Source organism: Patiria miniata, unplaced genomic scaffold (genome assembly GCF_015706575.1).
Source record: "Patiria miniata isolate m_02_andy unplaced genomic scaffold, ASM1570657v1 HiC_scaffold_29, whole genome shotgun sequence".
Classification (NCBI taxonomy): Eukaryota; Metazoa; Echinodermata; class Asteroidea; order Valvatida; family Asterinidae; genus Patiria; species Patiria miniata.
Genome location: NW_024037068.1, coordinates 13,151,530 through 13,429,191, shown reverse-complemented (window position 1 = coordinate 13,429,191; position 277,662 = coordinate 13,151,530). Strand labels below are relative to the sequence as shown.

General features: G+C 40.6%; 16 protein-coding genes across 28 annotated transcripts; 8 read left to right on the top strand and 8 right to left on the bottom strand.

Annotated features, from left to right (window-relative positions):
* Nucleotides 1-3,659: 3,659 nt before the first annotated feature.
* Nucleotides 3,660-10,104, bottom strand: LOC119736097 (receptor-type tyrosine-protein phosphatase gamma-like). Its single transcript, XM_038210106.1, has 8 exons — nucleotides 10,027-10,104; nucleotides 9,174-9,215; nucleotides 7,830-8,009; nucleotides 6,667-6,812; nucleotides 5,776-5,841; nucleotides 5,383-5,449; nucleotides 4,881-5,041; nucleotides 3,660-4,179 (listed from the first exon to the last, which is right to left on the bottom strand). Exons 1-8 carry the CDS (start codon nucleotides 10,079-10,081, stop codon nucleotides 4,024-4,026), a joined length of 873 nt encoding a protein of 290 aa, XP_038066034.1. The 5' UTR covers nucleotides 10,082-10,104; the 3' UTR covers nucleotides 3,660-4,023.
* Nucleotides 10,105-16,004: 5,900 nt separating this feature from the next.
* Nucleotides 16,005-41,206, bottom strand: LOC119735774 (ephrin type-A receptor 1-like). The gene is made up of 19 exons (XM_038209694.1): nucleotides 41,098-41,206; nucleotides 38,002-38,139; nucleotides 36,630-36,743; nucleotides 34,674-34,901; nucleotides 33,275-33,388; nucleotides 32,240-32,503; nucleotides 30,466-30,597; nucleotides 28,391-28,630; nucleotides 27,528-27,638; nucleotides 26,312-26,542; nucleotides 25,318-25,523; nucleotides 23,382-23,616; nucleotides 22,125-22,235; nucleotides 21,476-21,666; nucleotides 19,956-20,078; nucleotides 18,775-18,886; nucleotides 18,135-18,231; nucleotides 17,388-17,487; nucleotides 16,005-16,631 (listed from the first exon to the last, which is right to left on the bottom strand). Exons 1-19 carry the CDS (start codon nucleotides 41,177-41,179, stop codon nucleotides 16,503-16,505), a joined length of 2,958 nt encoding a protein of 985 aa, XP_038065622.1. The 5' UTR covers nucleotides 41,180-41,206; the 3' UTR covers nucleotides 16,005-16,502.
* Nucleotides 41,207-79,578: 38,372 nt separating this feature from the next.
* LOC119735526 (sulfotransferase 1C2-like) lies at nucleotides 79,579-102,660 on the bottom strand. Of its 5 annotated transcripts, XM_038209261.1 has the most exons (9): nucleotides 102,429-102,657; nucleotides 100,721-100,785; nucleotides 99,386-99,562; nucleotides 98,456-98,592; nucleotides 97,802-98,042; nucleotides 97,494-97,588; nucleotides 96,726-96,915; nucleotides 94,892-95,035; nucleotides 93,186-94,323 (listed from the first exon to the last, which is right to left on the bottom strand). In XM_038209261.1, exons 2-8 carry the CDS (start codon nucleotides 100,746-100,748, stop codon nucleotides 94,929-94,931), a joined length of 975 nt encoding a protein of 324 aa, XP_038065189.1. In that variant the 5' UTR covers nucleotides 100,749-100,785; nucleotides 102,429-102,657; the 3' UTR covers nucleotides 93,186-94,323; nucleotides 94,892-94,928. The 5 variants fall into 5 exon arrangements, with proteins under 5 accessions (XP_038065191.1, XP_038065188.1, XP_038065187.1 ...); XM_038209260.1 differs by lacking the exons at nucleotides 93,186-94,323; nucleotides 94,892-95,035 and adding an exon at nucleotides 79,786-79,910 and having other exon boundaries at nucleotides 100,721-100,798; nucleotides 102,429-102,660; XM_038209259.1 differs by lacking the exons at nucleotides 93,186-94,323; nucleotides 94,892-95,035 and adding an exon at nucleotides 79,786-79,910 and having other exon boundaries at nucleotides 102,429-102,660.
* Nucleotides 102,661-105,024: 2,364 nt separating this feature from the next.
* LOC119735525 (sulfotransferase 1C2-like) lies at nucleotides 105,025-110,027 on the bottom strand. The gene is made up of 8 exons (XM_038209258.1): nucleotides 109,960-110,027; nucleotides 109,584-109,651; nucleotides 108,173-108,349; nucleotides 107,911-108,047; nucleotides 107,113-107,353; nucleotides 106,893-106,987; nucleotides 106,333-106,522; nucleotides 105,025-105,671 (listed from the first exon to the last, which is right to left on the bottom strand). The coding sequence occupies exons 2-8, from the start codon at nucleotides 109,609-109,611 to the stop codon at nucleotides 105,562-105,564; spliced, it is 978 nt and encodes a 325-aa protein (XP_038065186.1). The 5' UTR covers nucleotides 109,612-109,651; nucleotides 109,960-110,027; the 3' UTR covers nucleotides 105,025-105,561.
* Nucleotides 110,028-111,393: 1,366 nt separating this feature from the next.
* LOC119735187 (sulfotransferase 1C2-like) lies at nucleotides 111,394-116,230 on the bottom strand. Its single transcript, XM_038208893.1, has 6 exons — nucleotides 116,086-116,230; nucleotides 114,965-115,101; nucleotides 114,051-114,291; nucleotides 113,825-113,919; nucleotides 113,252-113,441; nucleotides 111,394-111,919 (listed from the first exon to the last, which is right to left on the bottom strand). The coding sequence occupies exons 1-6, from the start codon at nucleotides 116,228-116,230 to the stop codon at nucleotides 111,813-111,815; spliced, it is 915 nt and encodes a 304-aa protein (XP_038064821.1). The 3' UTR covers nucleotides 111,394-111,812.
* Nucleotides 116,231-118,708: 2,478 nt separating this feature from the next.
* On the bottom strand, nucleotides 118,709-126,172 carry LOC119735523 (sulfotransferase 1C2-like). 2 transcript variants are annotated; one of them, XM_038209253.1, is made up of 8 exons: nucleotides 125,074-126,172; nucleotides 124,696-124,803; nucleotides 123,240-123,416; nucleotides 122,145-122,281; nucleotides 121,392-121,632; nucleotides 121,181-121,275; nucleotides 120,616-120,805; nucleotides 118,709-119,803 (listed from the first exon to the last, which is right to left on the bottom strand). In XM_038209253.1, exons 2-8 carry the CDS (start codon nucleotides 124,721-124,723, stop codon nucleotides 119,694-119,696), a joined length of 978 nt encoding a protein of 325 aa, XP_038065181.1. In that variant the 5' UTR covers nucleotides 124,724-124,803; nucleotides 125,074-126,172; the 3' UTR covers nucleotides 118,709-119,693. The 2 variants fall into 2 exon arrangements, with proteins under 2 accessions (XP_038065181.1, XP_038065180.1); XM_038209252.1 differs by having other exon boundaries at nucleotides 124,696-124,763; nucleotides 125,074-126,171.
* Nucleotides 126,173-126,806: 634 nt separating this feature from the next.
* On the bottom strand, nucleotides 126,807-139,878 carry LOC119735524 (sulfotransferase 1C2-like). 3 transcript variants are annotated; one of them, XM_038209256.1, is made up of 8 exons: nucleotides 139,860-139,878; nucleotides 133,956-134,024; nucleotides 132,813-132,989; nucleotides 131,551-131,687; nucleotides 130,366-130,606; nucleotides 129,807-129,901; nucleotides 129,205-129,394; nucleotides 126,807-127,381 (listed from the first exon to the last, which is right to left on the bottom strand). In XM_038209256.1, exons 2-8 carry the CDS (start codon nucleotides 133,981-133,983, stop codon nucleotides 127,275-127,277), a joined length of 975 nt encoding a protein of 324 aa, XP_038065184.1. In that variant the 5' UTR covers nucleotides 133,984-134,024; nucleotides 139,860-139,878; the 3' UTR covers nucleotides 126,807-127,274. The 3 variants fall into 3 exon arrangements, with proteins under 3 accessions (XP_038065184.1, XP_038065182.1, XP_038065183.1); XM_038209254.1 differs by lacking the exon at nucleotides 139,860-139,878 and adding an exon at nucleotides 134,273-134,414; XM_038209255.1 differs by lacking the exon at nucleotides 139,860-139,878 and having other exon boundaries at nucleotides 133,956-134,161.
* An 8,397-nt stretch (nucleotides 139,879-148,275) lies between these two features.
* LOC119735990 lies at nucleotides 148,276-152,622 on the top strand. Of its 2 annotated transcripts, none has more exons than XM_038209974.1 (3): nucleotides 148,276-148,487; nucleotides 149,652-151,380; nucleotides 152,547-152,622. In XM_038209974.1, the coding sequence occupies exon 2, from the start codon at nucleotides 149,888-149,890 to the stop codon at nucleotides 150,902-150,904; it is 1,017 nt and encodes a 338-aa protein (XP_038065902.1). In that variant the 5' UTR covers nucleotides 148,276-148,487; nucleotides 149,652-149,887; the 3' UTR covers nucleotides 150,905-151,380; nucleotides 152,547-152,622. The 2 variants fall into 2 exon arrangements, with proteins under 2 accessions (XP_038065902.1, XP_038065901.1); XM_038209973.1 differs by lacking the exon at nucleotides 152,547-152,622 and adding an exon at nucleotides 152,194-152,294.
* An 8,622-nt stretch (nucleotides 152,623-161,244) lies between these two features.
* LOC119735953 lies at nucleotides 161,245-166,962 on the bottom strand. Its single transcript, XM_038209928.1, has 2 exons — nucleotides 166,557-166,962; nucleotides 161,245-162,457 (listed from the first exon to the last, which is right to left on the bottom strand). The coding sequence occupies exon 2, from the start codon at nucleotides 162,285-162,287 to the stop codon at nucleotides 161,319-161,321; it is 969 nt and encodes a 322-aa protein (XP_038065856.1). The 5' UTR covers nucleotides 162,288-162,457; nucleotides 166,557-166,962; the 3' UTR covers nucleotides 161,245-161,318.
* Nucleotides 166,963-167,181: 219 nt separating this feature from the next.
* On the top strand, nucleotides 167,182-178,939 carry LOC119736096 (sulfotransferase 1A1-like). Its single transcript, XM_038210105.1, has 9 exons — nucleotides 167,182-167,293; nucleotides 167,455-167,523; nucleotides 169,604-169,662; nucleotides 171,191-171,370; nucleotides 172,682-172,818; nucleotides 173,538-173,778; nucleotides 174,508-174,602; nucleotides 176,087-176,261; nucleotides 177,056-178,939. The coding sequence occupies exons 3-9, from the start codon at nucleotides 169,635-169,637 to the stop codon at nucleotides 177,163-177,165; spliced, it is 966 nt and encodes a 321-aa protein (XP_038066033.1). The 5' UTR covers nucleotides 167,182-167,293; nucleotides 167,455-167,523; nucleotides 169,604-169,634; the 3' UTR covers nucleotides 177,166-178,939.
* Nucleotides 178,940-181,151: 2,212 nt separating this feature from the next.
* Nucleotides 181,152-190,738, top strand: LOC119736095 (sulfotransferase 1E1-like). 3 transcript variants are annotated; one of them, XM_038210104.1, is made up of 8 exons: nucleotides 181,152-181,324; nucleotides 182,454-182,532; nucleotides 183,408-183,587; nucleotides 184,584-184,720; nucleotides 185,639-185,879; nucleotides 186,750-186,844; nucleotides 187,458-187,632; nucleotides 188,118-190,738. In XM_038210104.1, exons 2-8 carry the CDS (start codon nucleotides 182,505-182,507, stop codon nucleotides 188,225-188,227), a joined length of 966 nt encoding a protein of 321 aa, XP_038066032.1. In that variant the 5' UTR covers nucleotides 181,152-181,324; nucleotides 182,454-182,504; the 3' UTR covers nucleotides 188,228-190,738. The 3 variants fall into 3 exon arrangements, with proteins under 3 accessions (XP_038066032.1, XP_038066030.1, XP_038066031.1); XM_038210102.1 differs by having other exon boundaries at nucleotides 181,152-181,358; XM_038210103.1 differs by having other exon boundaries at nucleotides 181,152-181,362.
* Nucleotides 190,739-191,070: 332 nt separating this feature from the next.
* Nucleotides 191,071-202,398, top strand: LOC119735988 (sulfotransferase 1C2-like). Of its 2 annotated transcripts, XM_038209969.1 has the most exons (9): nucleotides 191,071-191,121; nucleotides 192,500-192,690; nucleotides 193,826-193,879; nucleotides 194,732-194,893; nucleotides 196,009-196,145; nucleotides 197,410-197,644; nucleotides 198,338-198,432; nucleotides 199,320-199,497; nucleotides 200,717-202,398. In XM_038209969.1, the coding sequence occupies exons 3-9, from the start codon at nucleotides 193,852-193,854 to the stop codon at nucleotides 200,818-200,820; spliced, it is 939 nt and encodes a 312-aa protein (XP_038065897.1). In that variant the 5' UTR covers nucleotides 191,071-191,121; nucleotides 192,500-192,690; nucleotides 193,826-193,851; the 3' UTR covers nucleotides 200,821-202,398. The 2 variants fall into 2 exon arrangements, with proteins under 2 accessions (XP_038065897.1, XP_038065898.1); XM_038209970.1 differs by lacking the exons at nucleotides 191,071-191,121; nucleotides 192,500-192,690 and having other exon boundaries at nucleotides 193,790-193,879.
* Nucleotides 202,399-204,101: 1,703 nt separating this feature from the next.
* LOC119735186 (sulfotransferase 1C3-like) lies at nucleotides 204,102-215,181 on the top strand. Its single transcript, XM_038208892.1, has 7 exons — nucleotides 204,102-204,520; nucleotides 207,140-207,193; nucleotides 208,972-209,133; nucleotides 210,664-210,800; nucleotides 212,201-212,470; nucleotides 213,515-213,692; nucleotides 214,671-215,181. The coding sequence occupies exons 2-7, from the start codon at nucleotides 207,166-207,168 to the stop codon at nucleotides 214,772-214,774; spliced, it is 879 nt and encodes a 292-aa protein (XP_038064820.1). The 5' UTR covers nucleotides 204,102-204,520; nucleotides 207,140-207,165; the 3' UTR covers nucleotides 214,775-215,181.
* Nucleotides 215,182-219,890: 4,709 nt separating this feature from the next.
* LOC119735985 (sulfotransferase family cytosolic 1B member 1-like) lies at nucleotides 219,891-248,507 on the top strand. 2 transcript variants are annotated; one of them, XM_038209966.1, is made up of 8 exons: nucleotides 219,891-220,256; nucleotides 238,235-238,288; nucleotides 240,064-240,225; nucleotides 241,755-241,891; nucleotides 243,289-243,523; nucleotides 244,206-244,300; nucleotides 245,157-245,334; nucleotides 246,357-248,506. In XM_038209966.1, the coding sequence occupies exons 1-8, from the start codon at nucleotides 220,055-220,057 to the stop codon at nucleotides 246,458-246,460; spliced, it is 1,167 nt and encodes a 388-aa protein (XP_038065894.1). In that variant the 5' UTR covers nucleotides 219,891-220,054; the 3' UTR covers nucleotides 246,461-248,506. The 2 variants fall into 2 exon arrangements, with proteins under 2 accessions (XP_038065894.1, XP_038065895.1); XM_038209967.1 differs by lacking the exon at nucleotides 219,891-220,256 and adding an exon at nucleotides 235,364-235,573 and having other exon boundaries at nucleotides 246,357-248,507.
* Nucleotides 222,392-230,858, top strand: LOC119735987 (sulfotransferase 1C2-like). The gene is made up of 7 exons (XM_038209968.1): nucleotides 222,392-222,568; nucleotides 224,365-224,526; nucleotides 226,048-226,184; nucleotides 227,577-227,811; nucleotides 228,494-228,588; nucleotides 229,453-229,630; nucleotides 230,122-230,858. The coding sequence occupies exons 1-7, from the start codon at nucleotides 222,541-222,543 to the stop codon at nucleotides 230,223-230,225; spliced, it is 939 nt and encodes a 312-aa protein (XP_038065896.1). The 5' UTR covers nucleotides 222,392-222,540; the 3' UTR covers nucleotides 230,226-230,858.
* A 14,033-nt stretch (nucleotides 248,508-262,540) lies between the features above and the next one.
* Nucleotides 262,541-275,945, top strand: LOC119735185. Its single transcript, XM_038208891.1, has 13 exons — nucleotides 262,541-262,598; nucleotides 267,369-267,509; nucleotides 267,988-268,134; nucleotides 268,497-268,709; nucleotides 269,128-269,457; nucleotides 269,974-270,303; nucleotides 270,973-271,305; nucleotides 271,915-272,220; nucleotides 272,982-273,290; nucleotides 273,758-273,886; nucleotides 274,615-274,639; nucleotides 274,846-274,907; nucleotides 275,900-275,945. The coding sequence occupies exons 1-13, from the start codon at nucleotides 262,541-262,543 to the stop codon at nucleotides 275,938-275,940; spliced, it is 2,424 nt and encodes an 807-aa protein (XP_038064819.1). The 3' UTR covers nucleotides 275,941-275,945.
* Nucleotides 275,946-277,662: the final 1,717 nt, after the last annotated feature.

Genomic DNA, 277,662 nt, shown 5'->3' with positions numbered 1-277,662 from the left:
TCGTCGCTGCTCATTTTCATCAGCTATTTTTCTTCTCCAAATTTATCAGTGAGATAATTTTAAATTAAGGGGAAAATAGAACGAGAACCTAAGTCTTGCAATGATTCAAAGGAAAAACTGAATTATTCATGACATTTCCTAGGAAAAAAAATTACGCCACCCGTTGTCTAACTCCGTAACTGTCTGATGTATGTGAGCAATACGAATTGTATGCGACCCCGGCCGCGCGCCAGCCAATGGGAGTCGCCTTTAGAAATTGTGACACCATTTCGATCAGAAATGTGGACGAGGCTGTTGATTAGTTTATTTGGCTGCCATGCTTTTGTAATACGACGGGTTGCTGAAGACCCAATAGAAGGGGGTCTACCCGATGTTCCCCAATACCAATGTTCCTCAATACCTATGTTCCCCAAAATCCTTAGGGTTAGGGTTAGGGTTGGGGAACATAGGTATTGGGGAACATGGGTTTTGGGGAACAAAGGTGTTGGGGAACATAGTTATACACCCATAGAAGGTACCCGCTTAATGGTCAACATCTCGAGGTCAAGGCGCAGTCTTGCTTTGCATAATTAATCACAAATCTGCTTGCATATCATAGACCATTGCTGTGCAAGGGGATACTCCATAGACTTTATTCTGCACAAGGGCGGATCCAAGGGGGTTGGTTGGAGATTTTACCACTCCACCCTCAAAACAAAACATCTTCCCCAAGTTTCTGACGTCAGCTGCCAATCTTAATTCACTGCTTCAATCAGGCCTTTGGTCTTTTTCTGTGCATGGGATTTTTCAGACTTTTGTCTGAAATCAGGCTTTTGCACTTAGAGAGAAAAATCAAAACATCAGCATTGAAAGAAATGCGCCATTCAGACCTTTCATCCAATTTTCAGACTTTTTTTGTTGAAATTGACAATCTCATCCCTGGATTCCTTAACCGGCTGTATTGCCCAAACATTTCCAGATGCAAAGAATTTTGAGGTAGGCCTAAACCTTCCCTTTGTATCAAGTTATAACCAAATCGTAAAAAAATAGAAGACAACTAAAAAACTATCGTGATGCCGCGCGGCACACGCTAGCTGGGTGGAGTCGTAACGTTTATACCAATGTTTACTTCGACCTCAATTTGCATGTTGATCGAAAATGGGCGTGGTAAAACCCAGGTGAAGCAATGTTGGTACATTTTTTTTCATCATCAATCGTATGTTTTGCGTAAAGCAAAATTGGAGTGTTTTCATTAGAGGGAATTTTGCCCAAAAAATCACAAAATTAAACAAATCACTTGTTTTTACGTGTCAACCGTGACTTCAGAGGACAGTGAAATCGGAGCAGATATATACCATTTCGCCCATGTGAGTTGAACTTTCGAGTTCCAAATCTTCAACAGTTTCTCGTCCTTGGGAAACTTGTGGAGACTAATTTCTTCACTTTTGATATTGCTGCAACCAGCAACCAGCAACCAGCAACGATACATCGAGAATAAATTGTAGGCATATTAAGCCAGAAAAATATTTTGCACAGCGAAAAATTCCAAGGGGCAACGTGTACGCAAAAACTAATGCAAAGGTCATGAATTGGTCAAAGGCAGTGCACATCGCGTTTTGGCGTCATCGTGACGTCATCGCCAGAACGCAATGTGCACTGCCTTTGACCACTTGATCATGACCTTTGCATTAGTTTTTGCGTACACGTTGCCTCTTGGATTTTGGGATAAAAAAGTGGGGGCCAAATTTTTGGTCGGAAATCTTGGGGTTTTTTTTCGAATTACGACTACTTTATTAAAAAAAAAACAACCTGACACGTAATTGATATTAATACCTTCTTTGATTTATTTAACACCAAGACAGTTTTTATTTCAGATACCTTTTGAGGACCTGCATGTTTAGGATGACCGCATTTTGTTCTTCCGTATGCTAACAGACCTTTTACACACATACAGCACGACAGACAGACAGACAGACAGACAGACAGACAGACAGGCAGACAGCGTGTGGGGTCTTTTAATATAGGATACTGGAAGCAAATAACCATACTGGCATCGCAGAGTCATGCCAAATCATATCATTCCGTGGATTTGAATTGAGTGAATAAAAAGTTAGACATTTGAAACAAAGATACTTATGAAAAAAAGGTTAATTGTTCTAGTAATATTTTGTAATGACTCCACGAGTCCAGTAAGTGGAAGCTTTGTAAAACTTTGATCGGGTCATTCTGGGACGCTCCTAGTATTTGGTACGGCGCGATAATAAAGGTTGTAACGATAAAATGAATACAGACGGACACGTTGATCGAAAGCTTCCATAATGCAGGTAACCCTGGACTGCAGTTAGGCCTATAGGCGCCTATGCATGATGAGAACAGCTTGTTCAAAATAGGAAGAATGAAATTTCTGTAATCTGCAGGATAGGATGCTGCAGGTATATTTTAAATCAATTAAAAATGAGGGAGGTATTGACTAAAGTGGTTAGCATTGACATTATGGATATCCATAAAATGTCTTTGAATATAAAAACAACTTTTATGTTCTCCAGTGACTATTATAATTTGCTTTAAAATGCCAATAAGTGGTTTATATAACACCAACGTTCCATCCTGTCAATCCCTTAATTGAAACTGAAGCCTTATAATATCCCATACGCACTTTGAAAACAAAATAATAATTCTTGGCAATTATAGTGCAGTTGTGTTCCATCACGAATGGGTCAACTTTATCATTTCTGGTGTGTCTTGTAGCGCTAGTTATAATCCAACCCAGGATGAATACAATTTGTACGATTCGAATAAAGGCAAGCTGCATTGACAACCAAGAAATGACAGCTACAAAGGTCTTTCTGCCTTCAATCCTTCTTGATAATCGTGTTAATTCCTAGCATTTTTATTTTATTGACGCATGCGTATATTATTGTTGAGGTCCAATTTGAAGAAGAAGGAAGTATATTTAAATATTAGAGAAAGTTTTTGACAATAAACAGATCTTTAAAATATTGAAAGCCAAGTCTGACATATTGTTTTAAATATCTATTGACACCTGGTGTTCTAATGGTTGATGGTATTTATATGAAAACATTTGATTTTTTTTTTCAAGATATCTTTCCATAAATTGAAACTGAAGCTTGTTGACAGCCCAAATGAGAATTGAAATATTCGCGTAAATGTAATGCATTTGTGTTCTGCATCACATAGTTTTATCATTTTTGGTGTTTCTCATAGCCTCTTTAAAATCGTCCCAGAAGGAGTACAACTTTTACAATGCACAAAGATAACCTGGATGCAAGTTTATAGACGACCCAAAAAGCGACGATTACAAATGCTTATCTCTTTCAACCCTTCTTGGTATAATGCATTGCATACGCGCACGTCAGAACAGAAATGTGATTAAAGTGTATAATGTATTGTTCTTAATTAGCGTATGAGTTTTTCTAACCAGCTATTCTATAGGTTTTCCAGGCTATTTTAAAAGATTTTTCACTCAAATTCACCAACTCTATCATTCAATTTTGTCCACGAAAAATTGAACACGCTTTTAACCAAACTAATTTGGTCCTTTACCATTCACTTTCAAAAGTTTGGTCACCCTCTTTGTAGTCAGTGGGTCGAGAATATTCGTCATTACGGATCAATTCCGTCTAAGCTGTTGCCGAATGGTAGCATTCAGAGATCAAATTCGTCTCATATAAATCAAATAGACAAATTTGATTTCTGAATAACACGATTCGGCGTAGACGAGACGAGGTCAATACTCCGGGTCGATAACGTGCATGTGCTCATTGTTTCAATTTGCTTGGACTGAATTTGAAATTGTTTGACAAAAGACGAAACAAAACATTGGAAGTGCACTAAATTGATGTTGCTGGATGAATTTGAATGTAAGAATCGGTGAACTCGAACGATTTTTTTTTTCTTTTTTAATAACCGGGAAAACCTATATTAATTTAATTGCATCTCAATTTAACTCATATCTAATTAGTATTTGACAGAGTTTAACATGGATCAGTCATCAAAGTACATGACTGATAACTCCTTGACGATCTAAATAGAAGCTTCCACCTGTGTGCGGTAGTTATGTTGTGGATTGTACTCAATCTTTCGGCCCTCGCGAGGCTGGAGGGGACGAACGTTGTCCCCGATATGAATGTTGTCTCTGGTACCTTTCTTTTTGTTGTACAAGCCACGGAACACTTCCATCTGTGTAAGAGTTGACAAATGGTGGAAACATTTTTAACATTGCTAGCCAGTTTTCACATATTTTTTTGACTATTTGAGGGAGGAAGATAGTTTGTGGGGAGTGCTTAGATTTGTAGCAAAATTCCCGTGCTTAATGGTGACCTTGGTAGGTGAACGAGCAAATGCTCCCAAAGTCCCCATAGGCCTATATGCTAGGCGATATTTTACAAAGGGCTCATTTAGGGCAAGAAGAGCCATTTTTGTTCAGTAGAAGTCGGTAACTAGCTATTTGACATAATTTTCGGGGGCTGAATCCGAAAATGACGGTGACCAAGCTGGATTTTTTTAGTGGAAATTATGCCTAATTTGCAGAAATATTTCATACCTGTGGTATATTTGTTCAAATATTTGGATATATGTTTTATATATATATATATATTTTTAATTTATTTTGGTGATTACAAAAATACACCCAAACATGGGAACAAATATATTACACGACAGGTATTAACGATTTATGCAAATTAGGCATATTTCCACTAAATATCCAGCTTGGTAAGCATCATTTTCGGATTCAGCACCCCGAAATTACGTAATTTAAAAACAGCTTTGTTTACTACCAACTTCTACTCGAAAATGCCTCTTCATGTAACATTTGTTGTTTGAAATATCGCCTAGACTATTATTGAGAGGGTATTTTGTGCATGCACAGAACCAGCTACCTGTGCTCTGCCCATCTCCAGTGGAGTTCTCCAGACTGTCCAGGTGACGTCAGTATTACATTGAGGCCATGTTTGGGAACCTTGGTAACGGTAGAAATTGCCCAGATCAGGCGAAAGCATATCGGCCAGGTTATCATGTGGACTTACGCTTGCTTCATCATCTGTAAACGGAAAAATCTCTTTATTTCTTGAAACAAGCACTAATCTTTATGAATTTTGGTTAACAAAATCTTGCTAAGGCCTCATATACAGTCGAACCTCGTTAATAAGAGCACTGTTAATACAAGGTTCCTGTTATAACAAGGAAAATTGTTGGTCCCAACTCCTATGTTTTCTTTGTTTTCGACTCCTGATAATACAAGGTTCGTGTTATAACGAGGGAATTTGTAAAGTCCCAAGGACCTCTTATTAAGAGTCGTCTTTATATTGTAATACTCAAGCATTCAGGTTATCATGTCTTGTAAAACTGTCTAAACCTATTTCTCAAAGTGGTTAAACCTACCTGCGTATTTCACCTTGTTCACAGCGTACATCAACTCATATAAAAGGGGATTGTCCTGCTCAACAACCTGTGTTTCAAAATTTAAAAAGATGTCAAATCTTTATGTTTTTAATTTTCATATCTTAATCTTGATATTTGATATTGAAATAATCTGATGGATTCAGCTATGTTTCTCTTTTGTTCGAGGTGCTATAGGTTTTCCCGGCCAATTTCCTAAAATGTTCATCACTTCTGAAAATTGATCATTCATTTTCGTCTGAATTTTAATGAACGTCTTTAGTCCCATTTCAATTCAACGAAAGTTCAACTGTTTTGACCGGGAAAACCTAGGCCTATAATTATGATAAATTTAAACGTTGATTATAATGAAATGGAAAGTAAGAAATTGCATACCTTGACCATGGCTACAAATCCCGATACTTTGTTCGTCCCGGGCTGCTGATGGCACATCAGTTTTATCTAGGATTATTATGAATGTCTTATTTCAATTGTACTCTTAGCCGTCATAGTGGGGCAGATAGGTGAAATATTTGGGGGAATTGTGCCTTTACTGACACAAGCATGGCATTTGGCAGTACAGTCAAAGTATGTCATGAGAAAGATGTTTGGCTAGGCCTATAGGGCCATCGCAGATGTGTCCTTTGAAAAAAAAATATACGAAGAATAACAAGCAATTTTCAAAATTGTCTAAATGGCTACCATTGCTTATTTTTCTACCCATATTTTTTTTTTAAAGGACAAATCTGCGATGGCCATATATACAGCCATATATCTTTCTCATGACACATACTCCGACTGTGTGCCAAATGATATGCTTGCATCATCAAAGGCACAATCACATCACCTAGGCTGCCGTACTGTCAGCGGCAGAATTACAAAAAAAAATCAATTTACAAAGAAAAACATTGATATTAAATCATACATTGAAAAGGGAAACGTTCTTTTGTTTAAACTTGACAACAATGATGTAAAACAAATCAACTTCCCAATGACTGCATACGTCCATTTATCAATACCAAAAAAAGGAATTACGGAGGAGAATAATCATCTTTCCGAGGGGGATATTTTTAGAGTGGAATTACGGATGAGACTAACCATCTTGGCTTGGAGGATATTAAAAAAAAAAGGAATAGTGGAGGAGACTAATCATCTTGACGTTGGATATTGTGGATGTTGTACATTAAGTTGGATCCATCCTTTGTTCTGACGATGAAATTGGATTTAGAAATTTGCGACGCCCAAAATGACTATTCTCACATTGTCTTTGCTAACAAATCTACATACCTCACCATCGTAAAACTTGCCATCCAATTTGTGCTCTGATCCTCTGCCATTTACTCTTCCCCACTGGAAGAATATAACGTAGGGACTATGCTTTCCTTGTAGTCCACCTCCACTGATGTAACACTTGTTGGAAATCAGTATGTACACTGTGTTTTTAAGGTAAGTGATATTAGTTCGTGCAGGTGAATTCGAGCCTGATTGAACCCCCAGTTAAAAAGAAACCTAAAGTGAACTTTGGAAAGTATCTTCTTTGAAACTTATTGCCTCACCAACTGCACCCACCCACCCACCCCTAACCCCCAATCCCCCCCCCCCCTAAACAAAATAGAATAAACAAGATAATCGGCATCAGGCAAACATGAATTAAACAAATGAAATATTGAACAATAATTGATCAACTGGGTAACATAGGTGCTATGCTCTGCAGAGTCAGCTTTTGAAGTACCACTGAAGCTTCTCTGAGCTCAAGAGCAATGTTTTGCATCAGTGTCACGAACCTAAATTTGGTCCATAAACAACTGCAAATGGTGTCTGAAAGCATGGGCGTCGCCAGGATTTTTTTCTAGAGGGGGCAAAACATATTTTCCCCAAAAAAATCCTGTATATCAAACCTATTCTCGATTTATCACTTTTAGAGGGGGGCAGGGACATTTTGCCCCCCAACCCATTAAATTTACACCACTTTTTTTTTTTTTTTTTGGGGGGGGGGCTTTTCCAGGGGCAGCCCCCCCCCCCCCCCCCCCCTCGCGACGCCCATGTATGAAAGTATGAAACGTGAGACAAAGGCTGACCAATAAATTGCGGACTTAGTAAACTTTTACCTTTTCAACACGGCGGGTGTAAAACACGTACGCCGTGGGCTTGAGCTGCTTATGTTGGTGGGTGGGTTGGTTGGTGGACAGATTACCCGGCCATATTCGAGTATTACAGCTTTGCAATGAGACCAGCTTTTGAAAACACTGATGCGCATGTGTCTAATTTACATATTTTTGCATATTAGATCACGCCCCATTGGGGTGCACGAACGCTGCCGTATTAATTTATAAAGCAGTCTTCACAGTTGCCCGGCCGCCGTAGGTTGTACCACTTGGTAATTTTTTTTTGTTATTCATTTCACTTTGAGTAAGGGGAGGGGACACATTGTAAAAACAGTTATCACTCACATTGCTTTCCATTATTAACTACTCTCCAATCTTTGTCGTATGGCTTCCTGTCCTTCTTGAAGAATCCCTCAAACGTCAGGCTACCATGTTGGACTTCTGTGGTGTCATTTTCACTGATGTCGATGGGTGACTGATACTTCGCAGCACACTTTGGATATGTTTTGGACCAATGTTGAGGCCCTTATTGGGAAAGAACAAAATTATCGATGTGCTCGAGTCCCTGCAAATCCATCACAAGTCGATCCTTCAGTCTCAATAAGCCATTTGCGAGTGACTTTTACCCAAATTTGAAAACATCTCTACACTGACTTGCAAAGAATGCTTAGCACATTTTAATTTTGAAATCTCCAGAGTCCAGCCATCACCTGATTCGGGGCAAGCTCTTGCATAGTTAGTTACGCATATAAGAGACCTCAGCACCAATGCATTGTTCACAATGGGTGAGAATGGCTAAAGACACCAGACCATGCCAGAGTTGGGCGTCGCTAGCATAACTACGCTCCGAATCATGTGATATAGTAACAGTCTCTGTGGTCGGGAGAATGCAAAGTTAAAACATGCAAAGTATTGGATTAAGTCAGCAGGCGTTCAAGATTTTATTCAAACTTAACTCGCAATGGCTTATTCAAGATATAGCTATTCAAATGAACTGTCACGAAAGCATTCCTTTGTCATTGTTCATCCAGGTACTTGTGACTGGCTTTATGGAAAGACTTGTGATGGACTCAAATACAACACTGTTGTGCTTATACTAAAGCAAACTGGCTACTCTTGCAAAGCAGAACTTAAACAATTAAGCAAAGAAAATCTGTTCTGAAAACAAAAGAACTGAAAAGAAATGCAGGTGTTGAAAGCAGTGAACGCAAGAAAATGACACGCACTCAAAAAAGAAAAAGAAAAAATACCATTACGCTTGTGCTAACATGTGATGCTCAGCTTATGCTCATGCATGTGTATCAGCCACTGATCTATTATACTGACTGGATAGCGCTTAGACCAGTGCGTGTACACAAGCTAGACCGTGACGCCCTTTTACACAGTACACGCGGCGACCATTTTGAAACTCACTCAAAAGCCCACAACGCACGGATCCGTATATAAATACAGTTACAATAGTTTAGGAAGCAATGTTGGATCATCGAACACGTTTTTATATATTCATTTTCCCCACAGTGTTGTTTTACTCATATTTGTTCGAATATATCATTTTATTTCGTGACTTTGAATATATTTTTACGTGGCCAAAGGGAGTGTCAAAATGGCGTCCATAACGTGACTTCACCCCCACGGCCCGAAGCGCTAGCGTAAAAATGAACAGGGAACCATAACCATGTAACGTCTTACCTTTTGGTCCCTCACCATAACAGTAGCCATTGCCATGCACATCTATTTATCAAAACAAACATTTCTCTTTTTTTTGTTTTGTTATCAACTATTTCCAGATCACTTACAGTTATAATATTTTGTAAATTAGCGTGTCCAGTTTTGTTTGTCTTTATTGTACAGTAACCAACCATCGCCATTTACGAACATAATCAATTCAGGGACTACATAGCCTTTCGCCAATGCCATCGTGGCTTAGAGCGGCGGAGATAATGCCACTGTGGTCCAATTTGCAGCAAAGTGGATGAAAGGAATATGCCAGCAATTAATATCTCTGTTGGCCGACTTACCTCTTGTTTTTTTTGCACTCAATATTGAGTTTGAACATACAACCTTAACTTATGCTTCAACGGTTATGTACTAATCACTGCATCATAGGTTCCAACTAAATATTGATTGGCAATTAGTTGGTCAAAAGAGAGATTGCTGGCATGTTCTCCTTTCATCCACTTTGTTGCATATTGACATATCATCCCTTTCAATTAACTGTCTATATCTGTGGATGACTGGATGTAGGTGTCGAAATGAGATATTACGTACCTCTGCGTACTATTTTGTAGTTATACTTCATTGTTATCTACAGCTGTTGTATTAAGTTTGATCATTTTCATTACAGTTAAATTACAACTTAACATTGTTTACCACCGGCGGCTTGGCCCGTACAAGCTTCGGCTTTCTGCCAACTTTTCCGTTCATCACGTTTGTTTTTGACTTGCGTTTGTTTTTGTAAAGTCTTTAATTAAAATAATGCTCATTAGTGTGGATACATGATGAGTGGACATCAACAAATCAATCAATCAATGGTCATACTTACCAACTAGATGGGTTACCAGTAACAAACCGGTCACTGTCCAAACCAGCATCATCATCCTCACTGATTGGTGCTTTGTATCTTGAGAAAGACAGAGAGGATATAGAAAACAGAATTGATAAGGCTTGAAATGTTGGCATGGTGAAGGATTAGCGACAAGAAGTCTGATAAGGTTTGAAGGCTTTCATAGTGAAAGTAACAATGCGATAAAGATACAAGGCAGCATCACTTTTCACAATTCACACACATCCCCATATGATTTGTTTTCGTTTCGCTGAAAGAACACTTACCTTCTTGTGATCCGTGGACAGAACTTTAAAAAGGTGTTTGTGTTTAAAATTCCGTAACTTTAAAAGTACATGAGTGGTTTGAATGATTCTTGTACTGAAAATAAGAGCTAATGAATTGGGCTTTTATATCCTAGATTTTGAAAGTGCTACATGCAGAACTTCACTAAAACGATAGTCCCGACATTTGGGTTTCGGTTTTTTTTTACTCACCCTGTATACTACCTCTAAATATACAAATTATCACAAATGCTTGACAGTACGAACTGGATATTAAAAAGAACTTACCATTAAAACTAAGTAAAGTATTGTCCTAAGTGAATAGCATTGGCATTAATTGGGGGGCTTTTCGTAAAATTACTATTATAGGATCAACTTTAGCTTTTATTTTCTCTAATGGTTAAAAGCACTGGCTTCTGCATGATCTTTTTAGTGAAATTCCTTTAGTGATTGATTGGATACCTTGCGTTTGGTGAATATGTATGCCATTACTTTGTCCCTTTAATCCTTTAATTGAAACTGAAGCTTTTAACAGCCCAAATTGCCCGCTGAAAAAAGAAGGTCTGGGCAAATTTTATGATGCAGTTGTGTTCCATCACTAATGGCCTTTTGGGTCATATAACTTTATCATTCTAAAAGCGTTTCTCTATCTAGCCTCTCACATCCCAGAATGAACTTTTACAATTTGAGTGAAGACCAGCACTGAGGATGATAGTTTAGAGACAACCACGAAACGTCTTTTCATTCCTTGATAATCTTTATTTAACCCTAAAGGGGCCGGGGCGGAATCCGCCCCCCGACTTTTTCCGCGATAGCTTTAAAAAAAAAAATTCGCGACCCCAGATTTTAATACTTTTTTAGCCTCGAGCCTTGCGCATCTTTTGACACCAAAAACATAAAAATCGGACGAGGGGTTGTCGCTACGCGCCGTGAAAACTGAATTTTCCCATATACGTCGTGTACACAGACCAGAATTGCCATTCATAGATATGAATAATTAATTAGCCATAATTTCAAAACCCTTTGACCTTTGGTCATGAAATTTCTTGGGTATGTTCATGAAGAGTTGTTCTATGCATGTACCGAGTTTCAATTTTTTTCGTCACTCGCTGGCCGAGATCTTGGGGGGGGGGCGGAATCCCCCCCCCCCCCCCCCCGGCTGAGAGATGGTCAAAATAACCCGGCCCCTTTAGGGTTAATTCCTAACATTCTTTTGATGAGTAACTGTTCTATGTTCCGACACCCCTATGTTCCGACACCCCTACAGGGTTACTTCCGGTTAGGGTTAGGATTAGGAATATGTGCACTCGAAATATAGAGGTGTCGGAACATAGGGGTGTAACCCTTTTGAAGCATACATGAAATTCTTAATGAAGTCAAAACGTTTCCAAAATTTTAACCCTCATCAGGCCGGGTTATTTTGACGATCTCTCAGCCGGGGGAGGGGGCGGGGGGGGGGGGGAGATCTCGGCAACTGAGTGACGTTGAGTGAACTCGGTGTATGCATAGAGCAATTCATCATGAACATACCCAAGAAATTTCATGACTATAGGTCAAAGGGTTTGGGAATTATGGCTAATTAAATATTCATTTGTACGAATGGTAATTGTGTTCTGTGTACACGACGTAGGCCTATATATGGGAAAATTCAGTTTTCACGCCGCGTAGCACCGGACAAATTTCACTAAGTATATGCGGCAATTAACACGTGGTCCGATTTTTATGTTCTTGGTATCAAAATATGCGCAAAGCTCGTATTTTTGTAATAAAATCGACGGGTTACCATTTGAAACAAGCGACTACCTGTGAGGGATCATCTTTTATTTGAAATGACTCGAGGAATCCAGTGAATCGAACATTTGTCAAATTCTAGATGGGTCGACCTGAGATGCCCCAAGTGTTGGGTAAAACTTGAACCTGGAATGGGAAAGAGTTCCATATATACCTAGACATCACCTGACACTCTGTGCACAAACCCTATGAGACTGGTCTGAAAAATTCTAATTGTTTTCTCAGTAAATGCTTCAATATTTTGCCTGCTAAATATGACTTTTAAGGACATGTTATCGCCTGATACACGTACCTGGACATCAATGTACACCCTGTGCACAAACCCTGTGAGACTGGTCTGATTTTTTTTTTTTTTTTTTTGCTTCAAATTGGACTTTTTAGGACATGTTATTGCTTTCTGATGGCTGTCAATGTATATATGGAATTCTTCCCCTGGAATGCCCGTCTGATATGAGTATAAGCTATTACATATGAAAAACAGACCCTTGATAGAAAATACAAAACTTCTGAAAGACGACACCCAAGTCACTTACAGAATTTTATTTCTCCAAATATACAAGTCCAACACAATTATTATAAGATAACTATAATTTGATCCAACACAATTACAATGTAGTATACAAACACACTGTAAATGTATGTCAAGCCTCTTAAATGTATAAAAACATAACAAATTATAGTGTTAAAAAATATATGGGAATAACTGATATTAAAGTAAAAACAAATTGCATAAAAAAACAACGTTGCATAAAGGTAACGCCAAGGTTATGCTACTATTTCGGAATGTGGCCCTTCCATATTGCTTTTTCAGAACAGCTGTAGTATTTACAGACCTATCTCTACAGAATTTCAATAACAACTACCAGCAAGATTAGGTTATTCACATTAATACACTTTAATACAATTCCCCCACCCATAAAAACATTAATATCATACATCGCTCACATAAGGCACCATTCAATATATTCAAGATAATTCCAAGTTGGTAGGACTACCTAAAAAATACGCAATGTATTTTACCACATTTACGCTATAATTGTATTTCAATACATTATGGCATAATGATGCGAGGCGTTCCAGCAAAATGAGACGGAAATGGGTAGAGGCCAAAATCGAGGGTTTGCAGTTATTACGAAACAGGAAAAAAAAAACCGAAAAAAAACCCCCAAATCTTCTCAGAACACTGTTTGTTGCACGTCCATCAAACATTCAGTTGACAAGTTACGGCTGTTTAAAGTTTTATCGACATGTTTAAAAGTAAAATATTGAGAAGACGTTTAAAGTTTCACGTTTTGTAGTTACCAATTGGTTTTCCTTATAAACACTTGTATTCCACGATGAATATTATACTATTTCTTTAAAATATGTGTATAAGACATATATCAAAAGAGATACATGTAACTATCAATCAATCTGAAAATGGAAAGAAAATCAACCCCGTTCGTGTTTGTTTAGCATCTTTCTCCACTTTGCCTCTGCCCTGTTCTGTCTCCTTTTGCCAGAACGCCTTACATATTTTAAGTAAAACAGACATGTGTACCACAAAATGTATTAGTACTGGTAATGAAGACAATGTACATGAAAGCTTAAAAACTATGAAAACTATACAATAAAAAAAAATGTACTGTACGTGACACTTTTTAAAAATACCGTCCAAAATTTAGAAAATTAACAATTAATACCCATAATCGCAAACACATTTATAATACTAAAATGTCATTTAAAACAACTGAATGCTTCTTTGGTCAACTTTTTCAAAAACAAAAAACAAAACAAATACTGGTCTGCTGGTATTAAAGACAATGTACATGTACATTAAAGCTTAAAACTATGAAAACTATTTTTATTTTCAAATATACTGCACATTACACTTTTGAAAATACACGTGAATACCGACCAAAAGTCATAACATTAACAAACAAGAACCCATAATCACAAACACATTAATAATTAAATGTAAATTAAAATAATTAAATACTCCTTTGGTCTACTGTTTTTCTAAGTTAGTAAAAATAAAATGGCATACACGTAGCTTGGTCCATCTTCAAAGCACTCTACTCGTGGCTTTACCCAACTTCCCCGCTAAACCTCACAATGCCACACAACTTGAGATTTTAATAATCTTCTTAGGGTGATCGCTGAACAACATACAAAAATAAAACATGTAGAAAAGTTTCTTTTTTTAAACGTCAAAACTCAAAATGTACACAAATCCTTAAAAAAAGTATTAAAAATCGACAGAACGCATTGCCATAGATTTCACTACATTGCCACTTGGCAGACAAAAGTAGGCAGATAGAGGAGACAGTAAACATGGCAGGGTACAACTGACAATGTAATAACCAGCGGATAACATATCACCAACCGATCAATTGACCGATACTGTATCACTAACCGATATTGTTACACATTGATTGATGTCTAGTAGAATATACATCAGTCAATTGTTGTTACATTATCGGTCTTAACCGATAATAAAACAGAAATTGACTGATAGTCTGTGTAGTCAGGCATGCAACTGGGAAGTCATACAAAAAAAAGGAGGAAATTCAACTCTTCCCCAGACTTTGTACAGTGTTTTGTTATTTTTAATGGCACACATGGAAAGTAAAACACAGAGGAAATTAGCTGATCCGAGGAAAAGTTTCATGTTTGTGTAGTAATATCATTTACTACACTATCATTCAATTGTTGTTATCGGTTTAGTGATACAGAATCGGTCAATTGTTTTCACATTATAGGTTAGTTATAACATTTATCAGTTGTAACACAGGGCTATAAAGGAAAATAGGGAAATAAAGACATTGGAAGAAATCCGAATTTGTGGATGATGACACTGAGCATGAGACCTATGTGTGTGAAGGCAAGTCCAAGGTTATGCTACGTTTCTGAAAGTGGCCGTCAATTTCTTTTCAGTACAGCAGCAACTTTTGCATTATAAAAGCAGAATCTGCACAGAAACGATGCTAAACTGTTGTTAATCATTCAAACCAGCTCTCACATTGTGATCTGAGAAAATGGACATTGGCCGAGTTTCATCCTTCACGATCAAACTGATTTACAAGATCCTCATCCACATTTATTTACATCACTAATTATAACATACACATGAGGTTAAACAATTCTAACTTAAAACACTCAGAAACAATAACGTGCAAGTAGTCATGAAAATAATATGAAATTGGTGTTGCATTGTTTAAAGAATACATACATAAAGATAATACACTCAACATTTGCATAATCGGCACACTTAAATTTTAATGTGTTAAATACAAAAATAGAATACTCGTTTGGTCCATTTTCCCTGAAGATATATACACGTTAGAAATATTCAAATAGAACAAGGCACACTGTGTTTAAAACCTCACTATGACTCAAAAACTAATATTTCTTAAAAACAATTAAAAAGACTTTAAAAATAACGAATCACAGCTCATTCGTACAAAATATACAAAATATGTTCAAACAATTGGCAGAATGCACTGTCTTCGGTTTCTTTGGACAGAATGTTGAATAACAAATTCTACACTGTCTACAAAACAGGCAGAAAAACAGGACAGTATTAAGGAAAAAAGGGCAAATAGAAAAAAAGCTATTGGAAAAATCTAATTTATCAATGACACAGAAAATCTCTCACTTGAACCTCAAAGCAAGTTCGGACGAGGACCATGAGTCGACTAGTGGTTGATTTGTTACGTAACTTACGCGTGCGCACTAATAACAACGTGCTTGATCCTCAGAGCAACCTCTCAACCTCTCACTTGAACCTCAGAGCAAGTTCGGACGAGGACCATGAGTCAACTAGTGATTGATTTTGTGACATAACTTACGCCTGCGCACTAATAGCAACGTACTTAAACCTCGGAGCAACCTCTCAACCTCTCACTTGAACCTCAGAGCAAGTTTGGGAAAGGACAATTAGTCAACTAGTGGTTGATATGTGACATAACTTACGCCTGCACACTAATAACAACGTGCTTGATCCTCAGAGCAACCTCTCAACCTCTCACTTGAACCTCAGAGCAAGTTCGGACGAGGACCATGAGTCAACTAGTGGTTGATTTGTGACGTAACTTACGCCTGCGCACTAATAGCAGCGTGCTAACGCCCCTAGTCAAACGATGGTCAGAACATCATCATGAAACTTCTTGGTCCTGGCTCCCTGTTGTGCGTTATGATGTGCGCAGCTATTGGTAACCAGTGATGGAACCGAACCCCGTGGTCTGGTTCCAAATAGTCGACTAGAGAAGTCCAACCATCGTGTGTTCAAGGGAAGTTAGTAGAACTATGGTTAACTGTAGTTCACACCGGAACTGGCTCTCAGTATCAATATTTTAAACAGTGTTAAATTCAAGTCCTTTTTGAATGTCCATGAAACTGACCCCAGAATGTGACTTCCATCTAAAGGCTATCCTCCTCAATGACTTGGTTGTTGTCAGAGGTCAACGTTCTGTCCTCATCATCCGACACCTGCCCCACTGACATGTAGATATAGTCATCCTCCCGGAAACCATCCATCTGCAGGTAACCCTGCAATAAATACAAACAGTAGGAAAAACTATAATTGTAATGAATGACATCATTGAAATAAATGTTACTATACTACGGTGAATGAAACTTCTGTAGTCAGTTCCCCTATGTGGTTTATATGGGTAAACCATTTAATTTAACACTCCTACGCACGCAATCATACATTCTGTGCCAAAAAGTCCTTTCAGAAAAGAAAATGATATACAGTCGAATGTCGCTCTGACAAACTCGTTCGGACCTATGCAAATTGTTTGTTATATCAGAATTTTGTATTAAGAGGAACATCAGTCCCATTCATTGTGCACATAAATGCACAGTCGGGACCAAGGCTTTATGTTTGTTATAACCAGAATTTTGTATTAACAGAGTTTGTACTAACGAGAGTCGACTGTATATGGGTAAACCATTTCTTTAACCCTCCTACACAATCATACATTCTGTGCCAAACAGTCCTTTCAAATGCCAAACAGTCCTTTCAAAAAAAAAAAAATGACGAAATGGAGATTAATTATTTGAAGTTTGAACATGCGTAAAATCACAACTTTTTGACGATATACATGTACCTTCTTGCAGAGGAATGTACAATTATATTGATTTGAGCTACCAAGACACCTTTGAAATCAGTAATTTGGACTTTCTAAACTGCCAAATATACACTGTAAGTATCATACTAAAACATGAGGACCAATGGCATCGATTGAACTTGTTCAAAGTACAAGGCAGTACAACAATTCAATGCAGTACTCTAGGCCGTACCTGCGCGTCGCTGAGCATAGCCTCGATACGGAAACGCAACCCCTGGAATGTGGGTCTCTTCTCTGGATCCTCCATCCAACAACTCACCATCATGTCATAGCTGCAAGAAGAAAAGGAAAAAAAAATAAAGATTGACAACGTGTCAGAACAAATATTACTACACCTCATTATTATTCATGAGATAGAGCTGAATTCTATCTAGTCAATACATTCACTAGTCTGAGTCCACGCAGCCCATCTCCGGAGGAACGTCTGATATAACTAAACGTGCGTGACGTCATTTCATTCTGAAATCAGGACTATAAGATTGTGCTTGGTCAATTTCGATGCACCATTTTTGTAATACAACAACCTGTACAAAAATGCTATTCATCATGGGTGTGAAATTAACGCACACGGGGAGCTCGAGTTACGCGCATATAGAAGGCGCCTGCTGATTGGTCAGTTTCTCGAGGTCATACGCAGTTTAGTTGCATAACTAATCGACGAATCTCTATACATATCATACACCAAGGTCAGCTCTGCAAGGGCTAGGGTCTATTACATAGACTATATACGGGGTGTAAAGACCATGCACAATTATCACCCTAGCTACAAAATAAATAGTGGAACATAATGTCTGTTTTGCCGAGATAACTGATGCGTAAAACTCAACAAAAGTTGGGTAAATATGTATTTAATAAAACCAATACTTGGCTTAGTTCAGGTGGATAGTGAATAGTTGGATATTAGATACATTGGTCTCACATTTCTTGGCTGCAGTGCTCTGGTTTCGGAAGCCGGTAACCCTTCTGGACTTGGCTAATGACCTGCTGAGATGACATGCCTGGATAAGGGTGGGAACCTGGGAAGGCCAGACAAACAATCACGCACATTCATTTGTTTTCTCACTGATCAGATTCAAGATCAAACCTTGAGCAAATTTGTTATGAATATTCATTTTTGTTTTTCATTTCATGACACAGTTAAGTACATTAGGTAAATTTTGATTAAATTGATGAAAGTCATGAATATTATGCAGGATAATTAAGGTTGTGGTCAACAAAGAAAACAACCCTGTAAAGTATAAAAATCACATTGTGAATATTCAAATACGTTCTGATTGGATAGGATACACTGTCAACAATGATGAATATTCACACCGCAGAGCATTGTAAAGTATAAAAATCACATCGTGAATATTCAAATACGTTCTGATTGGATAGGATATACTGTCAACAATGATGAATATTCACACCGCAGAGTATGATTCTTAATGTCATCAAATAAACCATCATGAATATGCATATTTAAATAAGGCCAATACATGTATACCAATACATCCTATTTAAAGTCATGAGTTTGTTCACTTTACGTAGTTTGTGACAAATAATTTTGATATGCTTACCAAGTGTGACCAGTTCCCACATCAGTACACCGAACGACCAGACATCACTTTGAGAGGTGTACAGGTTATGGAGTAGACTCTCGGGAGCCAACCAACGTACTGGTACCCTGCCCTGCAAACCAGGGAAATGCACAATGTCATGATGATTTGTTAACACAAAAAACAAGTTGAGATGGTTTTGATTTTTGGTTACAGTCATCCAAATTTCTCCTTGCGTTTTTGAATAAAACAATCAGTGACAAAACCAGGCAAAACAAAGATAATTATTATTATTATTATTATTATTAATCATTTCTGGTAATGAAACCAAGGATTCCTCAAAAGCGCCCTAGGCACTGTAGCTCGCAAGCCTGAAGAAACCTGTGGAGAGAAGACAATGAGAAGAAGTTACAGTTTTAGAGGTGGGAGGAAAAGCCCAGAAGAATATTCTGGGGAAAACCCACGGAATCAGGCAGGGACTGAAAACCCAATCCACATATTGGCCCAGGCGGGATTCGAACCCGGGTCACAGCGGTGGAAGGCGAGCAAAGTACCGCTACGCCAACCTGCAGCGGTTTAATACCAAAAAACGTCCATCCCTTTAAGACCAGGATTCCATGGTTATCCCAAGAACAGTTTCCCTTAATACTTCTAAGAGCTTTCTCTCTGTTTTAACTTGTGTCTCTATTTCTTGTCTGTAGTCTCCATCTTCAATTGAAAGACCATTGACCTTAAAGGGCTCATGACATGAATCTTTAATACTTGGGAACAAATGTAAAACTGTTTGACAAAACAAAAACAAAAAATACAACACCATAATATCTAAAATTCTGACACATTGTGGCACTGAAATAGCTGTAAAATTGAGGTTTCTGCCTGAAATGACATCACACTTTTGTTCATGAATATGGAAATTGGCATGAGCATAAAAACAAAACAAAAAACACACAAACAAAATGCCCTTAATGGCAAAATGAAAATTGAAAATAAGGTTAAATGGGACACAAAGGTGCACTTTCAAGCATTGTATTAAAACAATTATATTGCATGGGCCCTTTTTTTTTTTTTCATCACACAATTCTCTTTCATCTTCTCTCCACAGGTTCATATACGCTTCAGTAGCACTGTAAAGTACAAACCTGGAATCCCTGGTCTCAATATGCAGACAATTTGAAAACAAGTTAAACAAAACAATGCAATACCTTTGATTTCATCTCGTACTGCTGTTCTCCCTCGACCTCGCGGGCCAGACCAAAGTCAGAAACTTTGCAGACATAGTCCTCGGCAAGTAAGATATTACGACAGGCAAGATCTCGATGAATACACTGCGCCGGGAAGAAAATTAAAGCAATACATTTTTATTCAGCAGTGTATCCATTGAGGGACAGGACTTCTCTACTAATTGAAGAGAAAATTATCCTGAAAGGGAATATACAACATTTGCAAACATCAAACAATACAAGTACCAAGTTTTTACGAAATACCTTATTAGGATGTTGGTAAATGACAGTCTAAAGCATCCTGTCAAATTATGGCATCTGGTGTGAAGTCATTTTCAAGAACATGGTATATTTGTATTTCAACTACTGCTCCAAATTTACCACTTTTTTCAGTCCAAATGTTTTTGCTATTGGTTACATATTCATGAACGGGTGCAGGCCAGCTAGACTGGTTCCTTTAACTTACAATTTCCCGGCATCTATTAATTGATCCATTTCATCTTTAGCGGAGTTGGGAACCAGACTACTTGAACATTTTAGTTTTTTTCTTGGTTTTTCCAGCATTTTCGAACACTAAAATTCAAACATGTCAGTGTAACAATAATTGATCTATTATACTAACCCCTCAAATAGTTCACTTCTGAAAATTACAGCAAAAGCCAATGATGTACATTCCCTTTAAAGGTAGAGTAGATCATTTGCAGCGATCCAAAAAGTAACTGATTAAATTAAAATGCTTACTTGGTTTAAAGATAGTAATGACACTGAACACCCTTTAAATTATTCTTTCTGGCATACGTTTATTTTGAAGAAAACAATAATAGAAGGTCACTTCCAGAGCCGAGTCGAGTGACGCATTTTTGGAAATTTCCCTCAGTCATGTTTGGTTTATAATTGGGCAAAGCATTGAGACAACGCACACATGCGCGATTCCTATTTTTTGTCGGTTCAGTGCATGACATCGCGTAGCTGCAGTCAGCTGAACGAGAACGTGTTCCGGATGCTGATTTCACAGTTCAAAATATGTTATGCGATCAAGCTAAATGAGTCGTTTGTCGGGAATTTTTATTTGGAGATACAGGCCAAAATAGGGCCACTTCATCACATCACTTCATCACATCTCTTGGTGTTCTGACTTCCATAATTTTTGAACTGAAGATGGTATCAGCATGCGGTTTTCAAAGCAGTAATGCTGAGACTGTACTCTTTTCAAATCTGTAAAAAAATAAGAATTGACCAGGGTCGACAAACGACTCATGTAGCTTAATTGCATCACATATGACTTGGCAACCTTAGAATTGAAATCCAGATCCTAGAATATTGTTTTCTTAGAATTATACAGCATTCACATTCGGAGAGCTAAAACCTCAACAGGTTAGTTGCTAAGCACTCGTCTTTAGATTTTGAGCACTTGCTTCAAACGAAACAAATGCACAAATGATCTACTTTACCTTTCAATGATTTATAATGGATTAATTTCAAAAAAGATGTAAGACTTTCACCTCTTTTGATGCCAAATATTCCATGCCCCTGCAAATCTCCGAGGCAAATTTCAAGACCTCCTCGGGCTGAATGACGCGCTGGGTGGCATCCAGGTACCCTGGGTGGCTCTTCTCCTTGCCTGTGCGGATCCGTTGGAGGTAGCCCTGAAGATTACCATGGGGCATGAACTCAAGGATGATGTAGAGAGGTTCTAGGAGTACAGCCATAAAGGAATATTTAGTGTGGGCTGGATACATTAACTCAAATTTGGTACTCAAGGTGCTGGTAATTACAATGTATGTCTATTGTGTAAAGACAGGTAAATAAATAAGAAACATGTGAGATCCATTATGTAGCACCTTTCATAAAGGGTAAACAAGGTGCTGCGGTGCATATTGCAGCCACTGCCAGAAACACCGGGGCAAACCCCCTCTCTTAGCGATAAGTGTTACTGGGTTCTCTACCGTGCATTACACAACACACCGGACCTACGGCTTTACGCCCCATCCGAAGGACAAAGCAATAATGGTAAAGTGCCTCAAGAGCACAGGCACCCATGTTGCCCGTCAAGATTCAAACCCACATACCACAGCACACACGTCGAACACCGTAACCAATAGACCACAGTACCCCACAATATGTATCATACTCAAAACAATGAGTACTCACCAACAGCCGTGCAACATCCCAGCATGGTCATGATGTTTGGATGAGGGTCCAGCATCTTAAAGACGGCCAGTTCCTTGAGGAAGTCACTCTTATCGCTCTCTGATGCCGTCTCTGTGGGTAGAAAATAAGCAAAGCAATGTTGGATTCTGAGCCCTGTATAAACGCAAAGGTCTGTCACAAACCAATTGTGGCCCATCAAGCAGGGTTTCTCTCCGGTTTCAGTGTACAGCATGAAAAGAACTGAGAACATTTCTATTCCCCCAGAATGGGATGCTAGTCCATCATGGGATACGGGATGCTACACTCCTTTTTGGGCCCTGTACTTATTTTTATTATCTTCATCTTGTAATTCTGTGTGGATTTCTTCCTGGAGTTTATGCCGGTACCCGTTTCATTACTCCTGGGTGGAGAGAGGCAAGTTGGTGTGAAGTAGCTTGCCCAAGGACACAACATATGACCAGCAGCTGAATTCAAACCCCTGACCCTCTGATCATAAATGTCAATTTAAACCCGCACCACTTTGCCACACTCCCCCTTTTGGGCCCCGTTCTTTGTGGATTTCTTCCTTTGAGTGTGTCAAAGGGCAAGTGACACGCATGCTGGTGAGAATTTTTTTTTTTTTTGTCTTTTACAGGAAAATTTAAAGCCGTTAGTTTGAATGCGGTTTTTACCTACATTTCTTTGAGTCTCCTGTAGTAGTCATGGATGTCCACTTATCAAATTGCTATCCGACACATCAGAATAAACAGTAACATTCCCAAATCCACACTCTGGTTTAGGTGGATTTTGGCACATTTGGTACGAATGCATTTTGATCGCTGGGATGACTTTGGTTGATTTGTGGGCACGTGTGGTTTAGCAGTGGAGCACAGGATTCATGTTCGTGAGGTTGTGGGATTGAGCCCCGCCGTGGCCATGCGTGTTGTGCCCTTGAGTAAGGCGCTTTACCTCAATTACTCCCCTCAACCCAGGTGTAATTAAATGGGTACCGGCATAAATGCTGGGAAGGCAACAGACTCGCTGTGGAGGTGTGGCGATCCCCCCACAGCAGCGTTTCATGGACTCGAGTCTGGCCCAATCGCTTAGAAAGAGAGATGGGCACTCCGTTCCCGTGAACACAGGTTCGCCGGGCCCCTTCACCTTTACCTTTAGTTGATTTTGGCGGATTTGGTACTGAAGCATTTTGCACACAACACGGAGCGATGGTCTATGAGTACTGTTTGATTGAGGAAAGGGTCAATTTGAAAAGAATTTTACCTTTGAGAACTTTGACTGCCACGGTGGACACCACGCCGGGCCGGTGTATCCCCACGGCTTGCGCCCGGAAGACAGTGGCAAACGCCCCACTGCCAACGTCCTCGTAAAAGCGCAACTTCTCGCGGGGATATTCCTTGGTGTCTGGGTCCACTTCTCTCTGCGGGACGACGGCGCCTTTTACGATTGGAACTGGGGAGCCGCGATTAAGGTAGGAATTGGAACGAACTTTCTGTGTCTGGAATAAAAAGGGCGCTTGATTGATATTGACTGAAAGGGCTACTTGGCGCAGAGAGTATGTTAGGATTGGGGCTGTTTATATAGCGATGTAGTCCAACGGTTGACTCGCGTGCCGTGGTACGTGGGTTCAAACCCTGACGGGGAGCATGATGCTTGTGCGCTTGGGCAAGGCACTTCACTATGATTGCCTCTCTCCACCCAGGAGTATAAATGGGTACCTGTGAGGGTACAGACCAAATTGCACTGATCTCGAGCTGCTGCAGAAAATGGTCTCATTCCTGATGAACAGGGGTAATAATTGTATAGCGCTCTGAAACCTTGGGTATAAAGCGCAATATAAGTGCCAAATTATTATTATTTTTATTATTAATATTATTGATATACGTGTAATGGTACCATTAAGGAGACATGTTATCGTAATTTCTTCGCATGATGGGAGACATCGGTCATTAGGGAGACATTTTCATGTCTCCCTAATGTCACAGCCCCCCCTTTAGAGGCAAAATTTTGCTGTTGCAATTAGATTATATTTGTTTCTTGTGGTTTAATTAGTAAACAAACCGAAATTCGTGGGAAAAGGACAAGGGAATATTGGGTTAGGGCACATTGAAGTTTGAACAATTTTGTGCACAAGTCTATGGGAATGTCTCCCATTTTCCGTAATTATTATTATTATTACTATTGTGGGCATTGGCTCAAACTTCCTGTGATGGGATTGAAAAGGAAGCATTAACAATGAAGATCGTGGTTGCAAGAAATGCTTGGACTGACAGATCGACCGACCTACCGACCGTTTTGAGCAATTTCGTTGCTTCAGATGAAAACTATCCAGCCTACCAACTCTCACACATTGAGCGTAACACTCACACATTTCAGATTATTCTCACGCTCTCACGCCCACACAGGATTTCTCACACTAAAAAAAATAAATCTATAAAACTAAAACATTAATGATGATCTTTTACTAAAAAAAAATGGTTAAAGTGGTCAAAAATTGCCTCAGATTGCACCACAGAGTGTCGAGAATCCAACAATTGTCCGGTGGCATTTAGTCATAGGGCTTTGTGCTCGCATTAGTTCTGACCAAGCTCCATCGCCAAATTCTCACTCTCATCAGCTCTTACTTAAAGTTGGCAGCCCTGAACTATGCACAGACAGCAAAGGGGCAATTCCACAGTTACTAACGTTACATTTTTGATGTACTTTTTGAGTTTCCTTGGGCTGTAATTACCATACTGAAAAGGTTCAATAACTGTAATGCCCATGGTAGATAGAGATGACCTAGACCTACCTAAGCACCAAAGATGACATCCAGAAAAATGTGTTATGTAAGATACACAAGACGCATAAAAATCGGTTACTCACGTTACATTTTCGTAACGTGAGTAACCGTGCAAGGATCGTGCATTTAACTAACTGAACTACGAATCAAGTTGCAAACTGATTTATTCAACTGAACAATTCACAAACTAAAACTGACTGACTAACTCTCAAACTAATCTGACAGACTGACTGAGACTGACTGACTGACTCAATGGTTGACTGACCAACAGACCTACTTACAGAGTACAACCAAATAATTGACAGACTCCAAGTTATATCCACAATATTTGAAAGTGCAACTGCACAATCTGGACAGTTTCAAACGAAAGAAAGAACGTCAATAACGCAAAGTCAAAGAATTAACAACACTACCTACCGAGAGCTTACTACCCATGGGGATCTCATCAAACTTTCGAGGACGTCTCTCTTTCGATCGTCGGTAGCGCAAGTAAAAGATCACGATGATAACAATGACGACGAGAACAGCGACTACGACAACAGCGATGATGATGTATAGGATGAAGTCTTGCACTGCTGGACTCGATGTGGTAGAGAACTCAGTTGAAGAGGGTACTGTAAAAGCTGCACAGAAAAGATTAATGTTATTAATTTTATTAATGTTATAATAATATTGTGGTGCTTATAGGGCATTTTATAGAAAACGTCTAATATTATAACACCTCACCCACAGATTCTGTGTCTTGATTGGCCAGGAGCGAGTCACATGTTACTTTCTAATTTTGCTATCTTTCTGTGCACGGCCAAAAGTACTATGCGCATAGCAACCAAAGTACTATACCATTAGCAACCAAAGTACTATTTCCACGGCGTGGTATTTGTGTGCAAATGCATGCTGGTGTGCGTGTTGCGCGTTGTGCGTAGCGCGTATTATTCCAAAGAGAGCGCGCCGCAGACTTGGGTTCAAACATTTCGTGAAGGGGTAGTTTTTAAAGAGAGAAATACATCTTCCACCAATTTTGTATTGAAATTGAAGTTTATTTCAACTGTGTTAAGATTTAAATAATTTAAAATATTAAAATCAAGCAGAATCTGTGGGTGAAGTGTTATAAAAACAAATATTGAATGCTTTATCTCGTGGTGAAGTAAAACTTCACGAGGCGAATGTCCATGGATCACCTCGGGAGGCTAGTTTTACTACACCACTCGAAGCATTCAATATTTGTATACCGTAGCCCTTCAACATTATTACCTCTGTTCATCAGGCCACAAGACATTTTTTTCAGCCGCTTGAGATCAGCGCTATCTGGTCTCTACCTTCACAGGTACCCATTTATCTTCCTGTGCGGAGAGCGGCAAATTTTTGTAATTTCATAAATCAAATCAAACTAATCAAAATCAAGTACCGGTACCTGATCCATCATCGTCAATGATCATTATCTCGGTTCTGTCCGGAGTACCCAGCATGCCTTGACTGACTGAACCAAGGGTGACATAAAACCACTCCACGTCCTCAACCTCAACATCGTCTATGATCTCAATCTCAAGGGTCTGCAGTACGGACTGGGGTGGGAAGATGACGACCCCCTCCATGGGGATGAAATCCAGGGAGGACTCAGCGGTGGCTCCTTGTGTGAGCACAACTGGAATGCAACAACAAACAAGTGTGAGTGCACAGAAAGCTCTGGCCATGTTGCAAGAAGTCTTCCATGAGAGTCTTCCATGAAAATGATCAACGTGATCCCTTCCAGAGCTTAAAACAGGCATGCAACTTGGAATTTAGAGAAAACAAAGACATTCCAAAACAACTAAGACTTTGTACAGTAATTATCGATTTGTAATGGCATTCATGTGAAGTAACAAACGAGGAAATCAGTGGATCCGAGGAAAAGTTGCAAGCCTGTTAAATGTGACGCCAATGGCACATATGGAGCACCATACAGTACTTTTGGTCAATTTTTGGGACAGACAGAAAGACAGACCGACCGACCACCAAATGACATGTAGAAGCTCCTGCCAGAATTTAAAGACTGCAACTGGAGCCAATTTCAAGCACAAGCTTTTAGTTAATGATTACGCTTACTATGGATAAGATTTGCTCAGAAGATGAACAGGTTACCAGACATAAATGTTTTGCATTGTATATTGTACATGTGACTGATTTTCCAAGCATAGCTTTGTCAGAGTACCCCATGGCCACCTGGTTTCCCTATTATTGGCCACCATTTTCAGTAGGCAAGCATCTGGTTTGGCAAACAAGTTTTGCATCATAAACTAGACGGTGGTGGTTATAGTTTCACATAAAACTATCGCAAATTCTTTATCAACAGCATAATCGTGCCATACGGTTGTCATAATCATGCCAACCAAGCAATGGATGTTGGCTCAGCCTTTTTTCCCTCAGTTTTTGTTATCCATCATTGCTTTATAAAGGCTTGTCTTATACCTGCCTTGGTAACGATCTCTACTACAATGGGCATGCTGACTTTCCGGTGCCCAGATGCAGGTTGTGTCATATGGGCCAGTGAGAGAGCCCATATATTCTGTGGACCAAAATTGGTCTGGGAGCTGCTTTACTATGTTAGCCTACATGTACATGTAGTCTTGTACCGTGAATGTCTGTCTTACCTACAGAAATTTGCTGATCCAGTAATCCTTGCCTGGCTACGCTGATGGTGATGACACCATCACTCTCCAGTGCCACGTCTGAAGCTGTCGAAAACTGCACAGTCGCAGTGGCTGAAGGGAGTGAACAAACAAAAGAATAACAATCTAAGGGAACGTCTCAAAAGTTGGAACGTTCCCAGCATGTTCTCAACTGGAAAAGGATGATCCCGAGGCAAGCGTGCATGAGAACAGACCAACGTTCCCATGAGGGAATACCTGGCATCCCGGGCCCTTCCAAGTGGGAACAACTTACCTGTACAGCATGTTCCCAATTGGAATGTTCCAAAGCATTCCCACTTTTCAGATGTTCCCCAAGACTGAACCGAAAATTCTGCAGTAGGAATTCCACTTCTCTGATCCTCATTCTTCCCTACACTTCAATCCATCTGTCGGCTGGAAACCAACGAACGGAAGGCCCCGCCTAGATAGTCCAACTGTGCAGCCCTTGACCTATGACCTCTCTGCTGCATCCGACTGGGTAGAGCGATGAGAGAGAGTGAAAGAGTGCATGATGCCGTCGCAATCGAGAAATACTGAGACGCTTTCATGAGTATACTTGCACAGAGTTTGTACAGAGAGCTTGGGATTTAACTTTTAAATCTGGCTATCTGAGAGGCAGTTTTGCACAACTTTGTGGGTTGTATTGAGTAGGAACCCACTTGTTTTTTTTATTTGTTAATTACTTTTTATTAGTAATTGCAGTTCTGCGGGTGCGGGAACGTTCTGGCATGGGTAGGTGGTTCCAAAAGAACAACTCATAAGAACACACACCGACTGTCAAATAGCGTCAGTTGAACAATCTATGAATGTGTAGGGTTGCTTACTCGTAATGTCAGCTTGGATGATCACGGCCACTGTCTGCTCACTGGGTCGTCCCGGAGCACCGCCCTCTATAACATTCATGGTGACATAGAAGACTTCATCCATCACTTCTGTGATCGCTGGCTCGTCATAGATAAAGATAAAAGCTGTCGTGGATGCTGCAAATGGGTCCATCGTGATAATCTCTCGGATGCCTATGAAATCCTCACCGTCAATTGCCGTCCCACTGGAAGTATAGATCTCTGCAAGGAAAAGAAACGGTACAGGAACAGAAATGAAAAACCAGTATTAAAGGGGCAGTCCATCATTTGCAGCTATCCAAAAAGTAACTGACGTGATTATTGTTGAACAGCATACTTGGTTTAAAGGAGGTGTACCATCAATAATTTTCTTCTTTTGGTGCCCCATCAGCGCCTTAGAGCAAATTTTGATTTTGGCGCTTTATAAATCTCTTTTTGATTGATTGATTGATAGCAATGGGACTAAACTCCCTGTGAAATTATTCTTTCTGGCATTGTCTGGCAAGCTTTCATTGTGAAAAATCAATGAAAGAAGGCCTTTCCCACGATGCGTCTAAAGACGCAGTTCTGTCCATTTTACCAGAACGTCTGACAAGTACGAGTAATACCCGCTGAACTGCACAGTCCTTCTGACATCCAGGTGTTAATTTGGGGTAGATAAAGGACGATTTCTGGTAAATCTACTGAAAGGAAATGATCCTCCTTTTGTGTTTCTTCTTTCAGCCCTGCATGTTTGTGTGCACCCCCATGTTAATGTATGTACCTCTGTCATTTCTGTTTTAGCCTCTGAAGAAGAACTTGCTAAGTTCGCAACGTCAGGCCACATTAATTCTTAGAAAGGAAATGATGTGAAATTTGAAACTTCTGTGAATTCACAGTGAACCCTACAGTGTCTGGAATTTTAATTGTCCGACATGTTTTTGATTTTAACTACTATTCATTTGCAGGCCTGAAATTCAACATAAAATTGCTTGGAATTTCAGACGTTTCATCCCAAATGAACAAATTTCGGAAATTTTGAGTTCATCGTGACTTATTTTGCTTGAGTGAGTAACAATTGGCTTATTTTAGTTTAGCATTTTTCTTTTTTTAAAATTTTTTTTGTCCGTCCGGTTGAGGATGTGTTATGTTTAATATTGCTGGAGTGTTGTGGCCTTATAATTTGGAGCATTGAACTCAAGATCTGTGGGTAATTCTGCAGATTGTGCAGGGGTTCATAACCAAACGGTGGGCTGAGGTGCGCGTGCCCTTGTGTAAGCTTGGTGCTTTGCCACTCGTTGCTTCTCTCCACCCAGGAGTAAATGGGTACCTGTGAGGGTTGAGATAGTCACAATTGGTTGTTAGTTCTTTTTGCAGTGAAAAAGCAGCACCGAGCACTACTCCCCAGGGAGCTGTGATTGTCTTAGGAATGTTTCAGTGGCCCAATGAGCAGGGGTAATAATGATGTAGTACCTTGTGCACTAATAACAATAATAATTCACTTGTAGTCGAGTACTTTTTGTTGTTGTAGTTGAGTACCAAGTACTGCCGAGTACTTAGGTTGCCGAGTACAAGTACGAGTACTTGTACCTCCGAGTACAAGAACGGGTCTCCGAGTACGAGTACGAGTACTTTCCAAATACAGCCATATGGCAAATGGTTCATTGTGCATAATTGGCCCAGGCCCAGTCAGACCGATATACAGACCCACTCACAGCTAGCTGTTTCATGTGTTTGTCCGCACGTGCACAGAGAAAAATCATGAAACTTCGATTTTTCCACAAGCCAATCAACCATTTCAAACTGATAAAATAAGGCCGTGGTAAGTCAAGCTGTACCATTTTTTTCCCCGAGTACTGCTATTCGAGTACAAGTACTTTGATGGTCGAGTACAATTTTGACATGTCAAGTACGAGTACTTTGCTGGCCAAGTATGAGTACCGTCATTTCGAATACGAGTACTTTGACATTTGAGTACGAGTACGAGTACGAGTACTACTAAAAAAGTACTGGAGTAGCACTCGAGTACGAGTACCGAGTACGAGTACTACAACACTGGTGTAATTTTTGTAACTGACCGATCTCGCACATCACATTGAGATCGCCGAGTCGAAAAATCGGTATCTGGAGCGGACCGTCGCTTTCCTTGGTGATGTACGGCAGGCCGACGAAATACACATAGGCTTGACCTGGGGACACAGTAGGAGAATCTGGAATAAAAGGAAGTTTACACTTCAAGTAAAATAAAATCTCTTTTGTGAGTTTCCGTGCTCAGCATGGAATATATCTGATCAGCAAAAACTGGTAATCAGACAAACTGTCATGTAGTTTTAATTGTCTGTGATTGGTACTCAGCTGAGCAGTATTTTCCTGCCTCACAGCATGACTTTGGGCCATTTTGGGCAAACTGACAAACTGGCCAAAATTGGGCGGTGTTGGCAACTTTGGAGGCTTCAGGATGTACATGTATCCCATTGAAGTGTCGGTTGATTTTGAAGGATGAGGTGTCGAGTTAATAAGCTGTGTCCTGCATTGTTTATTTTCAACTATGCAAAATCCCAGTGAGCCTAGCCGGCTTCGGCTGCAGGGCACGCATGATTGATTGTCCCTCGCCAACCACAATAAACAAGCTCATTTGACTTTTTGTTTCTAATCTTGGAGCACAATTGGATCCCAAACTGCAAACTCTGGAACTGTGTGTCCAGTGCATCATACCATGAATCCCCTTTTAACCCTCCGATGCAGAAAGCCCATTTAGTAACACACTTACAGCAAGGGGTCCCCCGGGAACCCAAATATTTAGCGCCACGGTTTGAGGCTACACAACACTGTATCCGCATGAACACAATCTTGCCATGTCTGTAGACTAAGGAGGTGTATTTGTATACATAGTCTGTGGTCAAGCCGTGCACTGTCTACTCGCAAGTGACCTTGTTTGTGCACGTGTATACATGTATGGTGGGTCCCCGGGTGGGCAGAAATTGCGTCTGAGTTGTTTTGTTAGCGTGCATATGGTGGGTCCCCGGATGGGCAGAAATTGCGTCGGTCCTTAGCCCAGGTTGTCATGCTCAGATATGCCTGACCCGGGGTCACACACTAAAGGTGACTGCATATATCCGTAGTGGGTGTCTCTTGCTAGGATTAGATGGAAGATCACCAGAATTGGTTTGAATTTTTTTTTTTAATCAAGGTAATTAACCAAATTGGGTCCCCAAAAGGGCTAGATTCTGCGCCGAAGGGTTAAAAGAAAACCCGACAAGGTGCCTTATATTCGGGTATTTCATCAAGACTGTACCAGGGTTTGGGATCTCTCTTATTTCAAGATTTTATCTCCTTAGGGCAGTTTAGCACCAGATGAATGCCTACCACCAGCAGGAAACAAATAGTATTACTTGACTTAAGGACTTGCTTGGCATGCCTGAATCATTCTTCAGTGGCCTAAATGTACCTAGATTTTTCACAGGTTAAATATCAAACGTAATAATTATTTGTTTCTGTCGAGTAATGAAACCATGTTTTCTTTCTTTGATCACTGAAATTGACGCACAAACAACGGAAATCATGAAGTGGTCGGACTGTGCATGTACATACATGTAACATGTGCATGAGGTTTCCAAAAGGTAGACCGAGCAGGAAGCAACCTGTACTGTTTGTGGACTGGCATCCTGTGGCGCAACTAATTGCCTTAATAAGTGATTATTAACCAGATAATGTTTTACTGGGCTCAGTCAAAGATAAACATCGAAAGCCTGGTATGAAAAGGGGCCAGGATTTTAAAAGGGAAATTCACCTCATGATGAGCAGTGCAAGGAACAATACATCAACCATTTCTAAATGGCCATTACCCCTTACCTGACGGACGGGCTAGGGCATTCTCATCGTCATCAATGATGATGCTGATGAGGTCTTGGAAGTCGATCCTGAGGCTGTCCTGTCGGACTCGGTACATCAACGAAAATTCCCTGGTCCCCTGCCGTTTATCATTGTCGTTGATCTGGAGGAAAATGACCAGCTGATGCTCCCCTGGCCTGAACGACTGCATCCTGTCGCTCAGGAGGTCAGAATCGGCCATCCGTGCCAGGGCGTAGGTGCTGTTATTAGGTATTTGACTGACAGCTGTGGATGGAAGAAAAGGATTATACTAAATAGGTATCGCAATGGTGCATTGATCATGCAACAAGCACAAAGCAGACATGCTTAAAGGGAAAATACAACATTTGCAAACATCGAAAAATAAAACTACCAAGTTGTTACGAAATACCTTTACTAGGATGTTGGTAAATGACATGCTTATAAGCATCCTGTAAAATTATGGCACCTGGTGTGAAGCCATTTTCAAGAAAATGGTATATTTGTATACATTTCCAACGCTGGTCGGCCGACCACCGTTGGAAAAACCTAACTATTTTTCAATTACTGCTCCAAATTCAACATTTCTTTTTTTAGTCTAAATTTTGTTTTGCTAGCTATTGGTTCCATGTTCATGAAAGGGTGCAGGCCAGCTAGACTGGTTTCCTTACCGTACAATTTCCTGGTATTTTTTATCCATTTCATCTTTAGTGGAGTCAGGGAACCAGACTACTTGAATCTTTTTGTTTTTCCTTGGTTTTTTCCAACCTTTTCGAACACAAAACTTCAAACATGTCAGTGTAACAATATTTGATCTATTATACTAACCCCCCAAATAGTTCATTTCTGAAAATTACAGCAAAAGCCATTGGCTTTTGCTGTAATTTTAGGGCCTTATTTTCCCTTTATTTTAAAGGGCCTTTAAAGAGGAACTCTAGTAAACTGGAAGACTGCCATATCACCAAAAATTACACATCATCAAGGAAGGGTTGTGCAGGATTCCGTGACTTTTGCAAGACTTTGATAATATGAACTTACTGACGTTGACGACCCTGTCGATCAGTCCCGACCTCAGCAGCTCAATTCCAATGATCCCCACCGACTCAGAGACTCTGACTGTCGACTCAAGGGGGAATACTTGAAGTGACATTGCTGTGGAGGATAGAGAGATGGAGGAAACAAAAATCCATGGGATAATAGAACGTTAGGAATCACAGGAAAACTGACAACGATTGGCATTCACAGATAGGGCACAGTGTGCATATAGGAACTGGCATTCTATGTAACAAACCCATGCTAAGATATTACATGTGAGCTGATTTGGTAATTAATTAAAAAAGACTGCGTCTTGACCTTGACATTCTGACCATTCAGCGGGCGCTTTTGAACGGGTCTCGTCGTGGATATCTATTTAAAATGCTAGACACGACATCTATTACTTTTTTTTATTCTGTGAAATGAGCCATGCAGTCACATGCTCTGTAACGATATGTTATCGCACAACCCATCAAGGTTGACACAATTACAAGACACTCACAGCTTTGTGTTTGAAGCGAAAGAATTGCTGTTTTACATGTGACAGAGTTTTGGAGATGCCGCAAGATTCCAAAGATATTCAGACAAATATCAGTTCTAAAATGGCAGGCGGACGTGATTCAATGGCTGTTTCATGAACAAACAAACTTGTACAAAAACAGCGGTCATAAATGCTGTTATTTTCCTCATCCAAGATGTTTAGATTATTTAAAATGCACAGATAAGCCAAGTTTCCTGAAAATGATTGTTAGTTTATTGCCAAGCTGTGCAATCAGTTTGTTGTATAAGTCTGATGCATGACGTAAGTTATGCACTGTTTCATGAAATAGGCTAATGGTCCATAACGATCATTGACTGAAATTGCTTAGAATTTAAAGAGGTTGTGGAATGCTCGAAGACATTTCTGTCATTTTTCGGGTATATGTAGCCTAAGGTGTGATGAAATCAAAACGACTATTGTTTCTGTCATAAAATGAGTACAAAAGGTACTTTTGAGAGCTGTTTTTCAAGTCCTGTCATGCCTGTTTCTACCCGAACGTGCAATTTGTGTAAAAGTCGTCGTTGCGGACAGCAAACAAAACACAGTAAATCGTGACGTAATAAACAGGACTCCCGATGCAGAGTAGCATAAACGAGTCCTGTTTATTACGTCACGATTGACTGTGTTTTGTTTGCTCCCCGCAACGACGACTTTTACACAAATTGCACGTTCGGTTCGAAACAGGACCTAAAAAATAGCTCTCAAAAGTAACCTTTGTACTCATTTCATGACAGAAACAATAGTCGTTTTTATTTCATCACACCTTAGGCTACATATACCCAAAAAATGACGGAAATGTCTTCGAGCATTCCACAACCTCTTTAACTTTTTTTTTAATACGAAAAGGAAGACAATACTCACAGTCATCGTCAAGAATGTGCACCACAGCAGTTTCGTACGGATACTCCAAACTGGCACCGCTTGGACTTTTCAGACTGACTGCAAACGACTCCGAATCCTCTTCAACGAAATCATCGATGATCGGGATTGTCACATTCACGTTATGCGCCCCAGGCTCAAAGGTTATCACTTGAAAATAACTCTCAAAGTCCGAGCCTGAGACGGCACCCAGAGATTGCGTTTGAAATGCTGAAATACATGAGGTAGACAGGGGGTAAGTTAAACACTTGCCTTTTCAAATGGACATGCATGAAACGACTTCATCTAAAAAGGTAGAGTATATCATTTGTCTTTTGTGCATTTTGTTTCGTTTAAAGCCACAAAGTGCTCAAAATCTGAAGACAGGCGCTTAACAACTAACCTGATGAAGTTTTAGCTCAGGCCAAAAAACAAAAACAGTTCTGCTTCCAGTTTCCCTACCTACCCTACCATTTCGTCAAAATGTGATTTTCATTTTTGTCATGAATGACATCTTTAATACCTACATGTACAGTTTCACGTTTCATTCACAGAAATGTTGATTTTGATGAACAAATTGGAAAAAACAACCATTTTGTGTGTATCATTCTGTTGTTCTACAACAAAGCCAGCTAGATTTCAAAGCCTGTTTTCTCAGATGTGTAATTTGAACTCCAAGGAGGTAATAATATGCAAATATGTCATATTTAAAAAAAAATGGGAGGGGCAATGGAGCTCTATTATATACCAAATGAAAGCTTACACTGTAGGCTTTCCAACCATGTACCGGTATGTAACTCATTTCACTTTTTTGCGGAGCTGGTCACATATGTAAGTAATGTGGTGTGTTGGTTCTCTCCTGTGCCACGAGGGTTTTTCTCCGGGCCCTCTGGTTTTCCTCCCTCCGAAAAAATCAAACACCTTTGATCTCTGTGGCGCTCCGTGGTCATATATGGGAGGTGCATACCTATATTCCCCAATACCGATGTTCCCCAATACCGATGATCCCCGAAATCCTTACCATATAACCCTAACCCTAAGGATTTCGGGGACGATCGGTATTGGGGAACATCGGGTAGACCCCATATATGGGTCAATGTGGCTGGTTGCCTAAGGCGCCTTTACATGCCAGCGGCCCCATCACGTTGTAGCCGCGTCCTTCGCAATTCAGCTTCTCAGCCAGTAAGGATGATTAGCCTCCCAAACAGTCACAAGCCAATCAAAAGCCCATACACAAGTACAGTCACAGGCAAAAGGGGATGAACAATTACAACGGAATGCCCTTTGGGAAAGAAAGTTGCAACCTGACGCTACTTCAGCGGCTGTGTACAAAGTCTACGGAGAGTGAAGAAAATTTTCTAAGTATTTCCTAACAAAATTTTAAATATTTCTCAGTCACAGATTCATGTCGTATCATCATTTTTGCAATGACTGACCTTCATTGAGATGATATGAAGAAAAAAGCGGTGTCAGGTTGCAACATCCTTTCCAGCTTTTGTCTAAGTTTGTTATAATTGGTACGCGAGTTGAATTGGGACTGGATGACTTGTGAGGGACTCGTGATGACTTGCAGGGACTTGTGATGGACTCGACTCCAACACTCGTTTGGGTGGCATGGGTGGCTTGTGCATGAAGTGCTCGCCTCTCACCAAGGTGACCACGGTTCGAATCCTGGCCGCGGATCGCGTGTGAGTAGAGTTGTGCATTGGTTCTCTCCTGTGCCACGAGGGTTTTTCTCCGGGCCCTCCGGTTTTCCTCCCTCCGGAAAAATCAAACACTTTCGATCTCAGGCTGTGCTCCGTGGTCATATATGGGTCGATGTGGCTGGCAGCCATAGGCGCCTTTACGTGCCAGCGGCCCGACCACGTTGTAGCCGCGTCCTTCGCAATTCAGCATACCAGCTGCGAGTAAGGATGATTAGCCTCCCAAATTATTATTATTATTATTAGTAGTACTTACCGACTGTTGAGAATCTGTCCAAAACACCAAACCGAAACACGGATATGTGGATCTCCGGCTCACTTTCCAGTACAGCGTAGGCAGTCCATTCCAAGTAGATGTATGTTGCTGATTCTTAAAGAAGGAATCACACAGAAATGTCAATGTATTTTTTTTTTTTTTTTTTTTTTGAAAATATGAAATATTTCAAACTTTTTAGGGGAAAAAAAATAATATAATTCCAAGGTTTATTTGCGAAAATTCAGGGAGGCTGAATTCATCTCAGCTTTTGTACTACGCTGAAAGGGCTCCAAGTAGGGGAATAATAAGGGTCCAACCCAAAAATCAGTTTGCATGAAGGTTTTAAGAACACGTTGAAAGATACAGCCTTCAGATGACAGCTATGTAATGAACAGTGACATGATGGTTAACCCTCCCAAATTCTACAAAATCAACAAGGTTTGTTTGTTTTGTTTTGTTTTGTTTTTAAGGGGGGGGGGGGTTTGCACCCGATAATCACAATTTACACCTGTTTCTGTATCTGTATCTAAGGTGCGTTGCAGAAACCTGTATCCAGGCATTAACGCAACAGAGAGAGAGGGTGCACTCTGGGATGTTACACTGAGTGAGGTCCATGGCCGAGGAGAGTTTTAAACCTCTCTACCGAGTCGGCTTGAAACAAGGTTTTCTTTAAAAATGGTTCCAGTCTATAATTGATCTGTTAACTAGTTCACGTCGGATGACGTGTATACACGTAAAGGTTTTGTGGTATTCGGAATGGATGACGGATCAACACGCAGTGAGCAAGGCCGGAAATATCCGTCTGCAACCCGCTCGCAGCGAGCGAGGTCAGAAATAACAGGGTGTGCTACCCGCAGATAACGGCCTGAACCCATCTGGCATCGAGGTTCATTAAAAACAATCCCGGGTCCAGTCAATGTCAAAATAATCCCTGTGCAAACTGGTTAAAGAATGAGTTCTTAACTTGATCTGTGTTGCACCAGGATAATTTAACCCCAAGCGTACAGGAAGCGGTCATGGCCGCGGCCGCTAATCCTCATTGGAATGCAGTTGCCAGCTGTGGTATGCCGTGGCACACGGCTAGTGGGTAGTTCCACAGCTGCTGCTTTTGTGCAGTCCCGCTACCACACAAAGGCTGTGCAGTCATGCGGGCCACTTGCTCTATGTGTGGAGGAATGTCCCCATTACACCCCGTCCTTAAGGGGTTAAAGCACATGGAGGTGATGGCAATGGAACTTCTATGGTATTCGATAAGGGTGAACCGTCAAGCTTTCTTGGCCAAATTTTTCTGCCTCGTTCTCCGATTTTTGTCTAATTTTAATTTCATCCTCTGCCCCCAAACGCTATCCCACACTGTAAGACCACTACTCACCTTCGCAATGCTGACCAGTAAATGCCTCTGGACATAAGCACGCTTCCTGAGTTATGTTGGCAGTGGCAGTGGTAGACACTTGATATGAGATGCATGAACCTCCATTCATACAAACGGATGACTGGCAGGACCCAGACACTAAGACAGATTCCAGAAAATATATAATTACCCAATCCACATTCTGAGACATTGGACATAGTGTTGTACCGATGTGGAGTACATTAATTCAACAAAGCATTTGTTGGCTCAGTACAAGTCAAAATCTTTTGTCAAGCATACAAAATACATGAACTTAGTTACTTCTAAGACAATGAAAACGAAACTGTTTGAGTGCAATTTGAGGGTAATTTTCAAAATGAACATCAGGCTACATGGAAACCAAACAGATAGTTTACATGGGTTTTGTTTGTTTGTCTGTTTTTTTTGGGGTTTTTTTTTGCATTTTAACAAGGGACAGATGATGCTTGCAAAAGATGCAGTTTACACCGTGAAGCTACGAAGCCCTTCATCAGACAACTTCCCGGATTTGAATTTCGGAGTTGGAGTTTTTCTTTCAGGTACCTGTGGTTTACCTCCGGTACTAACCGTACATTGTACGCAGGGGGGTCAGACAAGTTGACCATTGTGACAACTGGACTCGAGACAACTCCACAATTGAGACAACTCAACCGTTGAGACAACTCAACCGTTGAGACAACTCGACCGTATGTGCGTTAAACGGAAAGACAAGTCGTCCGCTGAGACAAATCGCTCATTGAAACAAGTTGACTCCTATGTTGGGGTTTTTTTTTGGGGGGGGGGGCGAGGCATTGAGCCTGGGATAGTATAGAGTGATTGAAAACTAGGGTTCAAAAACCATATAAAGTACGAGGCACTTTAGATATCTGCCTTTTGCTGCAGAGCTGATATAGCGCAGCGTGTTGTCCCGCATTGTTTTTGCCGGGCCTGTGTGCCCACTTTTGCCAGTCAATGTGGCCACGAGGCCGCACCGTGCACGGTGACATTGCTTTTGCTGGGCCTGCGCGCCCACTTGCTGGTCGATGGGCCGTACCGTGCATGGTGACATCGTTTTAGCCAGGCCTGTGCGCCCACAGATTATGCGACTTTTTACCCCTGGTACATATACACGCATACATACGAGACAACTCGACTTTGGACAACTCAACTTTGAGGAAACGTTTATATACTTTTCCACAAAGTCGAGTTGTCTCAACGGTCAAGTTGTCTCAACGGTCGAGTTGTCTCAACAGTCGAGTTGTCTCAACGGTGGAGTTGTCTCAACGGTGGAGTTGTCTCAAAGGTCGAGCTGTCTCAACAGTCGAGTTGTCTCAACGGTCGAGTTGTCTCAACAGTCGAGTTGTCTCAACGGTCGAGTTGTCTCAACGGTCGAGTTGTCTCAACGGTCGAGTTGTCTCAACGGTCGAGTTGTCTCAACGGTCGAGTTGTCTCAACGGTCGAGTTGTCTCAACGGTCGAGTTGTCTCAACGGTCGAGTTGTCTCAACGGTCGAGTTGTCTCAACGGTCGAGTTGTCTCAACGGTCGAGTTGTCTCAACGGTCGAGTTGTCTCAACGGTCGAGTTGTCTCAACGGTCGAGTTGTCTCAACGGTCGAGTTGTCTCAACGGTTGAGTTGTCTCAACGGTCGAGTTGTCTCAAAGGACGAGCTGTCTCAACAGTCGAGTTGTCCCAGGTCGAGTTGTCTCAACGGTCGAGTTGTCTCAACGGTCGAGTAGTCTCAAAGGTCGAGCTGTCCCGAGTCGTGTTGTCTCAAGGGTCGGGTTGTCCCAGGTGGAGTTGTCTCAACGGTCAAACTGTCCCGAGTCGAGTTGTCTCAACAGTCGAGTTGTCCCAGGTCAAGTTGTCTTAACGGTCGAGTTGTCTCCACGGTCGAGTTGTCTCCACGGTCGAGTTGTCTGAACGGTCGAGTTGTCTGAACGGTCGAGTTGTCTGAACGGTCGAGTTGTCTCAAAGGTTGAGCTGTCCCAAGTCGAGTTGTCTCAAGGGTCGGGTTGTCCCAGGTGGAGTTGTCTTAACGGTCAAACTGCCCAGGTCGAGTTGTCTCAACGGTCAAACTGCCCAGGTCGAGTTGTCTCAACGGTCAAACTGTCCCAGGTCGAGTTGTCTCAACGGTCGAGTTGTCTCAACGGTCGAGTTGTCTCAACGGTCGAGTTGTCTCAATGGTCGAGTTGTCTCAACGGTCGAGTTGTCTCAACGGTCGAGTTGTCTCAACGGTCGAGTTGTCTCAACGGTCGAGTTGTCTGACATTCATACGCACTACACACACCAAGATGTTTAAATCTATGCTCCACAGAACTTGTTTACCCCAAAGGAATGGGAAACTTTTGAAACGTTGGTGGCAGCAAACACACCGGTTGCGTCATATTGAGCATGCGCTCCTTTTGCTTAAACATGACGTAAACAATTGAAAAGGACCAAAGCGTTTGCTGCCACCAACATCTCAAAAGTCTCCCATTAGAAGTGTAGGCCTACATGTTAATATTATAAGGACAATCAACATTGATTTTTCGGTTTTCATCACTCTAGATTGAAAAAAATCTTTTGACCTTTGTTCAAACTGAAAGCTTGAAAAAATGGATCTGATGAGGCACATACACATGTACATTGTACAAGTAATTTCCAAATTTGTGACCTGTTCTGTCAAAAGCAGATGCTTCTGGGCAGAGGTTGAAGTTGAGATAGGGCCAAAACACGCTGTGGGGGTGATTCTTTTTCGATTTTCTAATTTTTGCATATTTGTAATCCTGAACATGTCTAAAATATACTATAAAAGTTTGAAACCATAATTTGAACTCTAAATATAGTATTGTTGATGATGTAATTGTTTCGGTATCAGTTAAAGAAATGTCTGTTTCGTGACGTTTGTGGCCATTTTCTCCGTTTTCTACTTTTCAACACAATGAACTTCAAAATAGCATAACTTTGCCCAGGAATGACCGGTTTCAAAAATTTAACCACCTTTTAAAAGGAAAATGTACATATTTCAACAATATGCAAAAATCTCATTTTTGACCTTATGCCCAGAAAAGTCTGATTTTGACAGAACAGGTCACATTTATCAAAATAATAACCAGCTCACCTAATCTCAACACATCTGCCACTCCACATAAAGAGACAAGAAGCACTGCAAAGGCTGTGTTCAGTGAGTTACAGTCTGTCATGGTTGCATCTGGAAATAGAAAAAAATATTGAAACGTAGAATGTATTCTACTCCTGCCGTGTGCATGTCATTACCTGCAATGAGAAAATATCGGGCAATTAGTCCATGGTCCAGAATGCTTAAGGCCATGGGGAAAAGTAGGGAGGGTGGGCCGTGGGCAGGTACATTTTTTTTAGGGAGGGGGGGGGCTTTAAATGTGTATCCAGAAACGAATAGGGTTGGAAAAAGGTCAGTTAGTTTTGTTATCTTTCTGAAAAGAGTTCTATAACTAGTCCAAGACATCACTTGACACCCTGTGCACAAACCTAGTCCGAGTAACTTGGACCCAACTTATCGCCTTTTTAAAAATTTGGACATGGTCTGGCGATAGTAGGGTCCAAGCCCATTCCTCGACCTAGACAACACAGTCACTGACAGTGACAGTCCCAAAAACCAACATTTTCCTACAAAAAACATCAGATTTCACCTTCAAAACGGCCTCCAAATTACTAGATATGTCACCTGAGGTACAAGTAGACATAGATGATTAAGATGGTTGTACTTAAGTTTACTTACGATCCGGAAAAAAAGTGAAATTTTCCGTTCAATTCTGGAGACCCCCTCTGCCTAGGTTGTCGTTGTTGTGCTCATGTTCAAAACTGCATGATAATGGCGTCTGACCTCGACCTCATGCAAATGTGGTGCGGCGCGCTTGCGCATAATGCACTGCATGCATACACGGCAGATTCCCCTGCGCCGCGCCGACGACTGTTTCCTGATGTAGAGCGCTGTGTAAGTTCGCGGTACGCCTGGGAGTTGCGCTGGCTAGCCAGGCGTACCGCGAACTTACACAGCGCTCTACATCAGGAAACAGTCGTCGGCGCGGCGCAGGGGAATCTGCCGTGTATGCATGCACTGCATTATGCGCAAGCGCGCCGCACACATTTGCATGAGGTCGAGGTCAGACGCCATTATCATGCAGTTTTGAACGTGAGCACAACAACGACAACCTAGGCAGACGGGGTCTCCAGAATTGAACGGAAAATTTCACTTTTTTTCCGGATCGTAAGTAAACTTAAGTACAACCATCTTAATCATCTATGTCTACTTGTACCTCAGGTGACATATCTAGTAATTTGGAGGCCGTTTTGAAGGTGAAATCTGATGTTTTTTGTAGGAAAATGTTGGTTTTTGGGACTGTCAGTGACTGTGTTGTCTAGGTCGAGGAATGGGCTTGGACCCTACTATCGCCAGACCATGTCCAAATTTTTAAAAAGGCGATAAGTTGGGTCCAAGTTACTCGGACTAGCACAAACCCTATGAGAGTGGTCTGAAAAATTTCCAAATGTTTTACATGCTTCCATATTTTTCCTGCTATTCTAAACTTGATTGTTAAGGCTAGGACATTTGTTATTATTTTCTGATGGCTGATACATGTACATGTAGGTCACTGGGAATACAATTAGCCATGTCCATGTACTATGAAATTCTTCCCCAAAAATGTTAAAAAGACGTGAATCTGGGACTCAGAAACATTAAACTTTTAAATGTTGGACAAACTTATAGAGAATACTTAGTCCGAGTAGGACTCTACGAATCGCCTTTTTTAACATTTGGACATCGCCCGACCATGTCCAAATGTTAAAAAAGGCGATTCGTAGAGTCCTTGTTACTCGGACTAGAGAATGCTATGAAAATGCACTCGTTGGTAAAAATGTTACAACCTGACGCCACTTCATATCATTATCATCTCAATTCAATGAAGGTCATTCATTGAAAAAAAAATGATAATAAGACATGAATCTGGGACTGAGAAATATTTTTGTTAGGAAATACTTTTTAAAAAAAATCTTGACTCTCCATAGACTTTGTACACAATCGCGGAAGTGGCGTCATTTTTTATTTTTTTTTTTCCCCCCGCAGTCATGGTGGCGTCTGGATATACATGTATGTACCACATGGAGTACATTCTTTCCCACAAATTACAGGGGTATCATCAGATCTTTCCTTGGAAACTCCCACCATAGACCCACTGAAGAAGACTGAATAGACACCAAATCCTTGATGTATCGATCGATTGTTTGTTGTTTCAATGTTTGAAGGCTGCGGGTGCAGCTGTACTGTGTGTGAATCGGCAAACAAAATCACAAGGCCAAGCAGTGGTGAGTCAGTGGTCGGCAATGGTCGGAACGAAGGAAGACATGGAAGACATCATGATGAACATAGATTCTTAATGTTTTTAGACGTTTCTTGCATTGGGTTGACGTAAAACAAACAGGCCCATATTTCCATGACATGAAATCTAAAATAATGCTAAGTGAGTCTTTAACTGACTCGTTTAAAACACGAACATGATAAAACAATTAAATTACTTACCCGAAACATACAGCATACGCACGGTGCGATTCGCCGGGATGGACTATGTATTGAAAGGTAGACTAGCATGGTACTGGTAGTTGTACTTTCGATTGCACCCAACTTCACAAGTCGCGTCTAGGTAACTAGACAATGACGTCAACTTTCTTTTGTACTATTACGTAATCGACACGTGGGGTTTACGAATTCTTGGCTCCGTCTGCACTTAGGCTCCGCGAGTGGTCTTGACCAATTTTATAGGCCACCTACAGACTCCACACTGCAATTAATATGTTCGCCCTAGCGAATGTGTATCGTTCTCGACCACCCCAGGCCCCCACAGCCAGCGATTTGTTTTTCGTCGGAGTGAAGACCCCCCATATAAAATTCAAGAATTGCGTGGTATCTCTCTCGCCTTAATTATTTTTTTTTTATTATGATGTGAAAACACCCGCGCACGATACTTATGCCCTTCCCTTAAAAAAAAAAACATACTCCATTCCGTTTGCCCCCCCCCCCCCGAAAATTTGATTCAGCTGGGGTCCGGTCGTGTCCTCAGCTATATAAATGCGTGTATGTGTACTGTGTGCCAGCTGGGCGAAATTTTCAAGATGTCATCAGCCTCCGCATTACGCCAGATAAAAAGAAGAAGAAGAAGGAATATGCCTAGTATTATAGTTATCACGATCTAATGAAATATAAGTTAAATCCCGGTAAAGCCAAGTACACTCTAGGACCATGTACGCGCGGTTTTATTTTGTATCACTCTCATATAGGCCCTATCTATATCCCTGCGCTGAGGGCTTGAAATTGTATGCACCAAAAAAAATAAGATAATAGTATATAGCGGTACTAGGGGCCTATATAAGTTCGCCATCTGGGCGTTCTTGCAGAATAAACTGCCATATAGACCACACTTAATACCCTCACTTCCAAAAATCACTCACAACTCGCCAATTATAAGGTGTTTGAAACACACGTACATCAAATTAAACTATCATCTTTTATATTTTCTGTTAAATATTTTGTTAGGGTAATCCGATGACCTTGATGACCAGAGATGATCACTTCTAAAAGTATAGTGATAAAGTCATTTTGAAGGGGGAAAAACATGCCTATATACGCGGTACACGCTCAATTGCAAAATAGACCAAATTTCACCCACATCAGTCACAGAAACACAATGTCGTAGTCCTTATCACAGCTTGCACCCTCAAGTTGTTTTATCCTCAGATTCATTATGGCACACAGAGTCTGTAGAGCAAAACAATAATGGGGCTTATACAAATCGCGATTTGCTCCGCGTAAAGGCAGTTAATTTTGACATATTTACTGGACTGCGCCCTTTAATATACCTGCAATTTTGCTATTTTCCCCAAACCACTTTTACGGCAAGGGAAGGATCCGCAATCATATTTCATCAAATTGAGGGGATATCAGACCTGAACATGAGAAGCTATATGCGCCTTGCCCGCAGGCTTTGCATTAAGGTAACGCCCCGGTGGCGAAAATTTGGTTCCAGCCGGCTCCTCGGCGAAGATATAAAGTCATCAAAATATGAAATTGCCATCAAATCCTTGCAAGATGCAAAAATGCTCGGGGTAGAGCTGCGATCGAGGCGTTTATAGTGAACAGCGCCTCCTTGCGTGGGTCCAGCAACCATGAGCTATTTGTCATCTCCAAGGTACGTTAGCCCACGGTGCACGTGCATGGCTATGGCCTTATGCCAAAGTTCGATCTCAGCCCATATAACAAGGTGTTTTTTTGTTGTACGACATCTCATCCTTGTTTGTGCAAAATATTCCAAGGTGAGGTACTCTTTTCATTTTATGCTACGAAATTGTATCACTAAGCGATCAAACTAATTATATAAGCAGCAAATTTTGTAATTTGCCTTGATCCCCTTTTCTTCATAATTATGCAATATAAAATAATGGCAATTACTGCATAGCGTTGTAGTACATTGTATGTAACTACAGCGGTATTATGGAGAAGTTTTGTACACTAATTTAGAAACTTGTGTGACAAAGAGGGATCCGGTAATCATTCAGAACACCTAATTAAGAACCACGAATTATAACCAATGGCAGAGGAGGCTCGAAGGGGTAACCAGCCAATCAGAGATCTCGTTCTGAGAGTGGGCAAAGCCTGGCTGCGGGCCAATGAGAAGTTGGGATTTCAACACCCGAGAGGGAATACATTTAGGCGGGAAGGAAGAGCTGCTGTGCTGTCACATTTTGTCAAGGTTATTTTTATAATTGAATCGTCTGCCAGATTTCCTTTTTAGGCTTTTGTAAAATGGTAATTCGAATCATAACTTTGGTGAGAATTTCTTCTACAAATATTCACGCATGAACTGAAAAAAAGAACAAAGAACCAACAATTCTTACAAGACAAAAACGATAGTTGTTTCAATTATTAACTTGAAAGATTACAAAGTTATTTTATTCACTTTCTCCACGTCCGTAGACTTTAATGTTCACAGAGTTATATAAAGTAAAGTATTTTAATTTCAACGCTATCAAGCCTATTTATTTCTATTAATTTTGTCCAAACAAAATATACATTACTTTACTACGTATTCGGACTTCTGAACTAATTTTCAACTGGTTTATTTTCCATAAGGTAATTCATGAGAAAACAATAAAAGAACTGTTTTTATTATTTTCAACAAGCCGTTGATGTAACACGCCAAGTACTACGGATAACTTATTGTCAACGATGCACCGTTATTGTCCCTAGCTGTAAAAATGCGCCCTATATTTTGATCAAACATAATGCCCTAATATCAGGCAAACACTGTCGTAGGCCCATGACTACAATGCTTTTTTAACCCTGCGCAGCGTTTACAAAAAAAACTTTACAACAACTCGTCGCAGCAGGTACTTTCCCGCACTACGCAAGACCCTATTCATAGCAATACAACAAAAAGCCACGTGCCAGACAGTGTCCGGACAGTTGCCAGACAGTGCGCTGGAAAGATAATTGACTGGCGGCTGTGGTATGCAGTTATGAAGGGAGATGACTGTGTCAAGTTACAGGTCTTTGTTGATTTTCAATGAGACTTGGCAGGAGGCCTGGTCGAAAGTTTGTTGACACGGCCTGGGTGTAGCCCTGGCTGCAAAGTTCATTGAACCAGCTGATTTGGCAAGGGTTGAATGAGGATTAGATAGGAGGTGAACGTAATTGGCCCTCAATTCTTTTTTTTCCAAAAAAATCGGTTACCTGGGGCCCAAAGGGTAGCAGGTCACTCTGCGCAGGGTTAAGAAATCAAGGAGCTGATCCTTAGAGTAGGTTTAAAATTCAAGCACGACTTAGGCCTACAAGCTTAATGAACAAAAAGGGCCCAATTTAATTACGCTGCTATTACCACATGATTCAGTGCTTACGATCACCGTGTTATAACTGCACTAGGTGAGAAAACTTGTGTGTTAATCGTTAGCACAGAATCCTTAGTTACGGTGTATGTATGCATAATTATGCAGAAGCCAAAATACCTCGTTAACTCGTGAAATACGCTTACCGTAAGCACATAATTGTCTGCTACAGTACGTATATGCGCAGGGATTTTTCGCTATCGGTAAGCATAGCCATGAAATTGGGCCCAGATCTCACATAATGTTCTGCACATATTATTTATTTAAAAAACGCTGAGTCTGAACGCCCTCTATTGTGTCAGAGTATTACTATATGACAGTAATGGTGAGATTTCCCGTGATACGTCCCTTTAACTAAGAGAGGAAGTGGAAGTGGTATAAGAAACTCCTCTCTGTAGAACGCAGGCCGGGAAAGACCTATCTGCTGCCACCAAGCGTCAGAAGTATACCTCTGAAGTACGTGAAGACAGCTGCTTTCTCAACAGAGGGCAGGGCCGGGCCTAACGGAGCAGGGTTGGAGATGCAGACATCCGTTGATACGCATGACAAAAGTAATCCGGGAACAGATATTGGTAGAAAGATTTTTTTCCAATGGGCTTGTTTATCATGGTTGCAAAGACTCGACACGTCTAGAAGAAGATTTTGCGGATGTCTGGGTCGCTGCTGGGAAAGACAGAGAAAAAAAAGAACATCGTCACTTTACCTAATAACCGTACGTAGGCTCAGACTTGTAAATTAACTTGTATCAATATGGGGAAGAAAGGAAAGCCAGTTAGTCTGTCTGAGCCACGGACAGCAGGTCATTCCCTGACGTTCAGGTACCTGACATTGTTGCCAATTCTGTAAAAAAAAACTTAGGGCTTCTCTAAATTAAAACTACAACCAACTCCACGGTGCAGCATACACTCCAAAAGCTGTGTTTAGCAATTAAACACTTTTCTTAACACTTTAGTAAGGATGGATTGTGTTTAGCCCTCAACATTGATGTTCAGAAGTTGAACACATGATGTTTAGCTTCTAAACATGTTGACAAAGTGATAGGAAGATTGCGTTTAATTGCCGAATCCAGTTTTTATAGTGTATGATATTTGGTATACAAAGATTAAACCCTGTTTTTTATCACTTTGTCATAAGTTTGCACACATTTAAGCGGTGATTGATAATAATTATTATTATTATCTTTTTAGTTAAAAAGGCATTCACCACACTCTCACTTTAAAAAAAAAAATATCATATTCCTTAAGTGTTTGCCAGGGTGTTTATTGAGAGCTTTCCCTAGATGAAATATATTTTTGGAAACTATATTGTATGGCGGTTTTTCCTTTGTTGCATCAATGGTTTGCAGCCAAAGTTTGTTCAATTCTAATTCTGGCTGACACAAAAAAAATGCTGATGTAGGAGTAATGAAACAAATGACCTGCCATAGCGTAATGAGGAATAAACCCCACATTTGACTTTTTACGTTATGTAGGCTACATCATGATAAAGCGCAAACCATTGGCTTGATTTATTTCCGTAGCTTAATTTATTTTAAGGATATACGACGCAGGAACTTCAACCGTGTCCTGCCAAGTCTCGCAAACCTCATATCGAGAAAAAAAAGACACGCATTGCGCCGCCAACGGCAGTGGAAAATGTTTTTCAATTTTCCACTTTTGTGGGATTTCTCCCCCACAAAGTTACCTAGTGTGAATCTTGGATGCCTTGGCTACTCAAAAATACAAAACAATCAATATTGACTTTGACATGATTTTTCTAGTATATCCGACTTGCGTCGTTTACTCATCTGAACAAGGTTTTTGGGGATATTCCTTATTTTGCCTTAGTAGGTCACATTTATGTCCGTAAAACTCACATGAACCTATTCGCTTCACAGGCATATCGGCCGTCGTCGGGACGATACTGGCAGCTGAAGCCAAACGTGCATTCGCATCGGCGTAGAGCTCCCCGTCGACCCGCGACTGGGGTGATGCACCGCTGGCCGGGATCGGCAACACACTGTGCAACGAAGAACAGAACATTGGACTAGTCATTACCAAGCGACATATAAAATGCTTAGACCTTGCAATAGATCCTTTGCACTGCAGCCATCTCTGAGGTTTGTGTTTGTGTTCCACATGGATATGGGCATTAAAGGACCAATTATTGCGATTACATTTTTATTGACTCAAAATAAACGTATCCGGTACCTAAAGTTGGAATTTGAATGGATTATTGGAGATGGTCGCACACGGCCAGGCATTGATTCAAAATGGCAGCTGTTCACTGCAAGCTTCTTTTCATCTTTTGTATAGGCCTACACAACGGAACAAATTTAGCCCATTCATTGGCGATACGGTGTCATCCTTTTAGATAGCACTGCCCGACTTACAAGTGGCAGTCAGTCAGTCAGCTCAGTCAGTCACTTTAGACAGTCAGCTTGGTCAGCTCAGCTCAGCTCAGCTCCGTCAGTCATATTGTTGGCGGGGGGGGGGGGGAGTCAGTCAGTCAGTCAGTCGGTCGGGGAGTCGGGGAGTCAGTCAGTCAGAAAGGTACAAAGAGGGGCCACGCTGGCCCTATGGGACCAGCAAAAATAGCTACATGATGACCTGCTGCGTAGCCTATATATATATATATGCAGAGCATTTGTCTACAACAGGCTTCTCAAATTCTCCGTCAGTCATGTTCAGTCAGTCAGTCAGTCAGTCAGTCGGGGAGTCGGGGAGTCGGGGAGTCAGTCAGTCAGTTCAGTCAGTCACTTCAGACAGTCAGCTCGGTCAGCTCGGTCAGCTCGGTCAGCTCAGCTCAGCTCAGCTCAGTTCAGTCAATCAGTCAGTCAGTCATGCTCATGCAGTCAGCTCAGCTCCGTCAGTCAGCCAGTCAGTCGGGGATAGTCGGGGAGTCGGGGAGTACGTCAGACAGTCAGTGAGTCAGATAGGTACAAAGAGGGGCCACGCTGGCGCTATGGGACCAGCAAAAATAGCTACATGATGACCTGCTGCGTAGCCAATATAGGCAGAGCATTTGTCTACAACAGGCTTCTCAAATTCTCACGGCACAATTAGCACGGGATTTTTTTTTATGCAGAAAACCCAATGGCTTCAAGTGATGATCAACGTCAGTGCACCAAACAGTGTTGATTATTGTACTGATGTGACTGTTATACAGGGTCTACCCGATGTTCCCCTATACCGTTCCTCAAAACATGTTCCCCAAAATCCTTAGGGTTAGGGTTAGGGTTAGAGATGGGGAAGATATGTTCAGGGGAACATAGGTATTGGGGAACATAATGTATGCATCCCTGTTATACATACGGAGTATTGGCCTATCAGGGTATATTAAAATTAACATAGAAACAATATACACAAAATGGCCGTGATTCCCTTATCCTTGCTCTAGTATATTAGGGGATCGTCCGTCAGTGTTATCAATAAATCCAGTATTTTTGTTGAGTAACGGGAATGTCAAAGTGTTATGCATCCGAACCTCGCTGTATGGCCCATATCGAACCAGACACGCAGTCATGTTTCTGCGAGACGCGACAGTCAGCTTGAATTATCATAGTCCTTGAAATAAACCCAACTCTGGCATGCAGCAGAGTTTAAAATAAATAACTTTGTCCTCAAGACACACTCATTTTCATCTCCGGGAATCAGGTGCGACAACAGACAAGGTAATCGTAGAATCAGAACGGAGCGTGCTGCACCGCCTGCAGCCCCCGTGTTTTCCAATCAATTTCCCCCGCTGCCTGATTAGCTTTGCCCCTGTACCGATGTATCAAAATAGTCAAGTGTCCGTGCCCACCGCAGGCCATGCGGCCACCTTGCCCCGTACACGACGGCGGCCTCCCCTTCAGCAGTTCACTGCTGCTTCATCGTTCCGGAATATCTAATGCGTGACTTCCATCTCGGTACTTTTTCCGGGCTGTTGGCCATATCCCTTGCAAATTGCTATCGACTTTCGGAGGTGTAAAATTATGCAAATTGTAGCTCCGAAACTAGAGGAATAGGGGTAAGAGTATCATGTTTCTCCTGTTTGTTCACGATACGAGACTCCGGTCCACAAGTATCGAGGCCAACGAACCGCCAGTTATTGTTCCGACACGTCTTTTTAGCCATGGCCAATCGAATTTATAAAGGGGCACTTTATAGCCCGGAATGCGCCTTTTTGCACGCTAAAACATGTCCACCAACAAAGAAATAATGATGAGAGTTTAAACTTTCAGGCCTAAAGGTAACATGTAAAAGTTCACCAAGCCTTTGCAAAAGTTTGGTTCACAAAAAACCGAGCCGTTTAATTGCTAGAGCAGCAGGTCGTCAATGTTTCTTTCAAAGAAGTTGCTTCAAACACGTGTGCGGTAGGCTCGCCAGATGTTTTTTTTTTAAGTCTGAAACTAGCGTGGGACATGATATCAAACAGCGAATTGTCACTTTACGTGCATTTCATGCATTTTATGCAGCGCCAGTTTTGACGGCTGGAAATACGTATATGAAAGACAAACTATTCGTCGCCGCATCACAGGTAAACAGCAGTGTTTTTCAACATCTTTATAAAATGTTAAGCATGTTTTGGACTTTTCTGTGACCAAGACTTTGATATAATTATTATAGATGGTGAGCATTTTGAAATGCTGCATTAGTTTTGTCGACTACCCTTCGAGGGCTCGTCACAGTTCAACCACGATCTATGTTCCAGTGCCGTCCGACTAATCTCGTAAGGTTTGCCCTAATAAGATCTCGGAATTATGAATTGAGTGCTGGCCTAATGTAGTGAGTAATATACGACGAGCCTTAAGAGTTACCCAGCTTGCTGGCAATTTATCTTGTTAAAGACAGAAAGAAATAGTTTTTAAAGAGCCGTGCGGGATAATCCAGATAATAAGCGCCAGACATTTTCCGTGTCGAGCTAATACTATTTATACTTGAATGTTCCCCACTGGTGGCGCACTTTCGGAACCTTTAAATACGAAAATCAACTTGCAAAAATTAAAAATTTGTAAATAATTTTGGTAAATTGATTGCTTAATTTATTGCATGGACAAAATCACCCTGGAAAACAGGCTGTTGCTAAAATGTTATACTATATCAATTATTGATGGAAACTGATAAAACTAACCTCTCACTTTCAGAAAATCTTACTAGTGCAACTCGGTGTACTCGTGCGTCGGATCGGATGAAAAGTTTATGAATAATACTGTGGCTGTCTTTTGGTGAAAAATAAAGATAAATTGAGCACCAAGGTGTCTTTTAGGAAGTACGACTGTTTTGGAAAAATTAAAGGACTCTTTAGCACGTACGAAAAAAAAAACTAAAGTGACCGCTGATAAGGACTAATTGACTCAAGACAGCCCGACTAAATCTAGAACCCTTCGGCTGTAGGTAGGTAGTACTTGTGTCGTTATACATTCTCGTTCTCAGGCAAGTACGCGATGCGAAAACAAACGTGAACGAACAAGGTAGGAGACATAGGATTGAAAATGCCAGATGTCAAAGGTCGTAAATGAAATTCGTGACTCCAAGGGATTTTTCATCTCTTTTTTTTGTAGAAAACGAAGATAAAATTCCAAGTTGACATGAATGTTTCTCGGAGTGGTTACGATTAGAAATCATTCTGCCAAAATCATAGCAGGAGAAAGGGCAACCCAATGTGAAACGACCATAGGCAGGTGGGCCGCGCGATGGTTCCGGAAGATGAGCCCGGTGACCTTTCACTTTCAGGCTCTACTGCACGGCTGAGACCGGTATGGGGGCGATATCCGGTTGTGAGAAGATAAAATAATATCCCTTCTATGGACGCGGCATAGTTTATGGAACATATTAAAAACAATAGAAGAAAAGATCACGTTTCCACGATTCCCTTTTGCAATTTCGAGACTGGAGAAAACGATCCGAGGGCAGCAGTAAGCCTTGATTTGCCCCGACGCTAGCCTGTCACTCAGCAATGATGTCAGGACAAAACTACGGCAAGCATCTCCCACTTTTCCCAAGACGTAGGCGGGGAAATTAATTGCGAAATATGAGGATAGCTCCTGTCAGCAGGGAGACGGTCTGCTGACTCGGCTATTCCTGAGTGAAGGGTTCAGTGGAGGTTTGAGTGACGCTGGGAAACCGTACAGGAAATATCGAGCTCCGAAGTCGACTTCAAAAACCTGAACGATTTTACGGTTAATACAGTACGTCCGGGTACCTTGTACAGCATCTACAAGGTGAGTACTCTCTCAATTCCAAAGAGTGAAAATTCACTCCATTCGAGTGAAGATTCACTCCCACAGTCGGAAACTAGGGACTAGACGTTTAAGAGTGAAACTCCTTCAATCGAGTTTTCACTCGAGCTTCCACTGAGGTGGTTCTGTCTTCAGACTTTTTCAATCGAAATTGAGACTGATTTTCACTCTAAAATGTCTAGTCCCTAATTTCACTCTTTGGAATTAAGAGAGTAAAGAACGATTTTCTTCTTTTGTTTTGTGCCCTGACTAGGCTTATCCAGTCAAGCAAAATAAACGGGTTTTGTGCAAGAAAAGATCATAGAAGACATTACAATTTACAACATAATTATAGATGTATTGCGAATTGATGACTGCAATAGAATGACCAGAAAACGACCTTAACGTCCGTTCCGTTTAATCGATCACACCGATTTATTGGGTATATTCTAACACGGGAGTCTGTGACCAGACTAGTCAGTGTTTGGCACCAAGACGTTTACATGCAAAGTGAACGTGAACTGACGATGTTACACTCCACGCTCTGTTTCCGCTTAGCAAGGCTAGTGTGGAGCAGTATAGACGACACAGGCATAGCGGTTTCAATACGTGCGTTGCAATATCAATTTGAATGGTTGTTGGGAGTGTGAAAACACGCATGCCTACCTTATATACCTAGTGGGACATTCCTTTGTCCTCGTGTAGTAATTGACGTGCAGTGAATACTTTTCAACACAATTTGTTTTATTATGACTTCCGTGAGTGTTCCTCTACATTCGTGACGGATAACCCTAACCCAAAAATGCCTCTAAACCTGTTTTCCAGAGAGGGGAAAACCTTGTGTGGACCTGGCTTAAGTCCACAGAAAGTTCACACAGCTCGCATCTAAAGGTGTGGACCTGACAGTTCCACACAAAGGTGTGGACTTCACAGGTCCTCACAATGATGGCAAGGTTGGCACAAACTCGCTGACAGACCACTGCATGCTGGAGGGTAGCCAAGAATCCTCAGGCAGTCACACACAATAGGAAATTGGGAGGGGCCGAGGAGGAGGTGGGGGGGGGGGGGTTCGACACCATCTGACATCAATGGGGTGGACAAGATTGGACACTTTCGGACAATAGATTTCACTGTTCATTGCGGCAGTTTTGTCGACAGACCCGAGATTTTTGTCGACAGAACCAATATTTTGCCGATGCAAACAAGTCATTGGGGATGGGACACCCCACGCCCTCCTTCTAACAATGTCTCAGGGAATATCAAGCGTACTCACCCCTGCTTTGGCCACCGACTTGTACATCTGAGGAAAAGGAATAGAAGGAAAAAAAATAGAAAATACATGATAATTGGCTTATAAAGCACTCATATATTCGAACGATGCTCACACGAATTGTTGAATGCTTAGGGTATTTATCTCAATATGTGGCCATAAATCTAACAAAAGTGAAAGGCAGTCGAGTCACTGAATTTGTAAATGTATCGAAAGTGAACGACGCCAAATTGTGAAGCGATATAATTAATTGAATTGAAATTCGACGGATGTTTCAAGGTATGGGTGTTACAAGGACACATCTTAGAAGAGAAAAGAGGACTATAAACCCTGCCGAGCAGATTGTTTTCTCTTTAATTTCAACCATAGCAACTAAACAACATTGTTATACCTCTGTCTTGAATACTGTATTTTCATTGGCCTAGAACGATCACGTGTTAAGTTTATAAAAAGTCATGGCACACTCCCTGGGAGTGTGCTATGATATTGTACGTACGGTGTGAAACGCTTGTATCGTTGGTACCCACGCTATATTCACCATGTTTTCACACATGAGTGGGAGCAGCGAACCGCAGACGATCAGCTGTTTCGAGCACGGTACGCGACATGCATGTTCGATTGCCATGATTGTTGTGTTTACTGCTGTTTGTTTTCGTGTTTACAAAGTCCAAAGAATCCAAGACAAAGGTGTTACGCATCGGGTGCTATGCGCACCTCGGGTGTTCAAAACGTCATAGGCCTATCCCACATCACAGCAGTCAACAATTGTTAATTGTATTACATAGAGTGCCCGGGCGGCTTCAGCCCCCAACCCAAAAAATTTTACCCACCCCCACCCATAAATTTTTAAAATTTTGCCCCCCAACCCATTAAATTTACACCAATATGACTTCGCGCCTCTTTTTCTTTTCTTTTTTCTTCTTCCTCCCCCCCCCCCCCCTCTTCCGGGGGAAGGGAGGGGGGGGGGAAGCGCCCCACTTGCACCCCCCTCTCGCGACGCCCATGTGGTATAGGGTAGTAAAATTAAACAATCAGACTTCATCAGAAGTTAGGGTGAGCTAGAGGCAATCTGAAATCAGTTACAGTGGTACTATAGCAAAGATAGTCGAAAAGGAAAACGTTCGGCGCGTATTTTTCGTAGGGACTAGATTTACAGTTATTATTTTGTGAAGGAAGTATAAGGAAACCAGTCGGTATTTGACTATTCTGCTTTAAGATTATAACATGCAAACACAAAAATTATCGGGTCATATTTCCACAAACGGAAAAATACAAGTTGCCTTTTCCCTTTTCTGCCAATCCTTCATGTAAACTTTCTCTGCAAGTAAAACTATACACACGTGCACATGACGACTTGTGAGGTACGCACTTAGACTTACAATGGTGACTTTTAAATTGGAGCCCGAAGCCTAGTAATCGTCCCTCATTGTTCTCCTTGCTACAAAGTGAACTTCTAACTGCCTCATTCATCCTCGTCCCCAGGATTGCGCGCGTAATTCCAGCACAAAACCTATAGCCAAACTGTACCGGGGATCATACTTATTGGGACGAGTTTGCATCTGCATCCCCTTTATAAGCTTAGCATACCCCAAGCTCTAAATACCCTTGTTCCTATTGCGCTTGCGTGTGCATCCATTCAACGTTTCGGGCAAGGTACAAATGCAGCACGGAGCAACCGGATCACGCAGCAACCTGCTAGCGGCTAGAAAACTAACAGTATTAAAGCCCCCCTTAATTTTTATAACCTGACTTTCTGGCGGCGACCAGACACCCTTTCTTGTCCAATACAATTTAGTAATCGCGGCCTCCGCCTCCGCAATAGGAGCCTTGCGTTCTTGTGCTCCACGGCGCGGTGATTCTAACGTTACCTCTACGACGCGGCCCTGGATGACTAATCAGTTTCCGATTTCGCTTGAACGGAGTGGGCAGACGGTAAGCTGCAGTATCCGGTGTATAAACGGCGAGAGGAAAGTCAAGGTGGACGATACTAAAACTAAAACCGGCCACGGTCCGAAACACAACTAGATAGACATTTCGTTGTCACCGACAACCCTCAGAGAACGCCCACAGGATGTTGCCAAAGTGTTGTTGACATTGTATGAAGGCGTCATAACTTTATCGTGTCTCGGCGGTGCAATGCCGCGTACCATATCAATTAGCATCTCTCCAATTTTCGGTTGCGGATCTGTACTCGATTCCAAGATTAGTTAAGGTCATGATTCCAATTTCCTGATGCTACGGTGACATTTTAGGAGCACAAATTGGAGTCGAGTATCAGGGAGATCACTCGGATACCCAATCTTAATCTTGGGACTTTTTAATGCACTGAGTGTCACTTGTGCTCCGTATGATTTAATAATGCTAGTATCGTCAACAACATAGGCCCGAGGCATTGGGTAAATGACTGAGCAGTGTTTTTGATACCATAGCCGCGGTAGTCGTCGCAGTAGAACGAACAGTGGCAGCAAGAGAACACTTTAATATCTTGTGTGTGTTGATGAAAATGACGTCTATACATGACCCCCAAGAAATGCAACCTTGAAACATTTGCCTTTTTCTTCAAAAACGTGAAATGTGAATGTCTATGTTTGGATATCAGATTAAAGCTGAGAGCTGTTTCTTTCAAATACTGAACAAAATGATGAAAACAGCACATAGGGTTGCTGAGAAAATGGCAATTACACAATTCCTTTTTGGTCCATTCCAATGGCATTGCCACATTTAAGGGATTTACAATGTAACTATTTGTGCATTAAAATATGCAAGTAACGCATTGTGTCTTAATCCTTATAAACAATACAGCACATTATTATGACAAGATGACAAAATAAATTTCATGTAAATACGTTTTATTTGCCGCCTGAGTATCTTACCCCTTTTGGTCCTATTTTGCAACCTTTCAGCAACATAGTGTCAAAATAGTTAAACAAGAAAGATATCGGTCTACAACTAGAGTCTCTAGAGGCATTATACATATCTCTTATGTGCAATAAAATTAAGACAGTTCTATCCGACTCTCATATGCCCAGTTCCAAACTAACTCCATAGGATCAGGACGCGGCGATATACGGCAGCTCACTCGCTCCAGCAACTATCGAATGGTACGATGAGTAGCTGGGACGATGAACAGTCGTGTGGCTGACTCTGATCCCTCATTACGTTACTTTGTTAGCATGGTTATCATGGGCGTCGCGAGGGGGGGGGGGGGGCAAGGGGGGCACTTGCCCCCCCCCCCCCTCTGGAAAAGCAAAAAAATAAAAATAAAAAAGGGACAAAAAGAGAAAAAAGAAAAGACAAAGAAGCGCGAAGTCATAGTGGTGTAAATTTAATGGGTTGGGGGGGGGGCAAAATGTCCCTGCCCCCCTCTAAAACTGATAAATCGAGAATGTGTTGAGAAATACAGGCATTTTTGGGCAAAAATATGTTTTGTCCCCCTCTAAAAAAAATCCTGACGACGCCCATGATGGTTATGTTCCTTGTCAATGCCATTTTAATTTCATTTGTGAGGGATAATAAAGTTCAATCTACACCCAAAGAAAAGTGCCAGTTTTTAACACATTAAACGATGGTGATAGGACAAGCGGAAGCGGAAACAAAGACCACAAGTACCCTATAATAGAAACTCGACTTTCCTGCCGAGAAGCCCTGGGGCCTTCGTGTGATTTGTCCCCGGTGCTCTCTTGTGCTTTACCCAAGGTGCTGACTCGGTAATTTGATTCGTCCCGTAGAGTCCAGCAAAACCCTCGGTGTTTCCCCAATAATAATGTAGCGTTCGCCCCTCGGCCACGCACACCTGCATGGGATCTCTCCCCGCGACCTCTCTAAATAAAAAAAAAAACGGGAACTGAAGAGGCGATGTCTGCGCGATCGATCACTAAATGAGGAATCGATTTCAATTTGAGCGAAGTGTGCGACTCCCGAGTCACAACGGGAAACAAATCCTCACCCTCAATTGCGTCTATTTTTCTTGACTCTGAATGAATTTTCATTCACTCGGCGAATTTGCTGCCTCGGCCGTATATATAGTTTGTCATTTCTCCCACTGGGCCCAGCCAAGCGAAACGTTCAAGGTATACGTGTTACTTTGAGTGAATTGCACTTTCACGAAAAAAACAACCGACCAGGTCGATTGTTAGATGCCATTCTGGGTCTTCTCGATGGTTTCTATTTTCAAAAATAAATGCAAATTGGACCGGGCGCGTGGGCGTTTAAAGGGGGGGGGGATCCCCCTTACCAAACCCCCTCCAAAAAGAGAGGCTGAATCAAAATATCGTTCCAGTTAATGTGAGTAAAGATGACAGTGGAGTTCTTTGGCTATGCACTGTGGGTGCAGTTATGCATACTACAAGCAAGGGCGGCTCCAGAACACAATTTTTTTTTTTTGGGGGGGGGGGCCGAACAAATTTGGTCCCCCAAAAAGTGGGTCCAAAAAAATTAAGAGGTGGGTTTTTTTTATTGTAGATGCTCTGTGGTGCGATCTGAGGCAATATCTTACCACTTTAACTAATGTTTTTTTTTAATGATAAAATGGTGGTGTACTCGTTGCCTGCCTTTATTGCAACGTCACTTTAAAAAAAAAAGGTTCGGTTTTTTTTGGTTGGGGGCATGGCCCCCTTCCCCCCCCCCCCCCCGATCCGCCCTTGACTACAAGCGCGACTTAGCGTAAAATAATTTTACCCTCCCTCCTTTTAACACGATCTACACAGACGGCTAGATCATTCTTAAAAAAGTGCAAATAACATTTCCCTATCCATGAAAATAAAATCGTCACGATACTTAATTTGACCCATGTTACAATGAATGTGCTCGTGATGAGTACAGTAAGTACAGATGCATATTTCGAAGATTTTTAGCGCATTTTAGAAACTGTTCTTCCTAAATTCAATTAAGAGTTGAACTAAAGCTTCGGGGAAAAAATGATATAAGAATTAGTGAATTATATTACAACCACAAGTAGGATCTTTGGGAGACACTTAAAGCGTTATAAGTTATACCTTTGGAAAACGTGGAAGTAGGGAGTCATTGCAATGTCTTCCTAATGCCCCTATATAGAGGCAAAATGTTATCGTCGCAAATAGGCTAGATCGATTGCTCGTGGTCCAAATGGGTAAACATACCCAAATTCGTGGGGGGTAGAACAAGGTAAAATTGGGATAAGGGGTTATTAAAGTTGTAAACTAAATGTGCACAAGTCTATGGGAATGTCTCCCTATAGTGACCCATTATCGATGATTATTATACCCATGATCATCATTTCTATCAAATGTCTGATATAAGTGAAACAAGCTTGCGGGTAGACCATGGACAAAGCGCTCTTTCACGAGAAAGTGGTGGTTCTGAAACGCACCAGTGGTGAGCACGCATCTCGACGTTTCGAACGGTGTGCTCTGTTCGTCATCAAAGGACAACCCCCTGAGGATGAACAGAGCATACAGTTCGAAACGTCGAGATCCATTGTCACCACCAATTTCAGAACCACCACTTTCTCAGGAACGAGTGAGTTTGTCCACAGTGTACCCGCAAGCCAATTTGAATAATTTCTATTCCAACACCAGTAGGTCCCCGTTCCATAACTGCTTTGGGTACAACATGCACAATGATTAACAATTTTACGTGCCGAGAACACTTTACAGCTCGAAGCTGTGGATATACATGGCATGCCATTCTTGCTCTTGGTAAGCATACATATATTTCGTTCTATGTTGTGGTTCGTGGGCAATTGGATTTATGCTTGATTGCGATTTCGACAATGGAATAATTCCGCAGATGAAATTAGACGCCTCTGTTGAGATTGGAACCACGCTCGGGCGCATATCTTATGGTTCTTAAAATAATAATATCAAGTCGAAAAGCGCACGCGCATGTTGGTAACTCCTTTTTGTCGAAGGCGAGCGTGTCTGAACATTGAGATCAGTTTTTTTTTCCAACTCAGTAAAGGGTGGTCGTTGAATTAGTCTCCAGAATTGAATGCATATGGTCATTTGCTTTTAGGCATTTTGTTACTTTCCTATACTTTCACCATTCACTCAAAATCCAAAGTAGAATGTTAAAAACCGAACCTGTTGAAGTTTTAGCTCAGTGGGTGTCACTCTTTTCGGGAAAACAGTGAAAACCATGCACAACCTTTTCATCACGAAACACGATTAATTGGTCTGTATAGCACTCTACATGTACATTTTTAAAAACATTCCTTTGGCTGAATGTTGGAAACAACCTACATTTCTTGATTTCTCCTAAATGGCAGCAAGCCAGACAAAATAATTTCACGGGGTGTTTAGTACCGGTACGATCTTTAATCCAAGTAAGATGTTTGATTACTCGATTCGGTCGGTTGCTTTTGGGATAAATGCAAAATTATCCTTTGCACTTAAGCTTGCACATCCACTGTCAGAAACACGGCAATCGTCATCAGATTTTGTGATGCCAGAGCAGAAAAAACAACAACCAATCATTGACCTTTAGCAGGGCTCTATTTCATGCTGATTTCGAACTCTAGCCAATTAGTAAAATTGTGGAGAGCCCGTCCTTCTGCCAGTCAATTCAATTAGCCGGTAGACGCAGCCAGGAGAGCTCGGGGAGGTCGCGGACTTGAAACTCCCCCTCGATAGATGGAAAGACATACTTCAAAATCACCGGAACTGTCGTCATGAATAGCCTTTCTTTTAAAGTGGCACTCCGATTACTGAACTCTACCTGGCCGGTCATTTAATACAGCCAATTTGGAAGCCGTATCGTGTAGCTTTGATAACCGATTCGGGAATGGGTATCCGTTGTCCTGCTTCAAACCACGGAGCTGCTACAAGGGTGCACCCAATTGAATACATTCCCGTAGAGACCGATACTAAATCCCCATACTATGAAATTCTTTTAAAAATACTCAGAACTTTCAAAGGAGTTCAGGCTACACAGACAAATGATGATCAACATGCATGTCGTCTATCATTTTTTCGTTCATTTTTGGGTGGGTTGATCGATGAGTTTTTGAGATATTTTCTCCCAAAGAAAACCATGCACCCCTAATAAAAACGAAAGATATGTCCCAATATAGCCATTTTGAAGAAAGAAAAATATCCCTCAACAACATGGCTAAATAGCGCCACTAGTTGTCGGACCCAATTGCATACAAAAATGCTTAGAATTGGAAGCCCCTAGTCCAGGCCAGAGGTGCAGTGCTATAATGTCTTCAATCCTCCAATTTCAGGGCTCTCAAAACTCTCTAATATAGAATAATAGTGAGTTCGGCGGACGGATTTTTTTTTGGGCCTTCTTACTGGAGTGTATCCATAAGCACAGAACATCACTAAGTTCCCAGCACAATGTTCTCTTAACACATCAAGTTGCTAACTTAAGCATTAACTGCCGCATGCAATTGGGCCTGGTCCCTACTCAGGATTGAGATGTGTAATGCTTTACCAGTAAAGCGCTGTGACATTATCCTCAATCCCTCGTCTGTCAATGCAACTACTTATAGGCAACGTGGCCAGCCGACCTGTCTGTAAAATACTAATCATTGTGAAGGAAATCGCTCCTTTAACGCCACCTCATCAGCTTCCCTGTCTGTCATTGCGCGGTGTTTTAGCTCCTCGGTATAAATCTCACACTGCATAACCGTTTGATCATGGCTGTGCTGTACGTTCCGAAACCGTTATCAATAATCCCGTCGCTCCGATAGGCGAGAAAAAACATCCCTTCTAGAAGACTCCGGAGAAATTTCAAAGTGAACGAATACAATTCAGCTTATTTATTAAGTTCGTTTTAAAATAAACAGGGGAATCAGTATAATGAAAATATTTGTATTTCATTATATTTCATTTAGCCATAGGTTTGGCAATTACACAGTTTTTGAAACCAATTTTGATGTTTGTATTTGAACACTAGTTGTCGTATTAAAAAAAGACTCGCAGTGTGCGCACATGGGCCTAATTATACAAAGATTTATATTTCACCAAATCAGTTGTTTAATGCAATTGGATCCGGTACAAATGATATTTCAATGGTTTTAGTACCTTCACGTTTTGTTATATTTTGTCCTTTTCAAGCCATGGTAAGAAAAGATCTTAGGGTCATTCTGACAATGTGGCATTATTATAACACGTTCTACGCTTGCCGAAATTACATCGGAATGGTATGCTTTTTCCATTAGACTGAACTAAAACACAAAGCGTGACTTCTTTGACATCTCAATGATTGGTAGCATGGGCAAGCCCAGTCCCCAAATATGGCCGTACATCAAAACAAGATCGACAACTGAGCAAACTATTCTACAATATGTGACCTACTGAAGCAAAATAAGGCATGTCCCCCAAAACCTTGTTTTGAGTAATCGACGCCTAACTTCGGATATACTAGAAAAATCATGTGGAAATTGCTTTTGATTGTTTTGTATTTTTGAGTAGCCAAGGTATCCAAGATACACACTATGCATTTTTGTAGAGAAAAAATGCTCACGAAAGTGGAAAAACTGAAGAACGTTTTTCACAGCATTTGGCGGCGCAATGCGTGTCTTTGTTTTTTTTTCAAAGCCGTTTTTCTCGATATGAGGTTAGAGAAACCTGGCAGAACACTGTCGAAGTTCCTGCGTCATATCTTTGGAAAAAATTAAGCTATAGCAATAAATTTAGTATCATTGGAAAGCCAATGATTTGCGCTTTAACATGATGTACATAACTTGAAATGTCACGGTGGGGGTTATTCCTCATTATGCTATGGCAGGTCACATAATATACCAGTGCTAGCCATACTTTTCAATATTTTCTTTAAAGGCTATATTAACAAGCTTATTTCCACACCATGCTTCTTCCCCGGTAATTTAATATTCCTAATTCCAACAGCAATACCGCTTTTAAGAATTAGGCCACTCCAATCTCATCGAGTGCTCTCTCGCCGCAGATTCTGCCCTTTTTTAATCATCTGCAATTGATTCATAGGAGTGGTGACGGAGGGCCGGCGCGTAACAAACACTTTACGGACACTCGAGCCGCTCGCACGCGCTGTGGGTTCTACGTCCACAGTAACGAAACGGAAAGGACATTAATAACTATTATTTTTCTAGCAGTTTGTAGTCGAGTTTATACCACAAGGCGACCACAAGTCTTTTCATTAGTAAATCACAAGTCTTCTCACGAGTCCAGTCACAAGTAACAGGGGTTAATTTACAACGTTCCTTATTCATTTGCATAGTTTTGCGACTGGAATTAAGACTTGGGGACTTGTGATGGACTTGTGAGGACCTCATGATGGACACAACAACAGCAAAACAGCAACAACAGCAAAACAGCAAAACAGCAACAACAGCAACAACAGCAACAACAGCAACAACAGCAACAACAGCAACAACAGCAACAACAGCAACAACAGCAACAACAGCAACAACAACAACAACAACAACAACAACAACAACAACAACAACAACAACAACACCCAAACAAACAAGCAAGCCACTCAGCAAATGAGGGAGCAACAAAGCAATCTACTGACCTAGCAACCCAACACCCGATAGAGAATAATACCTATCAAAACCCAAAGCCAAAGAACATGGCATTTGACATCCGGCCCTCGTCACATATACAGTGGATCAAACAATCACTGTGAAAATATCAAATTGCAAAGGAGCAGCACCCATTCGGAAGTTATATCCTGAATTCGAAATTGCGCCAAAGAAAAATCCATCTCATTTTTTTTTAGTCATCGCAGTTGTACGTTGTCGCCAAACCCCGCGGGAGGGTTTGATATTTTGAGGGTCGTTAAAATGGGAGCAACCCGAACCTCGCCGAGGGGAAAATATATTAATTCTGAACCTGCCAAGTGACCACAAGTAGCCCAAGCTGACCAACGGACAGTGTCTCTTTGGAATACAAAACAAACGACTGAGGCCGAGATATATGCCGCATCGGTCCGAATGCATTTGCGAAAATGGAACACATATATCATTAATCAAAATTACGCAGCTTATTAAATTGAACGGTGCTGTTGTTGAACAATTTACAGTCAAATTTCAACATTGGGACGTTTGTTTTTGTATATTGGAATAAAGTAAAATATTTATCTTTCATACTTTTACCACTGCTCAAAAATCATTCGCGGCAACATGATCAAGTGGTTTTTTTTTTAATCTTCTTCAAGACGACTGACACGCACTGGGCGAAACCTGATCGATATAACGATGTTTAACCAGCGTACCCCATTAGTTTAACGCAAAATGTCGCCTGCGTAATATTAGTGTTTGTGATTGGTAGCCCAATCAACTTTTTAAATAAAACTGGGGATTAGGATGAGGCTAGTTGTTTTAGAAACACGAAAGTCGCTGGGAAAAAAAATGGTATACATTTTTTTCTGCCAAGTTCATTCATTGGGGCTCATATTTGATTAATGTTGCCTATGTGTATCCTATGTCTGGAAAGATTCCACCAAATTCACATCCAGAGAACTACGCTAAAATCATGGCAAAGCCAAACATTAAATGATGCTTTAGCAGATTAATCGTGTTAGCATTTGTTTTAAAAAAAACCCCGGAATCTAAGATTAACACAAAAAAATCACACGGAGTGTAAACACAACATTCAAAATAGAAAATTTGAAGCTGTTTGGTGATCAAAAAACAATCTTTCAAAATTTGAGCAATCCACAAACTTACCTCGCCATATGTCGCCGTACTTAGCGCGGCAATAACAGCCATCAACAGCAGAAAGGCAATTCCTCTCGACATTTTTGTTTCGTTCGGGTAGAAACAATCTTTTGATAGCGACTGAAAGGTGCACACATAAACCACACCGGTACAAACCCGCTGGTGTTTTCGGTCGAGCCGTATATTGCGTGACTGATAACGGAGATTGGTCAAGCTTTTATAGGCGCGATCGCCCAAAGGAGCGCGCCCGCTAAATGTGCAATGCAAACAGTCTGTCCACCAATCACGTTTGCCCTTTTCTGATGCGCGTGATCAGCGTCCAAAGCGGGCGTCCAATCAAATTTGTTCTTAAGAAAAGGAAAGATGTTTGCCTTTTTTTTAATGCCAGAGTTGATTTGCGCAGGTTGAACGAAGATTGATGGAAGCGGTATTTATATCTGAATTCAACACCCAACTCAAGATATGTTCAGAACATCATGATTTTTTTTGTTACGTACCGGCTTGAATAATTCTAGAAACACTTTTGACAAGAACGTCCTCATCTCCCACTATGTGACTTGGCTTCTGAAATGTTCTGTTTTTTTTCTACTTTGAACCTTAGATTGATGGCCAGTTCTAATACTTCCTTTTCTCGGTTTTGTTTACTATACTTATCGTTTCGCTAGCAATATGTACATTGTTTCTTACCAGGTAACGTTTGTGCTTAATGTCATGCAAATGTATTTTATAATCAGTTTGTTTTGTCTCATCCATCAATTTGGTCATTCTGTATATGTGTTTGTCTGTTGTGTCCGTCTGATTTGTATGTCTCACCATTTATTTTTTTATTTTTTTATTTATTACATTTTTTTACCCAGGGTATGCCCAAACAGTTAAAGCTGGTTTCCATTGGGGCCCTGCATTCAATAAAAAATGACTACAAACATGTATATATATATACAAGGGCGGATCCAGGGGGGGGGGCAAAGGGGGCCATGGCCCCCCCCCCCCCCCCCCAAAACGAAACCAATTTTTTATTTTTTTTTATGTGACATAACAATAAAGGCAGGCAATGAGTACACCACTATCTTTCCTCAAAAAAACATTGGTTAAAGTGGTCAGAAATTGCCTCAGATCGCACCACAGAGCATCTAGAATCCAAAAATTTTTCGGGGCCCTTAAGTGGGCCCCGAACCCCACGCCGTATTTTTTTCGACCCACTTTTTTGGGGGACCAAATATTTTTTTTGGCCCCCCAAAAAAATTGTGTTCTGGATCCGCCCTTGTATATATACAAATACAATACATTACAGGCAATACAATGGGATAAAAGCATTATTTGACTAATATAATGCATAATTGTGAAGCAAATATTATAAATACAATATTATTGTAAAACTATTATAACTACATGTACAGTGTGAAACAACATCGCTAGCTGGCCTTACTATAAGGTGAATTCAGCGATCATGAAAAATGTTGATCTATCTTGTAACATAAAGGGGAAAAAAGGAAGTATCTCTTCAACTAGTTATTATTTAAAGGCATCACTATACAAGCTTCGGTTTCCAGAATATGCCTCCATACATAAGAAATTGCATATTTCCTTACATGGGCCTAATGTTATTTCTTGTATATTTCAATTGTCTTGTGCAGAATGGAAATAAATGTGAACTGAACTGACCTGACAGGGCACTAAAAGCAACATGCACAACATTTTTTTGCAGGGTATATACAACTGCCCAATTATCGGACACATTTGCAACCTTAATGTGCTAGAGTGTAGCGATCGCCGTCATGATGTTGTTTAGTAATTATATTAGGACAGTATTGTGTTGTCACATGTCGTATCCTTGTCCATAATAAATGAGTGAATAATTCCCCCTCAAATACAATTGTGGCACTTCATGGACAGTCAAATCACAAATCAAGTCTCAAAGAGAAATTGCATTGTAAACTTCTCATCAAATTCAATTTGTTCGCGGGTGACAGCTGAGGCAGAGCATAACTGAAGTACGCAATTATTGTTGGACAGTGGATTCAGCTGACAAAACAAGCCATTCAGTGGCGGGAAATCATCTCTTGTAATGATTTGATCCGTTATTTTGCGTGTTCCATCTCTACTGCTTGATTGTCAGGCCTTTATAGTTTATACTGATGGAATAGCGTAAATTTGATATTCTGGAATGTGTAACCAATTTACAAATACAAATGTAATTGCATCATTGCTTATTGCATGTACACTAATGAGAGCATACTAGCTTACTTTCTGTCATTTACAGTATGTCATTTCAGCTGACAAATCAAGCAATTGGGCGGGAAATTGTAATGATTTTGATCCGTTATCTTTTGTGTTCCATCCACACTGCTTGATATTCAGGGCTTATTACTGCTGGAAATTTGAGGAACGTGTAATCAATTTACCAATAATGTAATTTTCATCATTGTGTATTGCAGGCACACTAATGAGAGCATACCTTGTAGATGTCATTTACAGTAAAAAGTTGGGAAATAGGTTGCCCAATGTTTCTCAAAATACCAACTGCATACACTCCTTAGATTTTTTTTTTTTTACCAAAAGTTGGTCAATTATTACCCGAATAAATTTCATACTCATGTTGGGCAAACAGCATTGCCCAACACTCTAGAAAAAAAGTCCCTGGTGAGATTTGACCCAGTATGCGGCTTCTGTTTTCAGGGTCAAAATTGACACTTTTTCTGGGTCAATCTAACCAGGCACTCTTTAGAGAGAACACCGTTTTACTTTTACGCAACCTTTTTTTGTTGTTTAACTAGCGGGACGCCGCGCTTCGCGCGGCACCCACTAGCTGGGTGGAGTCCTATATTAATGTTAAGTTGTTTACTTTGACTTCAGTTTACTTTTTGACCCCAACTGGGCGTGGTAATCCTCGGTGAAGCAATTTTGTCACGTTTTTCATCATCAACGTAATGGCGATTCGTTTTTGGTGTGTTTTCAAAGAGATAATGTTTCAATATTTAACTAATCAAAGTTGGAAAGAAACAAATTAGCAAAGAAGCAAACAAAACAAATAAATGGTTTTTTTTCACGTGCAACCGTGACTTCAGAGGACAGTGAAGTCGGAGCAGACCATTTAAGCACCAGTGTTACAACTGATAATGTAGTAACCAACGGATAATGTATCACCAACCGATAATGTCACACAAATTGACCGATACTGTATCACTAACCGATAATGTAACAGAAATTAACCGATAGTGTAGTAAAAATGTACTACACTATCAGTCGATTGTTGTTACATTTCCGTCTTAACCGATAATGTAACAAATATTGACCGATAGTGTAGTAACATTTACTACACTATCGGTCAATTTCTGTTACATTATCGGTTAGTGATACAATATCGGTCAATTTGTGTGACATTATGGGTTGGTGATACATTATCCGTTGGTTACTACATTATCAGTTGTAACACACCAGCATACAGCAACCAATCCTCTCCATTATCCCTTGCATTTTGTGCCACTGCACACTCCTTAGGCCTTTTACAAAAATACGTTACCCACAGACATCAGACAGCAAGACTGGCAGACAGACAGCGTATGATATTTGAATATAGGAAGGATGTAACTATGTGAGCGTGATAACATACAACCTAAAGCCTAAAAGAAACCTGGGTAAGAGATAAACATTCTACCAGAACACACACAAAAAAGGCTTCCCATTCAGCGTATAAATGCGAGCAACGTGCTCAACCGGTTGATTGACCCAATTTAAAATGGATAAAGAAACGGTAACAATAGGCAGGTTTCAAAATCTCCTTGGTGTGACCCAATTTCAAACGAATAAGGAAACGGCAAACAATTGGCAGCAAAAAAAAAAGCGTCTCTGGAAATCTAGAGGGGCTAAAATAAAACGCTCCCATTTTTTTAAAAGTGGGAAGTCTCGAGTTGAATTTAAAAGAGTCAAATACTGAGTTGCGAAGGTTATTTCAGCCGTGGATGTTGAAGTTGCACTCAAGGCGAACGCGGGGAGATACTTCAAGTTTGCGGATCCCTTCAATTTTGTCAATTATTTTGGATGGGTCTCGGCGCGTCCTCGAACACGTACAGCACAACCATTTCCCGCGCTCCATATAGGTGGGGTGGGGGATGGGGGACACGATGTAGGTGGGTGAGGTTGGGGAATGATGATGGGGGGGGGGGGGGGTAGGCGGGGGGTTGTGGGCAAGGAAAGGAGGTGGCAATTTCATTAGCGGTCGATTTCTGAAGATGGCGGTAAATGGCATTTTCCTGCCCAAATTGGCGTGAACGATCCTGCTCTGATATCGGCCGCAGGTGCAGCGTGCCGCTGGATACCGTACGGACGATTAGGCCGGCGTCACGGACGATTAGATACAAAACAAATCAACATGGGGACAACCCCAAAATAGGTTTTAACACCAAACATGGCGTGAAAAGTGACCTGCGTATGACGTTTTTAGGATAGGTTCAACTGAAGACGATTTTGGCGATGTTTGTAGTCGTATTTTATAATCGGTTTCAGTTGAGGAAATAAGGATGGAACAGTCACATTTATATCTTTTTTTTAGTTTGAATCCTATGCTGATCATAAATTGCGGTCTGTTTTTTTTTTGCGCTCAGAAAGACAAACCTTTCGTTTTTAATCGGCGTAGTTTATAAGTCTCATTGTATTGAGAAATAGGTCTTGTTAAATAAACATGATGACAATGGTTTGTCACTCATGCTCAGTGGGGCGGGGTTCGAATCCAGCGGCAATGCTGTGTCCTTGGGCAAGACATTTTATCTCATTTTGCATCTCGCCAACGAGGAGTACAGCATGGGTAGCAGCAATTATCTTGGCTTGGAGAAGCATTAAGAGGCTGGCATCCCATCGTAGGAGAAAGCAATCAAACGCTCTCAGTCGTTTCCCCGGCGTCACTGAAACTAGAGATAAATCGATGAAAAAGGGATTGCTTATTTCGACACCAGACTAATTCCTTCTACATGGGCGTGGCTAGGATTTTCTTAGAGTGGGCAAAGCTCTCACCAGAAAGCAGCGAATGGAGAAATCGCCGGCTGTGGAAAACGAAAGGGAAGGGGTGCTGGACATCACTCGATGCTTTGTTCAAGACCGCGATACCTATGCCTATTATATGGCCGCATTTTAGGTCCCTTTCAGCTGGGGACATTTTGCCCACCCCACACCCATTGACACCTCTGCCGGAGCCAATGTTTTTAAATGTGCATTAAATTAACAGCAATATGACTTTGCACCTCGTCTTCTTTTTTTGCTGTCCCTTTTTTCTCCTTTTTTTTCCTTTTGCTTTTCCAGGGGGTGGGGGTGGGGGGGGGGGGGGGGAAGCGCCCCCTTACCCCGTCCTCCTTCTATGAGCTGCCCAAAGAAAGCGGGGACGGTACATTTTATTCGCAGGAAGGTATAGAATATAATATATCGACCCGATAGATGTGTCTGAAATAGGTAGGCAAATTAACATGAGATAAATTAAGCATGACATCAATTTCATCGGACCGAATCGTGAAGGTAAATTAGCGGCCCGGCCCGAGGGGAAGAACAAAGTGCTCTCAACCGTCGTCATGCCGTAAGTGGATGAAACGCCTAAACTTATTAATTTAATGTGGGCGTAATTATGTCTGGCATAAACGTGATGGTCTGCAAGCTCAATTGGATGTAGTTGTGCACGAGACATAATGCATGTTATGCTGGAAAGTGAATGCTTGCTTTGCCAGAAAAATATGTTGATATAGGTTCAGCAAAATGCGGCTCTGGTAATTGAAAAGTGGTTCCTTGCACATAACACTCTGTTAATTTGACACTGAAGTTTTGCATTGTGAGTTTTTTTTTCACAGGCTTTGTCACTTAAACAACAAATCATGAGGAAGAAACTTTTTTAGATATGTGTATTCGTGAAGCTTCAATCCTTAATTGCCTTTCGACAATGTTTTCACGGGCTTTTCCCAATAAAAAAAACGCTTTTGTTTGGAAAGCCGAAGACCTTACAGGGCACTTTTGGCGATTTGTGATTTTTTTTTAGGGTGGTATTGTTTATTATAACAATTATCAATGGAATAACAGGAAACAAAATCTACCCGATTTTATCTACTGGTCTGATTTGGTAAGGGACGGTGCTAACACACATTCCTCAGCAAATCTATAGTAAAATGGCTCGTTTTGTCTTTGAATGGACAGGAGTCGAACGTTTCTTAGATAAGAAAAAAACACCATGATGCAACTTTATTGTAATGAAACTTTACCTAGTTGTTATTGACGGGACGGTGATCTGTTCAATAAACGCACACATTATAACGCTTTCTTTGCATTTTAGGCGTTCATATCGTAACCCCTGGCGCACCTCTCACACTCCAGAAACACTTGATAAACGGAAACGCATTCTGCTGATTAAAATCTAGCCTGGGCTCCAGGTACAGCCAGAGATACCCATCGAGTTGAGGGATCTCGAAGTGTGGTACAGGCTGCCCTTTTATTCCGTCGGGATAATTGTAGCTAAATCGAGTAACTTTACCAACGCGTTTTCGCACTTCACTTCAACCCTCGTCGTTGAATGAAAACGGCGACCGTACCTAGAGGATGCGGCTCGCGGGTAAGGTTTGACAATTTCACGGTTCAAGCTCTCTCGATAGGTTCTGCTGCATTTTTGTCTTGAAAGCGCCCGAGGTGGGGTATATACACCCCCGCGTTGATCAAACACACAGCCGCCACGGGAAGCCAGCACTTGAGATTTTATGTACACTGGATCGGATTGTATTGTTGAATCCAAAGGAGGAATGGATGGCGAAGCTTTTGTTTGTTTTGTACTGGGTTATATTTCATCAAACAACTCACACCTTTCTGCTCCCACGGGCAGTATTTGCTCGCGTGCCTGTAAAAGACTCAGAGGAATTGTTACGAGTAGGAGGGCGTTGACAGTTAATCGCCTGATTGCATGGTAAATTTTTTTTTAAAAATGGCGTTCATGAAGTACATCTACAGCGAATAAATTAGAATGTCAGCATCAATTTTGTCTAGTGCTTGGCGTACACAATCAGGTAAAGGCTTTAGCCGTATTCCCATTGGACTTATTTTGGGTTAACTTACCGTGTCTTTCCTGTACACTCTAAAAACTGTGTTTAACAATTAAACACTATCCTGCTATCACTTTTTAAACATGTTTAGAGGCTAAAAATTATGTGTAACTAGGCCTACCTAAACATCTATGTTCAATTGCTAAACACTATCCGTCCTTACTCTAAACATGTTTAGTATTTAAACATAGTATTTAATTGCTAAACATAGTTTTTGCAGTGTAGAAAGAAAACAATTAAGTCCAATGGGGACAGACGGTATTAACTAACCTCCCTGTCAACTTGCCGCGACCGTGATGTAAAACTACCAGGCCGTTTTTAGGTCCACATTCTATTTGGTGGAATTAAACATTAGCAGAATTAATATGGAAATTGCACCTAAATCTGAATAAGAAGTCGACATTGCAGGTGACTTTCCATTATGATATAATGCCCCTCAGGAACAAAGCATCCTTTTGGGAGTATCACACATATTTATTTTTAGGGCAAACAGGGGCAAAATCCCTCTCTTTCTTTATAACAAGTGATCTTGGTTCTTAAAACGCATTGATCTTAGAACACGGAACCTCAAGCCTAACGTCCCACCCTAAGGACGTAGCCTTTTAGATGCCTTTCTCCACACTAGGGGCCTATCGTACTTCACTCAGATCCTCTACATTAATTTGCAGCCATATTTGAGAGGTATGATGTTGTTCGCATTATGCATTTGTTGTCCCGTTGATAAATACATTTCGGTCGATAAGTCAAAACAATTCAAACAATCACAATTTGGAAAGGATTTTGTTCAACAGCTTTGCCTCATGTTTTGTAAAATACCCCTCTGGCCTAGGGTACGGGTATGTTTCTCGGGCGCGTAGAGTTATAACTCTCCTTTTATGGAGAGTGGCGCAGAACGCAGCGGTGCAGGAATAAAGTGTTTAAAACCAACCGGTTTTTTATCAGCTGTTGAAAACCACCAACGTGACGGGCTCTCCACCGATAGGAATGGGTAAACTGTCTTAGATATTTATCTATAATTAATTGAAATGACAAGAAAAAAAACTCCCAAAAGATGACAGTTTAATGTAAGGAGTTTGTTGAGACTAACAAAATAGGCTCACCATATATATGAGAGAAAAACAGTTGTACCAGTATGATTCAGGCAAGGGTCGACACAATCAGTCAAGTATACACTTTAGGGATTGCTTGTGGATGCAGCCCCCGCTTACTAAAATTAACCAATGAAGCGTTTAGGCCAATATCTAGACTTAGCCTTCACATGCCACTGACGCCATTGGTATCGCGCCTAGCTTGCGGTAAACTAATACCCTGCAGTAGAATTCTCCGTCCTGAATATAAGATTCCTTCATCGTAAATGTAGAATAACCAAGATTAGTAATAAGGCAGAAACTCTTTCTGAGTTGGATCGTAAATGGATAAAGACGTGAGGATAAATCCTCCAGCGTAGCAGTAGGAAAGGTTAGTTGGATTTATACTGAGGGAAAGGAAGGGGGAAGAGACTTGTGCAGGGAAATCGTAATTGACTTAAAATGCAAGTAATCTCGTTAGCAATATTCACTTTTTTTTCTTTGGTGGTTGTTTGCTTGGCGGGGTTTTCATTCCTATGGGGAAGGAGAACGGGTAGCGATTTGACCTATGAATGGAGAGGAACATGTGTAAGAGTTCAGATAGAATGACACCTAAGGGATGCATTTTATTTGATTTCTTACACCTAATGCAACCCATCTTTTGTTTACAATTAAAAAATGTACTGGTATCCAATGCATTCTTGGTCTCACAATAAGAACAATATTCTTAATTTTTTTCTCAATCAATAGCCTATCCATGGAGGTATCTAGGCGACAAAGGTAATGGTCCACTCAGTAAAGATACTTCAATTTGAATTCAATTTCAATTAAAAAAATAATGTCCAATTCCTGCCACAATTTCCCAATGGAAAATAAATGATATGTACTAGGTAACGCAATTAAATACCATATTAAAACCATTATTTCACCACCGAATGTTTAAGATGTGGCAGTAGGGAGGCCTTACGATGGTATCTTTGTAAAGAATTAGTTTAAAGCGGTGGGCCATATCTACTGTAATGTCATGTCCCATTTACTTTTTGTCTTCATAGAAAATCACCTATACCCGAATTTATTGAGTTTGGAGATAATATCAAGCGTCTCAACTCACAATCGCCGCATTCTGACAAATTCCTTGCATCTTCATCCGATGGCGTTGTTACCTTACTACTCAGCAAAACGAAGCTGCGAACCATTGTTAAATCATTGTTAAATGGAAGTTTCGCCAGTAATTGTCTTGTCTGGTCATGCTCATAGGCTTTAGAAATAAGATTCGATTGCTATATAGCAGTACAAAGCTTATAGGGCTCTCTCACTAAAACCACGTGACATCCGGTACCGGAAAGTCAGTGTCCCCATTGTAGAACGCAAAGCTCGTATAGCTAGTAGGTAAGCCTACACAGATGTGATGGGAAAACTGTGGGGAAAAACGCTCATAAACCAGTGTGGGTACACGGCATAGGTAGTGACCAACTGACCATTATGCGATTTGATGAAGTAGTGGTTTACGTGAAAATATAGCCCTGCTGTCTATAGTTCAAGTACAACGCACGGCATGGTTGCTGACTTGCCTTACTGCAACGGTAGCCGATCACGGCTCACGGCTCACGGCTCACGGCTCACGGCTCAAGGAAAAACCGGATGGTCAGCCTAACTTAACGTCAAGCGATCGGACCCTAAAAAAGAGAAATTAAAAAAGTAAAGTTTTTTTTTTTTCAAACACTTATTCGTCACGCCGCCCCATTTCGCACGTACGCCACAGGTCATGCGGGTGATGTCTAATGCATTTATCAAACCAAGCAGATTTAGAATTATTTCCTTTTGACGGATGACCGACCACACATTTTCAGGGGATATCGCTGTGCGTAATTTGCCCACCTTCGGGACAGTGGCTAGGTCAATGATACTAATATCAGATCTTAGTCACACGCACACGGCATTATAGCTAGAGACCGGTTACTTTTTCTTTTTGAAATGTGAAATTTCAATGTGATTTCCCTTCTTTGAATATTGCTGACAGTTTTTCACAATTTTGTAACTGCATTAGTGTGGTAATTTAATTCAAATAGATTGACTAGACCAGTATACAGCAGGCGGTCAATAATGCCCGCCTATCTACCTATAGCTATTTCATATCAGGCGCTCAGCAGGAGGCGTAGGAAGAGTCAACAGTCAAACCAAGGCCACGGAAAAGTATCGCAAATGAGAATTCACCTCAGGGAGCAATTGTGTCGTTATTTTCGACTATAGATGCAAACTGAAGCTGCTTTGTACATTATTTCCTCCTTTCGTCGTTAATAAATATATAATGGGATTTAATCATAATTAAGACTTGCATGCTTTGTCTTACTTGAATATATGCTTGCGTGTAGAAAGAAGCAATGTGATTTCTCATGAGCACAACTCAAATAGACAGTGAAGTAAAGTTTGAAGCAAACCCGATATATAAAATACTAGCATTCGTACTCTCCTGCACAAAAAAAACATATTTGCCCACATATCCATCTAAATAATTTCAACTAAGAAACGATAATACATTTAAAGAGCCATGAACCATTCCAATGGTGGAGGTGGAGTTTGAGTTTGAGGTCGAAGGATCCGATTTTACAAATTTTCGTACCAGGGCACTAGCCTAAGTAATTATTTCGTCCAATTCAGCCTTTGCGTGCGTGAAACAGCGGTTGGTACACACCGTTCCGTGGTTTAATTCTTAAACGATGGTTTTGTATTGGATATCGTTGAATTTTGCTTGTATTACTGTAAGTAGCAGGATGCCGCGCTTTGCGCGGCGCCCGCTAGCTATGTGGAGTCATAACACAAATGTTTACTTTGACTCCCAGTGGGCGTGGTAAACCTTGGTGAAGCAAATTTGCCACATTTTTTTTTATCATCAACGTATGTTTTGCGTAATAGCGATAAGTTTTTGAGTGTTTTCATAGCGATGATGTTGTAATATTAAACTATTCAAAGTAAGAAACAAATTTGCAAAACGAAAGCAAAACAAAACAAATAAATCATTTTTGTTCACGTGTCAACTGTGAATTCAGAGGACATTGAAATCGGAGCATAAGTGTATACCATTTAAGGACCTGCATACAATAACCAATCATATCCATTAACCATTGCATTTTGTGCTTGCGCACACCCTTTAGGCCTTTAAAAAAAGAAGTTGGAACACACAAACAGACATCAGACAGACAAACAGACAGACAGCGTAGGATTTTTAAATATAGGATTGGTTTGTGAGTAGAACTGACTTAAAAGTGAAAAAAAAATACCAATGACAGCTGCGCTTACGAGATGTGGAACTTTTATAAGCGCAATATCAGCATTGCGTGCAACGAAGACAACTAATTTTAATACGTTCGCGTCAAACGGCCAAACGCCATAGATAAATCCTTTCCTTGCATTCTTCTTGATGTGCACTTATTTGATTTATTAGTTATTGCCTTCTATTCGATCATATTACAGGGTGCAAGGGCAGCAACGTAGACGGAGATAACTGATGAGCCCATCGTTGATAGTGAGGTAGGGCAATCCGAGTATGCTTAATGGTGGGTCAATAAGGAATTGCATGCTTTTGCCTCGACAACTTGAAGTGTTTTGAAGCAATTATAATGAATGATTATCATACTATTCAATTAACATTTAAACAATTTTATAACACATTCACATCTCGAATTGCGAAACGGGCGATTGAAAATTCTTCATACAAATTGTTTCTTTAATTAAAGACGGTCTGTTAAATGCCTTCTTCAGTTAGCAGAGTCTCCTCAATGCTTTTATAGTTAAGAAACGGTCATGAATAATGTTTTGTTAACGAAATCCGTTTGCATTACATATAATGCAAGCTGATTTCGTATACAGAAATAAATGAAACAACATTTCCAGAAGATTTGTCAATAATTGTAACAAGATTGTATTATTGGTAGACATATTTTGCAAAGCATAGGGCTCTTTTCCGATAGGTCTACATTTTTTTTGGCAAAAAAAAAACTGGTTTATTTAATACAAATCGCTACAGGGTTTGTTTCCGTTCGCCTGATCATTGTAAGTATAATCTGTAATTTAAGTGTCACTGCATATGAATTGTTTACAGAAGGCATGGGATTTATCAGGCTATGTGCGCTAAAAGTGCTACCTGCACCTTAGTTAAATGTGAATGCCAAAAGAGACAATCAAGACGGGCCTGTCAATAGCATTGTTTCCATGCCACGCAATATTCGCGTGGTATTTATCATTGTGTTCTTAAGTTACATATAGTGATAGTTAAGTGGTGCAATTAGCCTGTCATGTTTCTCATTGGCATTCAGGGTGTTTGCTTTTAGCGCAGGTTGGGCTTTGTCTGTAATAGGTAATAGCTTCCCGATGCATAGCGGGGGTGTCCATCAGAAAAGCCCAATTCATCACGCTGTCAAGCGAAATCACCGAAGGGATGACATTCACACGGCCGTTCACCATGTTCAGAATCAATTTACGATGAGTTATCGTAAATGTCTTCTGTTTTTCCCCGGCAAATTAACGTGGCCGCACGATGTTTTTGGGCCGGAAAGGATTGGATACATTTTATTCTACAGGTGACCCAAAACAGTTGTGCAAACAGATATCGTTGAATTTCTCTAGAAGTACCCAACAAGAGTATTTCATTGTGATGAAGCATATTAATTATACTCTTGTTTATAATCAGTGTCACGGAAACCCATTCATGCAAACCAGAGCTGTAACAGATTATAAAATGATTATGTGTTTTCAACACCATTCCAATGGGAATCACATATTGCATTGAAAATTGCTCAACAGGCACTCTGTGGGTTTTTTCATTAACTGTGTAAATCACCTCGAAACGGCTGAACAACACATTGCCATTTATAATCTGTTGTATCTCTGGTTTGCATGAATGGAGTTTCATCATTTTATTTGCTGTGATTATACATAATTTGGAAAGTAAAAGCAAGATGATCTATCAACATGAAATGCTGATGTTGGATACTTTTTTGAGATATTTACAAATTCTTGCTTGCACAACTTTTGGGGGGATTTGTTTTCCCTTGTAGTTCCAGACAGCTCCTCCTCCGTCGATGAGATTTTGTGTTCATCGGCACGACGCTTTACCAGAACTGCGATGTAACTCGGCATTTCAGAGGCGAGAAGATCGATGATGTTGTCATGAAAATTGTTCAACTGTGCAGCTTCATTTATTCGGCAGAGCCACTCATACGACGACGGGACTGAATTGACACTGCCGCCCGCGGCTATTTGTGGCCCAGTGTCAAAGTTCAGTTAAACAATCCCCAAAGTTAATCAGGAATGTTATAGTGGCTACCGATTTAGCGCCCTCTGGCGTCAAGGCAGGCACGTGTACACAGCCGCGCGCCAGGCGCAGATGGCCACATAATTTGTTTTAACCACATCCTGGGGCACACCGGTTATAATTTGTGTCTGCCCCGCATGCATTTCAATATGAAAAAAACATGATCTGATTACCATGCAATAATTTTTAAGACACAACATCGCCATGGTAATAATGCCAGAAGTGTTAAGTCAATCGCGTTCACTTTGAGATATGAATGTACAAACATCCCTTTCACTGTGTGGACTTCCGAACAAAAGATGTCTACATTAACCAGTTTGAGATACGTTGTGTGGACTTGCCCACGTCCACACACACATCTTCCTCAACAACGGCAATTGTGGACCCCCGTTGTCCCTAATCCTCATTCCTTTGTTTGTTCTCAAACTTTTTAGCAACAGCTCTCATTGGTTTTGAAAACGAATTTCAATCGTGGACGTTCGGTCAATCGTGGACGTATTGTTTGTGCCCTTACCCTTTTGTCCTAGATTTAAGATTGCCGGTGTTTACATACTCAATGTTTCCCCCTCAGAGTTTTCACAGTGTGAGTAATGAGTTTTTTTTCACGTATTTTTCTTGACTACACAAAAACAAAGGAATGTCCTCACTAGGTATGTAACGTAAACGTGTGTGTGTCTGTTTGTGCGTTTCGACGTTTGGACACAAAATCTGCATGTGTACAAATTCCAAACCTTTTAAAGGAACTTGCATGTTTGAATATGACGATGTACCGCTTTACTGAAGCTACCCGCCCTCCAATTAATTGTTTTTATAAGGATCAACGATGCCGTTCAAACTCATTCAAAGCACATTGCTGCCTCAAGACTCGACTATTATATATTTCTTCGGCATTATGTATGTACATACATAAGAAATATCAGTTTTTCTCTAAACATTTATACTAAAAACATACTCAGACATTTTAAAATTTCAAAACAAACAAAATATACAAATCTAAAACGCGTGCCTGACAGTACCAAAGAGCTATATTGAATCATGTATTTGTATGTATTATACAAATATAACATGGTTTGAGGGTGGACAGTCGATATTCGCCCCCCGAGGTATTGGAAGTTGACAAACTAGTTCCCGAGGTGAAGCCAAGAGAACTAGTTTGTCAAAATTCCAATACCGAGGGGAGCTAATATCGACTGTCCACCCGAAATAAACCATGTTTTATTTGTTATACTATACCTCATGCATAATCAGTTGCTGATTTTTTTTTATATCTAATCATGCACCTCAAACAAAATTTTCGGAGAAACTTGTACAGCTCACCAAAAGAATATTGTTGCTTAAATTCTATATTGAAGCTTAACGCGTTCATATTATTTCTAAGTGTGTGGGTTTAGGATTGGCTAATCGAAGTCGAAGGTGAGCCCAGTACCGTGCAGCTTCTCCTTAATGAGGGCGTCCATGGCTTCGTTCTGTGCCACAGTGAAGTGGGACCTCCAATCACCAACCTTGCCTGGAAACGAGGAGAACACGGGAGGAAGAATGAAAGGGAGATTCTGTAGGATACTGGGCGGATATATTGTAAACAGGTTGGATAAAACACTGTTGGGCAATGTAATTTACCGAGCATTGGTATGAAATTACTCATATTATTGGGTTGAATTAATTGGGTAAAAACTGTCAAACCATTGGAACGAATTGGCCCAAGAGTGTAGGCAGTTGATAATTCGACAAACATTAGTCGAATTATCAACCCATTTTGCCAAACCTTTTTTTTTTTTTTTTTTTTTTTTTTACAGTGAAGCCACTTTGCATTAACTTGTGTGTTACTTCAATGCAGCATACAGGCTGTAGTAAAGTAATTGTGATGCAACTTCATTCAACATTAAATGGTACCTAAGGGAGACACGCTGTAGTATTATTTAACATTATGAAGACACATTATGGAGGTCATGGGGGAACATTTTGGTGTCTCCCTAATGCTACAACTACCATTCCTTGGACTAATTGTGTTGTCGCAAAATGCTTTAATGATTCCTAAGGTCCCGAAGAGTAGATTTAAAAGTTCGAGGGGAGTGTTTTTGTTAATGGAGTACATATGGGAGGGTTTTGGGGGTTTTCTTTGCACGTGCACACGTCCATAAGAAGTTCTCCGTAAGGTGCCATGCTCGGTTATCATTATTCTTCTTAAAATTTAAATTCGCTCTTTGTTGATGACACTTCCAAAATGCACAGTGTCAGTAAATGCACCGCGTGACAAGGATTAAATTTAACTATAAAGAGCAGGCCCCTTAATAATTTGACAACCAATCTTGCTGGGCTTATCTGGCCGATTCCAGTTTAATTAAATAATTGCGGGTGCATGCCACTATGGAAATTAACTCGTACCTTTTCTCATGAATGACACTCTGTCACCTGTCTTTTCGTCAACTGGTAACTCAAATAGCGTGTCCTGGTTTGCCATGGGGTTCTTCTTCATGTTGGCGAAGGTGCAGTGCTCCGTGATGGCGTCCAGTGTCTCGGCTGACAGGTTTTTGCCCAAGAAACGACTGATCTGCTCAACCGTCTCTCTCAGGTCCTGTACAGATACGCAGAAGTAGGGAGTCAGGTGTGCTCTGGTTGTCTCCTCGCCTTCCACCTCTATGCATTTATAGCCCCGGGTTCGAATCCAACCAGGTCCACATGTGGATATAGTTTTTGTTTTTCCTTCTACTACCTACCTGGTTCCTTGGGGATTTGCACAGAATCTGTGATTTTCCTCCTACCCCTCAAACTAAAGATTTCTTCATGGTTTCTCTCTACATTATCTGTTTTTCAGGCTTTCGAGCTACAATGTCTTGGGAGCTTTTCATGAATCCTTGGTTTCATTACCAGAAATGAATACATAAACAATATAAAACTAGAGGTAGCGCTTCAAATGCTGGATGATTGGGCAACCATTTCATTGGACGTTTCCCATTTCAGTTGTGAATATTTTCATATCAGAACAGTAAAGTGGAACCATTTTTAAATAATTTGTTTCTGGTAATGGAACCAAGGATTCATAATTTAAAATTTTGACCTTCAATCACTTGTAATTTGATACCTGATGACGCCACAGTTTTCACATCTTTCAAGCTCATAGCAGGTTTTATAACCATCCCGTGAATTGTTTGGAATATTTTTTTGGTTTGTTTTGATAAAAATTATAGAAGGCTAATGTCTTTATTTTTAATTCACCTAAATTTCACCTTCCAGTAGCCCCGGTAGTAAGGGTCAAAAGACTTCACGAACGTGTCAAAAATGTTAATCAATTAATGATATGTATGTTTACAAAGTATGAACATGATTAATCATTTTGTTCGAGAAGTTGATCACTTTTTCAATTAAAATCACTTGTAAATTGATACCTGACGACGTCATCATGACGTGACGGTATGCGCACCTCGCTGAGTGTTGATCTTTGTTCAAAGTTTCATGTTTATATCATGTAGAAGAAAGTTTTATGTTTATATCATGTAGAAGAAAAGTCGCGGAGAGTTATCGTCCAAAACAAAAAAGAAACGGCGAAAGAAAAATTATAACGATTTTAAAACGGTGACCGAGTGATACCTGATCACCCAAAAATTACTTAATTAAGTCCGATCTGCAATATCACATTTTGGCACGATTCAGTAGAAATTAACTTCATTTGTCGGAAATTGTCGAGAATTCTTTTTAACTCTCACCCTCTTCATGTCTTCAAATCGCAGCACGAGGATGTTTGGTTCGTGTCTTTTCCTCCAGAAGTACAAGTAATGTTCCCACCACGGACCGAAGAAAGCTGCAAACAATCGAAACAGAGGGACAGACTTGTAAAACACTACACTCTGAATAAAAAATCTTACTAAAGTCAGATTGACCCGAAATCGGATTCTATTTAGTATGACGCTTTTCAGGGTCAAAACGACACTTCTCTGTTTCATTTTTCCTGGTCAATTTGACCCGTGATCCTTGGGGAAAAATGTAGCTTTGACCCAGGAAAAAGTGTCTGAACAGTCCTGTTTATGGGAGATTCACAATGCAGTGCTCCGCCAAGAGTTTGCCATGAAGGGTCCGCTTTTCAAGTTTACGGTCGACAAAACACGGCCCATTTGAACACGTGTCCGTAAACAACTTGAGCTAATTAGATTGGGACAAAGCGTTCTGCCGCCTTACAAAAACACACCATTTTGATAAAAAAAGAAAAGAAATGGGCAAACATAATATACTCGAATCATATGCTTACCAAACTACTGACAGGAAAAACTAACAATTTCAAATGTCCCGCGCTGCGAATTTGGCGACCACCACTCACAATGCAATGGGAAAAAAACTCTCCGTGGCAAGCACTTGGTGGCGCTCTGCATTGTGCATCGCCGAAATTAGGCTGCATCCGAATCAGTTGGCTAGAGCTAGGTCTAGGTCTGCGCCCATTGAAAATACGCGGGGACGCGCTGACAATAGACGTAGCCGTAGCTCTGGAAGCCCGTTTCGGACACGGCCTAAGTCTGATTTGGAAGCCGTGCGAGACTTGTATGGCACCCTGTAGCCAATCCGGCAGTTTCAATGCGACAAGGTTTGACGTTGAGTGGAAAATATTCTACCGAAATTTCTTGTGACATTGCCAGGCTACAATATCCCTGTGATGACACTGTACCTACTTACTTTTTCCTTCTAATGCCTCTTCGAAAAACTCCCCAAAGGTCTCGGCAATTTTCATAGAGGAACGGTCCATCATTCGCATGAAGTAGAAGAACGAGACCACCAGGTCCTTAGGGTTGCGCATGACGTAGACGATCCTGGGTTTCTTCGTCCACATTTGAGGCGGCAGTAGCCGGCCCGGTAGGTGAGACTTGAGGACCCGGGGTGACGGTATTTCTGAGACTAACTTGTAAGTATGAGGCATCTATGGGCGACAAAATACAAACTATACACCACATGTTTTCTATTAAGTGGAAGTCGTGTGACATTACTGGCAAGTTGAATTCTTGGCAGGCACCAGGCTATGAAATTTTCGACCCATCTATACTTTTCTATAGTATTCATGCATTGCATTGCGTGGACTCATTAATGAGGGGGCTATTTGGTTGAGGGAACTCGATCTTTCACCCCCAACCAACAGTGCCCTCCTGCAGATGTGTCCGTCTTGTCTCAGATGGGCTAAGACGTCGGAAAAGCCTGACGTCACCTCCTACCCAGGTCAGGCTCACTTCCTCGACAACGGTTCACGTGCATTCCATAACGACAAACTTCACGTGCGCACACGATCACAGACGGCAGCTTTATATCCGACCTTTGTAAAAAGCATGTGCACAACTATAACATGTAGTAACTGAAAATGATTAAATGCCAGTGATCAGATTATCAACCTGTCATTCCTGGTTTAAACCAAATGAAAACTGGCAAGGCGGGGATTCTGTTGTCCATCTACCCCTGTTCCAATAGTTTGGGGTTGGGGAGATATACACCCCCGGGAATTTACGCCAGTGGTAACAATTAGGGACTTACATTTTTCATTCGGCGGATCGGCTCAGGCAGACTCATCTCTAGAAAGGGAACCCGGTACGTGGTGTGTCTCTTGTTGACCTCCTCCAGGTTCCCGTCATGCATCACGCAGGACATGATCTCCTGGGTCCACGTTGTGCCTGGAGGGCGACAAACAGTTCCACCACAGTGAACAAAAAACTACCGCATACGCATATTCTATCGGTTAAACACAAAGGTTTGATCTTGAAAGGGGAGGCGGCAGCAGCTGTTATTCAGCCCCCCAAAAGTACCTGACTTAGTAATAATCAAAATGAGGGTTAAAGACGACAGTATTTATATAATCCTTGGTAAGATCATAGGCTCTGCGCGGGAACTAGATGCCCTTTCTATGGATTTGTGAAATATTAATCAAAAGGGATGTGTCTCGGCCTAGCGGACCTTAGAGCACCGGACTCATGCTCTGGTGTTTCAGAGGCAACAATGGCGTGGGTTCGAGCCCGGGTCTGGACACGTGTGCCCTTAAGCAAGGCACTTAGCCATTATTGCTTCGTCCTTCGGATGGGACGTAAAGCCGGAGTTCCCGTGTGTTGTTTAATGCAATGCACGTAAAAGAAACCCAGTGACACTTATCGCCAAGAGAAGTGGTTTGCCCCGGTGTTTTTGACCTCTTGGTAATACTCTGAGGAGTCCTTAAGAGAAGAGCCAACCAAGTAAGTAAACAAGTAAGAAAGTAAGGGATGAGAAAAAGCGCGTCAAAGAGCGCCAACAGCGTCAAAAACTCAAAATGTATGAGTACCCCCCGCAATTTTCGACATTGCATTGTTCGGCTGGCCAGCTGGTCGCCCCACCCCTTATTCCTTCCCCGCCAGCAAATTAGTTGCCGGATCTGTCCTTGGTATAAACACTGAGAGGTAAGACGATACTCGAAAAGCTATGTTGTTTTTAAGAAGAAAAAAGCTCAAGAACCAGAACCAGTATAAATCACTTGTAGTGATTTTGTTCGACGGTGATGGATGACAACAAGTAGATGTCTTTGTGCATTCACTCATCGTACAGAGTAAGAACAATCCAAATGAGATATAAGACATCAGCTGCGTGCATTATAAATCAAAGGTGCATTCCAGCAGCATCGACAGCTTAGACTACAATGGGTTGCGACTGGTCTCCTGACGACGACTAGAACAGGCTAGTCGAACGTTGAGACTAAACTTATCTCGCTCAGCCTCAGTGAAGATATTTGCGAGAAGTCCCACCGCCTTCCAACCTACTATCGAAAGTAAACACTTAGCAGGACAAGTTCTGTTTGAACTAAGCAGGACAGTTCTTAACAGAACTAAAACCACTGAGCGACAGTAGTTTATGCTACCACACAGTGTTACCGTAAACCGAAACTATATCAATACTCCACCATACAAAGCCTAAATATTATATCAGGTTGCAACTATATTAACTGTAGTAGGTTCATCCACCCATTATTGCACGGGAATATATTGGCAGATCAATCATAGCTCTGTTGCACACAGTAAGGGGACCTCTTGAAGAGCCATCTGTGGGTATCTTTCTGACGGCAACCTCCTTAACAGGAAGGGCCGTTGTGGAGTTTTGCTCAAAACATCTGGAAAGCCATTGCTCAGTAAAGACAGAGAAATATGCATGCAAACTATTTGTTATTGTTATTAATCCCAGAAAATAACTGCGAATATCCCATGCTTTCGTGGATAGACAATCTTTGAGTGCACTTGTATAGCATGATCCAATCGGACGTCTTCGATTATAGACTGCGGCCATTCTGCCCCTCAAATGCAGTCACACATACATCCTTCAATGTTTTTCAGTTTTCCGAGCGAAGCAAATTCATTGGCATGAAATAATAACTTTGTGTCCGGCTCCAATTGCGTAACGGGACGGGGCTGTTCTTCATCACCTACCTGCTTTGGGATACGTCACGACCCACGCGTCGTCCTCTCTGACCTCGCAGTCCTTGAGGTCATTCACGACCTCGTCAGTCCCTGGAGGAAGCACAATGCCGTCCACCACGCTATTCTCACGGGGCGTAAATACGGCCTGCGACATATTCGCTTTCCGCATCTTCTGAAACAGTCCCCGATCTGTTCGGACACGGAAACGCGTACATTATCAGGGGAAAGTAAAATGAGAAGGGAATATCTATCAGGCCAGGAGCAGGAGGAGGGCGGGTGGTTGGGGGAGGGGGAGGGGTGGGAGGGGGAGGCAATGTACCCCTATGAAACTTCTGGTAACAGCTTTGCAAGGCTTTGGTCGGTTGCGTGAAATTGTGAAATTGTACAATGTTTCCCAACTTCTTCATAGTACCCGAACAATTCTGTCGGATATCAGTGGTAACAACGGTAACCGATTTATATACACTAATAGTGAAAGAATTGGTACTTTGTGTTTTAATACAAATCATGGACAAATGCGTCAGAACCATTATTTCTTTGCCCAAACCAATCAAGTATCAACTTCAGACAAAAATTCGTCGTCACGTGAGCAACTGCGATGCATGCTGGTAATCCTATTGGCGTAAAATTCCGCAAATGTCTTTTTGCACGATTGTCTTTGTTTTGCGGGACTTTTTTCACAATCTAGGTTTAAAAATGCCGAGCATGAAAAGTTTCCATAAATAATTCACAAGTGGCTTTTTTGTGTGAAAAAAAAACCAGCAAATGTTGGAGAAAATCACGAGAAATTATTTTGCCACCCAAAGTATACATAGCGCACTGTAGCTGTGACTTTGGATGCCAAAAGCTGTTAAATTGGATGGATACTGACTGAGGCAATATTTGTTTGTCCCAAATTTATAAGCATTTTAATAAACAATGTAGAATATATCCAAAAGTACTGCTTTTTTACCGAAATAGGCAAAAATATTGTACATCGACCTCTTTTTGTTACCACAGCGCAAGCAAATTACGTCATATGGTAGATTACAGGTCACCAAACATTCATGCCGAATTTTGGGAAAAAGTCGACCGCTGCATATGGAAATTTAGACGGGGGAACAATGGGGAGGAAGAGCAAAATGTGCCATTGTTCCTTAGACTACACAAAGACGAATACAGTCACTTACATTCCTCGAAGCTTATGTACTTCTCCATGATGATGCCGGAAGCTCGCCTCGAGTCTGCTCGATTTCTGCGAAACTGTTATAATTTTCCAAGAAGCAACAATTAACATGTTAAGGTATGGTGGCTGGATTATATACCCTAATCCAACCTGACAACCCTTTTCGATTTTAAATGATTTCGTAGGGTTAAGGTTTATTATAATCCATGCCTAATTATCCAGGCCTTCAATCTCAAACCTTTTCATCAACTTACATCATCCACCGCAGACCCTTTTCCAATCAATACGAACCCACAAACGTAACTTTAACTTGGAGTCAAATGCCTACCCCATATTGACCAACATGTATTTTTCTCAAATTCAACGTCCCCGAATTGACTCAGTTACAGTTTAATCAAAACTGTGCCCAAAAAACCGTAACTTTTACTTGGCGTCAGATGCCTACCACTACCGACCATAATTATACGGAACATGCATCTTTCTCAAATTCAAAGTCACAGAATTGACCCAGTTACAGTTTAATCAAAACTGTGCATATTTGGAGCAAGAGCTGTAGTTCCCACATGGGCCAGTGCGTGCATTTGTATTGTCAGTGTCACGTACATTTATATTTGGCATAGTTTGAGTATGCACATCGGATTTCTTGAGGATACCACGGCGGATACGACGGATCGGGGTTTCGCAGTGATATAAAACCGCACACGATACAGCGCTCACACAGCCTTGTGTTCAAGGCTACGAGCAACCAGACTGATGTATTCGAGTCCATCACAAGACCAGTCGTAAGTAAATCACAAGTCAATAATTTCTGAGTTTTATTAGGACTGGAGGACTTGTGTTGCACTTGCATGGAGATGTGATGGACTCTACTCCATCTCTGTATTAACTAACGTAGGCTACTTACCGCACGGTGCTGCTCTACAAATAAACACACCACCAACCATGCACTATGTAGGTTCAACTTGGTGGTGCTCGGCTCTGTTAATATGTAGGTGACGCCGGTTGCACCTTGACCTGGCAATTTTTCACGAAACGCATCGCTTTTTATAGAAACCGTAGTCAACAATGACTGGCAAAATACAACGGTAAATACTAGGGTATGCTGGTGGGGGCTTTTATCGCAGTCTACAATGTCAAGTTGTGTTACAGATATAGTCCATCATTTGTAATTTGTGCATTTTGTTCGTTTGAAGCAACAAAAGTGTTCAAAATCAAAGGATACTGAACAATTAACCTGATGAATTTTCAGCTCAGCTTCAGCTGTATATTCCCCAAAAAACAGCATTCTAGGATCTCAATTTCAAATCAAAAGTTGCTGAATCATGTTTTGAATTGGGCCTGGGGCCGTATTCACAAAACGACTTCACTAAAGTCATAAAAAAGCAAGCACCCCGCTTAAATATTCGATTCACGGAACATTTTCACTAAGTACCCCACTTATGTGCATGACTTAAATCTAAGTGTGGTCTGACCTGTCTTAAGCCAAGTTAAGTGGGGCACTAGGGTGTCATGGCGGCTTTATTTCTTTAGGTTGGTTTGTAATTTGTAGGCACAAAATTGAACTTTCTAGGGGTAGAGGGAAATATCGTCAATAGCGAATTATTGTAAAAGGAAAGCCAGGTTGAAATCAAAGTGTGACAACCCTAGAATCGTAGTTCGTCGACATTATAACAGTTATTTTCGATCGATTTGTTGATCTTTATGCGGGCGGCGCGGGTGCGATTGACGAAACCAATGGCATGCACAGTCCTACCACGTGATTGCCGACTATACAATTAATAATAACTGTTTTACCTTCCAGCGCGTATTAGAGAATGCGAATAAATCACGATCACAATTTGTTTCACACTCGACAGTAAGTAAAACGAACATATCACTTGTATTTTTAGTTGTTGACAACTAAACTATGGGAAATAACAACATGCACTGAGTGCATACGATGTGCATGACGAGCTAGATGGACGCGCGCGTGACGCAGACATTATCCGTGTGTTAACTTTGGCTTGGATACTGCGTCGCAGAATACGCGCACGCATGAATATGTTGAGGAAACACGCACATTATTTATTGAACTGATGCTGCGTAGGAACGTTTATGACATACATGTTTTGCGCATGAGCAAGAGTGATTGCTTTGAACACTTTTTAAGTTGAGCACTACGATAAGTGGGGAGCTTAGATCTTTCATGAATACCAAATTAAGCGCACCATATAAGGTAGCAGGGTGCTAAGATTTAAGTGTAACTGAAATATTCTCTTTAGTTTGTAGTCAGTGGGCTTGTGGTGGCCCATATGCAATTTCGGGTACACTCTTTGAAACTCTCAGGATCACTAGAGGATACCTCAAGAAGTTCCAAACCACTTGATGCCATTTTTTTTCTGACCCTTTTTTTCGCATTTGGACAGTTCACCCAAGTGCTACATCACAAGAAAAAAAAAATCCACAATTTTGCCTCTTTTGGGGGTGGGGCAACATTTTAAAAAGTGGGGGTCACATGTCGCTGACAGAAAATCGACCTGTTAAATGCAATCTCGAGGTTTTTTGTTTTTGTTTTTGTTTTTGTTTCAATCCATTATAATTTGGCAAGAAAAAAACGTTTACATGGCAACTCATAAATTCTTTGGCTCCCATTTGGGGGGCGTGTCACACTTTTTTCATAAAAAGGGGGCATACGTGTATTCCAAAAGGAAGTTTATGCGAGCCCATATGGATTATTGCACATTCTTTCAAACTCTCACAAACACCTCTGGACACCTCAACAAGTGACAATCTGCTCCACCCCACTCCCCCCCCCCCATTGGCCATTAAAATGGCAGCCGTTTTTAACATATCTGGCATATTGTACACATACATGTACAAATGGACAAATAATCAATTTTATGAGACATTTATGTTTTGATATACAGTGAAATCTCGATAAGTCAAACTTTGAGAGAATGGGCTCAAAATGTGAGCTAAGCTGAGTTTTGAGTCAAGCAGGGTTGTATATCACTGTTATACAACTGAAGGGAATAATTAGTCTTTGTTTGACTTAACAGGAGGTTTGATTTATCAACAGTTTGACATTTTGAGATTTCACTGTAGTTTATTTTGTCCTGACAACAATGCTATAAGACGGCTTCTATACTCATAAAGTCTACCCACGAGGTCTAAGAAATACGAAGGGTGCTCAAGTTTAAGGAATAAGTCAATCTGGCATGAAATGTTATCATGGCCTACGTCAAAGTGAAAATGCACAAAACGCTGCTCCGTCCCATAAATTCAAAACTTTTATTTTTCGATTCATTGACATTCAACGGTTGTATTCAAAAATGCTATCAAAAGCTTGGAAAACACGACGACTATCCTCTATCAATAAAATTTCTATAGAAATATAACTATGCAGTTTTTCTAGTATATATTTTCCTGCTCAGTCTTGCAATTGACTTTGTATTTCGTTAATCTTTCAGAAATTTGAGATAATTAACACACTGTTATAATGCAACTCAAAATAATTATAATATACACGACTACATGTAATTGTCGCACAGATTTTTCATATTATTCAGGGAATTATTGTAATTAAGGGAATTATTGTTGTTAATGTATTTTTACTCTGTTGGACGGTTTTTAATCAAATTTGGTATACTACTTTTAATTGGATAGTTGTATTTTTGGGAGACAGGTGTTTTTACCAATTAATCTGAATAAAATAAAGTATTATTCCATCCTGTATGCTCATTGTCTCTGTCCCTTTGCCAGATTCATGCTATTGTGTCTCAATCAGTGCACATCATTGGAGTTCGTTTCATTCCCTCTAACGCGTTTCTATCATTCCTTTCCCCTGTGAGCGTCCTTCGTTTGTCTTCTAAGGCCAAAAAAAAGTCTCCGGTTTCTGGTATGGAGCTTGCCCAAAAAGTGGTGCGGCGACGCAGCTTTTTTTTTTTTAACCTGATTTTTTTGCTTCAAATGTCGGCTGATGACTGCAAATGGTGCCCGACTAAACTTAGTGCAAATATATGGGAGTCCAGAGAGGCCACATAAAGCTTATTCTCGACCATAACCCAATCTAAAAACACGTTAAAATGTTGTGCAGCAGCATGATTCCAGTCAAACCAGTGAGTTTGGCGGTTTTGAGACATCATCTTTCATTGAAAAAAAAAAAAACACTTTTTCATTTTGCCGACGCGCATGGCTACAGCGACGCGCGCGCATAGCAGAAACCGAAGACTTTTTTTTTTGGCCTTAACTCAAAACTCTGTTTTCCACACCAAATTATAAGGGATTGTAAAAAATACAAAAACAAAACAAAAAAGCTCAAGATTGCCTGTTACAGGTCGATTTTCTGTTAGCAACGTGTGCCCCCACTTATTTAAAAGGTTGCTCCACCCCCAAAAGAGGCACAATTGTGGAATTTTTTTTCTTGTGATGTAGCACTTGAGTGAACTGTCAAAATGTGAAAAAGAAAATTATTTTTTTGTTAATATTTTTTTACGCGCGAAGCCCCCCACTTTTTAAAATCATGGCGACGCCCATAAAAGGGTCAGAAAAAATGGCATCAAGTGGTTTTGAACTTCTGGAGGTATCCTCTAGTGGTCCTGAGAGTTTCAAAGAATGTACCCGAAATTGCATATGGGGGGTCATTTTCGAACGTAAGCCCACTGACTATTGAGATTTGTGAATACGGCCCCTGAATTGCGTCCGAGACGCGTTCTCACTGAGCCGATTGCAGCTATACGCGACGTCGCACACTGATCCGATGAATTATAGCAACTGCGCGCGCGTGTTTGTCGTGCCAATGCTTGCGCGCGCTTCGCCGAATAACAAAACGAACTACTAATTTAAATTTTCTTACGGTGCGTATTAAGACGCACTGTTGGAAAGGCCTTCTTTCGTTGATTACTTCAAAATGACAGCTTTGCAAGAAAGAATAATTTCACAGGGAGTTTAGTTCCCTTACTATCTTTCAACCAAGTATGTTTTTTCAACAATAATAATACCAGTAACTTTTCGGGTGGCTGCAAATGATGGACTATAGGCCGGTTTAAACTCGGCGCGAAAGCAAAGGCGAACGCGAATTTGGGACGTCAGGGCAAGTTTTCACGCTGCAAAGTCGCAAAATTACAACTCCTTTCAACTGAGGCGAATTTTGCAGAGAATGCTTCCCTACGTCAAATTCGCATCGCATTCGCATAAAATATGAACCGGCCTTTGAATATAAACACTGCTAAAGGAGAAAATCTACACTCATTAGAGGGTTCAAAAGTTTGAATCTGATCGGCGTATGAAGACGTGATTTATGTCAAACCTTTGTTTGCTACATTTTGATACCCTGTTTGCTACATTTTGATAACCTGTTTGCTACCAAAGACTGTTTGCTAACAAGATTAACTACGGTTTATGAATAATGATGCAGTTTAAAAAGCTGCAAATGTAAAGATTACGCAAGGAGAAATTGCTAAGCGCAAACACACATGCCCGTAATTGGCCCTTTGCACAGTGCCTGTACAAAGCGCAGGTCGTTTGAATAGCCCGCTTGATCTGTTACATCGCGCCCTCTGGAGGCATGCACACAATAGGGAACAAAATATTGTATACGTCTCCACAGGGCAATTTCTATAGATGAATATGTCTGCACAAGGTTTTCACGAAAAAGATATAAGGATTTTACTCAAAAACTAGGAATTTCACAAATGGTAGAGTTTTAGAAATGGGATATTAAGTCCGAATTTCAGCCCAAGGAAAATTATTCTGGTTAAAAAAAGAGCATTTTGAAACTGTACTTTCAAACTCGAAAACCTTAGTACACAAGCACAAAGAAATGTCTCCACAAGGATACAAATTTCGGCATGTGTGCTCCGATGCATGCGCGATCGATATTCCATTCGTTTGATTCCGTTCGTTCCCGGATCCTGCCGGTTGGCACTGAAAAGTCATGCTTCACACACTCGTACCCCGGTATGATGTCTGATGTGTAGTAGACACACTTTGACAGCATACAATGATTATTACAATTGATCTCACTTCATTTTCTGTGACGGTAAAAGAATGCAACAGCTTACCAGAAACAAGGTTATTATATTCTATGTACGCATTCAGGGAGGGTGGAGGCCGGGCGAGATACTTAACTACACAGTGCAACCGTGCACGGCACATCAATAATTCATTACCTGCCTTCATGAGTACATTCATTGTCTATTTGCAATATACATACACTGTTCTTACATGCCACATGGTCTCAATGAACTCTCACTCACTGTTTAATCCATTGCAATTCTTAAGTTTCACATAAGCTGATTAATAAGTTATAAATGTACCCAGATATATAAATATCCCCTATTGTGTAATAGATTTGAAAATAACATATCTGAGAAACGGAAAATTAAGACTTTTTTAGACCTGTATTTTATTTCTGTCTTCTAACATGGACTTTGATTTGTGCGTAAATGGGACAAACCAGAACAACGCCCTCTATCGTCTTAACGGGCGACAGGTATAACGTTTTGTTGGGGTGGGGTGACAAAATTCAGACTCAAACATATAAGCATTCTATGTTCAGAAAAAACATTGAAAAAACATTAATCACACAATCAAAAATGGAATGAAGGGCTCATAGCAATAATAACTCAGAATTCAGAACTTGTTTTTGACACTTTAGTCAGTCATAATTATAAATGTTCGGATTGCTAATAAATTCAGCTTTGTTTCGATAACACCAGCGATTCGTGATGATGTGACTTTTTTTTTAAATAATAGTCATGCTGTATATAAGGCCTTGGCCTTGAAGGTTAAAGCCCTGGCCTTTGCTCCAACACCGTTAAAGATGTCCGTTGACAAACTGCAAAGTTTAAACAGAACCAACTATTGAACTATTATTGAATTGACGCATTAGCAGATCCGGATGGGAAGGGAGGGGGCACACCTTTCTTATCTGAACGTTTTAGGAAATCAACTAAAACGTTGCGTATCTACAAGTTGAAGCTACTGGAGTCGTACTCGAGGCGTTGTGACTAATTTTTTTTATTTAATACTTGAGGTTCGTTTCAGCCATCCAGCCCGATCCTGGGCAGCATGAACAGCCTGATCGTGTTTAAGGCCGATGACGTTAAGGTGGTCTATTATCTATGAGAGGTAGGTACGACGCAGGCCTCCTCCCCATCGGAAGGGCTCTGATGGTTGGTTTTGGGGGTTCTGGAAGACAGCAAGAGACACCAGGTCTCCGCAGTGCGTGACCCCTCCGTCGCAAGCTATCAGCTACACAAATATTTTAGTTTTAAGATTACAATTTGGAAAAAAAAAACGGGTTAACAATTTCAGTATGGCTGATATAAACGTTTTCCATTCGTAAATAAACGCTATTCGTACGCCTACCAACAATTTCTTTTCAATTAGCAACCACACATATAATACTCGGTCCTCGAAACATAAATACACTCAAGTTAAATGTAAAACCACAGCTCTCCAACACAGCATTCGCTATCAAGGCTGCAAACTCTGGAACGGATTGCCGTCTTTCATTTTTGAAGCGAAGTCTTTAACTGTTTTCAAAACATTGTATAGAAACTACTTGCAAGGAAATTGATTTTGTTTATTTTGTTTATTACTCCTTTACATTCTCACAGTGTTTACATTGTACATTGTTTTATACATACATTCTTGTCTTTATTAAGTTAATGGAACATCTTAGGTTGGGGTGTGGTAGTTGGGCGTAAAGGGAACATTTGGGATTTTCTCTCGGGGGGGGGGGGTGGGTGGGTGGGGGTTTAAAAGGGAGTGTTTCATAAGTCCTTGGACTTCTTACAACTTCCTTATAACTTCTCTGCTTTTCATTTATCTTTGTTACTTATCTTTGTCATTTACTTTTATGTTTTGTTTATCTATTAAGTTACGTACTTTATATGTTTTCATTATGAATTAATGAAATAAAACTAGATTGATTGAACACGTTCAATTTATTACTAAGTGTGTGAGTTTTGCTTTTCTAATAGTCGAAGGTGAGCCCAGTACCGTGCAGCTTCTCCTTAGTCTTAGCGTCCATTACTTCGTTCTGTGCCACAGTAAAGTGAGACCTCCAATCACCAACCTTACCTACAAAACCCGGAGAAAAGAAATCGAAGAGAAACAAAACAAGACAATTAAAGGTTCGGTTTTCTTGGATACTGGGTTGGTCAAGCCACTTTGCATTAACATGTGCGTTACTAGAATGCTACATGCAGCGAATTAAATGCGGGCGATTCACAATGCAGTGCGCCACCAAGAGTTTGCCAAAGATAGTTCATTTTCCCAGTACATTGTGGGAGATGGTTGCAAAATTCACAGCGCGGTACTTTTGAAATTATCAGTTTGTCGAGTACGTTCGTAAGCGTATGATTCGCCCTCTTGTTTTGTATCAGTTTTTTTTTGTAAAGCGGCAGAAGGCTATGCCCAATCTATAACAAATTAGCTCAAGTTGTCTACTGATACTCATTCAAATGGCCCATGTTTTGTCGACTGTAAACTTGAAAAATTGACTCTCCATGGCAAACTCCAGATGGGCACTGCATGGTGAACTGCTCGAATAGGGAGGCAACCCTACAACATAACATTGTATCCCAAGGAAACAGTTTGTAGCACATTATTTGAAATCAAGGGGGAAATCATTGGGAATACATTTTGGTGTCTCTCTAATGCTTCAACTATCATTTCTTTTTTTTTAGTGCCACTTTCTCTTACTGGAGGGATCTTTTTGTTTTTCTAAGTGGCTTTTAATTTTACGGAGTCTTACTGTTTCAATATTTTGGTTCTCAGTATTTGTCTATTTGCGTTATGTGCCCTTGTAATTGTTTGCGTCATTGTTTGTGTATTACTTTGCACCATATACCTTTTTTATGTTTATATATATATATATTTACGATGTAATCGTCTTCTAATTTGTGTATGATTCTTTTTAACTTAGGTTTTTTTCACTTTTGTTTATTGTAGTTAGTTTATATTTTACAACCACCTTTTCTCTAAAGTTTAAATTTATGTTTTAATCATTTTTTTTAATCAATGTCAGGGCCCTATGGAAGACCACCAAAAGGTGAATATAGGCTACCCTGGATACATGTTAGAAATAAATAAATAAATATAAAAAAATCGTTAACTTGTTAATTGTGTGGACGTCAAAATATTTCAAACAATTTCTTGCGTCGAGAAAGATATAATTAAAAGTTTGGGGTGTATTTTCAAACGGGATTTACATGGGAGGGGTTTTGTTGTTTTGTGTTTGTTCACAAGTCTATGGGAATGTCAAGGTTCCATAAAGATACCTTAGAGTTCCATTCTCAGTTATCATTATTATCGTACGTTGCAAGAGCGACGTGCTGTGTGGGCCAATGTTGGGTAATATTGGCTGAAAATTGGCAAGGCCCTTCTCATTGTTTGTAAATGTGAAGACGATATTGCCAATGGTGCCAATATAGGACCAACTGAGTGCTAATATAATGAGAAAAAAACGTGCGTGGGGCCCATGTCAATGTTCACCAATGTTCAGTCAATGTTATGCCGATATTGCCATTGTTGCATAATTATAGGATCATTGCCAATGAGTAAGACGTACAAAGGCCCATATTGGGTAATATCGGGCCAATATCGGCCAAGTTCTACCCAAGATTGGCTTTCACGATCGGTATAATGTTGTTACCAATATGTGTCTGTACTGGTTGGGTTTCGACCACCAAGCTCACCGCGGCTGCCTAGCCGGTTCGAATCTGATTCAAATGCTTCAGTGGTTTATGCCACTCGTGAAAACTCGTACCTTTTCTCATAAATGACGCTTTGTCACCTGTCTTTTCGTCGACCGGCAACGCAAATACCGAATCCTGGTTCGCCATGGGGTTCTTCTTCATGTTGGCGAAGGTGCAGTGTTCTGTGATGGCGTCCAGTGTCTCAGCCGAGAAGTTCTTGCCCAAGAACTGACTGGTCTGCTCGACGATTCCTCTCAGGTCCTGCATAAAAAAGTAGGGAGTCAGCTTTGCTTGGCATCCCCCCCTCACCTTCCACCTCTATGGCCCGGGTTCGAATATCGCTCAGGTCCACGTGTGGATTGGGTTTTTACTCCCAACACGATTCCTTAGGTTTCCCCCGAATGCTTGAATTTCCTCCTACCCCTAAAACTGAACATTTCAGGTTTCTTTGTTTCAGGCTGTTGTGATCGAGCTACAACACCCTCGGTGCTTTTGAGGAATCCTTACTTTCATTACCAGAATTAAAAAGATAGTATGGTATTAAATAAAATAATTAATGGTATTACAAATAATTGAGGGCGACTTGGAATGCTACAAATGCTGCACCTTTAATGAAATCCACTGGTGGTTTCTTGAAATTGAAATTGAGAAATGAGCTTGTCGATGTTCAGGAACAAACTTTAAGTATCGTTGTAGGGAATGTGTGTAATATAGGCGTTAAAATAACAAGGAAAACCTATGACAACAATATCCGACAGGCAGAAGCATATTTTTGCACGATTTATTCGAAGTCAACATTATTTATATGCAAATTGTCAAGACTTCTCCTTAGCTCTCACCCTCTTCATGTCTTCAAATTGCAGCACGAGGATGTTTGGTTCGTGTCTCTTCCTCCAGAAGTACAAGTAGTGATCCCACCACGTACCGAAGATACCTGCAGAAAGCGAAACAGCTAGAGTCAGATCAACAAATGCTTCGTCCATTTAGGCACTGGCGTCGGACGCCGTGCGATACTTGTACGGCACCATGTGGCCAAACCTGGAAAGTCAGATAAGATTTGACTGTGATTGAAAAACATTATGCAGCATTTTCCTATGACATTGTCGGGCTACAACAAACCCGTGCTGACGGTGTACCTAGTACTTACATTTTTCATCTAACATATTTTCCAAAAACTCCGCAAAGGTCTCGGCTTGTTTGGTGGGGGATCGGTCCATCATCCGCATGAAGTGAAAGGTCGAGACCACGACGTCCTTAGGGTTGCGCATGACGTAGACGATCTTGGGTTTCTTCGTCCACAACTGCGGCGGCAGGAGTTGGCCCGGTAGATGCGACTTGATGACACGGGGTGATGGCATTTCAGCGACTATTTTGTGAGTATGAGGCATCTATGGGCAGCAGTGTACAAAATACAACACATGGCTTTGAGTGGAATAATAGTGTGAAGTTACTGGTCTCAGCCGGAAAAAGTAATTGAGTAGCTATGGTGGTCGCGTACTGCGCAATGCCATGAGGACAAGAATGAGGGTCCGCCTTTTTATAAAAAAAGGCCAAACTCCAAACTCAAATTCAAGCCTTTTCTTATGAAATTCCACAGCCGTGTTCATGAAAAGCAAAATACTCCAACCACGGTGTAGGCCTACTGTCTTCAACGCAATCGGAGTGCAACTATTTTGTTGTTCTCATGATTACACTCGGATATATCGGATTTCTAAGTCTGTTATCGGATCCTGTGTTGTGCTTTTACCTTCATATAAAGATAAGTGATAGCTCGGCTGATGCGTAACAATTCTAGACTTACATTTTTCATCCGGCGGATCGGCTCGGGCAGGTTCAACTCCAGGAAGGGAACCCGGAACGTGGTGTGTCTCTTGTTGACTTCCTCCAAGTTCCCGTCATGCATCACGCAGGACATGATTTCCTGCGCCCAGGTTGTTCCTATTGATCGGAGAAAATCATTATAGGCGGATGTGTTAATCTTTAACCACTGTAAAGCAAAAACTGTGGCATACTTTTTTTTTTAGTTGAACCAAAACGTAGACCCATGGATGGTTGTCTTGCTCTCTTAAAAAGTGTCCTGTTAGGAATGAATACAAGCGAGTGGTGAGGACGACCAACATTAATGAGGTCCAGCTTCGTCCATATTTTCGAAATTGCAACGTTCGGCAGGTTAGCTGGCGGCCTCAACCCGCCAGAAAATTAGGGTTGCAACTAAAGTTGTTCGTCTACCCGTTTGTGGCAGGCAATGGATCTGTTGCACAAAGAAAGGAGGTCAATTGCAGAGCAATATGTAAGTCTATTTTTGATAATTTTCTTAGCTTGTTTTGCTCAAAACACAATGGAGCGATTGTTGTAATTAACACCCCTCCCAAAAAACAACAAAAGAAATAGACAAACAAATAAATAATAACAAGTGTGTGGATAGAAACAATTACGTGCGCCTAACAAATGGAGAGGAGTCTGAAAGTTGAGAACAAAAATAAAATGACGAAATCAAAGGCTGTTTCGGAGTATGCAAAACACAGAATTCGAATATCCTATTCTTTGGTTGATACATAAGCATGGGGGTAAGCATGCGTTGTATGGTATGATTCAGTCGGACGATACGTGTTTGCCAATGTTAAGCAAAGACCAGGATTCCGTTCGAAGCCAACTCAGTAGCATGAGATAATAATTTGGTGTCGGTTGTACACCAAAGCTTCGTGTGACGGGGTTGTTCTCCATCTCCCACCTGCTTTGGGGTACGTGACGATCCAGGCATCGTCTTCCCTGACCTCGAAGTCCTTGAGGTCCCTGACGACCTCATCCATGCCCGGAGGAAGCACGATACCGTCCACCTCGCCATTGGGAGGGGGCTTGAAGTCGGCCGGCGCAATCATCGCTTGCATCTTCTGAAACAGTTCCCGATCTGAACGGATACGGAAACACCGTAAATAAGGGGAAAGCATAAGAAGATGAACGTGCATATGAGGACTACAGGGGAGGGCAGGGAGGGGCAGTGTTGTAGTCGAGTACTTTTTACCCGAGTACCGAGGACTGTCGATTACTTAGGTTACAAAGTGCGAGTGCAAGTACTTCCGAGTACAACTTTCTCCGAGTACGACTACTTGCATTTCCGAGTACGAGTACTTATATTCCGAGTACGAGTAGGAGTACTTCTAATTCCGAGTGCAGCCAAACGGCAAATGGCTCATTGTGCGCAATATTAGCCCAGGCCAAGTCCCACTCAAGGCTAGCTGTTAAATGTGTTTGTCCGGACACGCACAGAGGAAAATCAGGAAACTATTTCAAACTTAAAGTATTGATAATAACGCCGTGGTAAGTCAAGCTATGCCATTTCTTTTTTGAGGAATGCTATTCCAGTATGAGTACTTTCAAGACCTTGAACAATTTTGACATGTCCAGGACGAGTACCTTTCTGCTCGAGTACAAGTACCGTCATTTCAAGTACGAGTACTGTGACATTCAAGTACGAGTAGTACAAGTACTCTTCAAAAAGTGCTCGAGTAGTACTCAAGTACGGGTACGAGTACGAGTACTACAACACTGGGTAGGGGACATGAGCGTCGCCAGGATTTTTCCTAGAGGGGGGCAAAACATATTTTTCGAAAAAAATTCTTGTATTTCTCGACATATTCTCGATTTATCAGTTTTAGAGGGGGGCAGGGACATTTTGGCCCCCCCCCCACCCCATTAAATTTACACCACTATGACTTTGCGCCTTTTTTCTTTTTTTGTTCTCTTTTTTTTCTTCCTTCCCCCCCCCCCCTTTTCCGGGGGGGGGGGGGAAGCGCCCCCTTCCCTCCCCCCCCCCCTAGCGACGCCCATGGTAGAGGAGGGGGACACGTTTAACCCCCAGTGAATCATAGCTACGCAACGTTTTTGCCGATTGCAAAAAAGTCGTTGGGTTTTCGTAAATTCTGTTGGAAGTCAATAAGGCACTGAACTCTCTTTAGGATTTCCAGGGTTAGAATGGCAATTGATTCGAAAGCCACTACTGATCATCTAATTTTGGGTGGGCACAATTTGCGCCGGGTCTTGAGATAACGCCCAGACGAATACTTACATTCTTCGAAGGTGACGTACTTCTCCATGATGCCAGGATCGGAAGTTCTCAAGTCTGGTCAATTTCTGCAAAAGGAAACTTAGATAACTTGAAAATGTGACGTTACCATTGCTATAAATAGCCCCCAAAGGAACACATGGGGCTGGTACTATGCAGCAGATTTAGCATCTATCAAACTGTGTACATTCTAAAAAAAAAAAAGTCCCGGTACGATTTGAACCAAAATCAGGGGCGGACATGATCCGGTTCCAAATTACACTTTCGCTAAGATTTCCGGGTGAAAATGACCCAAAATGACTCGAAAATGATACAGAAAGTCTTCAGATGGAAACAGCAGGTAGGATACTTCCACTTGCCCAAGGTGACCGCTTCTCAGACTTGCCCCGCAGGCAAGGCCCCAAGCAAATTAGCTGGCACCGGAAACATGGATGACACATTCTTATAATTTTCAAGCATCAATCACAGGCCCGGATTAAGTGTTTCGTAGGCCGTAGGCACAAGTGTTCAGTAGGCTATACCCCGCCCAAGGCACCGGCACCAAATTCATGTTGATGCTATTAATGTACAAAATCAAGCCAGGATAAACTGGGCTAGGTCCTAGCTCTAAGCCTGCTGGCAACAAGGGCGTCAATCGTTTCTCAGAAGTGGTAGCCCCAATTTGGTGAACGCGTGCAAACATGTGGAGGTCTTCTTAAAAAAGAGTAAACAAAAGAGGGATAATTGGGGTCCCCCATTGCAAGCAAATACACACTTGTGTGTGTGGGTAGTCCTATTTATGTGTTTTATGGCACGCTGCGGTATTTTCGTAGGCCCCCAACTTTTACATAGGCCCCGAATTTTTCGTAGGCAGGCACATGTGCCTATTGGTAATCCGGGTCTGATCAATCACCATGTAAAGTAGGGTGGCAGGGTGCGAATTTTCTTTTTATATACGACATCCGCATATGTGGTTGTTTAGCGCCCTCTACGATACTCCAAGATTTGGCGAGCAGTGCTCCTTTTCCTAATTTTATATTTTGTTCTCATTTTTTTTTTTTTTTAGAAACGTCCAAAGTCCAAAACGCCATAGCGTACACCCATATGCGGATATCGTTTGGGAGAAAAAAATCGCTGGCGGGGTATGCCTACCTGACACCTGAAAAAAACCTTTGCGGATTTTGAATGATTTGGAATTATAGGCTAAGGGTTTATGGATAATCCATGCTGCATCGTCTAAGCTCTCAACCCAAACCATTTTTTTTTGCAACAAATTATATCATCCACCATCCAAAGTCATGCAGGTGCTGTCTGGTTGTATGCTGTACATATACTGGGTTTGTTAGTGGTGTAAATTGAGGATTTTCCATTGTTCCTCTTTCCTTATCTTGTGTAAATACCATCACTGCTTGTACAAGTTTTCTAACCAAGGTCGTCCGGTCCTGGATTTGGTTCCTGTCCTCAATTCATCGATGATATTGCACGTGTGTGTCCTCGATTACCATAAACCTACACAGGCACACTCTTCGCACTGGATATGATCGTCTGACATTATAGGTTTGAATCTCCTGCTAGGAAGATATGTCCAGAAGGGAGACATTGAGTACGTTGTCCCCATTTTTCGAAGGAACAGCTGGTGCGATATTAGGATAGTTTCCCTATGCTTCAACCAAATTTCGGAATGGAATATATTGACAGTCCTAAATATACACATTTGGGTGAATAGACTTACCGCACCGTGCTGTTCTTCAAAAAAATACGTCAACGTTATGCATCTGTATTGTTGCAACTGTGTGCTGCTTGACTCTATATCGCACGTGAAGCCAAAGGAACCCTGACCCGTATAGGTTATCATTCACCGCATCGCTATTTATAGATTCGTGTAGACGTTCTATTGATGGATTATTCGAAGGTAAATACGTGGGTACCACGCGCGGGGTCAGCTTTTATCCGTGTGCACAAAGCCGACCTAAATGGGTGCAGATATAGATCGGTCCGAAATAAGCCATTTGCGAGTAACCTATACCCTTTGGGATTTACATTTCAATAACATCTGGTACACTGACTTGCTCAGAATGCTTGGCACATTTTAACTTTGAATTCTCCAGACCAAAGACACTGTTGCTAATCACATGATTCGGGGCAAGCTCTCGCATAGTTACGTAAGAGACACTCAGCATCAATACATCGCTCACAATGGGTGAGAATATGGCACAAAGACACCAGACCATGCCAGAGCTGGGTGTTGCTACCATAAGGCTTGCCCCGAATCACGTGATGTAGTAACAGTCTCTTTTGTCGGGAGAATGCAAAGTTAAAATGTGCAAAGCATTGGATTAAGTCAGTGTTCCAGATTTTATTCAAATTTAACTCGCAAATGGCTTATTGCCTCCGCCGGCCAAATCACGATTTGCGTGCCCTCAAATTCTTCGGTATATTAGCATATCGCGGGCCATAAACTTTTTTTTATTGAGGGCTTTTTTGTACCAAATATTATGGGTGGAAGCCGTGCAGAGGACTGTGAGCTCGTATTTCTGTGAAATGTGGGTGGTTATTAGGCCCATAAATAGCTCTATTTCGCACTGGAGCGCAGGCGTCCATTTTCAAAATGGCGATGGGATTCAGGACTGCTTTTAGGGGTGGTCATGTTTGGATGGAATTTTCTCCCAAAAGTCTTTGGTTACCTCCCCCCCCCCCATAAAATTGAACAGAAAATGAAAGATGATGAAATAAGCTTTAATTTGATGAACGTCTTGAGCACCTCAGAGAGTTGTGATTATTTTTCCTGAATTTCTGAAGTCGGGGCATGTATCATTGGGGTCTATGGAAACGTATTGACCGGTCTGCAACCATATGCTTCTTCCTGGTTTATTGCCTTACATTCGAAAAGTGCGGGAGGGGGAGGGGGCGGGCTGGACACCACATTACACTACGTGGCGCTCTTCAGGATAAAGACGTATATCAATATATAATGTATACTCGCGCTTTCATCAGAACGGCGCATTTTTAAAGCTTTTGTTCTTTGTTTCGCCACTTTTCAGTACTAATGAACACATTTTAGTAGTTACGATGTTCAAAATATACCTCCAAATTCCGCATTTTTCTATTCTCATCACAACAAGTTTAGGGGGGGGGGGATGATTCATACATACCCATATGCCCTAGACAGTAATTGTGTGTGTGTGGGAGGGGGGGGGTAGACATTGCATTCACTGTGTGGACTTCCGCCCCTGACCAGCAGAGCAACCAGCAGAGCTTCAGGATAGCACTAGACAAAACAAATCTGCCAGCTGCTCATCCGCAAGCAGAGCTATTAATGGAGCGAAAAGCAAAAACAAAGTTGCGTCCATCATCCACTGGCAATTGTGTCGCCAGACAGGTATCAATGCTGTACACAGATGGTGCGAGCACACTCCTTCGCCAGTTGCAGACGATGATGTCATGAAGCTGCTGTGGGATCAGCCAGTACAAACAGATCGTGCCATCATGGCGAACAAACCTGACATCATCGCCATAGACAAACAACAACGTGAGGCTAAAATCATCGGAAGTCGGCATTCTTGAATAAACATCAGAAGGAAGTTTGCCAAGAAACGAGACAAATACCAAGACCTGGGTACTGAGATAGAGAAATGTGGCACTTGGGGGTACAGTTACACCTTGCAACATCCAAACTTGGAACGTTCACCCGTCGCTTCCTAAACCAACCCATCTAGCTCCTGGTGTATCATCAACTGCGATGGAAACCTACAACAGACAAAGTGGCTAAGCTTTTTTTCTTTGGACTAATCATAGTCTCGAAAACTGTAGTCCGCTGGCTGGTAAATGTAATGTTAACTAGAAATAATAATGATAATGGACATTTATAAAGCGCAAACATAGCCACCATGAGGTGCTCACGGCGCTATACATAATTTTAAACAAAGCAAAACAGCAGCAAAAAATAACAAAATCAATATGAATTAAATAGACAATCTGAACAAAATTAAAGGTCAGCAACCAAAGAGCAGAAAAACAAAAATAAACATAACTGCACATGTATTATATGAAAGCTAACAGCATGAGATGAGTTTTGATAGATATTTTCGAGCTGGACACTTCATTAAATAGCTAAACGGGTGTTTCGAGAAACAGACAGAAAAACTGTTAAACAAAATCGTTGGAAATTTTAAATTTTGGACTTGCTTTAGTTTTTGCACATAACTTTTTATTTTTTTTTTACCAGGAAGGTATTTATAAATGACAATAAACATGTGCTTGGTCGTTATTAAACACTATGTTTAAGACTGGCTGGAGTTTGGAATGCTGTCTACGCCCCTCGGCGAAGCGCGTAGACCAATCGTGGCGATTGAGCCAATACCAACAGTTTGATACGGTCACATAACATCTACAGATTTGTCACAATGATACAGAATAATCTCTACACAATATTTATTAACTAAACTAATTAACATAAAAAAAACATTGAATGTGGATACTTCCGCTAACCCCAGATGTTATTATTTTCCCCGGATGTGATTGCCTTCATTTTTTTTTTTGAAATCACTTACTGGTTTTCAAGGGATTGAAATAATGTCGATGGCCCCTGTCACGTGACGAACTAATAAATTGTCAAATTGTCTCTAGTTGCATTTCGGGACACAGTATTTGATACTGCTGCGCCTATGGAGGGCGCCTGAAACAAAAGTGCCTTGAATGTTTGACAACGTCGATGGAGTCAGGTTGTTATTCCATGCACTGATTACTTTCCTGTTAAGATGGTTAAAAGTGAAAAGAAAATTGATTGACTTATTCTGCATTATATTCTCCACAGCCCAAGCATAGTAAGTTTGCCAGACATGCATGGTGCGTGTTTTTTTCAATTTCTAATTGCAGTTGACGTTGAGCCCAGTGCCGTGCAGCTTCTCCTTAATGAGGGCGTCCATGGCTTCGTTCTGTGCCACAGTGAAGTGGGACCTCCAATCACCAACCTTGCCTGCAAACGGGGAGAAGACGGGGGGAAATGAACGTGTGGTTTCATGGGATATGCCTACTGGGTGGATTACTTCACATAATATTGTGCGTTACTACCGCCCTATGGCCGGTAGTTAGTTTATCACTAAAATACGGTCGATCGAATTGTCTATCGTATCCTATATGTAGATATTACAAATGATACCTTATGGAGACACTCTCGAGTAAATTGGTTGATGTGACGGAGCATTGGATGTGCCATTATCGAAAGTTGCTTAATGATCCTTTGGTCAAAAAAATATTAATACAATTGACATGTTTTGGTGAATGTTTTAGGAATGCGGTTATGCAATACTGTTGGTGTGACAAGTCGGAACTGGCTAGCTCGGTGGTCGAGTGGTAAGGCGTCGTGTGCACTAGAAAGCAAGAGGTCGTGGATTCGAGTCCATCCGAGTGACTTTTTTCTTCCTTTAACTTTCACTCGAGATGTAAAACACTTTACATTAAGATGTTTTCTTAACGTCCGATCACTCCCTGAGCTGATGACGAAAACAATGTCTCACTAAGGGTACCGGATTTCCCATAATATATTAACCACCTGACTTAAGGAGGAAACTTACGGGCCGGTTCGAATCTGATAAAACAATATAAACTGTGGTTGCATCCGCCATGAAAACTCGTACCTTTTCTCATAAAAGAGGCTTTTTCGCCTGTGTCCTGGCCACCTGCATTCTCAATAAGTGTGTCCGGGTTTGCCATGGGGTTCTTTTTCATGTTGGCGAAGGTGCAGTGTTCCGTGATGGCGTCCAGTCTCTCGGCTGACAGGTTCTTGCCCAAGAACTGACTGATCTGCTCGACGATTCCTCTCAGGTCCTGCATAGATACGCAGAAGTATAGGGAGTCAGGTTCTTTCCTCGCCTTCCACCTCTGTGGCCCGGGTTCGAATCCACCCAGGTGTACATGCATGTGTACAGGGTTTTCATTTCAAACCTCATTCCCTACGTTTTGCCCAGGATTTGTGATTTTACCCCTGGAATTGAACAATTATTGTTTATGGTTTCTCTCAACAACCTTTACCCCCGACCTCCGAGCGTTGGCGGCTTTCCCACTTTTGATAATTCCTTGGCCACACAGCAAGAAATATGTTACAATAACACCAGCATAAATAAAGCTCATTGTCCAAATCCGATAGGTAATATTATTATTATTTTTTTAAGTGTCCCGATTTTTCTTTAGCTCTCACCCTCTTCATGTCTTCAAACCACAGGAGGAGGATGTTTGGTTCGTGTCTCTTCCTCCAGAAATATAGGTAATGCTCCCACCACGGACCGTACATAGCTGCAATCGAAAAGCCAGACAAATTAATTTAGGAATATTCCATTGAGACACAATAGAAGCACCAAGTTTTCGACGCCGTGCGGGACTTCTATGGCACCCTGTGGCAGTGCAACATACCTACTTACTTTTTCCTTCCAGCGCCTGATCGAAGAAATCCCCAAAAGTCTCGGCCTGTTTCTGCTGGGAACGGTCCATCATTCGCGTGAAGTAGAAGAACGAGACCACGAGGTCCTTGGGGTTGCGCATGACGTAGACGATCTTGGGTTTCTTTGTCCACATCTGAGGCGGCAGTAGCTGGCCCGGTAAATGAGACTTGATGACACGGGGTGATGGCATCTCAGCGACTATCTTGTGAATCGGAGGCATCTATGGGTGATTCCAATATTGAATCTAATGTTGAGAAGAAGTTACATTGGAGGGGGAAAATATGCACAATCCGCCCATATGGGACCTATGGAATCGTTTTGCCCCAATTTGAACGACCCTATATCTGTCAAGGTGTGTTAAAAGACAAACGTTACCTTTTTCTGTACATTTCTATTAAAGTGTCAATTTTTTTTTACGATACCCTTTAATGTGTTTTTTTTTTTGAGGGGGGGGGGATAATTTTTTTGTCCAACGATTTGACCTAGGTGATATGCATGTTCCTATTCCGAGGAGTATAATAGGGGTGAAAGTGGCGCCACCAACGTCAACATATTCCGTCTCCCCCTCCTCCCCCCCCCCAAAAAAAAGTGACAACAAACTTGTGAGCCCTCCCCCCCTCCCCCCCTCCCCCCCCCCCCCCCCCCACCTAAGCCAAATCCTGGGTGCATCACTACATTAGCCTTGTTCAGATATGGTGGACACAGCAGGGGGGTTCTATTAAGTTTGAATACATTTAACCAGAGGAGCACTCAAAACAAACAACACCCTGCTCTTACATTTTTCATCTTCAGGGCCGGCTCGGGCATACCGAACTCCAGGAAGGGAACCCGGAACACAGTGTGTCTCTTGTTGACTTCCTCCAGGTTCCCATCATGCATCACGCAGGACATGATCTCCTGGGTCCAAGTTGTGCCTGGTGGTTGGAGGAATTTTTTTAAAAATATGATTCATTACCAGGGCAAGTAGTGGGAGCGTATCATTATGATCATACTGCTCCCGAGATGGGCATGGTTGGAGGTTTCCAAATACTACCGGTACCTGCTTTGGGATACGTCACGATCCACGCGTCGTCCTCTCTGACCTCGAAGTTCTTGAGGTCACTCACGATCTGGTCATTCCCCGGAGGAAGCACGATACCGTCCACCACGGGTTTTTGGCGGGGCGGGAGGTCGGCCTGTGCCATCATTGATCGCATCATTTGCATCATTCCCTTATCTGTACGCCATTCGGAAACACATAGAGGGGAAGCAAAAGGAGATAGGGCTTAAAGACACACAGGATCAATGGCATCATTTTTTATACAAAAGGTCTACCTTAAAGGGGAGTCAGGTTGGCGTTGTGTCACTTTCCTTGCCTTCCACTGCTGTGACCCGGGTAATAGTCACGCCTAGGCCAAAGTGTGAATTGGGTTTTCAGTCCTTGCCTGATTCCGTGGGTTTCACCCAGAATATTCTTCTGGGCTGTTCACCACACCTCTATAACTGTAATTTCTTCTTATTGTCTTCTCTCCACAGATTTCTTCAGGCTTGCGAGCTACTGACTCGACTGCCTAGGGTGCTTTTGAGGAATCTTTGGTTTCATCACCGGAATAATTAATAATTATAATAAATATAATAATAATTGTACCTTCAGAATTATCATCAAAAACCTTACTTGGATTGAAGATCGCACTGGCCTTAACACCCCTTGACATTTTTGAAATTATACCGTCTGGTTTGCTGTCATGCAGACAAAATCAAGAAATGTAGGCGATTTCCAACGACCGGACAATATTGATTTTTGGACGCTAGGCAACACTTCACCTACTTTTTAGCCCAATTTACGGACAACTCACTCCCCCCGTTTTGGTTTTCAAATAATTTTCCATTGATATTTGTACAACTATGTCGGTAAGTAACTTTGTGAATTTTTATGAAGCTCATCAATATTGACGTTTGGCGAGAATATTTGATAATATCTGAGGAAAAAGTAAATGCGTGCAACTTTAGGGTAGGCGTATAATGGTAGCCAGTTTTGATCTTTATTATGTCCTCATAATCATGTGATATGCTTTAGAAAATGTTATTTAAGCAAGGACATGTAATAATTTACAGAAGAATTACAAAAAAATATATACAACTGTATATACTTTTCAAACATTAACAAAATATATACCCAGATATGGGATGACATATATTACACGTACTGTCGGTATTAACGATTTATGCATAAACAAATAGGCATAAGCCTACTGTATTTCCACCACTTGGATTATTTTATGACTTTTAGCATGTTATTCTAGGGACTCTAGGGAATATAGAAATGCACTTTTGGTGAAAAGCAATTGCAATTTGTGTGAGGTTCACTTAAGAAAGAACTATTTTGCCTGGTTTAAGTAGCAAGTGGGTGGTTTATACACCTGGTGAATAAACCACTGAAGTAAATCTACACCCATCAGACGAATACTTACATTCCTCAAGGGTTACGTACTTATCCATTGTGCGGTACGGTGGAAGTTCCCTCACGTTTATTATATTTCTGCGGAGTGAAATTTGAGTATATATTCAGATGACATCCACTATAAAAACATAAGCATGCAAGTATTTCAAATTCAGGACTCACAGAACTGAAAGTTTTAGACAACCACACATTACCCCCACCCGTGCCCAAACGTATAGGGGTACTTGTATATACCTATGTTCCCCAATACCAATGTTCCCAACCTTTACCCTAACCCTAACCCAAGCCCTAGCCCTTATCCTAATCCTAAAGATTTTGGGAAACATGAATAGGTATTGGGAACACAGGTATTGGGAAACATCGGATAGACCCCTAAACGTACTCACCGTGCCGGTGCAACAATATTGCGGGCCAATGTTTCAACCACACACGAACGCTCCCTGTATTCCGTACTCCGTTGAAGGCCAAGTGCACTCCCTCGTCCAATGCAACGCTTGTTATACGGTAGGCCTTGTTGCATGCAACCATCGAAGCTTATGTCAACACTGACTGATGAAATTCAATGGCAATGTACTTTGGTGCAGGGAAGGCGCGGGGTCAACTGTCATCGCAGTGTACAGTCTACCCGTCACGGTGGCCCATTCCGAACGCTGCAAGACCCCTCTCCAATGTTTCGTAGAGATGAAGCACACTTTGCATTTTAATTGTTATTTTTACAATTTCGATTTTTTTTTTAAATTCAAATTTACGCCTGAAGAATCTGATTTTAGCTCAAATATAAGCCTCTCAAAACGAAACATTCAATTGTATTCATGGAGTTACTAGCGAAGTTCATACTCGGCGCGAAAGCGAACGCGCTGCGAATTCAAAAAAGTTGAACACATTTCAATTCCGGCGAATTCCGGGCAGCGAATGCTTCGTAAAATCAAATTCGCATCGCATTCGCATTCGCGTGAAGTATGGGGGTTCGCTCATAAGTCTGGCGCCTCATAAGTCTGACGCCTCATAAGTCTGACGCCTCGCGGGTCTGAAAATTTGGACTTACGAGGCGTCGGACCTAGAGGCGTCGGACTTATGAGGCATAACATTTTATTTATTCCGCCTCATTGGCCTCATATTGAAAAAAAGAAGCCCAAAATGGCTACATATAGCTTATACGATATGTGCTTTTAAAAGGTGGAGGCCCTTTCTATTTGATTGTAATGGATAGTTGGCGACAAAACCTTCTTAAAGTGATTATTCAATACTTGTAAAGCTATTAAGCATCTGAACTTCTCAACCATTTTTTTTTAACAAATAATGTTATGCCTGAAACTGAGAAATAAAAGAACAATTGATGCAGCTTCAAAAAGGAAGCTGGCGGGGCGATCAACTGGATTACCTTTTTACTTAGCCTTATTATTATGGCTATCATTATTATTATTATTATTATTTATTTGACCCAAACGACATTACAATATTATAACATAGCACGAAATGGGAAAACACAATGACATAAACACTCAAATGAAAAAAAACACCAAATAACCAGAAAACAAAACAAACTTAATTATACAAACAAGATGAAAAAAAAAACAGGATAGAGTGGAGTACAGGATACTTTTTAGGGAATTATGTATTTTTCTAGCCTTTTTTTTGTATATCTATTTGTGCTTGTTAAACAATAAACTACACTTAAAAATTATGTAGCCATTGCCGGCAACATCAATTCAATTTGGCACAAATCTGGTAACATGCATTCTGCAAGTGTTAAACTGAGTTAATACATTTATCGGTGCTACATCCGAACATTTATAAACCACTGAGCGCATTTGCTTTGCGTTTAGAGGTCAACATTGTGCGGATCCTAACCAGATGATGTACAGAAACAGAACATGAACATGTCTGTGTGCATGTAGTTTTATTCAAAATAAAGTGTTTGGTAACCCTTAGCAGTCGCACTGCTAATATTCCATAGCGACAGCGCATTATTTGGACAGCTTAACTCACCACTAATTCAGCAAACTTGGAAAAAGAGGTTTTTCGGTCTTTTCTTTGAAATCAATGGTGCCCAATCATCCATGTCGAAGAGAGGCAAATACGGTATCTAATGAATGACCCTTTAAGACAGATACAACTTTGACATTTTTGAAGTTCATAACTTTTACATACTAGCAAATTGTTTTTCGATTACTTTTTTTTTTTTTTTTTTTTTTTTAAATACAATACACCCTGTATATTTGGTATATTAAATTGCGTGCTAAAAATCGAAGTTGAGCCCGGTACCGTGCAGCTTCTCCTTCATGAGGGCGTCCATGGCTTCGTTCTGTGCCACAGTGAAGTGGGACCTCCAATCACCAACCTTGCCTGCAAACGGGGAGAAGACGGGGGAAAATGAACGTGTGGTTTCATGGGATATGCCTACTGGGTGGATGAAGCCACTGCCCACGGACACGTGTACGTGTTCATCTTTTCAAACCGTGGACGAAAAATACCATAGAACAAAAGAGAACAATATCGTCCACGATTCCCAGCATATGTCCGCGATCGGGGTCGTGTACAAAACATATGGGAGTCTTCCTAGAAAGTGCAAACAAAAGCAGGACAATAGGACGTCCACAATCGACGGTGAACAGACGCTGCAGGACAAGGCCTTAATTTCTATGGTCGTCAAATGGCATATAATTATTACATAATGCTACCTTAGGAAGACACTCTCAGGTAAATTATTTGACATTAGGTAGCATCGGGCATTACGGAGACAATTGAATGTGCCAGTAACTATATGTATACAATTTATCGTCGAAAGTTGCTTAAAAGGAGCCTTGGGTGAAAAATAGCATAACTGAAAGGTTTTGCTAAACGTTTTTAGGAATGCGGTGATGAAAGGATTTTTTGGTCAGTGGGAATATCGCCCAAAGGTCAAAGTTTTGTAATATTAATATTACCAGTAAGTTACATTCCCATGGACATTATTTATGAGGAAGCCATTTTAGTTGTGTTCCCTGAATATATTTTATACATTGTGAACTGTTGAAGGAGATGGTACCAGACTATTTATGTATTCTAGCCTCACTTTCAAACATTAAGGTATGTTTAATCACAGCGTTTTAAATTATTCATCAGAGCAGACTGTTATTGATTTGTAACTAACTTAACGTCATTGCTTTGATTTCTCTTCGCAAGTTCCAATAATGACGATTTTACCTCGCTTTCAATTTAATACGGCCGACCCGTGAATAAAGCGAATAGTATTGTGCACACAATTTTTCCAACTTAAATGACCCCTAACCCCTATTTTCCCTTTATTCTACCCCACGAATGTTTGTATATTTATGTTTTGGACCACGATCAATCGATCTAGCCTTTTTTGCGACGGTGACATTTTGCCTCTAAATAGGAGTTGTGACACTAGGTAGACATAAAGATGTCTTCCTAATGTCCGGTGTCACCCTAAGGTTTTACTAATTACAAAAAATAATTTCCTGAAGTAACAGGTAATGCCTACAATTATTAATACGCGCCCTCTGTTGATAACACCGGAAATGCACACTATCAGTAATGAACCGCGTGACAAGATTAAACCTAAATTATGAGCGGGCGCCTTAATAAATCAAACACCAAACTTTCCGGGCTTTTTGGGCCCACTCGAATCTGATTTTAAAAATGTGGGTGCATACCGCTATGACAGACTCGTACCTTTTCTCATGAAAGACGTTCTGTCGCCTGTGTCCTGTCCACCTGGATTCTCAAAAACCGTGTCCGGGTTTGCCATGGGGTTCTTCTTCATGTTGGCGAAGGTGCAGTGTTCCGTTATGGCATCCAGTGTCTCGGCTGAGAGGCTCTTGCCCAAGAACTGACTGATCTGCTCGACGATTCCTCTCAGGTCCTGCATAGATACGCGGAAGTAGGGAGTCAGCTTTGCTCGGGTTCTCTCCTCGCTTTCCACCTCTGTGGCCCGGGTTCAAATCCACCCAGGTGTACATGCATGTGTACAGGGTTTTCATTCCCAACCTCATTTTCTACGTTTTGCCTAAGATTTGTGATTTTAACCCAGGAACTGAACATTTGTTTATGGTTTCTCTCAACAACCTTTACCCCCTGACCATCGGGCGTTGGCGGCTTTCCCGCTTTTGATAATTCCTTGGCCTCATAACCAGAAATAAATAACAACAATAGTACCAGCATAGAATAAAGCTCATTGTCCAAATCCGATAGATAATATTATTATTATTATTATTTTAAGTGTCCCGATTTTTCTTTAGCTCTCACCCTCTTCATGTCTTCAAACCACAGGAGGAGGATGTTTGGTTCGTGTCTCTTCCTCCAGAAATATAGGTAATGCTCCCACCACGGACCGTACATAGCTGCAATCGAAAAAGCCAGACAGATTAATAAATGGATAATACATTCAGACACACCGATAGAAGTACCAAGTTATGGACGCCGTGCGGGACTTCTATAAGGCACGCTGTGGCAGTGCCACATACCAACTTACTTTTTCCTTCCAGCGCCAGTTCGAAGAAATCCCCAAAAGTCTCGGCCTGTTTCTGCGGGGAACGGTTCATCATTCTCTTGAAGTAGAAGAACGAGACCACGAGGTCCTTTGGGTTGCGCATGACGTAGACGATCTTGGGCTTCTTTGTCCACATCTGAGGCGGCAGTAGCTGGCCCGGTAAATGCGACTTGATGACACGGGGTGATGGCATCTCAGCGACTATCTTGTGAATCGGAGGCATCTATGGGTGATTCCAATATTGAATGTAATGTTGAGAACGAGTTACATTGGAGGCGAAAAATACGCACAATCCGCCCATATATGGGCCCTTTTATGTAATCGTTTTTTCCCCAATTTGAACGACCCTAGACATATCTCTCAAGGTGTGTTAAAAGAAAAATGTATCTTTTCTCTTTACATTTATTTTAAGTGTCCAATTTTTACGATACCCTTTCATGTCTGCGTTCATGTACTCCGTCCATTAGCCCAGTGGCGCACCAAAAGGGGCGGGGGGCCGCTCGGGGGCTTGAGCCCCCTTCCCCAAAAATGTTGTCATTTTTTTTTTTTTGGGGGGGGGGGGTTAATGTTTTTGTCCCATGATTTGACCTAGGTGATATGTATGTTTTCTATTTCCAAGTAGTATAATGGGGTGTAAGTGGCGCCACGAACGTCAAAATAGTCCGCTTCCAAAAAAAAAAAAAACATTTGAGCCCCCTCCCCACAAAACTTGTAAGGCCCCCCCCCTACCAAATCATGGGTGCGTCACTACATTAGCCTTGTTCAGATATGGTGGAAACAGGAGGAGGGTTCTATTCAGTTTGAATACATTTAACCAGAGGGGCACTCAAAACAAACACCAATCTGCTATTGCGTTTGCTATATTATCTTCGGTAGGCTGAATAACCCTGACTTACATTTTTCATCTTCAGGGCCGGCTCGGGCATACCGAGCTCCAGGAAGGGAACCCGGAACACAGTGTGCCTCTTGTTGACTTCCTCCAGGTTCCCATCATGCATCACGCAGGACATGATCTCCTGGGTCCAAGTTGTGCCTGGTGATTGGAGGAAAAATCAACCTATGTTTTCGAAAACACCGTACACTATGACATTTACATTAGACTATGTCCCCCCCCCCAAAAAAAAAAAACACCTCGATTCACACCCCAATTCACATTAGGCTTCAACTGATGGGAGTATTGTTGACATGTTTCTTACATATGATTTTAGGCTTTGCATGGTGGAGTATCGGTATCGTTCGGTTTGCGGTAACACCTTGTGGTAATAACTACTGCTTAGAAGATACTTAGTTTCGAAAAGAAATGTCCTGCTCATTATCAACTTTCGCTATGTAGTTTTTGTTCTGATAAGAACAATCCTGCTTTAAGTTATAAACGAACTTGTCTTTGGTCTCAACGTTTCGACTTGCTTGCTCTAGTCTTCGTCAGGAGACATGTTTCTTACGTTCCATTATACAGTATGTCCCCCAAAAAGTGTCCGCCTGACTGTTTTTAACATAACTATGGAACCACGAGGTCAATTTTTAAAAATGTTACTTGATCAAAACAACATGTTGGGGAGCCTGAACCCAATTCCTTGCCTTAGTCAACTAGACGAACGGGATTTTACCCAGCTTCCATATCACAACACTCAAATTGATTCAGCAATAAAGGTTTTTTTGATAAGAATCTGATTAAACGAAAATTGCAGGGGCATTACAAGTTTGACAAAAGGTCTTACTTTGCCGTTCCCGTTCTACGTCCCTTCCGTCTATACCCTGAACATGGCAAACATACACAAACACTGATTTCGAGCATGGCCGGCTACCAGAATATCCCGCAACTTATTATACTGTGTGTGTTTTTTGTTTGTTGGGGTGTTGGGGTGTTTGTTTGTTTGTTTGTTGGGGTGGGGTGTATTTTTTTTTAATTTTTTTTTTTAAATATAATTCAGTACCAGGGCAAGTAGTGGGAGCGTATCATTATAATCATACTGCTCCCGAGTTGACCTGGTTGGAGGTTTCCAAATACTACCGGTACCTGCTTTGGGATACGTCACGATCCACGCGTCGTCCTCTCTGACCTCGAAGTTCTTGAGGTCACCCACGGTCTGGTCACTGCCCGGAGGAAGCGCGATACCGTCCACTACGGGTTTTTGGCGGGGCGGGAGATCGTCCTGTGCCATCATTGATTGCTTGTTCTGTATCATTCCCTTATCTGTACGCCATTCGGAAACACATAGAGGGGAAGCGAAAGGAGATAGGGCTTAAAGGCACACGGGACCATTGGCATTATTTTTATACAAAAGGTCTACCTTAAAGGGGAGTCAGGTTGGCGTCGTGGTACTTTCCTTGCCTTCCACTGCTGTGACCCGGGTAATAGTCAAGCCTAGGTCAAAGTGTGAATTGGGTTTTCAGTCGCTGCCTGATTCCGTGGGTTTTCCCCAGAATATTCTTCTGGGCTGTTCCTCACACCTCTATAACTGTAATTTCTTCTTATTTCTTCAGGCTTGCGAGATACTGACTCGACTGCCTAGGGTGCTTTTGAGGAATCTTTGGTTTCATCACCAGAATAATTAATAATAATAATATATATACAAATTGTACCTTCAGAATGATCATCAAACACCTTACTTGGATGAAAGACCGTACTGGCCTTAACACCCCTTGAAATTATTGAAATTATTCCGTCTGGTGTACTGTCATGCAGAAGAAATCAAGAAATGTAGGCGATTTCCAACGACCTGGCAATACTGACTGATTTTTGGACGTTAGGCAACTCTTTGCTTACTTTTAGCCCAATTTACGGACAACTCACCCCCCCCCCCCGTTTTGGTTTATAGCCTAAATATCAAGACTTTTTTTTTTTCAAATGATTTTCCATTTATATTTGTAAGGACAACTATACTCGTAAGTAACTTTGTGAATTTGAAGCTCCGATCAATATTGACGTTTGGCGATACTACTTGATACTATCTGAGGAAAAAGTAAATGCGTGCAACTTTAGGGTAGGCGTATCATGGTAGCCAGTTTTTATCTTTATTATGCCCTCATAATCATCCGGTCTCTGATATGCTTTAGAAAATGTTATTTAAGCAAGAACATATAATAATGTACAATAGAATTACCAAAAAATATATACAACTGTATATACTTTTCAAACATTAACAAAATATATACCCAGATATGGGATTAAATATATTACACGTACTGTCGGTATTATTGATTCATGCATCAACAAATAGACATAAGCCTACTGTATTTCCACCACTTGGATTTATTTTAGGACCTTTAGCATGTTATTCTAGGGACTCTAGGGAATATAGAAATGCACTTTTGGTGAAAAAAAGGCAATTTGTGTGAGGTTCACTTAAAAAAGAACTATTTTGCCTGGTTTAAGTAGCAAGTGGGTGGTTTATACACCTGGTGAAGAAGGCATGAGCTATTAAACCACCCAAGTAAATCTACACCCATCAGACGAATACTTACATTCCTCAAGGGTTACGTACTTATCCATTGTGCGGTACGATGGAAGTTCCCTCACGTTTATTATATTTCTGCGGAGTGAAATTTGAGTATATAGTCAGAAGAAATCCACTATAAAAAAACATAAACATGCAAGTATTTCAAATTCAGGACTCACAGAACTGAAAGTTTTAGACAACCACACATTACCCACACCCGTGCCCAAACGTAAAGGGGTGAATACCTATGTTCCCCAATACCAATGTTCCCAACCCTTACCCTAACCCTAACCCAAGCCCTAGCCCTAATCCTAAAGATTTTGGGGAACATAGGATAGGTATTAGGGAACATAGGTATTGGGAAACATCGGATAGACCCCAAACGTACTCACCGTGCCGGTGCAACAATATTGCCGGTCAATGTTTCAACCACACACGAACGCTCCCTGTACTCCGTACTCCGTTATGTAAGTGAAGGCCAAGTGCACTCCCTCGTCCTATGCAACGCTTGTTATACTGTAAGCCTTGTTGCATGCAACCATCGAAGCTTAATAATGTCAACACTGACTGATGAAATTCAATTAGGAATCAATTAGGAATCAACTGTACACACTCTTAAAACATCCTATAATACATGCAAGAAAGCTTTGCTGCTAACTTTCATATCAAACTTAAATGTTTATGATTATATTGAGCATTATTTTAAGTAATCCCGTTTCTAAACACCCCTATGCTGCGTGTGGTGTAGGACGCTAGCTGAAATGGATTTCATCACTGCTCCCTTCTCGTTGTGAATGCGAAATTGAAGGGTCCAAGCCGATTACCAGTCACCAGTCCGTTTCGCTTAATGTGAAGGCAATACGTACGTACGCGTTTGGGGTCTGAATAACCAACAAAAATGAAATGTAAGCATCTAGAAAGCGTAATTCTTCAAACTACATTTCACAAGTTGGCCATCTTTTTCATGTGTTTCTTGAAAGACAAGGACAAGTATCGGAGTATGTGTATGTATAAGCCTATTAAAGAAATGCAGATGCAGGCAAAAAGTTGGAAAACACATTCGAGGGTTTCTTGATTTCTGAAACCCTGCAAATAAAAAAAAATCAAAATCTTTCATAAAATCCCGAAGTGATTTAAAACGTAAATTAATAAATACGGCCAATACTTAACGTTAATGACTGAAAACTAAAAACAAAAACCTTAAAGTATTACTTTTCACTCCATAGTTTATTACGCCCAGCGGGCCGAAACAAGCAAAACAGCAGCAAAAATGAAGTAAACAAAATCCATATGTATTAAATAGACAATCTGGACACAATTAAAGGTCATCAACAAAATAGCAGAAAAACAAAATAAACATAACTGCACATGTATTATATGAAAGCAAGCAGCATGCGATGAGTTTTGAGAGATATTTTCGAGCTGCACACTCCATTAAATAGCTAGACGGGTTTTTCGAAAAACAGACAGAAAACTGTTGAACAAAATCGTTGGAAATTTTATATTTTGGACTTGCTTTAGTTTGTGCACAGAATTTAATTTTTTTTACCAGAAAGGTATTAATGAATGACAATAAACATGTGCTTGGTCGGTATTAAACACTATGTTTAAGACTGGTTGTAGTTTTGAATGATGTAGACCAATCGTGGCGATTGAGCCAATACCAACAGTTTGATACGGTCACATAACATCTTCAGATTTGTCACAATGATACAGAATAATCTCGACATAATATTTATTAAACTAAACTAATTAACATTAAAAAAAAATTGAATGTGGATACTACTGCTAACCCCAGATATTATTATTTTCCCTGGATGTGATTGCCTCCGGTTTTTTTTTTAAATCCTTGTCACTAACTGGTTTTCAAGGGATTGAAATCATGATAATGTCGATGGCCCCTGTCACGTTACCCAGGTACCGTGACGAACTAATCAATTGTCTAAATTGTCTCTAGTGACATTTCGGGACACCTTATTTGATACTGCTGCGCCTGTGGAGGGCGCCCCAAACAAAAGTGCCTTGAATAGTTGACAACGTCGATCGAGTCAGGTTGTAATTCCATGCACTGATTACTTTCCATAAGATGGTTAAAAGTGCAAAAATGTTGATTGACTGATTCTACATTATATCCTCCACACCCAAAGCATAGTGTTTTCCAGACACGGTGCGGGTTTTCCAATTCCTAGGTGCAGTCGACGTTGAGCCCAGTGCCGTGCAGCTTCTCCTTCATGAGGGCGTCCATGGCTTCGTTTTGTGCCACAGTGAAGTGGGACCTCCAATCACCAACCTTGCCTGCAAACGAGGAGAATACCGGGGAAAATTGAAGGTGTGGTTTCATGGGATAGAATGGTACCTTAAGGAGACACTTCACTAGAAAATTGTTTGATGTGAGGAAGCATTGAATGTTCCAGCAACTACCACATTTTTTCGAAAGTTGCTCAAAAATCCTTTGGTCAAAAAGTTTGATTGTCAGGTTTAGGGTGAATGTTTTCAGGGAATGTTTTCAAAAAGGTGGTTATGAAATATGTTGTTGTTGTTGTGGACAAGCCGGGACCGGCTAGCTCGGTGGTCGAGTCGTAAGACGAGGTCTGCACCAGAAAGCAGCCGATCGTGCGATCGAGTCCCACCCGAGTGATTGTTTTTCTTCTTCTAGCTTTCACTGGAGATAACACGCTGAATATGTAGTCTTTATACGTCGATGAAGGGCAACAACAAATATTACTAGTACTGATAGCTGAGGAAAATATAATAAGAGAGGGTTCTGCTCATACTTTAATTACCCCTCATCCCCTGATCACATACCTTTTGGTAAAGAGCAATCGATGCAGACTTTTTGCAACGCTGATATTTTGCCTCTAAATAGGAGTTGTGACATTAGGAAGACGTTAAGATGTATCTTTAATGTCCGGTGTTTCCTTGGGGTCTAACTAATGACGAAAACAATGTCTCCTTAAGGGTACAGGTACATTCCCATAATAAACGAACCACGTGACAAGGAGCAAAGGCAAATAAAGAACGGGGCGCCTTAATAATTCGAACACCAATTACGGGCCTGTTCGAATCTGATAAAAAAAATGGATGCATGCTGCTACGAAAACTCGCACCTTTCCTCATAAATGAGGCTTTTTCGCCTGTGTCCTGGCCACCTGTATTCTCAAAAATCGTGTCCGGGTTTGCCATGGGGTTCTTCTTCATGTTGGCGAAGGTGCAGTGTTCTGTGATGGCGTCCAGTGTCTTGGCTGAGAGGCTCTTGCCCAAGAACTGACTGATCTGCTCGACAATTCCTCTCAGGTCCTGCATAGATACGCGGAGGTATAATATAGGGAGTCAGTTTCTTTCCTCGCCTTCCACCTCTGTGGCCCGGGTTCGAATCCACCCAGGTGTACATGCATGTGTACAGGGTTTTTATTTCAAACCTCATTCCCTAGGTTTTGCCCAGGATTTGTGATTTTACCCCTGGACCTGAACAATTGTTTATGGTTTCTCTCAACAACCTTTACCCCCGACCTTCGAGCATTGGCGGCTTTCCTGCTTTTGATAATTCCTTGGCCGCACAACCAGAAATAAATTACAACAATAATACTAGCATAAATAAAGCTCATTGTCCAAATCCGATAGGTAATATTATTATTATTATTTTAAGTGTCCCGATTTTTCATTAGCTCTCACCCTCTTCATGTCTTCAAACCACAGGAGGAGGATGTTTGGTTCGTGTCTCTTCCTCCAGAAATATAGGTAATGCTCCCACCACGGACCGAACATAGCTGCAATCGAAAAAGCCAGACAGATTAATAAATGGATAATACATTCAGACACACCGATAGAAGTACCGAGTTATGGGCGCCGTGGACGTACGTGGCAGTGCCACATACCAACTTACTTTTTCCTTCCAGCGTCAGTTCGAAGAAATCCCCAAAACTCTCGGCCTGTTTCTGAGGGGAACGGTTCATCATTCGCGTGAAGTAGAAGAACGAGACCACGAGGTCCTTGGGGTTGCGCATGACGTAGACGATCTTGGGTTTCTTTGTCCACATCTGAGGCGGCAGTAGCTGGCCCGGTAGATGCGACTTGATGACACGGGGTGATGGCATCTCAGCAACTATCTTGTGAATTTGAGGCATCTAGGGGTGATTCCAATATTGAATCTAATGTTGGGAACGAGTTACATTGGAGGGGAAAAATACGCACAATCCGCCCATAATTATGGGCCCTATATGTAATCGTTTTTGCCCCATTTGAACGACCCTAGACATATCTGTCAAGGTGTGTTAGAAGAAACATTTATTTACATTTATTTTAAGTGTCAAATTTTCACGATACCCTTTCATGTCTGCGTTAATGCACTCTGTCCATTAGCCCAGTGGCGCGCCAAAAAAAAGGGGGGGGCGACTCGGGGGCTTGAGCCCCCTTCCCCACAAATGTTGTCAATTTTTTTTGGGGGGGGGGGGGTTAATGTTTTTGTCCCACGATTTGCCTAGGTGATATGTATGTTTTCTTTTTCCAAAAAGTATAATGGGGTGTAAGTGGCGCCACGAACGTCAAAATAGACCGCCCACCCCCCCCCCAAAAAAAAAAAATTGACAACAAAATATTTGAGCCCCCCTCCCCACAAAACTTGTGAGCCCCGACTTACATTTTTCATCTTCAGGACCGGCTCGGGCAAACAGAGCTCCAGGAAGGGAACCCGGAACACAGTGTGTCTCTTGTTGACTTCCTCCAGGTTCCCATCATGCATCACGCAGGACATGATCTCCTGGGTCCAAGTTGTGCCTGGTGGTAGGAGGAAGAATCATCCTATGTTTTCGAAAACACCTTACACTACAACATTAACTTTAGAGTATGTGTCCCCCCCCCCAAAAAAAAAAAAAAAAAAAAATCAACACCCCGATTCACACCCCAATTCACATTAGGCTTCAACTGATGGGAGTATAGTTCACATGTTTCTTACATATGATTTTAGGCTTTGCATGGTGGAGTATCGGTATCGTTTCGGTTTGCGGTAACACCATGTGCTAATAACTACTGCTTAGAAGATATTTAGTTCTGAAAAGAACTTGTCCTGCTTATTATCAACTTTCGCTATATAGTTTTTGTTCTGATAAGAACAATCCTGCTTTAAGTTCTAAACGAACTTGTCTTTAGTCTCAACGTTTCGACTTGCTTGCTCTAGTCATCGTCAGGAGACATGTTTCTTACGTTCCATTATACAGTATGTCCCCCCAAAAAGTGTCCGCCTGACTGTTTTTAACATCACTATGAAACCACGAGGTCAATTTTAAAAAATGTTACTTGATCACAACATGTTGGGGACCCTGAACCCAATTCCTTAGACGAACAGGATTTTACACAGCTTCCATATCACAACACTCAAATTGATTCAGCAATAAAGTTTATTTATACGAATCTGATTAAATGAAAATTGCACGGGCATTACAAGTTTGACAAAAAGTCTTTCTCTGCCGTTCCCGTTCCACGTCGCTTCTGTCTATACCCTGGACATGGCATACAAAAACAAACACTGATTTCGGGCATGGCCGGCGACCAGACTATCCCGCAACTTGTTATACTGTGTGTTTTTGTTTTGTTTTTTGTTTGTTTGTTTTGTGGGTTTTTTTTGTTTGTTTTTTTTAAATATAATTCAGTACCAGGGCAAGTAGTGGGAGCGTATCATTATGATCATACTGCTCCCGAGTGGACATGGTTGGAGGTTTCCAAATACTACCGGTACCTGCTTTGGGATACGTCACGATCCACGCGTCGTCCTCTCTGACCTCGAAGTTCTTGAGGTCACTCACGATCTGGTCAGTCCCCGGAGGAAACACGATACCGTCCACCATGGGTTTTTGGCGGGGCGGGATGTTGGCATGTACCATCATTGGTTGCATCTTCTGTACCATTCCCTTATCTGTACGCCATTCGGAAACACATAGATGCGCTTAAAGGCATACAGTATCATCGGAATTATTTTTATACAAAAGGTATATACCTTAAAGGGGAGTCAGGTTGGCGTTGTGTCACTTTCCTTGCCTTCCACTGCTGTGACCCGGGTAATAGTCCAGCCTAGGCCAAAGTGTGGATTGGGTTTTCAGGCCTTGCCTGATTCCGTGGGTTTTCCCCAGAATATTCTTCTGGGCTGTTCCTTACACCTGTATAACTGAAATTTCTTCGTATTGTCTTCTCTCCACAGATTTCTTCAGGCTTGCGAGCTACTGACTCGACTGCCTAGGGTGCTTTTGAGGAATCTTTGGTTTCATCACCGGAATAATTAATAATAATAATAAATATAATAATTGTACCTTCAGAATTATCATCAAAAACCTTACTTGGATTGAAGATCGCACTGGCCTTAACACCCCTTCAAATTATTAAAATTGTTCCGTCTGGATTACTGTCATGCAGAAGAAATCAAGAAATGTATGCGATTTCCAACGACCTGGCAATATTGACTGATTTTTGGACGTTAGGCAACACTTCGCCTACATTTTAGCCCAATTTACGGACAAATCAACCCCCCCCCCCCCGTTTTGGTTAATAAGCTAAATATCAAGACATTTCCCCCCCCCCCATTTTTCAAATGATTTTTCTTTTATATTTGTAACGACAACTATGCCAGTAAGTAACTCTGTGAATTTGAAGCTCATCAATATTGACGGTTGGCGAGACTACTTGATAATATCCGAGAAAAAAAAGTAAATTCCTGCAACTTTAGGGTAGACGTATAATGGTAGCCAGTTTTTTTCTTCTTTATTATGTCCTCATAATCATCCGGTCTCTGATATGCTTTAGAAAATGTTATTTAAGCAAGGACATGTAATAATTTACAGTAGATTTCCAACAAAATATATACTTTTCAAACATTAACAAAATATATACCCAGATATGGGATTAAATATATTACACGTACCGTCGGTATTAATGATTGATGCATAAACAAATAGGCATAAGCCTACTGTATTTCCACCACTTGGATTTATTTTAGGACTTTTAGCATGTTATTCTAGGGACTCTAGGGAAAATAGAAATGCACTTTTGGTGAAAAAAAAATGCACTTTGAATGAGGTTCACTTAAAAAAGAACTATTTTGCCTGGTTTAAGTAGCAGGTTGGTGGTTTATACACCTGGTGAAGAAGGCAAGAGCTATTAAACCACCGAAGTAAATCTACACACATCAGACGAATACTTACATTCCTCAAGGGTTACGTACTTATCCATTGTGCGGTGCGGTGGAAGTTCCCTCACGTTTATTATATTTCTGCGGAGTGAAATTTGAGTAGATAGTCAGATGACATCCACTATAAAAAAAACATAAACATGCAAGAATTTCAAATTCAGGACTCACAGAACTGAAAGTTTTAGACAACCGCACATTACCCACACCCGTGCCCAAACGTATAGGCGTGTATACCTATGTTCCCCAATACCAATGTTCCCAACCCTTACCTTAACCCTAACCCGAGCCCTAGCCCTAACCCTTATCCTAATCCTAAAGATTTTGGGGAACATAAATAGGTATTGGGAACATAGGTATTGGGAAACATCGTATAGACCCCAAACGTACTCACCGTGCCGGTGCAACAATATTGCGGGCCAATGTTTCAACCACACACGAACGCTCCCTGTACTTCGTACTCCGTTGTGTAAGTGAAGGCAAAGTGCAATCCCTCGTCCAATGCAACGCTTGTTATACTGTAAGCCTTGTTGCATGCAGCCATCGAACCTTATGTCAGCACTGACTGATAATGACAATGTACTTTGGTGCAGGGAAGGCGCGGGGTCAACTGTTATCGCAGTGTACAGTCGACCCGTCACGGTGGTCCATTCCGAAAACTGCAAGACCCCTCTCCAATGTTTCGTAGAGATGAAGCACACTTTGCATTTTGATTGTTATTTTTACGATTTAAGTTTTTTTTTAATTCAAATGTACCCCTGAAGAATCTGATTTTAGCTCAAAGATAAGCCTCTCAAAACGAAACATTCAATTGTATTGATGGAGTTATTAGTCGAGTTCATACTCGGCGCGAAAGCGAACGCGCTGCGAATTCATAAAAGTTGAACACATTTCAACACCGGGGAATTCCGGGCAGCGAATGCTTCGTAAAATAAAATTCGCATCGCATTCGCATTTGCGTGAAGTAGGCCCTATGGGGGTCCGCTCATAAGTCTGGCGCCTCATAGGTCCGACGCCTCGGTCTGAAAATTCGAACTTGTGGGGCGTCGGACCTAGAGGCGTCGGACTTATGAGGCATAACATTTTATTTATTCCGCCTCATTGGCCTCATATTGAGAAAAGAAGCCCAACATGGCTATATTTAGCTTACACGATATGTGCTTTTAAAAGGTGGAGGCCCTTTTTATTTGACTGTTCTTGATAGTTGGCGACAAAACCTTCTTAAAGTGATTATTCAACACTTGTAAAGCTATTAAGCATCTGAACTTCTCAACCATTTTGTGACATTTTGTGAACAATTGATGCAGCTTCAAAAAGGAAGCGGGCGGGGCGATCAACTGGATTACCTTTTTACGTAACCCTATTATTATGGCTGTAATAGGGCGACAGGTTTTGCGAACTCTGTCAACAATAGGGCGATACACCTTATTGAGGCGACAAAATAACTGTCGCCCTTTTATGTAAACGACCCTTAGGACAAGGAATTTTGCTGTCGAAAACCATCTAGATCGATTCCTCATGGTCCAATTAGTATAAATACTAAATTTCGTGGAAAAAACATAAGGTAAACTTGGGTTAGGTGACAGTTTAGGTTTGTGCACAAGTCTATGGGAAAGTCACCCTATTGCAGCCAAATGAGTAATATTATTATTATGGCTATTATTATTATTATTTATTTATTTGACCCAAACGACATTACAAGATAACAACATAAAGCCCGGTTCATACTTCACGCGAAAGCGAAAGCGAAGTGAAATTCGTGACGTCAACAATACATTTGAAGCACTCCGCCATTGTTGACGTCACGAATTTCGCTTCGCTTTCGCTTTCGCGTGAAGTATGAACCGGGCTTAACACTAAATGGGAAAACACAATGGCATTAACACTCAAATGAAAAAAAAATGACCAGAAAAAAACACTTAATAATACAAACAAGATGAAACAAATAACAGGATAGGGTGGAGTTGGATAGGAGACTTGTTAGGGAATTATGTATTTTTTTTAGCCTTTTTTGGTAGTTTATATATTTGTGCACGTTAAACAATACAATACACTTAAAAATTATGTAGCCATTGCCGGCAACATCAATTCAAATTGGCACAAATCTGGTAAACTGCATTCTGCAAGTTTTAAACTGAGTTAATACATTTATTAGTGCTACATTCGAACATTTATAAACCACTGAGCGCATTTGCTTTTCGTTAAGAGGTCAACATTGTGCGGATCCTAACCAGATGATGTACAGAAACAGAACATGAACATGTCTGTGTGCATGTATTTCATTCAAAATAAAGTGTTTGGTAACCCTTAGCAGCCGCACTGCTAATATTCCATAGCGACAGCTCATTATTTGGACAGCTGAACTCACCACTTATTCAGCAAACTTGGAAAAAGAGGTTTTTCGGCTTTTCTTTGAAATCAATGGTGCCCAATCATCCATGTCGAAGAAAGGCAAATACGGTATCTAATGAATGACCCTTTACGACAGATACAACTTTGACATTTTTGAAGTTCATAACTTTTACATACTAGCCAATTTTTCGATTACTTTTTTTTTTTTTTTTTTTAAATACAATACACCCTGAATATTTGGTGCTAAAAATCAAAGTTGAGCCCAGTGCCGTGCAGCTTCTCCTTAATGTGGGCGTCCATGGCTTCGTTCTGTGCCACAGTGAAGTGGGACCTCCAATCACCAACCTTGCCTGCAAACGAGGAGAACACAGGGGAAAATGAACGTGTGGTTTCATGGGATATGCCTACTGGGTGGATGAGGCCACTTCCCACAGACACGTGTACGTGTTCATCTTATCAAACCGTGGACGAAAAATACCAGAGAACAAAAGAGAACGATATCGTCCTCTTTTCCCAGCATATGTCCGCGATTGGGGTCGTGTACAAAACATATGGGAGTCTTCCTAAAAAGTCTTTCTGAACACACGTTTCTGCAGGACAAGGCCTTAAATTATATGGTCGTCACATGGCATATAATTATTACATAATGATACCTGAGGAACACACTCTCAGGTAAATATGCTATTGACATTAGGTAGCATGGGGCATTAGGGAGACATTTGAATGTGTCAGTAACTATATGTATACAATCTTTCGTCGAAGGTTGCTTGAAAAGAGCCTTGGGTAAAACAAAATAGCATAATAAAGTTTTGCTGAAGAATAGCGGTGATGAAGGGATTCTTTTGATTAGTGGGAATGTCGCCCAAAGGTCAAAGTTTTGTAATATTAATATTACCAGTTACTTACATTCCCATGGACAAGGAAGCCATTTTGGTTGTGTTCCCCGAATATATTTTATACATTGTGAACTGTTGAATGAGATGGTACCAGGCTATTTATGTATTCTAGCCTCACTTTCAAACATATAAGGTATGTTTCATCACACATTTTAAACTATTCATCAGAACAGACTGTTATTAATTAATTAACTTTACGTTATTGCTTGTATTTCTCTTCGCAAGTTCCAATAACGACGATTTTACCTCGCTTTCAATTTGATATGGCCGACGGACTCGTGAATAAAGCGAATAGGATTGTGCACACAATTTTTCCAACTTAAATGACCCCTAACCCCTATTTTCCCTTTATTCTACCCCACGAATGTTTGTATATTTATGTTTTGGACCACGATCAATCGATCAAGCCTTTTTTGCGACGGTGACATTTTGCCTCTCAATAGGAGTTGTGACACTGGGTAGACTTTAAGATGTCTCCCTAATGTCCGGTGGCTCCCTAATGTCCGGTTTAACTAATGACAAAATAACTATTTCCTTACATTGACATTTACATCAAGAATGCCTACAATATAAGTTATCCTACGAGCGCGAGTGGAACACGGAATAATGTAGTGCGTTTGTGTCCCACATACCACGAGGCCGGACGGTCTAGCCGGACGGAATTGTGGGGTGATAGCATTGTGTTCCCTTTATCCCTTTTTCTAAAGATTCTCTTCTGGGGTGATGTTTTTCTATTGTGAACATAGTGGGGTGATGTGTCCTGAAAGGAACATCACCCCACAATCGGGGTATGGTCAGAACGAAGGCCGAGTGATATTATGGGACACAGACGCACTACATTTTCCGTGTTGCACGAGTGCGATTGTGATAGCGAATTTTTCTTCAAGCAAACTTGACGCGCAGTACAGTTGGAACATTGCTTTACACGAACCGTTTAGCAGTTTAGCGCATGCAGCTGGAATGTCGCTCGCATCTTGGAAAAGCGCAATACGCAGAGTGCGGTATGGACCGTGCAATACAGCCTCATATTACACTGTTGTTGCCATGGATCAACCAATCAGGATCGAGGATTCAAGTTTACTTGGAGATAATTTTTAATACGCGCCCTCTGTTGATAACTCCGGAAATGCACACTATCAGTAATGAACCGCGTGACAAGGATTGAACCCTAATAATGAGCGGGCGCCTTAATAAATCAAACACCAAACGTACCGGGCTCTTCTGGCCCGTTTGAATTTGACAAAAAAAATGTGGGTGCATACCGGACGGACTCGTACCTTTTCTCATAAAAGACGTTTTGTCGCCTGTGCCCTGTCCACCTTGATTCTCAAATAGCGTGTCCGGGTTTGCCATGGGGTTCTTCTTCATGTTGGCGAAGGTGCAGTGTTCCGTGATGGCATCCAGTGTCTTGGCTGAGAGGCTCTTGCCCAAGAACTGACTGATCTGCTCGACGATTCCTCTCAGGTCCTGCATAAATGCGCGGAAGTAGATAGTCAGGTTTGCTTGGCTCTCGCCTCGCCTTCCACCTCTGTGGCCCGGGATCGAATCCACCCAGGTGTCCATGCATGTGGATAGGGTTTCCATGAACCTCCTTCCTTCGGTTTTGCCCAAAATTTGTGATGTTACCACCAGAACTGAACATATTTGTTTTTGGTTTTTCTCAACATTTTTTTCCCCACCGACCTTACAAAAGGCGCCTTTGAGCGGTGGCGCCTTTTACGCTTTTGAGAATTACATGGCTTCACAACCAGAAATAAATAGATACATAAATTATAACAGCAATAACTCAAACTCTTTTCGAAATCCGATAGATAAGAGCAGATTATTGCATAAAACTTCCTTTTTTTTTAAATTGTCGATATTTCTCCTTAGCTCTCACCCTCTTCATGTCTTCAAATCGCAGCACGAGGATGTTTGGTTCGTGTCTCTTCCTCCAGAAGAGCAAGTAATGTTCCCACCACGGACCCCACAAAGCTGCAAACCATCGAAAAACAGACAGACATATTAATAAACGGACAATCCATTGAAACACAATCATAATAGTACCGAGTTGTTGACGCCGTGTGGCAGTGCCGAGTGACCTACTTACTCTTTCAGCGCCTGATCAAAGAACCCAATATCTGGGTAAAAAAAACTGACACAACACCTGGGTAAAAATGAGGGTTGGATAAAGTTTAACTGAGTTTAAGGGAGCATGGTTGTCACATGGGTAAACGTTCTTACACAACTTTGTTGGCAAACATGTAACACAATTACGGTAAAAAAGGTACACTAAAATTAGTTCTTTTCTACACTCTACCTGTTGTGTAAAACAAACTACACAAGTTGACGACCATGTTCCCTTTTTACTCTCGAAAAGGTGGTAATTGTACCCAATATTGAGCAACTCTTTTTGGAGTGTATGTCACCCTGTGGCAGTGCCGTGTGAGGCTACTTACTTTTTCCTTCCAGTGCCTGATCGAAGAAATCCCCAAAAGTTTGGGCCTGTTTCTGCGGGGAAGGGTCCACCATTCGCGTGAAGTAGAAGAACGAGACCACGAGGTCCTTGGGGTTGCGCATGACGTAGACGATCTTGGGTTTCTTTGTCCACATCTGAGGCGGCAGTAGCTGGCCCGGTAGATGCGACTTGATGACCCGGGGAGATGGCATCTCAGCGACTATCTTGTAAATTGGAGGCATCTATATAGGGGGTGATTTAAAATTGAATATAATGTTGAGAATGGGATACATTGGATGGCTGCCGATGACTGCTTTGCCAAAGCCTACCACGTGGACATTGCGGTAAACCTTGTACTGCTTCCCGCTGTTGACCATGGAGATCTTTTGAACAGACAGAGGCACCCCCTTGCCCCTTTAGATAGATGAAACACTTCACCGGTGCCGTGGGAATAAATGCCAACCCTGCATTTCATCTCAGGAATCCATCTTAGAAAGACATCACTGAACGTTTTGTTCTCGTGTGGATGCATGACTTCCAAGTCACGGAACCTCAGCGCAAGTAACAGACTTAACATGGATACCAGTACAGACAAACTGCAGCAAGATGCAAAAAGCATCTTTACTGCCGGTGTGGATGCTGTATTGCCTCATCGCTTGGTTACCAAGGCCCTCTGTTACCATGAAACTGCCTGACCATCAGCGGGAAACAGTACCAGGTTGACCACAATGTCTACGTTGTAGGCTTTGGCAAAGCAGTCATTGATATGGTAGGTGCTGTGGATGATATCCTTGGGGAGCATGCCCAACGCAGCATTGCCAGTGTTCCCTTCGGTATACAAGATGCCCTGAGGAAGGCTGGCAGAAATTGTTTACTACGACCTGGATTTGCCACCATTTATGATGGTTTACCGGGATCATGTTTCGGGTGTATATTTAGTTAAATACCAAAAAAAAAATGACTTACATTTGTCAACCCCCCCCCCCCCCCCGTGATCCGCGCCTGTGTATTCATGTTATGTATTTCGTCCTTTAGTCTCTTTCATATACGGTGGACACAACAGGATAGGAGTTTTTTATTTAGTTTAAATATTTTTTGGGGGTATTTAACTAAATATACACCCAAAACAAACAGCGCATATTGCGTCCGCCACAATATATCCAGTAGGCTAGTAACCCTGACTTACATTTGTCATCCGAAGGACCGGCTCGGGGAAGCCGTACTCCAGGAAGGGAACCCGGAACACAGTGTGTCTCTTGTTAACTTCCTCCAGGTTCCCATCATGCATCACGCAGGACATGATCTCCTGGGTCCATGTTGTCCCTGGTGGTAGGAGGAAAATCACCTTATGTTTTAGAAAACACGTTAATACACTTCACAATATGAACAGAAGCATGTCAATAAACCAATCGGTTGAACTCAAAGGTGGATCTGTTTGTTATTTTCTGGGGGGAACAGGGTGTGGTGATACGGGGACGCCTCTATAGTCCGAATTATCATTGGTCCGAAGTCCCATTGGTTCGACGTCCCATTGGTCCGACGTCCCATTGGTCCGACGTCCCATTGGTCCGACGTCCCATTGGGCCGACGTATCATGGGTCCGAAGTACCATTGGATTATGGTTAGGGTTAGGGTCATAGAGTCAGTCGACCTGAACCAGTGGAACTACACAAATCAGGTTTCATTTGACCAATGGGACTTCGGACTATCGAGACTCAACCAGTGATACTGCAAGTTTAATGATATAATATTGGATGGCTTTGCGGTGAATACAAGAATATATAGTAATAGCGAGTGCAATATATTCCTGCATAACCCGAAAAAAAGCCATCCAATATAATTATTGATATTCAGGCTGACTTGATTCGCAAGAAAAACGTATTAAAGACGCTGTCTTCGTTTCTCTTATTTGGCAATTTTGACGCAGCCATTTTGATTGTTGACAACAGTGACGGAATACCTGGCCGGCTGCGCGCTGCGTGGGGTCCGTGTTCTAAAGTACCGCGCTACGCTCTCACGGTGGTTGACAGCTGTGAGTGTCTACGCTTTTGATCCAGCGAAAATGCCTGGACGTAATATTGTCCGCAATCCGGGTACTTTTACTGACAATATTGCTGTCATACGGGTACGTTAATAGGAAAGCATACAATACGCTGATTTATTTTTTTTCTACTTCAAGCCTGATATTAAAAAAATAATTGGTATAATAACATTTGTTTGCTGCTCCCACTGCACGACGTATTGCTTCCATCTGTCCCAAACCCTGGCCACCGCATGTAAAAATAACATTGATTTCAAGCATGGCCTTGGACCAGACTATCCCACCACTAATTTACATACTCTACACAAGATTTTTGAAAATGATCCAGTACCAGGGCAAGGTAGCAGCTAGTGGGAGCCTGCCATACGGCTCCCGTGGGGAAGAGGTTGGAGGTTTACAAGTACTACCTGCTTTGGGAAACGTCACGATCCACACGTCGTCCTCTCTGACCTCGAACTTCTTGAGGTCGTTCACGGTCTGGTCAGTCCCCGGAGGAAGCACGATACCGTCAACCACGGGTTTTGGGCGGGACGGGAGGTTGGCCTGTGCCATCATTGATCGCGTCTTGCGGAACATTCCCTGATCTGTACCCCATTCGAAAAAAAAATAGAGGTGAAGCAAAAGGAGACAGGGCTAAAAGGCACACAGGATCAAGTACGACATGCTCCACCCTGGAGGGTTGTACTCTCTGGACGATATGGATAGATCAGACTGTCATGGCCTAGCGGTTAGGAACACCGGGCCCATTGCTCTGGTGTTTCAGAGGCAACAGTGGCGTGGGTTCGAGCCCGGGTCTGCAGACACTTGTGCCCTTATAAGCAAGGCAGTAGGCACTTAACCATTATATTGCTTCGTCCTCCGGTTGGGACGTAAAGCAATAGGTCCCATGTGTTGTGTAATGCACGTTAAAGACCCCAGTAAAACTTATCACTAAGAGAAGGGGTTTGCCTCGGTGATTCTGGCAGTGGCTGCAATATGCGCCGAAGCACCTTGTAACCCTTAAAGGTGCTATAATGGGTCTCATATTTCTCATATTGAGGGCCTCCTTGGAAAGCAGTGCCCTGCACTGATTGGAGTTTACCCTCTGTCTAGCTGACAAAATCGTGTATCGTGATAAAATGTGTTGTCTTTATTAAAATGTATGGATGTTCACAGTTTTCTCTCAAGTGCTATATCCACAGAGCTGAAACTTCAACGGGTTGGATTTCGATTGAACAGTCTTCTTTTGAGTTTGATCAGTATTATGATTGGATCGGTCCTGATCTCGAAGATAAAAGTCAAAGCCCTGGGACCAGTCCAAGTAAAATTAGAACCCCTTTATGGTGGCGCCATCACGTCAAGTTCTCAAGATGCTACTATAAGTTGCACAAGTTTCCACAATGAGCAACGCCACAACGTGCAAAATATTATTTGTGTTGCTTTCCACTTTTAGAAACGGCTTGGCTCTACGTCGATGTTGCACCGTAGAAGCACGTGGTTCATACATCTGGTGAATAAGGCATATAAACTAAACGCCTAAGTAAATCTACACCCATCAGACGAATACTTACATTGCTCAAGTGTTACGTACTTATCCATTGTGCCGTATGGTGGAAGTTCTCCTCACGTTAATTAGATTACTGCGGAGTGAAACAAAATTTGACCATACCTTAAAGTGAGATGCAATCCACTATATACTGACCACTACGTACAAAACATAGCCGTATTGCTGCGCTGTACGTTGGAGCGCAGCAATACGGAGGCCACACAAGTGGGGCTATCCAAAAGACAACAAGCAAGCGTGCAAAAAATGTTAAATTCAGGCATGACCTGAGTCAGAGAACTTAATTGGTTGTAAACAACCGAACATTAACACAACCATACTCACGGTGCAGCAAGTGCAACAATTACTGCGGGCTTATGATTCAACCACACACGCAATCCGTGGGCTCCAACAATTGCTTTACTCTGTTAATAGGTGCAACGGGGAAACAGGCACGTAGACCCCTCTTTCAATGCAACGCTTGTTAAACTGTAAACACTGTTGCATAATGTAAATGAATAATGCCTTGATACTTAATGTCAACACTGACGGATGTAATTCAACAATGACAAGGCACGTTGGTACACGGTACGGATGGAGTCGCTGTTATCGCAGCCGAGTGTACATGCATGGGCGTCGACAGGACTTTTATTTTCAGGGGCCGGGGGGCAAAGCACATTTTCCATTCAAAATCCCTGCTCTTTAGTTTCCAGCATATTCTCGATTAGTATTTTTTTGAGGGTGGATAGAGACATTTGCCCCCCCCCCCCCCCAACCCCTTAAATTAACAGCAATATGGTTTTGCGCCTCTATTTTTTTTTCTTAACTCCTTTTTGCGGTGCTTTTCCGAGGGGCACCCCTTTGTGTGCCGCATGCTACTCACAGGTCACGCAAAATCTAAACTCTAAAAACTGTGTTTAGCAATTATCAAAGTCTTGCTTTCACTTTGTAAACATGTTTAGAAGCTAAACATTACGTGTTCAATTCCTAAACATCAAAGTTCAATTGCTAAACACCATCCATCCTTACGCTACACGTGTTTAGATTGAAACATGTTTACAAAGTGATAGCAAGAAAGTGTTTAGAAAGTGTTTAATCGCTAAACACAGTTTTTGCAGTGATATCCGGTCGATGAAAGCTCAATGAGATCAGCGCTAAACGTCCTGTTTGGAAGACGGGGCTACGAGCGAATGTACACAGTCGACCCGTCACACAAGTGCGCCAAAAAGGGTGAAACGTGACCCTGCTAGTTTTAATTTTTTCGACACTTTTGAGGTTGCTCATACCCCATCGGACCATTTTATGGGGAAATTAAGCAAAAAATATGTATATTGACTTGTCATGGCCTCTTAAAGGTATGCAAATCCACAGAAATTTGCCATAAAATGTGAATAGTTGCAGAAATCTTCATAAAGCAAAATCAGACAATTTGCATTGGGCTACGGAGCTAAATTTTCACTTGGCTCTAGTTTATAGTTCATATTTAAAGGAAATTAAATCAGTTTTTATTTTTGTTGAAGTTTTTTATGAATAAATACTGACAATTGTGTCAAAATTGACATGAAATTTATGATTCCTGTGTTCAGCAATACGGAAACTAAGGATTGCCGTCGATTGCTGCCTAAAGTCTACTTATTTCTAATAGAGCAACTTGTTTGCATCATTTTGGTACCAAATTTAGCTGCGACAACCTGCGATACACGATTTTAGAGCAGTTTTTCTGAAGCGATCACCGTACGTTTTCGCCCCTTTTCTGAACTCCATATTACATGTGGCGCGCTTCACTGAGAAACACGACACCCGAGCAAGGCTGCGCTCGTCGGAAAGTCAGTGTTGTGTATGATACCCCTATTAGATGTCTGATTGCGCAGTTGAAATTACAATGTACTTGGTGTCTCATATACTTGGTGTCTCATATGTCGTGATGAGTAGTACTGCCGTTAGTCGTCTTTAAATATGTATCTGTAAGCTGTGCCACAGTGCACTATGGCGTCTTTACCAAGAAAGCGATTATTTGAAGTTGTCACTTCTGTTGATGATGCATCAAACATTGAAAACTCTTGCCGTGGTTGCTTAGAATTATTCATGGATGTGTTCAATGTTCCACAATGTGATATTCCAGAGGAGATTCGTCAGTCAGTGATGAAAAGCACTCGGGATTTCCTTTACAAACTGAGGAGGAAATGGGCAGAAAGCAGCCGAAACAAAAATAGTTTTGAGCGTAAGAACACACACTGGCTGAAAGGAGAGTTGTGTTTTGACACTAAAGTGGATGACTGGCTCTCAAGAAGAGGAACAAAACGAACGGTAACATTCGTTGAGGATGCCACATCATCCGAGCCTAGTACGTCAAAGGGTCGTCCAAAAAAAGACTGGTTGTCTTCGTCTAAGCGCACCAAGCAGAGGAAAGCACAGACACTCCTTCAAGAGCGAAGACAAAGCGAACTGCTCTTTGCAGCTTCTCAGGGGGCGTATGGAAAAAACCCTGATTTGAGGTATGTTTTAAAGTTTACAATAATGACTCCAACCAAACCAACAAAGCTGAGAAAACTAATCTCAAAGGGATCTACCGACCCAGAACCTTTCACATCAGATGAGGCATTAGCTCTTTTGATGGAGACTGGGATGACCAAATCTTCTTATCAAACATTGAGGACTTCTGCTAAAGATAAGCATGCAGACATCTATCCCCCATACAACGTGGTTAGAGAAGCCAAACAAAAATGTCCTTGAAGGTATTTCAGTCACTGAGGAATCAGCAAAGGTTCCACTGCAAAACCTTCTGGATCTCACTGCTCTCCGAATTATCGAACAACAGAAGGAAGAAGTAAATGAACTGCTTGAAGGTCTGGAAGATGAAGACCCTATCTCCTTCGATTTGACCTGTAAATGGGGTTTTGATGGCTCATCAGGCCAGAGTGAATACAAACAAAGTTTCAAGTCCACAGATACGTCAGACGCTAGTTTGTTCTGCACGACACTTGTTCCCTTGCAACCCAAGTGGAAAAACAAATTAGTTATCTGGGTGAATCCAGTTCCAGCATCGACGAGATTGTGCAGACCCATGCATCTCCAATACCAGAAGGAAACTACAGAACTGTCTCAAGAAGAACAGAGGTGTATCGAAGAAGAAATTCAAGCTCTCAAACCAATCACTGTGAAATTGGACATTGAAAATGAAACAGGAGAACAGACAACAAATGTAATTGTTCAAGTACACTATGATCTGCACTTGACAATGGTGGATCAAAAAGTAATCAACGCAATCACATCCACCAAGTCATCAGTGCGATGCTACATATGTGGTGCAACCCCAAAGACTTCAATAACATCGATCAGCTACCGCAACCGGTCGAAGATAAATACAGATTCGGTTTATGCCCACTCCATAAATGGATACGTTGTTTTGAAATGCTGCTTCACATTGCTTACAGAATTTCACTGAAGAAAATGCAAGTGCAGTCTGATCACGACAAAGCAGTGGTGAAAAACAGAAAGGAGGAGATACAGGAACGTTTCAAAGTTGAACTTGGATTGACAGTGGATAAACCAAAGCCAGGAGGTGGGAGCACTAATGACGGGAATACAGCTCGCAGAGCATTTCAAGCAGAGAAGATCTTCTCTTCAATCTGTGGACTGGATGAGAGCCTTATTTACAAACTCCACGTCATTCTCATTGCATTGTCATGTGGTCTACCCATAGACCACAAAAAGTTCGGGTCATATTGTAAGGACACAGCAAATATATACATCCAGCTGTATCCCTGGTTCAGAATGCCAGTTAGTGTTCATGTGGTACTTATCCACGGAACAGACATTATGTCCTCCTCAGTCCTCCCAATCGGGATGATGAGCGAAGAAGCTCAAGAGGCAAGAAACAAAGATAACAAGATGTTCCGCCTAAGACATGCAAGGAAAACATCTAGAGTTCATACCATGAGTGACGTCTTTCACAGGCTTATGGTGACAGGTGATATTGTGGTCAGCAGCAGGTCTGTGTATCGCAGGAGAAAATCAAGACCTCTTCCTCAAGAAGTTGTAGACATGACAACCAATCCTGAACTGTGCCTATCTTCTGAGAGTGACAGCCCTGATCAGGATCAAGGTAGTGAGTCATCAGATAGTGACACTTCATAGCATGTGAGTAAAAGTCCTTTTCATTTCTATTAAAGTTTCGATAACGGGGTTGTTGTGTATGTTTATATCAAAAAGTATATGTAAAAGTTTGTACATTCCTTCACAACTGAACATGACGCAACCATCAATGGAATATCTGTTTCAGATGACGTCATGACATTATGAAGTTAAAATTTAGCATATTTAATCGTAAAAAAACAACGATGTTAGCAATTTCCCCTTTTTGTTCTTTTTTTTTTTTTTACTGAAAAGCAATTATTGGTCACAATTGTACCGCGATATACAGTCCATTACATCAGGACCAATCAAAAATCGGTATTTTGCTGACGTCATACTCTGATGTAACTATCACCATTGGATTCTACGGGTCGGAAAACCTAGTTAGGTGAACCTTCCTGCACAAGACTTAATGATTTCTATTTTTGGCGCACTTTCATCCCATTCTGGCCCACTGTGATCACATGTGTCCTATAAAAACCTCTTGATTTATTAGTGGGCACTAATTTGAGGGAAAAAACCGCGTATCCATGGACGGCGGACGGCGGAACGCTTTTCAAACTGGGGGCATCACCAAAACGGGGTACTTACTCCGAGAAAAAAAAGCACATTCCGCTGGTGTGAAAGAGGAGAAAATTGTAAAACTATTTTGTTCACATTGAAATGAATACGTGTTACACTGAATACAATTTACTAACCACATTGATGTCCACTACGCGTTTGCGTTAAACATTTTTAAAATGTTAATTCCCTTACTAAAAAAATAATACAGTGTAGACCTATTACTGAAAAAGTCTCAATATAGCAAGATTGTTCTCAAGTAAGGTAACGTTTCATGAAGAAACCCATCGGCGTCCGCCGCATCATCGGCAGTAACCTATCTGCCATCCCGGCCAAATGGTTGGGACACTTTCCTGAGCCTGCCACGGTCACCCATTCTCCTGCTCCCCGGTCAATGTTGTTCTCTCCATCTAATGGAGCACACACCGCGCAATGAGAGGGCCGGGGGGTTGGGGGCCAAGCGTGATTTGGCCAGGATTGTGGGTCTGCCCTTGCATGTGACTAGTAAGCCTAGACCTATACAAAGGGACCATTTTTATTTATCGTGAGAGGGGCACTGTTCCCTTTGGTGGCTACTTAATTAGTGACCATTTTAGTTGCGTGAGGAGCACTAGTATTTTGTTTAAGGCCTTTGACAGGGGCACAGGTTTAATGCTGCGATTTTGTGCACTAATATTTTGCTTTCGAGGGGCAGTTTTCCATCTTGATAGAAGTTATGGCGATTAGAGCACTATTGTTTTTGATGGCCAATTTCCCATCTCGAGAGGGGCAACATTTTGTTATTGCGAGAGGGGTATTTGTGTTTTTGAAGGGCACTTTTTTTTAAGAGAGTAGACATTTTTTAAAACGGGATTATAATGCTGTCATGTGTGCGTTTGAGGGTCAGCTTAAGGGAGCAAATTTATGACAGCGAGAAATTTTGTTGGCCAGAGGAAATCCGCTCATAGACCTATCTGAGCTCCAAATAAGTGGGGGTTTTTTTGCGTGCTTTTTTTAGGTTTATGGCAGAAGAAACAAACACTTCTAAACTAACAAAAACAAACTCAAGCAAAACCGTTTGCAGAAAATGTGTTAATCATGTTTCATTCTGGTTAAAAAAAAGTTTGTAGGTTATTAAACACGGGAGTGTGGATAAGAAAGTATAAAACCAATGGTGAATGTAGTATGGCCGAGGCCAACGCATGTACATGTACACAGACAGATCTCACGGGGCGAGTACAATAATAGCAAGGCTTACGTGATACAGCAAGTTTCTGTCGTGGCACGTACATGTATATACCATAGAACACTCTTTCCATCTCTTTTCAATCTCGTTATACTCACAACTGAACTATTGTATGCCATATTTGACCTATTCCTATTCTGAACCTTCATTGTGTTATCGTGCACACACGCTCTTTCAACTCGAGGCCGAGGCAGCGCGGTCAAAATAGTCTTTGCGACTTGTCAAGGGCGCATCTTTTACCATTCTTGATTCTGTTTCAAAATATATGCAATAGATATTTTGTAAGGTTCACTGGTGAAAATTAGGTTACGATAGGAGGTGACGTTAGCAAGGAAACATGAGACACCAGTTTCACGCAGTGCATGTACATTGTGAATTGTTTTCATGCATTTCCACCAAATATATAGCGAGAAACAAGTTGTAAACAACCGAACATTAACACAACTATACTCACGGTGCAGCAAGTGCAACAATTACTGCGGGCTTATGATTCAACCACACACGCAATCCGTGGGCTCCAACAATTGCTTTACTCTGTTAATAGGTGCAACGGGGAAACAGGCACGTAGACCCCTCTTTCAACAATGACAAGGCACGTTGGTACACGGTACGGATGGAGTCACTGTTATCGCAGCCGAGTGTACATGCATGGGCGTCGACAGGACTTTTATTTTCAGGGGCCGGGGGGCAAAGCACATTTTCCATTCAAAATCCCTGCTCTTAAGTTTCCAGCATATTCTCGATTAGTATTTTTTTGAGGGTGGACAGAGACATTTGCCCCCCCCCCTCAACCCCTTAAATTAACAGCAATATGGTTTTGCGCCTCTATTTTTTTTTCTTAACTCCTTTTTGCGGTGCTTTTCCGAGGGGCACCCCTTTGTGTGCCGCATGCTACTCACAGGTCACGCAAAATCTAAACTCTAAAAACTGTGTTTAGCAATTAAACAAAATCTTGCTTTCACTTTGTAAACATGTTTAGAAGCTAAACATTACGTGTTCAATTCCTAAACATCAATGTTCAATTCCTAAACACCATCCATCCTTCCGCTACACGTGTTTAGATTGAAACATGTTTACAAAGTGATAGCAAGAAAGTGTTTAGAAAGTGTTTAATCGCTAAACACAGTTTTTGCAGTGATATCCGGTCGATGAGAGCTCAATGAGATCAGCGCTAAACGTCCTGTTTGGAAGACGGGGCTACGAGCGAATGTACACAGTCGACCCGTCACACAGTGGGCCAGGCCGAAACCAAAGTGCGCCAAAAAGGGTGAAACGTGACCCTGCTAGTTTTAATTTTTTCGACATTTTTGAGGTTGCTCATACCCCATCGGACCATTTTATGGGGAAATTAAGCAAAAAATATGTATATTGACTTGTCATGGCCTCTTAAAGGTATGCAAATCCACAGAAATTTGCCATAAAATGTGAATAGTTGCAGAAATCTTCATAAAGCAAAATCAGACAATTTGCATTGAGCTACGGAGCTAAATTTTCACTTGGCTCTAGTTTATAGTTCATATTTAAAGGAAATTAAATCGGTTTTTATTTTTGTTGAAGTTTTTTATGAATAAATACTGACAATTGTGTCAAAATTGACATGAAATTTATGATTCCTGTGTTCAGCAATACGGAAACTAAGGATTGCCGTCGATTGCTGCCTAAAGTCTACTTATTTTATAATAGAGCAACTTGTTTGCATCATTTTGGTACCAAATTTAGCTGCGACAACCTGCGATACACGATTTTAGAGCAGTTTTTCTGAAGCGATCACCGTACGTTTTCGCCCCTTTTCTGAACTCCATATTACATGTGGCGCGCTTCACTGAGAAACACGACACCCGAGCAAGGCTGCGCTCGCCGGAAAAGTCGGTGTTGTGTAATATGATACCCCTATTAGATGTCTGATTGCGCAGTTGAAATTACAATGTACTTGGTGTCTCATATACTTGGTGTCTCATATGTTGTGATGAGTAGTACTGCCGTTAGTCGTCTTTAAATATGTATCTGTAAGCTGTGCCACAGTGCACTATGGCGTCTTTACCAAGAAAGCGATTATTTGAAGTTGCCACTTCTGTTGATGATGCATCAAACATTGAAAACTCTTGCCGTGGTTGCTTAGAATTATTCATGGATGTGTTCAATGTTCCACAATGTGATATTCCAGAGGAGATTCGTCAGTCAGTGATGAAAAGCACTCGGGATTTCCTTTACAAACTGAGGAGGAAATGGGCAGAAAGCAGCCGAAACAAAAATAGTTTTGAGCGTAAGAACACACACTGGCTGAAAGGAGAGTTGTGTTTTGACACTAAAGTGGATGACTGGCTCTCAAGAAGAGGAACAAAACGAACGGTAACATTCGTTGAGGATGCCACATCATCCGAGCCTAGTACGTCAAAGGGTCGTCCAAAAAAAGACTGGTTGTCTTCGTCTAAGCGCACCAAGCAGAGGAAAGCACAGACACTCCTTCAAGAGCGAAGACAAAGCGAACTGCTCTTTGCAGCTTCTCAGGGGGCGTATGGAAAAAACCCTGATTTGAGGTATGTTTTAAAGTTTACAATAATGACTCCAACCAAACCAACAAAGCTGAGAAAACTAATCTCAAAGGGATCTACCGACCCAGAACCTTTCACATCAGATGAGGCATTAGCTCTTTTGATGGAGACTGGGATGACCAAATCTTCTTATCAAACATTGAGGACTTCTGCTAAAGATAAGCATGCAGACATCTATCCCCCATACAACGTGGTTAGAGAAGCCAAACAAAAATGTTACCCTGAAGGTATTTCAGTCACTGAGGAATCAGCAAAGGTTCCACTGCAAAACCTTCTGGACCACACTGCTCTCCGAATTATCGAACAACAGAAGGAAGAAGTAAATGAACTGCTTGAAGGTCTGGAAGATGAAGACCCTATCTCCTTCGATTTGACCTGTAAATGGGGTTTTGATGGCTCATCAGGCCAGAGTGAGTACAAACAAAGTTTCAAGTCCACAGATACGTCAGACGCTAGTTTGTTCTGCACGACACTTGTTCCCTTGCAACTCAAGTGGAAAAACAAATTAGTTATCTGGGTGAATCCAGTTCCAGCATCGACGAGATTTTGCAGACCCATGCATCTCCAATACCAGAAGGAAACTACAGAACTGTCTCAAGAAGAACAGAGGTGTATCGAAGAAGAAATTCAAGCTCTCAAACCAATCACTGTGAAATTGGACATTGAAAATGAAACAGGAGAACAGACAACAAATGTAATTGTTCAAGTACACTATGATCCGCACTTGACAATGGTGGATCAAAAAGTAATCAACGCAATCACATCCACCAAGTCATCAGTGCGATGCTACATATGTGGTGCAACCCCCAAAGACTTCAATAACATCGATCAGCTACCGCAACCGGTCGAAGATAAATACAGATTCGGTTTATGCCCACTCCATAAATGGATACGTTGTTTTGAAATGCTGTTTCACATTGCTTACAGAATTTCACTGAAGAAAATGCAAGTGCAGTCTGATCACGACAAAGCAGTGGTGAAAAACAGAAAGGAGGAGATACAGGAACGTTTCAAAGTTGAACTTGGATTGACAGTGGATAAACCAAAGCCAGGAGGTGGGAGCACTAATGACGGGAATACAGCTCGCAGAGCATTTCAAGCAGAGAAGATCTTCTCTTCAATCTGTGGACTGGATGAGAGCCTTATTTACAAACTCCACGTCATTCTCATTGCATTGTCATGTGGTCTACCCATAGACCACAAAAAGTTCGGGTCATATTGTAAGGACACAGCAAATATATACATCCAGCTGTATCCCTGGTTCAGAATGCCAGTTAGTGTTCATGTGGTACTTATCCACAGAGCAGACATTATGTCCTCCTCAGTCCTCCCAATCGGGATGATGAGCGAAGAAGCTCAAGAGGCAAGAAACAAAGATAACAAGATGTTCCGCCTAAGACATGCAAGGAAAACATCTAGAGTTCATACCATGAGTGACGTCTTTCACAGGCTTATGGTGACAGGTGATATTGTGGTCAGCAGCAGGTCTGTGTATCGCAGGAGAAAATCAAGACCTCTTCCTCAAGAAGTTGTAGACATGACAACCAATCCTGAACTGTGCCTATCTTCTGAGAGTGACAGCCCTGATCAGGATCAAGGTAGTGAGTCATCAGATAGTGACACTTCATAGCATGTGAGTAAAAGTCCTTTTCATTTCTATTAAAGTTTCGATAACGGGGTTGTTGTGTATGTTTATATCAAAAAGTATATGTAAAAGTTTGTACATTCCTTCACAACTGAACATGACGCAACCATCAATGGAATATCTGTTTCAGATGACGTCATGACATTATGAAGTTAAAATTTAGCATATTTAATCGTAAAAAAACAACGATGTTAGCAATTTCCCCTTTTTGTTCTTTTTTTTTTTTTACTGAAAAGCAATTATTGTTCACAATTGTACCGCGATATACAGTCCATTACATCAGGACCAATCAAAAATCGGTATTTTGCTGACGTCATACTCTGATGTAACTATCACCATTGGATTCTACGGGTCGGAAAACCTAGTTAGGTGAACCTTCCTGCACAAGACTTAATGATTTCTATTTTTGGCGCACTTTCATCCCATTCTGGCCCACTGTGATCACATGTGTCCTATAAAAACCTCTTGATTTATTAGTGGGCACTAATTTGAGGGAAAAAACCGCGTATCCATGGACGGCGGACGGCGGAACGCTTTTCAAACTGGGGGCATCACCAAAACGGGGTACTTACTCCGAGAAAAAAAAGCACATTCCGCTGGTGTGAAAGAGGAGAAAATTGTAAAACTATTTTGTTCACATTGAAATGAATACGTGTTACACTGAATACAATTTACTAACCACATTGGTGTCCACTACACGTTTGCGTTAAACATTTTTAAAATGTTAATTCCCTTACTAAAAAAATAATACAGTGTAGACCTATTACTGAAAAAGTCTCAATATAGCAAGATTGTTCTCAAGTAAGGTAACGTTTCATGAAGAAACCCATCGGCGTCCGCCGCATCATCGGCAGTAACCTATCTGCCATCCCGGCCAAATGGTTGGGACACTTTCCTGAGCCTGCCACGGTCACCCATTCTCCTGCTCCCCGGTCAATGTTGTTCTCTCCATCTAATGGAGCACACACCGCGCAATGAGAGGGCCGGGGGGTTGGGGGCCAAGCGTGATTTGGCCAGGATTGTGGGTCTGCCCTTGCATGTGACTAGTAAGCCTAGACCTATACAAAGGGACCATTTTTATTTATCGTGAGAGGGGCACTGTTCCTTTTGGTGGCTACTTAATTAGTGACCATTTTAGTTGCGTGAGGAGCACTAGTATTTTGTTTAAGGCCTTTGACAGGGGCACAGGTTTAATGCTGCGATTTTGTGCACTAATATTTTGCTTTCGAGGGGCAGTTTTCCATCTTGATAGAAGTTATGGCGATTAGAGCACTATTGTTTTTGATGGCCAATTTCCCATCTCAAGAGGGGCAACATTTTGTTATTGCGAGAGGGGTATTTGTGTTTTTGAAGGGCACTTTTTTTTAAGAGAGTAGACATTTTTTTAAGCGGGATTATAATGCTGTCATGTGTGCGTTTGAGGGTCAGCTTAAGGGAGCAAATTTATGACAGCGAGAAATTTTGTTGGCCAGAGGAAATCCGCTCATAGACCTATCTGAGCTCCAAATAAGTGGGGGTTTTTTTGCGTGCTTTTTTTAGGTTTATGGCAGAAGAAACAAACACTTCTAAACTAACAAAAACAAACTCAAGCAAAACCGTTTGCAGAAAATGTGTTAATCATGTTTCATTCTGGTTAAAAAAAAGTTTGTAGGTTATTAAACACGGGAGTGTGGATAAGAAAGTATAAAACCAATGGTGAATGTAGTATGGCCGAGGCCAACGCATGTACATGTACACAGACAGATCTCACGGGGCTAGTACAATAATAGCAAGGCTTACGTGATACAGCAAGTTTCTGTCGTGGCACGTACATGTATATACCAAAGAACACTCTTTCCATCTCTTTTCAATCTCGTTATACTCACAACTGAACTATTGTATGCCATATTTGACCTATTCCTATTCTGAACCTTCATTGTGTTATCGTGCACACACGCTCTTTCAACTCGAGGCCGAGGCAGCGCGGTCAAAATAGTCTTTGCGACTTGTCAAGGGCGCATCTTTTACCATTCTTAATTCTGTTTTAAAATATATGCAATAGATATTTTGTAAGGTTCACTGGTGAAAATTAGGTTACGATAGGAGGTGACGTTAGCAAGGAAACATGAGACACCAGTTTCACGCAGTGCATGTACATTGTGAATTGTTTTCATGCATTTCCACCAAATATATAGCGAGAAACAAGTTGTAAACAACCGAACATTAACACAACTATACTCACGGTGCAGCAAGTGCAACAATTACTGCGGGCTTATGATTCAACCACACACGCAATCCGTGGGCTCCAACAATTGCTTTACTCTGTTAATAGGTGCAACAGGGAAACAGGCACGTAGACCCCTCTTTCAACAATGACAAGGCACGTTGGTACACGGTACGGATGGAGTCACTGTTATCGCAGCCGAGTGTACATGCATGGGCGTCGACAGGACTTTTATTTTCAGGGGCCGGGGGGCAAAGCACATTTTCCATTCAAAATCCCTGCTCTTTAGTTTCCAGCATATTCTCGATTAGTATTTTTTTGAGGGTGGACAGAGACATTTGCCCCCCCCCCTCAACCCCTTAAATTAACAGCAATATGGTTTTGCGCCTCTATTTTTTTTTCTTAACTCCTTTTTGCGGTGCTTTTCCGAGGGGCACCCCTTTGTGTGCCGCATGCTACTCACAGGTCACGCAAAATCTAAACTCTAAAAACTGTGTTTAGCAATTAAACAAAATCTTGCTTTCACTTTGTAAACATGTTTAGAAGCTAAACATTACGTGTTCAATTCCTAAACATCAATGTTCAATTGCTAACCCTTACAAAAAAGTTCTATAGAATTCTATAAGAAAGAATTCTATAGAAATTCTATAAAGCATTCTATAGAATTTTGTCTATAGAAATTTTATAGAGTTTCTTTAGAAGTCTTCTATAAGGTTTTATAGAGATTTTATAGAAATTTTATAGAAAAATGGGCCATAATTCTATACAGCGGTTTATAGAATTTTATAGAAATTATACCATTTCTATAGAAAAATGAACAAAATTCTATAGAAAGAAGGCTAGTTTTATTTAAAATTTTCTATAGAACTCTTTAGAAAATTTGGACTTTTTCTATGAAATATTTTATAGAACTCTATAGAATTTCATAGAGGTTTTCTCCAATTTCTATAAAAATATTCTATAGAACTCTATAGAAGATTTTGAACTTTTTCTATAAACTATTTTATAGAACTCTATAGAATTTTATTCAGAATTTCTGTAATTTCTATAAAAAATATTATATAGAACTCTATAGAAAATTTGGAACTTTTTCTATGAACTATTTTATAGAACTCTATAGAATTGTATAGAGGTTTCGAAATTCTCTAAAAACGTTTTATAGAACTCTATAGAAAATGTGTAGCTTGTTTTGCAACATTGTATAGACTATAGAACTCAATAAAGTTCTATAGAAGTTTGGCCCTTTTCTATAAGCTTCGCTTAATAGAATTCTTTAGAAATATGATACATGTAGGTTTTTCTATAGAACATTTAATTCAACTCTTGCAGACATTTTTACACATTTTCATTGAGAAAAATTTGGTTGAAAATTAATATAGATTTCGGTTAACTTCAAAATGTGACATAACCATGGCGTTACTCTTTATACTAAATAAAATCAGGAAAACAACCATGACACAATTACAGTTGGACAGACATATTCTGTTCTTTTAAAAAAAAATTCTTCCGAATTTACAAATTTGTGCATGTAGGGGATGAGCAGATATCTTTCCAGTGCAGTGTATTAAAATCAAAGGCACCAATAATGAACACAGTCTGTACAGTGTACACGGTTAATGTGGTGAAAAAATAGCAGAAGTTGGGCTAAAAAAAAATAAAATAAACACATTTATATATGAATTGTTTTCCTGAGAGGATACTATAAATTTGGCATGAAAGACACATGCATGAAAGACTTGTGATGGTTGCAACAATCCATGCCTATATTCAGTTTGTAAAACCATGCATAGACCTTTGTTGAAAGGCAATGGTATTCAGACACGTTTGACAACTAGAATTGGAAGTTTGAAGGAAAGTACTGATCGTAATTTCCAAGAGTCATTCTATCAAGCTGTGACATACCTGTATATCATTTGCATGTTCATTGGTGTATGTGTGGCAGTGCCAAGTTTTACTTGTGTATTTTGATAGTGTATTAACTAGGAGTAGCTCCCCTTAGAAAAAGAAAATCATTTTTGTTTTAGTTTGGATGTTCCCCCCCCCCCTTTTCCTGGTAGTGTGACCCCCTGTTTGTTTATTTTAGCCCACAAGTCCCCCCATATAAAAGCTGCCGCATTGTCATGCCAGAGTCATTATTACCCAGCAGACCAGCAGTGAGACAACTTAACATAGTCATATATTTCCTCCTACCTGGAGAGTGTCTTCCTAGCTGTTTCTTTTGTCTGCTAGTCCAGTCATTGGTGAGTTTTCATTACTTTTCTATTATTGTATAGTTCCAGTTTTATATTTGCCTTTATGATACTCATATATCCAGTTCAGTATCATTTTAGCTCCTTTTCAGATTGAGTTTTTTTCCTATACATGAAATCGTTTGTGTCTCCGCTCTTTTCTTAGAAGTCGTTTTAACTAGCCTTTTTGTTTAGAAACTTTGAAACTTTTGATTACTGTTTTAAGTTTTTATTCCAACTTGTTTATTCTTTTGGCTCATTTCTAAACATTTTAAGGTGTCCATTCTTTGAAAATATTGAAGTTGTGTTATTCTAATAAGTTTTGTAATATAAGTTTGTCCAAGTTTTAATTGCTTGAGTCTAGGATTACCTGCATTTAAGTTTCATGTGTATGTTATCCACAGAGTTTAAGTTCCTTTTTCTTGCATTTTGAGTGGATTTTCATATTTTTCTAGATTTTTTTAGTTGCTCTTTTTGACTACATGTACATACATGTACTTGTACCATGGAGCTATAAACACATAGACATAGACCTGTATTCATTTAGCCTAGACCATGCCTTAATCCTTAGTTCCCTCCTTCCTAGAAGTAATAGTTTATTGAGACAGTCCAGAGGATTTGCATATCATTATGAGGCCCATTGAACTGTGCAGTATCTTGCAGTCCTTAGTGTGTTAATCCCTTGTGCACACAGTGGCAAACTTGTATTTGGACCCTTTTGTTGCTTAGAGCATACTTTAGTACATGGACTGTAGTTTCATAGGAGTTTTGTTTTATAAGAACTGTTTTTAAATTGCCATTTGTTTCTTATTTTCTTGTTGCAGGTTTTTAGTTCATTCCTGTGCTTTTAGAGTCATTTCCTTTAGTGCTGTGTGGGTTTTCCTTTTGTTTTCTCCTTTTTTTTTCTTCTTTGGGTTTTATTATTTTAACTTAGTTTTTTTTATCAAATTGTTAATTTTTTTATCCCTGGCAAATTCTTTTGAGTGTTTTATACGTTGTTGATCCTGATTGAGATTTTTTGCCTTGAAGTATTTCTGGAAACTAGTTTTTGCGCTTAAGGATAGAAATTGTTCTTTTTTTGTTTGTTGGAAGTTTTTTTTTTGAGACTAAATTAAATTTTGTGAGAAGTCTATTTTCGTTTCCTTGATTCCTTTTTCTTTCTTTTTTTTGTCCCAGTTTAAAAAGCTAAATCGCGACATAATCATTGGAACCAGGTTTTTTTCTTAGTGAGTCATTTTTCTACGTTACATTTTTGGTGCCGAAACCCGGGATGATTAATTTTCTTTAGGAATTTAGCCATTTATGTTTTTTTAGCTGGGACATTTTTTTTCTTCTTTGACATTTTTTTAATCGAAACCCACACAGTGCTTTTTGGTTAATGAACTTGAGAAGTGCAGGGTGACTAAAACACCATGACGGAGGCCCTGACTCCGCTTCAGTTGTGTGGGTTTGACCCACTGCCTGACAGTCACAATCAAGTCAGAGAAAATGAACCGACTGATGTCAACCCACAGTCAACTATTTTGGGACTGCTGCAACTTCAAGCCAGTATGCAGCAAGTCATCCTACAACAGTTCCAGGAAATCAACGCACTGAAGGCAACGATCTCTCAAGTGATTGGTGAACAGCAACGGCAGAGAGACTACGTTCGCAGGCTGGAGTATGCCCTGCACCACTCCAAAGTAGTTCCAGAAGCCTCACCGGTTCCAGAAATCCCCAACCCACCGTCAGCTGCAGAGGTCCCCATACCCCAAGTCCCCACGAAAGAGCCAGAGCCTCAGATTCTGCACGCCCCTGAAGTCACCCCAAGAAGCCCTAGAGAAGTCCCTACCATTGCCCCGACCGTTGGCCAGTCTAGCCATGGTGATGGAGGCACCAGATGTGGACCAAGTCTACAGGCAGCCCAGCAGCAAGATCCAGCCATACAGAAGGTGGTGGATATGAAGCGGGCCAGTCCGAGGAGGATCAGCCGTAGAAAGATGGCCCATCAGCCAAAAGTGGTACAGAGACTTCTTCAACAATGGGATTGTTTGGAGGTGAAAGGTGGTGTTCTTTTCTTCAGGACAGGGCGCGGTACTCAAGCCAGGTACTTAACTGTACTTCCTCGTGGTATGAGGGAAGACATCTTCCGGCATCTCCATCACAACATGGAAACATGCAGCTATGGACAAGTGCTAAAGGTTGTGCGTCAGCGGTACTTTTGGCCAAGTCTACATAATGAGACAATGGGATACATGCGGCAGCATTTGAAGCGAGTGAGACAGCATGAGGTGTCAACCGCAGTCTCGCCTCCCAGTGGATTCCAGGACGAACCCTCCCCAGTTCTCCCTTCACACGAATCCCAAGACAAGCCTTCTCCAGCCTCTCCCCCACATCAGCTAGTTTCCAGTCTTCACACGATCACCACCAGCTACCCCAGGTTCGGTTGAAGATGACTGTCTCTCTAGCTCCGACGAATCTGTGGAGATTTTCACTAGACCTAGGCGTATAATCCGATCACCAGTCCGATTCTGAGATTAATTAATTTTGTATATAGAAGTATTTTTGTATGTAATTTTTTGTGTGTTGTCAGGAGCCAACATTTTAAAGATGGCGTGAGTGTGGCAGTGCCAAGTTTTACTTGTGTATTTTGATAGTGTATTAACTAGGAGTAGCTCCCCTTAGAAAAAGAAAATCATTTTTGTTTTAGTTTGGATGTTCCCCCCCCCCCTTTTCCTGGTAGTGTGACCCCCTGTTTGTTTATTTTAGCCCACAAGTCCCCCCATATAAAAGCTGCCGCATTGTCATGCCAGAGTCATTATTACCCAGCAGACCAGCAGTGAGACAACTTAACATAGTCATATATTTCCTCCTACCTGGAGAGTGTCTTCCTAGCTGTTTCTTTTGTCTGCTAGTCCAGTCATTGGTGAGTTTTCATTACTTTTCTATTATTGTATAGTTCCAGTTTTATATTTGCCTTTATGATACTCATATTATCCAGTTCAGTATCATTTTAGCTCCTTTTCAGATTGAGTTTTTTTCCTATACATGAAATCGTTTGTGTCTCCGCTCTTTTCTTAGAAGTCGTTTTAACTAGCCTTTTTGTTTAGAAACCTTGAAACTTTTGATTACTGTTTTAAGTTTTTATTCCAACTTGTTTATTCTTTTGGCTCATTTCTAAACATTTTAAGGTGTCCATTCTTTGAAAATATTGAAGTTGTGTTATTCTAATAAGTTTTGTAATATAAGTTTGTCCAAGTTTTAATTGCTTGAGTCTAGGATTACCTGCATTTAAGTTTCATGTGTATGTTATCCACAGAGTTTAAGTTCCTTTTTCTTGCATTTTGAGTGGATTTTCATATTTTTCTAGATTTTTTTAGTTGCTCTTTTTGACTACATGTACATACATGTACTTGTACCATGGAGCTATAAACACATAGACATAGACCTGTATTCATTTAGCCTAGACCATGCCTTAATCCTTAGTTCCCTCCTTCCTAGAAGTAATAGTTTATTGAGACAGTCCAGAGGATTTGCATATCATTATGAGGCCCATTGGACTGTGCAGGATCTTGAAGTTTATATGTGTTAATCCCTTTGTGCACACAGTGGCAAACTTGCATTTGGACCCTTTTGTTGCTTAGAGCATACTTTAGTACATGGACTGTAGTTTCATAGGAGTTTTGTTTTATAAGAACTGTTTTTAAATTGCCATTTGTTTCTTATTTTCTTGTTGCAGGTTTTTAGTTCATTCCTGTGCTTTTAGAGTCATTTCCTTTAGTGCTGTGTGGGTTTTCCTTTTGTTTTCTCCTTTTTTTTTCTTCTTTGGGTTTTATTATTTTAACTTAGTTTTTTTTATCAAATTGTTAATTTTTTTTATCCCTGGCAAATTCTTTTGAGTGTTTTATACGTTGTTGATCCTGATTGAGATTTTTTGCCTTGAAGTATTTCTGGAAACTAGTTTTTGCGCTTAAGGATAGAAATTGTTCTTTTTTTGTTTGTTGGAAGTTTTTTTTTTGAGACTAAATTAAATTTTGTGAGAAGTCTATTTTCGTTTCCTTGATTCCTTTTTCTTTCTTTTTTTTGTCCCAGTTTAAAAAGCTAAATCGCGACATAATCATTGGAACCAGGTTTTTTTCTTAGTGAGTCATTTTTCTACGTTACATATGTATGGAACAAACTTTATGATAATCTTTTTAAAAGTAATGTCCATTGTAGTTTCCGGAACTGACATCTTGTAGATTAGGATGATGATTCCAACTGATTGTTAAGGATGCATGGCGCTGCCTCCAATTTGCAGAGCCGGGGCAGAAGCAGTCAGACAGTCTTTGTCTTGTACATGCACGTACTGCAGCTCATCTCGGTAGTTTTTGGTAGATCATATCCATGCATAGCGCAAAGGATCATGGAGACAGGTAGATGTAGAATTCTAGATGTATCATTTGAGGAAGTCTGCAGTGGGGAAAATGAATTGTTCATTTTGTAAATGATAATTTTTACAAAAAAAGTGTGATGTTAATGAAATTAATGTCCACTAACAAACATGGCTATGATGACCTAAGAATCTTATTCCTCAATGCTGTTCTTATTCAGAATCTTATTCCTCAAACATGTCAAGTCAGCTGATTCTTATTTGTTGATTCGACCCTAGTTAAGTCATGGAGGAATACTTTCTCCATGGTTTAGGGAGGGAGTTTGGGCAGAAGTAGTCCCACTAACGGGGTCGCTAGAACTCCTTTTTGACATTTGGGATGTTGGTCTGTCGTAGCCAAGTACGACAGACCAACATCCCAAATGTCAAAAAGGAGTTATAGCGACCCAGAACATGGGACGGGCAGAATTGACCCATATTAAACAAGCATGACAAGTTACATGTACTTTTGTAGTTCTTACAAATTGATGTTCTCTTGCAATTTTGCTGAGGAAGGAATCTGGTAATCACGAACTGTATACCGTCATGACTGAGACAACAACATTGACAGTTTGTTATAAAATATTGATATAATGTCACTATTCTATTCTGCAACAATTTAAAGGGAAAATACAACATTTGCAAACATCAAAAAATAAAACTACCAAATCATTTTGAAATACCTTGCTGGACTGTTAGTGAATGACAGTGTAAAGCATCCTGTAAAATCATGGCACCTGGTATACTGTCATTTTCAAGAAAAGTGGTATTTTTGTATCAATTTCCAACGCTGATCGGCCGATCAGCGTTGGAAACAACTGGCTTTTTTTCAAATACTGGCCCCAATTGACCATCACACTTGTTTGCAATCGATTACAAACCTATGAATGGGTACGAGCCAGCTAGACTGGTTCCCTGACCTTACAATTCCCCAATGTATGTTAAAGGCTCTGTTTCTTCTTAAATGGAGTCAGGGAACCAGACTACAGGAAAATGATCGTTTTTCTTGGTTTTTATAGCATTTTCAAACACAAAACCTCAAAAAAGTCAGTGTAACTATATTTGCTATATATTTCCAACCCCCCAATTCCATCCATTTATGAAAATTACAGCAAAAGCAAATGATGTATATTCCCTTTAAGGTGGTTTTAAATCAAATCTTCTAACTCACCAGTCACCATCGTTTTCACCCAGACCCTTCACGTCTTCCGTAATTCTAGCAGAGTAGTACAGCACCGTGCAAATCATGATCATCCGGAGATGTAGGCAACATTACACCATGGAGGCACACAGTTAAATATCCATCAAATGTGTTTGCAAGAACAGCAATTAATTCTTGAAAGTTTCCATAGGCATGCACTTTACTGCCAACATTCATGGTTTGAGCAATTTCATCTCAAACTTCTTGTACAAACAAGTACAATCATGACAATACATCATGTATTTTTTGTTTCCAGCAAACCCATTCCTCGATCCTTCCCACCATAGCTCCATTGTCCACTTTGGTCCAACTGACTGAATTCAAATCTGCTACACAGGCAGTTTCTGTTCTGGTACTGACTGGTATGCAAGGTCGTGTGTACATGTACATGCCGTGCATGGAACTATAAAACATGTTGGGTGAGACTGGTTACCAGCGGAAGGCAATACAAGTGGTTGTAACCTGACCTTGCTTTTAGCAGGTGGTCACTTCTGGGTGTGGGGCTGGCCAGAGGGGGGGGGGGGGGGGGAATTGGATAAGTATGTAGCCTTCTGTTTATTCTAACTCCTAGTTTATCCAGTGCGTCTGGGGCGGGCTGCATAAGGAGGGGTATCCTGACTTGATGATTTTATTGCTACATGAAGTATGATATGTAATGTGATGTATGCTCTTTTTGAAGGATTAATTACAATAAAAATGCAGATGGAACTAAGTTTCTTCTTTCACATTTTAAAACTAAATAATTATTTCTGTATGTGCTTGAATAGTTCCTTCCTCCATGAATAGTCGTAGTTGTAAAAAGAAAACTTTCCTGCATAAAAAAGTACGCTATGTTATATAGCATGGTTCAAGCTATGCAAATCATGAGTAGTAACTCAAGATCGTGAATACATTACATGTAGCATGAATGGTTAACAGACAACCTCATTTCCTCGCTGGAAATGTATTGATGTATAGCTTCTATTTTTTTTTAATATTAAATGATAATCTTGTACTTTTCCATAGAAATATACTTCTCTATAGAATGTATGCTTCTCTATAGAAATTATACTTCTCTATAGAAATTATCTTTGTATAGAAGTACTTCTCTATAGAAATTATAGCTTTCTATAGAAATTTGGGGTCTATAGAAAAAAATTGTTTTAGAAATCTATAGAATTCTATAGAGTAAACAATTTCTATAGACTCCCTCTATAGAAATTCTATAGAGAATTGGCGAGCCTGTAGAGTTCTATAGAACTGTATAAAACGTTCTAAAGAATTCTATAGAACATTTTTGTAAGGGAAACACCATCCATCCTTACGCTACACGTGTTTAGATTGAAACATGTTTACAAAGTGATAGCAAGAAAGTGTTTAGAAAGTGTTTAATCGCTAAACACAGTTTTTGCAGTGATATCCGGTCGATGAGAGCTCAATGAGATCAGCGCTAAACGTCCTGTTTAGAAGACGGGGCTACGAGCGAATGTACACAGTCGACCCGTCACACAAGTGCGCCAAAAAGGGTGAAACGTGACCCTGCTAGTTTTAATTTTTTCGACACTTTTGAGGTTGCTCATACCCCATCGGACCATTTTATGGGGAAATTAAGCAAAAAATATGTATATTGACTTGTCATGGCCTCTTAAAGGTATGCAAATCCACAGAAATTTGCCATAAAATGTGAATAGTTGCAGAAATCTTCATAAAGCAAAATCAGACAATTTGCATTGAGCTACGGAGCTAAATTTTCACTTGGCTCTAGTTTATGGTTCATATTTAAAGGAAATTAAATCGGTTTTTATTTTTGTTGAAGTTTTTTATGAATAAATACTGACAATTGTGTCAAAATTGACATGAAATTTATGATTCCTGTGTTCAGCAATACGGAAACTAAGGATTGCCGTCGATTGCTGCCTAAAGTCTACTTATTTTATAATAGAGCAACTTGTTTGCATCATTTTGGTACCAAATTTAGCTGCGACAACCTGCGATACACGATTTTAGAGCAGTTTTTCTGAAGCGATCACCGTACGTTTTCGCCCCTTTTCTGAACTCCATATTACATGTGGCGCGCTTCACTGAGAAACACGACACCCGAGCAAGGCTGCGCTCGCCGGAAAAGTCGGTGTTGTGTAATATGATACCCCTATTAGATGTCTGATTGCGCAGTTGAAATTACAATGTACTTGGTGTCTCATATACTTGGTGTCTCATATGTTGTGATGAGTAGTACTGCCGTTAGTCGTCTTTAAATATGTATCTGTAAGCTGTGCCACAGTGCACTATGGCGTCTTTACCAAGAAAGCGATTATTTGAAGTTGCCACTTCTGTTGATGATGCATCAAACATTGAAAACTCTTGCCGTGGTTACTTAGAATTATTCATGGATGTGTTCAATGTTCCACAATGTGATATTCCAGAGGAGATTCGTCAGTCAGTGATGAAAAGCACTCGGGATTTCCTTTACAAACTGAGGAGGAAATGGGCAGAAAGCAGCCGAAACAAAAATAGTTTTGAGCGTAAGAACACACACTGGCTGAAAGGAGAGTTGTGTTTTGACACTAAAGTGGATGACTGGCTCTCAAGAAGAGGAACAAAACGAACGGTAACATTCGTTGAGGATGCCACATCATCCGAGCCTAGTACGTCAAAGGGTCGTCCAAAAAAAGACTGGTTGTCTTCGTCTAAGCGTACCAAGCAGAGGAAAGCACAGACACTCCTTCAAGAGCGAAGACAAAGCGAACTGCTCTTTGCAGCTTCTCAGGGGACGTATGGAAAAAACCCTGATTTGAGGTATGTTTTAAAGTTTACAATAATGACTCCAACCAAACCAACAAAGCTGAGAAAACTAATCTCAAAGGGATCTACCGACCCAGAACCTTTCACATCAGATGAGGCATTAGCTCTTTTGATAGAGACTGGGATGACCAAATCTTCTTATCAAACATTGAGGACTTCTGCTAAAGATAAGCATGCAGACATCTATCCCCCATACAACGTGGTTAGAGAAGCCAAACAAAAATGTTACCCTGAAGGTATCTCAGTTACTGAGGAATCAGCAAAGGTTTCACTGCAAAACCTTCTGGACCTCACTGCTCTCCGAATTATCGAACAACAGAAGGAAGAAGTAAATGAACTGCTTGAAGGTCTGGAAGATGAAGACCCTATCTCCTTCGATTTGACCTGTAAATGGGGTTTTGATGGCTCATCAGGCCAGAGTGAGTACAAACAAAGTTTCAAGTCCACAGATACGTCAGACGCTAGTTTGTTCTGCACGACACTTGTTCCCTTGCAACTCAAGTGGAAAAACAAATTAGTTATCTGGGTGAATCCAGTTCCAGCATCGACGAGATTTTGCAGACCCATGCATCTCCAATACCAGAAGGAAACTACAGAACTGTCTCAAGAAGAACAGAGGTGTATCGAAGAAGAAATTCAAGCTCTCAAACCAATCACTGTGAAATTGGACATTGAAAATGAAACAGGAGAACAGACAACAAATGTAATTGTTCAAGTACACTATGATCTGCACTTGACAATGGTGGATCAAAAAGTAATCAACGCAATCACATCCACCAAGTCATCAGTGCGATGCTACATATGTGGTGCAACCCCCAAAGACTTCAATAACATCGATCAGCTACCGCAACCGGTCGAAGATAAATACAGATTCGGTTTATGCCCACTCCATAAATGGATACGTTGTTTTGAAATGCTGCTTCACATTGCTTACAGAATTTCACTGAAGAAAATGCAAGTGCAGTCTGATCACGACAAAGCAGTGATGAAAAATAGAAAGGAGGAGATACAGGAACGTTTCAAAGTTGAACTTGGATTGACAGTGGATAAACCAAAGCCAGGAGGTGGGAGCACTAATGACGGGAATACAGCTCGCAGAGCATTTCAAGCAGAGAAGATCTTCTCTTCAATCTGTGGACTGGATGAGAGCCTCATTCACAAACTCCACGTCATTCTCATTGCATTGTCTTGTGGTCTACCCATAGACCACAAAAAGTTCGGGTCATATTGTAAGGACACAGCAAATATATACATCCAGCTGTATCCCTGGTTCAGAATGCCAGTTAGTGTTCATGTGGTACTTATCCACGGAGCAGACATTATGTCCTCCTCAGTCCTCCCAATCGGGATGATGAGCGAAGAAGCTCAAGAGGCAAGAAACAAAGATAACAAGATGTTCCGCCTAAGACATGCAAGGAAAACATCTAGAGTTCATACCATGAGTAACGTCTTTCACAGGCTTATGGTGACAGGTGATATTGTGGTCAGCAGCAGGTCTGTGTATCGCAGGAGAAAATCAAGACCTCTTCCTCAAGAAGTTGTAGACATGACAACCAATCCTGAACTGTGCCTATCTTCTGAGAGTGACAGCCCTGATCAGGATCAAGGTAGTGAGTCATCAGATAGTGACACTTCATAGCATGTGAGTAAAAGTCCTTTTCATTTCTATTAAAGTTTCGATAACGGGGTTGTTGTGTATGTTTATATCAAAAAGTATATGTAAAAGTTTGTACATTCCTTCACAACTGAACATGACGCAACCATCAATGGAATATCTGTTTCAGATGACGTCATGACATTATGAAGTTAAAATTTAGCATATTTAATCGTAAAAAAACAACGATGTTAGCAATTTCCCCTTTTTGTTCTATTTTTTTTTTACTGAAAAGCAATTATTGGTCACAATTGTACCGCGATATACAGTCCATTACATCAGGACCAATCAAAAATCGGTATTTTGCTGACGTCATACTCTGATGTAACTATCACCATTGGATTCTACGGGTCGGAAAACCCAGTTAGGTGAACCTTCCTGCACAAGACTTAATGATTTCTATTTTTGGCGCACTTTCATCCCATTCTGGCCCACTGTGATCACATGTGTCCTATAAAAACCTCTTGATTTATTAGTGGGCACTAATTTGAGGGAAAAAACCGCGTATCCATGGACGGCGGACGGCGGAACGCTTTTCAAACTGGGGGCATCACCAAAACGGGGTACTTGCTCCGAGAAAAAAAAAGGACATTCCGCTGGTGTGAAAGAGGAGAAAATTGTCAAACTATTTTGTTCACATTGAAATGAATACGTGTTACACTGAATACAATTTACTAACCACATTGATGTCCACTACGCGTTTGCGTTAAACATTTTTAAAATGTTAATTCCCTTACTAAAAAAATAATACAGTGTAGACCTATTACTGAAAAAGTCTCAATATTGCAAGATTGTTCTCAAATAAGGTAACGTTTCATGAAGAAACCCATCGGCGTCCGCCGCATCATCGGCAGTAACCTATCTGCCATCCCGGCCAAATGGTTGGGACACTTTCCTGAGCCTGCCACGGTCACCCATTCTCCTGCTCCCCGGTCAATGTTGTTCTCTCCATCTAATGGAGCACACACCGCGCAATGAGAGGGCCGGGGGGTTGGGGGCCAAGCGGGATTTGGCCAGGATTGTGGGTCTGCCCTTGCATGTGACTAGTAAGCCTAGACCTATACAAAGGGACCATTTTTATTTATCGTGAGAGGGGCACTGATCCTTTTGGTGGCTACTTAATTAGTGACCATTTTAGTCGCGTGAGGAGCACTAGTATTTTGTTTAAGGCCTTTGACAGGGGCAAAGGTTTAATGCTGCGATTTTGGGCACTAATATTTTGCTTTCGAGGGGCAGTTTTCCATCTTGATAGAAGTTATGGCGATTGGAGCACTATTGTTTTTGATGGCCAATTTCCCATCTCGAGAGGGGCAACATTTTGTTATTGCGAGAGGGGTATTTGTGTTTTTGAAGGGCACTTTTTATTAAGAGAGTAGACATTTTTTTAAGCGGGATTATAATGCTGTCATGTGTGCGTTTGAGGGTCAGCTTAAGGGAGCAAATTTATGACAGCGAGAAATTTTGTTGGCCAGAGGAAATCCGCTCATAGACCTATCTGAGCTCCAAATAAGTGGGGTTTTTTTTGCGTGCTTTTTTTAGGTTTATGGCAGAAGAAACAAACACTTCTAAACTAACAAAAACAAACTCAAGCAAAACCGTTTGCAGAAAATGTGTTAATCATGTTTCATTCTGGTTAAAAAAAAGTTTGTAGGTTATTAAACACGGGAGTGTGGATAAGAAAGTATAAAACCAATGGTGAATGTAGTATGGCCGAGGCCAACGCATGTACATGTACAAAGACAGATCTCACGGGGCGAGTACAATAATAGCAAGGCTTACGTGATACAGCAAGTTTCTGTCGTGGCGCGTACATGTATATACTCTTATGATGCTTGTGATGTAGCGAATTAGGAATTTATAAAAACAGACATTGGACAACTCAAATCCAAACACAGGACACTCAAACTTCGCTTCCAAATAATTTAATATGACTACAGAAAATGGTACAGAAAGTCATGATGAAGCCAACGCCCTGAAGCCAACTGCAACGAACAATGAATACGGGCGTGCTTATATAGCCACACAAGATTAGGAGGGTATTAGAAGAATTTGTATTATAAGAGCGCACGTCTGGTATTACATAAGAGCGCCACGTCTGGTATTACATAAGAGCGCCACAACATACGCCACCCCTAACTGAATTGGCTCCTGACAATTTAATTACAAAATATGAACAAAATTCGAGCTATTCAAAATTACATTATTATTATATTTGTTTTTAAGTTATAATATCAGCCAATTTATTCCATACTGGGTCGATCGTTGCGTGTCGTAAATGGTGTTCATAGTCGTCTCCATTAACCGCGTAGGACCTCCACACGTTCTCCCATCTCGTCATTCATCACATCACACACAGTCACTCATCAGGCTGATCAGGCCGCAGGTTCCTCACGTGGTCCGACATCCTCAACGATCCCATCCAGGGCGCCACTGGAAGCTGAATTATCACTTAAGCATCGTAAACTAAATTAAATTCATATTTATTTATTTTATAAAGTCGACTTTTATTTGCTACAGGTTTTACTCTTTTTAACAACTTAACACTTCTTTTTATGCAAGAGTAAAATACAATTATAGTGACATCAGCAGTAAGTTTCATAAATTAATTTGATTCTTCTAATAATCAAAATGGCATAAAAATGAGAAAGTCGATCACAAAATCAAGACAGCAATATCAAGGCCACAACATATGCAATCAAAACAATTACAATGCTAATTGATTACACAATTATATATTTTAATATCTTTTTTTCTCTTTTTTTTTCTTTTTTTTTTTTCTTTTTTTTTTTTTTTTTTTCTTTTTTTTTAAATTTTATTTTACATTTTACCTGAAATCTTCACTGGATGTGTTTTAAGGAACTCTAATGCCGCAGCATTCAAATTTGTTTCGGGTTCCCAAGTATTCTTTGAGTGAGGAAAACCTTTCCACTTGATCAGGTACACAAGTCGCTTATTCTTATACCTGCCTCTGATTATGCGCTCAATTTCATATTCTTTGGGTTTCTCTGAAATCTGCGGTAATCCTGGAACAAAGGGAATTCCAGAAGATTCCGACTCACTGGACTGATGTACTGCCGTGAGAGGATGGAAAATGTTTTGTGGGCAGTCATCTTCTTGCAAACCTAGTATTGATGTATTCTGCTTTGGATCAAATGGAACAGAATCATTACTTGGGCGAACATATCTGTTATATGCAAATTTCATTCGGTTCACGTGTACTGGGGAAGACAGTAATTTATTATTTTCAAGATTTCTAACTCGAAAATTTACTGGAGATGTCTGTTCTACTAAAAGATACGGTCCAGCCCAAAACTTCATAAGTTTACGGGATAGTCCTTTTTGGAATGCAGGAATATAAATCCAAACTGTGTCTCCAATTTGATATGGTACCTTTTGTGCTTTTTCATCAAAACGCTCTTTCATTTTGGCTTGATTGAGCTCTGCATGACGCTTGGATACATCTCGAAAAACTTCAAGTTGGGAAACCAAGTGATGCATGTGCTCTCTAAGTGTTTTCTCTGGATAATTGGAATTTGTAAGGAGTGTCACATCTAAGGGTAACCTTGCTTCTCTACCATATAAAAGGAAGAAGGGGCTGAATCCCACAGAATTTTCAGCAGGAGTAGTGCGATAAGCGAACTGTACGGAGGTTAAGTATTGATCCCAGTCATTATGACATGTATTTACATAGTGAGAAATGGTATCAAGGATAACTGAGTTGAACCTTTCTTGAATAGCATTACATTGAGGATGATAGGAACTGGTATTTAATTTGTGAGTTCGCATGATTCGACACACCTCTAATACCACCTTGCTAAGAAAGTTTGATCCTCTGTCACTTAGTAGAGTCTCTGGACACCCATGTTCACAAATAACATTGTCGTAGAGTGCTCTAGCTACTGTGGATGCATCTATGTTCTTCAATGGAACCAAAATAGGCCATCTCGTACAGTGATCTGTGAAACAGAGAACATAACGGTTAGCATTTGTTGTAACAGGTAATGGCCCCAGAATATCAACACTTACTCGTTCAAAAGGCCCAGGGACTTTCATTGTAATCAACGGTGCTAAAACCTTGTGTCTATGCGTTTTTCTCTGAGCACATGAAATACAACTACGCACCCAATTATCTACATCTTTGTACATTCCTTTCCAATAGTAACGTTGACGGATTTTGCTATAAGTTCTATGAAATCCAAAATGAGCGGCAAGGACACTGTCATGACAATTATCAAGTACTGTGCCTACAAACAGTTGGGGTACATACAACTGATATATATTCCGTTCTGGCATGTGTCGATTTGACGGAGTATGCCAAATATGATATAATAAACCATCCTTGGCAAAATATTGATCGGCTTGTAGTATCAGATTTCTGGCCTTTTTGTCATCGTCTGGTAATTCGTTTCTTTCTAAAAACTTTAGCATCGTACCAGAAAAGTCATCTACTGCTAATGCTTGTTTGAAATTTTCAAGATTAATTCCAGTTGGAAATTGAGGAGCCTCTTTTTCAACACAGTCGTTACTCGGTATCCTCTTTCCATGCTGATATCTTAAATTCTTTACAACATTAACATTCGGACTGGATGACTTAACTTCATCAGCAGAACACAAAACTTCATCATCAATATCATCAAAATCTGTTTCTACCCAACTGGTATCCATTTGTGTCGGAACAGTATTGTTAGAAACATGACACCGACTACATTCAGTACAGGATCTATCATAGTCAATTCTACTAAGTGTATCTACATGACAATTTCGGCCTTTGACGTGTACAACTTGAAAGTTATATGACTGTAATTTAAGTGCCCAACGTGCTAATCTACCAGTAGCATGTTTACTGTCAAATAACCACTTTAATGCGCAATGGTCAGTAACAACAGTAAATTTTACTCCCTGGAGATACTGTGCATATTTCTTTACACCTTCGACAACTGCAAGAGCCTCTAATTCAGTCGTAGTGTAGTTGCGTTCTGCATTATGTAATGCTCTACCACCATAGGCAATGACCCTTTCTTTATCGTCTTGGACTTGGGCTAGAATAAAGCCGAGTCCTTTTCCAGACGCATCTGTTTGAAGGTAAAATTCTGTACCGTCAAATCTGGGAAACGCTAAAATAGGTGGTTCAACCAGGTGTTGTTTGAGAGTCTCAAATGCAGTTTGGCAACTTTCACTCCAAATAAATGGCACATCTTTTCTAGTCAAGTTAGTGAGAGGTTCTGCAATCCTACAGAAGTCCTTGATAAATTTACGGTAATACCCTACAAATCCAAGGTATGATCTTACTTCTGAAACTTTCTTTGGTGTAGGATAATTTTTGACAACTTCTACCTTATCAGGATCGGTTTCAATCCCTTCACTGCTCAGAACCATGCCCAAATATTTGATCTTTTGTTGGGCAAAAACACATTTTTTTGGCTGTAATTTAAGACCAGAGTTACGAAAACGATCAAACACCTGCTTCAAATGATGTATATGTTCTGCAAATGTATTTGAGAAGATTATTACATCATCTAGATAACACAGCACAGATTTCCAATTAAGACCTCTCAACACTTCTTGCATAGCTCTTTGGAATGTGGCAGGGGCAGAGTGCAAACCAAATGGAAGTACCTGGAATTCATACAGAGAATCTTGCGTAATGAAGCAAGCCTTGGATTTGGATGATTCTTCAAGTTCTATTTGCCAATATCCAGCTGCTAGGTCTAGAGTTGAAAAATACTGTGGTTTCATGATGCCTAGGCTATCAAGTGCATCAGATATGTTCGGTAATGGAAAATTATCCATAATACTGATCTTATTTAGCTTACGAAAATCTACACAAAAACGATATGAACCCTGCTCTTTCTTTGGTACCATACATACTGGGAAACTCCATGGGCTAGTGGATTCTCTAATAATGCCTTCGTTCAACATACTCTTGACATGTTTTTGTATTTCCTGTTGGATGTGAGGTGGTTGTCTATAGGGCCGAGACTTAATCGAGGGGTGATCTCCTGTGTTAATAGTATGTTTAACTCCTGAATATCGGCCTCTAGGTCCTCCACCAACTTGGAAAATGTCAGAATAATCTGATATTAGCTGAGTTATCGCAGCTGTTTCTGAATTAGACATGTGATCTGTATTCAACATGACTTTGGAGAGAATTTCTTCTGTCTGTTTTCCAGAAATCACTGTTTTCTCACAACAAGCTTCACTCAAACTTGGATTGTTACTGTCAGAAGAAGTTTTAACTTCTGCAACGTATGCCTCATGTTCCTTAAGATCTATCGTTGTCATTGGTACTAACTCACAGGGATCGATTAAATTGAACGTTCCCAGTTTGGTACGTGGATACAAAGTAATTGGATCTTCAGAAATATTCATAACCAATACATTTGCTTGACCCTTGACATTTGTAACTTGACTTGCGGTGCGTGCCACCATTACACCTAGTGACGTAATATGTCTACCTCCAAGGCATAAACCAACAGTGTTTACAGGAAGTTGATTTGAAACTTTTGCACAAACTACGGTTTGAGAGCGTGGTGGGATTGTTTGCTTCTTAAGAACACGCAACTGGTTTTTCTTAGTGAGTCGTAGTTTACGTGACCTATAATCTATGTTAGCACACTGTTCGCTTAGAAAATGTGAACCAAGAATCATATGTGAGGTAAGACTACACACAACATGGAATTCTATTTGAAAACAGGTGTCACACATAGCCACTGGTAAGGTAATAAACCCTGTAATGTCTAAGTCAGAATTATTAGCCGTTTTAGCACTCATCAAACGTGGTTTTTCGATTAAATGGTGCATGGCAGGAAGATGTTTTAAAAGCCAGTCATTATCGATAAGATTAATGGAAGCACCAGTATCAATAAGGGCTTCAACTTGTACATGATAAATCCTTACATCAATTGTACTTGAAGAACTCAAATTAATTTCAACACAATCAGAACTACTGTTTACTTGTAAATTCACAAGGCCTTCTTTTTGTTTGTCTGAGGCTTCCCCACCTGTCGGTGTTTGAATTTTTGAAGTTTTGACATTAACAGGTGGGCTCCTTAGTTTAAAGGATTACCTAAGACATCGAAAGTAGCTCGGCAATAGCGCCATTTGTGACCTGTGCGACCACATCTGTGACAAGTAAATGGATAACGATTGGATTGCTGAGGATTAGCTCTACCAGGTGAAATTGGTTTCTTTGGACTTTGTTCCTTCTGTTGTTCCAACCTATCCAACCTATTCGCAATTGAATTCATGGTTACTGTAAGGGATTGCAGAGTGGAATGGATGGCATTTACGGAAACACTAGGATTAGTATCATTTGCTTTCAATCTATCCGGCTCGTGAGCCGTTTGTTGCACAGAAATAGCCAGTCTAGCATAATCAAGAGCATCATGGAATGATTTCGGTTGTTTGGAAAATACAAATGCCCGAATGGATGGTAATAATCCACGTACAAATATGGAAAGACACTCTGCACTTGATTTCTTAACTTGTTGACACATGTGCATAATATCTGAAGCATAATCATCCAATGTTTCGGAAGGTAGTTGTTTTCGTTCAAGCAATTTTGTTTCAACTTGCCACACCCAAGAGTCACCTTGAAAATGTTTCTTCAAAATCGTTTGGATACTCTCTACTGAATTTTTGTCTTCATTCGGCACACTTTCTAGAAAAATTCGGGCGTGGCCAAATATTCGAGACTGTAAAGCCAAGACTTTTTTGGCATCTGCAAAATCTCTTAATGAGGCCAAAGTCCTAAATCTAGAAATAAATTCGTCTACGTCCTCTTCGGGAAGACCTGAATATTTTAGTCCACTAGAGGCTAAATCATATTTGGTGCCCGACATTGTTGGTTTTTCTTCTAGATCGACTTCCATAAACATTGAAGGATTGATACTTGAACACAGAAATCAAATGAAATTAATTTGGACAATCCGCCACTTTATATCATTTACTGTATAATTCTACAACTGTGTCCAGTATACCCTTTAATACTTTATTTACAAAAGAAAATGAAACCTACGAAACTGATGCCACTTTGAAAAATAAAAAAAAACTTACCGTGCCCGGCAAGGGCAGCTGACCGGGGCGTTGGCCGTCAGAGTCCGGAATGAAGGACCGGGAAAGCTCGGTGTAGAAACACAGAGTTGGTGCGGATCTTCCACCATTTCTTATGATGCTTGTGATGTAGCGAATTAGGAATTTATAAAAACAGACATTGGACAACTCAAATCCAAACACAGGACACTCAAACTTCGCTTCCAAATAATTTAATATGACTACAGAAAATGGTACAGAAAGTCATGATGAAGCCAACGCCCTGAAGCCAACTGCAACGAACAATGAATACGGGCGTGCTTATATAGCCACACAAGATTAGGAGGGTATTAGAAGAATTTGTATTATAAGAGCGCACGTCTGGTATTACATAAGAGCGCCACGTCTGGTATTACATAAGAGCGCCACAACAATACCATAGAACACTCTTTCCATCTCTTTTCAATCTCGTTATACTCACAACTGAACTATTGTATGCCATATTTGACCTATTCCTATTCTGAACCTTCATTGTGTTATCGTGCACACACGCTCTTTCAACTCGAGGCCGAGGCCATCGAAAAATATGTTTTGGTTTATCCACAGGCAGCGCGGTCAAAATAGTCTTTGCGACTTGTCAAGGGCGCATCTTTTACCATTCGTAATTCTGTGTCAAAACATAAGCAATAGATATTGTGTAAGGTTTACTGATGAAAAGTAGGTATCGATAGGAGGTGACGTTAACAAGGAAACAACACCCGGTAAGCAGTACATGTGCAAACTGCAGTACATGTACATTGTGAACTGTTTTCATGCATTTCCACCAAAATGTGAATATATAGCGAGAAACAGGTTTTTTTATTTGACATCTCACGCAACTGTTTCCGTTGTACTATTCCTGATCCATTGGTGTTTTGTGCAGGCTTTTGACGTGGCGATATAAATGAATAAATGTAAGGTGGCCTCTTGAGTGAATCACAACATTTTGCAAGTGAGTACTATAGTTTCAGCCGTTAATGTTAGGGGGCTGTATTTTGAAAGGAATACTGCTGTCCGTTCCTGCAGTAAATCCTTTTCAAATGGGTATTGTCCAGAGAATCTATCAGAAGAAAATAGGTTTAAATATTGTCGGACGTTAGTATAGTATACACGTTTGTGTCAAAGGGACGGTGTAGCTATGTACTGTGTACCAGCAGTTTATTCCGTCCGAAATTCAGGAAAGCATTTCATCTGGGTTTAAGTTCTCAGATAAACCAGTTTCAAATTCTAGACAACGTATTAGCACAGTACTTAAAGTTTGGAGCGGTCCTTTTTTTTATCATTGCGCGTTCTCACCATGTTAATGTTGCACGTACGGCTTCAAGCTAGAGGGCGCATGTTTTTTTCTCCATAATTTTGTTAGGAAATCCTGTTTTATAAAATGTAGTCCTAAGGCCAAAAAAAAAAGTCTCCGGTTTCTGGTATGCGCGCGCGTCGCCGTAGCCCTGCGCGTCGGCAAAATGAAAAAGTTTTTTTTTTCAATAAAAGATGATGTCTCAAAACCGCCAAACTCACTGGTTTGACTGGAATTCTGCTGCAGCACAGTTTTAACGTGTTTTTAGATGGGGGTATGATCGAGAATAAGCTTTATGTGGACTCACTGGACTCCCGTACATTTTGCAATAAGTTTAGTCGGGCACCATTTGCAGTCATCAGCCGACATTTGAAGCAAAAAAGTCAGGTAAAAAAAAAAAAAAAGCCGCGTCGCCGCACCACTTTTTGGGCAAGCTCCATACCAGAAACCGGAGACTTTTTTTGTGGCCTAATCGGTCGTAGCGAATTCACTATATATGTGTGCCGGATCATGAATCACAGTTGAAGGCCGGTCATGAAATAACAAGTCAATCCACCAATACGTCCAGACATGATCAACAGAAGAGAATAATGCCTTTCTCAGAGCTCACTACATTAGTATATCTTGTGAGTTGAGTTTGGGCTGGATGATTTAATCATTCATGGCCGAATTTTGATGGACTTGTGATTACAACAAGACTACAACATTGTCCTGCATTTTTATGTTGAGACTTCGTCTCCCACACCCAGCTGTGCAAGCTTTCGAGGATTGAACGTTACAATCCGCAATACTGAGATACTGGACAAAACATAGGATTGTGTCACTTTAATATAGACTTACAGTTAGACAAGCGTCGATTACAGAATGAACTAGGCCTACAGTGAAATCTCAATAAGTCAAAGTCCGATAACTCAAAACAACTATTAGGTCAAACAAAGAATCCATTGCCTTCAGTAGTAAAACAATTAATGATATACGACCCTGCTCAATTTAAAACTCTGCTTAAGTCAAACTGTGAACTTGTTCCCTTGAAGTTCGACTAAATCAAGATTTCACTGTATATATGGGACCGAAGCAGACACGTTTGACTATCGCCATCTTTCTTGACTATGGACTTGTTTTGAAACACTTCACTTTGAAGCACTTCAATTCGGCTCCATAGGTCCGACGCCTCATAAGTCCGGCGCCCCATAATTCCGTCAACGGACAAACGATGTTTCGGAATAAAGAGGCTTCGGACTTTTATAAGGCGTCGGACTTATGAGGCATCGGAACCATGGGACGTCGGACAAATGAGGCGTCGGACGTATGGGGCTTTGGTTGGGGGATGAGATTTGTCGGACTTATGTGGCGTAGGACCTATATGAGGTGTCTGACTTGCGCGGACCCCAATCACAAAATTAAAAAGAAAAACATATGAAGCGTCCCCGACCGCTTCCTTTTTGGAAGCCGCCTCCTTATGATTTCATTGAAGAAAAAAAAAGACCACAAACAAAAAATATTAATTTAATGATCTTCTTTGGAATAAAAGTCGTACTTTTAGACTCGAAAAGCTGGCGGCCATTTTAAAAAAAGCTGGCAGTTATCTTGAAAAATAGCACGGCCGGTCTTTTGGAAAAAGGGGCCTACTCCTTCCTTTTTTTAAAGGCACAATTAACGCTGAACACGTTTGTTTTATTTGGCCTTATAATTGATAGTCTTTTTTTTGGTATACTTTGTTGAATTTCTTCAATTGTAGACAGATTGGTCGTTTCATTTGACGTCGGAAGATGGAGAAGTACGTCACCGGAGAAGAATGCAAGTATTCTGTTTGTTTCTCCTAACCCCTTTATGTCCCTTCTTTTCCGAATTGCTTTTAACAGAGTTGTCTTACACCTAAAGAAAATCTCATCGTTTATATTTTCATGAAAATCAAATCAATGGGAAATATAGAAGAAAAGAGTTTGTTATACCTTCATTCAAATTCAGTATGTAGTGACGTTGTGATGGCGCATGCACCATTAAAGGTAGCGTCTATCATTTGTGACCTGCCATTGCATAATGAGGAATAACCCCCACCTTTGACTTTTCAAGTACATCCTGTTAAAGCGCAAATCGTTGGCTTTTCAATGCTGCCAAATTGATTTCTGTAGCTGAATTTATTCCAAATATATGTCGCAGGAACTTCACCAGTGTCCCGCCAATCTTCGCCAACCTGATTCCGAAAATCAAAAGTTGCTTGAATCATGTTTTGAATTGGGCCTTAATTCAGCGTCAGACACGTTCTCACTGAGCCGATTGCAACTACGCGATCTCGATCTCGCGCACTGAACCGACGAATTATAGGAACCGCGCGCGTATGTGCGTCGTGTCAACACTTGCGCGCGTTCCGCCGAATATAAATACGACCTATTAACGGACATTTCCATTTTCTTAAGACGCAACGCTGAAAAGGCCTTCTCTTTTTGATTCTTTTTTTTCAAAACGACAGCTTAACCCTAAAAGGGCCGGGTTATTTTGACCATCTCTCAGCCGGGGGGGGGGGGGGGGCGGATTCTCGGCCGTCGAGTGACGAAAAATTGTGAAACTCGGTACGTGCATAGAGCAACTATTATAAACATACACTCTAAAAACTGTGTTTTGCAATTAAACACAATCTTGCTTTCATTTTGTAAACATGTTTAGAAGCTAAACATTATTGCTCAATTGCTACACACCATCAATCCTTACGCTACACGTGTTTAGTACTTAAACATGTTTACAAACTGATAGCAAGAAAAATTTTAGATGAGATTTGAAGGTTTGCATGGTGGAAAGATACTAAGACAAGATAATTTTGCGGTTTAAGAAAGTGTTTAGAAAAGTGTTTAATTGCTAAACACAGTTTTTGCAGTGTACCCAAGAAATTTCATGACTATAGGTCAAAGGGTTTTAGAATTATGGTTAATTAATTATTCAAATGTACGAATGGAAATTCTGCTCTGTCTACACGACGTAATTGAGAAAATTCAGTTTTCACGGCACGTAGCGCCTGAAATTTTTATATCTTTGGTATCAAAAGATTCGAGGCTAAAAAGTCATAACAGCTCGGGTCGCAAAAAATAAAAAAAATATAAGGCTATCGCGGAAAAAGTCGAGGGGAGGGGCGGATTCCGCCCCCAGCCCTTTTAGGGTTAATTGCCAGAAAGAATAATTCCACATGTAGTTTAGTCTCATTACTTTCTTTAAACAAAGTGTGCTTTTGCAAAATATTTACGTCCACTCCGTTACTTTTTGGGGATCTGCAAATGATAGACTGTATCTTTAAAGACAAGCTGGGATTAGTTTCAATGACAATCCATTGCAGTTCGTGGACTGTGGAAGATTTTTTTCGACTTTCTGTCAGCTTTACCAGCGGGTAAGCCACCGGTGGAAGTCGCAGTGGGCGGAATCAAGCTACCACCAGGAGCAGCTGACGTGGCAGAGGCATTCAAGCAATGGGACGTTAGGCAGGATGACGTGTGGGTGGTCACGTATCCCAAAGCAGGTATTGGTATAGTGTAATCCGGCGACCAGGGGCCAGTTTCACGGCTATGCTTAGCAAAAAAGTACAAATACTAAGTACAAAAAAAGTATGGCCTCTAAAAGCAGTTTGCCAGCCAAAACTCCATGTGATATTTCATGCTAAGCAAACAACAGCTGAATACTAATCACGAGCAATATACACCACACGGAGCTTTGTCTGGGAACCTGCTCTAATAAGCCAGCATTTTCTTTGTGCTAAGCAACTTTTTGTGCTTAGCAGTGCCGTGAAATTGGCCCCAGACTTAGAAACTTGTAATGTTGCACGCGTTCTTAAAGACGTATATAAAGTGACGTCACTGAAACACGCATGCGTAAATTGCATGTATGTTGTCAACACTGCTTTCACATATTTCGATGAACGAGGTGTTTTGTTTTGCAGTGAGACCTTTCTAAAAAAAAATGCAACTGTACACTAGGATTATGCGCAAACCTGCGGGAAGTAAACATGTCAAAATGTTCCAATCGTATTTAACTTCATTTTCACGTACATTATATTATATTATAAAACACATGACGAAATTATCTGGATATATCATTGGGACCATTCAGAGTTCGATTTCCATGCAACGACGAAGACTTGGCACGGTGGTCAAAGTTCCTCAATTGTGATATTACGACGTTCCAAATAAATATTACAAATCCCAGATTGGGTAGTTCTAATTAAACCACACGAAGCAGTCAATAGTTGTATACTATTTAGGCCCCCCCCCCCCCCCAAAAAAAGTCTCCGGTTTTTGGTATGGAACTTGCCCAAAAAGTGGTGCGGCGACGCGGCTTTTTTTTTTTTACCCGATTTTTTTGCTTCAAATGTCGCCTGATGACTGCAAATGGTGCCCGACTAAACTTAGTCCAAATCTATGGGAGTCCAGAGAGGCAACATAAAGCTTATTCTCGACCATAACCCAATCTAAAAACACGTTAAAATTGTGCAGCAGCAGGATTCCAGTCAAACCAGTGAGTTTGGCGGTTTTGAGACATCATCTTTTATTGAAAAAAAACTGTTTCATTTTGCCGACGCGCATGGCTACGGCGACGCGCGCGCATACCAGAAACCGGAGACTTTTTTTTGGCCTTACCGAGGACTTGTCCACTACATATATAGTGTCGATGAGATGATTTCTTGCTTTAAATAAATGAGTAACCACATCTTTAATCCCCGGGAGGTTAGTTTTACTACTTCAATTTAGGCAGTTAATATGTACATACTATTGACCAATGACATGTTCACTGCGAAGATAGTGTCGATGGATGCTGCTTGCATACTTTGATACAGGCACAACCTGGGCCCAGGAGATTATGTCCTGCGTCATGTACGACGGAAACCTCGAAGAAATCAACAAGAAGCCCACAATGTTCCGAGTTCTGTTCCTGGAACTTGAACTTCCAGAGCGTGTCAGGCAAATGAAAAATGTAAGTTACAAATGTTGACAGTATATTTTGGTATTCACAATTGGTGTTTTAATAACACCAAACTGAATGTTCATTTGATCGTATATTCTTAAATTGTGCATAATCCGTGCATAATTACAAATACAGATCAAGGTAAAACAAAATCACAAACCGTTATAGAGGAATGACAATGGGTTATTAAAATACACATTGAAATGTGCAATACTGAAACAAAACATATTGTTGGCACCGACACCACGAAGTAACACGCCACATGTTAAACCATATTTTTTCGATGTTCAGTTTCTTACATTTATAAACATTCATCAAGGCTTACCATGGCAACTTTGCGCAAAAGTGACAATTTTCGTTTTCACGAAGTAACACTTAAGTTCAATTTACTATTGCAATGCATGGCGCGCACTCTGCTCAAATGTGAGAAAATTTTCCAAGAGGCGTACGTCAACAAATGACCATGGGACGAAGTTTGGAATGTTAGCGTTGGGACAAACATGGCCCGATTGCCTCTGTGTTTGCCTAGCCTACACAAACGTGTTTAGCGAGTAAACACAATTCTAAACACTTTCCTACTATCAACTCATGCTAAAAATGTTTAGCAGGTAAACATGTTTACAAACTGATAGCAAGAAATTCTACGTTTGGCATTCTATACACACTGTAAAAAAATGCCGGAAATACATATTTTGGGCTAAGACTCTTTGTTCAAAAAAAAAATATAGCTTCCATCAAACCTTCAAATCGCTGAGGAGATGCCGTCTCCCCGTGTTCTCAAGTCACACATGCCGGGCCAGCTTCTCCCGCCTCAGCTGTGGGAGAAGAGACCCAGGATCGTCTACGTCATGCGCAACCCCAAGGACCTCGTGGTCTCCTACTTCTACTTCATGAAGATGGCCAACCCATCACCGGACTCACTGAGTGAATCCTTCGGGCAGTTCTTCGACAAGATGCTCAGGGGAGACGGTAAACTTAACTACTTGCTGTCTGTTTATTTGTTTATTTGTCGGGCTGCTCGGTGTGGGGGTGTTTGTTTGTTTGTTTGTTTGTTGGGCTGTTTGTTTATTTGTTTGTTTGTCGGGCTGCTGGGCGTGGGAGTGTTTGTTGGGGTGTTGGGGTGTTTGTTTGTTTGTTTGTTGGGGTGTTTGTTTGTTTGGTTCGCGCCATGTTCTTGTATTACCAATATTGTATAATATTCTAGTCGGCTGACAAGAGCTTGTCTATTTGAATTGAAGAACGATACAATCACATAATGCTTGCTTATTTATGCCGTGGGTATTAAAGACAACAGAATACACTTGATTATCAACAGAGATAGAACAAGTGTTTTTACATATAGTGGTCGCCTTAGTTGTCTTTTTCGTCAATAATTATGTGGCAACGAATACACACGCTTTCTAAAAAATATATACAAAGAGCACATATCGGGACGTATGCGGTAATTATCTCTTCTTTTTTTAAAACAAATTAAACGCCTTAAATAGATTCCAACGAATTCTTTATACGAGCTAACGTTTTGGTTTGTTACCGAAAGATCAACTGCAAACGGATTGCTATACATCACAAACCCGGAATAAACCCCAACAAAAAAAGCAAAAAACAACAGTACAAAGGGAAACATCAAAGCTTCGCCCTGCAATCATTAAGATGTGATTTCGCAATATGTTTATTAAAAAAAAAGAAGTTTAATTTCAGTTTCTTATGGACCATGGTGGGATCATTATTTGTACTTCTGGCAGCAACGTCACGAGCCCAACATCCTGTTACTGCAGTATGAAGACATGAAAAGGGTAAGTGTTGAACAATAAACCCCGGTACTCGAAACTATCCGCTCAGTTCACAAGTACCCCTCATCACCGGCAAAGAAAGTACAGTTGAGGGTGTCCAAACGACGCCATCTTGTTTGACTGCAATATTGTGCTGCGAAGCGCGGCCACTGCGTGCACATAGTACAAATTCCCTGGTGTATGTGCGTCACCCACAAGGAAACGGTGCGCGCGCTAGTCTGGTTCCCAGACCAAATGATTCTGACTATTCCTGATGAATCTTAGGTCCGGTAGCCCCCGGTAATACATTGTATACAATCTACGTCACGTGACTAAAACGGGAGGAATTCCTCCTTTTTCCAAAAATTTCTGAAGTTTGCCGAAGTCGTTTCGTCGACAATCGGATAGCGCCCGAGTATTTCCGAGTATATAATATAGGTTTAATTAACTGCTAATTGCTTATTAATTTTATTTTAAATGAGTTGATAATTAATATTAATTGCTTTCATTTAAAAAACTTGAAATTCAACGACGATGGTGTGCATCAAATTACTCGGATCGTATGGGCAAACTTTTTGCTGCGTCATGTACAATTTTAAATTTGACGACCTTTACCGAGATTTTCCAAAACTCGGTCTTCATTCGGCTCCGCCTGCTAAAAGTACTATTTGGGTGCCTAATTTTGAAGATTCCAGATCAACATTAGTCAATTTTATCTTACAGAAACATCAACTTGTATTATCATAACTGTATGATATTACGAAGCAAGTGATTTATTTAAAAAAAAAATTGATCAGAACAGCAAAAGCTACAAACGATTAAGCGAAATCGGAAACGAAGCCGAACTTTGAAAAAGGGCCATCAATGTCGTCATGTTTATTTTTAGCCACGGAGGCTGTCTGACCTAAGATTCATCAGAAATACATGTAGTCAGAATCTTTTGGTCTGGGAACCAGACTCTGTCTATAGGTGGTTCTTCGGGATAGGGTTATTTTGGAAGATGAATTCAGTGCATAATTAATAATATCCTCAGCGGTAACAATGATTTTTTCTTCAAAGTTAAGCTTTTGCATGGCTTCAACATTTTATTTGTTTTATTTTTTTTTGCACCTGACAAGGTTAGGAAGGACTCTATAGTTATCTCTAAACGTGTCCATTTTTGCTTCATGAACACCGAACCCGCAGATTTGAACCGGAGCTTAATATTTCCCTCTCTCTTTTTGACGTAAAAGGTATTAGCTCCAATCATAAAGAAGTATTTGTTTTGTGTCTAACCGTAATAGGTCTCTAAAGGCATACGTAAATTAGCACATTGCACTGCACTTCCCTCAATTGAACTTCGTTTGACGAAACCTGATACTTGTTCCTTTATATTAAATTTCCATTTCATTTATTGAGTCAAAACGGTATTGGCTGATCGCTTGCGTATTCTTCTTAAGTGGTGCACAATGTAACAGGCTTTGCTATTACAAAAGACTATCGCAAGTAAAATTTCCTCCGTTTGGTAGGATCTGAGAGGTAACGTTGAGAAGATCAGTCAGTTCTTGGGCAAACGCCTTTCAGCCGAGACACTGGATGCAATCACGGAACACTGCACCTTCGCCAACATGAAGAAGAACCCCATGGCCAACCTGGACTACATGTTCGCACAGGAGGAGAAACCGGTGGCCTTCATGAGAAAAGGTAATTGTGAAGTCGACTGTTTTAGAACAGTTTCATAACTATGGTGGATGGTAATGGGGGACGGGGCACATCAGCCCCACCTCCACCTACACCGCTCTAAATATGTGCCCCACCCTTCGTGGTCCCTCTTCAATGTAAATATCAGATTTAGGTTCACCAACAAAAACCCCAAAAAACCTAAGATTAATATCTCAAGTGCTCGCGCCAGCAAAATTGAACCAGAAAAGCCACTGTTTCAGAACACCCTTCCTGTTCAATGACATTTTTTTTTAAAACTTGGACCTTCTACTGCAAACTCAAATCCTCTGCAATGGATATACAGTGTCCGTCTCCAGGAAGCGGTCTCCTGAGGAGATGGACAGAACAAACTGCTTTTATTAAACGTTGAATTAACTACATCGTTATTTTCATGAGCGCATAAACTCACAAAGGGATTCGAAGCATGTTGTTAGCGCGAACCCGATACCTAAACATGTACAGACCGTGTGCCCCGTGGCGTAGGCCTAATACCAATGGGCAACCCACGGACCCCACCAAGTTTCAATGTACATTTTGCATGTTAAGTTGCCCGTATTAATGTCACGACTTTTACCATTTTGTAAGTAAATGTAACATATGCTGGCCTGTTGCAACTCTCCCCATACGAGGAATGCTTGTCAATTACAGCATTGTCATGCTCAAAGGGAAGATTACATTTTACTCAAATCAAATCGGAGAATGTAATCAGTGATTCAGCCAGCACGTGATCTACTAATTCAACCTCTGCCCGGCCTTGTCAACCGTTTGTTTCTCAGGTATCGTCGGGGATTGGAAGAACCACTTCACTGTGGCACAGAACGAAGCCATGGACGCCCTCATTAAGGAGAAGTTGCACGGTACCGGACTCACCTTCGACTTCAGTTAGCCAATCAACTAATTCGCCAATCAAATGAAAGCAGGGTCAAGAATCTAATTGTCTTCGTTGAGCAAGTTCGAACAAAGACAATGTTGCATCCAGTAGTTCGACTATAAAACCCCATAGAATGCATTTTATGGGAGTCGACATGTGCATTTTATGGTTGGACTTGTCAGTAGTTTTCTCGGATTCTTTACCTTAAATGAACATTATCAAAACGATGAATTTGAAGAAACGGTAGCATAAACAAATCAAATGATTGGAACCAGGGATCTTGCCATTCATAGTTAATCGCACTATCCAATATACTAATGTTGTAGCTTGATGATATTCGTTGACGAAATATAACGTAGTTAAAGTATTGAGTTGACGTAATTGTTTATTTCTCATGAATAAACGAAATATTCCAATCGAAAGTACTGAAAAAATCGTGACCAAATTACACGGTCAAACGTTTGTGCGGAAGATTGACTTAATAGAGATGTTAATGCGCGGCTTGTACTGAAACGCCAGGGTACTGGCTTTTCAGAACCAATTTTAGAGTCAACATTTGAACTATTGACATGGGAAGTCCGACGTCCGAAATCATTAGGGGCGGCTAGACGCCCTAAATGGCGAAAGATCGACTGTTTCCTTGGGGCCCTGGGTTATAAACTAAAACAATACAAGTCATTGAACAATAAATACAAAGTACAACCAGTTATAGTAAGAATAATGATGCTCTAAATGTATGCAAATGTATGTGAATGGTGTAAAGAAGTAGTGGCAATAAGACATATCCCACAATCCATGCATACGACCAAAGTTTTTGTGTCGTGGTGGTAAAGCAGCAGGAGACCGACCAAGAAGCAGAGGTAGGGACATTATTATTTTGCTCCACGCAACAACCTATAGTTGCCAATATTCTTGTCCTTCATTTCTCTCTCGGCCATAATTCAGATTAAGATTGATCAGTTGACCTCCATGGTTTCTGCCTCTCTCCTGCTACGTCAACACGGTCAGACATTGCTCAGGAAAAATAATATCAGATACGGTGGTACTGTTCGAAAATATACACAAAACACAAAAGTGTTGTGCAATGGCGGCTTGTTGCCAAGGTCGTATGTTTGTTTGTTTGTTTGTTGGTTTGTTTGTACAACATTCGCCAGTGTTTTAAGTTCACCTGTCTAAAATCAAAAATATATTGGGTCGACTCGAGTCAATGCAAAATATATTTTGATCGGCGCGACTTTGGAGCGCCTGTCTGAACCGGGGTAACATACTTTAATACTAGGGCACAAGGCCTACATACGTCACGAACCAGCCACAACGCAACCAACGGTCCTTGATCGAACCTGGGTCGGATTGCAATAACAGGTCTTAAAGCTGTCTATGCGTGTTATTTAGACGGTCGTAGAGTTCTCGCTTCCAGTTGGTCCATAGACCATTAATTGCAATGACATCTGAACGTTAGCCTGCGTAGGGATTGATAGAAATGGCCTACAGTTGGGAAGTTCTTTTCATGCATCTGTACATGTGTGGTGAACATTTTTTTAGCTTACTGTTTTTAAATTGATAAGTGTTTGTATAAATTGTAAAGTAGAAGATAACTGCTTGCAGAAAATATTTTTTTCAGGATAGAACGATTAGAAGGAATCCTCTAAAGAAATATAATGACACTATACTGCATACATTTTGTACATTTAATACCATTTTGTATTGAATTGGTGATTTTTTTATTTTTGTTTTGATTTTTGTTTTCACCCCGTTTGTGAATAAAATTATGTTTTGAAGAGGGCCTATACTTGTTCGCAGACGTCACTGTAGCCTTATATCGATTAGTATTCAAACTTAGCCAGTTTCCAGACTCAAATGCAGAATCGATGTGTATCACACATTCCGTATAGGTGGCTATAAACAAAATCGGTTAAACTGATAGAAAAGTTTCAAAATTGTACACAAGAAAGGCTAAAACAGCAGGTGATACCCAGTTCTCTAACACATACAAACATACTGAGTTTTTGGAGCCGAAACCTTGACCCGAATGCTTAATTGTAGATGCATATCGTATAATGAAACAACGGTTCGCTGAAATAAATTATTGATTGTTTTTTATCAGCATCATTATTTTTTATCAGCATTCAAGCCAAGGCTTACGTTGTTACTGAGCATATCTTTCTTTATTCTTTTTTTTTTCACCACAGTCTAAACCACTTAAGGGTAAAGGGGGTAAAGGGGGACGAACCTGTGTTCACAGGAACGGAGTGCCCATCTCTCTTTCATTAGCGATTGGGCCAAACTCATATGCTGCTGTGGAGGGATCGCCACACCTCCTCCACAGTGTGTCGTTACCTTCCCAGCATTGAATAATGCCGATACCCATTTAACACCTGGGTTGAGAGGTAATTGAGGTGAAGCGCCTTACTCAAGGGCACAACACGCATGGCCACGGTGGGGCTCGAACGCTTAATTGCGCGACTTTTAAATGATTCTACTTTGCTTGTTTTAATCGGCATGGTCCTGAAATACATGCTTTTAACCAGTTCGTGTCGGATGACGTGTTAACACGATCCGGCTGTGTCTATACACAGGCACGGCTGACGGGTTAAAACGTCAAACGCGCCTCGACTCGCCTCTGGATGATGTTTAAACAATCCTTCATTTCTTCTGTTCATACATACACACAAAGTCACGCAAGTCTGTGGAGGTGGACCGTGTGTTGAACTTGAACTGGGCCGCCGTGCACTGCCTATTGTTGTACAATTGGGGCATATCCCGGAGTGTTGACAAATATTAGGTTGCGGAAAGAAATATCGTACAAATATTGTTGAAATGTCTCTTGTGAATCAGTATATTTGGCGTTTGAATGTGTATCAAAATGTTGGCTGCTATATGTTGCCTTTTTGAAAATAGAAATTTTGGGCAAAAAATAATCCCGTCGCCAAGTGGTTAAAAAAAAATGTTGGAATGGATGTCGTTTATAAAGTACAAGCTGATGTACCCGATCAGCTAAGGCGAATTTGTGTTGGGGTTTGAAATGTTAGGAGGAGTAATGTCAACTGGTTAAATTGGTTGAAAATACAGTAACTTCTGTAGAAATGCAAGTGCAAGGACACGAAATAAGAAACTATATGGTCCATTAGGCTAACATAAACTGGTAGATTATCATTTGACAGTAATATTGAAAGTTTTGTTGAGAATTATCATCTCTGGGCGGATTGGCGTTGGAAGAGTAATTGCAATAAAAATGGACCCCCCCCCAAAAAAAAAAAAGAGAAGAAAAACAAATTTGGAACCACAGGGAATAAGTATGGACCATGTAGGTCTCCGTAGAGTCGCGGATGTATAGTGATAGGAAGTGCCATCTGTGGAAACAATTATGTGAAAGATTAAAATATGTAGTTTGCTAGAAAACCAACCCAAAAACTGTAAAACCGGAGGTAAAAAACAGGCCCAGGCTGATTGTTTACAATTTGGGACAATAATTTCAAGAAACTGTTCAGCTACATCCCACCGTCGCTAGTTAATTTGTTTTGGATAGAGGGCAGGTTTCGCTGTGGGTTTTTGAGTCGTACACGGAACAGCCGTGAATGCGCAATAAGCATTCCCAGAAGTGTATTTCTCTTTTCCTAGGAAGGTTAGGGGCAATTATTCATTTTTTCCCCTTGAATCATTGCAAGACCCTTACGTTCTCGTTCTCTTTTTTTTTCCACTTCAACTAAAATCAAATCAACCTTAAATTTGCAGAAGAAAAAAAGGCGATGAAAATGAGCATCGAGGACGTGGATTCGTAACAGGGATATGTCCATCCATAGCTCTTCTGGCTATCCACTTAGATACTGAGTGGTAGCTCGACGACGTCCGTTCTTTGAAACGCTTTGATGTAACTGGTTGACGAAGCAACAACAATGCTGTTGATGTCCTTGTTCCGTTCTCATGAATATACATAACTGTCCCATCAAAACTACTTCATTGTTGATGTCCACTGACCCTTCTAGGCAAAACAGATACGCTTCCCTGATAAGTGTGGGTGTATGTGTGAGTGGTGTTAGCTTGTACACGAGTTCGCTGCAGTAAAAATCCATGCGCTTGTCGAGTTATTTTCGGAGGTTTCATCAGATACCGCATCGAAGTTTGGAGACATACAGCTGGGTTGGAATGGCGAAGAGTGCATAAATAATAACATCAAGTGAAGGTTGTTGCAAGAAGAAGACGATCACTACGTACGTTAGTAAAACTGTTTGGTTGAACTTGAAAGTAGAAATCACTGGAGGCTTGGTCAAGAAATTGGGCACGCAATGTATTGATAATAATACAAGTGCATGTAAAAAGTGTGCCGAAGCCCAGATTTCGGACGTTGGTGTTTGTTCTGTCTATTTTCCCCTTTTATCCCCCTTAATAGGCCAGTTATATCCGTGTTTTGTAATTCTTTTCATTTTATGCTTAATCGATAGTATCGGGCACACAAACGTTTTCCCCATGTTTATTTAGTTCCAACTGTTGAATCGTGCATACAATGACTACTGTCAACCGCGTGCTGAATCAACAATGTTGTGGTGCAACGGGACAGCAGAAGGGAGAATTCCGTTCGTTTCGGCAATATCGCCATCTTTATTATGCGCTGTTCCTGTGCAGTCCTTGTTTTTATATTAAACCCTACTATTTCTCTCTCAGAAATAAAAAACAATACCCTCTATCCAGGGGCGTCAATTACTTCACAAAAGTTTGGGTCGGGGGAGGGAATACCTTGATTAGAACTAATGTGAGCGCGAAGGCACGAAGCCCTTGCGTGGGGTTCAGGGCCCGCTTAAAGGCCCCGAAAAGATGATTGTAGATGCTCAATGGTGCGATCTGAGGCAATTTCTGACCACTTTAACCAATATTTTCTTAGCAACAGATAATCATTTTCGAGGTTGTAGCAAGCTATTACATTCTCAGCTATAGGCGTGGGGTTCGGCCGGGGCCGGCGTAAGGGCCCCGAAAAAATGTATTCTCAATGCTTTGTTGTGCGATATGAGGCAATTTCTGACCATTTTAGCTTATAATTTCAAAGCAAAAGATAAATTGTAGTACATAATAAGGCCCTGTAAATAAGACACGAGTTCAAAAAGCTGGGGGACATTTGATAATGTGTCCCCCATCCTTCAAAAAGTGCGGGGGGGGGGGGGGGGCATGTCCCCCCGCCCTCCCCCCGCCCCCCGCCCCCCGCCCCCCAGGATAAAACCTTATCTTGAATTCTTCATTGATTACCATTGACAACAAGAATAGAACCACAGCTGCGGCGTATAATTCATTTGTGAAATATATTCTTTTTGCAGACTACTTTTTGCACGCTACAGCCTACTTGGCTAAACATTTCGAGTTTCGACATGGAGAAGTACGTCACTTTGGAAGAATGTAAGTACCGGTACTGTCCCAATTGTTCCTCCTCAATTATTTTTTTTCTTTCACAATTCGTTATTAACAGCGAATACTTTCTCATTTTGGAACAGAAGATTACACGCACTAGCACGTTTGTTTATGGTGTAAATGGAGGACTTTGCTTTGTTCCTCTTCCATTTTCCTTTGTCTGTACTAACGTATTTTCAACAGCTCTCATTGGTTGTGTACACGTTTTCTAATCGAGGTCGTCCTCGATTTGGTTCCTGTCCTCGATTCACCAATGATGTTGCACGTGTGTGTCCTCGAATTACACCATAAACAAAACGCGTGCTGACAGTCGTCCTTTGTTCATTTCGCCTGAGACAATTAAATACTGCGTGTTTCCCTTAGTTTTCACCCTCTCCTATAGGCTAAAAACACAGACTTACGTTCGAGGACCGTTCTCAACAACAGGTGTAATGAGGACAACAAAGCACACGTCCTCTCTCACGTATTCCTCGGAATGTACACATTCCAGGATTGCCATAGTATTTATTTTAGATTCAGATGAAGAATCTTACTTCAAAGTTTGTAAAACCGCCTTAAGCTAAACATGTTAGGCAAAATGGCGAGTGAAGCTGTAAGGCATGAGCAGATTCATCGTAAGTATAATAAGATTTGAAATTTTGCGGGCGGTAGTATGAACTAAAGTGAAGGTTCGCGGTAACACCATGTGGAAATCTCTTTTAGGAAGATGTGTGGTTCTGAAGACAATCAGAGCATACTGAACGGAAAGTCAGGTTTTACAACCAACCGGTTCTTTTCAGAACCACATATCTTCACAGAAGAGACTTCCACGTATAGTGTTACCGCAAACATTCAAGGAAGGATGTTGCTTCTTATTGTGTCAGATCGGGAAATGTGGAAGTCCTTGCACGAATTTCTGTCACATCAGCCGGCGGGCCAGCCATCCGTTCACAGCGAGGTGGACGGAATAAATCTGCCACTAGGAATGACTACCGTGTTGGAGGCATTTAGACATTTCAAAGTCAGGCAGGATGATGTGTGGATGGTCACGTTTCCAAAAGCAGGTATGGATTTATCCAACGACCAAAGCAGGAGCCATTAGTGAATTGACACCGCGGTGGTATACGCTCGCCCCCACTACTTGTTCATCCGATGTAACATGATATTTTAAATTAAGTTTGTCCCTGAGTATCTTTTAAACCCATCCAGTCCCTCACCCCACACGACAGTTATGTTGATTGTAAACATAAACCTATTCATAACATGATTTGCGTCGGGGTAAACCTCAAAACCATTAACATTAAAAGAGATAAACTCACTAACCTTAATTCAGTGAAAGTTGTTGGTATATACGTGCTTTTTCAAAAATTCGATTTTCATTTCCGAACGGAAATTAAAGGAATATGATGTTCTGCAATAAATACAGTTGCTTGTTTTTGTTTTGTTTATACAGTTTTTTTAAGTGGTTTTAAATGGCGCGCTCCATGTCATAAATTGTGCACACTATTCAGAACGAATTAGGAGCGTCCCACTCTTAATTAAATAATTGATAACTTGTGGGCTGATTTTTTTTCGTGCGATGACTCATTGGAAAGTTCATAACTAATGTAATGCTAGACAATTATCAATTTTAATTTAAATCTCAAGAAGGTGTCGTGTCATATTTGCAATGGGGAGCGCTGATAAAATCCTACAATCAGGCACACTATATTAACTAAAAGTGTCCAAATGTACCCTTCTCACGAATATTCATATAGGGGAGACCGTTTGCATGTACGTCACATTCTTACATTTTGCTAGTGTTTGATTGTATGTATCTGTCCCGTACATTGTACGTATACGCATAATATAGACCAAACGCGGCAAACCCCAACTTTGGCCAAGTTTAGCATTGTGTGGACCCCACAGGAGAGCTGATGAAGAGAACATCGCATCTTTGCGCACTGCAGAGTTGCTGTTGTCGGTGTTATTTACTTGGTAAAGTTGGAACATCAACAATCTTTCCAAAAAAAAAAGCGAACACGATCAAGTGTGAGAATTTCATGTTTCGATACATGCAGGCACAACCTGGGCCCAGGAGATCATATCCTGCGTGATGTATGATGGAAACCTGGAGGAAGTCAAGACGAAAAACACTATGTTTCGTGTTCTTTTCCTGGAAATGAACCTTCCAGACCCCATAAGGAAAGCGAAAAATGTGAGTGATAGAAGATGACAAAATGTAGAAAAATGTAAAAAAGTAAAACTGCTGCAAACTGCTTACTGACTGGATGGACCTGAAATATATAAATCTTAAATTAATGTGGCCTGACGTTGCGAACTTAGCAAGTTCTTCTTCAGAGGCTGTTTTAGCCTCTGAAGAAGAACTTGCTAAGTTCGCAACGTCAGGCCACATTAATTTAAAATGTAGAAAAGACAAATTAATGTCCAATTTGTTTCGAAGGCGTAGTAATCAATACGCTAAAGCTACCATAACTGGCTTCCATTATGTTATCCATACCATTCGCAGGTAAGCCTACCTGTTGCCGTCTGCAAAAAAAGAGCTGCCGACCTCTTATTTCTGAGCTTGGGTAGGGTTAGATTGACCGTTGATCGGGGGCTCGAATTAATGGGCATGATGCATGGAAAGTACGTGCCCTGCACGTGGCGGTACCCAGTTCTTTAAAATACAGACCAGGAATCCCCTCTCTTATCGTCGTAGTGTATCCAGACAGAGTCTATTATTATGGGCTTTATCAATCCAGACTTCACTTAGGGGCTTCGGCAATCCAGACATCCATGGGCGTCGGGAAGGAAGGGGGCGGGGGCGGGGGGCGCTTGCCGCCCCCTGGATAAAATAAAATAAAACAGAAACGGGGGGGGGGAAGAGGTGCGAAGCCATATTGCTGTCAATTTGATAGGAGGAGGTCGGGCAAATGCTCCCCTGCTCACGCTATAAACAAATGATAAATTGAGAATATAATGAAAAAGTTATGGAATTTTTGGGGAAAATTTGCTATGCCCCCCCCCCTCCTGGAAAAATCCTGGCGACGCCCACGCAGACATCCCTTCAAGGTCAACTATAAGGCCAAGACAGTCCAAACTATCGAGCCTAACACTTGTGTTTTGTCCTCAGTTCCCACTCATTCATGAAATAGCGGAGGAGATGCCGTCACCCCGGGTACTCAAGACCCACCTGCCAGGCCCCTTCCTGCCTCCTCAACTCTGGGAGAAGAAACCCAAGATTGTCTACGTCATGCGCAACCCAAAGGACGTCGTGGTCTCCTACTTCTACTTCCTGAAGATGATGAACCCTACGCCGGACTCCTTGAATGAATCTTTCGGAGAGTTCTTTGACAGAATGCTCACAGGAAGTGGTAAATTGATTGAAATACCGACCAGTTACGTACCATCATCGGTTAGGTTTCAAACAAATTAAATCAGAATGCGCGCTGTTGTATATTAAAACTCAACCTAACCAAAAGTCATTATTAAACCACAAGGGAAACTGATTAGGCACGGATAACATAATTATGTTTGTTATCGTAAGGCCAAAAGAAAGTCTCCAGTTTCTGGTATGGAGCTTGCCCAAAAAGTGGTGCGGCGACGCAGCTTTTTTTGTTTTACCTGGTTTTTTTTTTTCAAATGACGGCTGATGACTGCAAATGGTGCCCGACTAAACTTAGAGCAAATATATGGGAGTCCAGAGAGACCACATAAAGCTTATTCTCGATCACAACCCCATCTAAAAACACGTTAAAATTGTGCAGCAGCAGGATTCCAGTCAAACCAGTGAGTTTGTCGGTTTTGAGACATCATCTTTTATTGGGACAAAAAAAATCATTTTGCCGACGCGCATGGCTACGGCGACGCGCGCGCATACCAGAAACCGGAAACTTTTTGTTGGGCCTAAACTAAACTATAAGTCTTTCTTCAAATAAAAAACTTCACAGTATAACGGTGGTAAATAACGCAAGGCGACAATAAATCTATACATTCACTAAACACTGTTTGAGAACAAAATCGATATCGTTCCCGCTTAAAAATAATAAATAATACCATGACGTTCATAGTGATATGACGATTAAATGAATAGGCGGCTCGGTTACACTCATCGACTTCTTAATTCTCAACCAGACAAATAGAGAACAAATGACAATAATTATACAAATGATGAGCCATTTTTCTTTTTCGTGTTTTCAATTTTCAATTGTATTTGTGGATATCGTTTTGAAATGTGTTTTCAGCTTTCTACGGACCGTGGTGGGATCATTATTTGTATTTCTGGGAGAAACGTAAAGAGCCAAACATCCTCTTGCTGCGATATGAAGACATGAAAAGGGTGAGCGTTGAAAAGTGTTTGAAGTATTGATGAGCCTCAGTCAGCAAAACGCTAAACATGGCAAAACATTTCATTGCCATTGTTGTGTCGCACATAGTCGTACACTGTCGTTCACTAAGTTGAGTACACCCAGTATTGTGGTCGAGTCCGTTACAAGTCCATACATAGCCATTACTAGTCCCTGCACGTCAATCACAATTCCATCACAAGTCCTCCAGTCTCGTGTCATGACACAAGCTATACTTACGAACGTTGACAAAAGTAGTCATTGGTAATTGTTCATCCACTGCTTCTTGTAACGGCTTGTGAAAGGACTTGCGATTTACCTTTGACCGCTCTTGTGATGGACTCAACTACGACACTCCGGGTTCGGAACCAACTTTGGCTCAAGAGAGGGGGAAGGTTGGGGGAGAAATGGGGTTAACTGTCAGGGGAAGGGGGTGTATAGCAGACATGAGCTGCGTTTTTCTCCATCATGATTATTTTGATTTTTTTTCTGCGGCCCAGGAGATGGGTGTGTTAATTCCTCTATTAAAGCCCACTCGTAGATCTGTCACTACATGTAGAGGAAGTGCTGAGTTCATTGTAATTTGTTAACTTTTCTATGTGGTAGGATCTGAGAGGTAACGTTGAGAAGATCAGTCGGTTCTTATGCAAAAACCTACCAGCCGAGAAACTGGATGCTATTACGGATTACTGCACCTTCGCCAACATGAAGAAGAACCCAATGACAAACCAGGACTACGTGTTTGCACAGAAAGATTCCCCGTACCTCTCTATGCGAAAAGGTATATTATACTGTATCATTGGCTGCTCAGAACATACGCATTTTTTGTTTTAAATTATTTGTAATGCCAATATTCAATGCCAGTGATTTGAGCTTGATTAACACACAATGTTGGTGAAGTTCCCTCTTAATACCCCATGGGAGATGTGACCCCTCTCTGCATCAGTTTGTTTGTCATTTTGACCCAGAAACCTTCTCAGAAGTGTGATTTGTGACCCGATAAAGTGTCATCTTGACTATGAAAATGATCAGGTCAAACAGAACCCAGATGCCGCGTCATATTATATGACCGGGTAATTTTATAAGGGGGGGGGGGTACATCAAGCACATTGATTTCAGACACCCCATTCTATGAATATTGGCTCTTAAGATGGTAAATTTCGTTATCTTAATTATTTTTTTGTTTGTGACCAAAACTGACCCTAATTTTCTTGGCATTCCAACCATTCATCAAAAAAAAAAAAAAATATGTTCGTTTGATTTCAGGTATTGTTGGGGATTGGAAGACCCACTTCACCGTGGCGCAGAACGAAGCCATGGACGCCCTCATTAAGGAAAAGCTGCACGGTACTGGGCTCACCTTCGAATACGAGTAGCCAATTAACATTTTCGACGAACCGAGTGAAAGGAGGGATCACCCAATCAGAACAGAGCATTATTCATTTTCTTGTTTGTTAAATGATATTACATGTTTAAACCCCAACCACTTATGACGGAATGGCCGTTTATCTAGACAGCACACCTATATAGACCAATCTGGGCACGCTGTCATTTCTGTCACGAAAGCCCCCTTCAATGGCGAATGCATTGTATAAGCCATTGTTCAGATCATCCGTTGTGGAGCAATGGCTTTCCACATTTTTTTTTTTTGCACACTGCTTTTTCCACCGGAAGAGGCTCATGTGTACATGTATACTGAAATTTGTGTCGTTGTGGAGTCATTTAAATTCGTATCCTTGTGGAGTCATTTGTTTGTTCTCGTGTACTAACATTTGTGTGAGTTTGAAAATTTAGTTTCCAAATGCTCCTATTTTAATAAAAATTAATTTCCTGGGCTGAAATTTGGACTTAATGACCCTGTACATAAAATACTTCAATTTGCGACAAATCAACACACCTTGGATATTCCTGGTTTTTGACAATCCACATAATTATTAACTCTTTCGTGATAACCTTGTGGAGACATTGTATTCACCTATAGAAACTGCCCCGTGGAGACGTATACAATATTTTGTTCCCTATTATACACATGTCTCCACAGGTACCGTGTATCAGATCACGTGCCGGATACACACAACCTGGCAGCCAGCAGATTATAAGGGATGATTATAGCCGAAACATAGACTCTTTGCACAAGTGCCTCTCGAACGGTCAACATATAAATAATAAAAACCACCCCAACAGAGTACAGAAAAGTCAGCGCGAAGCTTGAAGTGCAGTATCCTTCGCATGTTGTATCCAACGTAATCTTTAGTATCTTTAGTAACATTTATTTCAATGATGTCATTCATTACAATTATGTACAAACATGTATACATTAGAAAAAGTCACTAGTATAATATTTGATAGTTATGTATAATATTTGATAGTTATGTACACAGTGATTAATTATAAATCTCCTTTTTTTGTGTATATATCAGAATTGACCACTATAAAGTGTGTCAGCTCAAAAAGGAAAACAAAAAACAACGGAATGCCAGAGGTAGAATGTGTCACCAACATAGATTATATATTGCATTCTTTGAAAGATACGCCCGGGGTTTTTTTTTTACTTATAAATGAGACATCAAACGTCCAAATTTGATAGTGTTTGTGTCAGAGTTATGAGTAATTTTCGAAGGGAGGTCAAATTGACCATGGGACGTTGTTTTCAATTTAGGCATTGGGATCGACAGAGGTATAGCCTGATTGCCTCTGTGTGGATAATATTGCCTGGACTACAAAAAGTGTGTTTAGCGAGTAAACACAATTCTAAACGCGTTTTGTTATCAGTTTGTAAACATGTTTACATGCTAAACATTATTAGCATGAGGTGATAGCAAGAAAGTGTTTAGAATTGTCTCTATATGCTAAAAGGTTTTGTTTGAGTTAAGCCACGGCCGAGTTACATTCTGAGGCTGGTAATTACACAAAAACGCCTATGGAATTGGCTGATGTCCCTTTTTCATAGACGCATGCCCGCCGCATCCACTTGATTTAGACGCGTCATTGATCGGACAGGTCATTGCAGATACCAAACACCACGAAAGTGTGCGGTTATTTAACTGTAATGTCGAACACTAAACAGAGGAAACGCCCAAAACGTAACAGTAATACAAAGAATGTCGGACCATTTTCGAAAAAAAAAACGAACTGACTTGATCAAATGTTACTTTGTTTCGATAAAGAATGTAGCTTTACGAAAACATTCAATTAAAGTTGATATTTTTTTTTTTTTTTTGCAGTTTCCAAACATTACCACCTCTTAATTTTCTCTTTTAGCACACCTGTGTTAAAAAAAGACTCAAATGCGCCATGATTTCAAAGATGTTAGTGAGAGATGTTCGGAATGTGTTGTGGATAAGGGCGCCCTCTAAAGGCGATCTTCTCTTGATCTGTAACATCTCGTACCAAGCCCCCAGCTCTGTCAATTATTTTATTTTTTTCATAGAAATTCAAACAAAAATAAAGTTGAAATCGCCCGCTGTGAGACCCCTAAACAATTATACTGGTATTAATATGCGCATGTGCACAAAATACGGACAGATAGTGTAAGTATACACTATCTTGTAATCGTCGGATTTGAACAACGCCCCTCATTGAAATTATTGTACCTCTTTTGTTTAATTGTGTAGTAAATTTTAGGAAGACCATATGTTTTGTATACGAATCCAAATTGGGGACCTTTCGGGAATTGGGGACCCTATTGTCCTCTATTGTTCAACGTCCCATATTAAATGCGAAAAAACCTCAGACACCCAACCTATTGATTTTACGGAGCCAAATGTCCGAGCAAAAAAAGAAAATGTCTACATTTCAGGATTAATTTGCTGATGAATCCCACCTTGCAAAACAATCCTGGTTTCCCCCTTCTCATGCACTCCGTGCGGACAGATTCCGTTCAAAATTGCTAAAGAGGTATTACGGCCTGAATAATGAACGGATTTTTCTATACACATTTTGTAAAACATTTGCTGTCCGTTTTACAAGCAGTGGAGAAAGTAAAAGGAACACGGGTGGGGGAGGCTTTGAATGCAACACTTTCATTGTTTTGCCTCGGAAGCAGGCCGGGTCGGTTGGTCGGCAACATTTCAAAATTTGAAGAAATTAAAACACCTGCAGTTGCGCCCTTAAATATGGCTAAATAAGATAATGCAAGTGTGGGGAATCGTTTATTAATGTTATACCTGCTGCGTCCCAGTGGCGCCCTTCCTTACGACCACTGTTCTCTAGTTATGCATGCACAGCACAATGCATGAAATCATGACGAGTTGGGAGCAAGATCTCCTGGGTAAATATTTCGTTTTTCCCCATCTTTTGGGTTGATTAACAGTTAGTAAGGGCAATCATTAATGAATGTAGGATACCTAGAAGTCACAGTGTATATGCATAGAGCAAGGCATAGAGAAATAAAACACATTTCTCCATGGTATATGTAGTTTGGCTGTGGGGCCTAATGTGTGGTGCTGCTACGCACGTACATGTACATGTACATGCAGACTGGGACCGTGAGTGCATAAAAACGTGCAAAATTACTACTGACGTTTTTTTACTCACCATTAGGCTAATTAATGGCCACACAACACATACATCAAAATGATACAGTTGCAAGCATGTCATCTGCGAAATTTGAGACCTTAAATCCAATTTTAAGGCAAGTTTTTGGCAGTTCAAAAACCATCCACGTCAATCTCCATGCTCTGGAGATGGGTGTGTGATTCCCAATGTATTCTGGGTAGGTGTAGGAAGTGCCCTGCAGCTTACTTGTTTTTTAATTGATAGCCAAATGAACACAGCGCCCTCTGTTAAAAAATGAAACATTCTACATTCACTCAGATCAACAAAAGGGCGCTGCTTTATCTACAAGATGAAAATGTTCTAGCTAGGGAGTTTTTTTGCACAATGCATTGCAGTACACATCAACCATTTGTCAACGTGATTCTCACGTTTGGATTTCGATAACTCTCTGCAAAATTAGAATTAAAAGCTGAATTTGTTTGTGATGCAATGCTCACAACAGCAACTTTGCGAGGCAGAAGTTTCGGGGATTATTGAGGAAACTGTAGTGAGCAAGAAGCTTGCAAATTTGATTCACACTGGTGTTATTATGCAGCACAAACTTTTGCATGATATGGATACCTTAAGGTTTGGGACTCTCATACACAGTATTGAGAGTCCCAAATGTTCGGACTAATGTACATGTAGGTGAGATACGTATTGTGTGTGTCTCGAAGTTGACCTGTGACCTTGTTTCCAAAACGACTGGGCCTTTGCCGTCTGTCGTACGGTGCAAGGGTAATACACGTACATTTATACACTAACAGTTGACACCGTCAAAAAGGGAGATAATTAATATACATGTGAAAAGCATTAATACAGGGTTTAAATATTATATCCTCTCCTATCATATATATGTGTAAATGTTATTATTTAAATACAGGGTTATATAGACAGCGACCGCTGCACTGTACATGTCATAAACATGCTATGCATGCTATAAGACTCGAGGCAGAAGCCGAGAAGTTGTTTCCTTACCTGGCATTGTGTAAGTGAATGAACAAACTCTAATTTATTTGTGGTAATGCAATTGTATTAGAACTTTAACATGTACATGTACACTGGTGTAATTACATCTCCAACTCTTGCCTTTGTTTTTGTACTTTTATTAGGGGTTTTTCTTTGTATCTTGATTGTATGGAGAGTTGATCTACTGACCACAATTAAACCACGTACTGTTGAATTGACACCCAAGAGAGTGTCAATTACTGGTCGGTCCTCGGAGAAGCAATTCTTCACCCATGCATGGTGATGAGCTACCATAGTCACCCCTCTCCAGGAACATCATAGTTCCTGACACAAGGTAAGTATTGAATCTTATTAAAAAAAACAAAGGTTCATCAGGAGTTGGTGTCATTTAAAAAAAAATTAGGTCATCTTTGACGAAATATACATGCAGTTGAAAATACATTATACATTAAAATGAAGCTCACGAACGTTTTGATTGTAGTATAAACGAGTCCTGTTTATTACGTCACGATTTACTTTGTTTTGTTTGCTGCCCCTAACAACGACTTTTACACAAATTGCACGTTCGGGTCGAAATAGGACCTGAAAAACAGCTCTCAAAAGTACCTTTTGTACTCATGTCATGACAGACACAATAGTCGTTTTTATTTCATCACACGTACCTTAGGCTACATGTACCCGAAAAATGACGGAAATGTTTTCGAGTATTCCACAACCTCTTTAAATGACTTACCAGAGTGAAAGTGTGCATAGGCTTTCGTAGCTGCAATTACTTCATCAGATGCAATGAAGAGGTGCATCATCATACAAGGTTTATATAGAGGTATATGTAGGTAGATGTATGATCATGCCCCTTATGATTATGCACACGTTCACTCTGTTAGTCGTTTTAAAGTGCTACCTTACTTGCACATTTGAAATCTATTTAGTAATCATTACTTTATAAAGCGAGGGCATTTTTTTCCTTTTGTTCGGGGCCTCTTTAATAAGTGAATATCTTTGTATTAGACTTGAAACAAGCCACTATTGTTTGGTTCCAATTGAATCTCGAAAATAGCACAGTCAACATAAAACAACAACAGTACTGGAACTATGTCTCAGTGTTATAGTTTATTGTTCGCTTTTAGGATGAAACGTTATTTAATCTAAACACCGAACAGTCAACAAAATCTTTAACTCCAAAGTTCAATGACGATAACCTATCTAAAAATAGTTGTATATATGGCGAAGTGCAGTTGAACAGTTGCAAATGCCGCAGATACAAAGATTGGCACTTGAAAACAATTCAACGCACACGGCTGACCAGAATTATGTCCATAAGTTTGATGCACATAAATATAACACTATCGGGACTGGTTTGTTCCACTTCATATGGTGATGATGCTGAATGTACAGTGACGTTTTTAATTTAATTTGTCGACCAACCTAAACAAAAACTGTACTGTATTGTTTTATATGTATCCGCGTAGGATTGATTTTGGCCCCCTGGATCGTCATGGAAAAATATGTAACTCTCGAGGAATGTAAGTATACACAATACGATTTAAAATCTTGGGCCTGGGATGGACAAGGCTTGTTGTTGTTGTTTTTTCTTCTGTTTTTTTGTCCCTTCAAGTGAAATTACCGGTTACCGTTAGTATCATTTTGGGCATTCAAGAATCAAGGTGTTTTCATGTGTTGTTACATCGACCGTTGACGGGTTTTTTGTTTGTTTCAATGTTATGTCCGTAGCAACTTGACAAAGGAACCCGATGTATTTCCAATGAACATAATAATATCGCATAACCTTAATACCAATAACACGGGTAGATGATACGGTGTGTCAATGTTGAGAATACAAATATACTGTCTATCTTTCCCCAAACAATTACAGGGTGTCCCCCAAAAAGTTGTGCAAGCAGATATCCTTCAATTTCTCGAATATATACTTAACATGAATGTTTCATCTTAATCAACATATTAATTATAATCTAGTGTATGGCCTAATCAGTGAAAATCCACAGAAATCCGTTCAGGCAAACCAGAGATTTAACAGATTGTAGAAGGCTATGGGTTTTTCACCCATTTCAATGGGATTAACACAGTTGTGGCTCGGATTGTCATGGGCCATGTTACTCTGATGTAATGAAGTTCACTGTGGAGTCCCATCCCATTGAAATGGGTGGAAAACCCATGGCCCTGATAGATTTCGTGTTTGCATAAACGGATTTTCATGACATTTTTTTTACTGAATATATCCAAAAGTATAATTAATATTTTCCATCAAGATGGAATACTTACGTTAAAAAGTTTTTGAGAGATTAAAGGATATCTGCTTGCACAACTTTTTTTTTGGGGGGGGGTGGGGACACCTTGTATATTATTTTGTGTTGTAGTTAGGGACGTTTTGAGCCGACGGTTTTCGGACGAGTTTCCTGCAGTTCTCAGCGAGTACGAAGGAGTGCCTCTACTCCCAGAAGTAGACGAGGTGGTTAGGGAACTCAAGACGTATGACGTAAGAGAAGATGACTGCTGGGTCGTTACATATCCCAAAGCAGGTTTGTTAATGAAGGGCAAACACTAAATATTGAATACTCATCACCCTGATGAAAATTTCATCTTATGAATAGTGTTGTATGAATACGTTTAAGGATAGGTTTGATTACTGGTTTCTGAAAACTGACTTAGCAGTGTTTGCAGATTGCAGGTTGAAATCACTGCCGCGCCATCATACGGTACCCTTGTCCTCATGGAAAGTACAGGTTAAACATGTAGCGGAGTTCATATTGAGAGGCAAACATTTTGATACCACAAACAGGATAATACGAATATCATTTTAGAACTTTGCGTGGATATAATCAAACCGTACGATACCTACAAGGGAAAAAAAAACAATGTTTGTCTTTGGGTCATATTTTACAACACTGTACATCCCATAAGCAACGGCTGAATACATTCCCGTAATATCATTGATGGGTCGCTAATCATGTGCCATTGCATTATTGTCCCAACGCACGGTACGACCACACCGCAAAAAAAAAAAGTTCCACTCCACGCTAAATATAACTTCCATTGCACAGTTACATTATTGATGCGCTATAACGCAGCTCTGATGTTGAACATTCATAGTACCAGTTTATAAGCTACCAATCGGACAACGAATGTTAATTGAGGCCTTGTATAAAACAAGGAATGTTTCACATTCGTGCAATGGTAATAATTATACCACTCGGTGACAGATGGAATCTGCCATTCCGCTCGGCTTCGCGATCGAGGAATGGAACATTCCGTCTGTCATCTTATGAAAGTAATATTACCATTGCACTCATCAACATCCATTATTTGTATATTACTGTTGCCTAACATTCCGTGCTACACTGCACAAACCATTTGGCAAGTGAGTGGGTATTGTGTCCATAGTTATTCATATACATACTAACTGCTGACACGCTTGGGCTAATACTTCCCAATATTGGGCAAATTAAACATAGCCAAAAGTATTTTACACACCCTTTTTCAGGGTTAGCGAGCACTCAAATTAGAATCCCTCCCCAGACCGTTCGGGGATGAGCCCGCCCAGTATGTTGAAGGGATTGGGACCTTGCATAAACGTATTTCGAGGTAGTCATGTCCTACTCCATTTTTCATTTTCACTTTTAACTATTTTGAACAGGTACAACTTGGGTTCAAGAGATTGTGTCCTGCGTGATGCATGACGGGAACCTGCAAGCTGTTAACGAGAGGCCTACGATGTTCCGTGTGCCGTACATTGATCAGACGATTCCTGCGCGAGCACGACAATGGAAAAATGTAGGTTCACCTCAGTGCCGTTCGCATTATGCGTGCGGGGATAAGGGCAAAACAAAGGGGCTTTAAAGCTCGTTCCCATTGCGGCATGACAGACCTGGTATCATCAAGTAGTTTTCCAAAATTTCATTAAAATGAGCTTAAAATTTACAAACGTATTAAACTGGATCAGTCATCCTAACAGAATCAACAGAAAATTTCGTGAAAGTGATATGATTTTGATATTTCGCCCAGAAACGTAATTAATCTAACCTTTATCCCAATTTACGGACATCTCTTTTCTCCTTTTTTGTGTTCTGAGCTAACAATCGTGATGTTATCATTGTTCAAGTGATTTTCCATAAATTGTATCATGTTAACCGTGCCAGTAAACAATTTTGTGAATTTGAAGCTCATCAGTGGTGAGGTTTGACAAGACTACTGATTGTTGTGTTCATTGTGTATTATTACGTCATTAGAATAATATGTAGTGTTGTGTGTTTTATGAGTAACGATCTTAACATTTTACCTTTGAAAACATCGAATTGATACACTCAAAAAAACGAACACCGATCCGCCATCCAATACCGTGAGGAAAAAAAAGTCTGTCCAAAAACTGCAATGCTTTTATTTAGATGATTTAGTGCCGATTTTCACGCCCTTTAAACTATACTGTACTCCCTATAAGGCAAAGTTAACAATCCTCGGATCCCGCCCTACCAATACAAATTATTTTTTTTTTGCCAAACCAAAACCAAAACAGATTATAAAAAAAAAAAAACAAGGCTAGATTCCAAGCAACTCTTTTTCGGCAATTTTGTAAATTGAAACCCCTCAATCCTGTAATTTTTTACAGCTTTTTTGTGCTTCCAAATTACTTCGGTAACATCAAGCAATCGTCTCATGCCTATTAATCCTACCAGTCATTGTTTTCATCAGTATAATACAATGGACCGATCCAGTAAACACCGCCCCATTGTGTTCTGACCAATCACAGCCGTGATTTATGTCCGACGTGCGTGCACTAAAGTCTGACATGCTAGCGCGCGTATGATGCGCGCAGAACAAAAATGCAGCGTGACATTAGAGAGGAGCACGTGTTAATTTGCCCACGTGCGCACTGGGCGGAGCTTACTGGATCGGTCCATAGTGATAGATTTTCACCAGTAGAAGCACTTGACAGCTCAAGGGAGGCATACACAGCTGAACGCAGTCATTACCAATCACAATGTACCATTTGGCTCAACAATTTTGTAACCTTTTCTGGTCTCCAAATTGTCGTCTACAGATGCCACCCATTCCGAAGATAGTTGCTGAGATGCCGTCACCCCGGGTCATTAAGTCGCATCTACCGGGTCAGCTCCTGCCCCCGCAGCTATGGCAGAAACAGGCCAAGCTTGTCTACGTTATCCGCGACCCAAAGGACGTGATTGTGTCCTTATTCCACTTCGAGAAGATGTTTGATCCGGAGAAAGCTGAGAAATCGTTTGCGGATCTCTACGAAAGGGCGATGACCGGGAAAGGTTGAGCACATTTCTCTCTTGCTGCATTTCATTTATTGCCTTCCCACACATGTACAGTGTTGAGGAGTGTGGCCTTTTTAGGATCTGTAACTTATGTTCACAGGATCAGGGGTTCGATTCCAGCTGCTGGCCATATGTTGTGTCCTTGGGCAAGTCACTTCATCCCCACCTGCCTCTCTCTACCCAGGAGTATTAATTGGTAACGGCAATAGCTGGGGAGTAACCTGCAATGGACTAGCATCCCATCCAGGGGGAGTAGTATTCTCAGTCGTTTTAGCTAAAGAAACTGGAGATAAACGCCAACCTGATGGGCCACATCGTGACATGACTGAATACTTACCTACTTTTTGCATGTACAAACATATATACATCTTCATTCTTCGTTCCAATGCCACACAAAATTGCAAGAACCTGTTAAGGGTGACGTTTTAAACGATGTATTTGTTATATTATTTATTATTCAAAACACAGTGAACCAAACTGAATGTATGAAGTAAAATAATCTAAAATGGTAACGAGATTAACCGAAGGGGATTTGAACCTGCGACCACTGGATTATACTGTTACGGGTTCGAAACCCGTTCTCCGGTCAGTACTTATTCAACGTTTACATTTTACTTTATCTAAGCTTATTAATGGGCAGGTAGTGCAAAACAAACGTCTCCTCATTCCATTCGTTTGGTTGTTTTAAAGTTATGTACGGCGCATGGTGGGATCACTATTTGTACTTTTGGAAGAGAAGACACGAACCGAATGTTCTCCTGTTGCGATTCGAAGATTTGAAGAAAGTGAGTAGATGTTTTATTTTTATTCCACTCTTTTGCAAACATGATTCCATCGATATTTGTCTGATAAATCGTCACCAGAAATTTCTGTAGAAACGGTTGCCCCTTCACGTGGGAGTTGCAATTACGCTTACAGGCAAGGGTAGCATGCACGATACAATAGAACAAAAAATCCTAGAAGCTTTCCGACTTACGACATATGAAACAAAGCAGAGATACCTCGTTAGCCAATTTGTTTAATGGAAGTATTTAATAAACAGTGCAATCTTTTGTATTGAAAATTTTGCAGACTATGTAGAGCACATCATAATATGTTAGAATATCCCAAAACCGGTTTTGGACATATTCGTCAATTTGTCTGTTTATTGACGATTATTTTGTTATCAAAGTTAAATCAAAGTTAAGTCAATGACTAGTCAGGTCACAAGTATGAACAATGCCCAAAACATTTCAATGATGCGTCGCTTCAATGACATTCCAGTTAGGCGTCACTGTACGTGAGCTTTGATGAAACTGATGACTGATTTTATAATCTCAGACTTACATCTGACAACCTGTTAATATTTCTGTTACAAATGATTATGAAATAATTACTGGATAATGTATCACCAACCAGTACTCTAACAGCAATTGACCGGTACTGTATCACTTACCGACAATGCAACAAAATTGACTAATAGTGTAGTAAGTGTTTGTTATATTATCGGTTAGGACTGATATGCAGCACAAATTAACTGATAGTGCAGTACATTCTACTTCAATATCGGTAAATGTTCGTTACATAATCGGTTAGTGATACGGTATTGATCAATTGTTGTATACATACGTTATCGGTTGGTTATTACATTATCAGTTGTAACAAATTGAATACAATCCAATTTCTCATTCAGGATCTGCGAGGTAATATCGAGAGGGTCAGTCTGTTTCTGGGCAAAAACCTGTCAGCCGCGATACTGGATGCAATCGAGGAGCACTGCACGTTCAGCAACATGAAGAAGAACCCCATGACAAACATGGACACACTGTACCCGGACAGTATAAAAACAGGACGTACCTTTATGCGAAAAGGTACTTGTTGAAAGTGCATACCTATGTTCTCCAATGATCCTAGAGTTAGGGACCCTAACCCTATAGGGATTTTGGATATCATAGGTTTTGGGGAACATTGGGAAGACCCCGTTGTCGAGGTCTGTTCGAACTAAACGCAAATGCGAAGGGAAATTTGCCAAACCCGACAATCGCTTGGAAATATGAGTTTGCGTTCGGTTTTACACTATTAAAGTTCGAACCGGCTTTTACTATCAAAATGTCGTTGTTGTGAAATCCAATCTGAACCATAGAAAGGGCAGTGTCCTTGTTTAATACATATAGTGGGGTTCATAAGGGAAATGTTTGTGTGAACTGTGCCTTTGATGATACACGAATGACATTTTGCACATAGTCGGAGTTTTTCCTAAGAACGATTTTTCGCTATGGGGCCACGGCAGTTTTGTCCTTTAAATAATAATATGTAAAAAACTAGCAATAACGGCCATTATCAAAGACACAATTTCTGCACTATCGGCTACACTAATAATCACACACTGAGTTCAAAACAACACACAGAAATACATATCACTATAATGAGACAAACGAAAATGCTGCATATTAACTGTTGATTCTCCGCGATAATTGCTTCGTTTAAAAATTGTTGTCTGTAACCAATCCATTTACTGTCCAAACGTAGCGATTGCAACCTCGTTTCCAGGGTGTCGAGCAGTACGCTCCCACCGCTACTGCTCTCTCATCCTGGTATTGTATCATCTGCTTGTGCAAAATACGTATGCAATTTAGGAATAGTCTGATACCGGCCTGTGCTTTACGTTAGCGTTTGTTTCTGTATGCGTTTGTTTTCGTCGCGGCGTGAGTTCGGTAGGCCTAACTACGGCTTTATTTTTTTTTCAAAGTTTTAATGTCACAATCTTCTCCAGCGAATATGTAGTATCACATTTCCATTATAATATGAGCAAATTGAGAAAGAAAAGAAGTATTTTTGGGAAGGAGTGGACGTAATAATGAAAATGAACGTTAAAACGCGTTATGCACAACACCAAGTACATGATATAGATTCATTGCTTACCAATTGCGGTATCGGATCTGGATACAGGAAGAAAGTTTCTTACCCACGGCTTACTATTGGAAACGAAGCTGGAAATAAAGTATAAGCACTGGGGACGATGTTGAAGCGATTGTGTTTCGGGTTAAATTGGAACTATTGCTGACTTCTATGATTTTTTTTTCTCGACAGGCAACGTTGGGGGTTGGAAAGATTGGTTCACTGTGGCACAGAACGAAGCCATGGACGCCCTCATTAAAGAAAAGCTGCACGGCACCGGACTCACCTTTGACTAGTCGAGCAAGCTGCGCCCATTCCCAGCTGAACATCGTTACACTGACAAACAGCTATGAGCAAGTGCGATCAAAACTGTACAAAAAAGCACAATCGAGAAAATGCACAGAATACACAATTCACTATGAAATGATAATGCATGTTGTTGAAACGATTGCTAACAGGTATATTTGACCGTTCACAAACCTATCATAGACATGTGCTGTTTTTGTATGATCACCGCGCGAAGAAAATTGGGGATAAGAAGGTTGTGTTTCCTTAAAAATCGAGTCATTGGAGCATGCAATAGTTGTCATTCCAGTACCCATGGGGCGTCGCACATTTAACAGTATGGGCGTCCGCTGGGGTGTCAATGCCAGCCTGCCCACACAAAAATGACAAATTGAGAAAATGAAAGTCAGAGAGCAAGAAGTTTGGGAAATAGGGGGCCTTATGTGCAAATAAAATCTTTAAAACGATAAATCTTGCCATCTTGGTACTGAAGTGTCAAGCACCAAAAAGTATATAGAAAAGTTATGCCAAATGCCCCACTTTGCCATATTATCATTAGTGTAAGATACACACGGCAGCAGTGGCAGCTATGATGGTCAGTGCAACTTTCGAACCAACTCTTCATGCCTTCCGGTGAGAGCTTTGCCCCCTTTAAAAAAATCCTGGCGGAGCCCATGCCAGTACAGATTTCTTTTCAGAAAGTTTTTCAAATAGCGTCCGCACTAAAATTGATTTTCAACTATATATTTCACATGTTGCACGAAGCGTCTTCGCGCGAGATACGACTTTGTTGCAGAATGGAGTTATGAACGCAAAACGCAAGTTTTAGAATATTGTGTACGTTGTTATTGTTCCTGTGGTAAATTTCCTGTGGTAAATGTTCCTGCGGTTTAGTGACCATGGTATAATGTTTTTTGTGGCAATGTTGCCGGGGGTAATGTTCCTTTGTATAGTTCCTGCGGTACCTGTTCCTGCAGTACCTGTTCCTGCACTGTGGTAATGTATATTTGATAATGTTCCTGCGGTATTAATGTTCTTGTAGTAATCGCTTGATGGGATTCCACTGCATCCGATTGAACGGGATCCTTGGGGTGGGTCTCTTCTACACGTGTTCCAGCATCAATGGTGGAAATTAAGTCAGGAAAGCTGGAAAAGAAAAGAATTAAGAAACAACTTTGTCAGTTGAATCAATATGGTGTTCAACGAAGAAAATAATGAGCAGATGCAGTTTCCCTTTTAAGTTGTGTTTTAGGTGCGGTCAAACTCAATTATTTCTTATTTCTGTAATATACGTTTCATAAAAAAAAGAATAATCTACGTTTGTAATAATACCAAAGAGTAAGTGCATGAGACAACCAATCACTTACGTATGGAAGTTTGCGGTAACATCCTGTAAAATGACTAGTTGTATGTAATTTATGAATGCAGAAGTTAAACCAGGAGAGTAATTTCCCATGGTCATGAGCAGATTGTGTTACCGAAATTCGTCCAAGTTCCATACTTGACATATAAAGTAATGAGTTGCATTTAACTTTTACTATGTTTAAATCTTAACCCTAAAAGGGCCGGGTTATTTTGACCATCTTTCAGCCGGGGGGCGGCGGATTCCGCCCCCCCCCCCCCCCACTAAGATCTCGGCCATCGAGTGACGAACAAATTTGAAACTCAGTAAATGCATAGAGCAACTGTTCGTAAACATACCCAAGAAATTTCATGACTATACGTCAAAGGGTTGTGCAATTATGGCTAATTAATTATTAAGATTTGAGGCTTTGCATGGTGGAGATACTAAATAATGAAAGGTTTGCGGAAACACCAGACTGATGGGTCTCCTATACCCTAGGTCCTCAGCTAATATCTTAGACTGATGGGTCTCCTATACCCTAGGTCCTCCCTCTACTGACACTGCAACCCTACTGTTCCACTTCAGTGGGTACTAAGCTTGCTCAGGGATCCTGTCTACTTGGCATCCTCACAGGATGCAACTTCACAGGATGCAACTTGCACAGGATGCAACTTCACACTCCATTGATTCCCCTTTTGCCACTTAAGTATTCACTTTCTTAGAGTTTAGGCACTCTCCTGAAGACGGTCAGAGCATACTGACCGGAACGTCGAGTTTATACCTCTGGTTCTTTTCAGAACCATTCTCTTAGTTGAGAAATTATTCGCACATGGTGTTTCCGCAAACCTTTCATTATTTAATTAATTATTCATATGTATGAGTGGTAATTTTGCTCCGTGGGCACGACGTATATATGAAAATTCAGTTTTCACGGCGCTTAGCGCTAGAAAAAAGTGTTCATGTTAAATATGCGTGGATGCTTGTACGTATAGTAATAATGCAAACTGGCCTGAATATTATATAATGCCAATGACAAATTGTAGAGTTTTGTGACCCCACTTGCATTCTATGAAGTTGTGTTGGGAATTCCTAACTGATGCACGTAAATGTCTTTGACACAAATTGCTGCATTGGCACTAGCTAGACATGCTAGAGAGTAGAGACATCAAAATCCAGACTTATCGGTACATTAACAGTACTGTGTTTAGACAGACGCACTGCAAGATCCATTCAACATGACTCGATCCACTCGGTCCAGTTATCATCCAGAAAACGTAACATGTCTATCTAATGTATGTTCAAGCTCACAGCAACACAGTATATTATACTGGCAATTGATCTATGCTTACAGGCAGAAGTGAGGCACTTATTTCATACAAGTATTCACTGTTTTGAATTCTGCCATGTCCTGCCCCATGCATACCTTCCACACACTTAGTGTGGGCACGGATCCTAGACACCAGGATAAACGACTGTTCGAGCTCTAGTACAAAATGCACTGAGCGGACTTGCCTTAATTGGTTAGACGCGTGATAACAGGCATTAATACCCGTTGGCGCGTAATCGCAAACTTTTCAGGTGTCCTATTGTGTTGGTTTTTTCAAGACATCTTAAACGAAAATATTCATAAAACTGTAAGGAAAACTACTCCTTATTTAAGATTTAATTGTTCCAAAATTGTTTAAAAATAAATACTTCAGGATATAACAGATGGTATATTGTGCAGTTTTTGTCGTCGTAGATGAAGTATTTACCCGGGAAATCAACGTCAAATTTCGAGGAGAACACCGTTTACCCAAAATTTGTTTTTAATTAGGCTTTTAGAGAAATAAGATGGCGAACCGATGAAACAAAAGCGACATTTCATTGTTCATCTGAAAGCTGAACATATTGTGCTCGGCATGGCATTACCATGGTTAGTTAGGGTTATCACTTATCAGAATTCAATAATAAAGACCAAAAACGTAGACTCATGAATATTAAAAAATTTAATTTGCTGGCTTGACAAATTTTGAGGCCAGATCGGGCGCAAAGCCTTGCAAATCTGAAAGCTACGAAAGCTGTTAGTGCCAACATTTGCAATAACCCCCCCCCAAAAAAAGCCTCCGTATTCATGGTATTTGCCACCAGTACGGGCCGTAATATCACAAGTATATAACCAGGAGTTTGGCCGAGTCGTTAATCCTTGTGTGTAGGATCCGTGTTGTGGGTGACCTTGCAAGTGCAGAACGTGACCCCTGCATGGATAATGCACACTGTACATGGAAACACGCATGGATCATAATTATACGGGTCACGCACTGCACAGGGCGGTAAGGTTACACATATGGTTGTGGGATCGATACAGTGTACCCTGCAATATACATGTAAGTATGCATGGGCTTTATGTACATGTACATGTACTGTTCAGCACATATTGGGGCAATGTTTGTACATGTACATGGATGTTTTATGTGGGTGAATTCTTAATATTTGAGTTTTAGTGATAAGTACATTGTATATTGGTTGGTAATCATAACTATCGTATTTTTTAAAGTTTGCAAATGCAAATATACAGATGGGTATTGTGACAAATTAGGTGAAGTAAAAAACAAACACGTTTCTCATCCCCGCACGCTTCCTTTTTGGAGGCCGCCTGGATTTTTGTGTGATTTTTTATTTATGAAATATGCAATTAAAAAACACCGAAAAGGTCCACAAATTCATCGGAAAATAAATACTTGCATAAAACTGTTCATTGTAGACCGATACAACTCTTAATTACACTGTAAGGTTGTACCATAAAATCACAGCATCCTAATTATTTTTGATAATAAATTGTTTTCAATAATAATAAATGAATGAAAATTAGCCACAGTATTTTTATCGGCCAAATCTCCACATAAAAATAGACTGCATTCTTCATTTGACTTACATTATCAATAGCAAAATTTAAAATAAAATGCATTTAGAACACTCAAAATTGACACAGTTCTTCAAAAAAGGTCTCATGGTGCACCCCATGGTGTTCCAATGGTGTTCATCCCCATGGTGTTCCCATGATGTTCATCCCCATGGTGTTCCCATGGTGTTCATCTCCATGGTGTTCATCGATGTTCATCCCCATGGTGTTCATCCCCATGGTGTTCATCACCATATGGTGTTCATCGTTCCCATGGTGTTCATCGATCCCATGGTGTTAATCCCTATGGTATTTCCCCATGGGCGCAAATCCGTTGAGTAGAAAAGCATTTCCTTGGCGATGCCATTGGTCACCATGGCCCCCGTGGTGGTCACCCCAACATTTCATGGTGGACCTGCTTTAATGGTGGTTTTGAAACCTCATGGTGGTGCCATGGTGTTACAACAGCTGTCCATGGTGTTCCCATGGTACATCATGGCGTGATTACTTTGACTAGACATGGCGTTAGATGGGCCACCATGGTGTTTTAAAAGACCATCATTGTATTTAGAATGACCTCCATGAGACCACGTGGTGGTGCCATGGGTTTACAGTAGCTGTTCATGGTGTTCCCATGGGGCACCGTGGCGTTTCTGTAGCTGTCCATGGTGTTCCCATGCGACACCATGGTGTTTTAAGAGATCGCCATGGTGTTTTAAGAGACCACCATGTATTCAAAGAGACCACCATGAGACCACATGGTGGTGCCATGGGGTTACTGTAGCTGCTCATGGTGTTCCCAAGGGACACCATGGCGTTTCTTTAGCTGTCCATGGTGTTCCCATGGGACACCATGGTGTTTCCATGGGACACCATGGTGTTTTAAGAGATCTCCATGGTGTTTTAAGAAACCACCATGTGTATCCATTTGATTCCCATAGGTTCCCCATGGGGTCCCATGGGGATCCCATGGCTTCGTCATGGGACATTTTTGTAAGGGTAAACACTGCTTATGTGACGTCACTTATCTGCCCCTGGCATCCAGGTCCACCGCCAGGTAACCATAAGACTAGCCAATTCAAATTCCTCAAGCTGTAACCTTTCAAAAAGTACCCACTAAACACTTGCAATGGTCATTTCCAAAAAAAAAAAGACCCCTGGCTTAAAAATAAATGACCCTTGCTCTAATATATTTTACTCCAAAGTTCAATGACGATAACCTTTCTAAAAATAATTATATACAATGACTTAATTCAGTTGAACAGTTGCAAATGCCTGCAGGTACAAAGATTAGCTCTTGAAAACAATTCAACGCACACGGCTGACCAGAACTAGTATGTCCGTAAGTTTGATGCACATAAATATAACACTCTCGAGACTGGTTTGTTCCACTTTATATGGTGATGATGCTGAATGTTCAATGATGTTTTTAATTGAAATTACTATACCTCATATATATTCATAATCGAGAGCCGAAATCTCACTGGTCAATTCACCATCACGAGCCAGATGATATTTTTGCTGTTTACCACAGTCCTCTACGCATGCGCTTTACAAAGCAATCGTGGAACTGTCGCACGGATGTAGTACGCACGCGCGAACATCGCCCAAACGAGCTACACACAAAGAGATGGTTGCACGGCGCGTTATTTTCCCGAGCTCAATGATGCCGAACAAGAATATATTGATGGACAATAAAGATGCATCCTGTACAAAAGAATGTTGTACAAAAGAATGTCGTACAACAAACTACTCTATTTACAGCTGCACTGTACTGTAAACGAACAGAACTAGTGAAGTTGATCAATACGATTCTTTTGGTGAACTGGACATGTTTTTCAAAAAAAAAAACAATTTGAGGTGCATACTGCAACGAAAAAAACCGGCGCTGAATATGTATGGTATAGTAAAACAAATATAACATGGTTTATTTCGGGTAGACAGCAGATATTAACTCCCCTCGGTATTGACAAACTAGTTTGTCAACTTCAAGTACCTCGGGGAGCGAATATCGACTGTCCACCCTCAAACCACGTTATATTTGTATATTGCCGACCAACCTAAGCATTAAATGTACTGTATTGTTTTATATGCATCCGCGTAGGATTGATTTTGGCCCCCTGGATCGTCATGGAAAAATATGTAACTCTCGAGGAATGTAAGTATACACCACAGGCCTGGGATGGACAACACTTGTTGATGTTTTTCTCTTTTTTTGTCCCTTAAAGTGAAATCACCTGTTGCCGTGTGTCAGTGTCAATTTGGGCATTCAAGAATCAACATGTTTTCTTGTATTGTTACGTCGACCGTTGACGGTTTTTTGTTTGTTTCAATGTTGCGTCCGTAGCAACTTGGCGAAGGAACATACGGAACTCTGGAAGTGCCATCTGACTTGTCCATATACTGACTTACTTTATCTCAGGATGACGACGTAATACAGGCAAGATGACGACATCCTGAGATGATTTATTAGGGGATGGCGACATCCTGAAAGTAGGATGACGACATCGCGAGATAATTTATTATGGGACGACAACATCCTGGAAATAGGATGACGACATCCTGATATAATTTATTATAGCATGACAACATCCTAAAAGTAGGATGACGACATCCTTAGATAAATTATTAGGGGATGACGACATCCTAAATTGAGGAAGACGACATCCTGAGATACTTTATTAGGGGATGACGACATCCTGAAAATAGGATGACGCCATCCTGATATAATTTATTATGGCATGACGACATCCTGAAAGTAAGATGACTTCATCCTGAAATAATTTATTATGGGATGACGAGATTCTGAATGTAGGATGATAACATCCTTAGATAGTTTGTTATGGGATAACGCCATCCTGGAAGCTGGGTGACGACATCGTGACATCATTTATCACAGGGTGTATTGAAGCCATCTTCAAAACGCACAGGTGGACGTGTGGCTTGTATCCAATTCACCCCATCGCTGTATATACATGGTATTTATTTGATGATGAGAGGTCATGATGTCTGTGCGTTCCCATGATGGATTCAATGCACCCCGTAATATCTCAGGATGTCCTTATTTTTATTTTCAGGATGTCGTCATGCCCTAAAAAAACTATCTCAGGATATCATCATGCCAGAAGAGATTGTCTTAAGATGTCGTCATCCCGATTTTCAGGATGTCGTCATGCAATATTAGATTACGACGAGATGTCATCATCCTACTTTGAGGATGTCGTCATCCCTAACAAATTATATCAGGATGTCGTCATCTTGCCAGTATTTGGTCGTCATCTGGAGATAAAATAAGTCAGTATCTGAACAAGTCGGATGGCACTTCCAGAGCTCCGTAGGAACCCGATGTGTTTCTAATGAACACAATAATGTCGCATAACCTTAAACCAATAAAACGGGCAGATGATAAGGTGTGTCAATAGTGAGAATACAATATACTGTGTGTCTTTCCCCAAACAATTACAGGGTGTCCCCAAAAAAGTTGTGCAAGCAGATATCCTTCAATAATAATTATACTCTTGTGTATAATCATTGAAAATCCACAGATATCCGTTTAGGAAAACCAGAGATTTAACAGATTGTATAAAAGGCTATGGGTTTCACTCTTTTCAATGGGATTAACACAGTAAGTGATATCAGTGGTTCGGATTGTAATGGGTCTTTTAACTCTGATGTAATTAAGTTCACTGTGGCCGGGAAATCCCATCTCATTGGAATGGGTGCAAAACCCATGGCCTTGATAGATTTCTTGTTTGCATAAACGGATTTCCATGACATTTTTAACTGAATATACCCAAACGTATAATTGATTATGCTCCATCAAGATGGAGTAGTTATGTTTTGGAACTTGTTGAGAAATTAAGGGATATCTGCTTGCAAAAGTTTATTATTATTATTTTTTTGGGGGAGCAACTTTTATATTATTTTGTCTTGTAGTTAGGGAAGTTTTGAGCCGACGGTTTTCGGACGAGTTTCCTCGAGTTCTAAGCGATTACGAAGGAGTGCCTCTATTCCCAGAAGTAGACGAGGTGGTTAAGGAACTCAAGACGTATGACGTCAGAGAAGATGACTGTTGGGTCGTTACATATCCCAAAGCAGGTTTGTTAATGAAGGGCAAACACCAAATATTGAATACTCATCGCCCCGATGCAAATTCCATTTTATCTTTAGATTTATATGAATGTTTTAATGAATACGTTTTGAGAAATGTGTTGCTAATTGGTCTATTTTTTTTTTCGTTTTCACGAACAGCCACTTCTCTTAATTGATTAATTCTGCAAAACTAATCACCTAATTTTCTTAAAGTTTGCTACATCTAGGAAGATTAGAAGCTCTTCTTTCCTCTGATACCTAAATCTGGCATATTTTATGCATCTTTAAGTTTCAAATTGTCGGATGAATAAAGGATCAACTTTAAACGCGATTATCTCGAATGTTTGTTCAGACAGTGAAATACTAAATTCGCCTCTTCTTGAAAACGGTGACGACATCATGAGAAACTCTGTGTTAAACAACGCCTTAATACATTCCCGTAATATGATTGACGGGTCGCTAATCCTGTGTCATTGCATTATTGTCCCAACGCGCGGTACGACCACACTGCCAAAAAAAAAAAAAATAGAAGTTCCACTCCAAGGTGAATATAACTTCTATTGCGCAGTCGCATTATTGTTGCGCTATAACACAGCTCTGATGTTGTACATTAATAGTAACAGTTTATAAGCTACCAATCACACGACAAAGGTTAATTTAAGGCTTGTATAAAACAAATAAAAACTATTTCAATTCGTGCAATGGTAATAATAATAGCATTCGGTGACAGATAGAATGTTCCATTCCGCTCGGCTTCGCGACCGAGGAATGGAATATTTTGTCTGTCATCTCATGAAAGTAATATAAAAATTGCACTCATAAATATCCACTATTTGTATCAAATTGTTGCCTAGCATTCTGTGTTACTCTATCTGCAAATTGCTTGGTATTTTGTCAATTATTATTCAATATGTGACCTACTAAGGCAAAATGAGGAATGTCCCCCATTAACTGTTTTGAGCAATGGATGCCTGGAGTCGGATATTCTAGAAAAATCGTGTCAAAATCTATATTGATTGTTTTGTATTTTTGAATAACCAACGTGTCTCGGTATACACACTATGCATTTTCGTTGGAAAATGGAGAAAAAAAATACCAACAAAAGTGGAAAAACGGAATAATGTTTTTCACTGTCGTTGGCGGCGAAATGTATGTCTTTGTTTTCAAAGCCGTTTTTCTTGAAATGAGGTTATTGAAATTTGGCAGGACACTGTTGAAGTTCCTGCGGCATATCGTTGGAATAAATAAAGATACAGAAGTAAATTTTGTATCATTGGAAAGCCAATTATCAGAATTGCGTTTAGCATGATGTACATAACGTGAAAAGCCAAAGGTGGGGGTTATTCCTCATATTGATACGGCAAGTCACATATACCAAATGCCGACACGCTTCGGCTAATTAATACTTCCCAATATTGGGCAAATAACATACCCTACAGTGTTTTATCCACCTTTTTTCAGTGTTTGTTTGAACGTAATTTAACGTAGCAATGTGTTACACTTTTCATATTCATTTCATTAAACTATTTTGAACAGGTACAACTTGGGTGCAAGAGATTGTGTCCTGCGTGATGCATGACGGGAACCTGGAAGCAGTTAACGGGAGGCATACCATATTCCGTGTGCCGTACATTGATCAGACGATTCCTGCGCGAGCACGACAATGGAAAAGTGTAGGTTCACATCAATGTCGTTTCTAATTCGGGCGATTCAAAATGACTGCACCACCAAGAGTTTGCATTGGAGAGTCCATTTTTTTCAGGTTTACGGTCGACAAAACATGGCCCATTTGAATGAGGTCAGTAGAAAACTTGAGCTAATATGTCATAGATTGGGGCATCTGCCGCCTTACAAAAAAACACCATATCGATAAAATGAAAAGAAATGGGGAAACAGATACTCGAATCATACGCTTACGAAACTGCTGGGCGGAAAAATGAACAATTTCAAATGTACCGAGCTGCGAATTGCGAATTTGTGGACCATCTACCACAATGCACTGGAGAAAAGGGGAATTCTGCGTGGCAAACTCTGGGTGGAGCACTGCATTGCGACTCGCCCGAATTGTGTGGGGATGCATGGAGGCGGAACAAGGGGGTCTCAACCTCGTTCCCATTGCGTCATGACAGACCCTTCCCTCGAGCTCCCCCTGGGTCTACTTTACTGGGTCTTCTTTACAGAAAAACTGTCCGAAATCTGGAACGCTTTCAGATGATCCAGTGAATTTCCACGCCCTTAAAACAATATTTTAATCCCCTTAGGGTAGAGCAAAATATCATCGAATCCCTCTCTAAATGGAAATTGTTTTAAAGAATTTTAGAACCTAGGTTTGCCTTAGTTTCAAGTGGAGGGGAGTCGCAATCTGAGCACACACGACAAATATTATAAGACATATATATATGCCTGTCCGCAATACTGGGATCATGGATCCTCCCCTGGGATTATTTAATAAAAAAAGCTATATCCAAGCAACGCTTTCTAGGCAAGTTTGCAAATGGAAAACACTTAATCTTTTCACTTCTTACATCGTTTTTGTACTTCTAAATCGTTTGTGTAAATTCAAGCAATGTTCTCTCTTATTTAATAATCTTATCAGTCATAGTCTTAACAGTGTTAATACAATAGTTAAAGAGTTATCCCAACACAGGCATTAGACGGCCATACTTTTGTGTTAGATTAGATGTGAAACATGCCGTGGGCTTGAGCTTCTTATGTCATTTGGATGGTTGGTCGGCGGGTGGGTGAGTAGGTTGGTTGGTTGGTTGGTTGGTGGACGGCCATATAATGTATTCATGCAACTCGAGTATCACAGCTCTGCTAAGGAAGGCCGGTTTTGATAACACTGATGCTAATGGTTCAAATTCGCATATTTTTGCATTTTAGATCATGCCCCATTGGTTTTTGTATTCTCTACTCTCGAGGTACCGGTACGGCCTGCATGTGCGCACGGATGTGCCGTAAGCCGTCTCCACACGTTATCCGGCCGCCGTGGGTTGCACCACTTGGTATGTGTTTGCTAAACACTATTGTCACTTTGTTGGGGTTTTTTTGGTCTCTGAAATGTCGTCTACAGATGCCACCCATTCCGAAGATCGTGGCTGAGATGCCATCACCCCGGGTCATTAAGTCGCATCTACCAGGTCAACTCCTGCCCCCGCAGCTGTGGCAGAAACATTCCAAGCTTGTCTACGTTATCCGCGACCCAAAGGACGTGATTGTGTCCTTCTTCCACTTCGAGAAGATGTTTGATCCGGAGAAAGCTGAGAAATCTTTTGCGGACCTCTACGAAAGGTCGATGACCGGGAAAGGTAACCCCTGCATTTCATTCATACATGTACAGTGTTAGGGAGTGTGGCCTTTATAGGATCTGTGATTTATGATCACAGGGTCAGGGGTTCGATTCCAGCTGCTGGCCATAATTGTGTCCTCGGGCAAGCCATCTCATCCCCACTTGCCTCTCTTCACCCATTAGCTTGGCAATAACCTGTAATGGACTAGCATCCCACACAGGAAGAGTAGAACTATTCTCAGTCGTTTTAGCTACTGAAACTGGAGATAAACGCCAACCTGATGGGCCACATCGTAACAAGACTGTATACTTACCTACTATTTGCATGTACAAACCTATACATCTTCATTGGTCGATGTTCCAATACCACCCAAAATTACAAGAACCTGTCGAGGGTAACGTTTTAAACGATTTATTTGTTTTATTATATATATGTTTAAAACACAGTTTAACAAACTGAATTTATGTAGTAAAATTATCTAAAATGGTAACGAAATTGACCGGAGGAGGTTTGAACCTGCGACCAGCGGAATTTCATAAACTGTGAGAATATTCTAAAACCGGTTTTGGACAGATTCGTCAATTTGTCTAAACATTGACGATTATTTTGTTATCAAAGTTAGATCAAAGTTAAGTCAATGACTAGTCAGGTCACGAGTATGAACATGACAAAACATTTGATGATACGTCACTTTAATGACAGTTCAACGAGGCGTCACTTCACGTGAGCTTAGATGTAACTGGTGACTGATTTTATAATCTGAGACTTACATGTGACAACCTGTGAATATTTGTGTTACAAACGATAATGTAATAACCAACGGATAACGTATTACCAATCGGTACTATAATAGCAATTAACCGACAAAACAAAAATTGACTAACAGTGAAGTAAGGTTTTGTTACATTATCGGTTAGGACTGATAATGTAACACAAATTAACTGATAGTGTAGCACATTCTACTACACTATCGGTAAATTTTCGTTACATAATCGGTTAATGATACGGTATTGGTCAATTGTTGTATACATACGTTATCGGTTGGTTATTACATTATCAGTTGTAACAAATTAAATACAATCCAATTTCTCATTCAGGATCTGCGAGGTAATATCGAGAGGGTCAGTCTGTTTCTGGGCAAGAACCTGTCAGCCGAGATACTGGATGCGATTACGGAGCACTGCACGTTCAGCAACATGAAGAAGAACCCCATGACAGACATGGACACACTGTACCCGCACAGCATAAAAACAGGAGGTACCTTTATGCGAAAAGGTACTTGTTGAAAGTGCATACCTATGTTCCCCAAACCCTATAACCCTAACCCTAACCCTTTAGGGATTTTGGGGAACATATATGTATTTGGGAACATTGGGTAGACCCCGTTGTTTTAGACCTGTTCGAACTACACGCGAATGCGAAGGGAAATTGACCAAACCCAACACTCGCTTGGAAATTCGAGTTTGAGTTCGGTTTTACGCCATTAAAGTATATTCAAACCGGCTTTTACTTAAAAAATAGAAAGGGCAGTTTAATATACATTGTTGGGTTCATAAGGGAAATGTTTGTGGGAACTGTGAGAAAATGCTGCATATTAACTGTTGATTCTCCGCGATAATCGCTTCGTTTAAAATTTGTTGTCTGTTGACCAATCCATTTACTGTCAAAACAGTTCCCATGGTGTCGAGCAGTAAGCGCCCACCACTACTGCTCTCTCATCCTGGTATTGGATCATTTGCATGTGCAAAATTTTAAACAGGTATGCAAATTTGGATTAGCCTGGTACCGGCCTGTGCTTTACGTTAGCGTTTGTTTTTGTATGCGGTGTCTGGGGTAAAACAGAATCAAATTGTCGCGGCGTGAGTTACCTTAACACATTTTTGTTTCAAAGTGAAAATGTTACAATCTTTTCCAGCCAATATGCAGTATCACATTTCATATTAAAATGAGCAAATTGGAAAGAAAATGATTTTGGGGGGGGAAGGTGTGGACGTAATAATTCAAATGAACGTGAAGACACGTAATGCACGTTGGAAATAACAGCACCAAGTACACGATATAAATCCATTATTTGCCAATTGCAGGATCACCTCGGGATACAGGAAGAAAGTTACCTATCCAGGGCATACTATTACAAACGAGGTTGGAAATAATGTATAAGCACTTGGGACGAGGTTGATTGTGTTTTGGGTTTAATTGGAACTGTTGCTGACTACATCCATTGTCCTAATGGTGTTGTTTTTTTCTCAACAGGCAACGTTGGGGGTTGGAAAGATTGGTTCACTGTGGCACAGAACGAAGCCATGGACGCCCTCATTAAGGACAAGCTGCACGGCACCGGACTCACCTTCTACTAGTCAAGCAAGCTGCGCTCATTCCCAGCTGAACATCATTACACTGACAAACAGCTATGAGCAAGTGCGATCAAAACTGTACAAAAAAGCACAATCGAGAAAATGCACAGAATACACAATTCACTATGAAATGATAATGCATGTTGTTGAAACGATTGCTAACAGGTATATTTGACCGTTCACAAACCTATCATAGACATGTGCTGTTTTTGTATGATCACCGCGCGAAGGAAATTGGGGATAAGAAGGTTGTGTTTCCCTAAGAATCGAGTCATTGGAGCATGCAATAGTTGTCATTCCAGTACCCCTGGGGCGTCGCACATTTAACAGTATGGGCGTCCGCTGGGGTGTCAATGCCAGCCTGCCCACACAAAAATGACAAATTGAGAAAATGCAAGTCAGAGAGCAAGAAGTTTGGGAAAAAGGGGGCCTAATGCGCAAATACAATCTTTAAGACGATAAATCTTGCCATCTTGGTACTAAAGTATCAAGCACCAAAAAGTATATAGAAAAGTTATGCCAAATGCCCCACTTTGCCATATTATCACTAGTGCAAGATTTCCACGGCAGCAGTGGCAGCTATGATGGTCAGTGCAATGTTCGATCCAACACTTCATGCCTTCCGGTAAGAGCTTTGCCCCCCCCCCCCCCCCCCCCCCCCTCTGAAAAAAAAAAAACTGGCGGAGCCCATGCCAGTTAAGATTTATTTTCAGAAATTTTTTTCAAATAGCGTCTGCGCTTAAATAGTCATGGGTCATTCAGAAACTGGCGTAGGACCTGTTCGCTCACAGTTGATTTTCAACTATATATATTTCATTGCGAGACCAGTTGGCTCAAAATACGATGCTTATAATATGCGTACAGACAAGGCGGACAAATCGGATTTTTTTCTTCCTGTTTTGGCAAGTGTGGATTGCATATTTGCATGTAACCTTTAACAGCGGTTCGTTGTCTTCAAACGGAGGCGGGTCGGCGTTGCCGGGATGGACTAGTCTGGCCGCCAGATACCCGAGACATGTCACTGACTAGCACTGGCTTTCCTCTTAAAAATTGTACATGTCTATCCCTTTTCAAACGTTTGTACCTAGTTTATCTAAGTAACGTTCATGCATCCAAGTTGCTAAGGGCCCTAGCCCTTGAGACTTGTATTTTAATAATATTAGTCTTAGAATACTCCTCTATCTACTCGCAAATCGTTAAGGTCAAACAAAACACAATAAGTCAATGTTAATCAAACATTGTGTTCCTCTTTTACCCCACTGGCAAGATTACATGTGATACATATTCTAGTCTTAAATGTAAGCTAATGCGTTTCATCACGAAATGTAAAAAAAAATTAATTGCAATATTTCTTACCAATGAAAACGGTTACATTTAATATGACAATGATCGAAAAACTAAATCGGCCCCTGTAGGTCATAAATTGTCCTTTCACCATGCCATTTGCCGAAGCTATGTTATACTTCTTACAATACTACTTTTAATCTTTACCCGTCACCTTGAGTGTCTTAAAATTATTTATATAGGCCTACCCTGCTATTGGGTGCCAGGTGTAGGCTGCTGTGCCCACACTTTCACTAAAGCCTGTCATTAAAGGGGACAATCAATTTACGAAAACGAGAAAGTTTCATGCAATTAAAGTACTTGTGTGCCATTGCTAGTTGTGTCTTGGATAGGTCCTTGATGTGTCTGTTGTCATTTTGCTGCCAAGCTACTCAAGTCACCAATAACAACGTGTATTTGATGTTGACCCAATCATCTATCATACCGAGTGTGGAGTTACCTACTCAAGTTAGGAAAATCCCGGTTTCAAAAGTTCACAAACAAGTGCAAGTGTACAAACCATGTAAGTCGATTTCGCTATAAATAACCCCGTTATTTGTACAAGTTATCGCTTACCTAGTTTCATAAACTTGCCGTGGTTTTAAGATCGCTTTCTTATATTCCTTTTCCCATATCCCGATTTATCTGCACGCACATGCTGAACAATAGGCAATATAGGGCGCCCCTGAAAAACCAATTTTTGGGATGAGAACAATATAAAAGTACATCCGCCAGTGTGAGTGCCAGATTGACAAGAGTAGGACTATAAGTTGATGTTGTCAATTAGCGCAAAAGAGTAAATGTACTGAACTAGTTCGTAGTCTATAATATAGGCCGATTGTGTTTCCAAAGACATTGATAAGTCCGTGTCAATATGTTGGAACGACCCAACGCCTTATCGATTATAAACAGGTCAAGTAGGCTTCTCGGTTTCGGGAAATCCGTGTTTTGTAAAAGAAAATTACAAATCGTCGCGTCAGTGCAACAAGGTCGTATCTCCTAAAATGGCATGAACGACGCAAAACGCGAGTTTTAGAATGGTCGTATCTCGCTTAAAATAACCCGGATGTTTACGCAAAGTCAATGGACGTCGAGATACGACCTTTTTTGCACGGAGCGTATTCGTGCGAGATACGACTTTGTTGCAGAATGGAGATATGAACGCAATACGCGAGTTTTAGAATGTTGCGTACGTTGTTATTGTTCCTGTGGTAAATTTCCTGTTGTAAATGTTCCGGTGGTAAAGTGACCATGGTATAATGTTTTTTGTGGCAATGTTGCCGGGGGTAATGTTCCTTTGTTAGTTCCCGTGGTACCTGTTCCTGCAATACCTGTTCCCGCACTGTGGTAATGTATATTTGATAATGTTCCTGCGGTATTAATGTTCTTGTAATCGCTTGACGGGATGCCATTGTATCCGATTGAACGGGATCCTTGGGGTAAAATATCCATGGTTTCTTCTGCACATGTACCAACATCAACTGTGGAAATTAAGTCAGGAAGGCTGGAAAGGAAAAGAAACAAACTTGTTAGTTTGTTAAATCAATATGGTGTTCAACGAAGAAAATAAATGAGCAGATGTAGTTTCCCTTTTAAGTTGTGTTTTAGTTGCAGTCAAACACAAATATTTGTTGTACATTTCTGTAATATACGTTTCATATTAAAAAAGAGAATAATCAACGTTTGTTAAAATACCAAAGAGTGCATGAGACAACCAATCACTTACGTATGGAAGTTTGCGGTAACATCCTGAGAATTGATTATTAAGTTATGAATGCAGAAGTTAAACCAGGAGGGTAATTTTCCATGGTCATGAGCAGATTGTGTTACCAAAATTCGTCCAAGTTCCATACTTGACATATAAAGTACTGAGTTGCATTTAACTTTTACTATGTTTAAATCTTAACCCTAAAAGGGCCGGGTTATTTTGACCATCTCTCTGCCGGGGGGGGGGGGGGGGGGGCGGCGGATTCCGCCCCCCCCCCCACTAAGATCTCGGCCATCGAGTGACGAAAATTTTGAAACTCAGTAAATGCATAGAGCAACTGTTCATAAACATACCCAAGAAATTTCATGACTATACGTCAAAGGGTTGTGCAATTATGGCTAATTAATTATTCATATGTATGAGTGGTAATTTTGCTCCGTGGGCACGACGTATATATGAAAATTCAGTATTCACGGCGCTTAGCGCTAGAAAATTTCTCAAGATGTTCTTGTTTTTGGCATCAAAAGATGCGCAAGGCTCCAAGCTCAAAAGTTGTTACAGCTTGGGTCGCGATTTTTTTTTTAAAAGCTATCGCGGAAAAACGGGGGAGGGGGGGGGGCGGATTCCGCCCCGGCCCTTTTAGGGTTAATGTTTGGTGTCATTTTATGAACAACATCTTCTTACTCCTTTTAAATTCCCAGTCAAATCACTTGAAGACAGTTTTCCAATTTGACATAAAGAGCACGAACAGTTTATACTTTTGATGAGGCAGATTTATGAAGATGCGCTGAACAAATACAGCATTGTCATCAAGTCATGTGACACGGTTCGTAAAGAGCATGGGATTTTTCAAAAAAAGTTTTCGTGTTAAATATGCGTGGATGCTTGTACGTATAGTAATAATGCAAACTGGCCTGAATATTATATAATGCCAATGACAAATTGTAGAGTTTTGTGACCCCACTTGCATTATATGAAGTTGTGTTGGGAATTCCTAACTGATGCACGTAAATGTCTTTGACACAAATTGCTGCATTGGCACTAGCTAGACGTGCTAGAGAGTAGAGACATCAAAATCCAGACTTACCGGTACATTAACAGTACTGTGTTTAGACAGACGTACTGCAAGATCCATTCAACATGACTCGATCTACTCGGTCCAGTTTTCATCATCCAGAAAATTTAACATGTCTATCTTATGTATGTTCAAGCTCACAGCAACACAGTATATAATACTTGCAATTGATCTTTGCTTACAGGCAGAAGTGAGGCACTTATTTCACACAAGTATTCACTGTTTTGAATTGTGCCATGTCCTGCCCCATGCATACCTCCCACACACCTTGGGCACGGATCCTAGACACCAGGTTAAACGACTGTTCTGAGCTCTAGTACAAAATGCACTGAGCGGACTTATTGCATTAATTGGTTAGACGCGTGATAACGGGCATTAATACCCGTTGGCGCGTAATCGCGAACTTTCCAGGTGTCCTATTGTTTGGGGTTTTTGCAAGACATCTAAAACGAAAACATTCATAAAACTGTAAGCAAAACTACTCCTTAGTTAAGATTTAATTGTTCTAAAATTGTTTAAAAATAAATACTTCAGGATATAACAGATGGTATTGTGCAGTTTTTGTCGTCACAGATGAAGTATTTACCCGTCAAATTTCGAGGAGAACACCGTTTACCCAAAATTCGTTTTTAATTAGGCTTTTATTTAAAAGTTTTAGAGAATAAGATGCCGAACCGATAAAACAAAAGTGAAATTTCATTGTTTATCTTAAAGCTGAAGATATTGTGCTCGGCATGGCATTACCATGATTAGTTAGTTATCACTTATCAGAATTCAATAATAAAGACAAAAAAACGTAGACTCATGAATATTCAAAAATATAATTCGCTGGCTTGACAGACTTCGAGGCCAGATCGGGCGCAGAGCCTTGCAAATCTAAAAGCTACGAAAGCCCGTTAGTGCCAACATTTTTAATAACCCAAACAAAAATACAAACAAAAAAATACCCCCCCAAAAAAAATTCAAACAAAAAATTCATAAAAAAAAAAGTTGGCACTAACGGGCTTTCGTACAAAAACCACCGCGCGCAGCGGTATTTGTTGAAAAGTATTCATGGTATTTGCCACCAGTACGGGCTGTTATCACGCATTAAACCAGGGCTTTGGCCGAGTCGTTAATCCTTGTGTGTAGGATCCGTGGTGTGGGTGACCTTGCAAGTGCAGAACGTGACCCCTGTATGGATAATGCACTTAGTATATGGAATCACAATGGATCATATACGGGTCACGCACTGCACTGGGCGGTGAGGTTACACATGTGGTTGTGGGGATACAGTGAACCATGCAATATACATTTACGTATGCGTGGGCTTTATGTACATGTACTGTTCAGCACATATTGGGGCAATATTTGTACATGTACATGGACGTTTTATGTCGGTGAGTCTTATTTGAGTTTTAGTTATAAGTACATTGTATATTGGATGGTAATCTCTTTTCCTTTGGTATTTTTATGTGGTAGCATAACTATCGTATTTTTTAAAGTTTTCACATGCAAATATACAGATGGGTATTGTGACAAATTATAGGTGAAGTAAAATTAAAAAAAACCACGTTTCTCATCCCCGCACGCTTCCTTTTTGGAGGCCGCCTGGATTTTTGTGTGATTTTTTATTTATGAAATATGCAATAAAAAACACCGAAAAGGTCCATAAATTCATCGGAAAATAAATACTTGCATAAATTTGTTGTAGATCGATACAACTCTTAATTACACTGTAAAGTTGTACCATAAAATCACAGTATCCAAATTATTCTGGATAATAAATTGTTTTCAATAATAATAATAAATGAATGAATGATTAGCCACAGTATTTTTATGTGCCAAATCTCCACATAAAAATAGACTGCATTCTTCATTTGACTTACATTATCAATAGCAAAATTTTAAAAAAAATGCATTTAGAACACTCATACTTGACACAGTTCTTCAAAAAAGGTCTCATGGTGTTCCCATGGTGTTCCCATGGTGTTGATCCCCAAGGTGTTCATCCCCATGGTGTTCACATGGTGTTCATCTCCATGTTGTTGATCCCCATGTTGTTGATCCCCATGGTGTTCATCCCCATGGTATTCATCTCCATGGTGTTCATCCCCATGGTGTTTATCCCCATATGGTGTTCATCGTTCCCATGGTGTTCATCAATCCCATGGTGTTTATCCCCATGGTATTTCCCCATGGGCGCATATCCGTTGAGTAGAAAAGCATTTCCGTGGCGATGCCATTGGTCACCATGGCCCCCGTGGTGGTCACCCCAACATTTCATGGTGGTGCTTTAATGGTGGTTTTGAAACCTCATGGTGGTGCCATGGTGTTACAACAGCTGTCCACCCTTACAGAAATGTCCCATGAGCATCCCATGGGATTCCCATGGGGTCCCATGGGATTCCCATGGGGTCCCATGGGACCCCATGGGAAACCCATGGGGTCATCAAGAACATCATGTAAGTTAAAATGATCATCATGGGAAACCCATGGGAACACCATGGATATTGCATGGACAACATGGGAACACCATGGGGATTTTATGAGCTCCATGGGAACACCATGGGATTTTACGGACACCATGGGAACACCATGGGGATTTTATGAACATCATGGGAACACCACGTTGAATTAATGAACACCATGGGAACATCATGGGAATTTATGGACACCATGGGAACACCATGGGAACCCCATGGGGATTTTATGGACACCATGGGAACACCATGGGGATTTTATGAACACCATGGGAACACCATTGGGATTGTATGTCACCATGGGAACACCATGGGGATTTACTGGACACCATGGGAACATCATGGGGATTTTAGACACATGGGTACACCATGAGGATATGGGGATTTTAGACACATGGGTACACCATGAGGATTCGTACGCCATGGGAACACCATAATGTGGGTGATATAAATTATGGATACAATGGGAACACCATGGAGATTTAAAAGGCAGCACGGGGACACTGCCGGGTTATACTGGAGAACATCCATGTGCCATGAAAAACCATCATAGACCCAATTGCACTCCCAAGTTATAGGCAAACCTTTCTTTGATTTAATTACTTATTCGCCTAGCTGTAAATTTGAATTCAATTAAAAATATTTCCCTTGTGGCCATAGAGGTTATCAAGAATTATATTTGTTAAGCTGACCATGGGAAACTCCTGTGGATGTTCACCAATTGAACACAATGGGATAAACACCATGGGACACCATGGGAACACCATGGGACCACCATGGGACATTTTTGTGACAATCTCTTACAATAACGAGTGTTGTAATTGCACATTTTTGAATTTTTTTGTTGATAAGTGAAGTTAAATGATGCATACAGTATTTTTTTTATGTAGACAATGTGTCATTCAAACTTTGGATAATATTGATTTATTTATTATTATGGTTGGAAACATTTATGAGAAAATAAATTGGGAACACTGTGATAATATGGTACAACTTGACAAGTGGTATGGGAGCAATAATGTGGACTTCAGTTATAGAGTGCTCAAGCCGCTCCTATTACGTAGAACAGCCCACATCGATTATCGACTGTCCACCCTCAAACCATGTTATATTTGTATATTGCCTACCAACCTAAACATCAAATATACTGTATTGTTTTATATGTATCCGCGTAGGATTGATTTTGGCCCACTGGATCGTCATGGAAAAGTATGTAACCCTCGAGGAATGTAAGTACACACCACACAATTTAGAATCACAGGCCTGGGATGGACAACACTTGTTGATGTTTTTCTTTTTTTTTTGTCCCTTAAAGTGAAATCACCTGTTGCCGTGATCGGTGTCAATTTGGGCATTCAATAATCAAGATGTTTTCTTGTATTGTTACGTCGACCGTTGACGGTTTTTTACTTGTTTCAATGTTGCGTCCGTAGCAACTTGGCGAAGGAACATACGGAACTCTGGAAGTGCCATCCGACTTGTTCATATACTGACTTACTTTATCTCAGGATGACGACGTAATACGGGCAAGATGACGACATCCTGAGATGATTTATTAGGGGATGGCGACATCCTGAAAGTAGGATGACGACATCGCGAGATAATTTATTATGGGACGACAACATCCTGGAAATAGGATGATGATATCCTGATATAATTTATTATAGCATGACAACATCCTAAAAGTAGGATGACGACATCCTGAGATAAATTATTAGGGGATGACGACATCCTAAATTGAGGAAGACGACATCCTGAGATAGTTTATTATGGCATGACGACATCCTGAAAATAGGATGACGACATCCTGATACAATTTATTATGGCATGATGACATCCTGAAAGTAAGATGACTTTATCCTGAGATAATTTATTATGGGATGACGAGATTCTGAAAGTAGGATGATAACATCCTTAGATAGTTTGTTATGGGATAACACCATCCTGGAAGCAGGGTTTCGACATCGTGACATAATTTATCACAGGGTGCATTGAAGCCATCTTCAAAACGCACAGGTGGACGTGTGGCTTGTATCCAATTCACCCCATCGCTGTATATATATGGTATTTATTTGATGATGAGAGGTCATGATGTCTGTGCGTTCCCATGATGGATTCAATGCACCCCGTGATATCTCAGGATGTCCTTTTCCTATTTTCAGGATGTCGTCATGCCCTTAAAAACTATCTCAGGATATCATCATGCCAGAAGAGATTGTCTTAAGATGTCGTCACCCCGATTATCAGGATGTCGTCATGCCATATTAGATTACGACGAGATGTCATCATCCTACTTTGAGGATGTCGTCATCCCTAACAAATTATATCAGGATGTCGTCATCTTGCCTGTATTTGGTCGTCATCTGGAGATAAAATAAGTCAGTATCTGAACAAGTCGAATGGCACTTCCAGAGCTCCGTAGGAACCCGATGTGTTTCTAATGAACACAGTAATGTTGCATAACCTTAAAACAATAACACGGGTAGATGACAAGGTGTGTCAATATTGAGAATACAATATACTTTGTGTCTTTCCCCAAACAATTGCAGGGTGTCCCCCCAAAAAAAGTTGTGCGAGCAGATATCCTTCAATAATAATTATACTCTTGTGTATAATCAGTGAACATCCACAAATATCCGTTTAGGCAAACCAGAGATTTAACAGATTGTAAAAGGCTATGGGTTTTCACCCCTTTCAATGGGATTAACACAGTTAGTGATATCACTGGTTCGGATTGTCATGGGTCTTTTAACTCTGATGTAATTAAGTTCACTGTGGCCGGGAAATCCCATCTCATTGGAATGGGTGCAAAACCCATGGCCTTGATAGATTTCTTGTTTGCATAAACGGATTTCCATGACATTTTTAACTGAATATACCCAAACGTTTAATTGATTATGCTCCATCAAGATGATGGAGTAGTTATGTTTTGGAACTTTTTTAGAAATTAAGGGATATCTGCTTGCAAACGTTTATTATTATTATTGGGGGGGGGGAGGACCTTCTATATTATTTTGTCTTGTAGTTAGGGAAGTTTTGAGCCGACGGTTTTCGGACGAGTTTCCTCAAGTTCTAAGCGAGTACGAAGGAGTGCCTCTATTCCCAGAAGTAGACGAGGTGGTTCGTGAACTCAAGACGTTTGACGTCAGAGAAGATGACTGTTGGGTCGTTACATATCCCAAAGCAGGTTTGTCAATGAAGGGCAAACACCAAATATTGAATACTTATCGCCCCGATGCAAATTCCATCTTATCTTTAGATTTATATGAATGTTTTAATGAATACATTTTGAGAAATGTGTTGCTAATTGGGTGTTTTTTTTCGTTTTCACGAACAGCCACTTCTCTTAATTGATTAATTCTGCAAAACTAATCACCTAATTTTCTTAAAGTTTGCTACATCTAGGAAGATTAGAAGCTCTTCTTTCCTCTGATACCTAAATCTGGCATATTTTATGCATGTTTTAGTTTCAAATTGTCGAATGAATAAAGGATCAACTTTAAACGCAATTATCTCGAATGTTTGTTCAGACAGTGAAATACTAAATTCGCCTCTTCGTGAAAACGGTGACGACATCATTGGAAACTGTGTGTTAAACAACGCCTTAATACATTCCCGTAATATGATTGACAGGTCGCTAATCCTGTGTCATTGCATTATTGTCCCAACGTGCGGTACGACCACACTGCCAAAAAAAAAAAAAAAAATAGAAGTTCCACTCCAAGGTGAATATAACTTCTATTGCGCAGTCGCATTATTGTTGCGCTATAACACAGCTCTGATGTTGTACATTCATAGTAACAGTTTATACGCTACCAATCAGACGACAAAGGTCAATTTAAGGCTTGTATAAAACAAATAAAAACTATTTCAATTCGTGCAATGGTAATAATAATAGCATTCGGTGACAGATGGAATGCTCCATTCCGCTCAGCTTCGCGACCGAGGAATGGAATATGTTGTTTGTCATCTCATGAAAGTAATATAAAAATTGCACTCATAAATATCCACTATTTGTATCAAATTGTTGCCTAGCATTCTGTGTTACTCTATCTGCAAATTGTTTGGTATTTTGTCAATTATTATTCAATATGTGACCTACTAAGGCAAAATGAGGAATGTCCCCCATTAACTGTTTTGAGCAATGGACGCCTGGAGTCGGATATTCTAAAAAAATCGTGTCAAATGTATATTGATTGTTTTGTATTTTTGAATAACCAACGTGTCTCAGTATACACACTATGCATTTTTGTTGGAAAATGGAAAAAAAATACCAACAAAAGTGAAAAAACGGAATAATGTTTTTCACTGTCGTTGGCGGCGAAATGTATGTCTTTGTTTTCAAAGCCGTTTTTCTTGAAATGAGGTTAATGAAATTTGGCAGGACACTGTTGAAGTTCCTGCGGCATATCGTTGGAATAAAAAAAGATACAGAAGTAAATTTTGTATCATTGGAAAGCCAATTATCAGAATTGCGTTTTAGTACATAACGTGAAAAGCCAAAGGTGGGGGTTATTCCTCATATTGATACGGCAAGTCACATATACCAACTGCCGACACGCTTCGGCTAATTAATACTTCCCAATATTGGGCAAATAACATACCCAAAAGTGTTTTATCCACTTTTTTTCAGTGTTTGTTTGAACGTAATTTAACGTAGCAATGTGTTACACTTTTCATATTCATTTCATTAAACTATTTTGAACAGGTACAACTTGGGTGCAAGAGATTGTGTCCTGCGTGATGCATGACGGGAACCTGCAAGCAGTTAATGAGAGGCATACCGTATTCCGTGTGCCGTACATTGATCAGACGATTCCTGCGCGAGCACGACAATGGAAAAATGTAGGTTCACATCATTGTCGTTTCTAATTCGGGCGATTCAAAATGCAGTGCGCCACCAAGAGTTTGCATTGGAGAGTCCATTTTTTTTTTCAGGGCTACGGTCGACAAAACATGGCCCACTTGAATGAGGTCCGTAGACAACTTGAGCTAATATGTCATAGTTTGGGGCATCTGCCGCCTTACAAAAAACACCATATCGATAAAAAGAAAAGAAATGGGGAAATAGCTATTCGAGTCATACGCTTACGAAATTGCTGGGCGGAAAAATGAACAATGTCCCGAGCTGCGAATTTGTGGACCATCCACCACAATGCACTGGAAAAAAAAGTGAATTCTCTGTGGCCAACTCTGGGTGGAGCACTGCATTGCGACTCGCCCGAATTGTGTGGGGATGCATGGAGGCGGAACAAGGGGGTCTTAACCTCGTTCCCATTGCGTCATGACAGACCCTTCCCTCGAGCTCCCCCTGGGTCTACTTTACTGGGTCTTCTTTACAGAAAAACTGTCCACAGTCTGGAACGCTTTCAGATGATCCAGTGAATTTCCACGCCCTTAAAACAATATTTTAATCCCCTTAGGGTAGAGCAAACTATCATCGAATCCCGCTCTAAATGGAAATTGTTTTAAAGAATTTGAGAACCTAGGTTTGCCTTAGTTTCAAGTGGAGGGGGTCGAAATCTGAGCTCACACGACAAATATTATAACGACATATAGGTATGCCTGTCCGCAATACTGGGATCATGGATTCACCTCTGGGATTATTTAAACGAAGCTATATCCAAGCAACGCTTTCTAGGTAAGTTTGCAAATGGAAAACACTTAATCGTTTAACTTCTTACATCGTTTTTGTACTTCTAAATCGTTTGTGTAAATTCAAGCAATGTTCTCTCATATTTAGTAATTGTATCAGTCAAAGTTTTTCAACAGTGTTAATACAATAGTTATAGAGTTACCCCAACACAGGCATTAGACGGCTATACTTTTTTTTTCTCGGGGTAAGTATAAAACATGCCGTGGGCTTGAGCTGCTTATGTTAGTTGGACAGTGGTTGGTCGGCGGGTGGGTGGGTTCACTGGGTTGGTTGGTTGGTGGAAGGCCATATAATGTATTCATGCAACTCGAGTATCACAGCTCTGCTAAGGAAGGCCGGTTTTGATAACACTGATGCGAATGGTTCAAATTGGCATATTTTTTGCATTTTAGCTCATGCCCCATTGGTTTTTGTATTCTCTACTCCCGAGGTACCGGTACGGCCTGCATGTGCGCACGGATGTGCCGTAAGCCGTCTCCACACGTTATCCGGCCGCCGTGGGTTGCACCACTTGGTATGTGTTTGCTAAACACTCTTTTCACTTTGTTTTTTTTTTTTGGTCTCTAAAATGTCGTCTACAGATGCCGCCCATTCCGAAGATCGTGGCTGAGATGCCGTCACCCCGGGTCATTAAGTCGCATCTACCAGGTCAACTCCTGCCCCCGCAGCTGTGGCAGAAACATTCCAAGCTTGTCTACGTTATCCGCGACCCAAAGGACGTGATTGTGTCCTTCTTCCACTTCGAGAAGATGTTTGATCCGGAGAAAGCTGAGAAATCTTTTGCGGATCTCTACGAAAGGGCGATGACCGGGAAAGGTAACGCACATTTCTCTCTTGCTGCATTTCATTTATTGCCTTCCCATACATGTACAGAGTTGAGGAGTGTGGCCTTTTTAGGATCTGTAACTTATGTTCACAGGATCAGGGGTTCGATTCCAGCTGCTGGCCATATGTTGTGTCTTTGGGCAAGTCACTTCATCCCCACCTGCCTCTCTCTACCCAGGAGTATTAATTGGTACCGGCATAAGCTGGGGAGTAACCTGCAATGGACTAGCATCCCATCCAGGGGGAGTAGAAATATTCTCAGTCGTTTCAGCTACTGAAACTGGAGATAAACGCCAACCTGATGGGCCACATCGTGACAAGACTGTATACTTACCTACTTTTTGCATGTACAAACCAATACATCTTCATTGTTCGTTCCAATACCACACAAAATTGCAAGAACCTGTTGAGGGTGACGTTTTAAACTATGTATTTGTTATATTATTTATTATTTAAAAACACGGTGTAACAAAGTGAATGTATGTAGTAAAATAATCTAAAATGGTAACGAAATAAACCGATGGGGGTTTGAACATGCGACCACTGGATTTTACTATTTGTACCCGCTCGCCAGTCAGTACTTATTCAACGTTTACATTTTACTTTATTTTATTAGTGGACAGGTAGCGCAAAACAAACATCACCTCATTCCATTCGTTTGGTTTTTCTAAAGTTATGTACGGGGCATGGTGGGATCACTATTTGTACTTTTGGAAGAGAAGACACGAACCGAATGTTCTCCTGTTGAGATTCGAAGATTTGAAGAAAGTGAGTAGATGCTTATTTTTGTTCCACTGTTTTGCTAACATGATTAATAGATAATTGTCTGATAAAACTTTATCAGAATTTTCTGTTGAAACGGTTGCCCCTCCACGTGGGAGTTGCTCACGCTTACAGGCAGGGGTAGCATACACGATACAATAGAAAGAATTTCCTGGAAGCTTTCCGACTGACGACAAATGAACAAAAAAACGAGAGACCGCATCGGCCACTTTGTTAAATGAGAGTAATTAATAAAAGGTGCAATCTTGTGTCTTGAAATTTAGCAGACAATACAGAGGAATTTCATAAACTGTGAGAATATTCTAAAACCGGTTTTGGACAGATTCGTCAATTTGTCTAAACATTGACGATTATTTTGTTATCAAAGTTAGATCAAAGTTAAGTCAATGACTAGTCAGGTCACGAGTATGAACAATGACAAAACATTTGATGATACGTCACTTTAATGACAGTTCAACGAGGCGTCACTTCACGTGAGCTTAGATGTAACTGGTGACTGATTTTATAATCTGAGACTTACATGTGACAACCTGTGAATATTTGTGTTACAAACGATAATGTAATAACCAACGGATAACGTATTACCAACCGGTACTATAATAGCAATTAACCGACAAAACAATAAAATTGACTAACAGTGAAGTAAGGTTTTGTTACATTATCGGTTAGGACTGATAATGTAACACAAATTAACTGATAGTGTAGCACATTCTACTACACTATCGGTAAATGTTCGTTACATAATCGGTTAATGATACGGTATTGGTCAATTGTTGTATACATACGTTATCGGTTGGTTATTACATTATCAGTTGTAACAAATTGAATACAATCCAATTTCTCATTCAGGATCTGCGAGGTAATATCGAGAGGGTCAGTCTGTTTCTCGGCAAGAACCTGTCAGCCGCGATACTGGATGCGATTACGGAGCACTGCACGTTCAGCAACATGCAGAAGAACCCCATGACAAACATGGACACACTGTACCCGCACAGCATAAAAACAGGAGGTACCTTTATGCGAAAAGGTATTTTTTGAAAGTGCATACCTATGTTCCCCAAACCCTATAACCCTAACCCTAACCCTATAGGGATTTTGGGGAACATATATGTATTTGGGAACATTGGGTAGACCCCGTTGTTTTAGGCCTGTTACAAAATGTTACAATCTTTTCCAGCCAATATGCAGTATCACATTTCATATTAAAATGAGCAAATTGGAAAGAAAATGATTTTTGGGGGGAAGGTGTGGACGTAATAATTCAAATGAACGTGAAGACACGTAATGCATGTTGGAAATAACAGCACCAAGTACACGATATAAATCCATTACTTGCCAAATGCGGGATCGCCTCGGGATACAGGAAGAAAGTTTCCTATCCAGGGCATACTATTACAAACGAGGTTGGAAATAAAGTATAAGCACTGGGGACGAGGTTGAAGCGATTGTGTTTTGGGTTTAATTGGAACTGTTGCTGACTACATCCATTGTCCTAATGGTGTTGTTTTTTCTCAACAGGCAACGTCGGGGGTTGGAAAGATTGGTTCACTGTGGCACAGAACGAAGCCATGGACGCCCTCATTAAGGACAAGCTGCACGGCACCGGACTCACCTTCGACTAGTCAAGCAAGCTGCGCTCATTCCCAGCTGAACATCATTACACTGACAAACAGCTATGAGCAAGTGCGATCAAAACTGTACAAAATAACAAAAAGAATACATAATTCACTATGAAATGATAATGCATGTTGTTGAAACGATTGCTAACAGGTATATTTGACCGTTCACAAACCTATCATAGACATGTGCTGTTTTTGTATGATCACCGCGCGAAGGAAATTGGGGATAAGAAGGTTGCGTTTCCTTAAGAATCGAGTCATTGGAGCATGCAATAGTTGTCATTCCAGTACCCATGGGGCGTCGCACATTTAACAGTATGGGCGTCCGCTGGGGTGTCAATGCCAGCCTGCCCACACAAAAATGACAAATTGAGAAAATGAAAGTCAGAGAGCAAGAAGTTTGGGAAATAGGGGGCCTAATGCGCAAATACAATCTTTAAGACGATAAATCTTGCCATCTTGGTACTGAAGTATCAAGCACCAAAAAAGTATATAGAAAAGTTATGCCAAATGCCCCACTTTGCCATATTATCACTAGTGCAAGATATCCACGGCAGCAGTGGCAGCTATGATGGTCAGTGCAATGTTCGATCCAACACTTCATGCCTTCCGGTAAGAGCTTTGCCCCCCCCCCCCCTGGAAAAAAAACAACAACTGGCGGAGCCCATGCCAGTCAAGATTTATTTTCAGAAAATTTTTCAAATAGCGTCTGCGCTTAAATAGCCGTGGGTCATCCAGAAACTGGCGTAGGACCTGTTAGCTCAAAGTTGATTTTCAACTATATATATTTCATTGCGAGACCAGTTGGCTCAAAAATACGATGCTTATAATATGCGTAAAGACAAAGCGGAAAAATCGGATTTTATTCTTCCTGTTTTGACATGTGTGGATTGCATATTTGCATGTCACCTTTAACAGCGGTTCGTTTAATTGTCTTCAAACGGAGGCGGGTCGGCGTTGCCGGGATGGACTAGTCTGGCCGCCAGATACCCGAGACATGTCACTGACTAGCACTGGCTTTCCTCGTAAAAATTGTACATGTCTATCCCTTTTCAAACGTTTGTACCTAGTTTATCTTAGTAACGTTCATGCATCCAAGTTGCTAAGGGCCCTAGCCCTTGAGACTTGTATTTTAATAATATTAGTGTTAGAATACCCTCTATCTACTCGCAAATCGTTAAGGTCAAACAAAACACAATAAGCCAATGTTAATCAAACATTGTGTTCCTCTTTTACCCCACTGGCAAGATTACATGTGATACATATTCTCATTTCGTTTCATCACGAAATGTAAAAAAAAAAAAATAATTGCAATATTTCTTACCAATGAAAACGGTTACATTTAATATGACAATGATCGAAAAAATAAATCGGCCCCTGTAGGTCATAAATTGTCCTTTCACCATGCCAATTGCCGAATGTTATACTTCTTACAATACTACTTTTAATCTTTACCCGTCACCTTGAGTGTCTTTTAAAATTATTTATATAGGCCTACCCTGCTATTGGGTGCCACGTGTAGGCTGCTGTGCCCACAGTTTCACTAAAGCTTGTCATTAAAGGGGACAATCAATTTACGAAAACGAGAAAGTTTCATGCAATTAAAGTACTTGTGTGCCATTTATAGTAGTGTCTTGGATAGGTCCTTGATGTGTCTGTTGTCATTTTGCTGCCAAGTTACTCAAGCCACCAATTACAACGTGTATTTGATGTTGACCCAATCATCTTTCATATCGAGTGTGGAGTTACCTACTCAATTTAGGGAAATCCTGGTTTCAAAAGTTCACAAACAAGTGCAAGTGTACAAACCATGTAAGTCAATTTCGCTATATATAACCCCGTTATTTGTACACGTTATCACTTACCTAGTTTCATAAACTTGCCGTGGTTTTAAGATTGCTTTCTTATATTCCTTTTCCTATTTCCCGATTTATCTGCACGCAAATGCTGGTTAGTTCGAGAACAATAAGCAATATAGAGGGCGCCCCTGAAAAACCAATTTTTGGGATGAGAACAATATAAAAATACATCCACCAGTGTGAGTCCCAGATTGACAAGAGTAAGACTATAAGTTGTTGTTAAGAAAGGGTTGGTATTATGCGAAGCATAATCAATTAGCGCAAAAGAGTAGATGTACTGAAATAGTTGGTAATGTATAATATAGGCCGATAATATAGTCCGTGTCAATATGTTGGAACGACCCAACGCCTTATCGATCATAAACATGTCAAGTAGGCTTCTCGGTTTCGGGAAATCCGTGGTTTTTTTTTTAGAAAGTTACAAATCGTCGCGTCAGTGCAACAAGGTCGTTTCTCCTAAAATGGCATGAACGACGCAAAACGCGAGTTTTAGAATGTCAAAAAGGCTTATCTCGCTTAAAATAACCCGGATGTTTACGCAAAGTCAATGGACGTCGAGATACGACCTTGTTGCACGGAGCGTATTCGCGCGAGATACGACTTTGTTGCAGAATGGAGTTATGAACGCAAAACGCGAGTTTTAGAATGTTGTGTACGTTGTTATTGTTCCTGTGGTCAATGTTCCTGTGGTAAAAGTTCCGGTGGTAAATGTTCCTGTGGTAAATGTTCCTGTGGTAAATGTTCCTGTGGTAAAGTGACCATAATATAATGTTTTTGTGGCAATGTTGCCGGGGGTAATGTTCCTTTGTTAGTTCCTGTGGTACCTGATCCTGCAGTACCTGTTCCTGCACTGTGGTAATGTATTAATGTTCTTGTAGTAATCGCTTGATGGGATTCCATTGTATCCGATTGAACGGGATCCTTGGGGTAAAATATCCATGGTTTCTTCTGCACATGAACCAACATCAATGGTGGAAATTAAGTCAGGAAAGCTGGAAAAGAAAAGAAACAAACTTGTTAGTTTGTTTGAATCAACATGGTGTTCAACGAAGAAAATAAATGAGCAGATGCAGTTTCCCTTTTAAGTTGTGTTTTAGTTGCAGTCAAACACAAATATTTTTTGTACATTTCTGTAATATACGTTTCATATTAAAAAAAAAGAATAATAACGTTTGTTAAAATACCAAAGAGTGCATGAGACAACCAATCACTTACGTATGGAAGTTTGCGGTAACATCCTAAGAATTGATTATTAAGTTATCAATGCAGAAGTTAAACCTGGAGAGTATTTTTCCATGGTCATGAGCAGATTGTGTTACCAAAATTCGTCCAAGTTCCATACTTGACATATAAAGTACTGAGTTGCATTTAACTTTTACTATGTTTAAATCTTAACCCTAAGAGGGCCGGGTTATTTTGACCATCTCTCAGCCGGGGGGCGGCGGATTCCGCCCCCCCCCCCCCTAAGATCTCGGCCATCGAGTGACGAACATTTTTGAAACTCAGTAAATGCATAGAGCAACTGTTCATAAACATACCCAAGAAATTTTATGACTATACGTCAAAGGGTTGTGCAATTATGGCTAATTAATTATTCATATGTATGAGTAGTAATTTTGCTCCGTGTGCACGACGTATATATGAAAATACAGTATTCACGGCGCGTAGCGCTAGAAAATTTCTCAAGATTTTCTTGTTTTGGGCATCAAAAGATGCGCAAGGCTCCAAGCTCAAAAGTTGTTACAGCTCGGGTCGCGATTTTTTTTCAAAGCTATCGCGGAAAAACTGGGGGGGGGGGGGGCGAATTCCACCGTCGGCCCCTTTAGGGTTAATGTTTGGTGTCATTTTATGAACAACATCTTCTTACTCCTTTTAAATTCCCAGTCAAATCACTTGAAGACAGTTTTCCAATTTGACATTAAGAGCACGAACAGTTTATACTTTTGATGAGACAGATCTATGAAGATGCGCTGAACAAATGCAGCATTGCCATAAAGTCATGTGACACGGTTCGTAAAGAGCATGGGATTTTTCAAAAAAGCTTTCATGTTAAATATGCGTGGATGCATGTACGTATAGTAGTAATGCAAACTGGCCTGAATATTATATAATGCCAATGACAAATTGTAGAGTTTTGTGACGTACCCCACTTGCATTCTATGAAGTTGTGTTGGGAATTCCTAACTGATGCACGTAAATGTCTTTGACACAAATTGCTGCATTGGCACTAGCTAGACATGCTAGAGGGTAGAGACATCAAAATCCAGACTTACCGGTACATTAACAGTACTGTTTTTAGACAGACGTACTGCAAGATCCATTCAACATGACTCGATCCACTCGGTCCAGTTATCATCCAGAAAACGTAACATGTCTATCTTCTGTATGTTCAAGCTCACAGCAACACAGTATATTATACTGGCAATTGATCTTTGCTTACAGGCAGAAGTGAGGCACTTATTTCATACAAGTATTCACTGTTTTGAATTCTGCCATGTCCTGCCCCATGCATACCTTCCACACACTTAGTGTGGGCACGGATCCTAGACACCAGGATAAACGACTGTTCGAGCTCTAGTACAAAATGCACTGAGCGGACTTGCCTTAATTGGTTAGACGCGTGGAAACAGGCATTAATACCCGTTGGCGCGTAATCGCAAACTTTTCAGGTGTCCTATTGTGTTGGTTTTTTTCAAGACATCTTAAACGAAAATATTCATAAAACTGTAAGGAAAACTACTCCTTATTTAAGATTTAATTGTTCCAAAATTGTTTTAAAATAAATACTTCAGGATATAACAGATGGTATATTGTGCAGTTTTTGTCGTCGTAGATGAAGTATTTACCCGGGAAATCAACGTCAAATTTCGAGGAGAACACCGTTTACCCAAAATTTGTTTTTAATTAGGCTTTTAGAGAAATAAGATGCCGAACCGATGAAACAAAAGCGACGTTTCTTTTTCATCTTAAAGCTGAACATATTGTGCTCGGCATGGCATTACCATGGTTAGTTAGGGTTATCACTTATCAGAATTCAATAATAAAGACCAAAACGTAGACTCATGAATATTAAAAAATATAATTCGCTGGCTTGACAGATTTCGAGGCCAGATCGGGCGCAAAGCCTTGCAAATTTGAAAGCTTCGAAAGCTGTGAGTGCCAACATTTGCAATACCCCCCCCCCCAAAAAAAAAAAAACACGAAAGCCTCCGCGCGCAGTGGTCTTTGTTGAAAAGTATTCATGGTATTTGCCACCAGTACGGGCCGTAATATCACAAGTATAACCAGGAGTTTGGCCGAGTCGTTAATCCTTGTGTGTAGGATCCGTGGTGTGGGTGACCTTGCAAGTGCAGAACTTGACCCCTGCATGGATAATGCACACTGTACATAGAATCACGCATGGATCATAATTATACGGGTCACGCACTGCACAGGGCGGTAAGGTTACACATATGGTTGTGGGATCGATACAGTGTACCCTGCAATATACATGTAAGTATGCATGGGCTTTATGTACATGTACATGTACTGTTCAGCACATATTGGGGCAATGTTTGTACATGTACATAGATGTTTTATGTGGGTGAGTTCTTAATATTTGAGTTTTAGTGATAAGTACATTGTATATTGGTTGGTAATCATAACTATCGTATTTTTTAAAGTTTGCAAATGCAAATATACAGATGGGTATTGTGACAAATTAGGTGAAGTAAAAAACAAACACGTTTCTCATCCCCGCACGCTTCCTTTTTGGAGGCCGCCTGGATTTTTGTGTGATTTTTTATTTATGAAATATGCAATTAAAAAACACCGAAAAGGTCCACAAATTCATCGGAAAATAAATACTTGCATAAAACTGTTCATTGTAGACCGATACAACTCTTAATTACACTGTAAGGTTGTACCATAAAATCACAGCATCCTAATTATTTTTGATAATAAATTGTTTTCAATAATAATAAATGAATGAAAATTAGCCACAGTATTTTTATCGGCCAAATCTCCACATAAAAATAGACTGCATTCTTCATTTGACTTACATTATCAATAGCAAAATTTAAAATAAAATGCATTTAGAACACTCAAAATTGACACAGTTCTTCAAAAAAGGTCTCATGGTGCACCCCATGGTGTTCCAATGGTGTTCATCCCCATTGTGTTCCCATGATGTTCATCCCCATGGTGTTCCCATGGTGTTCATCTCCATGGTGTTCATCCCCATGGTGTTCATCCCCATGGTGTTCATCCCCATGGTATTCATCTCCATATGGTGTTCATCCCCATGGTGTTCATCACCATATGGTGTTCATCATTCCCATGGTGTTCATCGATCCCATGGTGTTAATCCCCATGGTATTTCCCCATGGGCGCAAATCCGTTGAGTAGAAAAGCATTTCCTTGGCGATGCCATTGGTCACCATGGCCCCCATGGTGGTCACCCCAACATTTCATGGTGGACCTGCTTTAATGGTGGTTTTGAAACCTCATGGTGGTGCCATGGTGTTACAACAGCTGTCCATGGTGTTCCCATGGTACATCATGGCGTGATTACTTTGACTAGACATGGCGTTAGATGGGCCACCATGGTGTTTTAAAAGACCACCATTGTATTTAGAATGACCTCCATGAGACCACGTGGTGGTGCCATGGGTTTACAGTAGCTGCTCATGGTGTTCCCATGGGGCACCGTGGCGTTTCTGTAGCTGTCCATGGTGTTCCCATGCGACACCATGGTGTTTTAAGAGATCGCCATGGTGTTTTAAGAGACCACCATGTATTCAAAGAGACCACCATGAGACCACATGGTGGTGCCATGGGGTTACAGTAGCTGCTCATGGTGTTCCCAAGGGACACCATGGCGTTTCTTTAGCTGTCCATGGTGTTCCCATGGGACACCATGGTGTTTCCATGGGACACCATGGTGTTTTAAGAGATCTCCATGGTGTTTTAAGAAACCACCATGTGTATCCATTTGATTCCCATAGGTTCCCCATGGGGTCCCATGGGGATCCCATGGCTTCGTCATGGGACATTTTTGTAAGGGTAAACACTGCTTATGTGACGTCACTTATCTGCCCCTGGCATCCAGGTCCACCGCCAGGTAACCATAAGACTAGCCAATTCAAATTCCTCAAGCTGTAACCTTTCAAAAAATACCCACTAAACACTTGCAATGGTCATTTCCCCCCCAAAAAAAGACCCCTGGCTTAAAAATAAATGACCCTTGCTCTAATATATTTTACTCCAAAGTTCAATGACGATAACCTTTCTAAAAATAATTATATACAATGACCAAATTCAGTTGAACAGTTGCAAATGCCTGCAGGTACAAAGATTAGCTCTTGAAATCAATTCAACGCGCACGGCTGACCAGAACTAGTATGTCCGTAAGTTTGATGCACATAAATATAACACTCTCGAGACTGGTTTGTTCCACTTTATATGGTGATGATGCTGAATGTACAATGATGTTTTAAATTGAAATTACTATACCTCATATATATTCATAATCGAGAGCCGAAATCTCACTGGTCAATTCACCATCACGAGCCAGATGATATTTTTGCTGTTTACCACAGTCCTCTACGCATGCGCTTTACAAAGCAATCGTGGAACTGTCGCACGGATGTAGTACGCACGCGCGAACATCGCCCAAACGAGCTACACACAAAGAGATGGTTGCACGGCGCGTTATTTTCCCGAGCTCAATGATGCCGAACAAGAATATATTGATGGACAATAAAGATGCATCCTGTACAAAAGAATGTTGTACAAAAGAATGTCGTACAACAAACTACTCTATTTACAGCTGCACTGTACTGTAAACGAACAGAACTAGTGAAGTTGATCAATACGATTCTTTTGGTGAACTGGACATGTTTTTCAAAAAAAAAAAAACAATTTGAGGTGCATACTGCAACGAAAAAAAACCGGCGCTGAATATGTATGGGTATAGTAAAGCAAATATAACATGGTTTATTTCGGGTAGACAGCAGATATTAACTCCCCTCGGTATTGACAAACTAGTTTGTCAACTTCAAGTACCTCGGGGAGCGAATATTGACTGTCCACCCTCAAACCATGTTATATTTGTATATTGCCGACCAACCTAAGCATAAAACGTACTGTATTGTTTTATATGCATCCGCGTAGGATTGATTTTGGCCCCCTGGATCGTCATGGAAAAATATGTAACTCTCGAGGAATGTAAGTATACACCACAGGCCTGGGATGGACAACACTTGTTGATGTTTTTCTCTTTTTTTTGTCTCTTAAAGTGAAATCACCTGTTGCCGTGTGTCAGTGTCAATTTGGGCATTCAAGAATCAACATGTTTTCTTGTATTGTTACGTCGACCGTTGACGGCTTTTTGTTTGTTTCAATGTTGCGTCCGTAGCAACTTGGCGAAGGAACCTACGGAACTCTGGAAGTGCCATTCGACTTGTTCATATACTGACTTACTTTATCTCAGGATGACGACGTAATACAGGCAAGATGACGACATCCTGAGATGATTTATTAGGGGATCGCGACATCCTGAAAGTAGGATGACGACATCTCGAGATAATTTATTATGGACGACGACATCCTGGAAATAGGATGATGATATCCTGATATAATTTATTATAGCATGACAACATCCTAAAAGTTGGATGACGACATCCTGAGATAAATTATTAGGGGATGACGACATCCTAAATTGAGGAAGACGACATCCTGAGATAGTTTATTAGGGGATGACGACATCCTAAAAATAGGATGACGACATCCTGATACAATTTATTATGGCATGACGACATCCTGAAAGTAAGATGACTTCATCCTGAAATAATTTATTATGGGATGACGAGATTCTGAAAGTAGGATGATAACATCCTTAGATAGTTTGTTATGGGATAACGCCATCCTGGAAGCTGGGTGACGACATCGTGACATAATTTATCACAGGGTGTATTGAAGCCATCTTCAAAACGCACAGGTGGACGTGTGGCTTGTATCCAATTCACCCCATCGCTGTATATACATGGTATTTATTTGATGATGAGAGGTCATGATGTCTGTGCGTTCCCATGATGGATTCAATGCACCCCGTAATATCTCAGGATGTCCTTATCCTATTTTCAGGATGACGTCATCCCCTAAAAAACTATCTCAGGATATCATCATGCCAGAAGAGATTGTCGTAAGATGTCGTCATCCGATTTTCAGGATGTCGTCATGCCATATTAGATTATGACGAGATGTCATCATCCTACTTTGAGGATGTCGTCATCCCTAACAAATTATATCAGGATGTCGTCATCTTGCCAGTATTTGGTCGTCATCTGGAGATAAAATAAGTCAGTATCTGAACAAGTCGGATGGCACTTCCAGAGCTCCGTAGGAACCCGATGTGTTTCTAATGAACACAATAATGTCGCATAACCTTAAACCAATAAAACGGGCAGATGATAAGGTGTGTCAATAGTGAGAATACAATATACTGTGTGTCTTTCCCCAAACAATTACAGGGTGTCCCCAAAAAAGTTGTGCAAGCAGATATCCTTCAATAATAATTATACTCTTGTGTATAATCATTGAAAATCCACAGATATCCGTTTAGGAAAACCAGAGATTTAACAGATTGTATAAAAGGCTATGGGTTTCACTCTTTTCAATGGGATTAACACAGTAAGTGATATCAGTGGTTCGGATTGTAATGGGTCTTTTAACTCTGATGTAATTAAGTTCACTGTGGCCGGGAAATCCCATCTCATTGGAATGGGTGCAAAACCCATGGCCTTGATAGATTTCTTGTTTGCATAAACGGATTTCCATGACATTTTTAACTGAATATACCCAAACGTATAATTGATTATGCTCCATCAAGATGGAGTAGTTATGTTTTGGAACTTGTTGAGAAATTAAGGGATATCTGCTTGCAAAAGTTTATTATTATTATGTTTTTGGGGGAGCAACTTTTATATTATTTTGTCTTGTAGTTAGGGAAGTTTTGAGCCGACGGTTTTCGGACGAGTTTCCTCGAGTTCTAAGCGATTACGAAGGAGTGCCTCTATTCCCAGAAGTAGACGAGGTGGTTAAGGAACTCAAGACGTATGACGTCAGAGAAGATGACTGTTGGGTCGTTACATATCCCAAAGCAGGTTTGTTAATGAAGGGCAAACACCAAATATTGAATACTCATCGCCCCGATGCAAATTCCATTTTATCTTTAGATTTATATGAATGTTTTAATGAATACGTTTTGAGAAATGTGTTGCTAATTGGTCTATTTTTTTTTCGTTTTCACGAACAGCCACTTCTCTTAATTGATTAATTCTGCAAAACTAATCACCTAATTTTCTTAAAGTTTGCTACATCTAGGAAGATTAAAAGCTCTTCTTTCCTCTGATACCTAAATCTGGCATATTTTATGCATCTTTAAGTTTCAAATTGTCGGATGAATAAAGGATCAACTTTAAACGCGATTATCTCGAATGTTTGTTCAGACAGTGAAATACTAAATTCGCCTCTTCGTGAAAACGGTGACGACATCATGAGAAACTGTGTGTTAAACAACGCCTTAATACATTCCCGTAATATGATTGACGGGTCGCTAATCCTGTGTCATTGCATTATTGTCCCAACGCGCAGTACGACCACACTGCCAAAAAAAAAAAAATAGAAGTTCCACTCCAAGGTGAATATAACTTCTATTGCGCAGTCGCATTATTGTTGCGCTATAACACAGCTCTGATGTTGTACATTCATAGTAGCAGTTTATAAGCTACCAATCACACGACAAAGGTTAATTTAAGGCTTGTATAAAACAAATAAAAACTATTTCAATTCGTGCAATGGTAATAATAATAGCATTCGGTGACAGATAGAATGCTCCATTCCGCTCGGCTTCGCGACCGAGGAATGGAATATTTTGTCTGTCATCTCATGAAAGTAATATAAAAATTGCACTCATAAATATCCACTATTTGTATCAAATTGTTGCCTAGCATTCTGTGTTACTCTATCTGCAAATTGCTTGGTATTTTGTCAATTATTATTCAATATGTGACCTACTAAGGCAAAATGAGGAATGTCCCCCATTAACTGTTTTGAGCAATGGACGCCTGGAGTCGGATATTCTAGAAAAATCGTGTCAAAATCTATATTGATTGTTTTGTATTTTTGAATAACCAACGTGTCTCGGTATACACACTATGCATTTTCGTTGGAAAATGGAGAAAAAAAATACCAACAAAAGTGGAAAAACGGAATAATGTTTTTCACTGTCGTTGGCGGCGAAATGTATGTCTTTGTTTTCAAAGCCGTTTTTCTTGAAATGAGGTTATTGAAATTTGGCAGGACACTGTTGAAGTTCCTGCGGCATATCGTTGGAATAAATAAAGATACAGAAGTAAATTTTGTATCATTGGAAAGCCAATTATCAGAATTGCGTTTAGCATGATGTACATAACGTGAAAAGTCAAAGGTGGGGGTTATTCCTCATAATGATAGAGCAAGTCACATATACCAAATGCCGACACGCTTCGGCTAATTAATACTTCCCAATATTGGGCAAATAACATACCCAACAGTGTTTTATCCACCTTTTTTTCAGTGTTTGTTTGAACGTAATTTAACGTAGCAATGTGTTACACTTTTCATATTCATTTCATTAAACTATTTTGAACAGGTACAACTTGGGTGCAAGAGATTGTGTCCTGCGTGATGCATGACGGGAACCTGGAAGCAGTTAACGGGAGGCATACCATATTCCGTGTGCCGTACATTGATCAGACGATTCCTGCGCGAGCACGACAATGGAAAAGTGTAGGTTCACATCAATGTCGTTTCTAATTCGGGCGATTCAAAATGACTGCACCACCAAGAGTTTGCATTGGAGAGTCCATTTTTTTTCAGGTTTACGGTCGACAAAACATGGCCCATTTGAATGAGGTCAGTAGAAAACTTGAGCTAATATGTCATAGATTGGGGCATCTGCCGCCTTACAAAAAAACACCATATCGATAAAATGAAAAGAAATGGGGAAACAGATACTCGAATCATACGCTTACGAAACTGCTGGGCGGAAAAATAACAATTTCAAATGTACCGAGCTGCGAATTGCGAATTTGTGGACCATCTACCACAATGCACTGGAGAAAAGGGGAATTCTGCGTGGCAAACTCTGGGTGGAGCACTGCATTGCGACTCGCCCGAATTGTGTGGGGATGCATGGAGGCGGAACAAGGGGGTCTCAACCTCGTTCCCATTGCGTCATGACAGACCCTTCCCTCGAGCTCCCCCTGGGTCTACTTTACTGGGTCTTCTTTACAAAAAAACTGTCCAAAATCTGGAACGCTTTCAGATGATCCAGTGAATTTTCACGCCCTTAAAACAATATTTTAATCCCCTTAGGGTAGAGCAAAATATCATCGAATCCCTCTCTAAATGGAAATTGTTTTAAAGAATTTTAGAACCTAGGTTTGCCTTAGTTTCAAGTGGAGGGGAGTCGCAATCTGAGCACACACGACAAATATTATAAGACATATATGTATGCCTGTCCGCAATACTGGGATCATGGATCCACCCCTGGGATTATTTAAACAAAGCTATATCCAAGCAACGCTTTCTAGGCAAGTTTGCAAATGGAAAACACTTAATCTTTTAACTTCTTACATCTTTTTTTGTACTAAATCGTTTGTGTAAATTCAAGCAATGTTCTCTCAAATTTAATAATCGTATCAGTCAAAGTTTTTCAACAGTGTTAATACAATAGTTATAGAGTTACCCCAACACAGGCATTAGACGGCTATACTTTTTTTCTCGGGGTAAGTATAAAACATGCCGTGGGCTTGAGCTCCTTATGTTAGTTGGACAGTGGTTGGTCGGCGGGTGGGTGGGTTCACTGGGTTGGTTGGTTGGTGGAAGGCCATATAATGTATTCATGCAACTCGAGTATCACAGCTCTGCTAAGGAAGGCCGGTTTTGATAACACTGATGCGAATAGTTCAAATTGGCATATTTTTTACATTTTCGATCATGCCCTATTGGTTTTTGTATTCTCTACTCTCGAGGTACAGGTACGGCCTGCATGTGCGCACGGATGTGCCGTAAACCGTCTCCGCACGCTATCCGGCCGCCGTGGGTTGCACCACTTGGTATGTGTTTGCTAAACACTCTTTTCACTTTGTTGGTTTTTTTGGTCTCTAAAATGTCGTCTACAGATGCCACCCATTCCGAAGATCGTGGCTGAGATGCCGTCACCCCGGGTCATTAAGTCGCATCTACCAGGTCAACTCCTGCCCCCGCAGCTGTGGCAGAAACATTCCAAGCTTGTCTACGTTATCCGCGACCCAAAGGACGTGATTGTGTCCTTCTTCCACTTCGAGAAGATGTTTGATCCGGAGAAAGCTGAGAAATCTTTTGCGGATCTCTACGAAAGGGCGATGACCGGGAAAGGTAACGCACATTTCTCTCTTGCTGCATTTCATTTATTGCCTTCCCATACATGTACAGAGTTGAGGAGTGTGGCCTTTTTAGGATCTGTAACTTATGTTCACAGGATCAGGGGTTCGATTCCATCTGCTGGCCATATGTTGTGTCTTTGGGCAAGTCACTTCATCCCCACCTGCCTCTCTCTACCCAGGAGTATTAATTGGTACCGGCATTAGCTGGGGAGTAACCTGCAATGGACTAGCATCCCATCCAGGGGGAGTAGAAATTTTCTCAGTCGTTTCAGCTACTGAAACTGGAGATAAACGCCAACCTGATGGGCCACATCGTGACAAGACTGTATACTTACCTACTTTTTGCATGTACAAACCAATACATCTTCATTGTTCGTTCCAATACCACACAAAATTGCAAGAACCTGTTGAGGGTGACGTTTTAAACTATGTATTTGTTATATTATTTATTATTTAAAAACACGGTGTAACAAAGTGAATGTATGTAGTAAAATAATCTAAAATGGTAACGAAATAAACCGATGGGGGTTTGAACATGTGACCACTGGATTTTACTATTTGTACCCGCTCGCCAGTCAGTACTTATTCAACGTTTACATTTTACTTTATTTTATTAGTGGACAGGTAGCGCAAAACAAACATCACCTCATTCCATTCGTTTGGTTTTTCTAAAGTTATGTACGGGGCATGGTGGGATCACTATTTGTACTTTTGGAAGAGAAGACACGAACCGAATGTTCTCCTGTTGAGATTCGAAGATTTGAAGAAAGTGAGTAGATGCTTATTTTTGTTCCACTGTTTTGCTAACATGATTAATAGATAATTGTCTGATAAAACTTTATCAGAATTTTCTGTTGAAACGGTTGCCCCTCCACGTGGGAGTTGCTCACGCTTACAGGCAGGGGTAGCATACACGATACAATAGAAAGAATTTCCTGGAAGCTTTCCGACTGACGACAAATGAACAAAAAACCGCATCGGCCACTTTGTTAAATGAGAGTAATTAATAAAAGGTGCAATCTTGTGTCTTGAAATTTAGCAGACAATACAGAGGAATTTCATAAACTGTGAGAATATTCTAAAACCGGTTTTGGACAGATTCGTCAATTTGTCTAAACATTGACGATTATTTTGTTATCAAAGTTAGATCAAAGTTAAGTCAATGACTAGTCAGGTCACGAGTATGAACAATGACAAAACATTTGATGATACGTCACTTTAATGACAGTTCAACGAGGCGTCACTTCACGTGAGCTTAGATGTAACTGGTGACTGATTTTATAATCTGAGACTTACATGTGACAACCTGTGAATATTTGTGTTACAAACGATAATGTAATAACCAACGGATAACGTATTACCAACCGGTACTATAATAGCAATTAACCGACAAAACAATAAAATTGACTAACAGTGAAGTAAGGTTTTGTTACATTATCGGTTAGGACTGATAATGTAACACAAATTAACTGATAGTGTAGCACATTCTACTACACTATCGGTAACTTTTCGTTACATAATCGGTTAATGATACGGTATTGGTCAATTGTTGTATACATACGTTATCGGTTGGTTACTACATTATCAGTTGTAACTAATTGAATACAATCCAATTTCTCATTCAGGATCTGCGAGGTAATATCGAGAGGGTCAGTCTGTTTCTGGGCAAGAACCTGTCAGCCGAGATACTGGATGCGATTACGGAGCACTGCACGTTCAGCAACATGAAGAAGAACCCAATAATAAACATGGACACACTGTACCCGCACAGCATAAAAACAGGAGGTACCTTTATGCGAAAAGGTACTTGTTGAAAGTGCATACCTATGTTCCCCAAACCCTATAACCCTAACCCTAACCCTATAGGGATTTTGGGGAACATATATGTATTTGGGAACATTGGGTAGACCCCGTTGTTTTAGACCTGTTCGAACTACACGCGAATGCGAAGGGAAATTGACCAAACCCAACACTCGCTTGGAAATTCGAGTTTGAGTTCGGTTTTACGCTATTAAAGTATATTCAAACTGGCTTTTACTATCAAAAAGTCGTTCTTGTGAAATCGAATTTAAAAAATAGAAAGGGCAGTTTAATATACATTGTGGGGTTCATAAGGGAAATTTTTGTGGGAACTGTGAGAAAATGCTGCATATTAACTGTTGATTCTCCGCGATAATCGCTTCGTTTAAAATTTGTTGTCTGTTGACCAATCCATTTACTGTCAAAACGTAGCGCAAACTCGTTCCCATGGTGTCGAGCAGTAAGCGCCCACCACTACTGCTCTCTCATACTGGTATTGGATCATTTGCATGGGCACAATTTTAAACAGGTATGCAAATTGGATTAGTCTGATACCGGCCTGTGCTTTACGTTAGCGTTTGTTTTTGTATGCGGTGTCTGGGGTAAAACAGAATCAAATCGTCGCGGCGTGAGTTACCTCAACCCATTTTTGTTTCAAAGTCAAAATGTTACAATCTTTTCCAGCCAATATGCAGTATCACATTTCATATTAAAATGAGCAAATTGGAAAGAAAAGGATTTTTTGGGGGAAGGTGTGGACGTAATTATTCAAATGAACGTGAAGACACGTAATGCATGTTGGAAATAACAGCACCAAGTACACGATATAAATCCATTACTTGCCAAATGCGGGATCGCCTCGGGATACAGGAAGAAAGTTTCCTATCCAGGGCATACTATTACAAACGAGGTTGGAAATAAAGTATAAGCACTGGGGACGAGGTTGAAGCGATTGTGTTTTGGGTTTAACTGGAACTGTTGCTGACTACATCCATTGTCCTAATGGTGTTGTTTTTTCTCAACAGGCAACGTTGGGGGTTGGAAAGATTGGTTCACTGTGGCACAGAACGAAGCCATGGACGCCCTTATTAAGGACAAGCTGCACGGCACCGGACTCACCTTCGACTAGTCGAGCAAGCTGCGCCCATTCCCAGCTGAACATCGTTACACTGACAAACAGCTATGAGCAAGTGCGATCAAAACTGTACAGAATAACAAACAGAATACATAATTCACTATGAAATGATAATGCATGTTGTTGAAACGATTGCTAACAGGTATATTTGACCGTTCACAAACCTATCATAGACATGTGCTGTTTTTGTATGATCACCACGGGAAGGAAATTGGGGATAAGAAGGTTGTGTTTCCCTAAGAATCGAGTCATTGGAGCATGCAATAGTTGTCATTCCAGTACCCCTGGGGCGTCGCACATTTAACAGTATGGGCGTCCGCTGGGGTGTCAATGCCAGCCTGCCCACACAAAAATGACAAATTGAGAAAATGCAAGTCAGAGAGCAAGAAGTTTGGGAAATAGGGGGCCTAATGCGCAAATACAATCTTTAAGACGATAAATCTTGCCATCTTGGTACTGAAGTATCAAGCACCAAAAAAGTATATAGAAAAGTTATGCCAAATGCCCCACTTTGCCATATTATCACTAGTGCAAGATTTCCACGGCAGCAGTGGCAGCTATGATGGTCAGTGCAATGTTCGATCCAACACTTCATGCCTTCCGGTAAGAGCTTCCGGCCTTCCGGAGCCCATGCCAGTCAAGATTTATTTTCAGAAAGTTTTTCAAATAGCGTCTGCGCTTAAATAGCCGTGGGTCATCCAGAAACTGGCGTAGGACCTGTTAGCTCAAAGTTGATTTTCAACTATATATATTTCATTGCGAGACCAGTTGGCTCAAAAATACGATGCTTATAATATGCGTAAAGACAAAGCGGAAAAATTGGATTTTATTCTTCCTGTTTTGACATGTGTGGATTGCATATTTGCATGTCACCTTTAACAGCGGTTCGTTTAATTGTCTTCAAACGGAGGCGGGTCGGCGTTGCCGGGATGGACTAGTCTGGCCGCCAGATACCCGAGACATGTCACTGACTAGCACTGGCTTTCCTCGTAAAAATTGTACAGGTCTATCCCTTTTCAAACGTTTGTACCTAGTTCATCTAATTAAACGTTCATGCATCCAAGTTGCTAAGGGCCCTAGCCCTCGAGACTTGTATTTTAATAATATTAATGTTAGAATACCCTTTATCTACTTGCAAATCGTTAAGGTCAAACAAAACACGATAAACCATTGTAAATCAAACATTGTGTTCCTCTTTTACCCCACTGGCAAGCATACATGTAATACATATTCTAATCTTAAATGTAAGCTAATTCGTTTCATCACGAAACGGTAAATCCTTTGTAATTGCATTTATTCTGAACAAGGAAAACGGTTACATTATGACAATGATCGAAAAAAACAAATCGGCCCCTGAAGGTTATAAATTGTCCTTTCACCATGCCATTTGCCGAAGCTATGTTATACTTCGTTACAATACTACTTTTAATCTTTACCCGTCATCATTGCGTGTCTTTGAAAATTATCTATATATGCCTACCCTACTATTGGGTGCCAGGTGTAGGCTGCTGTGCCCACACTTTCACTAAAGCTTTTCTCTCAAGGGGAACATTTATTTACGAAAGCGGGAAAGTTTCATGTAATTAAAGTACTTGTTTGCCATTTCTAGTAGTGTCATGGATATGTCTTTGATGTGTCTGTTGTCAGTTTTGCTGCCAAGTTACTCAAGCCACCAATAACAACGTGTATTTAATGTTGACCCAATTTTCTATCATATCGCGCAGAGTGTGGAGTTACCTACTCGGATTAGGGAAATCCTGGTTTCCAAAGTTCACAAACGAGTGCAAGTGTACAAACCATGTAAGTCGATCTAGCTATTAACATAAATGACCCCGTTATTTGTAAACTTTATCGCTTACCCGGTTTCATAAAGTTGCCGTGTTGTTAAGTTCACCTTCTTATATTTCTTTCCCTATATGCCGATTGATCTGAATGCTCGTGCTGGCTAGTTCGAAAACAATAGGCAATATAGAGGGCGCCCCTGAATAGACCAAGTTTGGGGATGAGAACAATATAAAAATAATCCACTAGTGTGAGAGCAAGATTGAGAAGAGTAAGCCTATAAGTTGTTGTTAAGAAAGGGTTGACATTTATTTATTTATTTATGTGCGAAGCATAATCAATTAATAGCGCAAATAAAGTTCATGTAATGAAATAATTTGTGATGTGTAATATATGTCTATTGTGTTACCAAAAACGTTGATAAGTCCGTGTCAATATGTTGGAACGATCCAATACCTTATCATAAACAGGTCACGTAGACTTCTCGGTTTCGGGAAGTCCGTTACGAATATTTCAAATATTAAGTTCACTTACTTCGCCGATCAGTCAACGAAAGACAACATAAGTCGGTCTATTGGTTGTACATTGGATTTGATTTCACTATTAATGCTACTTTTCTCTCTGTTTTCTGTAATCACATGACACTGTATCCCGGTGTTTCCTCAAACGGCCTATCAAAAGTTGAATAGTTAGTTTAGTGATGTTACATCCAGGATATATAAGACAGAGGATAACTGGGGCTAAACTTATACGGAGAGATGGCGTCAAAAACGACTGTACTGCTCCTTGCGTGCGCTGTGGCATGGTTTCCACACGGTGAGTTCAAGTTTCCTTTCATCATTTGAGTTGTGTTGCTCATGTACAGGGTGAGTAAAAAAAAAACCCGAAACCCAAATGTCGGGACTATTGTTTATCGAAATTCTGCATGTAGCACTTTCAATATCTAGCACATCAAAGCCCGATTCATACGCTTTTTTTTAGTACAAGAATCATTCAAATCATTTATGTACTTTTTAAGTTACCGAATTTTAAACACAACCACCGTTTTAAGGATCTGTCCACGGATCACCAAAAAGGTGTGCATTCTTTCAGCAAAACGAAAATAATTCACACACATCCCTATGTTTTGCTGAAAGAACACTGAACTTTTTTTTACGATCCGTGGACGGAACCTTAAAACGGTGGTTGTGTTGAAAATTCCGTAACTTGAAAAGTACATGGGTGATTTGAATGATTATTTTACTAAAAGAAAGCTCATGAATTGGGCTTCAATATCCTAGTTTTTAAAAATGCTACATGCAAAAATTCTCTAAAACAATGGTCCCAACATTTGGGTTTCTGGTTTTTTTTAACTCACCCTGCATGTATGTCAAGGCGTGCATCTTGTGTAATAACAAAGAATATCCAAAAATGGCACATTGAGACTTGATACAGCTAATTGAACCGTTTCAGTACGAGAAAAGGTTCAGTGCTCGTGATGTTTAAATAATAGCTCGTCCTTGCGAAGTCGTGCAATAAATTCGTTTAATATCAAAGTGACTTAAATTGCTTATCAATACGTTTGGAGACATGTACAGATTCAATGGAAGATGTTCTTTTGGTGCAGATTGTCAGAATGTAGATTTTCAATGCTACACATGTACTTTGAGTACATGAGTAGCGTGTGTCCTGAAAAAAAACCTGTCCAAGAGTCCGGAAAAAAACCTGTCTACATTTCACCATGGATGTGCAAGTGCCCTTTTCAAGATATTTTACCCCCGCCCCCCCCCCCTCCCCCAATAATAGTGATCGTGCTACGCCACTGGTAAAGGTATAACAACTGCTTGCAGGTAAAGTTTAACTGATTGGGTTTGAAAGCAGCGTTGCTACAAGGGGTTGCTTTTTTAACTCATGTCTTCCGATTTTGATAAAAATTGCTGTGATTGAATGCACACCAATTTTTAGCCCGATCCGACCTACCATGTGGTCAGGGCAGAAACCACAATAAAAGGACATTTTTAAAGTAAAATACCACCCTTTTGGTAGAAATATGTCAAAACCATGTTAATTTTCATCGAATATATGCGAATTTGGTATCAAAATAATAATAATTGCATGCTCAAAGCAACTCTTTTGTCAAAATTAAATTTTGTGAAAAGGAGGTCACGTGACCTTTAATATGTTACTGTGACCTTTGACCCCATTTATGTAATAATGTATCATTCCGAAAATCAACGAAATGAAAATGACTCGATAGAGCATGTCTTCCTCTATTAGAATCTACTAAAAATCAATTGGGGTCTTCAAAATTTACAACCTTATGACTATTTTTGTACACTTGGTGGGTTACAAATGAGTCAATTTATTGACTTTACATGAGAAATTCACCCACACAAGTTACTATTCTGTTTCTAAAGCTACTTAAAATAATCTTGGTTTGGGAATTTGTCACGTTTAGAGCTGATGAGGTATAACCAGACTCATAATATAAATTATCAGCAGTGGCACACCCAGGATTTTGCTTTTTTTGTGGCGGGGGGGGGGCGGGTCATAGCTTTTTGTTGTAAAATTTCTGGAGATTGAAAAAAAAAATCGAACAAACAAATTGACAACCTTGGAGGGGGTGGGTTCAAGCCCCTCGAGGCCCCCCCCCCCACCACTGATAATTAGTTATCCCACGAGCGCGCTTGGAATATTGGAATATGAAACAATGAAATGCTGCTGTGACCCATATGCCACCCGATGCACTACATTATTCCGTGTTCCAAGAGCCATATAACGCATTTATCTTCAAGCAAACTTTACATCGAATGTGTACATTGCACGTGGTGAGGGATGTAAGTGCATAGTGTATCGGACCGTTCAGCAGCAAATAAAAAAGAACAAATACATACATGTACATGTACATTCGATATCTGGGGTGCAATATAGCTGTGCAATATTATGTCAAATCACACTGTTGCTATAGATGGACTAATCAGGGTCTAGGATTCAAGTTTGCTTGAAGATAATACTCAATATCGCAATCAAAGTTACCTTACTCATTCATCACTGCGCTTCATGAGTCTCACAGACTTGGCATTTTTTTCCTTCGAGGCAAATTTCACCTGGATGTTTGTCCGCTGTACTGGGTCCGGGTAGAAAGCATAGAGCTGTTGCGTACCCTAAACAGTAACTGCTGATGACAATCGACTCTCAAGCATTCGACGTCAAGTTTGCTTGAAGATAAATTCGTTAGCCCACTTGCGCTCGTGGAACACGGAATAATGTAGTGCGTCGGGTGGCATATGGGTAAGAGCAGCATTGCATTGTTTCATATTCCAAGCGCTCGTGGGATAACTAATTATTAGTGGCACCCCGGGGTAGGTAATTTTCGGTTTTGAATCTTCTACAGAAATTTGAAAACAAACAAATTATGAGCCCCCCCCCCCCCCCCACCCACACACCCACACACACAAAGCAAAATCCTGGGTGCGCCACTGCTGATAATTTATATTATGAGTCTGGTTTGACCTCATCAGCCCTAAACATGAGAAATTCCCAAACCAAGATTAATATAAGTACCTTTAGAAACAGAATAGTAAGTTGTGTTGGTGGATTTCTCATGTAAAGTCTATAAACTGACTAATTTGTAATCTACCAACTGTACAAAAATAGTCATAAAGTTGTAAATTTTGAAGACCCCAATTGATTTTTAGTGGATTCTAATAGAGGAAGACATGCTCTATCAAGTCATTTTATTTTCGTTGATTTTCGGAAAGATACATTAGTACATAAATTGGGTCAAAGGTCAAGATAACATATTAAAGGTCACGTGACCTCCTTTTCACAAAATTTGATTTTGACAAAAGAGTTGCTTTGAGCATGCAATTCTTATTATTTTGATACCAAATTCGCATATATTCGATGAAAATTGACATGGTTTTGACATATTTCTGCCAAAAGGGTGGTATTTTACTCTAAAAATGTCCGTTTTTGTGGTTTCTGCCCTGACCACATGGTAGGTCGGATCGGGCTAAAAATTGGTGTGCATTCATTGCTCATCATGACCTACAAGCACAGCAATTTGCATCAAAATCAGCAGACATGAGGTAAAAAGTGCGTTGGTCTGACATGGAATGACCCATTTAAAGGTACAGTCCATCATTTGTAATGTGTGCGTTATGCTCGTTTGAAGCAACAAAAGTGCTCAAAATCTAAAGAAGGTTGCTTAAAAACTAACCTGACAAAATTTTAGCTCAGTGAATGCTGTATATTCCAAGACGAAATTATATTCTAGGATCTACATTTCAAATCAAAAGTTGCCGAGTCATGATTTGAATTGCAGCTACGCGATGTCGCGCACTGAACGGACGATTATACCCACCGCGCGCGCGTATGCACGTGTCAACGCTTGCGCGCTTTTCGCCGAATTAAATATGAACTACTAATGAACATTTCCAACGATGTGTCTATGGACTTATCGTTGGAAATGACCTTCTTTCATTGCTTTTTTTAAATGACAGCTTGCCAGAAAGAATCATTTTGCAGGGAGTTTAGTCCCCAGATAGTCCAAAGGCAGGAAAGGGAAAGAGGTATACCGATGATGAACAATAATAAAGATGGAGAGCTTTCAACCTTTGATTTTCTTTTCGTCTTTTCGTTTTATTGTTGTTATTACCATTACCTTTATTATTTTCCCTTGATCTATTCTGATGGTGGTGTGAACATTTCTTCGTGATGATGATAAACGCCACCGAAGATCATTAATTACACAGAAAACTTTTTGTAAAAAAAGCATAAAAAAATAAACAACTGTATCCGTAATCTAGTGATTAAAGCACACTATTGATTTGAGAAGACGAAGACTGAACATTAATAAAAGCTTTCCGGTTAGCCCAATATCCAAATACATATATAGACGTTATTTAAATGCGCAATTCAAACAACAACTAATCAGTTCGCTTCCAGGGTTGGGGGGCACAATGTGAACAGATTAAATGTCACTTTTAAGTTGAAGACCTCTCTTTGATTTCCCTCCTCGCTCTCTTGCAGCCATCATTCAACATCTCAACCGTCTTGCACTTGTGGTCGGTGTACCACTCATTAAAGTCTGGGAACTGAAGCTTGGCTTGGCCAAATATGCTGTGGAGAATCTCGCTATCGATTCGTGGTATTTTGCACTTCTTGTTGTTTTCGTCACGGGAGTTCCCGGTGATATTTTGCTTTGCAAGTGTGTCCTTCGGGATCTCCCTTTTCATGAGGTTCAGACAAAGCAGCCTGGCGCTCTCTACCTCCGAAGCGGTGCGCTTCCTCATCTGTATGAATAAAAAAGTGCCCAGTATGCATACCGATCGCGGCTACCGAGTGGGCCACTTCATACCGATCGGGGGTCAAGCCCGCCCGCTTCTATTCTCAAACGGGTATCAGACTTTTCTGTTTAAAATGCGTATGAATTAACGTGAATAAGGGGCAAGTGCGGTGTCGTAGTCTAAAATTCAACAACATCACATCATTACCACACGCAAAACAATTCATGTTCGTCATATTGGGGAATACTTTATTTCAATTAATACAGAATGAGGTATTTCGTTCATTTGATCAATTCCGAGAATATAGATATCGAACATCGTATTTCGAAAAATTCACAGAAAAAAAATCACACCATTCATTGTTCATATACAGACCTTGCAAACTAGGCAGTTGTATCAAGTTCATTTGTCAAATGATTTCATGCAAAAACAAAACACTTGCATTCTATGAAGCTAGAAAAGAATACAATTCCACAAAAAATATAATGATTGCCAGTGTCTTCCACACCAACCCAACCTGAGTTTGGCGCTGTAATCTTTGAACAATAACCACTAATCCGTTGATAGCGACCAAGAGAGCCACTCCAGTCAACCAAGCTCACGCTTGAATAACCGAGCGTTCATACCGATCGGGAGCTACAGAGTGGGTCATTCCCACCCGCTTCTCGAGCGTCACGCTTGAATAAAAGAGTGCCCAGTATTCATACCGATCGGGGCTACCGAGTGGGCCACTTCATACCGATCGGGGGTCAAGCCCGCCAGCTTCTATTCTCAAACGGGTATCAGACTTTTCTGTTTAAAATGCGTATGCATTAACGTGAATAAGGGGCAAGTGCGGTGTTGTAGTCTAAAATTCAACAACATCACATCATTACCACACGCAAAACAATACATGTTCGTCATATGGGGAATACTTTATTTCAATTAATACAGAATGAGGTATTTCGTACATTTGATCAATTTCGAGAATATAGATATCGAACATCGTATTTCGAAAAATTCAAAGAAAAAAAATTCACACCTTGATCATCTAGCTTTTAACCATTGTTCATATATAGAACTTTGCAAACTAGGCAGTTTTATCAAGTTTATTTGTCAAATGATTTCATGCAAACATAAAATACTTGCATTCTATGAAGATAGAAAAGATTAAAATTCCACACCAACCCAACCTGAGTTGGGCGCTGTAATCCTCGAACAATAACCACTAATCCGTTGATTACAGCTATTGTTGTGACCCAGAGGGCCACTCCAGCAGGCAACCGAGCGTCACGCTTGAGTAACCGGGCGGGTACAGTGTTCGAAGCGGGCGGCAGCTTACTGGGCGGGCCGAGCTCGCCCGGTTCTCGAACGGTCCCATTCCGGATCTCATACCTTACTCTATTTAAACCAGTATGCTTTTCCAACAATAATTTCGTCAGTTGCTTTTTGGATAGCTGCAAATGATGGACTGTAGCTTTAAACCATCTTGAGACAAATTCATTTCTATCAAGGCGCCGACTTCAGTTGCGAAAGCAATGTGTTGAACTGTTCAAATAATTATTCATGGGGCGTTTTACAATAGTGTGCAAAATGTTTGTTTTTTTTGGTTGACGTGCGGCCCCTCGCAAGTGTACAGTGATCATATACCCGGATTCGTGTATACTTTATGTAGTAAAAAAAAGAAAAAATACATAAAAATTATGTAAAACGTTTCACCCTCTTAGCCCTGTGGTTGCGAAGGGCGATTTGTAAAGGTTCCGTAACACTTTAATTTGAATGAAACTACATGTGCACAGACATGTTCACGTTGGCGGGTGAAATCTTTGAAAACTAACTTCTCCCGTTTGGAAGACCGTGAATTCATGCAACTTTTCAAGGTTTATTTCCCTTATAATGATCCAAGTTTTTGCTAACAATCGTTGTGATATGATCCTTACTTTACGCTGAAATTGAAAAAAAATAGGCCTGTCTACGTGCATTTTTGAAAGTTGTAACACTGCTGTAAGCAATATCTGTCAATCCTTTCAAGACTCATAAATATCCATTATGGTGTGCAGTAAACATTTGGAGAAAAGCCTCCTTCATGAGTTATTAATTGATAGCCTACCTTTTTTGCCGGCTTCCATTGGTCGATACCGACACCCACGCCAAATGCTTATGTACCCTGCATTATTGTGTTGCCGGGCCGAAATCTGACAACCCGTAGCGCTTAGGGCACTTTGCTGAACAATGCACGTGAGTTGGGTCGGTGAAAGAAAAGCGTCGTCGACATTTTCCTTGGAGATTAGTTCAAGGCGTAACACTTGCGTTTGCAACAACAGATTAAGCAGGAATACAAAATACACTTAGATGATTTTGTTGTTTAACTAAACGTGAAATATCAACTTGGAGAATTCCTAGAAATTGATATGAATGCATAGATTTGGGGAAGTTTTCGAAGGATTTCTTCAAGCCTAATTGAAGGTCAGCTTTACCAGTAACCAGTATTGACGTTTAGGTATCGATGACGGCGATTTTTTTAATCACTGAAATGAAGTTTAGAATTTATTCTTCCGTTATAATTGAAACTTTTAATCACACTGAGCATATTTTCAGAGAAAAAAACAACGTTCAAAAGACCACGTTTTGTTGTGGGTGCATGAATTTCACTGCTCTGTTAAAGTACGTAATCGGATTCGCTTTGCCTCAACAACCATAATTATGGTTGTTCATATACACTTTTTATGCCCCGCCAGTGAATCCAAATGGGCATACATGTACATGTACTGTGTTTGCTTTTTCCTTCTGTGTAAGGTCTTCACCAATACAAACAAAAAAGTACCGTACATTATGGTCCATAATAATTGACTGCAGGTCCACTTTTGATGTACGTGCACAAAACGAATGAGAGTTTGAAGAAACAGAGGGACAATAGGCGGTCCACGATTGAAGGTGTTTACACACTAGTGTGTGCGCAGAGGCGGGCTGTCACCGAGTTAAGGGGAAGTGTTTCATTGTTGGGCAAATTAGGACCGAGTTATGGGGACTTTCTGCAGTCCCTACAGCGTCTTCGGTCCCCGTAGTAACATGGGACAACTCGTGTGTAGTCCCTCAACTACTAAACAAGTATATACATGTACAAGCATTACATTTACTGTGTGGACTTCCGAACAAAAGATGTCCACATAAACCAGGTAGCAGCGACGTTGTGGACTTGCCCAACGTCCATATAAGTGTTTCACCCTCTCTTGAAAACAGGGCTAGAGGCATTTTTGTGTTAGATTTATTTGTGGCAAAATGAAGAGAAACACTAAAGGGAATTAGAAAAAAAATGGTTGAAGAGTTTTCACAGTGTGAGAAAAATTAGTTTTTCTTGTCAATTTTTTCTTAACTACACGAACACAAAAGAATGTCCACACTAGGTATGTAACGTAAACATGTAAACGTGTGTGTGCGCAAGCAATTAGTTTTCCCACCATAACTTCCGAAATAAAATGACAAATCAACCTAAAACTTGATATGTGGTATGTCCAGGCTGGTATCCTCTAGAAGCCTGTCGAATTTTGCCCCTTGTTGGTTATAGGCATTTAATGTGGTTCTAAAACAGAACAGTGGCCCCAATAGCTAATTGATAGAGAAAGGGCGCTGTCATATTGTGGAAAGAATAAGGTTGACGGGCATTTGTGTTGGTAAACATCAGAGTTGCTGACTCGAGTCATGTGACTTGGACTCGAGTCGGACTCTAGTCGCTATTTTTGTGACTTGTGACTTGACTTGTAAATACCAGCTTTGACTTGTGACTTGACTTGGACTTGCAAACAATGACTTGTGACTTGACTTGGGATTGCAAAAAAGGACTTGTTACCAACCCAAGTCAGACGCTACTCGAGCACCCAATACACTTTAATTAAGCTATTATAGCGAGAAAGTTTCATTCCAGAAAGTAGACCTCATTAGTGACTGTCACGGTGGATCCAGTAAAATGAATAGTTCTCACTAGTTTCAAAAGTTTTCAATAAGACTGTCACAACAAATTACAGTTTTCAATGACCAAGTCTCTTGCTAAATGTAATGGTTGAACAAACTTTGAAAGGAACCTTTCATGAAAAGAAAGCAGGCCTTTGTCAATTGCATGTAAAATACCGGATAGCCTAACCCATTGGTAGGCGTTTAGTATACATGAAAATTGAACAATCAAGTGTTAGTACACTACATGTAATCGAGTGAGTGAAGTCTTTTTTTTTCATGTCATCTCAACATTTATTTCTACAATGTTGAGTAAATTTATTAAAGTATACAAAGGGCTAATATCCGACAGATAATGTGATAAACTACAAGAATAGTAATTGCAACACATTGAAAAGGGAAATTAAGGAGGCATGTTAAAGGGAAAGTACAACATTTGCAAACATCAAAAAATAAAACTACCAAATCATTTTGAAATACCTTGCTGGACTGTTAGTGAAGGACAGTGTAAAGCATCCTGTAAAATCATGGCACCTGGTATACTGTCATTTTCAAGAAAAGTGGTATTTTTGTATCAATTTCCAACGGCCGACCAGCGTTGGAAAAAACTGCCTTTTTTTCAAATACTGGCCCCAATTGACCATCACACTTGTTTGCAATCGATAACACCTATCAACGGGTACAAGCAAGCTAGACTGGTTCCCTGACCTTACAATTCCCCAATGTATGTGAACTGCTCTGTTTCTTTTTATATGGAGTCAGGGGAACCAGACTACAGGAAAATGATTGTTTTTCGTGGTTTTTATAGCATTTTCGAACCCAAAACCTCAAAAAAGTCAGTGTAACTTTATTTGCTATATATTTCCAACCCCCCAATTCCATCCATTTCTGAAAATTATAGCAAAAGCAAATGATGTATATTCCCTTTCAAAATAGTTTGTAAGTTCAAACGCCAGGTTCTTTTAGCTTATTACAGCTGGACAAAATAATGTGCAACTTGACGTGTTCTTGGACAAAGATACTTGTGACTTGACTTGTGTTTAGACCAAATGACTTGTGACTTGACTTGGACTTGCAAACAGTGACTTGTGACTTGACTTGGACTTGCAAAAATGACTTGCTTCCACCTCTGGTAAACATACCTTTACTTACTTACCTAGCGATTTACCCAGTAGTTGTGCAGAATTTGGAAATGATACACTGCATCGTGAGCCTTTGTGTTTTGACTATTGCGTTTCTATCAACTTGGTCTTTCAATTTCTTCATTCTGAACCTTGACAGACTGGAGATTTTGCCTTTTAAATGAGTCTGTAATCCATTTTCTGTAGTATTAGTTTTCGTCACAAGATGATAATGAACAAGGATATACATGTATATCGGGATCTATTCATGCCAAAAGAGTCAACGGTCCCGGGCTATATCACTTGAAAGTGTACTTTTAGATTTCTATTCAAAAATGAGGATTCAAATGTGCTTATTGTCTATGCTATTAGTGTCGATGCTATTTGTGAAGCATTATGTAATAATACCTCATATTCAATAATATACGGGCCATGTTGCCATACTCGGCGCAGTTTCTGAGGAATCGTCCACAACACTACTCCAGTTATTTTCTGCCGTTTAAATATTGACCATTTAACTAATAATTTCATAATTATGCACGCATCCGCATAAATGTGCCTGGTGGCAAAAAGCAAAAGCAGTCCGCGGTGTTAATATCTGCAGCACACATCATCAATGGATCATGATCCAAGTTCGATATTAATTCATACGAAAATAACAATCACGCCACACACATAACTATCACTCAGTCATGCATGTACATTAAAGTGTTTCGAAGAACGACTTTCGTCGAGCTGCCACAGTGGCCTAGTGGATATTGGAATGACTAACGAATTACCAAAGAAGAACGAATACAACACGAAAGGGTTATACACTCAAATTCGTCTATTATTAGTGCGTTCTGAGAGCCATGGGATTAGAGAATTGAAGAGATATGGCAATGCACCTCTGGCCCCGGACTTGGGGCTTCCAATTCCGAGCATTTTGGATGCAATGGGGCCCGAAAGTGACGCTAATTAGCCATGATGTAGAGGGGTTGTTTGTCAAGATGGCTACTTTTCCGCTTTGGGAAACATCAGTCGCTTTAGGGATGGTCTTCTTTGGGTGAGAATTTCTCCAAAAAGTAACTGGTTAACCCGCCAGAAAATGAAAGATGACATGTTGATCACCATTTTTTGTGTGCAGCTTGAATACCTGTGAAAGTTCTGAGTATTTTAAAAATATTTTTGAAGTATGGGGATTTGTCCATTTTTTTTTGTGGTTTCTGCCCTGACCACATGGTAGGTCGGATTGGGCTAAAAATTGGTGTGCATTCATTGCTCATCAGGACCTACAATCCAACAATTTGTATCAAAATCGGAAGATATGAGGTAGAAAAGTGCGTTGGTCTGACATGGAATGACCAAATATACTTTTTGATGGAAAATGACTGACATTGGTCAATTCGTTCAGAAAATTTCTTCATTTAAGCATAATCAACCCCTTTCTCGTCAAAAAAAAATGCGATTCCAAGAATCGTCGTCGCAATTGTCTGCAAACATCACCAGCGACAACATCTCAGTTTAAATGTTAGAAATATTCGACAGAATCCCTTTGAAGGCCGGTATTTATTAGAATTTGCCTATAACCCGGGCTGTATTATGTGCTACAGATGGTGACAGTTGTATAAATTTTATAAATTTATTTATATTGTAGCCTACTATCAGTGGCGTACGCAGGATTTTTTCAACGGGGGTGTTAAAAAATTGGATGTCATCATTTATGACGCTAGAAATGAAGATGGTAAATTGTGTTGGCGCCAGAAATAAAAGAGGGTATATTTGGACTAGTTAAACTCGAAGGGCCGGGAACCCACGACCATCAGTTATCTTTTTGAGCTAAAGAATAGTAAATCGGGGGGAAAAAACATGTTCTGTGTCTTTAGAGTATATGATGAACATATGAGTAAAGGGGTCAATGTGGGCAGTCCCCTCCCTCAACAGCATTTAAACAAAAAAAGAAAGAAGAAATTCAAGAAAAAAAGTGACACGGGCCGCGGAAGTGCTAGGATCTGTTCTTGTCATTGGCTAAAATTACTCAGCTTCGTCCCCTGGATCTCATGATTCTCATCCGTTTGGAATCTTTGTGTAAACCGCCCTACCCCTAAGGCCAAACTTCAGATACAGTATAAACACATGCGCTCCGGTCACAGGGGAGGATTCAGACTGGCATTTGCCGGGGGGGGCCTAGAATTGTAATGAAGGGTCTATGACCTGCGAGCGCGCAGCGCGAAGCCCTTACGGCGTGGGGTCCGGGGCCCGCTGAAGGGCCCCGAAAAAATTGGATTTTAGATGCTCTGTGGTGCAATCTGAGGCGATTCCTGGTCACTTCCACCGTTTAGAAAACGTTCTAAACATCGAAAATCCCATTTAAATTTGTTATTTTTTTGTTCTTTATCAAGTTTGTTATGTACTCAAAGTTAAGCTCCATGTTCCATCTCCGTATTTTTTCACAATTTTCTATTTTGGAAAGGGATTTAGGCCACTTGTAGAGCCATTCGCTGCTGAAGGTACAAATAAAGTGGGGGCACCGCTAGGGTGAAATTAGAGCATAGAGGGAATTTGGCCGGAGGACTAATGCGAGCGCGAAGCACTTACGGCGTGGGGTTCGGGGCCTGCTTAAGGGCCCCGGGAAATTTTGGATCATAGATGCTATGTGGTGCAATCTAAGGCGTTTCCTGGCCACTTTCCCCTGATTTTTTTAGCAGAATTTTTTTAAATTACGAGGGGATATTTTGTTTCATTTGTTTCAAATACATATAGGCCTATATACTCTTGCTCTTATAAAGTGTCTTCTGTATTCAAAGCTTCAAGTTGAGAACATGCACATCATTTGTAATTGTTCCGCGCTCGGTAACATACCTCTCTTTTCCCTCCATATTTTTACATGACAAAGGGGGGTGTTTAACAGCCAAAACACCCCCCCCCCCTGCGTACGCGCCTGCCTACTATGGATGCCAGGTTAAGGATGATGTGCCCACATTTTCACTAAAGCTTGTCATTAAAGGGGACAATCAATTGATGAAAACGTGAAAGTTTCGAGTAATTAAAGTACTTGTGTGCCATTTCTAAAAGTGTCTTGGATAGGTCCTCGATGTGTCTGTTGTCATTTTGCTGAAGGTTACTCGAGCCACCAATAACAACGTGTATTTGATGCTGACCCAATCATCTATCATATCGCGCAGAGTGTGGAGTTACCTACTCAATTTAGGGAAATCCTGGTTTCAAAAGTTCACAAACAAGTGCAAGTGTACAAACCATGTAAGTCGATCTCGCTAATAACATAAATGACCCCGTTATTTGTAAACGTTATCGCTTACCAGGTTTCATAAACTTGCCGTGTTAAGTTCGCCTTCTTATATTCCTTTCCCTATATCCCGATTTATTTGTATGCACATGCTGGCTAGTTCGAAAACAATAGGCAATATAGAGGGCGCCCCTGAAAGACAAATTTTTGGGATGAGAATAATATAAAAATGCCTCCACTAGTGTGAGAGCGAGATTGAGAAGAGTTAGCCTATAAGTTGTTGTTAAGAAAGAGTTGGCATTTATTTTATTTCTTAATGTGCGAAGCATGTTCAATTAGCGCAAATAAGGTTCATGTAATGAAAGTGTTTGTTATGTGTATCATATGCCTATTGTGTTACCAAAAGCGTTGATAAGTCCGTGTCAATATGTTGGAACGAAACAATACCTTATCATAAACAGGTCACGTAGACTTCTCGGTTTCGGGAAGTCCCTACGAATATTTTAAATATTAAGTTCACCTACTTCGCCGATCAATCAACGAAAGACAACATAAGTCGGCTTATTGGTTGTACATTGGATTTAATATCACTATTAATGCTACTTTTCTTTCTGTTTTCCGTAATCACATGACACTGTATCCCGGTGTATCCTCCAACGGCCTATCAAAAGTTCAATAGTTAGTTTAGTGATGATACTTCTAGGATATATAAGACAGAGGGTAACTGGGGTTGAACTTATACGGAGAGATGGCGTCGAAAACGGTTGTACTGCTCATTGCGTTCGCTGTAGCATGGTTTCCACACGGTGAGTTCAAGTTTCCTTTCATCATTTGAGTTGTGTTGCTCAGTTACTTGCACCATGTCAGGGTTTGCATTGTATCTTGTGCAATGACAAAGAATATGAAAAAGTGGCATAGCCTATTGTGAATTGATGTAGATATAGTTGAACCGTTTCAATACGAGAAATGGTTCAGTGTTCGTGAAGTCTAAATAATAACTTTTCTTTGCGTAGTCGCCTTGTAAATTTCTTTTAATATCAAAGTGACTTGCCGGACAAATTGCTGTTCAAGATGTTTGGAAACATGCACATGTACAGATTCAATGCAAGATGCTGTTTTTGCCCAGAGTGTTGGGAATGTTGATTTCTATTGCTACCCAGGAGTTGTACTTTTATTTAACGACAGTTAAATAGAGTTTCGCAGAATATTCTGTCCCCCTGGACAGCTTCCCTTCGGAGACAGTGTCCCCCTTTGGTATACAGGATGACCCAAACAAAATGCAAGCCTAAAACATTTGCCTTTTTTTGGTATCAGATTAAAGCTGAAGAACTTGTCTTTTAATATTTGAAAAACAAAATCATGAAAATAGTACTTTGGCTTGCTGAATAAATGCCAATTATGTAAAAGTAGTCAGTATTCAAAAAGAAAAAAAAATCCACAGTAATGAATTTTCACTGTACATATATGTTTGCATGTCCTAATCCTTACAAACAACCCGGCGCATTATATGTCAAGAGTACAAATGCATTTGATAGAAATACTTTTTATTTTCCACCTGAACAGGTATCTCATCCTTTGTAGTCCTATTTTATATTTTATTTATGTCAAAATACTGAAACAAAATGTACACATTGAGGATAATTGTACAGTGGGCTTATACAGTAAAATGTTTAACTGTTTGGAGTACCTGTGTACAGGAAGAACAATGACTAATTTTACATAGTGGGCATGTTCTCAGTAACCCAAAAGTGCTATTTTCATGTTTTTTCTTCAGTATTTGAAAGAAAACAATGTCTCAGCTTTAATCGGATACCCCCAAAAACATCAAAATCCACCCATCTTTTTGTAAAGAAAAATGTGTTAGGGTTGCATTTGGGGGGGGGGGGGTGGCGGGGGGTTACCCTGTATATTGTGTCCTCTACTTCATGGAAGAATTTGTCCCCCAGAAAATTTTGTATTTCCAGTCAGTTTTCCCTAGGAGATAGTGTCCCCTTTAGGATATTCCGTGCCTTATACCAACGGAGAATTTCTCTTTCCCGGATATGCTGTCCACCCCTAACAGTTTCCAAGATAAAATGATATCCCCTATCTACAGGTCTTGGTGACCACACCCCCCCCCCGGCCTTGGGCCACAACAGTAGCCAAATTATGTAGAAAAAGTGAGACACGCCTTCTGACATCCTCGTTAAGAAGTAAGCCTCTTTGATCCCTCCTTCAGCTGGCTAGGGAAGTATTTCTTGTGTTATTTTTTCGCTGGCAATAAAGCCAGAGTCCATCATTTGCAGCCATCCGAAAAGTAACAGGCGTAATTATTGTTGAAAAAAACATACTTGGTTGAAAGATAGTAAGGGGACTAAACTACTTGTGAAATTATTCTTTCTGGCAAGCTGTCATGTTGAAGTTATCAACGAAAGAAGGCCTTTCCGTCTTAAGAGGCACCGTAGGAAAATTTAAATTATTAGTTCGTTTTGTTATTTGGCGAAGCGCGCGCAAGCATTGGCGCGACGCACACGCGCGTGCGGTTTGCTATAATTCGTCGGATCAGTGCGCGACATCGCGTATAGCTGCAATTCAAAACAGTTCAAAACATGATTCAGCAACTTTTGATTTGAAATTGAGATCCTAGAATGCTGTTTTTCTCGGAATATACAGCTGAAGCTGAGCTGAAACTTCATCAGGTTAGTTGTTCAGTATCCTTCATTAGATTTGAACACTTTTGTTGCCTTAAACGAACAAAATGCACAAATAACAAATGATGGACAATATCTTTAAAGCCAATTGATGACATATCTTCGAAAATATTACAAAAACATTGAAAAACACATGCACATGTCAAATTCTGGCATTACGTATAGCGAGTAGCGGGCAAGTTTTTTTTCCGTTGAAGGGGGCTCGGACGTGTACAGTGATCACGTGTCTGAATTCGTGTATACAGGGCGTCCTGGATAATGGTGCATGTAAACTCCTCCACTTTTGCTAATTTACAACCAAAACTGTCTGCAGATGTTTACACCATCTTCAAGGTAATTGAATTAGCTTGAGAATACCGTTTGTTCCATTGAGATCGCTTTTGTAAATCCAAAGATATGTGTGAATAAAGGCAAAGCCAAGAAACCCATTTTGTGCTACTTTTTTGAAGCAGTTAAAATCAGTATAGCCCTAGTCTAAAACCAAATCACTTTTCTGTTAGTGATTTTAACCATTTTTAAACAGAGTGTGCAATATTTATTTATATTTTATTGAACTCTTTCACTGAAGTTTTAAAGAAGTAAACCTGTCTATACTATTAAATTGTTTCAACATAAGAACACAACCCTATATTGTCGTGTGAATGGAATGTTTGTCTTATCCCATAGGGATAATCTTATCAAAAGAGCCATACTGACATTGTCTGATCTTTGAAGCACTGGCACCATTTTTTTGGCTTCGCGGTTATTTAAACATATCGCTGGATTTACAAAATCAATCTTTATTAAACAAGCGGTATTCTCAAGCTTAATCTGTAACCTTGAAGATCAGGTAAACATTTGCAGTAAATTCCGGTTGAAAATTGGCGAAAATGGCGGGGTTGAAATGCACCATTATTTTCAGGACACCCTGTTTTTTATGTAACCAACAAATGGATGTAAAACCTTTTACCTTCTTATGTTCTTTTGTTATGCCACGCTGGTGAAGCGAAATGGGCATACTATGTTTGCTTTGTCCTTTTTCGTGTGTTTCTGCACCCATACAAATAATATAGGACATTATGGTCCACAATAAATGACCGGAGGTCCACTTTGTATGTGCGTACACAACACAAATGAGAGAACGAACAGAAAGAGGGACAATGGGGGTCTACGATTAAACGTGTTTACACCACTTGTGTGCAGATAACTCCTTTTTTTATGAGAAACTGGTGCTTTCCTTCTTTTGTTCCCTTTTGTTTGTACTGTAACCTGATTCGACAGGTCCAATCATGTTTGTACACCAATTCTCCCAAAGACCTTGGCCCAGGTCTTCGGGCCCATTGAAATAGCCCCCACCCCTTTGTCCCAAGTCCTCAGTCTAAATGGATAACCAACCCACAGATGCGGGCCGTCACCAAGTAAAGGGAAAGTTTTCTATTGTTAGGACCGAATTATTTGGACTGTCTTCGTCCACAAAATTTCCAAAATAAAAATGGTGGCCGTGGTCACTACAGGAAAGTGATAAGTTAACTTTGGCTACTCCAGTCTAGTGGTTGCGGAGGGCGATTTCTAAAGGTAACGTAGCACTTTATTTTGAATGAAACTACATGTACACAGACATGTTCACACAGGCGGACGAAATCTTTGAAAATTAATATCTCCGGTTTGGAAGACCGTATCTTCATGCAACTTCCAGGATTTTTTTTCAAAATTAAAAATTACTGTGATAATTTTCATTACTTTTCGTTGAAATTGGAAAAATAGGCCTGGCTACGTGCATTTTTGAAAGTTGTAACACTGACATTTGCAATATCTGTCAACCTTTTCAAGCTTCACGAATATAAATAAGAATCCTATCCATTATAGTGTGCAGTTAAAAAAAGTTGAGAAAAGTCTCCTTCACGAGTTTTTAATTAATAAATGTCACCCTTTTGCCGGCTTCCATTGGTCGATACCGAGACCCGAACCAAAAAACACGCTGATTGACGCTAATGAATATGCTAATCTACAATACGTTATTGTGTGGCTTGGCCGCAATCGGTCAACCGTAGCGCTTAAGGCGCTTTGCTGAACAACGCACGTGGGTTGGGTCGCAGAAAAGTCTCCTCAACATTTTCCATAGAGATGGTTCAAAGTGTAGTAATGGCGTTTGCAACAACAGATTAAGCTGAAGTCTGGCATATGCTTAGATGATATAAGTGTTCAACTATTCCTGAAATAACAATTTTGAGAAATTACTAAAAATTGATATCATTACAGAGATTTCTGGAAGTTTTCGAGCGTTTTTTTTTCCAGACTTGAAGTTTAGCTATACCAGTAACTGACATGAAGTTCAGAATTTCTTCTTCTGTTATAAGTTAACATTTCAATCATACTGAGCATAGGCCTATTTTCTGAGAAACACAACGTTCAAAAGGCCATGTTTTTTTGTGGTGCATGAAGACCAACGCCACCCCACCTTGTATTCCATTACAATGTGTACCTCATTTCGCAACTCCTATTCAGAGGCAAAATGTTGATGTTGCAAATAGTCTAGATCGATTGCTCGTGGTCCAAATATAAATATACCAAATTTAGGGGTCATTAAAGGTTTTTTTTTGGGGGGGGGTGCACAATCCTATGAGAATTTAAGGTACCGTTTCCCGCTATAAGTATTACCGTTGAATTTACGGGAAATCCGTTTTGAGATTACGGTCACCGTCATAGTTTGGAAACCCATTTTTGACTTGCTGTAATTTTACGGATTTTTCTTTTTGTTGGCAACCTGTTTGACACCTTAAAATTACGGGCAAATGTTTTAACAGCGTATAGTGTTGTCACTTTTTTCTGACACTGTCAATCTTCCTCTTAGTTAATTGTTACAAACGTTCTAAATTAATAGAGTTAAAACTTTCTTTGCCCGTCCAGAAGCTCTTGGGCGCCTGTGCACCTTCGAGTCGGGAATATGCGATTGGACACAGTCAACGGCCGATAACTACGACTGGAGTAGACATCGCGGATCAACTTCTACGTCCTACACAGGACCCTATTATGATAAAACCTATAGAAGTAAGTTCTTAGTCACAACCGAGTGACTTAATTTGTAATCACTAAACAAAATCTTTCTTAAAATACAATGTATAACCATATGACTGACAATTTACAATCATAAATTTGCCCAGAATACTATTTTGAGTCAAATGGAACAAATGTTGGCTGATAGTATGTAGTCTGTGTTTGTGTATTATTGGAGATAGGTAATGTCTTTGTGTTGATGTTGGTTTGGTGACGGTGTTTGGTGTTGGTTCGATGTTGTCAGTGTTGGTGGATATAATGTTGGACGTTTTTGATTGGGGTTTGTATAGTGTTATTCAATTTATAAACAGGATTTTGGCGACATATGCTTTTAATTGTGTAGTTTTTTTCCACTGACCTCATAATCACCGACGCATATATTTGGAGAGTGCACCAATTTTGTTCAAAAGTAACCCTAATGGCCCTTACATTATGTATAGCTTCTTGTGAGATTTGATTTGATTTTTTACAGACAGCAATGGCTATTACCTCTACCTTGAGTCATCCAGCGGCTGGCAAGGTTCAAATGCTGTGCTTCTCAGCCCCATATTTCTTCACAAGAACGGTCGCCAAACTGTGTGCGTGCACTTTTGGTACAACATGTACGGAAGCTACATGGGTAAATATGAAGCCGTGGGCTAGGCCTTGGGATCCCAGTGCAACCCCCTTACCAACCGCCACGGGTATTTGCTTAATCCTTGACATATCCCCAATAGCAATAAAAAATGCTAACACTGAAAAAAATGTAGACATGTACTATCTTAGGAAGCCACTTATTGGAACCCCCTTCTGATTAAGCTTATATGCGCTTTCCGGATTCAGCAGAAGGGTTTTAACTCATTCAAAAGTTGTTTAATTTTCAATTTACGTAACTATCAAATTAGTAGGCAGTAGTTGGATAATCATAAATTAGGTGCTATTTTAGGACAGTTCCGTCCATTCCAAATTCCCAATAGAATTCATGTGTATCTATCACTTCAGGTACTCTAAAGGTGAAACGCATTCCAACCAGTGGGAATTTGGGGCAAGAGACAGTCCTGCGTTCATGGACTGGCCAACAAACGGACTCGAGAACCTGGTTGGAAATGGAACTGTGCACCAGCGACTCGACGTCAAATTTCAGGCTCGCATTTGAGGCAGTAAGGGGAAATGGCGGTCGGTCGGACATGGCCATCGACGATGTGGAAATAATTGGTACGTTTACAAAACATTTCACCTCTCCCGTGTTTCGGTTCAAAACGAACAAAAAAAATCACACTAATGTGGCTTTGAAACACAGGATCTTAGTACGTAGCTGTGAGGACCACACCCCTGTTGGGTGACAGTTGTTATGGGGACAGCAGAATGTCCCCATAACTGGGTTCTAGCTTTCCTGCAAATAAGAAAAACCAAATCGCCATAATGTGTTGCCAAACAGGGCACACATTTACGCTGTGCTTCGTCACATTGTAGTTATTCTGTGAATTTAGTGTATCCACACTTAACTGGAATTATTCATAGTGAGATTTGAGCCAGGTGGACACAATGTGCTCACGAGGTTCACCCCGAGAATCACAGGCTAAAAGAACTACGATTATACATTAGCAGTTATTCCTCATTTTGTTTACTGCAGTGCTACCGGCAACAATCACATTGTCAGATCCTACTGGCTCGCTACCCTCGACCGACGCCGTGTCCTACCTGGTACAGGGTGTTGAGTCGCAGTTTACGTGCCGGGTAACAGACATCGACCCGGGAGCGTCGTTCACCTGGTCTCTCGGCGGTAGGGAACTAACGTTCGCCCGCAGCGAGAATGGCACCGTGTCCGGTGGATTGATAACCAGCACTAGTTCTCTCACACTGTCCCCAACCTGGAGCAACCACGGCGAGTTGCTGCAGTGCTCGGCCAGCAATAAGCATAACCATCCTGGGCTGAACATCACCGCAACGCTTGATATTAAAGGTAATGATTAAAGTGAAAAAAATCCCACACAAATTCTTTATAAACAACATGTACCTGAGTAAATCTTGCCGGTCATATCACATACAAGCAAGAATCATGAAAAAACTACACTAAAGACAACATTGAAACATTAAAGGGTGGTAACAGTTATCATTATTTGCTGAAACATGATTTTAAAGTCAGTGGAACATAATTACTGTGGTTGAAATTAACCACCACACAAAATAAAGGGTATTTCAAACCCCAGTACTTGGATGAAACGCCAGAAATGTTTGAATTAGGCTTACGGTCGGACATTCTGCGGCTACTCTAAAATCGGGGAAGTTGGAGTGTCAAGCTACCGACATTTTGTTTTTCATTTTACAGTTTATTCGTTAGAGAGAAGCAATGACTCGGAGTTCTTATGTTTTGAGACTTTACGGACGTTCGAGTTCAAAGCTGGAGGCCAATACCACAAGCCAAATTAAAGGCCTGTTTTTCAAAGTTTAACCATATTTTGGTCGTTGATTTGTTCAGTTCCACCGACAGTGATAACTTTGTATGAGTCAACCGACAACATCACCGCAACCAACGGGACGTCGTTTCTGATCGAGGGAGTGGAGCGTGAGTTCATCTGCGAAGTACCTGGGGCTCGTCCCGCTGCATCGATCACTTGGATATTAGGAAGTCGAAATATCACGGCAAACGAGAGTACGGATGTCGTGGGAGCCGACGGTCTGACCACCAGCATGAGTACTGTGAGACTGTCCCCTACTTGGAACCATCACGGAGAGCTACTGCAGTGCTCTGCTTCAAACATCGATGACTGGCCCGCAGTGAACGCCAGCGTGACACTTGATGTTAAAGGTATGGATAATAACAGAACATCACAACGTAAACTTGTTCTTCCGATGTCGAAAGTGATTTCTAGTTTCAGTGTTTAAATTAAGGTGGTTCAACTACACATTAAACGAACTATTGACGAAAAATGGAGGATGAGTTGTTTCCTGTCATGCACTCCTAAAAGTCCAAGGTCAGACTTGAAACAGAATTGGACTGATCTGGTCAGGAATTGGCCTGCCGCGGTAGAATCGCGTTTAGAATCGCGTCAACGCAGCTCGTGAAATATTGTCCAATTACAGGATATACAAATAGACGCAGAACGCGCAGCATCTGAGACAAACAAAACGTAGCGTAAAAGAAAAATCCATAGGGTTGTCGAAGGGGCGCGGCCAACTCGCATACAACGATAGGTCAATTATTGTTTCGGGGTGTGAACAATCTTGCATTTGTAGTTTCAATTACTGGTGAAGAGGCCGTTGTCCAAGGAAGGGTGCAGATTCCGCCGGTCCTTGGTCTAGAAAGTCATCTAATCGCTTTAAGTCGTGAAGGTGAATCGTCACGCTCTTACTTTGAAACCAAGAATGAACAAATAAAATGAAGGCCAGTAATGATAAAAAAAAGACGAACAAGCGTGTTCACTACATGGAATCGCCTTCCAAGATCACACTGTTGTTCAACCTTTCCTTCTAATAGTACTGCCAACATCTTCAGCAATGTCCTTGTATGATGGCACCGGGACCAGACTAGGCCAAACTTTGGATGTTGACCAAGGCGCATCAAGCAACATCAGATGCGAAGTACAGGGTACCAGACCGGCTGTGACTTTCAGATGGATCTTGAATGGCACGCTGCAACAAACTACCCACCCACATCCGGTGGAAGCCGATGTGGGATTGGTCAACAGTTCCGACACTTGGACATTCACTCCCAGCAGAGCCAATCACAGACAGGAGGTGATCTGTGCTGCGATCACAGCAGAGACGCAGGAGCCCATCCCAGAAAAGGCTGTCACATTGGACGTCATTGGTACGTATCACATTTGGTAACATGCCTAAAATGAAGAACCCAGGAATTTCCGAGCATACCTCACGCGCTGAATTATTTCCAATGCACGCACCAGAGGTATATACGCAGATCGAAAGGCAGATCAGAATTTCGAAATTTCTTCGGGATTATCTGATTGTTTGTTTGATCCCACCCCTGCTGATTGGACCGACTACAATCACAATCCAGTTTTGGGTCAACACTACTAGTGGGGCAGATATGAGAAATAATTGGGGGAATTGTGCCTTTGATGATACAAGCATGACATTTGGCACACAGTCAGAATATGTGTGGAGAAAGGTATTTGGCTATAGGGCCATTGCAGATTTGTTCTTAGAAAAAAAATAGGTAGAACAACAAACAATTTTCAAAAAAAAAAAAATTTCAACCAATCTTTTTTTTTTTTTTGGTTCAAATGACAAATCTGCGATGGCCCTATATCATTTTTTCTCATGACATACTCTGACGGTGTGCCCAATGACATGCTTGTGTAAAGGCACAATCCCGCCACCGATATAACGTACTATATCGGGTTGTGACACTTTTGCCCTGGCTAGCATCACTCACCTATTCTTTGGTTTTGTTTTCTAGGCCCGCCAGACAAACCTGTCGTCACCGGTGACAAGACAATGGAAGAAGGTCTAGCCACCGCTCTGACCTGCCGTGCCGACAACGGGTTCCCGGACGACTGGAGTTTGCACTGGTCCTATGGGCATGTGCACGACATAGCCAACATCACAACTGAACCGCTACCTTCAGGCAATCGATTCATGTTTACTGGCGTGATCAACATCACTCCGAAGAGGAACGACAATGGGAAGACCATGACATGCACTGCGCGGATAAAGTCGTGTACTCAACATCACACCGGTGCGTTCGGTCCTCTCAATGTGCAGTGTAGGTATTGCAGTAGACCCATCGAGCTATTCTAAATTAAAACTTCCCATCCACAGATTCTGCATCTTTATTGGACGAGAGCGTTCCAAAGGGCAAGCCCATGGTCTTTTTTGCAATAATCCTCAAACGTTGGCCACAAAATATTTCTCACTTTAGGTCACTGGAAAAGTCTGTCGTCAACAAGGGCGGATCCGGGGGGGGGGGGGGGGGGGGCCAAAGGGGGCCATGCCCCCCCCCCAAAAAAAAAACGAAACCAATTTATTGTTTTTTTATGTGACATCGCAATAAAGGCAGGCAATGAGTACACCACCATCTTTTCCTCAAAAAACATTGGTTAAAGTGGTCAGAAATTGCCTCAGATCGCACCACAGAGCATCTAGAATCCAAATTTTTTTCGGGGCCCTTAAGCGGGCACCGAACCCCACGCCGTAATTTTTTTGACCCACTTTTTTGGGGAACCAAAATTTTTTTTGGCCTCCCCCAAAAACTGTGTTCTGGATCCGCCCTTGGTCGTCAAGATTTGAAGATTATGGGCAACAATCATGTCCAACACATAATATTCATACGAGATCGTTTTGTGGAAGCATTTGCTTTGACAATACGGTTTTCATCATTTTTTTTTTTACTGGACTCCAATCAGAGCCAATCGTGCTATGAGTTGTTCTCAGTGCTCAAAATTATACGGTGTTTTGATACAATTCCTTCAAAGTTGTTGTAGAAGGATAATTTGAGTATAACTACGCTTTAACTGCGCTGTTCAGTTTGTCCTAGGAGGGTACACATCACGGACTGCGCACTGACAGCTGTGCCAGGCATCAACGCGTCATTCAGTTGTTTCTCTGAGAGTAGCAATCCGGAGTCCGATCTGATGTGGTTGAGAAACGACGAGGAGCAGGTCAATCCAGCAGAGTCAGAAATAACAAGTGGCGACTACGGTGGCCGAGTGACGACGCTGAACTTCACGACAGGTGTAATGACCGAAGAGGACGACGGGGCTGTGTACAGGTGCTGCGCGAAAGGAAACGCACTCTGCCCTCGTGTGTGTGACGCTTGTCTGATGAACGTGGCATGTAAGTGTTGGAACATTTCTTAGCCAATGGGAGCTTGTACTCAGTGGTGCGTGCGCATGTATGACGAAGTCACTAACAAACCTGATTGGTGGAAGGAGCCCGAGTTGCGCGCGTACTGCCTGATCGTGACTAGAGCGAGCCGGGTGCCACCGCAGAAAATGGCTGTCGCCAAATTAGTTTGTATCAAGGAAAGGCTGTTTGTCTGGGAGCCTCTCCCATGTGTGCCCATTTAAACGTGATGATAGAAATTGTCTTCATGTTTTCAATCGGTCGTTTGAGTTTTGCTGTTTGAGAAGTTTTATTGTTTGAGGTAGCGGTACAAACAGCAGCTATTGTTTCTCCTATGGATTACAAGTTTGTGGGTGTATGTTTCGGCTCTAATGACATTTAGAGCAGTTACCTTATATAACTGACAGGTTTCTATAAAGATTGTACTTTTCTTTTTTCTTCTTCGGTCCACCTATCAGATGTGAAATCGAACGACCCAGGGCTTTCAGCCGGCGTAGGGATCACCACTATCGTATCAGTAGTCAGCATTGTGGTCATTGTCGCTGGGGTTGTGTACTACCGAAGGTCAACCACCAAACGTAGACAAGGTAAATTGGAAATTGGCCATAAAAACGATCCGAAATACGCGTAGAAAGTCTTCGTTTCAGAATGAAATGGACTGAAGTAGACTAGGGGTATGCCCATGCTTCATTGGCCACACAACAAAATTGTTGACGGCCCCCCCATAGACCTTTCTACGCTTGGTTGGCAAGCTGCATTTTTGCCAACCACAGGTTGCAAAACTATAGAAGGTCTAACACTGCAAAAATGAAGAAGAGTTACTACATATAACCAAAATATTATTTGATTGTTGGAAATACAATATTGTCAACAAAGCTACAAGTAATTGCCATACATGCCTTTTTACTTTGTATTTACCCAATTGAGGGCGATATGGGAACTTTTTTGGAAAAATATGTTGCCAACCACGGCTTCAGTTTATGCGCTTGCGGCAGCCCATACAACATTGCGCCAATGTTTACAAACAAAAGAATAGTAGCAACTGCAGAGTGCAACAGCGAGGAGAAAAGACTATAATACATACAAATCATATACTCCACAGATTTCATACCAGATACACGAGGATCTAACGCGGTGCAAATGTTCGTATTTCATTATGTGATAAGTGTATTTTTGCAGATATTTTTTTGTTGGTGTTATTTTGGTATTATCAGACCAGTGATGCCATGTCCCATTTTAAAAGTTATGACATGTATTGAAACACCGTGTTGATAACTACTTATTAATGAAATCTGCCTTTTGCCTTTTTTTTCAGAATGCAAACCTGCGAAACACACAGGGTAAGTGCAGCAAATCTACTTGCTTGTTTATACAAATTGCCAACTCGACATCTGGCTTGCAAAGAGGCCTTTCTTTTGATATTTCCGCAACATATATATTTTTTAATTTCAGTTCGATGAATCGTGACAACACAAGTGAGTCCGTGTATGTTTCAAGCTCGATAAAAAGCAATCCCTTCAAATATGTTCTTGTATTTATATATCAGGCGTGAAACTGGTAATAGTGATGAGGAACGATACGCCGCCGTGCAAGATGAGAAAAACACTGGTAAGTACACAGACTCCGTTGATTATAGTGAAGTTTCGACTCCTAACGGATACGCTTTGTTGCCGCATGGAGAAATAAAATGGTTGTCGGAACAGTTTCTAATCCAAAAGGGCAGCGTCCGATGAAACCTCGTAGCAGCAGCTAATCCTAGTTAGAAACACAAACAAAAATTGGCCCATGTAACGTTCAATACGTCATCCTTAATTAATCAAATCATATATTTAATACATTAACAATGAAACGGGTAAAAAACGACAATCATACACCTAAGACAGTTTACCCATTCCTATTGGTCGAGACGCCCGCCACGTGGCCGGTCTTAATTGGATTATAAAGCCCTGGTGGCTGGTCTTAAACACTTTTCCAGTGTCACCTGAAATTTTGACTCCTATGTTATGAAATCCGGTGTTTTGACAGTTTTATTGGTTTAACGTTCACATTCCTCAACTAGGCATGCGCAATACTACCAGTGACTCAGTATTTCATTATTTCATAGTTTTGAATTCACAACACACCGGCAGAGCTGCGTTCTGCGCCACTTCGCGCAGTACCGCGCGCCAATCTACAAATAAGGAGTTTTTTACAACTTTTTGCGACCGGAATATTCCATAACATAGCTAGAGGGGTGTTTCGGAAAACATGAAGTAAAATTGTTGAACAAAACCGTTGGAAATTTATCATTATTGACTTGTTTTGACTTTTGGACCGAAAGGTTTTGATTTTTTTGACCGGGTAATGATCACCCATCCAGACTCCAACCGGTCTCAAACATAGTGTTTAAAACCGGTTAAACACACATTTAGTCTCTTAATTTACCATGCGCTTCACAAGCGTTTGAGAAGTAGCGATGGCGCTCACCGTATCCGTTCGCTTGTAAACCACATGCAAGTGTCTATTTTGAGGCACGCATCTTACGTATCATTATCTTGCATGCCACCCCGTTTATACATTTCCTACAAGATATAAGTATTAAATTATTTCTTTGTTCCCAGGTATTTGCATGCAGATGGTGACCTCAGCTGAAGGTGAATAGGCCGAGCTCGGACCACGTGGTCTGTCGCGCAAGAACACATGAACAGCGGTTGGTTTTTTTTTTTAAGTTTATTTGAGCATTATGGGAGACAAAAACTTCAAGAGCATAACGGATATTTCTCTCTTTTTTTCTTTAAATTGTTTGTACTTTCGACATGTTCATGATAGGAGCATGACCATGTTTTAAATGATTTGATCAAAACCAACATACTCAAAATTATAGACGCAAGGCTAAGTGATTGTATTTCCAAAGCATTTCCAAGAGAAGCTGTCAAAATTTTACATGATATCTCTAGGCCTATTTGAAATACCTTGATTTGTACTAGTCGAGATAAAATGACTGAAGTAACATGCCACTTGAATGTTTCTGAGTATAATTATATTATAATATCATAGTTGCTAATATATGTAGTTTCTCGGAAATCTAGTTTACTCAGAACCGCTTTGAAGTTCGCCACTTGCGTCGGTTTTCGATCATACGTTGATTTCCAATCATAGGTCGATTTTTAATCATGGCAACATTGCAGGACAGGCCATTTAAAGGGAATATACAACATTTGCAAACATCGAACAATAAAACTATCAAGTTTTTACAAAATACCTTACTAGGATGTTGGTAAATGACAGTCTAAAGCATCCTGTAAAATTATGGCACCTGGTGTCGAGTCATTTTCAAGAAAATGGTATTTTTTGTACACATTTCCAACGGTGGTCGGCCGACCAACGTTGGAAAAACCTAACTAAACAAAAACTATTTGTTTTCTATTGGTTACATGTTCATGAACGGGTGCAGGCCAGCTAGACTGGTTCCGTTACCTTACTATTTTCCGACACCTGTACATTGATCCATTTTATCTTTAGTGGAGTCAGGGAACCAGACTACTTCAAAAATTTAGTTTTTCTTGGATTTTCAAGCATTTTCGAACACAAAACTTCAAACATGTCAGTTGAACAATATTTGATCTATCATACTAACCCCTCAAATAGTTCATTTCTGAAAATTATAGCAAAAGCCAATGATGTGCATTCCCTTTAATAACCAATTATTGTGACCGAGCATTTCGTGTTATGTTCGGATGATTTAACGAAAAATTTACTCAGATTATCATTCTTAGATCGATAATAATCATAACAGAGCTATCTTTGTCGTCTCTTTATGGTAATAATAATAATGATAATACATTGTAATATGTACACGTGAATATTACCCTGGATTGGACATATTTTGGGAGACATCCCCATAAACTTGTGCTTTTCAGGAGCTGTTCTACAACAAAATACCTTTCCAATCGCGTGCATATTTCTGGAGTTATGGGCAATTGAAAATAATCGCCGCTCTTCATTTTGTTAACATGCAGTGACTGATATTTTGACTGCCGCAATAAGAACACGGGCCAAAACTTGCATCCGTTAAAAGGCTATCAAGTAGAGGGCAGAGACAGAGCAGCACAGTAAACATCTAAAACGTTAACCAAACAGTCCTTTGCTGGACTACCATTACTTACAAAAGGATAAATGACCATTGTTGCCCCCCCCCCCCAAAAAAAAAGAACCAAATAAAGAAAGAAAGATAAAAACATTAAAGAAAGCAAAACTATCCTCACCCCAAATCCATCACATACCTGACAATTGAGGCTGTGGATAGATTGAAAAATTGGCGCTCATTTTGAATTGGCCATAACTCAATTAATATTTACCCTATTGGAAATAATTTGTTTGTTGT

Coding starts and splice junctions, on each gene's coding strand:
- LOC119735987 (XM_038209968.1), top strand. CDS start 222,541: ATGGAAAAGTATGTAACCCTCGAGGAAT. Junction 224,527..226,047: donor CGTTACATATCCCAAAGCAG/GTTTGTCAATGA, acceptor TATTTTGAACAG/GTACAACTTGGGTGCAAGAG. Junction 227,812..228,493: donor AAGGGCGATGACCGGGAAAG/GTAACGCACATT, acceptor GTTTTTCTAAAG/TTATGTACGGGGCATGGTGG.
- LOC119735523 (XM_038209253.1), bottom strand. CDS start 124,723: ATGGATAAGTACGTAACCCTTGAGGAAT. Junction 123,417..124,695: donor GTACGTAACCCTTGAGGAAT/GTAAGTATTCGT, acceptor AATGGCGTACAG/ATAAGGGAATGGTACAGAAG. Junction 121,276..121,391: donor ACTGACGCTGGAAGGAAAAA/GTAAGTTGGTAT, acceptor TTTCGATTGCAG/CTATGTTCGGTCCGTGGTGG.
- LOC119736096 (XM_038210105.1), top strand. CDS start 169,635: ATGGAGAAGTACGTCACCGGAGAAGAAT. Junction 172,819..173,537: donor GTGTCAGGCAAATGAAAAAT/GTAAGTTACAAA, acceptor AAAAAAATATAG/CTTCCATCAAACCTTCAAAT. Junction 173,779..174,507: donor CAAGATGCTCAGGGGAGACG/GTAAACTTAACT, acceptor GTTTAATTTCAG/TTTCTTATGGACCATGGTGG.
- LOC119735187 (XM_038208893.1), bottom strand. CDS start 116,230: ATGGCACAGGACGATCTCCCGCCCCGCCAAAAACCCGTAGTGGACGGT. Junction 115,102..116,085: donor CGTGACGTATCCCAAAGCAG/GTACCGGTAGTA, acceptor TCCAATCACCAG/GCACAACTTGGACCCAGGAG. Junction 113,920..114,050: donor ACTGGCGCTGGAAGGAAAAA/GTAAGTTGGTAT, acceptor TTTCGATTGCAG/CTATGTACGGTCCGTGGTGG.
- LOC119735185 (XM_038208891.1), top strand. CDS start 262,541: ATGGCGTCGAAAACGGTTGTACTGCTCATTGCGTTCGCTGTAGCATGG. Junction 269,458..269,973: donor CGCAACGCTTGATATTAAAG/GTAATGATTAAA, acceptor TGATTTGTTCAG/TTCCACCGACAGTGATAACT. Junction 270,304..270,972: donor CGTGACACTTGATGTTAAAG/GTATGGATAATA, acceptor TCCTTCTAATAG/TACTGCCAACATCTTCAGCA.
- LOC119736097 (XM_038210106.1), bottom strand. CDS start 10,081: ATGATGATGCTGGTTTGGACAGTGACCGGTTTGTTACTGGTAACCCAT. Junction 9,216..10,026: donor ACTGGTAACCCATCTAGTTG/GTAAGTATGACC, acceptor TTTGATAAATAG/ATGTGCATGGCAATGGCTAC. Junction 5,042..5,382: donor GAACAAGGTGAAATACGCAG/GTAGGTTTAACC, acceptor TTCCGTTTACAG/ATGATGAAGCAAGCGTAAGT.
- LOC119735526 (XM_038209260.1), bottom strand. CDS start 100,748: ATGGAGAAGTACGTCACCTTCGAAGAAT. Junction 99,563..100,720: donor GTACGTCACCTTCGAAGAAT/GTAAGTATTCGT, acceptor GTATCCGTTCAG/ATCGGGAACTGTTTCAGAAG. Junction 97,589..97,801: donor AAATATGTTAGATGAAAAAT/GTAAGTACTAGG, acceptor CGCTTTCTGCAG/GTATCTTCGGTACGTGGTGG.
- LOC119736095 (XM_038210104.1), top strand. CDS start 182,505: ATGGAGAAGTACGTCACTTTGGAAGAAT. Junction 182,533..183,407: donor GTACGTCACTTTGGAAGAAT/GTAAGTACCGGT, acceptor TTATTGTGTCAG/ATCGGGAAATGTGGAAGTCC. Junction 185,880..186,749: donor CAGAATGCTCACAGGAAGTG/GTAAATTGATTG, acceptor ATGTGTTTTCAG/CTTTCTACGGACCGTGGTGG.
- LOC119735186 (XM_038208892.1), top strand. CDS start 207,166: ATGGAAAAATATGTAACTCTCGAGGAAT. Junction 210,801..212,200: donor GAGCACGACAATGGAAAAGT/GTAGGTTCACAT, acceptor TGTCGTCTACAG/ATGCCACCCATTCCGAAGAT. Junction 212,471..213,514: donor CATTCATACATGTACAGTGT/TAGGGAGTGTGG, acceptor TTTCTCATTCAG/GATCTGCGAGGTAATATCGA.
- LOC119735525 (XM_038209258.1), bottom strand. CDS start 109,611: ATGGATAAGTACGTAACCCTTGAGGAAT. Junction 106,523..106,892: donor GGTTTGAAGACATGAAGAGG/GTGAGAGCTAAA, acceptor GTATCTATGCAG/GACCTGAGAGGAATCGTCGA. Junction 105,672..106,332: donor AGCCTCTTTTATGAGAAAAG/GTACGAGTTTTC, acceptor CCCCGTTTGCAG/GCAAGGTTGGTGATTGGAGG.
- LOC119735774 (XM_038209694.1), bottom strand. CDS start 41,179: ATGACAGACTGTAACTCACTGAACACAGCCTTTGCAGTGCTTCTTGTC. Junction 36,744..38,001: donor TACTGGTCAGCATTGCGAAG/GTGAGTAGTGGT, acceptor TCCTTCTTTAAG/AATCAGCAACATACATCTAC. Junction 20,079..21,475: donor AATATTTGGCATCAAAAGAG/GTGAAAGTCTTA, acceptor TTCCCGGCGCAG/TGTATTCATCGAGATCTTGC.
- LOC119735985 (XM_038209966.1), top strand. CDS start 220,055: ATGGATAATGCACTTAGTATATGGAATCACAATGGATCATATACGGGT. Junction 220,257..238,234: donor TACATGGACGTTTTATGTCG/GTGAGTCTTATT, acceptor GCATCCGCGTAG/GATTGATTTTGGCCCCCTGG. Junction 245,335..246,356: donor AGGTACCTTTATGCGAAAAG/GTACTTGTTGAA, acceptor TTTTCTCAACAG/GCAACGTTGGGGGTTGGAAA.
- LOC119735953 (XM_038209928.1), bottom strand. CDS start 162,287: ATGCGAACTCACAAATTAAATACCAGTTCCTATCATCCTCAATGTAAT.
- LOC119735988 (XM_038209969.1), top strand. CDS start 193,852: ATGGAAAAATATGTAACTCTCGAGGAAT. Junction 193,880..194,731: donor ATATGTAACTCTCGAGGAAT/GTAAGTATACAC, acceptor TTTGTGTTGTAG/TTAGGGACGTTTTGAGCCGA. Junction 198,433..199,319: donor GATTCGAAGATTTGAAGAAA/GTGAGTAGATGT, acceptor TTTCTCATTCAG/GATCTGCGAGGTAATATCGA.
- LOC119735524 (XM_038209256.1), bottom strand. CDS start 133,983: ATGGATAAGTACGTAACACTTGAGCAAT. Junction 129,902..130,365: donor TCAGGCACTGGAAGGAAAAA/GTAAGTAGCCTC, acceptor GATGGTTTGCAG/CTTTGTGGGGTCCGTGGTGG. Junction 127,382..129,204: donor AACGTCTTTTATGAGAAAAG/GTACGAGTCCGT, acceptor CCTCGTTTGCAG/GCAAGGTTGGTGATTGGAGG.
- LOC119735990 (XM_038209974.1), top strand. CDS start 149,888: ATGACGGAGGCCCTGACTCCGCTTCAGTTGTGTGGGTTTGACCCACTG.